At 36.1% G+C, this 265,423-nt stretch overlaps 4 protein-coding genes across 5 annotated transcripts; 3 read left to right on the forward strand and 1 right to left on the reverse strand.

Moving 5' to 3' along the window:
- Window positions 1-18,124: 18,124 nt before the first annotated feature.
- Window positions 18,125-48,583, forward strand: ACTR6 (actin related protein 6). Its single transcript, XM_052001666.1, has 11 exons — window positions 18,125-18,432; window positions 22,374-22,491; window positions 25,046-25,114; window positions 27,113-27,236; window positions 29,947-30,082; window positions 30,366-30,422; window positions 31,816-31,914; window positions 32,003-32,081; window positions 35,716-35,887; window positions 43,522-43,660; window positions 47,969-48,583. The coding sequence occupies exons 1-11, from the start codon at window positions 18,365-18,367 to the stop codon at window positions 48,096-48,098; spliced, it is 1,191 nt and encodes a 396-aa protein (XP_051857626.1). The 5' UTR covers window positions 18,125-18,364; the 3' UTR covers window positions 48,099-48,583.
- Window positions 48,584-49,992: 1,409 nt separating this feature from the next.
- DEPDC4 (DEP domain containing 4) lies at window positions 49,993-74,550 on the reverse strand. Its single transcript, XM_052001665.1, has 9 exons — window positions 74,377-74,550; window positions 72,483-72,894; window positions 72,247-72,392; window positions 62,513-62,699; window positions 60,223-60,449; window positions 59,724-59,866; window positions 59,509-59,634; window positions 55,830-55,908; window positions 49,993-51,383 (listed from the first exon to the last, which is right to left on the reverse strand). The coding sequence occupies exons 1-9, from the start codon at window positions 74,510-74,512 to the stop codon at window positions 51,208-51,210; spliced, it is 1,632 nt and encodes a 543-aa protein (XP_051857625.1). The 5' UTR covers window positions 74,513-74,550; the 3' UTR covers window positions 49,993-51,207.
- Window positions 74,551-74,686: 136 nt separating this feature from the next.
- On the forward strand, window positions 74,687-136,752 carry SCYL2 (SCY1 like pseudokinase 2). Its single transcript, XM_052001664.1, has 18 exons — window positions 74,687-74,788; window positions 90,435-90,639; window positions 110,917-111,074; window positions 116,953-117,097; window positions 118,494-118,643; window positions 119,626-119,847; window positions 120,242-120,358; window positions 120,845-120,970; window positions 121,951-122,127; window positions 122,540-122,662; window positions 124,436-124,549; window positions 125,685-125,817; window positions 127,603-127,721; window positions 130,040-130,140; window positions 131,364-131,430; window positions 131,576-131,668; window positions 133,734-133,853; window positions 134,487-136,752. Exons 2-18 carry the CDS (start codon window positions 90,463-90,465, stop codon window positions 135,126-135,128), a joined length of 2,784 nt encoding a protein of 927 aa, XP_051857624.1. The 5' UTR covers window positions 74,687-74,788; window positions 90,435-90,462; the 3' UTR covers window positions 135,129-136,752.
- Window positions 136,753-152,850: 16,098 nt separating this feature from the next.
- Window positions 152,851-208,413, forward strand: SLC17A8 (solute carrier family 17 member 8). 2 transcript variants are annotated; one of them, XM_052001371.1, is made up of 12 exons: window positions 152,851-152,958; window positions 168,233-168,485; window positions 175,744-175,862; window positions 181,962-182,076; window positions 185,006-185,093; window positions 192,441-192,527; window positions 193,444-193,583; window positions 193,704-193,853; window positions 195,832-195,964; window positions 201,428-201,538; window positions 206,635-206,762; window positions 207,510-208,413. In XM_052001371.1, the coding sequence occupies exons 1-12, from the start codon at window positions 152,858-152,860 to the stop codon at window positions 207,852-207,854; spliced, it is 1,770 nt and encodes a 589-aa protein (XP_051857331.1). In that variant the 5' UTR covers window positions 152,851-152,857; the 3' UTR covers window positions 207,855-208,413. The 2 variants fall into 2 exon arrangements, with proteins under 2 accessions (XP_051857331.1, XP_051857332.1); XM_052001372.1 differs by lacking the exon at window positions 193,704-193,853.
- Window positions 208,414-265,423: the final 57,010 nt, after the last annotated feature.

Here is a 265,423-nt window from a genome sequence, read left to right on the forward strand (position 1 = left end):
CCAGGTTATTATGAGGATCAAGTAAGATAATATTTATAAAGTGCTTTGCGAATTGTAAAGTCAATTGCCCAGGGTTATACAGCTAGTAAATGTTACTGTTAAGTTAACTCAGGTTTCCCAGACTTCAAAGCTGGTACTCTATTCACTGTGGGCTCCAGCTGCCCCTGTAAAGTTCTATTTGAATGTTATTGTTACTTTGGAAGCACCTAGGTATTGAACAGATAAAGTGTTGGACCCTAGAACCAGGAGGACATGAGTTCAAATCTGAACTTAGACACTTGTTAACTGTGTGACCTGGGCAAGTCCCTAACTTTTTTTTCCCCCAGTACACAATGCTTGACCCTTAAGTTAACACTAACATTCATCATTATAACACGTTTCTGCGTCTCTAAGAGTTACCAAACAACTTTGAGGACATTGTCATATATTATTACCCTCATTTTATGGATGAGGAAGCAGAGACTTTGAGAGATGGAATAAATTGCCCATGATCATATAGCTAATTAGTGTCTGAAACTGGAATTGAACCCAGATCTCTCTCTTTGCTTTCAGTCTAACATACTTTTAACCTATGTGTTACTGCACAAGATTTGTGCACTTACTGGAAAGTCAAGCAGCTGAGGCATCCTGGCTGTGCTAGTCCAAGCAGGCATCATATGCAATAGGTATACACTAGAACCTTCCCTAAAAACAAGGGGAATAAAGCAAGGTTGCCCATTCTCTTCACTATTATCTGATATAGTTCTAGAAATGCTATCAACAGCAAGAAGACAAGAGAAAGAAATCAAAGGTATAAAAATGTGTAGAAGGGATGAGATGGTATACTTGGAAAATCACAGGGCAAGGGCAAAAATCCTAATAGAGATTTAATAGCTTCAACAAAGTTGGAGGTTACAAAATAAGCTCTAAAAAAATTAACAGCAATGAGAACAAAATTCAAGAAATAACAAATAAAAAGAGAAATTCTATTCCAAATAATTACAAAATGAATAAAAGATCTGGGTATGAGTCTACCAAAGCACACAAAAGATTTGCATTGATTAAATTACAAAGTGTTCCTTAAAGAAATAAAAAACAACTTATTTAAAAAAAAAAACTTTAGCAACATTCAATGTTCACATCTGCAGCAAATTAATATATCAAATCATAATGCTACCAAAGTTAATCTGAACTTTTAATGCTGCACCAATCAAATTACCAATGGAAAAGTTTAAAGAATTTGAGAAAATACTAAAATAATTCATTTGAAAAAAACGAGCATATATAATGAAAGGGAAATAATGAAAAGAAATAGGAACAAAGGAGGAACAATACTTTCAGATTTCAAACTATATTATAAAACAGGAGTCATCAAAACCATCAGGTATTGGTTTAAAAAAAAAAAGAGTTCAATCAGTGAAATAGGTTAGACATGGGAAAATCAGAAACAATGGAACTCAATAACCCAGTGTATAATAAAGTGGAAAATATAAACTATTTAGGGAAAAAACTCATTATTTTATAAAAAACCACTAAGAAAATTAGAAAGTACTTTGACATAAATTAGGCTTAGACCAAAATCTTCCACTACCTTTCACAATACATTTTAAATGGAAATGTGTCTTTAATTTTAAAGATTATATTGTACAAAATTAGAAAAGAAACATAGCATACCCCTCACTGCTATGGATAGGAGGTGTATTTTTAAGCAAACAAGGGATAGAGACAATTGCTAAAGAGAAAGTAAATAATTTTGATTACATGAAACCAAAAAGTTTCTACACAGACAATATTAATGTACCTAGAATAAAAAGAGAAATGGTGGGATAAAAAAAAACACTTTTGCATCAAATTTTTAAAATAAGAGTTTGATATCTAAGATATAGGAACAATTAATATACATACATTTGACTAAAAGCCATTCCTCAACAAATAATTGCCCCGAAGAATTATCAAATCTTCACAATCACATGAAAATATGTTATAAATTGCGAATAAGAGGAATACAATTATTAAAATAATCTTGGAGTTCCATCTCACACCCTGAAAATGGCAAAGGTGTCCAAAAAGGTGTTGGAAGTATTGTGGATTGATAGGCACACTAATAAATCATTGGTACAACTGTGCTATTTTGGAAAGCAATTTGGAATTATGCAAATAAAGTGACTTAGATGGCTATACCTTCTCAACCAGAGGATCCATTATTGGGTTTATGTTTCAAGAAAATTATTGCTAAGAAGAAAGTCTCCTTATACAACAAAATATAGCAACTTTTTTTTTGTATGTGATAGTAAAGAACTGAGAAAAAATAGATACCCATTGATTGGGGAACAGTAAAACAAACCGTGATAAATGAATGTAATACAACCTTCCTGCGCTATAAGAAATTAGGTATGTAATGATTATAGAAAAACATGGAAAGATTTATATGAACATGCAAAGTGAAGAAAGCAAAGATAAGGAAACAAGTTTTATAATAACTACAACAATGTAAATAGAAAGAACAAGCACACACTAATAAATAAAAAGTGGCTATAAAAATCATAAAGATCAAGAATGATTCAGTTGAGGAAATATGAGAAAATAGATATACAACACACCCTTTTGTGGAGATAGGAGATCCACAGATATTATACATTGTACATTTTTTGGACTTTTTCAAAGTATCACCCAATTGTGTTGATTCTTTTTTCCTCTTTAATAAAGTACTATTTGCAAGACAACTCTGAGGTACCATCTCTCAGATTGGCTAAGATGACAGGAAAAGATAATGATAAAAATTGGAAGGAATGTGGGAAAAGTGGGACGCTGATGCATTGTTGGAGGAGTTGTGAACTGATCCAACCATTCTGGAGATCAATCTGGAACCATGCTCAAAAGGCTACCAAAGTACGTATACCCTTTGATTCAGCAGTGTCTCTACTAGATCTGTATCCCAAAGAGATCATAAAAAAGGGAAAAGAACCCACATGTGCAAAAATGTTTGTAGCAGCTCTTTCTGTAGAGGCAAGGAATGGAAAACTGAGTGAATGCCCACCAGTTGGGGAATGGCTGAATCAGTTGTAGTATATGAATATTATGGAGTATTATTGTTCTATAAGAAACAATCAGCTGATGATTTCAGAAAAGCCTGGAGAGACTCACATGAACTGTTCCTGAGTGAAGTGAGTAGAACCAGGAGAACATTGCCATAGTAACAGCAAGATCATGCGATGATCAATTTTGATGGATATGGCTCTTTTCAACAGCAAAGTGATTCAGGCCAGTTCCAATGGTCTTGTGATGAAGAGAGACATTTGCACCCCAGAGAACTGACTGAATGTGGATCACAATATAATATTTTCACTTTTGTTGTTTGTTTGCATTTTGTATTCTTTCTCATTTTTTCCCTTTTTGAACTGATTTTTGTTGTGCAGCATAATGATAAAGAAACATGTATAGAAGAATTGTACATATATAACCTATATTGGATTGCTGTCTAGGGGAGGGGTGGAGGAAAGAGAGGGAGAAAATTTTGGAACGCAAGGTTTTGTAAGGGTGAAAGTTGAAAGCTATCTTTATATGTATTTTGAAAATAAAAAGTTATTTAAAAAAAGAAAGTGCTATGTGTTATATGGAACACTGAAGATAACTATGGAAACGTAAGGAACAGAAGAGAGTAATAAAACTTATTTTTCCCTGAGACAATTGGGGTTAAGTAACTTGCCCAGAATCACAAAGGAAGTATTAAGTGTCTGAGGTCAAATTTGGGCTCGAGTCCTCCTGACTTCAGGGCTGGTGCTCTATTCACTGCGCCACCTAGCTGCCCCGTAAACATTTATTTTTTAAGAAAGATTGTTCATATATTAATTTTACACATAAGGAAACTGAAGTACATTTTATGCTGCCAACCTGAGCTCACTGACTTCACATAGGTCTGCATCTCTATCTTGGTCATTACTCTTCACTGGGCAGCTATATAGTTCAGTAGATTGAGTGCCAGACCAGAGTCAGGAAGACTAATAGGTTATTTGGGTAGTGACTTTGAAAATCTTTGTCATGACCCATCCATTTGGGTTTCAGGCTGTGAAGACATTTTCAAATAAATCACAATTGAATGTGACCTAATGAAATATAATTGCTGTTCAGTCATTTCAGTCATGTCCAGCTCTTTATGACCCTATTTGGGGTTTTCTTGGCATAGATACTGGAATGATTTGCTATTTCCTTCTCTGGTTCATTTTACAGATAAGGAAACTGAGGTAAGCATGACTTGTTCAGGGTACCACAGTTAATTAGTGTCTGAGGTCAGATTCAAATTCAACAAGATGAGTCTTCTTGACTTCAGCCTAACACTTTACTACTGAGCTGCCCAGTGAAGAATAATGACCAAGATAAAAATATTGACTTTTGTGAGTCCATTTTATATGTTTTATCTAATTATTTAAAAAATTGACAAACAAGTAGATAAAGAATACCTATCATCAATATTATTACATGCAACTAAAAATATAACCCGTGGAATTCATTTAGTTTTTTTTTATCAATTTATCAAAAAATAGTTTAATTATCAATATTCTTCTGATGGCAGTATATGGCTGCAAGTTATGGCATATTCTAGTCTCTGAAGTGAGATTACCCAAAAGGCAATAAAAAAAAGTCCATCGTGGGTAGTCTGTCTCCCATAATAACCAAGGAATTGTTGAGGAGAACAATCTTTGTATTCACTAACACATATCACCTGGGGGTGGGGAGAAAGGTGAGACAATGAGAGTGAGAATGAAGTATAATTGCTGATTAGTCTTAAAGATCTAGGGAAGGCTCCCAGCACCTGGGGTGGACCTCCTGTGGAAGATTTGAGAAAGGATATGAACATTTGCCACCCAGGATGGGCAGGCATGGAGAGGTGGCTATTTGTATCATTGAAGGGACTACTCATATACTCTTACTTGCTTTTCACCTCCCGATGGTATTTTGTTTTCCTCCCTTTAGAATGGAAGCTCCTTGAAAGCACAAATTGTCTTGTTGTTGTATCCCAGGTACTCAATAGAGACCTGTTGAAAACCTTAGCTTAAGAAAAGCCATGGTATTCAGGGCCATCTCCAGTGGTCCTGATCTATATATCTGGTCACTGGAAGGAAAGTGAGCCCAGTGACCTTGCACAGCCCTCCCTAACTTCAATCCAATTCATTTGTATGGCCTGGTATCTCTACTTTGATGTTATGGTGCTCTTTGAGAACGAGAAGTTGACTTGATTTGACCGACCTAAAGTATTCAGGTACTAAACAATGACATTTATGAGGGTACCTCAGACAATCTCTCTTTCGCATCCTGGTTCAAGAAGGGACCTCAGAAGTAATCTAGACCAAGTCCCGTTTTATATAAGAGATGAAACTGAACAACTAATATATCTCAGACCACAGATAGGACATAAATCTAGAACTGGAAGGTTCCTAAGAAAGCTCCTAATGCCATCCCTTCATTTTACAAGTAAGGAAACCGAGATTAAATGTTTTGTCCAGAGTTTATATACATAATAAGCCTCTGGGGCAGGGTCTGAACCCATAGTTCTTAATTTTTATGCCATGCATTTCTTCCTCTATCACTAACACTTTTTGGCTCCAGTCTTGTCTTTTAATTTAATTAGTTTAATTTCCTTTTTTTTTTTTTTTTTTTTTTTTTTTTTTGCTAAGGCAATTGGGGTTAAGTGACTTACCTAGGGTTACACAGCCAGAAAATGTTAAGTGTCTGAGGTTAGATTTGAACACAGGTCCTCCTGATTTCAGGGCTGGTGCTCTACCCACTGCACCACCTAGCTGCCCTATTAATTAATTAAAAATTAATTTCCCTTTAATTTTGACTGAGATTTGTTTTTTTTTTTAATTTTGTCTTTTAATTTACTAAAAGAGAAATGTTCAGAACGATGTATAGAGAACCAAAATCACTGCTAGATTATCAGCAGATGGGAGAAGCAGCTCTAGTCAAAACATCCTCAAAGTAAGTTTCTTCTTTTATAATCAGACACTAGGGGCTGATCAAACAAGCTTCATAAATCTTGTGTATATTCTTAGTTATTTCTTTTTCTATGTCAATAATGACAAATTTCCAATTAGTCATCAGTTGCAACAAGGTGTACAGCAATCGTTATGAGAATTATCCCCAATGACCTATTAAAAATTAGATAAATTTCTCCAAACCTGCCAGACCAATAGCAGTTACAAAATTAATCTTCCAGGGAAAGAAAAATATAAATAAAACTAACATATTGATGTTAGTTCAAGGCTTATAAAGGACATCTTAAACTTCTCTGCCAGAGGAAAGAGAAAAATTTGGAACACAGATTTTTGCAAGAGAGAATGTTGAAAATTATCTTTGCATGTATTTTAAAAAACAAAAAGCTATCATTATTTAAAGAAAACTCCCTCAGCCAGCAGGGAAGATCCAGCAACAAGACCACTTGATCTAGTCAGCCTAATCAACAAACATTTATCAAGATCTATTCTGTGCCAGGTGCTGTGCTAAGCAATGGAGATAAAAAAAAAAGGAGGAAAAGATAGTCTCTGTTCTTCAGAAGCTCACAATCTAATGGGGGAGATGAAGTAAATCAACATATAACCTATAACCTATAACACAGGACTTCTTAAATTTTTTCCACTCACCACTCCTTTTTTGCATGACCTCATTTTTACATGACCTCAGGTATATAGGAATATAAAAAAGGTAAATAAATTAAACCTTTTTTGATAATAAATCATGATGTCACCACCATTCAGTTACATGATCCCACATAGATCACTTATAACAAGAAGTTTTGCTATAATATATAAGATAAATAGAAGAAGTGACTAAATCCTTGGCTTGTGCCACACGATAATTCTCTCCTTCAAGGCTTGTATTAGTGTTCATCTGCTACTTATTACCACCTTTAGAACTAGCAAACACCCAACATCTGATGCTTATACTTATCCCTATATTATTTAACCACTGGTCACCTAGTACTGAACTATACTCAACTGTTCTTTTCTGTTCTTTCATCCCCATCTTTCTCAATTTATTCCATCCATGTCCCACTCCAACTCGCTTAATCCTTCCACTGTGTCCTCTGGAATTCTCCTTCCACAATAAACTTTCTCTTATTCTGGATCTCTTCCTCTCTTGCACCTTCTACTTGGTCTCACTGAGCCCCATTTTCCCTCAGTTGCATGGTATCTCTGCCACCCTCACTTGCATCAGCTCCACCGTTGTGCTCATTGTCTTCCCCCGTTTCCCAGCTTCAATCAGAATGGGGATATCCTTGCTCCCCACTGCTTCTACTTGATTCTCTTTTCACTTCTATTACTCAATTCACTAAGTTTTGCCCTATTCAAAGTCATGGCGGCTGTTGTGTACCCATTCCCAAGTTCATTATCCTTCCTTTCTTGAGGAATTTAGTTCAATGTCTTTCTCTCATCTCTAGCCCTTTATTTTATATTCAGGACGTTCAACACTCACGCTGATGAACCTTCTCCACAATCTACTGTTTCACTCCCCATCCCTCAGCCACACACAGAGATACTCACCCCTTATACTTTTGCCCACAAGGATTGACTTCCTTAATTAAAACTCTTATTCTTTTGTCCTACAGAAATTCCCATCATTTTATCCCTTCCTATGCCTCACTCCTCCTAAAGTCATTTTTCTTCATGATGATCTCTAATATCTCCACTCTTTAGTGCTTTTTCAGTCCCTGAACTGCCTTCTTTTCCTCCCTTTCCAATGGTGACTCTATAGTTAATCAGCTCAATCTCAGACCATCACCTACTCTTAGATTCCTTATCCATTGTTCTATCACTGTTCATCCCTTGCCAAAGCTCACACCAGAATTACTGTCACCATTCACACATTCCTGTTTACATGTTTCTAGATGGAGTTGAAGGAACTTACATGAGAAATTACTTTAAGTATTCTGGGTTTGACCAGATCTTTGCCTTCCCATCCATTGAAAATAATTTGCATTTCTTTCCATTTATTTATGTTGCAAATAATTACTAGTGTAATTAGCAATTCTGTAGTTGACTCAATACTTAATCAATACTAAAAACTGACAGAGAAGAATCATCAATTGGAGAATGGCTGAACAAGTTGTGGTAGATGATTGTGATGAAATATGATTTTGCTATTAGAAATGACAAGTGGGATGCTTTCAGATCTCCCTTGATATAATAGAATCTCCTTTAGAGTAGGGATCATTTTGTTCTTTGGATTTATATCACTAGCTCCTGATACAGTACCAAGCACATGATAGGAGCTTAATAAATACTTGTTGACTGATTGCCTGAATGCACCTTACATAAATCTCTTTCAAGTTCTCCAATAATTCTGATTCCCAAGAAGAAATGAAATTGTCAGTGTGGCAAGGGCATTGTTCTTTGCTCATAATCTACCTAGATTAGAGTGAGGAACCTTTTTGCTTCAGTATGGCCCTGGCCATTACTATTCTTGATATCATTGTGACTATCTCTACCCTTTTGTAGATTTTTTTTCCCTATTAATTTAGATCCTAGTACTGGCAAAATCCATATTATAAAACCAGATCAAAATGCACACCCAGTCCACTCAGATTCCCAAACGCTAACTTTGTTAATTCTTTTCTCTCACAGTATAAAATCTAAAGATTATAGTAAAGGCTTTCTCTTCTATAAACTACTTTTAAAATGCTTTGATTGTTCTCTTATTATGTATTTATTAATCATTATTTATTTATTATTATTTAATTTTCCCCCTGTTACATTAATTTTTTTAAAAAAATTTTTGAGTTCTATATTATTGTTCTATAAGAAATGATCAGCAGCATTGAGTTGTTGAAACTTCTGAATTTTAAGATTATTCACTATACAATTTCTGGTAATCTAAATTTTAAAAAATTGTGTGAAGGTCCTTTATCTCAATAAGCCAACACTCATTGAGTTACAGGGTGGATGAAAAGTCATTTGGTTCATGAAACATGATGGCAAAGCAGATGGTAATACATTTTTCTTTAGAGTTATTTTCCAGTGATAAACCAAGTGCTTTTCTGATACTAAGTCATTTCATAGTTTGGGGTCAATAGAGCTGCAGTACCTGTAGAAAAAGTTGCCAGGTTTTATTTTTACAAGAGATGCTTCTCTGGTGAACTGATATGGGGACTGGGTTGGAAGTAGAGCCAAGTATCTATGCCTTGCTGCTGTTTATTCCTGGGCTGCTATGTACATTGCTGTGTTTCCTAGCACTTGGGGTTGATGGCTGTTCCAGACTTTGTCTTTCCCTTTTATCAGTACAATAGGTCATATCAAGATCTTCCCTAAAGGCTTTTTCTAGAGGAGATGGCTATAGCTTCACTTACCATATTAAGAAGCTTTTAAAATTAAAATGTTAGCAGGTCTTGCAATAAAATAGAACATCCCAAAATTGGCCAAAAGGAAGGGATTTATTAATCCTCAAGGGTTCATTCTTTGTCTCTGCTAGTCCCTGGTAAGGTCCCAAGCAATCATGAAGATAGTTTCCCAACAGGTCAGGACATATATTAGACTAAAGGTGATATTGCATAGCAGTGAACAAAAGAATAATCTACACAGAGGCAAAGAAAAAATAGACAATCATGAATTTATAATCTCTTCTATTATTATATAGGCTTTCTTGAAATGGAAATTTATTGTTACACATTTGAACCTTCCTTGATGTTTTGTTGGGCCACGACAATTTTTTTTCATTTTCCTTTCCTGCTTTTCTTTTTCTATTTTGTTTTTCCTTATTTTAAATTTAATTTTAAATTAAAAAAAAAGGAGGGGAAAAAAGGGATGAAAACTCAGAAGACCAGAGTGTCATATTGCTGTTTTCTTTCGTTTGTTCCTGAGAAAAACTCAATTTTGGCCTTCCCTACTTCACACATGATGTTCTTTCAATTTGCTAAAATAAAATTTCCCTGAACAAAATTAATAGCAACCTAGATGCAAATATTCAAATCACTCCAAATGAAATCTTGTGGTTTTCCATTTAATGTCCTATAGTGGATGTATATAGACATCTACAACAAGGAAATGTTAAAATTCAGGATATACCATAACTTCACAGTTCTTCTTTGTTAGTTTTTAGTATTGATTTAGTATTGAGTCAACTACAGAATTGCTAATTACACCAATAATTATTTCATTTTAGATTAGCTTTATAGGATCATAGATTTAGAGGTAGAAGGAACTCTAGCATCAATTCATTAATCATTGGATCTGATCATTCAGCCACTTGCAAATTCACATATATAATCTAGGCCACATCTCTCCATCACAAGGAAATCGTGACTTTGTCAAGAGGAGTGCTCCCTGTCACCGGTGTGTATCTTGTCAACACAAGGAAATATTTTGAGTCTGGTCAGATGAGCCTTAATGAAGCCATGGTCCCATGTCACATCTGCTCACTCAGCTGATGGGTGTGGTGTTCTTCTTCTTTAAAATATAATGGTTCTCTCTGGGAGTAGATTTCTTGGGGAGGTTTTCTGGAGGCGGCCTTAGTTTCAGTTAAAATCAATAATCATCCCAAATGCAGCCAGCTGATAAAATGCATATGTTTATTTCTTATCTCTTTCCAAGCCCAGTTAGCTTTCTTAGAGGCCTCTCTCTCTCCTTGGTTCTAAGAGCTCTTGCAGCTTTGTCCTTTGCTTCTGCCTCTGCTTTCTTCAGCCTCCAGCCAGCACGAAGATGGAAGTTGGAATGAATCTCTCTTGCCTCCAAGAGAGGACTTCTCAACTGAACTGACTTGATGCTCCCCTCTCAATCTTTTCAGTTGAACCCCCGACTGAGCCTCTGTTCGCTTCTTATATATGATCGCCCAAAGATCCCTCCAAGGGAGGGATGAAGGGAGGTATGAATTCACAAAGTTGTGAATCTCCCATACCTGTGAACTCCAATGAGTCTTATATGAGCTCTCTAAAGGTGTGAACACAAGCATTATTGTCTATCAGTTCTACTTAGTACCTTGTTTCAGGTTCTGGCCCAAAACATCTCCTTGTAAGATCAGATCAATCATACTGAACCATGCTAAATTAGATAATTATTATCTCTATCAACTCTAATAACTTAACACTTTGTAAGGGTTCCAACATATGGGGACAATGTAATTGGGGTCAATGTAAGAGGAATCTTTTGAAGATGTTAAGGTGCATTTACTTAGGGGTCTTTATAGATAAGAAAGACCAGGCAGATCTGGGTTTTGCTGAGGCAGCATTTGTCTTTTTAAAAAATTATGTTATGGGGACAGCTAGATGGCACAGTGGATAGAACACTGGCCCTGAAGTCAGAAGAATCTGAGTTCAAATCCAGCCTCAGACACTTAATACTTCCTAACTCTGTGACCTTGAACAAGTCACTTTATCCCAATTGCCTCAGCAAAAAAAAAAAAAAAAAAATATATATATATATATATATATATATATATATATATATATATGGAAATGCTTATGTTTTTATTATTATTGCTTTTGTTTTTTTTATCATACTATGTTATGGAAATGCTTATTTTATTCCATAAATTAAAAAGAAAAAGAAAAAAAAGTGTCAAGTAAAATAAAACAGGATCTAAATATCTGAAATATAGTTGGCTTCTTTCATTTTGCTTTTTTTTTTGCCTTTAGTATCTATTTTAATTTTTTTTTATTAAAATGCAAACAAATAACAAAAAGTGAAAATGCTGCGTTGTGATCCACACTCAGTTCCCATAGTCCTCTCTCTGGGAATATATGGCTTTCTTCAACACAAGATCATTGGAATGATCTCTCATTGTTGGAAAGAGCCACGTCCATCAGAATTGATCTTTGTATAATCCTGTTGCCATTTCATCTTCTTCCAAAGTGGAAGTCAGTAGTGCCTGAAGTGATTTGACTCAAAGCTTGATTAATCCCTTTCTTTGAGAAGTTCCTAAATGAATTGTAGGAGGCGGGGGCTATCTGATCTCTTGTCAATTCTGCCTTTGCCTTCATTCAGGTCAGGAGAGTCCCATACCTGGTTTTGGGACAGGAATTATTCATCCATCCCTCCTAGGTGTTATTTTTCTTATGCCTTTAGTTGCTAACCTCTTTGAGAAAGAAGTCTACAATAGGTGCCACAATTTCCTTTTCTCCCACTCTCTTCTTAGCTGTTTGCAGTATGGCTTCTGATCTTATCATTCAACTGAAGCTGCTCTCTCCAGTTACCTATGGTGTCTTAATGGCCAAATCTAATGGCCTTTTCTCAATCCTCCTCCTTCTTGACCCCTCTGCAGTCTGACACTGCTGATCACTCTTTTCTCTTTGATACTCTCCTCTGTCTAAGTTTTCCAAGCACTGCTCTTCTGATTTTCTTGCTACTTGTCTGATCACTTCTCAGTCTGTTCTGTTAGGTTTTCAACCTGTCAAGGTAGCCTATCAACCATGAGAATCCGCCCCCCACCCCCCGGTTCTAAGCCTTTTTTTGTACTATCTCATTTGGTGACTTTATCAGTTTCTAAGATTCCAATTGTTATCTTTCTATGAATGATTCTTAGAACAACTTGTTTAATTTCACCTCTCTCCCAACCTTCAGTTTCATATCTCCAAGTGCCCATTTAAGCATGTTGAACTTGATATTTTTTAAACTCTACATGTCCAAAGTGGAACTCATTATCTTTCCCCCAAGCCCACCTCTCTTCCTAACATCTCTATCACTTTCAAGGGGACCACAATCCTTTCAGTCACTCAGGCTCAAATCTTAGGTGTCATTCTCTAATCCTTCCACTCTCTCATCCCTTACCCTCCCACACACCTCTTATACTGGAAAGTCCTCGTTTTCTATCTTTGCAACATCTCTCATGTTCTCTTCTCTGACACCTGGTACAGGCCCTCATTATCTCATAAATAGACTTTTCTAATAGACTGATGGTTGGTTTTTCCTGCTGAAATCTCTCCTTGTTCCAGTTCATCTTCCACTTGGCTGTCAAAATCCAAGTCCTCCTTGGACTCCCACTCAATAGATTTCAGTGACTTCCTATTACCTCCAGGGTCAAATATAAAAATCTACTGCATGACTTTTAAAGCCCTTCATAAACTGGGCCTCTCCTAGTTTTTCAGTATTATACCTTATTCCCATCATATATTCTTTGACCCAGTGACACTGGCCTCCTTGCTGCTCTGCTCACAAAATGCTCTATCTCCTGACTTTTGGTATCTTCACTGGCTGTCCCCCATGCCTGGGACACTCTCCACCTGAACCTTGCCTTCTACCCTCCCAGAGTTGCTTTAAGTCTCAACTAGAGTCCCATTTTCTGTAAGAAGTCTTTCCCAGCCCTCTTTAATTTTAGGGTTTTCCTTTTACTTCCAATTCATCTTGTCTTTACCTTAAATTATATATAGTTGTTTGCGTTAGGCTGTGAGCTTTGTGAGAACAGGGTCTTCTTTTTGCTTTAATTATCACAACATTTAGCAGAATGCCAGACACATTTTTATTGATTTTTATTACCTCATTTATTTGTTTGTGTTTTGGTTTTGGCAAAGATAATGGAGTGGTTTGCTCTTCCAGCTCATTCTACAGAGGAGAAAACTGAGGCAAACAGAATTGTAACTTGCTCAGGGTCACAAAGTTAATAAGTGCCTGAGGCTGAATTTGAAGGGAGATGACCCCCAGTCTGCACTGTACACATTGTGCCACCTAACTGCCCAGCCTGTCACATAGTAGGTGCTTAACAAATTCTAGTTGTTTTTTCCCATTAATTGGCAGTGGATGGCATATGGAATAGGGTTCAAGACTTAGAGTCTGAAAAATCTGTGTTCTATCCTGTCTCAAATTTTACTAGCTGTGTGTGACTTTGGGCAAATCACTTAGACTTATCAGCCTCATTTTTTTTTAATCTGAAAAATGAGGATATAACATTAGCACCCTATTTCCCAGAATTAATGTGAGACTCAAATGAGAAAACTTGTAAAGTGTTTTACAAACTTTAAAACTTCTTACATATTTTAGCTATTTCATTAATTCAGGAGCTCATATTGTAGCATGGGGGTAGAGAAAATATCTGGGGATATGTATTATCTAACTGGGGGTAATTGGGAAAAGCTTCTTAAAATTATGGCATCTGAGTTGGGCTCAAAAGACTGAAAGAGTTAAAATTTTAAAAATTGATTATCCTCTATTTGCATATTACCTTTATTTTCCAATAATTCCATCCCCTCGTTTCCCATCAAAAGATGGGAAGATAAGATCCCTTATTTTCCATGATATGTTCCATATTCAAAGAAGGAAGGACCTTGGATCACGTCTAGTTCTACCCAAGGCCTAGGGAGGGGACAGGACCATAACTCAGAGCTGAAAGTGTCCATTGAATAAATGAAGGAATGATTGAATATCGAATGGAAGAAAAACTATATTGGCAAAACTAATGAGCACAACAAGAGTTATACAATACATAAGTTATGTTCAATCTATACCTAGAATCCTCAGTCTCATCAAAAAGGGAAACTAGAATGCTCTTATATCCTTTCTGTTAGACCAAGCTTAGTCATGATAACTACATAATGTCTTAGTTTGTTTGGTTACTGTTGAAAGAATTAAATGATTTCACTTGAAGGGAATGTTAACTCAAGGAACATTTATTTAGGGTCACTATGTGCCCGGCACTCTTACGTATTGGGGATATAAAGAGAAGCAAAAAAGAACCTGCCTTCAAGGAGCTGACAGTCAAATGGAGGTAATAACATATCAATTACCATGTGCAAACACGATAGACATAAATTGGAAATAACCAACATAGGGAAGGTGCTGGTGTTTTTCTTCTTTAAAATAATAGTTCTCTCTGGGAGAGAGCAGGTTTCTCGGGGAGGTTTTCTGGAGGCAGCCTTAGTTTCAGTTCAGATCAACAATTACCCCAAATGCAGCCAGGTGATAAAAGTTCAGATCTTTTATTGTCTCCAATATAGCCCGGTTAGCTTAGAGGCCTATCTTTCTGCTTGATTCCAAGAGCTTCCTCCGAATGTCTCCAAATCCAAAGGTTTGTTCTTCAGCCTCCAGCCAGCCAAGTGGAAAATGGAATGAATCTCTCTTGCCTCCAAGAGAGGACTTCAGGCTTAACTCACTTGACGGTCCCCTCTCCATGTAATTCAGCTGAACTCTCTCTGACAGCCTCTGTCTGTTTCTTATATAGAGAGTGGGATTGTGGGATATCTCCCAGGATGCTCTCTGGCCTTAAGAGCTTCAAGGGAAATGTGAATTCGGATATCTCATACTGAACCCTGAAATCTCCCAAAGGTGTGAACTCCAATGAGTATAGGTGTGAACAAAAGCACTGTATCAATTAGTTCTACTTAGTACCTTGTTTCAGGTTCTGGCCCAAAACATCTCCTTGTAAGATTAGATCAATGATACTGAACCATGTTAAATTAGATAATTATTGTCTCTATCAACTCTAATGAATTAACAGTTTGTAAAGATTCCAACAGGAAGGTGCACTAGTATTAAAATGATGGGGAAAGGCATGATGTATCATTCAGTTTCATTCAGTTTTTTGGAATGATGTGGACTTGAAAATCATTTCCTCAAAGTTATTTATTCCTCATCTTAAGTATGTTATAAAGTTCCCTTTCTTCTTTTATACTTTCTTGTTAATTTTTAAATTTTTCCTTTTCCAATGTTTTTATTTCTGAATAGTCTTCTTCCCATTAAGTCTGCCCTTGTAAGAAAAAAAAAAAAAAAAAAAAACCAAAGTTTAGCAAAATCAATCAATATGCTTACCATCACTGATGAAACATGTCCCACTTTGTTCTCATATCCCAACCTTTTTTTTTTTTCTTCTTCTTCAGCAAAAGGCATTTCCACTACTTTCCAGGACATTTATTCAGTAGATCATTTTCCCTCTAGCAAAGTACTTCTACAATATCCAAGGCACTGTACCACTAATTAGCTCAGAGAACCCGAGTGAATCATGTCACTTTCCTGGCTCTGGGCTCACTCATCTGGAAAATGCAGGGGTTCAACCAATTTATCTCTGTGATTGCTGCCAGCTCTAAAGTTCTATAATTGCATGACTTTACCCTGCAGGCATATATTCGCCAATGTGGATGTGGTAATTTGAGTTTAAAAAAATGATGCCTCAGTGGGTTTGAATTAAAATGCCTCGTGTGTGTGTGTGTGTGTGTGTGTGTGTGTGTGTGTGTGTGTGTAGAGGGGGAGAAGAGTGAGAGAAGGGAGGGAGAGAGAGATTGAGAAAGACAGAGATAGACACAGAAAGAAAGCTTGAGACAGAAAAAGAGAGATACAGAGAGAGGAGAGAGGAGAGGCAGAGACACAGAAAGAGAGAGAAGAGAGAAAGAGAGAGAAGAGAGACAGAGACACAGAGAGAAAAGAGAAAGAGATACAGAGAGAAGAGGGAGAAAGAAAGAGAGAAGAGAGACAGAGACAAAGATAGAGAGACAGAGACACAGAGAGACAGAAAAGAGAAAGAGATACAGAGAGAAGAGAAAGAGAGAGGAGACAAAGATAGAGAAAGAGACAGAGACAGAAATAAAGAGACAAAGAGACAGAGACACAGAGAGAAAAGAGAAAGATACAGAGACAGAGAAGAGAAGAGAGAGAGAGACAAAGATAGAGAAAGAGACAGAGACAGAGACAAAAAGACAAAGATAAAGAGACAGAGACAGAGACACAGAGAGAAAAGAGAAAGAGATACAGAGAGAAGAGGAGAAAGAGAGAGAGAAGAGAGACAGAGACAAAGATAGAGAGACAGAGACACAGAGAGACAGAAAAGAGAAAGAGATACAGAGAGAAGAGAAAGAGAGAGGAGAGACAAAGATAGAGAAAGAGACAGAGACAGAAATAAAGAGACAAAGAGACAGAGACACAGAGAGAAAAGAGAAAGATACAGAGACAGAGAAGAGAAAGAGAGGAGAGACAAAGATAGAGAAAGAGACAGAGACAGAGACAAAAAGACAAAGATAAAGAGACAGAGACAGAGACACAGAGAGAAAAGAGAAAGAGATACAAAGAGAAGAGGGAGAAAGAGAGAGAGAAGAGAGACAGAGACAAAGATAGAGAGACAGAGACACAGAGAGACAGAAAAGAGAAAGAGATACAGAGAGAAGAGAAAGAGAGAGGAGAGACAAAGATAGAGAAAGAGACAGAGACAGAAATAAAGAGACAAAGAGACAGAGACACAGAGAGAAAAGAGAAAGATACAGAGACAGAGAAGAGAAAGAGAGGAGAGACAAAGATAGAGAAAGAGACAGAGACAGAGACAAAAAGACAAAGATAAAGAGACAGAGACAGAGACACAGAAAGAGAGAAAAGAGAAAGATACAGAGAGAAGAGAAAGAGAGAGAGGAGAGACAGAGACAAAGATAGAGAGACAGAGAGACAGAGACAGAAAGAAAGAGAGAAAAGAGAAAGATACAGAGAGAGAGAAGAGTTCTTAATCACTGAATGGGGGTTGCCTCAGAGAAACCGAAATCTGGGAAAGACCTCCTCTTAAAAGGAGCGGGGTCTCCCCTTGCATCCAGGGCCAGCGATGGGTGGTCGCTGGAGGAGTGAGGCTGATGACTGCACAGCTCTCACTTAAATCCAATTCACTTGCAAGTTAAGACATCACTCTCCTGTTGTCACTGATACGCTACCGGAACGCAGGAAGAACAATGATAATAGTTAGTTGTAAGATTGGCAAAACCCTTTTAAAATATCATTCCGTTTGACCTTCGCAACCCCCTAGTGGGGTGCGTGCTATTTCCCCATTTTAATGATGGGGAAACTTGAGGCTAAGGCTAAGTGACTTGCCCAGAGTTATAGCTAGGAAATAGGTTGAATTGTTCACTGAGCCGCCTAGCTTCCACCTGAATGTGAAAAATACAGGGGCTGTACATTTTTTCCTGCTATCAGTGTTCTCAGCACTTAGCATGGTGCCTGGTACTTAGTAAGGGTTTTAATAAATGTTTTATTCTTTCGTTCGTCCGTTCATTCATTTAGTCAGTGGACACTTTCAGCTCCGGAGGTATGGTCCCGGTGCCCTTTCTCGGTCTCACTTTGGATAGGACTGGATGACTTCCAAGATCCGTTCCACTTCTGGACCTAGGATCCCACAAAGAAAGGCACACGGACAAACTCTTATCATTCCCGGTTTCTTTCCCCCTGCTTGGACGCCCGACTTCATAAGTCCTCATTGCGCAGGCGTGTGGCATCTGCCGGCCCTCCTCATCACGTGACGGGGGAACTCTCCAAAAGGCTCCCCTGCTCCGAGAGCGGCGCTGTGAGAAGCTAACTGTTCCTCCGGGTTCTCAGCCAGACCGAACCATAGAGAGGAGTCGGAGGACCAGAAAGAGCGGCCGCCTCCAAGGGGGAGGGGAGGGAGAGAAAGAAAAAAAGAAAAAAAAAGCGCCTGCGCAATAGTTTCCTCTGCGGGCGGAGGGGTAATGGCGACGCTCGTGCTGGATAACGGGGCCTACAATGCCAAGATTGGTTACAGTCATGACAACGTCAGGTGAGCAGCCGCTTCTCGGCTTGGGAAGAGAAGGAAAGGGCTTCTCTGACACCGGGAGAATGTGGTCCGTGTCCCTGAGCCTCTCGGCTTTGGAGTGGAAAGGAGACTCCGTAGCCAATTTTTTGGCGGCTTCGTGAGACCCGGAAGTAGGGGGGTGTTGTTGTGTTTGTAGCCGGAAGTCCCGCCTATACACGTGGGGGCCGGGGGCCGGGGAGGAAGAGGGGCGCGGTGCTAACCCGCTGGCCGTGGCTATCCGAGGAGGAAGCTGAAGCTGAAGAGGGCCAGTCTCGCCCGAGACTATAGGAGTAGCAACCAGCCCATTTATGAATTCAGCTGTCGAGTGCTTGCGATGTGTTGGGGCAGGGAGGAGGGAGGAAATGAGAGGGTCCAAATTGCAACAAGCTCCACCCCTTTCCCCCCTCCCAGCTTCTGGTCCCCTCGGTCAGGGACGTTTCACCTTCAGATTCCTTGCTTTCGCTCTGGCCCTTCACTTTGCCAGGAATGTCCCCCTTCCCTACCACCGGCTGCTTCCTTGGAGGCTCTGCTCACATTGAGTCTGCAGTATGTTTGCTGTTGTTCATTTTTATTTCTTTATGCCCCTATCTAATTAAGGTTACTTTTTAAGTTTTGTGTGATGATTGTTTCCTTCAATTAAGAGTGAGCTTCATGGGCAAGGATGATGTATTTTATTTTATTTTATCTTTATTTTATATTCTTCGCTCTGCATATACCTGCATACAGCACGCGTTTAATAATTGCTACTTTTTATAGACTCCAGGCTCTTCAGTGCCATTTCCTGGTTGCCCCACGCAGCCTGTGGGGCAAAATTACTCAAATAGGATCTTTTGGAGAACAGGGTTGCCACATGCAAATCTCTTACTTTGACATCACAGCTTCCTTGTATGGCTTTGCATAGGGAGCTTCATTCTCTTTTCAGAATGAGTGATGTGGATTATGTGTTTCCGAGTTCTTTTCCAGCTCTGGTGCTTTTACCTTACACAGTTTACAAACATCCTCCTGGAGAATGAAAGATTCTCCTGTGGCAGGTGGTAATGATACAAGTATATAACTAAGAAAGCTTCTGGAGGGGATGCTGGTTTTTTTCTGTGTGACACAAAGACTGTTAACTCGTTTTTGTGTCTTCTAATCATTCATTCAGACAAGAAGCATTTATTAAATGTCTTGCTAGGTGCTAGGCTGATGGGAATACAGAGACTGGAATGAACAGCCTCTGCTGTCAAGTAGCTTATTATTTTCTATTCAACGTAATGTTTTCAAAGTGCTTTGCAAAGTAGTTAATAATTGCAAGTTATTATCTGCCTACCTCAAGAGGTTGTGGTGAAAATTAAGTTGTTTATGTTAATGTGCTTCATAAATACAAATTATTAAAATTGGAAAATGTATTTTTATTATATAAAGGCAACGGTAGCCTTAAAGATAGAAAATTCTGTTAGCAATATGTTTTCTTGCCACCTCTATTCTCTGACAATGCAAAGTTCTTTTCAGTAGGAATTGTTTTATTTTTGTATTTGCATTCCCAGTGTCTTTCCATTCCTGATACATAATATGTACATAATAGGTATGTACTGATTGATATTAATTTTTGAAGCTACTGTGAATTTTTTAAGTTTTGGAAAGCAGTTTAAAATTTAGAAATCTTTAAAAAAATTTTTTTATTAAAGCTTTTTATTTTCGAAACATTCATGGCTAATTTTTCAACATTGACCCTTACAAAACCTTGTGTTCCAAATTTTCTTCCTTTTCTCCCCCACACTCTCCCCTAGATGGCAAGTAATCCAATATATGCTGAACATGTTTAAAAATATGTTAAATCCAATATATATAAATATATTTATGCAATTATCATGCTGCACAAGAAAAATCAGATCAAAAAGGAAAAAAAATGAGAAAGAAAACAAAATGTAAGCAAACAACAATAAAAAGACTGAAAATGCTATGTTATGATCCACATTCAGTTCCCACAGTCCTTTCTCTGGGTGCAGATGGTTCTCTCCATCATAAGATCATTGGAATTGGCCTTAATCATCTCACTGTTGGCAAGAGCCATGTTCATCATATAATCTTGTTGTTGCCATGTGTAATGATCTGATTCTGCTCATTTCCCTTAGCATCAGTTTATATAAGTCTCTTCAGGCCTCTCTGAAATCATCCTTCTGGTCATTTCTTAGAGAAAAATAATATTTAATAACATTTATATACCATAATTTATTCAGTCATTCCCCAACTGATAGGCATCTACTCAGTTTCTAGTCACTACAAAAGGGGCTGCCACAAACATAAAATTTAGAAATCTTAATACCCCTCACCTGCATTCTTTCTATTATAAACATTTGATCATATACTATGTACAAGACCCTATAGGCATATAAAAATAACACGAGTTCCTTAAAGAATGTAGAATCATGAGATGCACACAAATGCATATAATACAGGACAGAAAAGCTCTATAAAAGTGTTGTATGCAAGATGCCATGAGAAAACAGAAGAGAGAATTATTACTTTTGGCATAGGAAAACAGGAATGCTTTGAGCAGAGATCTTATTTTTAATCCAGCACTTAGCCCTTGCTAAGTGTAACCATGGGCGTATGTGAAGTGATACAGGGAAATTAAGCTCTTTCGTAGTCTTAGTTGATGGCAGCTGTATGCTTTCCATAGGGTCGCTATGAATATCGAGTGTAAAGATGTGAAACACCGCACATCTTAAGAGTCTCTGTAAGTGTCTCCCAGTGTTTTGGAGTGTCATTGAAGGGATGTCATCAGAGGGTAGACAGGCAGGGGTCAGGAGGGCATTGCAGACAGAGCCCCAGATAGTTGAGGGGAGAAATCAGAGATGAAACTGGCATGGTAAGTTGTGGAAGGTCTTCAGTCTTTGACTAGGAAGTTTGGGCTTCACTCTGAAAGTGTTTGTGAACCATAGAAGGTTTCGGACAAGAGAGGGGCTCGATCAGAACTCACCTCCAAATTCTAGATTATTGGATTTGCTTCCTCTGTGGGCTTTCTGACCTAGTAATAGTTGTCCATAGCTTATATATCTAGTTTTGGCCAATAATACTTTTCACTGTTCTTCAATACATTTTGTTTCTAAACAGTGATAGAACCTTATGCCAGAGTAGACATCTAGGACATGTTCTTATCATCTGGTTCTTTGGATCAGAAGTGATTGATGACAGGCATTGTGCTACTAATCTGGGCTGTTGTGTCTAGTTCATGTAAAAAAGAGCTTCTTAAACTTTTTCCACTTATTACCCCTTTTTGCCCAAGAAATTTTTATATATAAGTATTATAAAATGGGTAGACAAATCAAATATTTATTGATAATAAATCATAAAGAAATTTGATTTTGAAACAATTCTTTGGTATACATATAATTTTACCATATATTAAAGATGAAAGCAAACTTGCATATTAATGAGATGGTTGTACTTGTTTATTTTTACATAAAGAATTAAATCTTGATGAAATATTTGACATTGCGGGATGTAGAGCATTCAGAAACTTTTTTCGTATTAGCAAATTTTTTTGCAACCTCTACATTCATGTGACTCTTTAAGAAGCTTTATTGTAGACTACTTCCATGTTATTTTTCAATTAGGAGTGTCATTTTATGTCCCAATTGAAGAGCCTCCTGAATGAAATCCTAGATCCCCTGTTTAACCCTTCCCAATCTGATCTCCCCCTATATATTTACGTTTCCCATTGTGAATGCTTTACTCATTAGACACGTCTTTGTTGGCGCTTTTACCATAGGTAATAAAAACTAGAGGAAAAACTGGAAAAATGCAAACAAAATGTTTATTATCAAAATTTTCCATTACAGGAGTGGGGGGGAATGGGGAATCTGTAGGGAGAAACATGTTTTCCTAAAATTTTCCAGGCCTTCACATCTCAAGGAGTCTCTGCTTTTTTTTTCCTTCAACAGTGTTATTCCAAATTGTCAGTTCCGGTCAAAAACAGCAAGGCTCAAAACCTTTACAGCCAATCAAATAGATGAAATAAAGGACCCTTCTGGACTCTTTTACATTCTGCCTTTTCAGAAGGTAACTAAATTATGCATGATTTCCAGCACAATGAATATAATTGACTGGTATAACTGATTGCTTCTTTGGTGTAGCAGATCCCTTCCCTGGAGCAGATTTCAACCTTCTGTGTCCTTCCATCTTGACCAACTCTTAGCATATTCTTCAAATAGTCAATGAAGCAAGAGTTCTGTATATTCATTTGTGTCCTGGAGCCCTTCAGCTATATCTCAAAGCTCTAGATTCTTTCTTAGGATCCTACTTTTAGATACATAAAGTACAAATCATGGGAATACAAAGGAAAGTAGTTATAGTGAAATATCAGAATATCAGAAATTATCAGAATTTTTTTTAAGTTTATGAACTACTTGAGAATGCCTTTTATTTCATGCTTTGTGCACAAGTCATCTGTAACCTGTTTATACTCATCTTGAATTTTTCTGTTATCCTTTTTGTCATCTGGAAATTTGATGCTCCTAATATTAGAATGTTTCATAATTTGAAGATCTGTATCATACTAATATATGAGGCAGCAGAGGCTTAGGGGATGGGAAACCAGCATTACCTGGGCATTAACTTTGTGATTCCATAGTCACTCAAACCTTAAATGTCCCACACAACTCTCTGAAAAGTATAGAACAGTTGTTGATTTATATTGGTGGGGAGTGTTTCCTCCCAGAGATTTTCTGAAACCAATGAAATCACAGGTTTGGGCCACAATAGATCAGAAAGATAACTGTTAAAGAGATGAGCTTTTGCAGTGGGGAATAGCTTAGGACCATTGAAGAACTGTACAGTTTCCCAGATGCAACATTGTATGATTTATTTCTCCTTCTCAAATCTGGGTTTAGCTCATTATTCATCTCCTGCATATGTTTAAGGTTTTGTGTGTGTGTATGTGTAAATCACTGGACTACCTGTCTAACTGCAGTTCATAATCTCCTAATAATGTACATTTTTCATTCATGATTTTTTTTAGCATAGCTAGTTAAATGTTTTAAAAATAACTATGGATAAATTTAAACTAAATACAAGTTATTAATTTAAAAAATAACTAAAGTTTTTACCAACATCAAAAATTTTCCTGAAATCAAATAAGTTTCTCAAGAATAAATGGCAGTGAGGTTATGTCCAGGTAAGCTCATTTAAGCTATCCAAGCAGATTTCCCAGTATGAGTGAATGTACTTGTTTCCATTATAAGCCAAGCAAGATGAACCCTTCTAATATCAGAAAACAAGCAGATATAAAATGGCAGCTTTCGTCTCTTAAATTATTACTAATTTATTAAATTATTAAAGGATTACTTCTGTCCATTTTGAGGTAACAGGACTTAAAGTGGAACCCTCAATGAGAGAAGGTAGGTCAGCAAGGGAAAGTTGAATAATTTGTGTTATCTGTAGGTGATACAAGTAGTTTCCATGGATTTCTTCTCCTTCCCCTCCCCTCCACCCCCCAGGTTTTCTTTCTCCTCCTCCTCATTGCTGAGCTGGTGCTTGTGGCTTCTCAGCAGCTTTCCTTCTTCACCATTTTAGTTCCTCCCATCATCTCTGCCCTTTATCTCCATGCAGATGTTCAGGTTGAGGTCTGTTGTCCCACCTGCTCTCCTGAGGGCACACTGCCAGCTTCTCTGGGGCCATATTCCCCAGATGTCTCCTTTGGCATCTCCAGTTCAGTGTGCTCAGATGACTTTTTAGTTTTCTCTTTTCTCCCCTGCTGTTCTTTCTGACATTTTTTCTTCCATTGGTCCCATCTACTTTGGCATTGTTACTGTTGATCCTGTTCTCTCTCTTCCCATATCCAATTATTTGCCAAGTCTTGTTGATTTGACTTTGACAGCATCTTGCTTTAGACCCCTCTTCTCTATTTTTACCGTTTTTACCCTAGAATAGGCCTTCATCACTGCCTAAAGGGACTCTTATAATAGGATCCCCCAAGACTTTGTCTCCCTTTTCTTTCCTCTCTCACCATTGCTGCCTTAATCATTTTGCATGGATGGTTAAATTACATTGATCAAAGCTTTTCAGTAGTTTGGTCCCTCCACAAAGCGGTTCCATTCTTTTGTTACAGCATATCTAATACTATCTCTTTTGCATACTCTCTAGTAGGCAAATTAGATTACCCAGTGTCCCCTATGTGCTCTGACCTTTTCCTGCCTCTATTCTTTGCCTCCCAGAAGTGCAACAGCCACAGCTACTGAAGAAAGCTTCAGAGCCCTCTCCTTTACTTCACAGTTTTGACTCCTTCTCCTCATTTGAAGCATATCTCAAATGCCACTTCTCCAGGCATATTTTTGACTCCTCCACCTTACCCTTTTCAACTTCACATAGCTTTTTTCTGCATTTTTTTCCATTAGAGAATAATTAGATATTATACTTGTTTATGTATATTCTTACTCTTGTGTATATTCTACTTACCTAGTAGGCTAAAAATCTCATGGGGGCAGAAACTTTCTCAACATTTTGCATGAATTCTGTACTTTGTAGTTTCTTAATAAATGTATGTTGTTTGAATTGTTTTATTATTATTTGGACTTCTTTCCATTAGATGTTTTAAAGATTTTTTTAATTCTTCAAGGGCTATTTGGTGAATTGGGATGTCCAGAGACAAGTTTGGGATTACCTTTTTGGGAAAGAAATGTATCAGGTAAAAATTATACTTTTTAATAATATTTCCAAGGCTTTTAAGATATTAAATATTTTTATTTTGAAAGTGTTAATATAGTTACTGTTTATGGTTATTGAAATTGAAATAATACATTTAATGCATTTGCATTTGGTCTATGGTAGGTTAGACTTGAATTTTCTAGAGTACTTTAAGCTTGGAGTTAAGGATGGGAATGGTACGGGAGCAGGGAGGTGTAGACTTATTTTTTTTTATCATAATGGGAAGTAACCATCATAGAAACTCCCTACAGTCATGAAAGTCTCTTAAGAGATAGCTGGCACATCATGAATAGAGTTCTGTAAGCACCCCTGGGTTTGTACACAGGCCTGTACAATAATCTGTGAAGTTATGATCACCAAGAGGTTAAGGGAAATACTTGTAGCTATTTAGCCATTGTGTGTCTAAGGCAAGATGTGAACTCGTTCATACCATTTGACACAAAGATTGTTATACTGTCAGCTATACTATTTGTAAAGTAAATCAGGTTTCTCTTTCCAGTTTGCGAAAAAGAAAGATGACCACATCTAGAGACTGTAAAATTCAGAATTAGAATTTGTCAGGTTTCAGTATTGTGGTTACATCATATCTAAGGTATTGGATTTAAAGTTGAAAGGTTGTGCTGTCTTACTTCTGTGGGAACAGTACTGCACAAATGAATGGATGAATAAATCTTTTATTAAGTTTCTACATTGTGCCAAGCACTGTGCCAAGTGTTTGGAATACAAGCAAAAACTAAGTCTCTGCTCTCAGGAGCTAATGTTCACATGGAGGAAACAACAGTAGGGACATTTCAAATGCAAGTTGGCCGGAAAGCTTCTTTGGTCCTTAGGCTACAAGGAGAAAGCAGATGGTCAGGCCTTTTCTTTAATGTCAGCTTCACTGATAAAATGATAGGCCTTTCTGATGCAGAGCCAGGACTTTGGTGGCTAGAGCTTTCATCCCTGGGTCTCTCCAGCTGTGGCTATAGCCCCTGTAGGAGCAGGCCCCAAGTAGCATCTCCCCATGGGCTGGGATTGTGCTGTGGGCACTGGCCTGACAGTCTGGCTCTTCCCATGGCTCTGGGCCTTGGTCTAAGGGGAGCTGGGAACTGGGGATAAGGGTGAGGTAGCAGATGTGTCCAGCCCCCACTACCTCCTGCCTTCCCTATGGAACTTGCAGCTACGCTAGCAAGGGCAGTCCACCTACCTGCCCAGCTTTCTAATCCCTGGACACCTCTCATTTCCCACTTCTCTTTAGCATGCAAGCTCATCCATCAGAAGAGTTTTGTGTTCTAGGTGCTTCTTCAGTCTCTAGTGCTGAGAGTTTTGTGAAAACTGATTTAAGAGAACGTTTCATCTAAGTAAATGAGCAGAACCAGGAGATCATTATATACCTCAACAATGGTACTGTATGAGGATGTATTCTGATGGAAGTGGATCTCTTTGATAAAGACTAATTCAGTTTCAATTGATCAAGGATGGACAGAAGCACCCAAAGAAAGAACATTGGGAAATGAATATAAACTGCTTGCATTTTTGTTTTTCTTCCCAGGTTATTTATACCTTCTGAATCCAATTCTCCCTGTGCAACAAGAAAACTGTTTGGTTCTGCACACATATATTGTATCTAGGATATACTGTAACCTATTCAACATGTAAAGGACTGCTTACCATCTGGGAGAGGGAGTGGAGGGAGGGAGGGGAAAAATAGGAACTGAAGTGAATGCAAGGGATAATGTTGTAAAAAATTACCCTGGCATGGGTTCTGTCAATAAAAAGTTAAAAAAAAAAAAATGTTTCATGCTTCTCAGGAGTGAGCCAGGTTCTGCCTTGTAGCTCATCCTACATTTTTTATTCCTCTGCTTTCTTAAAAGAAAAAAAAGACCCATATAATTATTCTTGTTGTTCATAGACTCAGGCATAGCAAGATTGCTGATAAACAACTGTTATTCTTGTTGATGTCATAAGACCGCCTTTAATATGTTTTGTATTCTTATAGGTTGATTTTGTAGACACAAACGTTATAATCACAGAACCTTATTTTAACTTCACTTCAATTCAAGAATCAATGAATGAAATCTTGTTTGAAGAATATCAGTTCCAAGCAGTGCTTAGAGTGAATGGTGAGTTGTTTGGGGGGGGGAATGTAATTTTGTGGATGGCCATGGTCACAGATGGGATGAATATAGTTTTCCAATCCTGGAATGGCTAGATAAGAATGGAGAGTTCCTTGCTTCTCCCTCCTTTTATTGGGCTCTGGATCTCTATGTAAACCTCCTGTATCTGTGCTAGATTGTAGGCTGCTTGAGGACATCCCCAGGGACTGGCTGGGAGAGGATGATGGTCCTCAAGCCAAAAGATAGGGATTTGTGGTTTGGCTCTGACGCTTTGCTACTGGATAGCTAGAAGTGAATCCCCAGGCATTTTTGAGCATCTTTAGTCAAATGGAGACAATAATTTGTGTACATTTGCGATGGAAAAGCACCTTTGGGTACTTTCTTCAGTACCCGGGCAGGGAATTTTCGAGAAAGCAGAAGGGAAGAGGGAGACCAGGATGCTTTGTGTGTCTTGTCATTCCTGTGGTCATCCTAAGTGGTGTGGGAGGGCATAGTAAATATGGATTAGTAGAGTGACTCTCTAAAAGTACGTCTTGGAGCTATGGAAATCAAGAGCTGGAGAAGAGCTCCTCAAGGATCTCTTGTCTCAGTCCATTTTAGAGATGAAGATACTGGAGCTCAGAAAGCTAAAGAGCTGTGAGTTGGGGTCTTTGCAGGATTTGGGTTCCTTCTTGTTGAATGGGCCCTCTGTAGCCATCAGGTAGAACCTTCAGTTTACAGGTGGAGAAAAGGCCCAGACTGATTAGGGTGAGCTTCTGAATCAGGATCTGAATCCAGCTTTAATGATCAGCCAAGGCTCTTTGTATCCTGCCTTGCTCCCTTTGGAGGTAAAAACTAGCCCTGTGAAGACTTGGGCTCAGGTTGAAGAATCACAGATACCACAAATTGGGGAAAGTGGGGCAGCTGGGGTCACACAAATATCCCTCGGCAACATTTCTGGGGGGGAGGGATCATTTCTGCATGAATGCCACCAAATGAGGGGGGCCTCATCTCTGACATCAGCCTCCCCTTGTGTGTGCCCTCAATCTGCTTTGTTGCACCTTCTCCTCCGAGGAAGGAGTCTTTTTCACAATACTCCTGCAGGTACTGGAAGGTGCCTGCCACTTTCCCTCTGAGGGTTCTTGTTTTTCCCTTTCCTCTCCTATTCATCTCTGTCTCTTGTCTTCTCTGTCTCTGTTTCTGTCTCTTATTTCTCTCCCTTTTTTTTTTTCTCTCCCTCCTCTCCCTCCCCTTGTCTCTCTCTTTTTGGTCTTTGGCCCCGGCTGTTTTCTCAGTGTCTATCTCTACTCCCTTTCTTCCACTTTATCTATCCTTTCACTCCTTTTTTTCTCTTTCCCTCTGTCTTTCTTTATCTCCTCTCTTTCCCCCATCTCAATATTTCTCTGTCTTTCTTTTCCTCTCGCTATCATCTCTCATTTAAAGAATGCAAATAAATTGTGCATTTTTTAACTTTAAATTTAACGACAGATAGTAGCTGTGATAGAAATAACCTTTAAATGATCTTTAAAAGCAAATTTATTAAGATTTAGAATAATTAAGTTAGACAGTTGGACATCGTGTCCAATGTAGTATTTTTCCAGGTCTTATGATAAAAGAGTACAGGTAGCTGTAGTTGAGAAGGGCAGTCACCATGGGCTCTCCATATTGAAGGACGGCTGTGTTAGCTTCTTTAGCGCTTTGACAGATAGGTGAGCTCTGAGATGTGGACACGCTCTCCACCAGTGCAGACAGCTATACAGTCGTGCCCTCTTTTTTCTTGTCCTTATTTCCCATAAATTTGCCACCAAAAGCCTGAGGGTCCTTTTTAGAGCTCTTAATATCACAGAATCCCAGTGGGCTCTCCCCTGCTTTCTCACACGTGACCAACTCTCATTCTTTTTTTGGCTATACATTCTACATCTTCGGGATAACTTCCTTTATGCATCTTTTCTTGTATGTTTGTTTGCTGGTAACTTGTTGTATTCCATTCACATGCACTATTTCTCTGTGCCCCATTGGTTAGAGAGTTTGGTATCTGTGATTCATATCCATACACCATCATTGTTAAAAAATAGGCCTTTGTTGTCATTCCAAGCTCTTCAACTTTTCCCAAAGACAGTCTAGTTAGCTGTGCCTCTCCCGTTAAAGTCTAGACCCAGTTCATAGGGTGCAAAGGCCACATGGAAGAAGGGATCTTAGAGTGGTGAAGTCCTTTACATTGCCTCTGCACGTGACATTGTCCTACTTTTATGGAGCCTTAGAGCCCTGCAGAGATTCCAAAATGAGATTTATGCCTGACAATGCACAAAGATAAAAGCAAATGGTAAAGAATGCCAGTTGTCTAGATTGGGATATGCCTTTGGATAGACATCCTGTAGAATTGGTTCATCGTCCCTTATTCTTGGATATATGCTTCACATGGATAATGAACTGGGCCCATATTTGCTGACAAAAGAATATTCATTTTTCCTTTACAAGCTGTTTGCCTTGTACATCAATCTTATCTATAATTTAGGTAGTTCATAAAGTTAAAAACTATAACAAGACTTAGTGGAGATCCTTTGTAGTGGTCAGTGAGACTATCTCACAAATTTGTCTTTCTTAAATCTTGAAATTTTAGGCTCTCATGTTTCAGCTAAAGGAAATTATGTAGTCATTTTATTTGCTTTCTTTCACTCATCACTTTAAAAACATTGTATTGCAGAAGGTTGCTTAATATGTGATTATTTTATTGTAGCTGGGGGCCTGAGTGCACATCGGTATTTCCGTGATAATCCATCTGAATTATGCTGTATCATTGTGGACAGTGGTTATTCCTTTACACACATAGTGCCATATTGCAGAAGTAAAAAGAAAAAAGAAGCAATAATTCGGTGAGTTGCTTTTTGTTTTTATTTTTTTTTAATTGTTATAAATTATTGAATTGAAATTACTGTTAGGCTTAGGCAGTGTCTTAGTTTTGCTTGTTAAAAATTGTATTTTCCTTTTAAAAAAATCTTTGTTATTAGGGATGTTTTAAGACTAGGGAGGAGTGAAGGAAAGATTCAGGAATAAAAGCAGTAGTAAAAATATAGCAAAGGGTTTTTTTTAAGTAAAAGAATTATGGTGTTCAAATAAAGATGATTACTGAACTAAAATTTGATTATTCCTCTTTAGTATTAATGTTGGAGGAAAGCTTCTAACCAATCATCTAAAGGAGATAATTTCTTACAGGTAAGCCTTTTTCTGCTTTGGTTTTTATGGAGATAAATCATGAACTTTGTGCCCTTTTCTCATGGAGGCACTTCTCAGTTAATCCTACATCACATGTCATGTCATGCAGCTTTTGATGTGTTTGATTATTTGATTTACAAAATCTGAAATATTTGCTATAAATTCTGATTTTCCCTTTTTGATTTCTCAGTGTGGAAACTTAAGGTCACTATAATGAGATATTACTGTAATGAGAAAGTTGTATAATTGCTCTTTACTAAGTTGACTATTATAATGGAAATACATGATGAATAAAAGATGCAGATGCTGTTGTAAACTGCAGCTTTCTTGCTTGCTTAATTAACCCTTCTGGAATATAGAAGAAAACTAGTGAGTACAGGAGAAGATTGCCTAGCAACCAAAACAAGTGGCATGAAGTCCGCATAGTTGGTTTGTAAGAAAGTCCTTCAGGCCCTTACTCTGAGCTAGTGTGCTTTTATTTCAGATACTATGCTAATAGATTGAGATTTTGGGATTTCCCAACCCAGAGCAGATTGGAAGTGTTAAAATAGACAAGGGGTCTGCTCCAGGCTGGCACAGTGACAGCTTTTAAAAGTGACAGTTTATAACAGAGGAGGAGTCAGAAAAACTATAAAAAGTTAACCCAAGAATTTAAAAAAAACACAGCATCTCAGGGCTTTTTATTAAAAGGGAAATAGCACTATATACTTCATTAGACCTTTTGGTTGGGAGGGATAGCATTATATTATAGCATAGCGCAGTGACCATTAGTATTAATGATTATTGACCTTGACTCATTAATACGAAGATAAATAACGTTCAATATTCTTATTTCATAAGTATTGAACGTTATTTATCTTATTTCATAAGTAGTGAATCTATAATCTGATTTAGATTTCAATCCAAAATGATGAAAAGAAAGCTTTAAAAAGTGTTTAAAAAGTTAAACCTTCAACTCTGAAAACTTTACCATGTAGAAAAACTTGTTGCCCAAGGATTTTGGGATAAAGTTTTTGTAAGTTGACTATAGGTAAGTAACAAAAATTTTCTATGCTTCAGTTTCCTCATGTGTATAATTTCAGCATAATCCCTGCCTCCACTACAGTTTTGTGAGAATCAAATGAAAGGATGAAGGGAAAGGTGTTGTAAGAAATAAAAACCACCATAAAATGCAAGATGTTTATTGTTTGATTCTTTTGGAACCAAAATGTTTATTTTTATCAAAATATATATGGGTAAGGCACTGTATAAGTTTTTTCAGGTTTTTTTATTGCATTCTTTAAGTCTTCCTGTTTTTATCTTTAATGTAGAATTTAAAAACTATTTTTTTAAAAAAAGGTCATTATGACCCATATTTTAAATTTCAAATTTTCTCTATTTCATTTATTTGCAGACAGCTACATGTCATGGATGAAACACATGTAATTAATCAGGTGAAAGAAGATGTATGCTATGTATCTCAAGATTTTTATAAGGACATGGATATTGCAAAGTATGCATCTTGATATACTAATATTTGAAGACAGTTCCAGGTCATATAATATAAAACTGAACTTTTAAAATCTCTTTTCTTTTTTCAGATTAAAAGGAGAAGAAAATACAGTTATGGTAGACTACGTTTTGCCTGATTTCAGCACAATTAAAAAGGGGTTTTGTAAGGTAATTTTGTGGAGGTCATAGTTTTTGAGTTAAGAGTTGATGTTTTAATGATTGGCAATATTTCAGAGGGAGACTAAGAGTAATCATTTTAATATTAATTTTTTCCAGTGAATAGTAATATATTAATTATGTGTTCATAAGTTTTATTGTGTTTGGAAACATATTTCTTACATATTAGGGAAAATTCTGAAATTATAATTTTATATTTACTAAGCTGACATCATGTACTTGTTTTTTTAATTAATATGTAATTTGAATTACAGGGAAGAAATTTTTCACACACACAAAAATTGAACCACATAATAATATTGGTTAAGATAAATGAAAAGAGGGGCAGCTAGATGGCGCAGTGGATAGAGCACCAGCCTTGAAATTAGGAGGACCTGAGTAAAATCTATCCTCAGACTTTCTACCTTTCTAGCTTTCTAGCTGGGCGACTCTGGGCAAGTCACTTAACCCCCAATTGCCTCAATTTAAAAAAAAAAAAAAAGATATGTGAAAAGAATGACATAGTCTCATACGACGATTTTTAGTTAGGATGTTGTTAAAATTTGGAATTTCAGTGCTTTGTATTCAGGAGTTTTAAAATCCATACAATTAAAAACATTTATCACAAATATTTTCTCATTTTTGTAAGTAGAAAAGTCTTCATATGGTCTTTATGGACTCCATGATCACAGGTAATAGGAACCTTGCTTTGGGCTGTTTGCTGAAAATTGATACCTTGTGCAGCATTATGTTCTCTGTAACCTCTTCTCTGACCTAAATTGAACAGGTTTAAGTGATGGATGATACTGACTGCTTCCTAAAAGAGTGACACAGTTTATAGTAATTACACTTCTTAATGGATGCTACCAGAACTGGATTGATGAGAGCTGTGCAGTGATTGTGACCTATATTTATTATTTTTGTAACTAAAATAACTATGTCTAAGTTCTTTTTTCCAAAATTCTTATTTTTATGTGACTAAAATACATCTCACTTGAAATACTCATTTTAAAAAGGTGTAAAACCTTCATGATATATATATATATATATATATACACATACATATATATATATATATATATATATATATATATATGTATTTTTTTTTTTTTTTACCAAGAGGCAGATGGGGTTAAATGACTTGCCCAAGGTTATATAGCTAGTCAAGTATCTGAGACTCTCATTTGAACTCAGGATCTCCTAAGAATAACAGTTTAAGCAGTAAAAAAATAAGGCAAGTTAGAAAATTATACTTCATTTTGCATGAGTTCATCAGTTCTTTCTCTGGAGGTGGACAATATTTTTTCTTCATGAGGAATTATCTTGTATCATTGTGTTAATCAGAATAGTCAGTTTTTGCACAGGTAGTCATCATTACAACATTGCTGTTACTGTGTGCAGTGATTTCCCAGTTCTTTTCACTTAATTTTGCATCAAATCATATAGGTCTTGCCATATTTTTCTAATAAACTGTTCCCCCCAATCATTTCTTAAAAGCACAGTAGTATTCTATCACAATCATTACTATCATGTGACAACTTGTTCACTCATTCCTTAGTTGAATGAATATCCTTTCATTATCTAGTTCTTTGCTACTATAAAAAGACCTGCTATAAATATTTTTGTAAAGATGTGTCCTTTTCTTTTTTCTTTGTTTTCTTTGGGATACAGACCTAGTAGTGATATTGCTGGGTCCAAAAGTGAGCTCAGTTTTATAGCCTTCTAGGCATAGTTCCAAATTGTTTTTCAGGATGGCTGAACCTGTTCATTGTTCCATTGAGAGTTCGTTAGTGTCCCTGTTCTTCCTTCATCTTCTCTAGCAGTTGTCATTTCTGATACGTAAGGTCCCTCAACGTGGTTTTAATTTGCTTTTCTGTGATCAATTGTAATTTAGAGCGTTTTTTTTTTTCATAACTTTAGATAACTTTGATTTCCTCTTCTGGAAATTAGTTGCCTGTTTGTGTCCTTTGACCATTCATCACTTGAGGAATGGCTCTTATTTTTACAAATTTGACTCCGTTTTATAAAGGCTTTTATTAGAGAAACTTGCTCTAAATATTTTTGGATATAATTCCATTATTTATTGTATCTTTTAAGCAAAATTTCTTTGATTATATCTGCTAATTAGATCTTTTCTTGCATTTCCTTTGTCTGAGGTCACAATCACTAATCCTGCTTTTTTTTAACTTCAGCTGAAGCATAATAGATTCTGCTCCAACATTTTTTTAAATGTGTATGTCTTTCTGTTTGAAATGTCTCTCGTAAACAGCATATGCTTTCTCATCCATTCTGTTATCCCTCTTTTATATGAGAGTTAATCCCACTCACACTCAGTTATGATTACTGTGCATTTCCCTTCATCCTTCTGAAATAATCATATTTCAAACCTTCAACTCGGTTAACATGAAAGCCACTAAATTTTGTGTAATGCTGACTATGGCTTCACACTATTTGAATTGCTTCTGGCCACATTTTTTTCTTTGACTGGGAGCTCTGGAATTTGGTGGTAAAATTCCTGGGACTTTTAATTTTGAGGTTTTTTTCAGGTGATGATCAATGTATTCCTTCATATTCTGGATCCAAAATATTGAGCAATTTTCCTTGATAATTTCTTGAAATGATGTCTAAGTCTCCTTGTTTGATTGTAGCTTTTGAGTAGTCCAGTAATTTTTAGATTCTCTTTGATGTATTTTCTAGATCAGTAATTTTTCTAACATATATTTCATATTTTTCATATTCATATTCAAAATATTTCATATTTTTCATTCTTTTGATTTTGTTTTATTGTTTCTTGATGTCTTAAGGAATCAGAGCTTTTAGGTTTCTAATTCTAATTTCTGAGGTATTACTTTCTTTATTGAGCTTTTGTGTTTCCTTTTCCATTAAGCTAGTCCTGTTTTTTTAAGATGTTATTTTCTTCAATTTATTTTTGTGCCTCTTTTGCCTATTAAATTCTTTCATAATTTTTTTGAATCACTCTCATTTCTTTTCCTAATTTTTTCTCTACCATTCTCTCTATAACTCTTCCACGAATTTTTATTGGGTTTATTGGGTTTGTGTACAATTAGCATTTTTCTTTTTGAATTTGGTTATAAATGTTTTCATGTTTGTATCTTGGGCTTCCCTATTCTTTTAAAGTAAAATCCACTTAACCTAGATTGATAAAATCTTAGATGCATTGAAGTTTGAAAGTATAATTTGTCTGTGAGAAATTTGCTTTGAAAATAGGTAATATGGGGCATATAGGTGGCGCAGTGGATAGAGCACCAGCCCTGAAGTCAGGAAGACCTGAGTTCAAATGTGCTCTCAGACACTTAACACTTTCTAGCTGTGTGACCCTGGACAAGTCACTTAACCCCAATTGCCTCAGCAAAAAAAAAAAAAAAAAGAAAAGAAAGAAAAAAAGAAAAGAAAATAGATAATAAAATCCAAGTAGATGCTGCTTTACTCAGTTTGTTAAACTTTTTTAGTAGCTGTGGATTAGAGTTTTCTTTTTGAACTAATTATTGTTATGGGCATCTAAAGATAGATTATGCTTCCAGGTTTTATGAACCTTCTTATCTAATAGTATCATTGCTGTTTATGTTAATAATATATGAATTAAGTAATCTCAATTTCTTTTAATTTCTTTTTCTTTTTTTTTTAGCCAAGGGAAGAGATGGTATTAAGTGGAAAGTATAAGTCTGGGGAACAAATTCTTCGTTTGGCAAATGAGAGATTTGCTGTTCCAGAAATACTTTTTAATCCTTCTGATATAGGCATTCAAGAAATGGGAATTCCTGAAGCTATTGTCTATTCCATTCAGAATCTGCCTGAAGGTACAGTTATAATTATATAGGTGTTCTGATCTGTAGCTGTAGATTGAAAGTTTAAATATTTGTGCTTCCTGTACGTGCCCTTGACCCACCAAATATTGAACAGTAATAGTATAATTACATGCTCTTACAATTGTAAGAGTTATGGAAAGAGCATCTTACTTTAACATATTCTAATTGATAAAAATCTAACTACAAAGACAAAGAAAAAAGAGAAAAAAGAAAATAAAGTAACAATTATGAGCTATTTTGCCTAGCTATATGCCAGCAAATCTGACAATCTTAATTAAAATGGACGAACATTTACAAAAAATATAAGTTGCCTATGTTAATAAAGAGGAAATATATTAAATAGCCCCATTTTAGAAAAGAAATAGAAGAGCCATCAAAGAACTCCTTAGGAAAAAGTCTTCCCATGTCCTGCTCTCTCTGATTTCCCCTGAGATATTTATAGAGATACTCACCCAACTGTATGGCAGCTCTTCCATCATCAAAATTTAATTGTTGAAACCTAGACCATTTCTTTAAATATTTTTGTATTTGTGGGATACTGAGGATCATATTAATCTTGAGTATTACCACAATGAATGTTATTAGTCTGATATACAGTGAAATTTGAATTTCAAACAAAATTTTTTGTTTTACATTGTTATAACTCTTTTTAAAGATAATAGTCTTCTAGACATCTGGGGAGAAGGAGTGGATAATTACTGTAGAGTTATCATCAAAAATACTAACTGCTATTAACAGAAGTATAGTGTTCAAATATGAATAAAATAGAGCCATTTCCTCCTCATCCCCAATAAGGGAAATATAGATGAGATCAGTTTTCTTTCATTCCTTGTTATTAATCAGAATCTATAAAATGTTTTCTTAGATTAGAGATAATATAAAAATCTGCTCTTATTCTTATCCTTACTTTGCCTGAAGTGTGGGAACCAACTTAACACCCTGGATACTTTAGAATCAGCTGGAGTCAGGATAAGCAAAAATCCTTGGTTGAAATGAGAGGAATGGGCATAGGAATCTCCTCTTCCTCACTCCGCCAGGAGTCATACTCGCTTGTCTTACTCTACCCTCTAATCCCTCTTCCAAATCTCTCTATATACTTACAGATCAAGCCAGCACAGAATAGTGGGGCGGGCCATTTTCCAAGCATATGCTAATAGAGTATTGTCCAATAAGTAATTAGCCTTAAGTGCTTAGCTGTCCAAATGCATCTGATCGGTTTCAGCCCTTTAACATCTTTTGTTTTAGAATACAGGTGGTCACACCATCCCTGACTTCTCAGGGAGGTGAGAACCCCCAAAGGAAGGTGATCACGCCCTCCCTGACTTCTCAGGAAAGGAGGTGAAAACACTGAAAAGGAGGTGATCACGCCCCTCTCTCCCTTCCCAACTTCTCAGGAAGGGAAGTGAAAGCACTAAAAAGGAGATGATCATGCCCTCCCTGACATCTCAGGAAGAGAGATGAAAAGCACCAAAGGGAAGTGGGGATTGCTAGTGGGTTTCTTGACTGAAGGGTCTTAATTAGAAACAGATATGCACAAATCCATCAGCATGAGAGGTGTTACACAAGCACAAAGCAATAACACACTATTAGTGATGATTCTCCCCACAGCCAGTGCAGGCTCAATGTGGTGTAACAAACATGAATTGTACATGCAAGTAGAGCTATAACAAACAATAGGAATCAACATGGTGTTGTAAAAGATTTCCAGAAGTCCTCGAAGGAAGGTGTGTAAACAACAGTCACACATACGCCTTCTTCAGCCACCAAGAGATAGTCCAAAACTAATCTATTGTCCATTGTCCAAAACTAATCTATTGTCCATTGCTTCACGTGTCAGGGGATCCAATGATCCCCGCAAGTTTTTGAAGTCCTGCAACAGTCTTTTTATATGTTAGGGAATCCAATGATTCCTGCAGATTTTGAAATCCTGCAAGTCTCATCATTTCTCAGAAAATCCAATGATTCCTGAGGGCTTTCAAGTTCTACAACAGTCTTACCATGTCTCAGAGAATCCAATGATTCATGAGGGTTTTGAAGTCCAACAATTTTTGACGTCCATCAGTCAAACGCCATAACTGCCATACTCATTCAGTGGTGGGCACAGTCAGCAATGGAACCACCCAATGTTTCTTGAGTCTTCTCCTTTGTTTCAAGGATCTGCTCCGAATCTCTCTGATGGACAAGGTGAATACGGCTCGTTGGCACCCATCTGATTCCTTCTCCATCTGTAGAGATACAAGCAAACTGTCTCCCCCAAGCAGTTAACCTATCTGGTCCCTTCCATTCACCACTTTCTGGGTTGCTCCACATCACCTGGTGATTATCTAAAGATAGTGGAGCTGCTTGCATTGGACACTGCCCTTCCGGTGGGTTATAAAACCTGTCTGCCAGAGCCAATGCATCTTTGTCAAAAATCAAGAAGTTAATAGTGTAAAGGGCTAGATTTAGAAGTTCTCTAGGGTTACCTGTAGCTCCCCCTTTCTTTTATTTTTGGAGGAGTGTCTTAATGTTTTTGTTTATCCTCTCTACTATTTCCTTGTCCTTGAAGATTAAAGGGTATGCCAGTGGTGTGTAAAATCTTATACTGTGCACAAAAAGTGTGTAAAATGTTTAGAAGCATATGCAGGTCCATTGTCTTGTTTTTATTGCTTGTGGCACACTCATAATTGCAGTTGCTTGAATAAGGAACTCAGTGACCACTCGGGCTGTCTCTTTTGCTGCTGGTATTGCAAAAGTGAATCCTGAAAAGGTGTCTACCACAACGTGGATAAAAGACAGGTGACCAAAAGATTTATAATGGGTCACATCCATTTGCCAAATTTCATTGGGTCTCAAACTACGAGGCAGTGTAGGAGCATGGAAAGGAAAGCAAGCTGTACAGGCTTTTACTATGCTCCTTGCTTCTCTTGTTATTCCAGATTGTAAACATAAAGCTCGAGCAGCCTGATGGTATTTAAAATGAGATTCTTGAGCTTTTTAAAATAAAGGAGTATTGGCCAAAATAGTTAGAAGGCTATCTGCCTTTGAATTACCATCAAAAATAGGACCTGGAAGTCCACTATGAGAGTGGACATGCAAGATATAAATCTTATCTGGATTCTTTCTCACTTGCTCTTGAAGTTCCTTAAAGAGCTGATATATATTAGAAGCTGCAGATTGTATTTGGGCTGTGGCAATTCTTTGTACCACACCTATTATATTTATATCTTCTGGATAATAAGTAAGAGCTAGAATGATTGCATAAATTCATTCTGCTGAGTGGACTGAAAAGGAGTTCTGACTACTCTCTTTATAGTTAAGTCATGAGAGTATACAGCGCAAATATTATGTTGGATGAAAGATAATTGGTCCTTTAAGAGGAATTTTAGAAACCTTTTCTTTAAAAATCTACCGCCAATTATGTAATAGTCTGGTTATTTTTAATAGAAACCCGTGTGTAAAATTTGGAGCCATGGCTAATAAAATTTGCCACTCGGGGATGGTTTTGCAGTATACTAATGTATGCTGTATTTGTGTGTTAGTATAAAAGATATATTTCTTGTCAGGTCTTATCACAGATAATTGTACTGCTCGCTTAATGGCCTTTAATAAAATTCTAGCCACAAGCACTGGGTAAGGAGTAAGGCTTTGTTCTGGTTGTGCTAGGAGGTTCACCCACTCTATCACACTGTCTCCTTGATGAAAGACAGCTTTGGGTGCCTCTTGTGTAGCAAAAACGAATATTTCCAAGGGTTTTTGAGTGACTCTTTCAACCACATTGGATAAAGTCAGTTCACCTTCTCTCAAAGACTCTTGAGTTTCTTTTGTAAGCTGGCGTGGTGAGTTTAAAGCACTGTCTCCCCTTAAAATGTCATATAATGGTTGCAATTGATAGGTAGTCAAGCCTAACACTGGACGCATCCATTGGATATCTCCTATCAGTTTCTGAAAGTCATTTAAGGTATTTAGCTTCTCTGTTCTTAAGGAAAGTTTTTGTACTATAAGCACCTAAGGGTATACTTCATATCCTAAATATTGAAAAGGATCATGTCTTTGAATTTTTCCTAGAGCCATGTGCAATTGTAGTTCCTTAGTGTTTCCATGGTCTTTTGTAGACATACTTCTAACATTTGTTCCTCAGGTGCAGGTCCCCAATATATCATCCATGTAATGTAATAACATTACTTTTGGAAATGCTTTTCTTACTGGAGTAAGCACCAGCAACATACATTTGATACATAGTAGGGCTGTTTTTCATTCCCTGTGGCAAAACTGTCCATTCATATCTTTTATAAGGCTCAGCTAAGTTAACGCTAGGCACTGAAAAGGCAAATCTTTTCATATCCTCCTTATCTAGAGGGATAGAATAGAAATAATCCTTAGTGTCTATAACCCAAAAAGGCCATTCTCTAGGCAGTTGAGTAGGAAGTCCAGGCTGAAGAGTTCCCATAGTTTCCATCTGTTCATTTACCTTTCTTAAATCAGTCAACATCCTCCATTTTCCAGATTTCTCTCTTACAATAAATACTGGGGAATTCCAAGGACTTAGAGAAGGCTGTAAGTGTCCTTGGTCAAGTTGCTCCTGTACTATATCTAATAAGGCCTGAATTTTATCGCTACCTAAGGGCCACTGTTCTATCCACACTGGTGTATCAGTTTTCCATCAGATAGGAACAGGTGAAAGTTTTAACAGGCCTTCAATAGCAGCCCTGCCTAAAAACCGAAGTACTCATTTTTAACCCTAATTGCTGTAAAACGTCTCTTCCCCACAGATTGATGGGGATTTTTTCAATTATAAAAAGAGTAAAAACTCCTGTTTTGCCTTCAAAAATCCATCTCATAGGGGCAGCATTAACTTCAGCTGCTATTGATCCTCCTACGTCAGACATATAGGTGTCTGCCTTAATTTTTGGCCAGTGATTAGGTCAGTTGGCACCTCTAATGACTACGATCTGCACCAGTGTCTACCAATCCTTCTAATGGTTTGCCATTTATATAGATAGTGAGCATAGGTCGGTCAGCTGTTACAGCTGTTGTCCAGTATATTCCTGGATTTTATTGCTTGGAGTCAGAATCTGGGCGACTATCACCAGATAGCTTATTAGGAGTCTGTATCAGTAAACCTGCTGCTACTACGTCTCCTGGTTGATAAGTCACACATTGTCTACCTATTTTAGTGACTGGGATATTATCTACACATTCCCTAGTTTTCCACATTACTATATGGATGAGCACTGTTTTCTAAGTGCTCTCAGAAGGTGAAATGGTCAAGCCTACTGTGCCTAGAGGTAAGGGATCCATAGGCTGGAGAGGAACAGATTTCACCTCTCCAGGGGTTATCTCAGTTGTCCCAGCTGCAAATCACTCTATTCTCCCTAATTGTAATGCCTTTCTCCCATCAGGTTGCTTCCTGGCTGATTGACTGTGTTGTCCCTTTCTCCCATCAAATGGCTTCCTGGCTGATTGGTCATGTCTGGGTACTGGACTTCTATGCATTCTCTGGTTGTAGCTTTGGCTGCCATCATGCCCCAAGTATTTTTTGCCTGGGGCCCTGGAGCTGGGCCCCTCATCCCATTTCCCTGAATCAGTCTAACATGTAGACTGATGCCCAGGGGAAGCCTGTGTTGCATTTTGGACATGGGGTTATGGGCTCTTGTTCTCCCACTCTGTTTTCTCAATCTGTCTCTATGCCAACATTGAGCTTTCAGATGCCCTACTTTACCACATTGAAAGCATTGACAAGTATCCCTGGAAGTCCATTGCTAGAAGGGACCTTGTCTTCCCATGTTGGGATCTTGGGAAGTTTGCCTCATAGCCTGGGTATAAAAGGCATTTGTGCCCACTGCAGCACAGCGTCTTATGATCTCATCATCTAAAGGAGTTTCCTTGCATAGTCCTAGTATAATTCTTCTGCAAACCTCAGTAGCATTTTCTTTAGCAAGTTGCCTTATGAAAATGTTTGTTACTGCATTTTCATCATTAGTTCGTATAATAGCTGTCTGCAAACATCTCACAAAATCAGCACAGGGTTCATTTATTTCCTTGTGCAATTTTTGTGAAGGCCTCACCCTTGTCGTTTTTATTGTGGAGAGAAGCCCATGCTTTGATAGCAGCAACAGCAATTTGCTCATATGCTGCTATGGGGTATTTATACTGAAATGTCTGCATAAGAACCTACACTGTTAGTTGGTCACAGGTGATTGGAGGATTAACTACACTTTGACTATTTTGTTGAGCTTGTATCTGACAGAGCTCACCATATTCAGAAAGCCACAACAAGTTTTGTCCAGGTTCTAAGGATGTCCTTGCTATAGATTTCCAGTCAGTAGGGGTTAAGACTTCATAAGCCAAATTCTGTAGTAACATCTTAACGTAACCTGATATAACCCCATAAAGAGTGCATTTTTCAATTCTTTGAGGATTTCTATATCAAAAGGAGTGTATCTTCTACTTTCTTGACCTGAAGAGTTAAACTGTTGAATCACAGGATACATTTCTAGTTTCACCTCAGACATATCCTTCCCTTACTCTATGGCTTTAAGTACTGTCTTTTGCAATCTAGTCATAGGAGGGGGTGATTGCTGGTGAGGAGGTGCTGATGGTATCACTGCCCCTCCATCCTGGAAAGTGGAGTTGATGGGGGCATGTCAATTTTCTGCTTTGTAGGCAAGGTTGAAGCTGACTGGTGAGAGGGAAAATCACCACACCCTTGAACCTCACTTAACTCATCATGTCCTCTGGCAACATGGTCATTAAACTGTTCTTTGTCTTCCTCTTTTTCCTCACCTGGCTGTTCTGAAAACTTTTCTTTTTTCTATAACTTGCAGGATTTTTTTTAAGGCCAATTGTATTATGTTGTATATATAGAATGTTTCTTTGGAAATTGAATCGGAACCATTATCATAATAATATTCACATAGTTGATCTCCCACAAGTTTCCAATTATCTGCCCTTATCTCTTCTTCATTGAAGAACCAAGGGGATGTACATTCTAAAGTATCCAGGAATCCATTAGTCTCCTCCCAAGTCATAATTAAACCCTATTTCTTTATCAATTGGAGTATGCTTCCTGCAAATCTCCTTTGGGATGGGGTTGGAGGTGGGGATGGGGGACAATCTTTTCCTAATATCTGCCCCATTTCAGCTAGAAAAGGTTACTAGTTTAGTCCTTAACAAATAAGTTTCCTGTTTGTCTATTAAAATACTCTCCCAATTTCCTGGTCACTGGGGACTTCAGTGAAAGTAGGGTCCTTGGTCCACATGTTGGACGCCAATTGTGGGGACTGAGTTAACACTCTGGATACTTTAGAATCAGCCGGAGTCAGGATAATCAAAAATCCTTGGTCTTTATTCTTGGTCGAAATGAGAGGAATGGACACAAGAATCTCCTCTTCCTCACTCTGCCAGGAGTCACACTCGCTTGTCTTACTCCACCCTCTAATCCCTCCTCTAAATCTCTCTATACACTAATAGATCAAGCCAGCACAGAGCAGTGGGGTGGGCCATTTTCCATGCATATGCTAATAGAGTATTGTCCAATAAGTAATTAGCCTTAAGTGCTCAGCTGTCTAAGTGCATCTGCTCAGTTTCAGCCCATTACACTGAAGCTAAATTTTTATTAATACTCTACCTTTTTTCTTCACAAGAAATGCAGCCCCATTTCTTCAAGAATATTGTTTTGACTGGAGGAAACACCCTCTTTCCAGGATTCAGGGATCGAGTTTACTCAGAGGTTCGATGTCTCACTCCAACAGATTATGATGTTTCTGTCGTGCTTCCTGAAAAGTAAGTGTGAGTTTCTGATGGGAGTGATACTAGTCCTGGAGTTCTTTTTATTGATGGTAGTGGTTTGGGGGACACATTTACAGATTCATCCTTTTCAGAAATCAGCCATAATCCTTAAGAATAATTTTTAAAAAACCCCCACACATTCTTAAATCTTTAGTACAAAACTGTATTATATTGGTTATTGTTTACATTTTACACATGTCAGTTTTTTCAAATATAGCTCAGAGTACAAGCCATTGATTTTTTCCTTTTTAATTTTTTCTCAGTTATATGTAAAAACAATTTTAACATCATTTATGAACAATATACCATACTATTTTTATCTCATTTTTTACTGAAATTGGAAGAGGTAAAATGAATAGTACATCCTCCACTAATAAGTGGCTGATATGAGATTTGGTCCTCATTCTTCTTCATTCTGAGTCCAGAACCCTATTCATTATGCCATATTGTCTTTCTCTGGGTTATTTTAGAATTGTTTTTTCTCAATTACATATAAAAAAAATTCATTTAAAAAAATTTTGAGTTCCAAATTCTCTTCCTTTCTTTGTCCTCCTTTCTCCTTGACAAGGCACACAGGTTGTTATAGATTATATATGTGCAGTCAAGCAAACCATTTCCTTATTGCCATATTGGAAAAGGAAAGCAAAAAAAACCCCAAGATAAAATAAAGTTAAAAAAAATATGCTTTCATCTGCATTTAGACTCCATCATTTCTTTCACATAGTTGATCTCCCACAAGTTTCCAATTATCTGCCCTTATGTCTTCTTCCTTGAAGAAGCGAGGGGACGTACATTCTAAAGTATCCAGGAATCCATCAGTCTCCTCCCAAGTCATAATTAAACCCTATTTCTTTATCAGTTGGAGTATGCTTTCTGCAGGTCTCCTTTGGGATAGGGTTGGAGGTGGGGATGGGGGACAATCTTTTCCTAATATCTGCCCCATTTCAGCTAGAAAAGGTTACTAGTTTAGTCCTTAACAAATAAGTTTCCTGTTTGTCTATTAAAATAGTGGATAGCATTTTTCATTAGAAGTTCTTTGTAATATATCATTGTATTGCTGAGAATCATTCACAATTGCTTGATCATTATATATGATTGCTGTTAATTGTATACAATTTTCTTTTGGTTCTGCTCACTTTGTATCAGTCCATGTAAAAGTGTTCCCAGGTTTTTTTTGAAAGCATCCTGCTTATTTCTTCTAGCACAATAATCATCTACAACAATCATATACCACAACTTATTTGGTTATTCCCCAATTGATGCTCCCCCCCCCCCCATTTCCAATTTTTTGCTACCACAAAATGAGCTGCTACAAAATTTTTGTATATATAGCTTTTTCTTTGCTCTCTTTGGGATACATATCAATGAATGGTACCAGTGGATCAAAGGATATCAGTTTTATAGCCCTTTGGACATAATTCCAAATTATTCTCCAGAATGGTTGGATCAGTTCACAATTCTACTATCCATGTTATTGGCATCCCACTTTTTACACATCCCCTCTAACATTTGTCATTTTCCTTTTTTCTCATATCAGTCAATCTAATGGATGTGAGGTATTATAATTTGCTTTAATTTGAATTTCTCTAATCAGTATTTAAAGCATTTTTTTTTAAATGACTTGATAACTTTTTCTTCTTCTGAAAACTGCTTCTTTATGTTCTTTGACCATTTATCAGTGAGAAATGACTTATATTTTTATAAATTTGACTCAGTTCTTTTTTTAAGGCTTTAAAACTGCATATCTTTTAATATAGACATTCATATACACCTAAATTATCTGACTGAACCTTGTATATTCTTAAATATGATTCTTGAGCATTTTTATATTATATTATAGAGGGCCCATGATTGAACAGTGAATAAGCATCAAACAGTGCTGTGCCCACATCGACCAGATGGCCTCCAATAATTGGAGAGCCCTAACCCCATTTGGGGATGATCAAAATCAGGTCTTTGAATATGTTGTGTAAGTTCCTATTGCATTTATTGTCTCAAGACAGTTTTATTTTGACTTACTGTCTTCAATTTAGATCGATTTAAGTTTTACCACTCAGTAAGTTTTAAGTCTTGTTAAGATGTTGTTTAGATTTTATATTTTTACATATTGCTTAATTTTATGTGAGGGTTTTTTTTTTTTTTTTGGCAAAGTAACAGCATTACAAATACTTTCTGACTTGCATTAATTTTTTTGGACCAGCTCTATGATGTCGTTGTTAAAGGGAATTTCTAGCAAAGAAACCCTTCTATCCATGTAGATTGGCCCCTGTTTTGCAGCTGAGAGAGTCCTAGAAGTGGCATGGGCCGTGGAAAAGTTAAAGACCTTGCCCAGAGTCACAAAGTAGGTATGAGATAGAAGCCATTCTTTGGTGTCTTCCTAATGCGAAGGCCTGCTATCTGCTCTATGGCTGCATTACTATTCTTGTTAAAAATGATTTCTGTATTACAGACAGGAATTGAAAGGATTGTGTGACTTGGGAGGTGATTGATCAGGAAGTCTCTAGTCAGTCAGTTTTTGCTACTTCCCTGGGGCAGTTTTTTTTTTTTTTAAACCCTGCGGAGGTAGATTGATGCTATTTCTACATCCACTCCAAACTTTCATAGGGCGTCCTTTGTGACTACGCTGTATGCAAGCTTGGGTTAAGGAATTGGGTTGCAAGAATTCTGTCTTCTGGTAGGGAGAGGGTAAGTCAGTCCTGGGATTCTCACTTAGCCTGGAGGCATCAGAGGCACAGCAGGAACCCAAATGTTCCTGACTTCTAGATTGGCTCTCTAGCCAGGAATGTTCATCTGTTTTCTGGTTTAATTTTAATTAAAGTTTGTTAAAATTTAACTCAAATGTTGTCATTTATGTTCTTTTTTAAAAAAGATTTTAATAGTATTTCATTTTTTCAAATACAGGCAAAGATAGTTTTCAACATTCACCTTTGCAAAACTTTGCGTTCCAAATTTTTATCCATCCCCTTCTCCCTTCCCCAAGTCAGCAAGCCAATCTGATATGGGTTAAAACATGAGCAGTTCTTCTAAACATATTGCCATATTGAACATGCTGCACAAGAAAAATCAGATCAAAAGAGGGAAAAAAAAACATGAGAGGGGAAAATATCAGGCAAATAGCAACAAAAAAGGTGAAAATTCTATGCTTTGATCCATGTTCAGTATGCATAGTTCTTGTAGATGGCACTTTCCATCACAAGTCTACTGAAATTGTCTTGAATCACGTCATTGTTGAAAAGAGCCAAGTCTATCACAGTTGATCAAATACATAATCTTGTTGCTGTGTACAGTCACCTGATTCTGCTCACTTCATTTAGCATCAGTTCATATAAGTCTCTCCAGTCTCTATAAAATCATCCCGCTGATCATTTCTTATAGAATAATATTCCATAACATTCATATACCGTAACTTATTCAGCCATTCTCCAACTGATGGACATCCACTCAGTTTCCAGTTTCTTGCCATTACAAAAAGGGCTTTTACAAACATTTTTGGACATACTGGTCCCTTTCCCTCCTTTAAGATCTCTTTGGGATGTAAGCCCAGTAGTAACACTGCTGGATCAAAGGGTAAGCACAATATGATAACTCTTTGGGCACAGTTCCATATTGCTCTCCAGAAAGGTTGGATCCATTCACAATTCACCAACAATGTATTAATGTCCCAGCTCTCCCACATCCCCTCCAACATCTGTTAGTCTTTTTCTGTCATCTTAGCCAATCTCGGAGTTGTAAGGTGGTACTTCAAGAGTTAATTTGTATTTCTCTAATCAATAGTGATTTAGAGCAATTTTTTTGTGTGACTAGAAATGGTTTTATTTATTTATATTCTTTTATGAAGGATAATATCATTACACATGGGAGAGGGGTGAGTGTTGACCCAAACAGCAGAACACTGATATGATTACCCTTTGTGTCTTGGATCTCAATTGAAAACAGCCTTTCTAGAGGAGGTATTATTGGGGGAGATTCTGGCAATGTTATTAGTATTTGTATTTAGTCACAACTACAACTACTTTCTTTCCATTATCTTTGAACCTTTCAGACTCTAGGCTGCAGGTACAGGGTAAAGAAAGGCAAGACTTACCAGATGGTGTTGTTGAATACTCAGTACCTTAGTCTCAAAATGAAAGCACAAAGACCTCGTCTTTATGTTTGTCCTCAGAATGTGTTCCTGGTTTAGGTTATTCAGCTTCTCAAGAAAGATATCAGTATTTCCTTTTCAGTACCATTTGTTTCATAGTTGGATAGAGATTGCTAGTAGCTTTTGCAACTTCATCTTGGTTCATTTATTTTTATTTTCAGTCCAATTACTTATTCCTGGGAAGGTGGAAAGCTGATATCAGAGAATGATGATTTTGAAGATATGGTGGTAACAAGAGAAGATTATGAAGAAAATGGACATTGCATATGTGAAGAGAAATTTGATATCTAAAGAACATTCCTGAATGGATTTCTTTATGCAGCTCTTTTTAAAGAAGTTAATGAGCACTATTGTAGTTTTTCATCTTGGAAAGTATCTTGAGTTGATTGACATACTTTGTGTTAGCGCTTTGGAAAGCTTAGCTTCAGTGACTCATACCATAAATGCTAAGTACAGAGGGATGTATGTACTTTTATTGTACACTTATTTAGGAGCGAGGCTTCTGTCAGGGCTTGCACTATCTTTTAGGGCAGGTTACTTTTCATTGATGAATGAAAGACTAAATGCATTTAAAGTTTTATTCTTTTTAGTTAAAAGAACAGATTTAATCTTTGATAGTTCATTTTATTTTTGCATATGTTATTGGAAATGAAATTTTTGACTTCATTTAGTTTTCATATTCTTTTATATATTGTATATGTATATATGATGGGAATGATAATTTAAAGTGTTCTAATTTTTATTTAGAGCATATTTAATAAATTGCCTTTAGTGTATGGTTTCTGTTTCTGTTCAATTTGTATTATTTTAAAAAAGTTTTATTTCACTCATTCCACAAAACACTGTTGTTCATATTACTTTTGAATGAAAAGAATTAATGTCAGTTTGTCAAGATTATGAAATTTAGGAGGCTCTGCATTGGTCCATGGCTGGATGTATCCAGCACAGTGAAATAAACAAAGAGGAGGATCTGGACCCCTGCAGTCTCTTGGATAATCTGACTTCAATGTAGACTTGACTTTGGCTTTATTCCATGATGGGGGCAAATGCCTTTGAAAAAGGCATATTCAGGTATACAAATCAAACATTTATTATTTTAATAAATCATAATTTCACAATCTTCCCCCTGCCCCACTTAGTTACAAGAATCCATATAGGGTTACGACTCAAATAGTTTAAGAAGCTGAGATATCAATAACAAAACCACAGCCCTAGGAAGGGAAGTGATTTCCCTTAAGATTACAAAATGAGTGGGTGATCAAACTGGGATCAGAACCTGAGTCTTTTGACTACTAGTCCATTGTATCACCCGTTATACCAAAACAACCTCCGTGTTTTGTACTAGAGGTATTTGCTTGTGATAGTGAGCAGGGCAAACACTTTAGGGCAAGGACTTATATGTATGTGCCAGGCACTTTTCTGAATGTGGTTGTCTGATAATTATTCTGTGCACATTAATGATCTATCTGATCTTCCCAATACCCCTGCGATATAGATGCTGTTTCCCACCTTTGACTGATAGAAGAGCCATCTACAATTGCAAAACAAAGTGGATATATTGTCCATTTTATAACATTCAGTTGGATGAACTCAGTGAGTTAATCCATCTGTTGTATGAGTCAGCTCAGATTTATATAAGTGAAAACATGAATATATTTTATTTGGGGAACTTAACCACTCCAATAATTCTAAACGGCTTATTGCCACAAAACCAAATCATTTTAATGCTAAAGGTTTATCAGTGAGTAATCCTCTATGGTTGCGAATTATGGAATACCACATTCTCAGAATAATCAAAATTGGTGACGCAATGAAAAGATGCATGTTGTTTGAGCCATGAGTTGGTCATGTCTTTCTGGAAAGCAGTTTGGACCTCTGATCCAACATCATTGAACCAAGCATACCTTTTGATTCAAGGTTAACATTATTAAGTCTATTAAGTCTATAACCCACAGAAATCAAAAGGATTCAGATGTACAAAAATATGTACAGTACCAAAATTTTTGAAACTAGGAGAGCAGAGTGTCTTTACTTACTGGATTAAGACTAAAGAAATGATGGTACACAGATATAATAATGAAATCTTATGTCATAAGAAATAACAAAAAGGGAAGTTTCTGAGAGAAACTATTAAGACTTTTGGGAACTGAAGAAGAGAGGGAAGTGAGCAGAGCCAGGAAAAAAATTTCATACAATAATTATTTATTATAATAAAACCTTTAGTTTGGAGAAAAATGAAAATTCTGATGAATTCAGTGCTATATCTTGATTAAAGGCTGAAAGATGAAACATCATAAGCCACCTCCTGCCAGGAAGATGACAGACAGAAAATGTGGAAGGAGACGTGATTTTTGGATATGGTCAACATGGGAATTTTTCTTAGTTGACTGCGTGATTGTTATGAAGATTTTGTTGTTATTTTGGCTGAGGTAACTGGGGTTAAATGACCTGCCCAGGGTCACACAGCCAGGATGTGTTAAGTGTCTGAGGTCAAATTTGGATTCAGATTCTCCTGACTTAAATGCTCTATCTACTATACCAACTAGCTGCCTCTTTTTTTTTTTTTTTTTTTAATTAAAATTTTTTCGCTGTTCAGTGGAAGGATGAGGAAGGAGAGGAAAAATGCTTAATTGGAGGAAATATTAAAATTAAAAAAATTATGATGGCAATAGTAGGTAGTAGCTGATTACTAATAAATTACTTTCAAAAGTAGCAAAAAAGATATAATCAAGGAAACTTGTGACTAGGAAAGAAAGGCTCTTTCCACAAGAGGGAAAAAGAATCGCCCACTGTGTGGGCACTGTAAGTGCTGCATGAAATAAAGCAGAGGAAGGTTTCAGATACTTGGGATGGAATGAACCTTTGCAGGATTTACTGAAAGGCATGAACAAGGATGGCAAAAGCTAGAAACATAAAGACAGCTATGATCTACATGAGAGGAAGGAGTGGCCAAACTGAAGATGCTCTTCTCTTATACTTTTAGATCACCTTGAGCCATTATGTTCTAGCAGGCAAAGGCAAAATGACACCCAAGTAGACAGACTTATCCAGAGCTTCAACCAGAAATGTTTCTTCACTGAAATCCAGAAAGACTTCTTTGGGATCTGATTGTATCAAGACTCCCAAAATAGCAGCATAACTTCTAAATTGTTCAGTAGCATCAATTATTCAGTAGAGCACAAATAAGCGATTCAGTAGCATAACTGAGGGATGAGCTTCTCTCTTTTAAATGTTTCCTGGATACACATGGTATCTGGAAGGCTACACTTTTCATCGGATTCTACTAAAATATGTTAGTCTGACAGGTAAAAAAAAAAATTGGTATAAAGAAAAAAAGCTCTCTATCCTTTTACAAGAATCCAGAATACAAAATTGCATCCAATTTCCTGAACCTAAAATGTTAACTCAAAGCTGATGGATGATGTTTCTGAAATTCCTTTATCAGTTTCTTTTTCTGTTTGAAAGGAATACTGGAACTGATGTTAATCTCTCGGATCAACTGTTGGAGCTGTTCGTTTGTCTTTTGTTTTTGTTCTTCATAGTCTTCAAGAGTCAATCGCTGACAAAATGTGAAACCTTAAAAAATATAAATCATGCCATTTAGAAAACAAAATAATTTACATATATAAATATGTACACATTGCTGTACTACACTAAAATGCATTTATGAACAAGACTGCCTCATGCTGAATACATTTTCCCCCCAAGATTTGAATGGCAGTTATGTTAAGTATTGTCATCCTTAAATGTCTTCTTTGATCTGAAAGTACAAATGACTTCACGACTAACAACATTTCTATAGCACTCACAGCTTTGCAGAATCCCTCACACAGAGTATCTGATTTAATCATTTTAACAGTTTTATGTCATGGGTGCTATTATTATCCTCATTTTACAGATGAAGCAATAGAAACCAAAAAGTTGAGTTGCTTGGAGTTACTCAGGTAAGATTCAAATTCAGGTCCCCTGGATTCCAAGTCTGACGCTCATCATATTTCACTCTCAATATAATGCTCAAGGGGAATTAAATGCTTTTGCAAATCAGTAGCCTCAGGTTTCCTAGGCTCATTAACTAGAATGGGGAAAACTATCAACATGAATAAATCTCAAAATGTCATTGGACAATGAGTTGGCGGTTACACGAAGGTAAATTGGACATGGTTCACCTCCCTCTAAGAGCTGTAAATTATAATACTGTCACACAACTATTTCCAATTCAAGGTATTTTCATAGTCATCTGAAATGATTCAGTGTTTCACTCTACGTCATAAAGAAAGTTCTAGGAAATCTTGACTTGCTTTGCTAAGAAAATCCATGTTCCATGAAATGACTGAACAACCATTATAGCTCTTAAAAAGGTTCTCCTTGATGCCTTCATTTGCCTCTTTGAATCTCTTTTCTCCATGATAACCCTTCAAACACTGAATTGACAGCTGGGATGATTTTCTTAATCTCCAGGATCAGTATTCCAGTTCTTTGAACCCCTCTCCATGTTGCATAACTTCACACATGATCCTAAACTTAGCAATGTCCTTCCTATATGGAAATACCTAGAAATGAATATAGTATTGGAGATGGCGTGTAGTATGGCTGGACAGAACAGAGTGGAGAATCTCATCGACCTAGCCCTTAATGCTTTACTTTCATTACAACCCAGGATTACACTTAACTTTTAATTCCTACATCCTACTACTGATTTCCTATTGAGCTTTCACTCCCTTAAGATCTCTAGATCTAGCTATCTGTGTCTTTTGCTGCGTCTAGTGGAAAAACTTGACTATTTTGAACCCAAGTATAAGCCTTTGTGTTTATGTGTACTAAATTAGACTTTATTAGCTTTTATTACTCTGCTCTAGCCTGGAAAACTCTGGAACCTGATTTTGTCATTGCATCTTCTAATTTATTCTTCCTGATAACTAATTTATTGATGAAAGTGTCAAAAGCCTAGAGCCTAGTAAGATCACGGGGATGTTCCATTATCAATCAATCAATCAAATTTACTAAGTCCTTATTATATGCTAGAAATCTTCTGAGTTAACCACTCTTCTGGTCTGATAGTTTGACTCGTTTTGAATTTCTCTACATGCCTACGCCTCATTGCTAGTCTAATTAATTCTGAGGTTGGGCTATCCTGACTTATTCTGGAAAAATAGGCATTTCTGGAAGGAGCGCCCACTCCCTATACTGGCTGAAGGGATATCCCTTCAAAAAAAGTTCTCAAGTCAAGCTCAGTGACCTACTTTGCAGACCGCGCTCTTCCCATTTTTAAAAACTGGGACAAGATTTGTCCATTCTATATAACGCCTCTTTCATGTTCTACTGACTTTCAAAGATCACTGATCATGGTTCTGCTTCTACTTCTACCAACTGTTTCAGTATGCAGTTCCTCAGACTGCTGAGTCAGATTCATTTTTTACAATCAGCTTACTTTCTTGCTATCAGTTCCTTCTCCCTAGTAAAGAAATGGAAAATGGGGTTTCAGTAGCTCTACTCTCTGCCTTTTACTGTCATTATGACACCTATCTGGAAGGGCAGGCCTGTGGCTTCTTTGGTGCTCTTCCTTTGGGTTGCCAGCCTCACTACATCCTGAACTGCCCATCCATATAATGCCTCTGAATTAATTTCCCATGATTTTCCTTAACATGAAGCACATTCTTTAGGCAATTTCACTTTTTTCTTCCTCATAAGAAATGTGTGTGTGTGTGTGTGTGTGTGTGTGTGTGAGAGAGAGAGAGACAGAGACAGAGAGACAGAGAAAGACAGACACAGAGAAAGAGAGAAAGAGAAAGGGGGGGAGGGGAGAGAGAAACAAACTTATTTGAAGCATTCCTATTCTATTTCCCCTATTAGTAGTTTTGTCCTTAAGATCTACACCAACAAGCCTATAGCAGAAATGTGCTGAAGGACCTGGGCTAAACTCTCATCTCTGACCTTACTGCCTGGTGTGACTTTGGGCACCCCAACCCTCCCCTTAAGGGCTTCAGTTTTCTTATTTTTGTAATGAGGAGGTACGACAGGCTGGTTTCTGAATTTCTAGTTCTAAAGCCATGGTCCCCTAAGCCTTTCTCTGAACTCTTCAAAACTCACTTTCCCAAAAACTGGAGTACATGGTTGACTCAACTTGACTTCCTTCTCTAGCACAAGTTCTGAATCCAAATGGCCACTTCCCGCTAAAGCTATAAACACTTCCATTCCAGCAGCCATGTCTCATTGGTGAGAAAAGCAGGTCCAGAAGAGATCCTTTTGCTAATCCCTCCACGCTTTCTAGGAGATATATTGTGCCCCTCTAATAGAATGTAAGCTCTGAAAAGAAGGGCTATTTCATTCTTTGCATTGGTACCCTCAGTGCCTTAAACAGTGCTTGACATATAGAAGGCGTTTAATACATGCTTGCTGATTGAAGGATGGGGTTATTAAGGCAAGCAGAACATTATTCAGAAAGAGTACTCTAGTACATATCAGGATAATGTTTCAATTAATTTTAAATGTCACTGTGCTTTTCCCAAACTCATTTATTTTCTTCTTCTTTTCTGGTGGTTTAGATCAGTGGTTTTCAAAGTGGGGTCCACAGAATCCCGGGGAATCTCTGAAACCCTTCAGAGGATCAAAATCAGTTTTTATTTCTAACATAGCAATTAAATAAATAAATAAGTAAATAAATGAATGAATGAATGAATAAATATATATACACACATAAAATCCACATAAACTAAAATTTCTTGGGTAGATCTTCAATAATTTTTAATAGTATAAAGATACAGAGAACAAAAACTTGAGAATCACTAATCTGGACAATACAGGTTCTAGTTTTGCTCTTTTGACCTTAACCCAACTGCTCTTATCCTTGCTTATCATCCTGTCCACTTCCTGAATTTCCTCACAAGGAACTGTAAGTTCTTTACAATGTTACTATTCTCACTGGACAGATCTTCCTTCTTTTGAATAAGGTATTCCATTCAACAACCATATTCCACTACTTCTTAGTAATAACGAAAAATCTCAGATTTTCCTCCCAGCCTTTGATATTTAGTTCACCTTGAATATTAGTTGCATTTTGTACATTTATGAATAGATATCTGAAGCCATGGATTTTATTAATGGCTCATTTAAAAAAAATTTGTCTCATAACTTTCTGGGCATTTTTAGTGCTATTCTTCCTATGCTATTACTACTGTTTTGTTTGTTTATTTTGTTTTATTTTTTCAGCTTGATGAACAGATAAAAGTTAATAGTTTTCTGAATTTAAATTACAAATTTTGCAAAGATGAATGTTAATAATTAGGATCAGAAGAACCAGTTGCATGTTCCTGAGATGTTTTTGACATAACTGATATGAGAAAGAAAAGGCATTGGAATAGTTTTCCTGGGCCTTGTTCCCTATCCTTAAGCCCAACCCCACCCTGACCTTTAAAACTTTTCCCAACAATACAAAAATAAGGAAGTCAAACTAGAAATAAGAGGAGGAAAGAATATAAATAAAGTGACCAGAAAATAGTCATGAGAAAATGTTTTAAAGGCCATCACCAACTTGGCAAAGGTACAGTATAATGAAACCTCTGTAAGAAAGAACTAGGTCATTCCATTTGCCTTAGAAATAATGGGAAGAAAAAGTTGGTTAAACTGAGTTACCTTTGAACACTTGATAAAACACTCAAACTTCACATGCACATGCACATGCACATAGCACCTCCTCAGTTTCCAAAGTGATAATCTCTCTACTGAAATACTTCTTTTGCATAACACCAAACTCAGGTGCCAGCTTCTTCTATGAAGCCAGCCTTCCATGCCATTTTTATTTTTTCTGTGTACTAAAATCTAACATAAAATTCATATGTCAGTTATTTGTGTACCTGTCTCAGCTCCTCTCCCTCCTCTCAGTATCCCCAGATCTTAAGTTTCTTGGAGGCAGGATCTCTATTTTGTAATCTGAGCAGCAAATAGAGTGCCTTAAATGTTGGTAGGACTTAAGCAATATAGCCTTACTGAATATTGCTGCAAGAGACACACAGTTCAGTTTTGTACCTGATATAAAATCTGGATCTTCTCCATGAAGAAGGCTTCTGAATTTTCTACTGACCAAGTCCAACAAATTCAAAGGTGTCTATATAAAAATACAATATTTGATTAAAGTAGAACTAAAAAGATAAAGTATAGTTTCTTTCTAGAGCCCATTAATAGTAAAACCTAACTAATTTCTATATTAACTGAAGGTACATTGGATAAGGTGATTTACAGAGTCAGAAAGACAGACCTGGGATCAAGACAGATCTAGTTTCTGATACCAGCAGTGTGAGCATGACTAGGTCATAACTTCTCTGAGCCTCAGTTTCCTTTTCTGTTTAACAGAAATGATATCTATATGGTCTTTTTCACAGATTTGTTTTGAGTCCTGAAAATAATGCCCTTTATAGATTTTTAAAGTAAAAATTAAAGGATATTTTAAAAAGAAAATGTTTCAATTTTTTATTAGAGTTGCCATCCATGGCCAAGAAATCCAGTTGTAATGAATTTACAAATGATTTGTATTTAACAAATTGGAGCATTTCTAAAAGCACTGTTAACTAATGCCTCCATCGTAATTACATTTAAATGCAGGAAAACATTATTTTCAGATAATTACATTTAAATGCAGGAAGACATTATTTTTGTAAAGTCGAGAAACGCTCCTCTTATAATTTGCTTTATAGCTGACATTATTCCTAACAGAAGTAAGTTGCCAGGGACTCAACTTATCCTTCATAGTAGTTACTGGTAGATTCCGATTCTCTTCCTCCCTCTTCCTTCCCCTCCCTTTTAATGTCATTTCCCCAAACAGTCACCTTTTTCCTTTTAAATGCCACTGAACTTTCCCTTTTAAATAGGAAAGCAGTTAAATCAACCCCAAAGTAGGTGATTCAGTAATTCCCCACTACTTTTTTGGGGGAGGAAGCTGTATTTTTTTGTTGTTGTTATTTGTTCTCTAAAACCAACAGGGATTACTCTTCATGATTACCTGGAGCTCAGGTGCCTTTTTTTTTTTTTAACATTATTATAGTTGCTGTGTACTTTCTTCTCTCTTGTATACAAATTTCTCACATTTGCATTTCTTACAGCACAACAATAAAATACTTTTGAATATTACAATTTTTTCACTCCTTTTCCATTCAATGGACACACTCAATTCTAGTTTTATTGCCATTACAAACAATACTGCAGTAAATTTTTTGGAATACTTGAGAATGTTCTTCCTGTGTTTGACCTTCTTAAAATATATGCTCAATAAGGGGATCATTGGGTCAAAGGTCTAACAATTTATTGACTTTTCTCATTTAATTCTAAGTTGTTTTCTTTTGGTGGGGATTTAAATCAGGTCTTAATTTTTTCCCCCAATTAACCAAAACCTATCTTCTTTTCCTCCTGTTGTCTAATGGGAAAAAAAAAAAAAAGAAAAAAAGCCTTTGTGAAAAATATTAACAAGCAAAATACATTCCCATGTTGGTGTTGTCCAAAAAATAAGTCAATCTGTCCTCTGAGTACATGACCTCTCTGTTAGTAGGTGGTAAGTAGGCTTCATATTGAGTTCTCTGGAATTGTGCACAGTCCATTATGGTGTTGATTAGAGTTCAAACATCTGTGAATGCTTGCTTTTTACAGTATTGTTATCATTGCATTAATTATTTCCATTTTCCCCACAGTTTTTCCCCATTTCACTAAGCTATAAGTTCATACATGTCTTCTCAGGCTCTCAAACCATCATCTTAGTCAATAATATTCTACTGCGTCCATTTATCAATTTATTTAGCTATTTCCCGTGTGATGGGCATCCCCTCAGTTTGCAATTCTTTGCCATCACAAAGACAGCTGTTAGAAATATTTTTGTACATGAGTCCTTGTCCCCTTTTTTGATCTCTTTTGGGTATGCATCTTATAATAGTATGACCAAGTATGCACACTTTAATAATTTGGGGGTAAAATTCCAAATTGCTTTCCAGAATGACTAGACCAACTCAGAGATCAACAAAAATGCCTTAATGCACATGTCTTTCAATAGTCCTTATCAGTTTGTCATTTTCCTTTTTTTCATCAACTTTTCAAATGTGATGGATGTAATGGGGAACCCAGAGTTGTTTTAATTTGCATTTTCTAACTACTAGTAATTCAGAGCATTTTTTTGTATGGCTTTTGATTGGCATTTCTTCTGTAAATTGCTTGTTCATGTCCTTTGATCATTTATCAATTAGGAACTAGCTCTTATTTTTATGTATTTGATTCAGTTACCTAAATATCTTAGAAATCAGAGAAACCTGCTACAATTTTTTTTTATGCTTTTCTTCTAATTTTAGCACATTGGTTTTCTTTGTGCAAAACCCTTTTTAATTTTATGTAAACAAAATTGTCAATTTTACCTTTTTTGTACCTCTCTATTTCTTATTTGTTCAAGGTGGATTCTTCTTCACTCACAGATCTGACAGTTTCTTCCTTGTTTCTCTTATCTGTTTACTGCATGTACTTTTAGTTCAAATTTATCTGGCTATATGCACCTACTGTACGTGTTAGGCAGTTTGCTAAGTCCTAAGTTCTATACCAAGTTTCTGCCAAACTTTTTTAATTTTTTCAAAGGTTTTTTGTCAAATATTGAGTTGTTTTTCCATTAGCTGGGATCTTTGGGTTTATATATTGTGTATACCTAACCTGCTTCACTGATCATCTTATTTCTTAATCAGAATCAAACCGTTTTCCTGATTTGTAATAATTTGAGATCTGGTTCTGCTAGGTACTAACCAATTTTTTTCATTGTATCCTTTGAAATTTTTGACCTTCTTTTCCTCTATGAAAATTTTATTAACATCATCTGGGATGTTTTCTAAAACAAGTTCAGCTGATTCACAGTTTCATGATCACACAACTAGGATTTCAACCTAAATCTTCTAACTCTAAGAATGTAACTCTCCTGCATTTCCTTCTCCAAAATGTGTCCATATTATTGTCTTCATTTTTTAAGTGAGAACTACAAGACTCAGAGATTCAAAAACTAGTCTCTGGCCACATAGTTAATGGCTAGTCTTCTGACTATAGTCAAGTGAAAGATAAGAAAACAAAGAGATCTTGGGGGAATGCCACGGTACCATAAAAAAAAACAAAAACAAAAACAACAACAACAAAAAAAAAAACAACTGCTTGCCAGAGATGTGATACACAGTATAATTGAAACTTCAAATAATATATGAATACCCCTGCAATTAAAAGTATCATTTGGAGCCAGTACTGAGGTTTAAAAATAAAAGGGATTCTAAACACACAACTTTCATTAAATGCTATAATTATTTAAATTAGAAAAGACACGTATATCCAAAAGATTGAGGAATCTCATCTATCATCTAACGTTTGGATATTAAAACAACTGAATACACGGAATGAGAGTACATTGTATATAATGACAATCTTATAAGAGAAAAACGCTTTTGAAATCTGATCAATACTAAGAAGTCAGGAGAAATGTTTCAGCAGGATTTCATCCTGCTTTAGAGGGATAGATTGAAAACGTAGAAGAGAGTGTGGGAACTTGTTTTGCTGGCAGATGCAAACTTGTTATGAAGGATTTATTTTTATTGCACAGTGGGGGTGGGGAAAGATGACAAATATTTATAAAAACAACTACCTCAATAAAATGGAATAAAGCAAGTTTAGTGCAAATATGCCAAGGGAAGATAAAAAAAGATACCTTTAAAAGCTCACAATGGTTCTCTAGCAGAAACTGGACCAGTTGTTCGGTTTGTACTTTTGAGAATGACTTGTTTTGCAAAACAGCTTTAGTAAGCATTTTCATGACCACTGTTGCATTATCATACTGCAAAAAAGAGAATAAAGTTAACAGGAATCAACAATTTTAAAAGAGAAAAATGCAAAATACATTCCCATTTTAAATACTGGTTATACCTGTTTTTGTAACTTGTAGCCATGAGGGTCTGAGGCTATGGCCATAAAAGTCAGGAGTCTGCGTAATTCTTCCCTGATGTGAGGGAACAGGAGCCTCAGGTAGAGCTGTGATGCTTCCAGAGCTTCTGTTCGTTTTCCATTCTCTGTTAGAGGTGTTATAAAACAATTCACAATATATACCAGTGAATGTAGCAATATTTGGGTTTTAAGTATCAGTATGCTACAGGACAGAAGTAGCTGAATAAATACTATAAAATCAAGCACTTGTTTTGGTTGTTAAATTGTGTGCCCACTTGAAAAATGTTATCAGTAAAAAAAAAAAAAAAAAATCACTTGATAGTCTGAATCTTGCTAAAATGTTCAAAGATTCAAAGAACATAAGGTATTAAATGCAAAAGTAATTTAATTTTTCCATCTTCATCTTTAAATTTAAATATACTTTAATGTGATAAAAATTAGTTTAAGATTAAATATTTCCTCCTTGAAATTTCACTCTTACCCAGAAGTTCAATAATTCCTGAATGAACATCAGAATAATTGTCATTAAGTAAACATTCTCTTTCTTGATTATAATATTTTACTATAACATCAAAGAATATCTTCTTATGAATATTCAGTTTTGTGTCTTCGTTAGTATTTTGAACTAACTGCTGACTAACCATCACTAGTAGCTGATCCGGGAAATATTCCAAGCATTCAATTGCTGCATTGAGCCAACTGTCAATCCTGGGGGGAAAAATTAATCATAGGTTAATATTTCTAATTAATTACAAAAAATTAATTGCATTATTTAATACTAAATTGCATACATATATGTATTATATAAAGTTTTAAATAAAACTATATTTATATAACCAACTGTAGCAAGAGATATTTAAGATTATCAAAGTTAAAAGACTTGATTTGTTTCCATTAGTTATGTTGGAACTAGTATTAAACAGGAGAGAGGGTACTACTGCCTTTGAGAAACCATTGAGCTCCTTTATGGAGTAAACTTCTTTCTGAAATTCAAGTTTTTAATTTTAGTATCTACAATTTATTCATGCTTTTAAGGTTGCAAGACATAAGACAATGGAGTCCCTAAATAATTAAATGTGAGCATCATTCGAGGGCAATAGAGACACATGGAAGATGTGACTGGGGACAACATTGAGCTATGAGCCAATATTGAGTTATGAACTAGAGATTCAGGTTCATTCCCCAAGGGACAAGTGATCAAAGAATGTAAATTAGAAAATAAGTGCAAACTCTTAACGTCACTGAAGATAAGAGATATGCGACTCAAATTATTCTAAGATTTTATCTCATATCCAGCAAAGATGACCCCAAAATGGGAACAGTTAATGACGGCAGGCTGTGGAAAAACTGGCATACTACTACACCGTTAGTCAATTTATGGATTGGTCCAAACATTCTGGAAAACAACCTGTAATCATGCTAAGATAAATGCCTAAAGCATCCATTGTCCTCAACCCACTGCTAGATGTATACCCCAAATAGGAAAAAGATTAGAAAGGTTCCATCCACACCAAAATATTTATAGCAATACTTTTTTGTTGGAGCAAAGAAGTGGGGGACAAAGTAGACTGAGGAAAGGCTAGATGGATAGAGATACCACAATGTAAGAGGTCATTGTTGTGCCTTAAGAAGTGCCATGAAGAATTCAGAGATTCATGGGAAGACTGATATGAAATGACACAGAGTGACCTCAGTGGAGTCATGAACATAACTCATGTAAAGCCTAAAATGGAGCTGTATCAGGGAAGAAGCTTTGAGAAGGCCACCTTCTTCTTTTATTTGCACAGGCAGGGGACTGGAAGCATGAAATACTGCATAAACAAAAAGTCACCAAGTCTATGCAACTATTAGATTTTAAAGCTGCACTGAGATTTTGAGGACAACCAGTACTATTTTGTCACACTTGGTTAGTTTTACCGAACTCTTTCTTTTTAAACTTTTGTTAAATTGCTAGAAAGGAGAGGGAGAGGGATGTTTTAGAAATGAAAGAGATATAAAGACCAAAAGATATCAATACCTTTTTTTTTTTTTTTTTTTTTAAAAGAACCATTTAAAGCAAAAAAGAGAAGGGAGCTACTCAAGTGACCAGAGCTGGGATAATTGTTGGGTGATTCAATGAGCACTGCAGTGCCACAAAGTAAGGAAGACCTCAGGAACAATGTATGGACATGCTATGGTGAACTTAGAAGAGGTTACAAAAAAAAGTCTAAAGAATAGGCTGTTATCGCTTCCCTGGAAGGATCATAGGATTTGAGGTTATTTCTCCTGTATTTAAAAACTGAGGTCCACAGAGGAGTTACATCAGTGAAATCATAGCTCCACTTAAGTATCTGAGTACTAAAAAAACCCTAAAAAACCTAACAAAGAATCCAAACCCCACACAAACCAACCATCATGAACAACACCGAAGGCTAGATGAACACCATGTTTGACTGTTCATTTTCTTATATACTATCAAGGAGCAACAGGAACCTGAGCCAATTCAGAAAGAACAGAATCATTATCAGTCCTGATTTTACAGTACACAATTCAGCCAAATTGGATCTGATGAGTTTCTGTATGTGTGTGTTTGTGTGTACACATATATATTGAATACAGAAAGGCGAGAGAATTTACCTAGACTTTTTATTAGAACAATGCCACATTCTATTATGTATTTCTGTGTGACTTACATCACTGAATACAGAATATAAGCAAGAAAGCTTTTAGTAATAATGATAATGGCATTTATATAACCTTTTATCTGTTTGATAATAAAGACTCATACTTACTCAGACAAACTGAGGCCATGAATAACATCTCTATCTAACCAAGTGTTGGAGATGATGAGATCTTCCTCTCGCTTCAAATGAACATTTTGGTTTTTTACTGGAGGCTCTAAAATATTTTCTAAGATTGGAAGGTGAATTAATTGGAGTAGTCTTAACAGTGTCTGCTCTTTCCACACATCTTCCACAACTTAAAAAAGGCGGAGAGGGGAAAAAAAAAAAAAAACCATCGTGAGTAAGGCATATAAACCAATCAACTCAACACATGCTCTTTAGCTTGTTGTCCTATGAGCTTTCTGGGGATATCAAGAGGCAACATGACTTGCCCAGAATCACAAAGGCATTCTATATCAGAGACTAAACTTGAACCCAGGTCATCCTGGCTCCAAGTCCAGCCCTTTCTCCTCTATGCCATTCTGTCTCCCAATATGCAGAATGGGAAAAAAAAAATTCTTTGTACACTGTAAGAATATAACATCCTTTGCATATAGGAAACAAATGACAATTTTCAACAAGAAAACTTTCCTTGGGGAGGAGCTCCCACAGTTGAGAACGAAAGTGGTGGCTACAGGAGCCGAGCAGTATGCCCTGGCCAACCTCACATCCTGAATGCTCAACCAAGTGCCACAAGTGAGCATCAAGTGCTGAAGCATTTTTTCTTCTTGATATGTGGAGAAAACCAAATTTGGTGAGTTTTGAAAGTGACAAGTGCTAAGGTACTGCTTGTATTTGTATCCCCACTGCTTAGCTATTAAGTACTTTTAAAATGTTTGAGGCCTATGGACTGACTGACACTAATTGTCTCACCCTGGATAAATCATTTGACTAGGAAGAATCTCTGCATTCTTACTAGTAAAATGAACAAAAATGCTTGAACTACCTACCTCACAGTGTTGTTAGAACATCTACCCAACACCTTCAGCAGCACAAAGTGCTTTACAGGTTAATTCATTTGATCTTCACAAAAGTCTTGGGAGGAAATGCTATCTCCCCATTTTACAGATGAGAAAACTGAGGCAAATGGAGACTAAGTGACTAGCCCAAGATCACACAGGTAGTAAATGTCTAAAGTAGGATTTGAATGCAGGTTTTCCTGATTTCAGTATCACTGTTCTATCCACTGGACCCCCTGGCTGCAGAAAATATTTCAAAAGCCTCAAATTATTATGCTTACTTAAAAAAAAAAAAAGCTATATAAAGAAATAACTAACAAAAATATATGTTTCGAGCTGTTGAAGGGTTGGTATAAAGAAAATGCCTTTCTGAAAAGGCAGAAAGAGCAGTAGTACTGTGGCCAGGCCTGTCTGTGTCTGAAACCAGGGAACATTCTATTAACAGAGCTCCTTCCAGGCCCAAGATGCTTTAACACACATTCTTTCATTTATTCATCACAACAATCCTCTGAAGTTGACAATATAAGTCATATTATCCTCATTTTCCTTAAAAGGAAATTGAGAGGCAGAGAAATGACTTGTTCAAAGGCAATTAGTGATGGGGGTCTGAATGGAAGGCAGATCTCAAAACTCTTAAAATTCCTGCCCTTGTTATTGTAATGTATTGCATTCCTAAAGTGAGGGGATTCGATTAGATCAGGGATTCTCTTTGTAATCTTAAATATTTTGTCTAGTCAAAAAAAAAAAATCACCCCAAGAAACAGGTCCATGGGCTTCCTATACCTAGGGGATCCATGACACATAAAAGGTTAAGAACACTTAGACTAAATGATTTGTAAAGTTTTTTCTAATTTAAAAATGCCATGATTTTGCTTTTTAAAAAAGTTTATAGGGTATCTCCTTAAAACATTATTAAATCAGGGTCCTGAAATCTGTATTCATCCATCTAGATCACTAAGTAAATACTGGGCCAAGAATCAACTCGTATTTATTTTTAGCACTGCTTGAAATTGACATTCTTCAAACAAGATTTTATCCACTGACTTGGGAATTGAAATTATGATACAATTATAAGGCTCAGCTTTGATATGTCTATTTTAAAAAGTCAACCGGATCTTTTTAAAAAAAAATATCTTGACATCTGTTTTTTCTTTTATAATTGCATTTTGCCCCCTGGAGAAAGGCCGATTATGCTGGTGATGTTCTTTACTCTCTGATTCCTCCTCTCTCTACAAGATGCACACAGCAAATTCTTCACTAAATTTTAAAAGTCCTCAACTTAAAAATATAGTCAAACTTTGTTTCCTGTTTAGCTTTCTAAGAGAAATTTTGTCATTTTTCTTTTTATATGTTAAATATATATTTTGAAATCGATAGTTATTGAAGAAGGTTGCATGCTAATGTGGGGAGACAACATATGGTGAAATCAGAGCTGCTGACGTTCAGATCCCAGCTCCAGCACTCCCTGGGAGAAGTCAGGTAATGAATTGCCTTCATCTCCACAGGCCTCAGAGAATCCTCAGCTTAAAATTAGAGGTTGGCTTTGACGGCCTCTGAGGATCCTCCAGGAGTATGAATCATGCATGGCCTTATGAACATTCACAAGGGAGGGGTCTTCATAATGCATTTTTGAAATCCTTTACAGAACATCTGGTAATCTCTTAGAGCTCAATATTAGCTAACATGAAAAGTTGCGTGAAAGGACAAATCAAGAAAAAAAAAAATCAGCAAGGGTACTTTTCTCACCACCACACAAATACTTTTCTTAGTGCCCCCAGCTCAACTTGAAGTCATTCATTTGTTAAGCACCAGTTAGGACAAAATGTACAGCTGGATGGTGCAGTGATTAGATAGTGCCTGGAGCTGGGAAGATCTGAATCAGGGTGTGGGGCCTGGAGCTGGGAAGATCTGAATCAGGGTGTGGGGCCTGGAGCTGGGAAGATCTGAATCAATTAAAAAGTCTCTGGCTTCGGACTACCTATTATCTTGAGCAAGTCTTAATTTAACCCTATTTGCCTCAGTTTCTCATTTGTAAAATGAGCTGGAGAAGGAAATGACAAATCACTTCAATATCATTGCCAAAACAAAAGAAGAAAAACTAAATGGGAGTCACGAAGAGTTGGATAGAAATGAACAAAAATAAAAATGTACAATGCACTGCATTAGGTGACAGAATGAGACAAGCTTCCTGTAGCTTACAATTTCGCAAGGAATACAAGCCAAGAACAAAAACAACTATTAATACTGACAGAAAATGAATGTGCTTTAAGAAAACTACAGATAGTGATAATAAGGAAGGCTCACACATAGGGATGGAGAGAGATTGTCTGCTAGGACCAATCAGCAAAGTTTCATGAATGATGTGGCCCTTGATCACAAAGCATTCGGAAGGATGGCTTGGCTCTGGACTGGTTGGGTGTTCCAGGCAAAGGAAACTTAACAAGCAAAGAAAGTGGGAATAGTATAAAGCATGGTTTGAAAAAAAAAAAGAACCATGACTGGAGATTGGAATAAATGGTGGTGGGAAGGGAAGGGATAAGGCTGGAATGGTACAATGAAGCTGGAATGGCAGAATGAGGCCAGAATGAGGCAGATCCTGATTGTCAAAAGTTTATTTGATAAATAGTGGGAACCCCTAAATTTTCTGAAAAAGGGGATGACACACTCCAAAGGAAATGAACTTGGCAGTGACATATCAGATGAACTGGAGGATTAGATAAGATCAGAGATAAGAATCCAATGAGGAGGCTGCCGCTGTGCTTTAGGTATGAAGAGACAAGTTGAGTTAGGACTAGAGTTGGGAGAAGTGGAGGGGTTTGTTCCAGAAGGCATTTCAGAAGAATCCACAAGACTGATGAGCTCAAAGTCATGCTGTAAAAAATCAGGCAATGGGTAACTCAAACTTTCTAAGGCTAGGAGACTTACAGAAATGGAAACTAGAAGGGAGAGTTTTATTTTGGATGGGAAGGAGGAAAAGGGAAGATGATGAGTCCCTTTTCTGAATTCTGAGTTTTAGGCCTTTTGGAAGAAACCCACATAGGAATATCCAAGGAGCAGACAAATACTGAACTGGATTGGAAGTAGAGAGATAAATAACAAGGCACAGAAATGAAAGATGGAAAAGCATCTCTTGTGAGATGAAGAGAATGGGCAATCAGAAATGAGAGGGACACCTGACAAGAAGTACCAGAGGCTACAAAATTAGAGGGTTTCTTTCATGAAGAAACTAAGTAGTTGACCAAGGAGATAAAATCTGAGACAGATGACGACAGCCATTCAGGTCATTGGGCTGTTAATGATAGTCAGCCATAGCCTGGAAGAGAACAGTTTCAATAAGGAGAGTTGTACAAAGAGCAGCCTGTTCACTGGAGAAGCAAGATGGTGAAGAGATAAAGATAGATTCTATGACATAAGGAGATCCACAATCACGCAAAAGTTTTTTCAAGAAAAGGCAACTTATGTACTTTTGAAGGACAAGAAATTGAAGATAAGAAAAAGCAGGAAGAAATGGGATCTAGGTCACAGGCAGAAAGGTTAAAGTTCAAGAAGGGAAGGAAGGCTTTTTTCTCTGATCTGACCCATCATAGATAACATTCATTCCATCTAGCCATTTACAAGGCCAAGTCAACCATCCTGCCCTCTTCTGCCATCACAAATAACCCCTTACAATTTCACCTCTTATTCTGGGAACAATCATCAAATCGAAGTGACCATTGCTCCTGGAAAGGGTATGACAATCTGGCCTCAGTCATCCTATGACCATTTTGGTCAAAGCTCCCTTTGTATTTCCTTTGTATAATGTCAGTTCCTTAAAGGCAACTGTATCCCTTGTGACTTGTCCTGGGCCTGAGAACTTGACTCATAACCTGAGGAAGAACCTCAGAGATAGATATAGTAATGGTTCAATGAATAGAACATGTAATCTGGAATTGGAGGATATGGGTTCAAATTCTACCTCTGATATGTAGTACTTGCATGACTTTGGGCAGTCTATGCTTCAGTTTCCACATTTGCAAAATGGGGGAAGATTAGATGGTCTCTGGAGCTCTTTACAGCTCTCTACAATTCTATCCGTATTAAGGTAGAGATGAGGAGGAACAATGTGCTTAAAAATTTAGTTTAACAACTATTTACTGTGTGCCTAGTATGGCATCCTTAAAGAATTTGTACTCTGCTAGGGAGAGATTAAGTAAGTAGAATGGAGATACAAAGTAATCTAAAATCAAACACCCTAATAATGGAAAGAAATAAGATAGATCTTTTGTAGGAGGAAGTGCTTGAGTTGAGCTTTGAGGTTAACGAGGGGGTAATGTGGAGGGAGAGTCAGGACAAGAAACAGAGGCAGGAAATGAAAGGAGATATATGGGAATTGTCAATTTAGTCTGCTTAGCTGGAGTCTATAGTACAGGAGCAAGAATGAGTTGAAATAAGGAAGGAGAGGCAAGTTGAAGTCATACTGTAAGGTTATAAAAGATGAAATGGATTTTTCATGCATGGCATGACAAATATGAAAATCCATTTGGAGGAACTGCCCATATTTAGCCTGTGTCAGACTGCCTGCTATCTTGGAGAAGGGGGAGGGGAGGGGAAGAAGGAGAAAAATTAGGAACACAAAAGTTTTGCAGGGGTAGATGCTGAAAACAATCAAACATGTGATTGAAGGAATAAAATACTATTTAAAAAAAAAAAGAAAAGATCAGAGCTATGTCATTAATTTCAAAAGATTACAGGATCATGTGAACATTTTTTTAAGGGAAGAGAGAGTGGCCATCAGATAAGGATGGTTAAAGTAAATGCAGAGTTTGAAAATTAGGGAAACATTTTAAAAGGGCTAGCTTATGGAGGAGACTGGAGAGGATGGAATCAAGGGTATCAGATGAGCTCAATATTTCATCCATATCTTCAACAGATATTTTGTGCCTATTATGGACACACCATAGCAAGTCAGTGGCATCAAACTCAAACAGAAAAGGGGCCACTGAACCATATACAAGGATTCTTTTGGGCTACATGGTTTGACTTAGTTTTAAAAATGTAATATTATCTATGTTTTACCATTATTTTACTTTGTTAAACATTTCCCAGTTACTTTTTAATCTGAACTGAGATGTTCTCAGGAGTGTTATGGGTTGCACGCAGGCCCTGTGTTTGATACCTGTGCTGTTAAAGACATAAAAAAACTTTCAATATAGTCATTGTCCTTGACAGCTTATAATCTGTTCGGGGGAGGGGGGAAGTTAAATATCAATATAAGGCAGCATATTATTCCAGATTGGCAATACTAACAATAAGTACTATGACTGTTCAAAGGGGGAAAAACATCCAAGGGCCTGCAATAGTCAAAAGGTTATTTCCAGTAAGTGAATACTTATTAAAGGCTGAATGTGAAGCGAACAATCGATCACGTTTTGAAGTAAATGCAATATTAAGTAAGGTACAGTTCTGGCCCGCATATAGTTTGTGGACTAGTAAAGGGACACCTGATACTTAATATTTAAATTACCTAGCTATGATTTCATCTTCACTAATAAAAGTTTGTAAACTCTTCTGTGACTCAGTTCATAAGAGCAGTGGCTGAAAAGTCCATCCACTCTGGCTAACTAGATTATATCTGAGCTCAGATTGATCTTTGACTAGTAGACAGCATAAAGCAGCACAATCCTTAAATACTGTAATCTTTCCTTCCATGCTGGGAGGACCTGCCAAGGCTTACAGTTAGCTGGCTGGCTTTCTAGGGCTATCTACACTGTACTAAAACATCAGAAGGTCTTGGTTGAGGAATCAGGAGAGATTACAGAGACAATAGAAAAAAAATACATGCTAAGTGCAATATCTGTAGGGAGGAAGGTCACTACTAACTTGAAGGATAGTTTATTTGAAGGTGTCCTTTGAGTTGGGCTTTAACAGATAGACAGAAATTCACTATGCAGAGATGATGATGAAGGAATTCCAAGAATGGGGATCAGTTTCAATGAAGAGGTAGGCCTTGCAGGACAATACATATTACAGAAACTATAAGGAAGACAAAAAAAGTATTTTCCATAGAGTTCAAGGCATTGAAATTACTCAACAAGCATCTAGTGAGTCCTTAGCACACAAAGTTAGAAACAGGGTAATTTTGGAGAAGAGAAGTGACAGAAACTTGAGAAGAAAGACTGGGGAGTTTACTATTAGACTTATAAAATGATGAATAAAAACTGTTGAGGAGCAGCAAGGTTAAAATAAAGCTTAATAGCCTGAAGCTAGATATTCTGCTGACAAAAGGAAGCTAGGGGAAATAGTTCATATTCAAGTTTATAACTCCCAAGTTAAGAACTAAATTAAGAGGGCTCAAGTAAGGACACCCATGATTTGGGGCTCTCTGACATGGTACTACATTTAAATATTTACTTGTATCATAATTTTAAAAAATACATTTCTTATTTTATTTCATCTGTAACCTCCCCAATTAGATTGTGAGCTCTTAAACAGAAGTGATAGTCATCTGAGCCTTTGTATAACTTAAAGGATTTGCACATAGTAGGTGGTCTTATTTGTGATGTCAGCAGAGATTACTGTTTAGCCAACAACCATGATTCCTTCTGTTCTTGTGAATTAGCTCAGGGAGCTCCCTCATCTTCTGCACTCAGACCCAGGCCTAACAAAGCAGACTAATGTCACCTGACTCATATTGCTTCACTCACTGCTTGCCACACCTTTCAATCTTTAACCCAGGAACTTTTCAAACTACAGGGATCTGCCAAGTGTTTGGCCTTTCTGCAGTGATGCCTCCCAAAAGACTCTGGAACCCCACTGAAATCACACAGACTAAGAGGCCAAATGCAAATCCTTAACTTACTGTAATTTCCAACCCCTTAAAGAACCTCCTCCAGTGTCTTGTTATGACATGGAGAGGACCCTGTACTTTCAAGGTGACGGCAGCAGAGGACCAGCTCTGACTGACCTCCAAGTGGAAAAGCTGAGTTTATGGGCTCCATGATGGCCCAAGTGTCCATTCTCTAAAAACTATCCTAGCCGGCATCCATGAGGGCGATTGCCACAAATATCACCAAGGGATGAATTTTTTGGCAAAAGCAATTCATCTCTGAAAGGATTACAACTTCACACTGGTGGAAAGAGTAGCCAGCCACTTTGATGAAATCACAAATTTTTTGAAGCATATGCTGAACATAAAAATAATGAATTTTTAATATGGCTTCCTAATTATCTAATTAAAAAACCAGAGGCAGGTCTAAGTTTTTTTTTTACAATTTCTAACAATCTATTTTTTAAGAGACTCGTGATTTCCTTAGTGTTGGGAGATCTTGGAGATCTTCTACAATGCAGCCAAGGCAGTGCTTAAATCTTTCTTTTCTATCCAGGATGGTACCAAAGTAAAATGGCAAGGACTAAGAGCCATTGTCAGTGCAGCTCGAGACTGATCTGCCGTTCTACAGGGGTTTCAAAAGATTTTTTTTTTAAATCAAATCTTATTTAACTCTAAAAGTTCTTAACTTTTGATTTGTACTCTTATATTATGTATCAGTCACCCATAACTGAACAGGAGACAAAGTAGATACACATCCTTATGAACTTGCAGTTGATTTCTAGCTTTATTATGGCTGTTTTATCTTTCAGGGGAGAAAAATGAATACATTAAACATTAATACATTGTGTTGATCCTATGTTAGACATTAGGAAATTATACAAAAAAGTTGCATGTCTTTTTAAAAACAACTCTCTGACAGAACTTTGAACATGGGAAAATTCCTTAATAGTGACTTATTAAAGTACACAAAGGCTAAAAAAAGTAATCTCTTTGCAAACTAAAATATTAATTTTTCCTTCTTGTTAAAAGTATGGCAATTAAGTCCTGTGACAGATATCAAAAAATCTTGAGAAGTCAAACTTTTTTCTAGTTTCTAACTTTCTACATTTTCTAGTTTGCTACTTTACAAAAATGGGCTTGAAATGGGAGACTTGGAGTTTTAGTTTGGATGTTGCTAGTGATCAGTAGTGTGAGCCAGGGAAAGTTATTTAGAAATGCCTGTACAGGCCTTAATTTTCTCATCTATTGTAGAAGGACTCAGGTCGGTATGGCTCATGTTAAGGCCCCTTTTAGGTTACAGATTCTGGGACTTTATGTGTCTTCTATGTACCTCCAAAATTTCAACTTTGACATGATGAAATATTTTTTCTTGCTCTGTTAATCTTTTGAAACGCAACTTACTATTTTAAATTTTATCTTTTCAGTTTGTGACCCATATATGGGTGATAGATTGTCTATATTAGCCACAAAGGTGATTTGAATTTGTACAATGAATATAACATATGCTCTTCTGGAGAGAAACATTTTAAAATATACATGTCCTGCAACTAAATGACTATGCAGAAATATGATAGACAAAGGACGTGCTGACATTCAAGGATCATCCTTGGTCAGTCACTAAGAGAGTATCTCAGATCTTCAGATAAAAATGACCAAAGATAGTACTTTTCACTTAAAATAGTTAAAAATTGACAATGGGTTTAAAGTAAAATGGAAATTTCTTAGAGGGGCTATATATATATATGGAAATTTCTTAGAGGGGCTATATATATATATATATATGGGGTATCTCCAGTGCCTATTACACTGCTTTGTATGCAAAAGGAACTTAATAATTATTGAATTGGCTGAGCTATAGTCTTTTTTTTTTTTTTTTTTTAAAACCCGGTCAAAGAATATATGCAGCATCCTCCAGCTAAAATCCTACTCCCCTCACTACATTAAGGTTTACACAAATGACTTATATCACATCTAATTACCACCACCTTAAAACAATTCTGTTAAGCCCTTACAAATACAAATAGCTCTTCAATTACCTTTTTTTGAAAGCAAATGGACTGGTTTATCACCTGTTACATTTGGAGGGAAAGATGCATGGCCATTTAGAGTATGAATTAGTTCTTCAATTGTCTTCTCATCAATTTCTTGTGCTAAAGGATTCGAAATCGTTTCATCTTCTATTCTATTAAAAATAAAATATACTCATTTTTTTTTTCTCTTAGAAGCCCAAATGTTAAGGCATACATTATGTAATATATATATTGTCACTAACCTGGAGAGTCCTTCTGCTTGTATTTGACCAAGCCCCGTATTTTTAGGATCATCATTTCTTTTAGATAAACCAGAAACAGGATTTTGATCCAGAAATCTGTAAAGACTGCTATTTGTATCTTCGAATTCCAATTCCTTTTCACTTTTAAATAGTTTTATTCCAACTGGTTCAAATATTTTATGATCCATGAGAGCTTGGCAAAGACGCACTCCATTTAGACGGGAGATGTCAGTGCTGCTTAAGGATATATTCTGCATAAGATGACCTAACACTACATCAACAGCATCTGAACCAGTAAAACAGTCTTTATAAGTTCGGAAATGTTGTCGTCTTCTTTTTATTTCCACCTGCGTGTGAAGAGAGTGAATGATACTATTCCAGAGCTGAGTAGCTTGAAAAGGACCGGAGCATCCTAAAAAAACATTTAGACAGATGCTATGGAATTTAGATTACTCAAATGTATACATAATTTCACTTATTTTTGTGAACCTTATGTCTCTTATGAAATATATTCTTGCCAATTTCATTTCCTATTTTATACAATCTATGTAAATCACAAATTTACAATTTATGATGATGACCCATATTTAAAATAGTTTCACCATAATATTCCTCTGTTGAGATAAAAATAGCACTCAAATTATGTGACTGAACTTCATTGATTTGAGATTCACTGTCAGTATTCTGAATCCCTCTAAAATGTGAGAATTTACTACCTCCCCTGAAACTAGGCCAATGTAATTTTCATTCTGCATTTACACCATGGTTGACATATAATGTCAATTCTCATTGAGTTCTGGATGCTCTATCCTGTTTCTTCTCCCTCTCTTTTAGACATTTTACTGCTCATTAGCGCATCCATTTGACAGCACACTAGGATAGCTCTGCAGACAGCAGAGAGGCCAGAATCAGTCAAGATCCCTGTAAGTATCTTTAAAGACATTCAGGGGGAGGGAGGAGAAACTAATGGATCTTTTAGGTTTGGGGACATCCGTCTTACTCTTCTCCAGGCCTCGGGTCAGTAGAGATACATAACAAAAAAAAGGAAGAACTTCCTAATTCCATTAGACAACTGGAGCAGCCAAAGATCCCTACATCTCCTCCCTCCATGGAGCAGCAGAAGAAAGCTGAAAGTGTGCCTAACATCCTCTATCCTGGCACTGCCAGTAACGGCATTTCAGGGTAAAAGCTGCCCATTTTGGAATTACAAACTGTAGTAAAAAGGAGGTAGGAATTATTACATCCCTTGGTGTAATAATTCTCATAGTAGGACGATGTAGAGGAAGTACTAGGGAAGGGGTTGGGAAAGTTGGGGCAGGACGCGGCTAGCGGAGGAAATTGGAAAGAAACGGACAGGGGGAGTGGCCAGGCAACGATGAGAGGGATTAAAGAGAGTAGGTGGTTCCTAGAGAGGCTGGGCAGGGAGAGGCAGGTACAGGAGATTGAGGTCTTCTAGGGCAACGGAAGAGGGCAGACAAAAAATTGGCCTGGGCCAGATGAGGTGGCTGCCAAAGAAAGGTCAGATAGGGAGCGTGGGCAGAGAAGCGGGGGCGGAGATGGACAGAAAATGGGCTGGCTTAAACAGGACCGAGGCTCCCCAGAGTGAGGTCAAGTGGGGGCGTGGCCAAGCAAGGGGGGCAGAGACAGGAAGAGAACGGGCCGGGTTAAACAAGGGGAATGCAAAATAGGGCAGAGGCTACTGTAAGGTTTAAGGGAGGGGATAAGGTAAAAATGGGCAGGGCCACGCAAAAAAGGAGGGGCTAAGTAAGGTGCATTTGGGCCCAGGAGGGGGTAAGGGGTAAGGTCAAAAGGGGCGAGGCGAGGCGAGGTCTCTCTAGTCTTGAGGAAGCTGAATTCTAGTCTGGTTCCTTCTCCTTCCCCACAAAAAGTTCACCTGTGATAACTGCCTTTCTCCTCCGATTGATGCCAGTGCCGGTGCTAAGCCGGAGCCGGAGTCCATCCCGCCGCTGAAGTCGGAGCTCACTTTGGCTGCTGAGCCTGCGGAATCGCGGAGTCAAAAGAACCGCCATCACGCTACTGCTCCTCCTCTCGCACGCACTCTCTCCGGCGCCTCGCAGGCCGGCACCGCCCCTTCCTCGAGGACCGGAAGTGACTTCACCGGACCGGCGGGACCTGCTCTTCTTCCTGCCCCTCCTCTCGCCCGCCTCCCTCCGAGCTCCCGGAGCTTCGGCAGCTACGGCCGTGGAAGCGGCGTAGATGGCTGTGGAGTAGCCGGAGCGACAGCGCGGCTGCTGAAGGGGAGCGAGCCCTTGCACCGCCCCGTCTGGGGCCGTCGGCTGGACCAGGTGAGCTGCGGGATCTCGCGCAACGGAGCTGTCGCCGCTCCGCTGGTTAAGGGGAGCCCCGGCTGCCTCCGCCCGGCCTAGGCCCGCCCCGACTGCAGTTATCGGGTGTCGCCTCCGTGGGGAGGCCGCGGCCCCCGAGGAGCCACCGACGGCGAAGGGTGCACGGGGAGGGAGGGGCACGCTGAAGCTGCGGCGGGGGGCTGCGGTTCCTGCCCCTTCCAGGGTCTCGGGCCCGGGGAACGGGTAGCGCCACCCCCGACCCTCGGTTCGTCTAGGGAACCAGAGAAGGGAGTCCCCAGCTACTTCTGCGGAGCCCACGAGGAGAGGACCAACCCGGGCAATACTTAGAAAGCTCCTACTGTCATCAGAGGACCGGGGCGGGGGGTCAGCTCCTCACCCCCAAACCCAGCCCGCTTGTGGACCCTAGTAACGACCCCTCTCCGCCTGTCCTCGGCTCCCGACAGCGACTCTGGCTGGAGCTTTTGAATAAGCCGCAAAACGAAGGCTTGTTTGCATGTTTATTTTAAAAAGGAAGAATCCCCCTTAGTTCCACAGCCTTGACTTCCTTGTTGATGGTCTACAGAAACTGTTGTTCGCGCAGAGTTGTGGGTGTGTTGTTTTTGTCCCCCAACCCCCCGAGAGTTCCTGGAGAGCAGAGACTCCTTCGGCTTTTCTTTCAGTCCCCATTGCGTAGTAGGCTTCTTATAACTGAAATTTGCTTCTTCGTTTTCAGCATGTATTTCTTGATGATTGAGAAACGGTAAATTACTTTTTAAAAGTCTAATAAGTAATGACTCACCATGCTGTATTGAAATGAACTTTTGAAAAAATCAACTTCACTCCCAAGTTTGTCAGTTTGTCGCTATGAACTTCCATAAGAAAAAGTAATGTTTCTTTTTACTTTTGCACTGGGTAACTTGAAAGTGGGTCTGTGCTGTTTTTTGCTGTTTTTCAGGGGTAGTCCTGTGTCAACTTGTCACACTATAAACTTGCATGATAAGAATATTTCTTAGTATGTTTCCAGTGGTAGCTTAAAAGCTGTGGAACTGGGGCTTGCCTTGTGATTTGTGTTTTGGTTGACTTGGCTCATGGAGAAATAAAGATTTAGGGTATTTTACTTGGAGAAAGAGAGGAGAACTTTTGAATAAACAAATAATTGAGAGTTGGGATTATTGTTACTGTGAAAGAAAACTAAGAATAGCTTAGACAATAGTATTGTATGTAAGTTTTATTATTGTCGTGAAAGATAAATTTGGAGAGGAAAAAATGGTTGTTACAAGAAAGTTTGATTTATTATCTTCAGAAATACAAAAATAGAAGGTATTTTTTTTTTTTTTATTTTATTTTTTATTTTTAATAACTTTTTATTGATAGAACCCATGCCAGGGTAATTTTTTACAGCATTATCCCTTGCACTCACTTCTGTTCCGATTTTTCCCTTCCCTCCCTCTACCCCCTCCCCCAGATGGCAAGCAGTCCTTTACATGTTGAATAGATTACAGTATATCCTAGATACAATATATGTGTGCAGAACCGAACAGTTTTCTTGTTGCACAGGGAGAATTGGATTCAGAAGGTATAAATAACCCGGGAAGAAAAACAAAAATGCAAGCAGTTTATATTCATTTCCCAGTGTTCTTTCTTTGGGTGTAGCTGCTGCTGTCCATCCTTGATCAATTGAAACTGAATTAGCTCTCTTTATCAAAGAAATCCACTTCCATCAGAATAGATCCTCAAACAGTATCATTGTTGAGGTATATAATGATCTCCTGGTTCTGCTCATTTCACTCAGCATCAGTTCATGTAAGTCTCGCCAGTCCTCTCTGTATTCATTCCGCTGGTCATTCCTTACAGAACAATAATATTCCATAACGTTCACATACCATAATTTACTCAACCATTCTCCAATGGATGGGCATCCATTCGTTTTCCAGCTTCTAGCCACTACAAACAGGGCTGTCACAAACATTTTGGCACATACAGGTCCCTTTCCCTTCTTAGTATCTCTTTGGGGTATAAGCCCAGAAGTAACATTGCTGGGTCAAAGGGTATGCACAGTTTGATAACTTTTTGAGCATAGTTCCAAATTGCTCTCCAGAATGGCTGGATGTATTCATAATTCCACCAACAATGTATCAGTGTCCCTGTTTTCCCACATCCTCTCCAACATTCCGCATTATCTTTCCCTGTCACTCTAGCCAATCTGACAGGTGTGTAGTGATATCTCAGAGTTGTCTTAATTTGCATTTCTCTGATTAATAATGGTTTGGAGCATATTTTCATATGTCTATAAATAGTTTCAATTTCTAGGAGGTATTTCACAGGGTTGTTGGAGAAAGAGGAAAGCTTTTTTAGAAGTATAAAGGTAGGATGATGTTGGTTTGTTTTGAAAGAAGCATAGGAATGACTTGTGCAACAGTATTGTTTGTAAATGTTGTTGCTGTTAAAAATACATTTGTAGGAACAAAGTGATAATAGTTAAGACAAATGTTGGTGGGAGAGAGGAAAAAATTATGTTGGAGAAATATATCTGCTGTAATTATTTGTGTACTGAAGACATTGTTTCTGTTCCCCACTCTAGAATCCCAGTCTAAATTGAGCAAATGATCTTTATTAGGGTGTACACTTACTTATACTATATAGATAAAGATATTGTTGTTTGTTGTTGTGTCTTGACTTTTGGTGACCCAATGGACCAGAGCATGCCAGTCCCTTCTGTCATCTCCTATCTCCCAAAGTCTGTCCAAGGTCTTGTTTCTTCAGTCATATTATCTACTTATTTCATAGCTAAAGATAAATGTGTCCAAAAAGACCAAATAAAACTAATGTGGATGTATTACAATGAGATAACATATTAAATGCTTTATAAACCTTAAAGTGCTAAGTGAATGTTTCCTTTTATTACATATTATTTTACTTTGTGCATTTAAAGAGATTGGTTGAGCAAATCCTATTTAAAATGCATTAGATGAAAGTAGATATTTTTGAGTCTAATTTGTAAGTTCAAGCTTTTCATAAAGCATGGAGATGCTATGCAATAGTCACAGATCTAATTTTTGAGTTAGAATAGGTTTTTGAGTTCTTTCATTCAACCAAATATTTCAAGATTTTCTCTCACCCCATCTAGATACTGATAATAATAATTCTCCACAGCTGTACTCTCCTGGACTTGTCATGCTCCTCTCAACCATATCATCTTAACAAGATTAATTGAACTCTGAAACTCCTGTCCCTTAGACCTATTCTTAGGAAAAAGACAGGAGGACTTTATAATAGCATTTTAAGTAGAGGGTATGATTTGGACTTGTGCTGAGACTTTATGGACTCTGGAGCCTGAAAGTGTTCACTTGTGAAGTCTGGTGTAGAAGGCTTTGTTATTTAGCTTATAAGTTGGATTGGAGGATCCATTGCTGAGATCGAGTGAAGGAATCTGTATTAAGTCTAAGGGACATAGGCAAACTTTTCTGTTGTCATGAACTTCTTGAAGCCCATACCATGGAGGCCAGGGATTTATCAATAAAGAGATAATGTGAAATTATTTATTATTCTTGTTTGCTTGCTGTGTGAATTTGAACTCACTTAAGGGCCTCACTTTGCTCATTAGTGAAATGGAGGGCTTGGATCTCTTGAGAAGCTTTTCAATTCTGATTACAATGTATATCTAGTCATTTCTTCAACATTTAAGCAGCCTAAAATAGAGAGAGGGATAGAGTGTCAGGAGCTGGAAACCAATTTTGAAGATTTCACAACTTTGTAGGGATAAATAGAAGCTGAGCGGGAAGATATTTTTATCATTGGTGGCACTTATGTATGTGTTGTGCTTCCCATGATTTACAGAGGGTTATATCACAAAGAGCTTCTTTTCTAGAATATTCATTCCATAGAAATATGTGTGCTTATGTGCCATCAGTACATCATAATAGCATTGCATTAGTGGATTGAATACTCTGCTTGAAGGATAGAGATTCAGATCTTGCTCATGACACTAGATGTATAGCAACCCTGTATCTATTGAGTCATAGGCAGGTTGTGATCCATTTCAGTGGAGGGATTGTATCTTGGAAGATTCAAAGATACAATTCAAATTCCTTTGAATCTTCTGTTTTCATTTTTTTTTTTCTTTCTCTCTCTTTTTGCTGAAGCAATTGGGGTCATAGCTAGGAAGTGTTAAATGTCTGATTGAGATCGAATTTGAACTCAGGTCCTCCTGACTTCAGGGCTGGTACTCTATCCGCTGGGCCACCCAGCTTCCCCCCAATAAATCTTTTCAAATAAATACTTGAAAAAGTTATAGATCCTTCACAGTCTGCTTCACCATTCGGCTGATATCTATTAAATTAATCATTTGAGAATTGTTAGCCATTGAATTTAAACTCTGTACATTCACTTCAACAGATGCTAATTAGTATTTTATAGTCACTTGGGAATAGTTCGAAAAATGTGTTCCCTCAGGGAACTGTATATTTGTACAGGAATAATTACAATTCTTTAATATGATGATTGCATAGAAGAGATATAGCATTTGTTCCTAACTTGGGGGATAAAGGAAGACTTCATGGAGAAGGCGGAATCTAAACTAAATCTTGTAAGCAGATTTGGACTTGGACGTCATCAGCATTCCCAGAAATGGGTAGAACAGAGGGGCAGTGGTTAATGTAGACATGAATGTGGAAGAGAACAGGATAAAATCTACGAAATACAATTCAGTTTGATATGTATAATATGTAAAGGAGGTTCACATGAAAGAGGTTGAATGGAATGAGTCAATTGTGGGATTACTTACTAAGTCTGAAAGAATTTTACCTATCAGGAATCTGAAGTCTAGAGAGGTAAAATGACTTGCAGGTCTTCAGGAAGAGTTAGGACTCAAAGGCTAGCCTCTGATTGTGAGTTTTGTTTTTGTTTTTATTAATGCCTTTTGATTTTGATGACAAAAATATTTTTTCTTATTGCCCTACCTGCACTCTTTCCTTGTCACATAGAAGATTAAACAAAACAAGCACACGATAACTATCTGATAGAATTTCCAACATTTGCTTCTATAATGAATCTCTACTGAAAGAATGGAAAAGTGTTCTATTAACTAACTTCTACATCCTTCATTGGACATTTTCTTTAATTAGTATTTAGCTGCTGTTTGTAATGGTCTAATTTATGATATTGTGTATTCTCAGTAACTTATTACTTTTAGTGTTGCTTTCTTCATTGATTTCCATGCACAATATTCCACATATTTCTGAATTAATATATTTTGCTGTGTAACAAAATACATGCATATATCATAATTTGTTTAGACTAGGAAGAAACTGATGAATACATACTTTTTAAAAACTTTTCTAGGTATATTTATGGGCTTTCTCTCTTTGATCTGTTGGAGGTATATGCTCAGTAGCTAGTTTGCAGGCTAATGACTTCTCTCAACAAATGCAAGTTGTTTTCTTGATTGAGAGGACCAGTTCACAGCTACTTCAGCAGTACATTAATGTTACTGCTGTTATATAATGCAAAAAACACTAGGTATTTTTATCTTTTTTATCTTTGCTAATCAACTGGATATAAATTGAAACTTCAGCCTTATTTTGGGTTGCATTTTTCTTATTAATGATTTTAAATAATTTTTCATATTTAATTTATGGTTCTTTTAAAAAATTTCTATTCCTTTGACAATATATTATGGAAGTGTTTACATGCCATTTTCCTCTGGTTTTGGGATACTTTTATATGCTTCCCATCATACCAGTTCTTCCAGTCATGGAGTAGGAAGTCCTGTTGTGCGGAACCTTTCATCCCAGGAAAAGTTTTAGATTTTATCTTGCAGATTTTGTGGAATTATAGAAAGTTTTTGAAATAAGAGTGATATGAGTTGGTTTGCAATAATAACTCTTACATAATACTTTCAAGTTTGTAAAATTACTTTTCATCTACTATTTTATTTATTTTCAGATCTAGTGAAGAAGATACTACAGGTATTATTATCCCCATTTTACAAACGAATAACTAAGAATCAAAGAATTAGTGATATGTAGTGGAGTGGAGTGCTAGACTTGGAGACTGAAAGACCCAGCATCTAATCCCAACTCAGATATTGTCATTTAACATAGAGTCTTAGTTTTCTCCCTGTAAAATTAAGGTATAGGACTCATGAACTCTTGAGGCCTTGAAGTTCGTGCAATTCTAAATCTGTGGTCTTATGATTTCTCTTTATTACTGAGGAAGAGTCAGAAGTTGAATCTGAATAGAGATACTCCTGTACTCTCTCTATTCACTCTACCATGAATTTCTCAGAGTAGGAAGATGACTATTAGTTAAATGGGAATATGGATTAGAGAAGATTGGGAAAACTAATTGGAATGCAAATAAAATACCTGAGTAGTGAGTGAGAATTTAGGGACCTGGGAAGCCTAAGTGCAGAAAAACATTTCTGTTCAATTTTAGTTGAATTTGAAATTAAATTTTTTTTTCCAGAAATGCCATTGTTATGGAAGATAATGAACTTTTTTTCTGCTCCATTTTTCTCAGGATATCCAAAGAAAAATTAAATGTAATTCTGTATGTTCTGTATGTGTTTACTAAATTTTTTGCTTTTCTTTTGTGAGTTCAAATAACTATAATATAATGGAAATTACTATTTTCCTGTAGAGGTGACTATAGTAACTAAGAGTTATCAAGTGGTTAAGAGGTTGATTGTGGTGGTAAATGTTTATATTTGATGGAATTCCAAATAATGGTGTTCATAAATGCTATTTCAGAGATATTTGATTTTATTAGTGTGGATGGTATTCATCTACCTCTTGATCTCTGCTTAAGTAGATTTAATTGCAGGATTTTTCACTTGGTAGTCATTCTCTGGTGTTCATCCCTTGATCTCTGCTTAGTAGATTTAAGTGCAGAATTCTTCTCCTGGTAGTCAGTTCTCAGGTGTTATTTCTTCACATTTAGTCCTGTCTTCAGATTTTTTTAATTGCTAAATTTAATCAGTAATACATATGATTATTTTCACTAAAGACAGTTAAACAGAACAATATAAAACAATGATTGGAGTTGGGGCACATCCTCATATTCAACAGTTTTCTGTTTGTTGAAAGAAAGGAAAATTGGGAGGCAGCCAGGTGGTGCAGTAAGTAGAGTACTCACTCTAGAGATAAGGTCCACTTGGAAAACCTGAGTTCAGTTGTGGCCTCAGACCCTTACTACTTGTGTGTTCCTTGGCAAGTCACTTAATCCTGATTGCCTCAAAAAAAAAAAAAAAGAAAAGAAAAAGAAGAAAGCTTTTAACAAGCAAGTAGCAATGTATTTATTCTTTGCGTTTGTAGTATTTAAAATAACATGCTTAAATTCTTACCTTATTGACTTTTATTGTCTTATTTTTCACTTTACATAGTTGTAGATAAGTAATTTTTTTGGGGGGCTCAGCTTTAGTTTGCATATTGTCCCATATTTCTTTGAATTCCTTTTGTTCAGTGTTCCTTATCAGCATAAAGCAGTATTTCTGCATCTGTTCCTATAATGTTCAGTTTAGAATAGGTCTAGGGAAAGCTTCCTCTTTAAGAATCCATATTCATTTCTTTGTCACCATAAACTCTAGGTATAGAACTTTAGTGAAAAACTTACATATATTACTTTTTGAGCAGTTAACACCCTGGAGATGTTGACCAAAAATGATCTACCTAAGAATTGAAAATGCTAGCACTTTCCCAGTTTTTAATTTTTTCGTAAGAAATCATCTTATAATTATAGATTTAACTACAGAAAGAATCTTGGAAGTTGTCTTGTCCAATCACTTAATTTTATAATTGAGGAAACTGAAATCCAGAGATCATACTGATAAATTTCAGAATTGAAATTTTAATCTAAATTCTGATTCCAAATCCATATATCTTATTAAATATATAGGCATTGACTAATTTACTAATATATAGACATTTTCTGAAATAGATATCCATTAACATAAATATTTGATAGGCATTTGTGTTATTATCCTACTTCTTTTGTAAAGTGTTCCAAATTCATTCTTGCCCACACTAGTTTTATGCATCTATGAACTTAGACTATTTATTTTCTGTAATATTTATTTGGCACTTTAAAAATACTAAATTGTTACATCTCTTAGGTTGATGTTTAAGTTTTGTTTAGTTTTTCACATGTATATTACCTCCTCTCCCTGAAGATAATAAGAACTGAAGGCTGTGCTTCTTTTTGTCTATTTATATCTAAAATTCCACTTAGAACCTAGTACTTAGTAATAGATATTTGATTTTATTGAGGAAATTCTAGTTATTTGTTGTAAGTTATAACATCTTTTAAAGTCAAAATTTATGCTACATTTATATTCCCTTGTGCTATATATTATTGTTCAATTTAGTAAGCATTTTATTAAATGCCTAAATGACACTGTGCTAAATCCTCTGGATACACAGACAAAATCAAAACAGCACCCACCCTCAAGGAGCTTCTTTGGGAGTTAGGCAAGTAGGGGGTGTAGTGGTAGAAGGTATTGGATCATTTAATAACTAAGTACAAGCGGTGGCACTTAAGCTAAATTAATTGAGAAAGATCAAGCAGAAGTGATTAAAGACTGTGTCTGAAATGTATTGGAAAACATAGGATAGAGGTAGGACTTTGTGATGGCATTGGTAACTCCCACTGAGGAACTTCCTTAATCATTGGGGGAGCCTCAGAGATCTGGGGCCTTGAAGTATACATGTCCAATCTGTGTCAATGTTACAACTTAAATCCAAGTCTTCTTCCCTTAAAGCTACTTTGTTTCTTTTCTTCTGGAAAATTTAATTTCCTTAAAATCTCTAGTATGCTAGAGATCCAAAGATGAAATAATTCAGAATGTTTTATAGAATCCTTTACTCGTCTCAAAAATATATTATGTGTGTAGTAGGATTACACAATTTTGACAGAAATGCTTGCCAAAAATGGGTTCCTGTTTTTAAATGAGAATTCATTTGACTTGTATTTAAAATCAAATGAGTATCACTGAGTTTCAGTCCAAAATTTGTATTTGAACAGTTTTCAAAAGCAAAAACCATGTTAGTGCATGCCCTCAACCTCAACATGCTAATCTATCTTTTGTATCCCCAGCATTTTAACATTGTGGCTATGACATAGCATGCACTTAATAAATATTTATTGTTGGATTGTTATTCTTTGGCAACACATATTTAAAATCAAATGAATATATCACTTTGAATTTCAGTCCAAAAATTTATTTTAGCAATATTTTAAAATAAAATTATTATTTTGTGGAGGAATTGTGAGCAGCTTGGTAACTCCCTTGACTATCTCACTTCATAACCCGTCGTTAATTTAGCCTTTTAAGACTTTCTAGGCACAAAGAGCTAAAGTGACTTACCCATGGTTATCTAAGCTAGTGTCAGAGACTGAATTTGAAAGTAGGATTTTGTATGTCTGATTGTAATCTATGTCCACCATGTCATACTACTTCTTGCCTTACATAAAATGTATGCTTTAAATTTTATGTTAGTAGGAAAAACATTTTACCTTAAATGTCAAGATTTCAGTATTTAATCTATGCCATTCTTCTAGTCTTTAACATCTGCTACTGTCCAGTTGTAGGGCATGTAAAACTGATACTGTCAGACAAATTTTAATATCCTCTTTTTTTTATTTGTGTTGCAGAACAACATTACCATTTATCTATAATTCAGCTTCTTAACATATATTTTTTAACTATTTAAACCTCACTGTACTTTCATAACTAATTTTTAGCTGCCTTGTATTTGCTAGAAATTGTGGTAAAAGAATTGGAAATAAAATCAGAAATGAAACCTTCAGACTGATTTCAAGGAGCTGCCAGCCTACTGCATGGAGGGTACCAATGGTGTTTTTTGTAAAAAGAATTAAGTTAAAGAGATGGAACACTCTGTATTTTCTCAGTTAAGTATATGACTTAACCAAGTTATTTTTAAGCTACCTCTCAGGGCTATGGAAAGGTAAGACTGAAAGATTTCATAAGGTGGGTTTGTTCCCTTTCATTGGATCACATGACACTTCACACCCTACTGTGGCCACTTTTCTGCTGCTGTCATGTCAACCTTTTAAAGCTGCATATTGATGTATGCAGTATGGAATATGGAGAGAAGTTCAGTAATTCTTCCTGTGATACTTACTGACCCTAATTAGGAAAGTCAGTTAACCTTCCCAGGTCTCAGTTTCTTTACCTGTCAAATAAGGGGGTTGGACTTGATGGGCTTTGAGGTCCCTTCCACCTCCAGATCTGTGACTCAGTGGAATCATTGATGAATTTTGTATTCATTTTTCAATGAAGATGTGGTCTGCTGTCCAGAAACAGTTTAATTGAAAGCCTTTTCCTTCCTCCTCATTTTCATAGAGGATAAGATTGTAACCTATTAGCCTTTTTGAAAACAATACTGTTTGTCATGTTTCTAATCATTTGGCATCACACTTTAGTTATCTTGAAAATAATTCCTCTGTCTTTAAAATTGTTTTGCTTTAAATAGATTTCTTTTATGTTTATTTGACCAAGATCATGAGACAGAGTAGAATAGTATTAAAAGTTTATGGCAAAAGAATCTGGGGATTTTAGTGCATATTGGGTCAACATTGTGATGTGGCATCCAAAACAATGAATCCAGTTTCTTTTTTTAATATTTTGTTTTTCCAAATACATGCAAAGATAGTTTTTAGCATTCATCTTTGCAAAACTTTGTTCCAAATTTTTCTCCATCCCTCCTTTTTCCTCCCTCCCCAAGACAGCAAGCAAAATGATATGGTTTATTCTTCTTCTAAGGAAGAAGACTATGGTATTCTTCTAAACATATTTCCATGTTCATTACGCTGTGCAAGGAAAATCAGGTCAAAAGGGTAAAAAGTAAAGCAAACAAACAACAAAAAGATGAAAATACTATGCTTTGATTCACATTCAGTCTCCATAGTTCTCTTTCTGGATGCGGATAGCACTTGACATCCCAAGTCTATTGGAATTGGCCCGAATCCCCTCATTGTTGAAAAGAGCCACGTCCATCACAGTTGATCATCACATAATCTTGTTGTTGCTGTGTACAATGCTCTCTTGATTCTGCTCACTTCATTCAACATCAGTTCATGTAAGTCTTTCCAGACTTTTCTGAAATCGGCCTTAAAAAAAAAATTACATTAACATTCATAAACCATAACTTATTTGACCATTCCCCGAGGGGAATCCACTCAATTTCCAGTTCTTTGCCACTTACAAAAAGGGCTGCCACAAACATTTTTGCACATATAAGTCCTTTCCCCCTTTTTATGATCTTTTTGGTGCTGCTGGACCAAGGGTATGCTCAATTTTATAGTCCCTTGATCGTAGTAACCAAATTACTCTCCAGATCATTTCACAACTTCACCAACAATGTCCAATGAATCCAGTCTTGAGATACTTTAGGTCAGTTTGCAGAAATCAAGCAGAGAGCCCTCTAAAAAGTCTGCCTTGATCAGAACCCATAGACAATATAGTTTTCATTTCTATGCACCATTATTTGAAGTGGACTTAGATAAAAGAGAATCTAGAGCAGATCAGACAGGATAGATAGATAAGGACCTCTGACTTACAACATACGAAGTTTACTTGATAAGTTTAAGCAGGTAATTTGGTAAGTTTAGGCAGGAGAAGATTTAAGGAGTTTGAGAGCTTCTTAAAAGTGCTTGAAGTTCCTTTATATAAAAGAGAGATTGGAATTGTTTTTATTTACCTTCATGAACAAAAGCAGAAATTGGTGATAGTTGCAGAAAGGCAGATTTTAGGGAAAAATTGTTTAAAAAACAAAACAAAAACAAAAACCAACTTTTAACAGAGCTCTCTCTACATAAGCCAAATGAGCTATATTAGGTGGTACTGGCTTTCCCTAGATTGGTAGTCTTTGGGCAGAAATGAATGACTGACAAGTATTACAGTGGATAATCCTGTTGGATTAGATAACCTGTAAAATTTAAGTGATTCTTGATTGTCCCCTTCTTAATGTTGTTGTTGTTGTCTTTGGAAGGCAATTGGGGATAACTGACTTTTTCTCAGGATCACACAGCTAGCAATTATTAAGTTTCAGAGATCAAATTTGAACTCAAGTCTTCCTGTTTTCACAGCTGGGGGCATTGTGCTATCTAGCTCTCCCAACTTTACCCTTTTTAGATCCTTTGGGATGAAATGTATTCATTTGTTATCAAGAATAAAAATAAAAATATATAGAAATATTGGCAAATTTATACTTGCCCTTCCAACTGAAGCTAAAGATACTCTTAGCATGATAAAGTTCTTTTCATTTTACCTTATTTTTCAATTAATAAATATTTGTTTACTCTCCTACTTCCTTTTTCCCAATATAAAAGAAAACAAAATTCTTGTAATGCATATGCAAAGATAAATAAAACAAGTTACCCATACCCAAAAGTGAATGCCTCTTTTTCCATCTTAAATTTTTGGGAAGATCTTTGGTTTCTGTGATTTATCTTCCTGCTTACCTTCACTATTCTGGGAAAATATTCCTTATACATTTCTCTGTTTTTCAAGCAAAGTCTATACTCTAAATTTTTTTTGCCTTTCTCTGTCCTGTTCTTTCAAAAAAAAAAAAGTTTGTAGACTGACACAGGATAAAGGTTCTTTACTGCCTCATTGTAGTGATTTCCTCTTTTTTTTTTTCCTTTGATCTAATTTTAATTTTTTTATCATAGCTTTTTATTTACAAAATATGTGCATGGGCAATTTTTCAGCATTGACAATTGCAAAACCTTTTGTTCCTACTTTTCCCCTCCTTTCCCCAGATGGCAGGTTGACCAATACATGTTAAATAAAGTATAAGTTAATTACAATATATGTATACATGTCCATACAGTTATTTTGCTGTACAAAAAGAATCGGACTTTGAAATAGTGTACAATTAGCCTGTGAAAGAAATCAAAAATGATTTCCTTTCTCTTTACTAAACTTCTGGAAGAAATGGTGCAAATCAGTGGCACTTTGTTTTCCTATGTGCATTTCTGATTTTTTCAAAATTGGCAATTTGTTTCAATTGTACAGTGTCTTCATGTCTTTTTCCATGATTGCCAAGTTAAATCAGTGTTTATAGATGGTGTGAATACTTTGTGATCTTTGCCTCCTTTGTCTACTGCTTTCCTTTCCACTACTGTTCCTGCAGAGCAGCTTCAGGACCATCTGGTACTTTTCTTTGTTTCATGGGTTTGCCAAGGTCAAAAAATTCCTAACCTAGTGTCTATTGGCTTTCTCTTTCTGAGGTAGTCTGGGCCTTTGATAGCAGATAGTCTCTCATTGTGGAGGATCAATAATTTATTTTTTGTTCTACTAGAGGCTAGATTTTTACTAAATGAGGTGGCAGTGGACTCTTTGTTACTTGTACTGAACTTGAACTTTTTAAAAACAGTGCTATTTTAATTTTGGTTCATAATTTAGAGATGGAAAAAGTTTGTATTTTTTCTTTTTTGTAAGATGGTTATTATGTTAAATGTCTTTTTGTGATTCATAGCATATGTTGTAAACAAAATATAAAGTGCCAGCTGGTTTGGTTTTATTGTTTTAAAATTTACTGTTTATGGCTTCTGTTCAGTTTTAATTTAGAGAAGTGAATCTATTTGGTTTGAAAATAAAGGATTAGAATGACTTGTAATTTTAAGAATTGGTTATATTGGGTTCTGTGATGATAGTTCATCTCTTAAGTAGTTACTGGTGGTGATTAAAATTTATATTTCAAAATTGCTAAGTTCTGTCCACATTCTGAAATGTAATTTTCATTTTACCTCATTAGCAGTTTATCTTTTCCTCTAACATCTATTCTCTTTTTATAGTTGCCTTATGTATCTGAATTAATAGCAGAAATTTGTGGAGAACAACTTATATATATATAGTTATATATATATATATATATACTGCAATGTTGTCTTATTATTAAGATACTTGTAAAGAGAAATGTTTCTGTTAAGTAGTCAAAATTTATTTTACTAACAAATACAGTTTGAGAATTAGCAATTGTAGACATAATTAGTTATAGTTGTATTCATAAAAGTAGGAAAAATTTCAAGTTGTTACTTATTCCAAAATCAGAGATATTGAGGTTTTGCTAAAGGATGAAGTTAAAAGTATTTTTAGGTAGACATGAAAGTAAACTAGGTAAGATTCCTATAACAAATTGAAGCATTTGAGATCTTTGTGCTTTTTGCACATTTTAAATCAATTTTTTTCTTCTGGAAACTCACCACTTAAATTTTGGAACAATTCAATATTTTATTTTTAGATTTTTAATAGCATTTTTGTATTACTGTCACCCCCCATGAAATTGATGGTTTTAAAGACTGAGAAAAATGAGTAAGACTTAAACAGTAAGTGCTTCCATGTATCTGGTAACTGTCATTTTATGCAGATTCAGTAGATATATTTGATGGATAACTATATCATTGAAGAATTTTCCTGAACGGTTAGCCATCATTTCACCTCTAGTAATTCTTCCTTTTCCTTCTCTAGTTTACCATGTTCCACATCTGGTAAATGAGACTTTAATTTCATGTGAACTTTGGGAAAGCTGCTTTTGAAGGATGTAACTTCTCATGAGTGGTCTTTAAATGTTTGATACCTTTGGATTTTTACACTATATTCATTTATTGAAACCAACTCTTCTCACAAAGAAAAACAATTAAGTTAAATCAGATTTAAGAATATGCATGCATTTAAGACAGTGCATTTATCTTTGTCCTATATTCCTCCATCTCATTGCTTACAAAGTTATGTATTTCATCTGTGTTTAATGGGATTGAGATTGGTCACAGCAATTTGTTTTTCTGTCTCTTCGTGTTAGTTGTGTAAAAATCTTTGTGAATAGGCTCCTAGTTCTGCTCGTTTCTCCTTATATCTGTTCATGCAAGTCTTTTTCTCCAAGTTCCTCATTTTTAAAAAAAAATTGTACAATAGTATTTCACTGTATTTGCTTACTACAGCTCAGTTAATCCCCTCTTCTAGTAAAGCTATTAGGGTTTCAGCTTTGCTTTGTTACAGATAGTTTGGTCTACATTTTGTTTTGGTATTTTACCTTTTTGAAATAGTGTGGCCAGTAGAGATTCCCCAAAATTGAACAATTTAGTGATTTCTCTAGCCTAACTTCAAATCATCACTCAGAAGAATTGAACTAAAGCACAGCTACAGTAACTGTATTCGTGTACGCATTTTTCTACTGTCCCTCCAGCATTGACTCTTTGTATCATTTTTCATTTTTGTCATGTGTCAAGTAAAACTTATTGTTGTTTTGATTTACGTTCTCTTAGTGAATTGGAAGATTTTTTCCCCATACAGTTGCTGATGGTTTGCCTTTTGAAAAATATTTGTTCAAATCATTTGACCACTTTTCTTTCCATGACTTTTCTGTGTGATCTCGATTTTAATTAAAATTTGGAAAAATATTTTCCAGGCTTATGTTTTTACTTACCAAGGACATATGACTGGTTTCTTTTTCTTGTTATAAACTTCTATAGTTTTTATACATGAGTATTGTGTTTTAAATGAAATAAAACCTTTGGGTGTTGAACTTTTGAAAAACATCATGGTTAATCTCTGAGAATTAAGACTCTTCTTTTGCATACTGTTGAAATTTTCAAAGCATTTTTTTTCCTTTTATTATATATTTAGGTAAATAGAATTACAAAACATTGCAACAATGGAGTCCATGCTGAATAAATTGAAGAGTACGGTTACAAAAGTAACAGCTGATGTCACCAGTGCAGTAATGGGAAATCCTGTCACCAGAGAATTTGATGTTGGTCGACATGTTGCCAGTGGTGGCAATGGGCTAGCTTGGAAGATTTTCAATGGCACAAAAAAGTCAACTAAACAGGTAAGCTTGAAATGAAAGCTAGTGATAAAAATTGTGTTTAAGATACCCATTTGTGCCTTTTGTCTTAAATACTATCAAGTAAACTATATTATTTTTGTTGTTTTGATCTACTTACTTGCAGATTTTTCCGTGTCATATCAACGTACAGTTTAATTTTATTTGTCTTATGAGATAGGCAAATGTTAACAAAACTAAGATATATCTTGTAATATGAAGACTTTGTATTAGAAGAAGTGCGGTTCTTCCCCTTTAGCTTACTTTCCTGATTTAATGATATGGTGTGGCAAAATTATTTGTTGAATTTTTTATAATTAAGTGTGACTTTGGCTCTAAAGTAACATTTTTCTCTCTTGAGTAAATGTAAAATTATATATGATTTTCTCTTTTTTTGTTATTGGACAGATTTTATTTGTACCTTATTTGAATGTAAAAATTGTAGAGTATAAAGATTAGTATGTTTTGGAATAGTTAATGAATCCATTGTTTTAAAATGAGGTTTTCATTAAAAAAATTGCTTTTTTGGGTAAGCATTTCTAGCTGTTTGAGACAGGTTTAGATTACCTTACTAAATATCAGTGGATAAGTGTTAGAATTTTGTAGAAATGTGAGTGCTGTCACTTTTTGATAGTTTTTTGAGAGGCATTGATGTGGACTAGCGTACTCAAGTTAATAATACTTGAGATATATATTTGGTAAATTTACATTTTGTTTTTTCAAAAAATTAATTTCACTTCCCCCCTAAAAAAGAAACCTAAATCCTCCTAACAAATATGCACAAACTAACAAAACAAATTTCTATTTTGTTGACCATATCTCCCAAAATACATTTAAATACATAATCTTAAAATATTATTAGCTAGCATATTTTTACTTTTCCATAAATACAAAGCACATGTGGTAAGGTATGGGATAGGTGACTGTATTGTGTTATCCTTTGCTTTTAGTCTGACTTTTTTGTGAACAGTTATGCTTATGATTAAGAATGAATTGCAAAAGAACAGGGAGCCAGGCTTTTGGTTAATTTAAATCCAAAATTAATTTTGGTCACAGGGTAAATATTGTTATTAATATATAGGACATGGTTGAAAAGTAGTTGGTGGATGGCTTTTATTTTTGATAGGGAATCATGAATATTTTTTTTTGAATGATTGTTACAAAGCTGGTGGTATTAAAGCTATCCAAATAGACATAATATTTTAGTTTTAGAAATTATTAGAATAATAATCTGATATAGTTTAGGAAATAAGGAGCCATAGATTTTCATCTCAGGCAAGTCATTCAGGCTCATTCTGATTTGTTTTAATCTGGAAAAGGAAAAGGCTTGAAAACTTTTCCATCTGTAAAGGCCTATTTGTTAACATAGTTTACACCCCCTCCCCCCATTAATATTATTTTATTTTTTCCTAATTACATGTAAAAGTAGTTTTGAGCACTTGTATGAAGTTTTGAGTTTTAATTTTTTTTTCCCTTTTCAAGACAGCAAACTATTTGACAGAGGTTGTAACACATGTACGATTATATTAAACATATTTCCACATTAGTCATATTGTAACACAGCTTTTAATCTTTATAAATTAGATGCTATCTTTTCCTCATCACACACCTCTCTGTCCCCTATCTTTGAATATCTCTGCCTAGGGGCTTCATAGGTATCAACTGAAGTAGAAAATAAAACTTTTACTCATGAGAAAGTTACTTATATAATCAAGGAGAATTTACCTTGTAGTCAGTGGTTAGTTCTTAATCTTGCTTATATTTGGTTTTCATCACTACTTTTTTAAATGTCTGAGGTCCAGAATCCATATCAAGAATTTATTAAAAGGACATATAATCATTTTGTCTTTTAAAATGTCTGATGTAACTTGTCATTTTTTTCTATCTAGCTTAATAATTATCCCATTCAAAGAATGGCTTATTTAGCCATGGATTAGATTTAAAAAAAAAATCACTACTTAATTTATAAAATTATGTAAGTCTCAAAAGCATAAAAGCACACTCACACAGGTTGTTGATTTGTTTTATCAAAAAGATAGTTGCTCCTGTGAGATATCTTGATGTAATGGATAGAAAGTTGACCTTGGAGTAAGAAAGACTCATGTCCACATTGTTCCTCTGATATGTGCTGACCATGAAACTTGCCTTGGGCTGAGTCCTCTGTGCCACAGACAGCTCTTGAAGACATAAATTGATAAACAGTAATGATCTACATTGAAGTTTATTTCCTCCTCATTTAATTTTAAGTTTCTTCACAAGGAGTTCCTGGAACCAAAGATGATCTTAAAGATTCATTTCTAAAAAGACTCCTTCACAATTAGTTCCTGAAACACTGGTGATGTATTTACTAGAGTTGGTGGTGGATAGAGAAATGATGCTAAACTTAAAAATTCTTTAAAAAAAAAAAAAAAGGCGTGACCCTCTTCAACAATGAAGATGATTCAAATCAGTTCCAATAGAGCAGCAATGAACTGAACCAGCTACACCCAGGGAAAGAACTCTGGGAGATGACTATGAACCATTACATAGAATTCCCAATCCCTCTATTTTTGTCCGCCTGCATTTTTGATTTCCTTCATAGGCTAATTTCAAAGTCTATTTCAAAGTCTGACTCTTTTTATACAGCACAATAACTGTTTGGATATATGTACATATGTACATATATTGTATTTAACTTATACTTTAACATATTTAACATGTATTGGTCAATCTGCCATCTGGGGGAAGGGGTGGGGGAAAGAGGGAAAAAGTTGGAACAAAAGGATTTGCAACTGTCAATGCTGAAAAATTACCCATACATATATCTTGTAAATAAAAAGCTGTAATTAAAAAAAAAAGGCATTTGAATATAATTGCTGCAATATATTAAGATCTGGATCCTCTCTGATTTGTAGATGTTGAGTTGTGAGTACATTATATACCAGGGGGTCAGTCAAAGCCTGTTCCTCCACCCCACCAAATGGAATTGGGAAATGTTTAACAAAGTCAAAATAGCAAACAACAGAGATAATATTAATTTGTGGTTTTCTAAGTCAATTTGCATTCTCTGTTTTTTTGTTTTGTTTTACTTTGTTTTTTTCTTCTTAAGCTCCTCTACCTCTCTACCTCAGTGATTTTCATTTAGCTCATAGGCAGTTAACCAAGAGGGGAAATTAACACAGTCAGAAATACGTAGATCACTTTGGTTTAGACACTTAAAATTTTTCTTATCTCATTGAATGGAGAGGCAAATAAGAAGATATAGGGGGAAAAATAAGAAATAAAGAATAAGGAAAAAATGTCTGATCAATGGTTCATCATGAAGAAACAATGAACTTCATGTCTTTTACACTTTCCCTCTTCTCCATTCAATATTATATGCATATATTGATGGCTTCTTGTTGCTATAGAAACATGTTAAATTTGACATCAACTTTGCAGTGGAAGATTGAATATTTGATGGAAAATTCTTGTCTACTTGGCTTAAGGAGATGAAAGGATTTTTTGTTCTTAATAGCTCCTATGTTAACAATTAAATAATCTATTCTTTGTATAATATTGAAGTAAAATAGCCTTACAATCTAAATTGATATATTGTTAATCTCACATAGTAAGTTAAATTCAAGTGCTCCCCTGTCCCATTTATCTTCTCCTCAAAGATCTCCCTTATTTACATAGTTTTAGAAATGGTTGACAAGAGTATAGGGCATCTTACCCCAAAAAATGCAGAGCAAAAGAAAAATCATTCATGTGTGTGAAGAGAGTGAATTGGATTCTGCAGCATATTTTAAAAGGCTAAGTAATTATTGGTGTGCTGGGTTCTTTCTATGCTAGTTATTTCTAGCTTTTCAGCATCTTTGTTTTACTTAGAGTTTTCATGTGTAGATTGGTGGAGTGGAGAGGGTGTGTGAGAGGAATAACTAGAAAAGATTGCATGCTGTCATTAAGATTGATTTTTCAGTCAGATGGAAAGAAGGGTGCACTTCTAAGCCCCTACATAGGAGTCATGATTTGTATGGGTTTCTTTTGATTTTTTTATAATCAATTTCCTCTGTTCTTCCTTACATTTGGTCATTTTTGCTGAGAACATTTCATTGTGAATAATTAATAAAGTTATAATGAATCATAGTTGTTAGGACTACAGAAATAAAATTGTGCACATAGATGATTGCAGTTGTAAGAATGTTTTTATGCAAGTTCTTTATATACATTTAGCAGTGAACATTTTTTTTAAATTTGGAATAAATTTTTTCAAAAAAAAAATTAAAGGTTGAAATGGAAATTTCTTTGACTTAATTCATTGGCATTTTCAGCTAATGATGTTAGATATGTCCTGGCAACAGAGACTACTTATTGTGAACCTCAGTTATTCTTAAATTGAAACCTAGTCTGTTTTGTATTTTTCTTATTTGTATAACTTTAAGAAATACATTATTTTGTAACTTGATTTCTAGGGAATATTTAGAGAGTTAAATAATGACTTAGAGTGTTATGACTTTTTCTTTGAGAATAGAAGTTCGAATATATTTCATTTTTGTTGAAATGAAATATATTCAAAGAACTATCTTGCCTATCTTTGTTTTTCCAGTGACTAGCAGAGTGCCTGGTACATAGAAAGCTCTTAATTTAAAATAAATTTATTAATTGATCAATAGTAAATTAGGCTAGGAACACAAATATTTTCGTTACAGCAGTGTCACAAATTCATTTATTAATATAGCATATACTTTTTTTTTAGTCTGGGATTATAAGCTATGGTAGCCTAACATTTTCCAGGAGTTTTTTTTTTGTTTAAACAAATTATGTTTTGACATGTTTCCTAATTTAAAATGAGCATTCACTGTGAAAAAAGCTTTAAGCTTCCAACTTATTTTAAAAACTCTATTTAGGTTTATCTAGGCAAGTGATTTCTTCACATTTATTTTTTTTCAATGAATATGTCTTTTTCTCTCTTTTTCCCCTATTGGGAATTTAAAAAAAAAGAAAAAAAACCCTTATAATATGCTTAGTCAAGCAAAATAAATTTCTGTTTTGGCTATATATACATATATGTATACATAAATTTGTGTATGTATACAAATGTATTTAACATATGGATCTTATATAAATGTGTATGCATATATATAAAGGACACATAGAAGTATATAATATATGTACATATGCGCATATATATGTATGTGTGTGTATATATGTGTGTGTGTGTATAATATAAAGACACATAGATGTATATAATTCTGCTCTGTGTCAGAACAACATAGCATATGTCATCATTGATCAGTAGGAATTATGGTTGGTTCTTCTGCTCAAAGTCCTTAAGACTTTTAAAGTTGCATGCATGGTGTTGTTGTTAACGTATAAATTGATCTGCGTCTTTTCATTACAGTCTGCATCAATTCATACAAATATTCCTGGGTATGTCTCAAATGGTCTCTTTGTACCTTCTTACAATATAGCTTTATTCTATTTTATTCATTTACCCTAATTTGTGCAGCCATTTCTCAAGTACTCCCTCAGTTTTTAGTTTTTTTGCCACCACAAAAAAAGCTTTTAATACAGGTAGTTTCTCTCCTTAGTCACTTTGGAGGATAGGCCTAGTAGTTGTATTACACAGTTTTTGGAAACTTTTTGGGTTAGTGCCAAATTGCTTTCTAAAAAAGTTGATCTAATTCACAGCTCTACAGTAGAGATATTAATGTGTATATATTTAAACAGTACCTCAAACATTTTTTTTAAATCAGCTTTACCAATATGATGGGTATGAGTAGACAAGTTGTGCAAGCTTGTAGAGAGAATGATGTTTTTGGTTGTATTTGTAATTTGTATGTATGTGTACTTGGGGGACACACAAATAAGTTCAGATGTAGTTTGGAAATATTTGTTTTGTAGTTCCAGCTTCTGATGTGAACTTGAACAGACAACTTACTTTACTTTTCCATACCCCAGTTTCAAATGGGTATTTTATTATCCTAATAGAAATATTAGGAATAGGACTGGAACTTTGATTTCATTGGTTATTGAGGAGTCCTCAAATGAGGAATTCCTTCCAGTTGTACAAGTTGACACCTACTCTCCAAAACTGTCAAACATCTGCACTGTAACCTGATATTTCAAAGTTTACACTGAATCAGATGAAAGCCCAGTAACCTACTTGGAAGAGTGTAAATTGTAAAGAACCAGTGAAATATTTTGAGATCATAACATTATGCAAACAGGAAGGAATAGGTATTAACCCCTGAGTTGGATTGCTACCCCCCACATATACCCTCAAGCCTGTTGTGTAATTGGGATCAAATCATTTACTGCTCTTTTTGCCCCAGGCAACTCTGTAAGGTAGTATTGATGTAGAGAGTTCCCACATTAGGAGTTTTCTATACTAGTGAAATCAGAGTTTTTGAATTCTTCATCCAAAAAAGTCACTCTTAAGTTGTTTTATACTATTAGATTTCAATTTTGCTGCTTTTCATCTAGCACTGTTCAGAAGATCAAAATGACATGTATATTGTCTTCTCTTCATGTGATAATGTCATGAATTTTTGTGGCTCTCAGACATTGTTATAGGATATAATTTTAAATTATAATTTAAATTTTTTAAAAAGATAATTATCAAAGTATGTTTCGGAGAACATTTTTGTGTTCCTGATGAGTTTGTTTTTACCTAGATCAGTTCAGTTATGTCCAACTCTTCGCTACCCCATTTGGGGTTTTCTTGGCAGAGATATTAGAGTAGTTTGCCATTTCCTTTTCCAGCTCATTTTGCAAATGAAAAAAGAGGCAGATAGGATAAAATGACATGCCCAGGGTCACACAACTAGTAAATATCTGAGGCCAGATTTGAACTTAGGAAGATGAGTCACCTGGATTCCAGGCTAAGCATTGTGCCCCCTAACTGCCTTTATAGTGCTTCTCTCTCTCTCATTTTAAAAATTGTGTTTATTATAAATTAACAAAACTTACAAGTTAGTGTTACATGTTTATTTTTGGAGTTGACCTTTTTGTTTCTCTTAGAAAAAAAGGAGTACTTCAAAGTAATTCTGATAAGCATATCAGTTCCTATTACTGTGATTGTTTTTAGGGATTTTATAGCTCTCTGTAATCCATATTGTTCAATATGATAATTATGGGTATTCATTGGAAAAATTGTTCTGCAATAAGCATTTGATTGCAAATAATGTTTTATATGTGATATCACATGTAGAGTTGGACATAGTCCCCACCATATGGCGGAATCCAAATTCTTTTCTCAAGCGTTCCTGTGTTTGTGGATGTTGCCTTGCTAATATTGTTTAATGAACTACACACATTAAATGTATTATACTTTTTTTTGGTATTAAAGGAAAACATTTTGTGAAGCATAATAATAATGTGCTGAAGCAAAGCAGTTAAGTCAGAAATGACCAGTTTTGATACTATCCATGTAAACTATTTCTAGTAATATTAAGGTATATAGCAGAATTCTTTGAAATAAGATTAACTGAGTTGCTTTGTCACTTGACTGCTATCTGATTATAGGTCTTGAATATATGTTTTACTAATGTCCACTGTACCAAATTGCCTCACGAGGTGCCAACCCTGTTCATTAGAAACACCTTCTATGTAGCTTACTAATTACAAGTAATTAAGTAACATTGCCTAGTCAGACATTTCAAAATTACAGTTGGTTGATTACCTGCCACTTTTAAAGTATAACTAATTTTCTAGGAAAGAATTGTATTAGGTTTTGAAAAATATTTCTGATGGTAATTTAAAAAGACAAGTTTGTGGAAATATAAAAAGTAGAACAAGACCTAGGTACATTTTGTTAATTGAACTTTCTAGCTGTGGGTCCTTAGGAGATTTAATTCTTCTCAGTATCTCATGTTCCTCATTTGTAAAATGGGTATGATAGTTACCTCACAGGATTGTCATGAAGAAAGTATTATGCAAAACCATAGGACAATCTGTCTAATTGTCTTGTCTATTTATAGCTATCTCTGCCATTGTTCATATACTAAGTAAATAGGGGGAGAAGGAAGGAGAGGGGAAGAAGGATAGAGAAGGAGAGAGAGGGGAGAAGGGAGAGAGATTGAGTTTTTTTTGAGGGGATTAAAAGAGTAAATTTCAGACACAGGAGACAGATTGCAAAAGGCAGGGGCACAGATAATAAGGATTTGTTTTGAAATATGGACTAACCCAGTTATTTGTCTACTCCATTTGAAATGTATTTTTTTTATCCCCTCTGCCTCTTACAATGTCTGGTTTCCTTTAGGACTTACTTTAGATTTTCTCATTTGAGAAATTTTCTTTAATGTTCCCTTTATTATTTTATTTCTTTAAGAAAATCTCTCTTATACCAGGAATGAAGGGCTGGTTCAATATTAGGAAAACTATTAGCATCATTAACTATATCAATAACTAAACTAACAAAAATCATATGATTATCTCAATAGATGCAGAAAAGGTATTTGATAAAATCCAAAACCCATTCCTATTAAAAATACTAAAGAGTATAGGTATAAATGGAGTTTTTCTTAAAATGATCAGTAGCATCTATTTAAAACCACGAGCAAACATCATATGTAAGAGGGACAAACTAGGACCATTCCCACTAAGATCAGGAGTGAAACAAGGTTGCTCACTATTACCATTACTACTTAATATTGTTTTAGAAATGTTGGCTTTAACAATAAGAGAAGGAAAATAGGTTAAAGGAATTAGAGTAGTAATGGGGAAACCAAAAGGGTTATCAAACTGTGCATACCCTTGATCCAGTGGTGTTTCTACTGGGCTTATATCCCAAAGAGATCTTGAAGGAGGGATAGGGACCCACATGTGCAAAAAATGTTCATGACAACCCTTTTTGTAGTGGCAAGAAACTGGAAACTGAGTGGATCAATTGGAAAATGGCTGAATAAGTTATGGTATAATGAATGTTATGGAATATTACTGTTCTATAAGAAATGATCAACAGGATGATTTCAGAGAGGCCTGGAGAGACTTACATGAACTGATGGTAAATGAAATTAGCAGAACCAGGAGGTTATTGTACACTGCAACAGCAAGATTACACAGTAATCAATTTTGATGGATGTAGCTCTTTTCAATAAAGAGATGATTCAGGCTAGTTCCAATGATCTTATGAGGAGAGCCATCTATATCCAGAGAGTGGGGACTGTGAGAACAGTGTGGATCACAACATAGCATTTTCACTTTTGTTGTTATTTGCTTGAATTTTAATTTCTTTCCCATTTTTTTTCTTTTTGATTCGATTTTTCTCGTGCAGCAAGATAATCAAATAAATACGTATACCTATATTGGAATACATGTATTTTTACCATGTTTAATATATATGGGATTACTTAGCATCTAGGGGAGGATGTGGGGGAAGAGGAGGAATTGTAACACAAGGTTTTGCAAAGGTCAGTGTGGAAAAGTTATCATTGCATATGTTTTGAAAATAAAAAGCTTCAATTAAAAAAAAAATAAACTTTTCCCCTCCCCCAAAAAATCTGTCTCTCTCCCCCCCCCTCTCTCTCTCTTTCTCTTTCTCCCTCCTTCCTTCCCTCCCTCCCTTGCCTACTCATTCTTGCTCCCTCCCTCTCTTCCCTTCTCCCCCCTCCCTCCATCTCTCCATCCCTCTCTCCCTGTCTCCCTCCCTCCCTCCCCGACTTGCTCCTGCTCCCTCCCTCCCTCCTTTCCTCCACTACTCCCTCCCCTGCTCGCTCTTGTTCCCTCCCTCCCTTCCTCCCTTCTCCCTCTGTTCCTTTCTCTCCCTCTTCCCCTCTCCCTCCCTCCTTCCCTCTTCCTCTTTCCCTCTCTCCCTCTCTCCCCCTCCTCCTCCCTCCTTCACCCGCTCTCTCCCCTGCTTGCTCTTGTTCTCTCCCTCCCTCTCTTCTCCTCTTCCTACCTCTCCCCCTCTCTCCCTGCTCTGCGCACTTCCCCTCACTCCCCCCTATCTTCTGCTCATTCCCCCCATCTTCCGCTCACTCCCTCGAACGCTCCTGCTCGCTTCCTCACTCACTTCTGCTTCCTCTTTTGCTTCCTCCTCCTTTCCCCCTCTCCCCTCTCCTCCTTTTCCCCCTCTCCCTCCCTCTCTTCTCCTCTTCCTACCTCTCCCCCTCTCTCCCTCTTCCTCTCTCTTCCTCTCTCCCTTTTTCTCTCTGTCCCTCTTTCCCTCTCCCTCTCTCCTCCTCTTCCCCTCTCCTCCTCTTTCCTTGTCTCCTTCTCCCCTCTTTTCCCCCTCTCCCTTTCTTCCTCTCTCCCTTCGTCCCTCCCTTCCTCCCCTGCTCGCTGTTGGTCCTTTTCTCCCTCCCTCTTGTTCCCTCCCTCCTTCTCTTCCTTTTTCTCCCTCTCTCCCTTCCTCATTCCCTTGTTCTCTCTCTCTCTCCCTGTGTGCTTTTTTCTTCTTCCCCTCTCCCCCTTCCTCCCTCTTTCCCTTTCTCCCTCTCTCCTTCCATCCCTCCCTCCTTCCCTTCCCCCCTCCCCCGCTAGCTCCCCCACATGTTCCCGCTCTCTCCCTCCTTTCTTCCCTCCCACTCCCACAGCTGGTTCCCCTCCCCCTCTCCCTCCCCCCAACCCCCTATAGAGAATGCAAATCTCTTGAAAGCATGGATAATTGTGATTTTTGTCTTTAAACTCCTAGTTTAAGTAAAAATTTCTGAAATTGAATTGTTGGCATGAAAAGCCTGGTTTTTGGTATATTTAGTTTTGGGATTAGCGTATGGATACTATTGTCTGAAGAATGCCGAATTGGATGGGGAGGGGCAGGGATGATGTAGCATTGATTACAGATAGGTGGGTAGTTTTGATTTAACATGCTCTGGCTTTTTTGTTTGTTTAGATTTTTGGATACCTAATGCATAATACATGAAAAGTTGAACAATATAATACAAAGCAGTATATGATTAAATGTCATTGAAGTGGTATACGTTGCTTGTTTTCATAGAATTCCTGGAAAGGAGAAGTCACAGGAGTATTTAAAGAAGGGTATGAGATAGCTTTCTAAAATGTAAATCCTGCCCCAAATCACATAATCAACAAAATGGAGAACTAGGCATTTTCTTTGCTCTTCTCGACCTCTCCAAAATAAGAATTAAGTGCAAGAGATAAAGCAGTTTCAGCTTTCTCCGGGCTACCAAGAACTCATAGGTAAAAAATTTGATATTTAATAATAAAAGACTTCTTAACCCTTAACACGCTTTTTCAATGCCCACTCCCTTATCACCCACTATAGTAGTGCTAGACAAGATAATGCACAGTTTGTAAAAGATTTCACCTCTACATCCTTATGCTGTAGATATCCAAACTACAGAAATTTGCTCAGATAATGACGGAAGTATTAGGGTGCTGCTCTGTGATGTATCAGAGTTTGACCAGAGGAAAGAAGGCAAGGCACATGTATGGCTCTATGTCATTTCATTAAACTAAAGAGAAAGAGCCCAGCATCCATTTGGGGCTAATTCTGTCTTCCCAGAACTCACTTGAGGCAGATTCTGAAGCTGGTAAACTTTAACTTATTACTTGTGTGAGGAGATCTAGCCTCCCAAGGAAATGATCAGAAAAGTGAACCACTGGGGGAAGTGATGGAAAAAAAACTAAAATTGACCAAAAATTTTAGGAAGAAGACAACTTAATTATACAACTTTTAGTATATGCACTTAAACCAATAATCAAGATTTAATAGCTGAAGGAAATATGGCTTCTAAATAAAGTAAAAATTTCACACTTCTGTGAATGTGTATCATCAGAGGACTGAGGAAACATAGGAAGAGTCTCCTAAATTGCTTAAAAGAATAAGAATTATGAAAGTATAATTTCTAGCCTTCACAGCAGAAGTGATAAACAATAGAGGGGGATAATTGATTGTCTTTCATTTCTGTATATTAACATTCACAATCTGGAAGAAAAGAAGCAAAAAACACTGATTTAAAAGAAAGCTTAATCTCCATATAAGCAAACCATATTGATCTTGAAAGACATGCTATGTAGAGGCAACTTAAAGATCTTTGATATCGACCAGAACAAAATATGTCAGAAAACCTGAACACCATAATTAAAGCCCAGATCCAAAGGAAGTGACAGTTGAAAGAATGCACAAACCACTTCTGAAATTACACGCTCAACATCAAGAGACATAATGTTTAAATTTAATATTTCTACTGAGAGACAATATGGCCTTCAAGCAAACAGAAAAAGTCCATCAGATATAAAGAAAAGAAAATTCAAATAATATGAAGACAATTTTGAACTCGCCTGATGCTGTGGGAAGAAACAAAACATTCTAAAGCTCGGAGGATCTCAAGATGAAGCTCTGTATGACACACTCTGCAAATCTGAGCTTGATCAGAAATGAAAAATGGATGTTCGGTTGAAAAAAGACATTCGAAACATTTCTAAAAAGAAAATCAGTCATTGTAATGGGCTGAGGCTTGAGTTGATGCACTGAGGTCCCAAGCACATGAGGCTAAAAAGTAATTGGACCATACTCTATTAATATGTAAGCTTGGAGAAAGAATGGTCCCCGCCCACTCTTTGTGCAAGTCCTGATGTGTTGTATAGGAAATGATTTTGGTGGGTAGAGGCAGGGGAGTGGAAAGGGAAGCGGAAAGAGAGACTGGTGGCTGGCGTCTTGTCACAGCTGCTCGTATTGCTATCGTGACCGCCCTTCACCTCCGATCCCCCTCTGCTAGCTGGCTTCCTGTCGCAGCTGCCCATATTGCTATCGCAATCCTTCTTCACCTCTGCTGAGAATTGAAGATTTTTCCCTTAACCTGAATTCCTGACTCCGGCTAATTTTAAATACGCGGTCATCACAAGGCATGGTGAAATTTTTTGCATCTCAGCATCCTGGAGAAGAGAAATACAAGATGGATAAACAATCAAGGACAATAACCACAACAACAAACCATAAAGAAATGTATGAGGAGAGAAGGGTGAAAACATATCTCTCATAGAAGTGATAGTAGATAACTAGATTGGCCTGAACCATCATTGACTAAACCTCACAACACCCCCAGATGAATCATTTTTTGCTTTGAATGGGAGGCTGCAAACAAATTCAAGTGAAAAACTAAAAATAAGAAGAAATGCTATTTTATTCCATAAATGTAAAAAACAACAACAACAACAACAAAAAAAAAAACCCAAAACACCACGTGTTCAAATGCCGTAGCATCTAAATCCTTTATAAAGCAATCTAATTGAACTACTGACATACAAAGACAGTAATAAATAGTAACCAGTAATTTGCACTTCTCAGTGATGGATAAGTCTAACAGGAAAATAAATAAAAAAGGAAAATATAGCACTAAATAAATTGTTGGAGAAGCTAGAAGGTATTGCCAAAAGACTGATGGCTTCTAAAAAGACTGCTCAAGATTGTATGTATTCTCAATGATACATGGAATTTTTCAAAAAATTGCCATGTTTTAGGGCACATAAATATTACAAAAAATATATAGGAAGACAAAGAGTCATTTATAAACTATAATGGAATGAAAATAGTCAATTTAGGGAATAGAAACAAAAATAACGTCTAAATTGAGACTTAACCACAAACTACTGAATTATGAGTGGGCCAAAGAACTGATTAAACAAAAAGAATTTTGTTAAGTGAAAAATAATACTAAAATATCTGGGATGCAACTAAAGTAGTCCTTTGGAAGGATCATATCATACAAGCATACGTTAACAAATTGAAAAAAATGAACATTAATGAATTGAATGTGCATTTTAAAATTAGCCAACAGATAAACCTAAACTATGTACACAAGGGGAAATTACAAAAATTAAAGGAGAAATAGAAAAACCTGAAACCAGAAAACAAGAAATAATGGAACTCGAGTGCTGATATTTGAAGACTAATGAATAAAATTCATATACTTTCGTTCTAATTAAAAAGAAGGCAAAAATTCAGACCAACAAAATAGCAAATGAGCAAGTTGAAATCAAAACTAGAAAAACTAAAGAATAATCAGAACCTATTATGTATAGTTAAATGTTAACAAAACAGAAAACAAAAGATAAAAGGAATATTTTTAAAGATATAAAATGCCCAGATTTACAGATTATATAGAGAAATTACAATGTCAGAAAAGGAAGTAGAATTATATAAAATTTGGAAAAACAATTGATGTTTGTGCTGTACAAATTATTCTAAAAAATTGAGAATGAAAGCATTCTGTTAGATTCCTTTTATGAGACAAACATAATTGTAATACCTAAACCAGGGAAGGATAAAACACAGGGGAAGAAGAAGAACTATAGGCTAATAAGTGTAAATGAACATTTTCTCAATAAAATCTTGTCAAACTAAATGCAGGGATGGTTCAGTATTAGAAAAACAATACTTACATCATATTCAAAACAAAACCATGTAGCCTCATAATTTTCTCACTGGATAAAGAAAGTCTTAGTAAAAGTACAATACTTATTTATGCTTAAAATCACCAATTACAGACATAGATGGACCTTTTTAAAAAATTAATATTTTATTTTTCCAAAAACATGCAATTAGTGTTCTCAAAAGAAAAAGTGTACAATATTAGCAACCATATTGAAAGAATATACCAAATAACTAATACTAAATGAAAACTATTATAGGATTTTGCATAGCAAATTGGCAAAGATGAAAAAAAATGGGGAATAGTCAATTTTTTTTTTAACTTTTTATTGATAGAACGCATTCCAGGGTAATTTTTTACAGCATTATCCCTTGCATTCACTTCTGTTCTGATTTTTCCCCTCCCTCCCTCCACCCCTTCCCCCAGATGGCAAGCAGTCCTTTACATGTTGAATGGGTTGCAGTATGTCCTAGATACAATATATGTGTGCAGAACCGAACAGTTTTCTTGTTGCACAGGGAGAATTGAATTCAGAAGGTATAAATAACCCGGGAAGAAAAACAAAAATGCAAGCAGTTTATATTCATTTCCCAATGTTCTTTTTCTGGGTGTAGCTGCTTTTGTCCGTCTTTGATGAATTAAGGCTCTCTTTATCGAAGAGATCCACTTCCATCAGAATAGATCCTCAAACAGTATCATTGTTGAGGTATATAATGATCTCCTGGTTCTGCTCATTTCACTCAGCATCAGTTCATGTAAGTCTCGCCAGTCCTTTCTGTATTCATCCTGCTGGTCAGGGAATAGTCAATTTTGAAACAGTTGTGGAAAGAGAAATCTTCAGGTCCATTATTGGTAGAGGTGAGGTGGTGGTCAGCACAATTATTTGAGAAGACAATTTGAATTAATGTTTATTAAGTGCCTAATCTTTATTAGGCAAGCATTGGGAGATAGAAAAAGACAAAAGGCAGTCCCTGTCATAATGGGGAAGATTTATACAAGCAAACTATTTTTAGAATAAAAAAGAGATAATTAGCAGAGGGAAGACACTAGAATTGAAAGGTTTGGGGAGGCATCCAGTAAAAGAAGGAATTTTAAGGGACTTAAAAGGAAGCCTGAATAAGGCTTTGGACCAGAATTTCAATTTTGTAATTTAATCCAAGGAAGCCATTGATAAGAAGAAAATCCTCATATGTGCCAAAATATTTATAGCAGCACTTTTTATGATAGTAAAGAATTGGAACAGCATAAATGTTCCTGACTAGGGAACGGCTAAGCAAATTATGGAACGTGGATATAATGGAATATTACTCTGCTGCTTAAAAAAAAAAAAAATGATGACAGCCATGCGTTTAGGGAAGTGTAGAAAGATCTATATGAATTTATTGAAAGTGAATTAAGCAGAGCCAAGAAAATATTATTTAAAAGTAGATTAAATGTATTATGGCACTAGAAAGTATTTTAACAACATTTCTTACCAGTGTGTAATGATAAACAAGTAAACAAATAATTTGAACTTGAGCAAAGATTTTTCTAAGTATAAGCAGTTTTTTATTTAAACTTACTGAGAACCTGATTTGTGTTCTCAGAAAGAAAATCTTGGAGTAGATAGCTTAAAAAGAAAACAGAAAAGAATAAATGGAAGTTAGACTTGTCTTAGTGAAAGACTCCTTTCTGTCTGTATGACTTAATATTATTAAGTGCATTTATTTGAATCTTCTTTTTCTTGCCTGTAAGATATAGAGTATAATAATCTTGGGGAGCTTAGAAAAGTGATTTACCAGGGGTATACACATATTGTTGGAAGAAGCATTTGAAAATGAAGTTTTCTGCATTCATTTTATTATATCAGTCTTGCTATATTGTCTTCTAACAAGTATTTTATAAAATTTAAAAGTATTGTGTATAATGAGGGTAGGAACTGTCATTTGTCTGTCTTTTTTTTTTTTTAATTCCCAGAGCCACAAACTTTAAAAAAGAAAAATTCTATTTTAATGAGATATTTTAGATAATTCCCTTCTCCATCCATTTCTTCTAATCAAGAATTAAAAGGGGAAAAAAAAGCAATTTAGCAAAGACATAACAACTTGAAAAAAGAAACACTTAAATTAGATGCATTTATAAAATGTGATAGAATATCTTCCTCTAAAGTAGGATTTATGCACATGAATGATCATGAGGCACAAAAACTTATGTATCTGGGTCATTAGTTATAGTGACTTTTCAAAGATATTCTTTCCAGATTATGCCTTATGGCCTTTAGGGAGGAGACCATTCAAACCTCTGTATTAATATCTTTTTGGCATCTTTATCTGGCTTTAGTGGAGAAGTTATCTTTAGTGATCCTTTAAAGTACTTTCAACCACTACTTTTGCCTGTGTTTTCAAGGGAAACAAGTACATTACACTGAGGAAAAATATGGGCTCTCTGGGAACTTAATGATATTTTGGTAGATCTTGATCTCAATGATCCCCCCCTTGTAGGAACCACTCAGTGTGCTAGAAGTGTTCCTCTAAGTCTTGTAATATTTTTTAAAGTATTAATGTATGACCTGTAGTTCTCAATATGTGACGTCCCCACTGTTTTTTTTCCTCCTCAAACATTTATTATATATTTTTAATACTTTGTTGTTGTTTGTTTTTGTTTTGTTTTGCCATGTAACCTAATCTTGCTAATGTTGCATACTATTTCTCTGTGTAAAACTTCAAATGGTTATCTATTTTGATTCTTTAGAGATTATGGTAGTTTGTAGAATGTAACCATATAGTATCACCAGAAAGAATACTGCTTTTAAAAAAATTTATTTTTGTATCTCAGTAACTTGGGAATATATGACAATAATATGTTAGTGTCGGGTTAACTTCCAGTTTTTACTATGTGCTAAAATAAATGATATTCCTAGTTCTGCCACATGCTACTTATAGGATGTCAGGCAAGTTTTATTTGATCTTTGTGGACCACAATTTCCTAAAAGTAAAGTGAAAGGCTTTGGCTAGGTAACAGTTAGGTTTCTTTTCCAGTTCTAAATCTATGATGGTGTCATCCCAACTTTTATATTTCTAACTCAGGAATTCAGTTATAAAAACATCAAATTATTTTACTTAGGGTAAATCTTATAAATTAAGAACGAATGGAAAGCTCCTTATCTTTTTTGGGGAAAAAAACTTGTTGGTCAAATTTCTTTTTATTTTAACTAATTTTGATTTTTATTCCTAAGTTCAATACTTAGAGAGAGGACATTTGCATATATAAATACACACACATATTAAAAAGTGGAAGAAAATTATTATACAAGATTTTATACGTCTTTATTGGATATAACTTGCTGTTCTTTTATAGGTTAAAATAAAATCTACCAGTACTTTTCATAGTTAACTCTCTCCCACTTTGATCTTTTGGCCTTGTTTCTTTAAAATGTATGCTCCAGCAAAACTAACCATAATATTCAACTCAAAAAATGGACATTGAACAAGCTTGCTTGTTCAAACAGGGCTTTGTCTCAATTAATAAATCTGAACTGAATAGAAAAGGTAATATACAAGACCTAATATCAAAGATTAATTTCAGGGGACTCAACAAGAACAAATTGTTTATGATTTTTACATAAAGTATTTACTGTGTTTAAGATTGACAGTAATTACTACTACTCAGTAATTGAGTAGCTCAAAAGAAAGACCGAGGCAGTTTAAGTATGATATGACTCTAAAAAAGTAAAACTGTCTAGGAATAAGTTTTAAAAAGTAATTATGTTGTACAAATGAAGTACAGAGAAAGAACCAACGGAGGTATTGGAAGAAGCAGGGCTCAGTAGTTCTGAAAACTTAACATTAGGAATAGGTTAAATGAGGACTAATATATCATGGAAAAAATAAGGGGGAGAGAAGAGGATAATAAGATGGAGTATAAGAGAGTGTGAAGATTTTCCCAGGGGAGCTGGGTATGCAAATTAATGGGCAAGGGATAAAGAGGGAGGAGCAGGATGGCATAGGATAAAGTGAGGGCACAGGAAAGTGTTTAGATTAAGGGGAGTAGAATAAGTTATGTAAACTAATGGGAATGGACTAAAAAAGGGAAAAGATGGCTAAGTATTAGCAAGGCAAGTTAAGGAGTAGAATTAAAGTAGAAAAGCTAGCAGGGATAGGAAATTAAGAGATATACATAAACACTATAACAAGGATTGGGAATAGAATTCATTAGGAAAAAAAATAGAGCTTAATATTACTGATCTCAAAGTCAAACTTGATTCAATCAAGAGAGAAATCTACACTATGCCAATCACATTAATATTGTTTTAGATGTATGTTTGTGTAATGCATATATATTATGTGTGTATGTATATATAGATGTGTATGTGGGTGCGTATGTATATATAAATATATCCCTGCTTAATTGTTGCCTGCTTGGGGGAGATAGGGTGATGAAAAGCGAAAAAAAGAATAAAATAAAAAGTGTACAGCAGACAACAAAAGTAATTAACAATAAAGCAAAGATGGAGATTCATGTTATTTATAATTTCTACTATTACATATGCTTTCTTGAAATGGAAATTCATTATTATATATTTCTGCTAATGTTCTGCGTGCACATGACATTGTTTTATTTTTTAATTTTCCTTTTTTATTTTGTTTTATTTTGTATTTAGTTTTAAATAAATTACTTTTTGAATGTGTGCTATATGTTATAAAGAAAGAGAGAGAAAGTTAGTGTTTTCTTCAATAGTTTACATCTGACCTTTGGGGAATGAGATGGTTTGATGAATCAACTACCCTAATTACTGATAGTTAATTATCCTATATATTGATTACCACTTGTCAAAGATTTATAATTATTTCATAATTAATCATAGAGCTTCACTTTAATAGAATAATTCCTTTCTATGTCAGGCCTTGTGTTAAAATTTGGAACATATTTTCTCATAGAAAACAATTCTTATAAGTTGTGATTATTTTCCAGGTTAATCCCAGAATGTCAGAGATTTCATATTATTTCTAAAATGCTTTAGGAAAATATAGTTAAAATAGGAGAGGATACTTTAATGAAATTCTGAAGGTGATTTTTGAGTAATTTTCAAGTATCTTAGAGACTGATAGTATAGATAATTATAATTACATTTTATTTCAAAATATAGGGCTTTCCAGTTCCATGATATAGCAGTATCATTATAACTACTCATATACTGTCAGACATACTTTTTTTTTTTTTTTTTTTTGATTCACAAATATAATGGGAAGGGCAGATTTTTTTGAGAAAACTAATAACAAAAATACTATATATGCACACATTTACACATGTATGTAAATTAATATTAGATTTTTATTGTAGTCAGCTTCAGATAAGCTGTGAAAATTGAAAGTAAAGAAAAGGTATAGGGAGCAAGTTCTTTTTACTGACCACCAACCAGAGCTTGATCTGAAATAGATGTGGATTGGGGTTAAGGAGAGACAGTGTACAATATAATATGACCATTCATATATAAAGACATTTTGTTTCCAGAGATGCTTGTACTGAATTGATTCTTTAACTCACATTTACTTCAGGGATCTTTTGATCATTATGAATACCTATAATATAGCATTATGAGGCTTATTAATGCATTGAGTTTTCTCTTTTGACTTCAAGATAAGTGAACATTTACTACAGACCGAAGGGTGGATAGCATATTACATATTTTCATTTTGCATGTAGTACTGATATCATAAATCTCAGTTTCCCAAGAAAGGTACTTGTGTCTCATATTTTTAAAAAATCAGATTTATGTTGTAGATAGACTTTTTTTCCAAATAACTTAGCATTTCTCCAATCAAGAAAAATGGATTTCTTTTTTAGAAAAATATTATACTTTGTTTCAATTTGACTTGTACATATTGTCTAACAAAACTTTGTGGTAAATTCTTAGTGTATTTCTGTTAGATAAGCTTTTGTCACACAAAGGAATACTGCTTGTGTATATATTTTCAATAAAATCAATTACATATAATTTTTCTATTAGGAAGTGGCTGTTTTCGTCTTTGATAAAAAGCAGATTGACAAATATCAAAAGTTTGAAAAAGATCAGATCATTGATTCTCTTAAACGAGGAGTTCAACAGTTAACCCGTCTTCGACATCCTCGACTTCTTACCGTCCAGCATCCTTTAGAAGAATCCAGGTAAATTTTTATGTAACTTAAATAGATTTAATAAAGTGATTAAATTACTTTATTTTTTGAATCTATTTACAGAATTTGAAGGAATAATATAAATAGAAGTTCTTACAATTTGAACTATGGAATCAACTTAAATGATCTAACTGAAGAATTCCTTGATCTGTCTTTGAGAAGAGTGTTGATAGTAGGAAGAATTGATATTATTAAGACTTATTCTTAATACTTCAATAAACAAGCCATTTAGCATCTTCTGGGTTACTAGTATTGTTCTAGGCAGTGTGGTTAATACAGAAGTTAAATGAAACAGTCCTTTTCCTTAAATGGTATGGGGAGAAGAGACAATAAATAGAAAACTCCTTTGATGGCAGATTACTTGTGTGCTAAATTTGGTGGTACTCAGTGCTCTACAAATGCATAAGAGAGAGATGTGCTGAAGGTGATGGTGAAGAAGGTAGGACTTGGAAGATGAAAATGATTTTGGTAACTGAAGAAGAAAAGATAGATTTTTTAGGTGTTTTGAGGGGAAATAGTAGGAGTATAGAGATAGATGGACGTAGCCATAGTATGTGCAACATAGAACTGACAGTAAGCTTTACTATATTAGAGAGAGCGTGGAAAATAGAATTGTATTGAGTATATATTATGTAATTATATATATGTGTGTAATGGAATTATGTAATCATATATATGTATATAAATGGAAGAGGAGTTTGTTATATGCAATAGAAAATATGGAGTAATTGAACAACAGTTTTCTGGAGCATAGTATGAAAATCATATTTCTGAAAAAAAAATCTCTCTGATCTACAACTTCTCTAATTAAAACATCCTATCTCCCATCTCCTTTTCCTTGAACCTATTAAATCTGTTCTTTACATTGATTAAAAACTTGGATTTTTCAACATCTTATTTTAATCAGCTTGATTCTAACTTTATCTGACTCTAGAAACAGACATTTTCTTTATCATTTTAAAAACTTTGTTTTTACCAGTACATGACCCTAGTCACTTTTTAATCTCTCTTCTTTATTGTTTTCTTAGTCTTCTAGATTTTGCTTTAAAAGTCTGTTTATAATTTGGAGTGCATGAATTGATTTGTGAAGACTGTGAACTGCAGTATAGGGTTTTTTCAATCTTTGTTTTCAATAACCTCTAGCTGAAATTTGACATTTCTTTTAATTATTTTAAAACAATATTTGGAGAAAGGATCCATAAACTTAACTAGACTTTTAGAGGTTCTATGACACAAAGATTTAAGAATTTCTGTTCTAGTAAGTTCAAAATGCTGTCCATTGTAAGCTCCTCATTGTCTCAATTGGACCCTCACAGCTATTCTGTTGTCTTTTTATTTGTGCTTGACACCCCGTCATATTCCCTGATTATTGCAGAACTGTTTCACACTTCATAAGTTTCTGATCTCACCTTCATGTTCTTGTCATTAGATGATCTTGATTTCACTGAGATCTAAATAGGCCATCTTAAAGTAAACACTACTTGAGGAAGCTCTGTGACAAATGAGTCCACTCATGGAATTCTTATTTTTCCAAAAACAGAGCTCAGTAAAATTAATATAGGTGGATTTGGTTTTTTTCCTTCTCCTTTTTTTTGGAATTATTATTCATTTTAATTTTTAATTTTTAATTTTTTTTTTTTTTAGAATTCTATACATGAAGTTGAATTTGTGCAATGCAAATTTACATAAAGCTAAAACTGTCTTCCTGTACATAACTGTGATTGTGTTATATCCCTTCTCCCAGCCTCTCCCTTTCTGTAAGACAGACTGGAATAGTAGGGGGAGTGAAGACAGGAAGGTCTTAGGAAGTGTTTGGTTGTTTCCAAAGTCCCTGCTTTGGGTTTCTTTTTTATGGTTGAATCTTTGCCTATTGTTGCCTCTTGGATACAGCATAAGGAGATCTTAGACTGACCGGTCTCTGATGCCTGTAATGAAATGCAGCCTGCTTATCTGCCTGAGAGTGGACTTTGACAGTCCTGGCAAAGCTCTTTTTTCTGTTGCCTGTCAGCTTCTGGTTGACCTTTTCTGCATTTTGGAGTGGTGAAGTCATTTAATGTAGTTGCTTATTGAATTTCTCAATCTTTATTTGATCTGGTATTATTTTTAGATTTTTAATGGAATAAGAGTATGGGAGAAAAGCATCTTGGTCCAAAGTTCCCCTCACTTTTTCTTCATGCATATATTTTGCTTTGACCAGTCTTAGTCATCTTTTCCGAGAAATACTGTGAACATGTCTACCTTGGCATTTTTGTGCAAGCTGTTCCTTGAAGTTGGGAGGACTTCGTTTTCTCTAAATCTTGTCATTTGTGAAAGTTGCTTAGACCTAGCTTAAAGAGGGAGACCTAGTCTCCTCCATGAAGAAGGTCACCATCTTTAATAAGAACATATCTTTTCTCAGAAGTTCTCCAGCCCTTATTGTCTCTCTCACTCATATACCAACTATGTCCTCCCTTGTGGGGTTAGTTTCCTCCAAGACAGACTGTTTTATTCTTTGTTTCCTCTTGCCTCAGTCTTCTTGTTTTATCTAGTGTAAGTGGATGAAAAATAGCTAGACAAGACTACCAAGTTTCTAGTCTAGGTGATTGAAGGAATGTGGCAGGGAGGAGGAGGAGGAAACAGGGGCTGTTCTGATTTTTGAGACAGCTGAGTATGAAGTAACAGTGAGACACCTAAGTGGAGAGAAACAGGTATAAGTGAGAAGTTGGGCCTAGTGATACAAATTTGGGAATCATCAGCACAGGTGATAATTCAATCATTGAAAAGAAGACACATTTTCTAAAAAAGTACTCCGGATGATTCCTGGCTAGCATGTAAAGAAGTAAAGGAGGAAGAAGAGAAGCACTTGAAAAGAATGAAACTTACTTGACTTGACAACTGAGCTTGTAGTCTCCCCGCAATCCAACCTAAACATAATTATCACAATTATCTTCCTAGAGCATACTAAGTGTTGTTTTAAAAGTGTTGTTTTTTGGTTCAAAGCCTTTATAGTTCCATTTTTCTACTGAAGTGCCAATTGTGAGGAGACCCTCATTTTTCCAGCCTTAGTATAGTATTCTTTGTGCCCCAAGTTAAAGACTTTTTAATATTTTTGAGTGTGAATGTTTCATCATCCTTCTCATTTCAACCTTTCTCAGGAGACTGTTATTTACTTTTGAATTTCTTAGAGAGTATATAGCACCCAGTACCTTGTAACATGTAAGATATACTTAAATAAGTATTAAATTCTCTAAGTGAACTGGGAAATTGAATTTGTAGAGAGGCAAAAGAATTGTTTAGCCAATGACAATATGCTATAGAATGAAAACTGAAATGAGTCATTAAACAGAAAAGAACATGCTGATTGACTGGTTGTAGCATTCTTCAGTGCTGCCTTATGGAGGTAGCCGCAGCATCCTCTGGAAAGAAGACTTGAATAAGAGGCCTACCTTTGCTATGTGTTGACCCCAGAACCTGAGTTGGAAAAGTTAGTATCATTAATTTTGTTTTTATGTAATTATTATCATTAAATTCATCTTAATTTGCTCTACCAGTTCCTAAATTAGGAAAATAATTCTGGTATTAATTTCTTCCCAGGCCTGTTGTGAGGGGAAATGCTTTGTAAACTTCAAGCCCTATGTGGATGTGGACTTTTAGTGTTGTTATTAATAACTGGCTGCTGTCTGATATTGGCAATAATAGCTCATGTTAAATGTGAACACCAAAGGACTTGCAGCAGCCTTGAGTCAGTCTTTTCCAAAAGCAGGGAGTTAGATTTTCTACTGAGAAAAAAGAGCATCATAACTAACAAGGGAGGTTGTCAGTGACTTGTTTGATGATGCTCCTGGAAGCAGATTAAAGGGTATATAAAAGAGCTACTTAGTGACACAGAAGTTTTATGAGAAGCCTTGTTTGTTATTTTGTTTCCTCCACCACTCTTGATCTCATGAAGATGACATTGCATGGATGTGATAGAAGAACAGGAGACATAGTAGATAAGATGGGGTCTGGCCAATGGGGAGATGGGGTCTGCCCAACGGGGAAGTAATGGATTCAAGATCCAAGCCTTCATCCTTCCACAGAGATAAATAAGTGCCTGTGTTGACAGTATTTAGGCTTATATGAATGATATAGAATAAATATGGCTTTATTTAAAAGGAAAAAAGGTTAAGCGCTTTAAGATTTAAGAGGATAAAGCATCACTAACATAAGACATGAATGTAATTCAGAAAGATATTGGTTAATAAAATGAAGAAGTAGATGAGCCAGGTGCAAAAGTCCTTTGAAAAGTCAGGAAAAGGTCTTTTGTGGGTTGAGGTAGTAGTTAAGATGCAAGCTTAGGCTTCCAGTGCTGAGACGTAGAAGAAAGTTTATATCTGTCTGCCTTTCACCTGTGTTTGGGGTTAGGATGGGAGCAGGGGAGTTGCCAGCTTTATTTAAGGAAAAGGAGAAAAATGTGAGAAATAGTTAGAATAAAGAAAACTCTCCTTTTTAAGTTTTTCATATCAACAATTTCAAAAAGACAAAGGTTGTTTAAATGTTGGCATCTAGACTTTTTGTTCTGTAACTGGGAGGAGGCAGTAGTTTGAGGGAGTTTGAGGCAAGAGAGCTTTGGAGACCATCCTATGGGGAAAAGGCACCAAGGTAGGGATAAAGGGCTCTATATGCCAAATGCCAGATAAACTTTTGTATATCTGTGTCAGAGTGTGAGAGAAGGGGAATAATAGGAAATTACTGAGAAGGGATATAGTGGAGCTGGGTTGTGAAGAGATTTGAGTCTGATAGGAAGAGGCTTAAGGCAGAGATATAGTAGTTGTCCAGATGAGAGGCAATAACTACTTGAACTAGTTGGTGGCTATATGCATGGTAAGGAAGAGACATCTACAAGATAGAGTGTGGGATTAGAAACACTATTTGGCAACTGATTGAACATATGACATGAGTCGGGGAAAAGAATGATTTGAGTTTGAGATCTAGGAGGATAGGAAGGTTGTGATTCCCTTGACAGTAATCAGACAGTTTGGAGGAGGGAGATGTTTTTAAGAAGGAAACAAAATGAATTCTATTTTGGATAAATTGAGTTAACTTGATATAAGTATGCCTGGAACTCAAGTTAGAGGGACCAAACTGGATATTTGGAAGTCATCTTTTTCATTGATTTAGAACACAGGGAAAGAGTGTGTCTCTCAGACAGATAAAAGAGGATTTTTTTTTTTTCTCTCATGCCTAGATTTGTTATTACTATGAATTTTCAGTGAATCATAATGTAGCATTCTGGATTTTCATGAATTCTTCCTTGGCCTCCCACTATCCCCCAGACATGTTTTAACTACTGGACTTCAAGGCAGGTCTAGGTAGAAGTAGAATCTTTACTCAGAAAAGCCTTAAGTTATTGACATTTTTTAATTGTGAAAGACTTTGAAAGGTACCTTTTTAAAAGGTACCATTGCTTCTGGGTGGTGGTTGATGCTTTATGTATATTGAATGACTCTCATCAGTGAGAGCCAGTAAGTGACTAAGCAATAAATTGTAAGTAAACTTACTTTGTATTACCTAAATTTAAGACTAACATGCCGTTTTTTAATATTATATGATTATAAAAATTGGCTTAATAAACTTACTGTAATGGTTTTCTGGGGTTTGGGAACATATTTTATGAATGTTCATTCCATCACATTTGATTCATAAACAAATATATTGTGATATTGCTGCTGGCCTAAAGGAACATCATCCTATTTGTACTAAAATAAACTAACATGGCATAGTTTTTTTTTTTTTTTTTTTGTCACAAAATTAATAGACTAGGTATCCCCATTATATTTTATATATATTTAAAAAATTTTAAGTGTGGGAAAAATGTTATAGTAAGTATAATTCTCTTTGTCTTCTATAGAGACTGCCTGGCATTTTGTACAGAACCAGTATGTGCAAGTTTAGCCAATGTTCTTGGGAATTGGGAAAATCTACCTTCCACAGGATCTCCTGACATTAAGGATTATAAACTTTATGATGTAGAAACAAAATATGGATTGCTTCAGGTATGTGCAAGAAGGTTATCAATGAGACTGAGTTATGTATATTTCCCTCTATATTAATATTGACTTGTTTTTAACTTTTATTTTGAAATTGCATCCTTACCTTAAGCTTTTATGCAATAATATTTTACATTTGTGTAGTGTTTTTTTACAAAATTTCTCATACAGAAATATATACGAATATACACAGAAGTATTCTTCCTTAAAGTATTTTAAATTTGAGTTCTTGTGAATAACACAGACAATAGGGAAGACTCTTCCTTCAAATAGGTTTTGTTATTTTTTTTCCTAGCTCTGTAAAGTAATCCTTTAATACCTTGGTATCATACTTAAAGAAATAGATTAACTTAGGTAATAGTGTCAGTTTTATTATATTGCCACAGCATAACTTGGAGTAGTCTTTCTTCAGCAGTGTGATCTTTGGGATTTTGTTTGTTTTGTGAGGGGTTTTTTGTTTTGTTTCATTTTTGGAAAGGCAGTGGGATTAAGTGACTTGCCAGAGCCACACAGCTAATAAATGTCAAGTGTCTGAGTTAAATTTGAACTCGGATTCTAATGACTCTGAGGCCTGTGTTCTCTCCATGTGTCACCTAATTGCCGCAAATATTATGATCTTGATATCATTCAAAAAATCATTTTTTGGGGACTTATGAAGTGTCTTTGAAAATAGTGTTTATATAATTTCTGTCTTGACTAAGAAAAAATAAACTTCATAATCTGTGCAAGCCTGAGATACTTGGAAATTATTTCTGTGTTGAAAAAAATTTCAAAAAATGTTTCAGAAATGTAATTTTTTTGTAATTTTTATATTCCACAATGAAAATAATTCAAGTTGAGAAGAGAATTTGAGATAGACACAATAGTTTGTTTCATTTTTAACAATAAGCAAAACAGACCAGCCGTTTTTATTGGTTTTTTCATAAATTTAATAGTAATCTTGGATATGAATATTAAAATTGTTGAAGATACTAATTTAGTGTAAAGTTAGTTTATGCTAAATTTAATGTTTAAAAGGTAAATATGTACAAGATTAATTGTTAAATTCCATGTAGGATGTCATAAAATATGTAATAAAATTCAAGTAGTAAAATTTTAGAGGAGATTACTAATTATCACCTAGATGATTTTCTTTATTTTCTCTTTACTAGCATTTATAGAAAAAAAATTAAAGTATTTGTTTTAAGAGTGGCTAGTATGGTTTTTCTTAATATTAAATATTTTCTTAATATTGAATATTAAAAATAATTTAAAAATTAAATATTAAACAATAAATACTATTAAATTTAAAGATTTCTTTTAATAAAAGTCATCAAGTTTTACTATAAATGATAACTTTTAAAAACTTGTTTAAATTTAAGTATTATTAGCAAGCAATAAACCTTTTTCAAAACATTTACAGGTGTCTGAAGGATTGTCATTTTTACATAGCAGTGTGAAAATGGTTCATGGAAACCTTACTCCAGAAAATATAATATTGAATAAAACAGGAGCCTGGAAAATAATGGGCTTTGATTTTTGTATACCATCAACGAATCCTTCTGAACAAGAGGTAATGATTTTTTTTTCCCATGTAAAAAACAGAACAATACCTTAATTATTAAATTAGAAATATATTTTCTTTGGAAACTTTTCAGAGTAATAATACAAGTGTAAGTAGTAATGAAAGTGCTGAAGTTATGAATCTGTTTTCAGAAAATAGCCTGACTGTAATAATGATGGTGATTGTCACCTCTGAATTGCCTTTAAATGTGCAAAGCACACTACAGAGCATAATCTTCTGTGTTCTTCACAACAGTCCTTTGTGGCAGGTTCTATTGGTATTACTATTCCCATTGTAGAGATGAAGTCATTGAGCCTAAGAGAGATTGGTCTTAAAGCTAGCCTTATCAAAATAAGATACTTCTGCAGCTTCTAGATTTCACGTCTGTGTCTCACACATAATTACTTCTCAATGTTATATATAAGTTTGTTATTGTTAGAAAACAAGTTACTTAACTCAGTAGAAATTGATTCTATTTTTTTTAACTTTTGACAAACGTGTATATAAATGTCACTTTTAAACTGCATGTTGTAACAGATACTTACTGTGAGTAGTGTAACCCGTAATTTTACCTATGCTGCTTCAATTCATATAATAATTAACTTTTAAAAATAAGCCCTGTTCAAAAAGTTCAGTCTATATTATAATGTATATAGGAACATCTGCAATCTTGAGTTTTCTACTCTATAAAACTTTGAGTACTTGTCAGAAAATATTCCAATCCTTACTATTAATAATAATGTTATAAATTTGCATTTGAAAAGTCAATTTCAGTAGCCTCATGAATGTTATTAACATTCTTTCATGCCCTAGTCTTATTTTACTGATTATTTTGTTAGAGCTTACCTGAAGGAGAGGAAAAGGAAGTGGTGGTGTCACACCAGTTTGTATGGTTGATTTTGAGTTTGGGAATAACTTGTTTGCTTAAGCTTAAATATTAATTTGAAGTTCTTAATGCATATACTTTTCTCTTTCTCTCCTTTTTTTGTAGCCCAAGTTTCCTTGCAAAGAGTGGGATCCAAATTTACCTTCATTATGCCTACCAAATCCTGAATATTTGGCTCCTGAATACATACTTTCTGTGAGCTGTGAGACAGCAAGTGATATGTACTCTTTAGGAGCTGTTATTTATGCTGTTTTTAATAAAGGAAAACCTATCTTCGAAGTCAACAAGCAAGACATCTATAAGAGCTTCAGTAGGCAACTAGATCAGGTATTTCCTTTACTGTAGCTGCCATATATTTTAGTTTCTGAGCTGTTTTGAAGGCAAATTATCTAAAATGGAATAAGATTATAGTATTGCATTTTAAAATTCTATATAAATCAGATTTGAATTAGTTTTGTAAATGTAACATGATTAGTGATATATTTTCCTTTGTTGTGGCGACTTGAAATTTTAACTTTGCAATGCTTTATTAAAAAGTATCTTCAGAATATGTAAGATCTTAATAAGAAGATTTGTGATTTTTTTTTTAGTGGCATTGGATTAGGTGTATGATCTTAGTATATTTCGTAGTAGAATGACATTTTGGTTGGCTTTTAATAATTTTTAAAAGGGTTATTTGAAAATAATATGAGTTGGTTTTTAATCATTTTTTTTTGACTAGCTAAGTCGTCTAGGATCCAGTTCTCTTCAGAATATACCTGAGGAAGTCCGGGAACATGTGAAATTACTTTTAAATGTAACTCCGACTGTCAGGCCAGATGCAGATCAAATGACAAAGGTAAGTGTATGTCTCAGTTGGATGAAGCCTTTATTTTCCATTATTTTGCTATGTAGCATTTATAATCAGCATTTTATTTATAGATGATACTTTTATGTGTCTGAAGAACATCTTGTGTTCTTCGTGCAGACTAAAACAATAAAAACTTTCCATATCTTTGCTGGTGAAACTAATTCTTTAAATGAATACAATCTTAACAAGTTTGATTTTGTCTTCTGTCTCTCTCACACACACATTCATTTACTGAAGTAATAAATGATAAATGTCACAACTGGTCTTTAAAATTTTTTAAGTGTTGAGAATTGAACAGTGAGTGAGGATGTAATACGAGCCAAGGGACAATCAATTATTTCATTATTTTTTTCCAGATCTATAGTCATCTCTTTGGCATTAGATGAGTCATTCATTGTCTCTGGGTCTTGGTTATAAAAGAAAAAAATCAATTCACCACTAAATTCTGATTGTCACCTGCTCTCTTCTATTTAGATTCCTTTCTTTGATGATGTTGGTGCAGTCACTCTACAATATTTTGATTCCTTATTCCAAAGAGATAATCTTCAGAAATCACAGTTTTTCAAAGGACTCCCGAAAGTTTTGCCCAAACTACCCAAGGTTTGTTTGTTTGTTTGTTTGTTTTTCAGTCATTTACTGTGACCTAGATTTAAAAATCTTAAACTAATTGCTAATTTAACCTAGTGGTTGTCCCAGAGAAATGAGGCTTCTGTTTGTAAGCTTAGGCTTCTTGAGGACTGTCTCAACTTTAGCCCTAAAACCATGCAGGAGACTTAGTCTGGCAGGAGATGCCTTGAAGATGGAAATGGGCTTTGGATTGGTCACACCAGGGAAAGGTTTCTTGCGAGGATAGAAAACTTAAATGAATGGTCAGTATTGTTAGAATTTTTACCCTAAATAGAGATTTTTAGTGAATGAACCCTTGTGGCCTAAAAGCTAATGTTTTTACTAGTCATTAAATGTTTCATTGATTAGGCCAATCATAACTGGGTATTTATTAAGGACTTGCTGAGGCTTAGGCTCCTTGCCCTCAAAGAGCTTATTTTCTCTCTGGGAGGACAGGTTCCTATATAAATGTGTATTGGGAAGAACTGTAGCTCTGGTAAGAGAAGAGCTGGGCTTTAATTTGGGCTGTGCTCCTTAAAAGTCTTTATTATACCTGTACAAGTCAGTTTTCTTGCCTGACCCTCATTTTCCTCATTTGTAAAATGCAGAACTTGGCCTAAATGATGTCTCAAGTCTCTTCTGCCATTCCTCTACTAATGGAGCCTTCTCAGTCATATCATAGAGGACTGTTTTATGAGTTGATTTATCCCTTGACACCTAGTTATGTTGTGAGTCAGTGTCTCTACTCTTAGGGATACTGGTCCTCACATTGTAGGGTTTTTTCCCTTTATGGTGTCAGGCCTGCTCAAGAGCTTATGCTCTGTTGGCATGACTATTAGGAATCTGTGGTCACTGCAAAACCTATAGGATATATCCAATTTATTTTATTTAAAAAAAATTTTCATACTAGACATAGGAAAATATTTATATATATTCCTCTTATGCCATTCTTGTGCTTTTCCCCCCCTTTGCAGCGTGTGATAGTACAAAGAATTTTGCCTTGCTTAACCTCAGAATTTGTAAACCCTGATATGGTACCATTCGTTTTGCCCAATGTTTTATTAATTGCCGAGGAATGCACCAAAGAAGAATATGTCAAGTTAATTCTGCCAGAACTCGGACCTGTCTTTAAGCAGCAGGAGCCTATCCAGGTGTGTATATGTGTGTGGAGTGTTTTTGTGCATTAGGTTCAGTTTTGGTAACTACTTTGTAGTCTTGTGTGCATGGTCAGCCAGTTGGAACAGAGAAACTAGTTCCTTCAGGCATCAAAGAAAATGGTGGGTTAAGATAGTGAGATAGATTTATCAGTTAGGAAATAGGAGGCTTTTTAATTATCCTTAAACATAGATTGCATTGTAGGATGAGACTGGGGCTTGTTCTCATGTTCTGCTTTCTGTAATGCAATCAGGCTTGAGTTGGTTGTATTTTTTGTCTTTCATGCCTTCAGGCCAGCAACATGGTGAGTTACTCTTTTTAAGCTATTTCACCTGTTGGGTTATTTGGAATCCTTGTGTTTCTTGGTAACCTTCAAACTTTTTGTTTGGTTTACTCTTTCAAAAACAGATTTTGTTAATTTTCCTGCAAAAAATGGATTTATTGCTAACCAAAACACCTCCGGATGAAATAAAGAATAGTGTTCTTCCGATGGTATATAGAGCCTTAGAAGCCCCTTCCATTCAAATCCAGGTAAGACTGTTAACAGGGAACAATTTAAGAAGTTTGGTTCTTGAAGCAAAGGAAATATAGGAAATAAGTTTTGCTTTTTTGAAGAAAAATTGCTTGAAACATTTATTCTTCTTCCACTCACACCATTTTGATTGCTACCTCTTTGGGGGCAATATTAGATTCATACAAGTTGCATCAGAATAGGATTTGCTAACTATTTTCAAAAAGCTCCAAATATTATATGACTCTCTTCTTGATTTGGAATCAGAACATTGGACTCAGTTCATATTAACTGCTAATGAATATTGTATGTTAAATATATTTTCTGGCAATTTCGAGGTGATTTGCTCTATTAAAAGCTCTTGAAACTAGTCTTTCTAATATTTACTTAAGCAGTTCTGTTAAGCAGATAATTTAACCACAGGATCAGCATCATTTTGAAAGACCTGCTTAAAAAAAAAGACCTGACTGTGCTTGGTGATTAAACTATTCAGAAGGAACTTAGAAGAAAAAAGTGAGGATGTTTTCCCCAACTTTATCTACATTTAGTAAATCACGAGAGTGTGTAGAATCATGTAGGAAGTCACAAGATATGACAGTAATTTCAATTATTGAGCCAAAATGCAGTGCTAAAAAAAGAATAGGCCTGTTAAGTGAGATACAGCTTTCAGGAATGAGAAAAGATTCTCTGTTGTCTGCACTGGTCATACTCCTAGGATGTTGTCTTTAGCCCTAGTAGCCATTTAAAACTATTGATGAGTGACAGAGTTCAGAGGCAAGCAGCCCAAGATGATGCAGGACCTTGAATTCATGTCATCTGAGGATGAGCGTAAAGAGCTGGTGAAGCTGAGAAGAGGGAAGTCAGAGAGGATATGGTGGAAGATGTTTTCAGTTTTGGGAAAGAGTTAAGTGGAAGAAGCTGGCCCCTGAGAGCAGAGGCGGAAATGGACTGCCTGGCAAGCAGGTTCTTGTCACTGGATTTCTTCAGGCAGCAATACAGGGACAATGTATCAGGCAGCTTGTAGAGGGAACTTCTTTCAGCGTTTGATTTGGGCCTAAGGGGCCAAAGAGCTTTCTTTCTATTCTGAAGTTCTGAGATCATGTCTTGGAAAGGATTTAGAAATGTAATCAGGCTTAGAAGAGGACGCTGTTGTAGATCTGAAATGGTTTTGGGGACATTATTTTGTCCTCTCAGATAAGAATGTGTTTTTAGTGAAGTGAAGCATATAGAATAGAGAAGGAGAACACTATAAAAGCTGGCCCTCTGGCTCTTGCTGTATCCTTTCTTCTTGCTTCATTCTCTTGCCCTTCCTAAGGAAGCCAAAGGCAATTAAAGACTGGTTTCTGGGTATTCTCCTGATTAAACTAAATAAGATACATTCCATTGGCTTCAGATTTGGTATTTCCCATGGTATTCTATTTCATTCTTAAATATAAAAACTAATTTCCAGGAAGTCTTAATAAAAATTTTCTTTTCTTCCAACATGAGGAATAATAAAGCTTTTTGTTGTTAAAAATCAATATTAAAGGATTGAAAGGTGTGAGAGTAGCCAGATTGAAGTCAGACTTGGCTTCTATATGTTCTGCTTCATCTCTTTTAAATTTGGTTTTCTTGCCTGTAAGAAACAGGTTTACAATTTGACTTAATTTGGGGTATTGTGAGCATTGGATGGTTTAATGGATGTGTGAATTGTAGTCATTCTTATGACTATGATTATATTGATGTGTACTGAAATACTTTAAATTATTTTTCTTCTTATGAGATTGATACACAGATCTTTTTTTCCTTTATAGGAACTTTGCTTGAATATCATTCCAACTTTTGCAAACCTTATAGACTATCCATCCATGAAAAATTCTTTGATACCAAGAATTAAAAATGCATGTTTACAAACATCTTCCCTTGCTGTAAGTAAATGTTATATGTTTGCCTGATATTTCTTTGTTTCTTATGTTTCTATTATTTTTCCTTATATAATCTCTCCTGGACAGTTTGTGTCAAAGCATTCTTATGAGACCCTTTTTTTTGTTTGTTTGTTTGTTTTGTTTTTTGTATTTTTGTTTTCTGTTTTTGTTGAGGCAATTGGGGTTAAGTGACTTGCCCAGGGTCACGCAGCTAGGAAGTATTAAGTTTCTGAGGCCCGATTTGAACTCAGGTCTTCCTGACTAAAGGGCTGATGCTCTATCCACTGCACCACCTAGCTGCCCCTGAGAGCCTGTTTTTTAAGGTAGAACTCTCCACTTTTAATGATTTTTTTTTTAAACAAGTTTTTTTTTTTTTTTTTTTAAGATTTTTAAAAATAACTTTTATGGTCATGGCTCCTAAAGGTCAACTAAAGAAATGAATACACAACTTTTATCCTCATTTATAGGACTCATTGAGTTGGGGGAATCAGACATTAGCAAAAGTTAGAAAATAGTATTTATAACTTTAAAAATCACTAGACATTGCATCTAAATCTGTGGAAAATCCTGGAATTCTGTATTTGTCTTTTTACATATTAATGTAAATAGTAAAATGTAATTAATCATCATAATAATTACTAACATTTGTGTTGTATTCACTGTGTGCTGGACACCATGCTAAGTACTTTATAATTCTTGTCTCATTTGAATCTTGTCACATTTTTGGGAGGTGGGTACTATTGTTAACCTCCCTTTAGTAGATGTAAAGACTGAGGAAATAGAAGTTAAGGGACTTGGAGACAGAATTTGAACTCAGGTCTTCTCTTTTCCAGGCCAGGTGCTCTACTCACTGGGCCACCTAGTGACCTAAAACTTTTCCTTTTAATTTTGTGTTTAATTTTTTAGAAAAAATTGTCTAATCTTTTATTCATATAGAAGCATATTTCAAAACTTAAAGCATATTTTACCTGTTTTTTTTTTGTTTGTTTGTTTATTTGTTTGTTTCAAAGTAATACTATTTTGGTCTTTTAAACATTGACAAATTTTGTTTTTATTGTTTAAAATTTAGGGCTTATAAAAATATTTAATTCTTGTCCACAAAGAATATTAATTTACTAACAGTTTGCCTTTTTAATAGGTTCGTGTAAATTCATTAGTGTGCTTAGGAAAGATTTTGGAATACATGGATAAATGGTTTGTACTTGATGACATTCTGCCCTTTCTACAACAAATTCCATCCAAGGAACCTGCAGTCCTCATGGGAATTTTAGGTAGCTGAAATTTTTAAACTTTATTTTATGCTACTTCATCAAATTTATAGTTTAAATAACCATTACAAATCAAATCTCACCTTTAAAATTATTGCACAATCTTCACTTTTCTTTATCTTCTCTAGCTAATTTAATTGAATCACTCCTTTTGCATTTGCTCTTCAGTAATGTCAACTGACAGTATGTTTAATTAATTTCATCATGTGCTGTGATCATTGGTGTGAATTCAGCAGACTATTGTTGGCACGATTTTAGTCTCACAAAACTAAATAAAGTGGTTTTACTCTATAGATGTTAATTTGCACATTGTGTTGTTTAGAGAGACGAGGAATATAATAATAGTAAGAGACTGGGCTGTCTTCATAAAGCTCCCTTCTTGGGATGAAGATTTACTTAAAAAACCAACATAGTCTCATGTTAGATGTTTTGTTACATAAAGTTGTATTTTCTGGGTCACCAAAGAACAAGAGAAAGAAGATGGATGATGACTATAGTAATGGGGAAAGGCATCTTAGGGAAGTTGTGACACATGCTGGATATGCATGGGTGATGAAGAAGGGCACCTGAGATGGAGTGAAGGTTGCTTCTATGTGCTCATCATGCTTCTGCAGTGGGAAGGGACCTGGGAGACATCCAGGCCAGTCCTTCTGAAGTCCAGAGAGAAGTGATTTCTGCAGGGTCAGAGCTCAGACTCAGCTCCAGTTTCTCTCTAAGTCTACTGCCTTTTCCATCCTGCCTCTTTCGTGGGTAGAGCTGAATTTTAAGGTGGAGTAGAGAGAGAGAAAGGGTAAGAGGGCAGTAAGGACAGAGTCCTTCCTGGAAGACTTTGAAGAACTGGATTAGAAGAAATTTACTTTGAAGAGCTGTGTGCTTTTTTTTTTTTCCGAAAGGCAAATGATTTAAAGCTGTTTTAAGTAATCAGGTTGTGGAGCCGTAATTAGGAAAAGTAATCTGTGGGTGAAGTGTTAGTACCAAAATGCTGGTATTGAGGGACCACTGAAATATAGCAGGGATGAACTCAATAAAAGAACAATAAACAGCAAGAGGTAACTAGTTCTCATGGGCAAAGAAGATAAAAAAAGACAAAGATGTTTCCCAAGGTTTTTCGTGGGAGGGCTAGAGGTGTACCTCCCAGTGGCTGTGTGTGTTGATACTTAGAACTTCTGGACTGGAACTTGGATGAGAGAACTGCTTGAAACTTTAAAGTGATAGCCAAATCTTCAGAGAGAGAGAACTAGTTCTCTAGGAAAAGAAGTATAGACTGAGACCCTGCAAAGACCAAAGCCTTTGAGTTGCTGTAGCCTGTCAGTGATAAATGACAGGCTCTTTATTGGCTGATTAAGAACCTCTAAGAGCCATGCTGCTTTTAAGCATAACATTTTAGCATTTGATGAGTAAATCACAGTAGCACCTGGAAAACTATTGTGTTATGTCACCACTGCTGTGTTTGGGAAATGCTGTTGATTTTGATATGCCCAGATACTCTGCTATATGAAATTGTTTTAAACTATGCACTTAACTATAAGGATAAAGGGATGCAGAGAATTTATGCTAGCCTATGAGCAAGGGCATTAGTTAGCAAATAGCTAGGATTGAACTTCCCTGACCAAGTCGGAATAATATACAGGAAACTGTCAGCAGATTTCAGTGTAGTTTGGAGACCCTATTTCTACTCGAAAGCACAGCTTTTGAGAACTGTGGGAATTTTTTTTTTTTTTTTTGGTGGGAATTCTCTTTTGTTGATACGTGATTCAAGAATAGTTTCTCTTAATCATTTTATATTAGGTATTTACAAATGTACTTTTACTCATAAGAAGTTGGGAATCACCAAGGAGCAGCTTGCTGGGAAAGTGTTGCCTCATTTGATTCCTCTGAGTATTGAAAATAATCTTAATTTCAATCAGGTGAGTCTGTTGTTGATGGGTTTTATTCTTTTTATAGTGAATTTCTGTTCTGTGAAGCCCCAAGACCTCCCTAGTAGATGGGAAATAGAGAGGCAAGGAAATGCCCAGAGCGATTCTTCTGAGAAGAGAGGGCCTTGTTTGGCAGGGCAGCCAGGAAAGGCTTCCTGGAGACTCAGCAAACAGAAAGGAGAACTAGGATGTTGACAAGTTGGGGGGAGGAGTGGCAGGAAAGTTAGACGTGTCCAGAAATGGGGCAATCCCGTTGGTTTGCAGTATAGGACATGCTGATCAAAGGTGATTGGAGCTGGCTGGCCATGGACTTTATATGCCAGCCTGAGGGGTTTTAAGTTAACTGGACGGATAATAAAAAGCTACCACTGAGCAGCTCCTTGTATGATGTTGGGGTGAGGGCAGTCTGCTTACTCTCTAATATCCCAGAATTCTGAGTCGTGCTTCAGAAAATTGGTCCTGGGCATCATTTGCTTGGGGAAGGAGAGCTTAAATTGGATGGATGTGGCCACATTCAGAGCAGCAGGAAGAGAAAAGATAGTGGCCTGCTTGGAGTGACGGATAAAAGTGGAGAGTGTGGTATAAATCCAGGCTGCTGGACTTTGTTATTAGGAGGTCATCAGTCCCCACTGAGCCCTTCCTTTGGGTACAGGGGTTGTGGTGACCCTTGTTTCTCCTAGACCGGCCAAGCTGGCCAGTCCTTGGTGCACTCATGGCAGCAGTGCCCAGACTAGATCAGAAGTGGGGAGGCCATTGGGAGGCTGCCTGTAACAGGCAAGGGCTCACAGCCAAGTTCTTGGCCCTGCTCTCTTTGCCACTAATGCATTTTGTGTCTTTCCTCTCTGGCCTGACCTATAAAGTGCAGAGTTGAAAGTAGAAGGTCTGATTCTGTAAAATGTGTGTCCTCAAGGTAGCAGACTTTCAGTTGAAGGTCTTTTTAACTCAACAGGTGTTTTATTAAGAGGTTACTACTTGCAAGAAGCTGTGCCACCTGCTGGGGACACAGATATAGATGTGCTTAGGTGAAAGTGCTGCTCTTATTGTTTGGAAGATCTGAGTGTCACTTCTTTTTGCTACACTTAGTCTCGGCTTGCTCATCTGTAAAATGGACCTTTACAATAGTACCTGCCTCCCCAGATGGATGTCAGGATCCAGTGAAAGAAGCATGTATACAACGCTTTGCAAGCCTTAAAATGCTTCCCCCAGTTCCATCTGGTTTGTCTGTGTCTGCCTGGAGGTAGCTCTGGACATGTTGTCTCCACTGTTAAGTTAAGCTACTTGAGAGAAGACTGAAATCTGAGCCCATCCATCCTCACAAGATGATTCCATTCCTGATCAGGCCTTGCTTTTGTAGAAATGGAGAGCAAAATGTGTGAAACATGAAAGCTTTGCCTAGTCAGAAGGCACAAATAGAAACTTGAATCCTTGAAAGTAAAAGAGCAGAATTTATGGTGTGGGCAGTCCTAGTTTATATTGAATTGAAACAGATAGAAACAAATAGCTATCAATTCAAGTCTTGTCTCCATAGCTTTCCCTTGTGGTGCTAGTAGAAAGCCCTTAGCCCTGTCCCTGAGACCAAAAATGTCAGTATGGAGCTAGACGTTATGGAGCAAGACTCTTGAGAAGGAGGAAGTAGCATTTCCCTATCCCACTCCCACCTTGAGCATTCAATTCTTGATCCCCATAAAGATGGAAATAGCAGTTGCAGTGATTGTTCTAAAAACCCTCAGGGAAACCATGGCTTACTTTTCCTTCAGTTTCTTAGCTCTAGGTGATTTTAATCAGGTTTCCTCGAATTTCAGGCTCTTGTGTGTAAATAGAATGTGTCAATTTTAAAAAGTGGATGTTTCCAAATGTTTGATTCGAGGTGGGTGTTTGCCTGAAAATCTATAAATCATAAACTCAGAGTAGCCATATAAATAAAATCCCCAATGATAGCCAGCTTCCAGACACTTAGGGATATAAAAGTCCAAATTCAGATTTCATCTAGAAAGTTATGAGGTGGTAGGTTAGAACTAGAAGGGAGCCTGAAAAAGTTCCTCAATCTAAGTTTCTCATTTTACAGATGATCAAACTAAAGTCACTTGGCCACACTCCCTGAGGTAGTTAAGTGGAAAAATGGGAATTAAGAGCCTGATGTTTTTAAAAGGCCTGCTTTATAGAGCATGTTTAATAGAGGTACATCCCAATCTCCAATGCCAACATATAACAAAATTTGCTGAAGTAACTATAAAGAATATTTTGATAACTGATTGCTTTATTTACTACCAGTTTTCAAAATTGTAATCTTGTCTAATTTTTAATTTTAGTTCAATTCTTTTATTTCGGTCATCAAAGAAATGCTTCATAGATTGGAAGTGGAACATAAAACCAAACTGGAGCAACTGCACATAATGCAAGAACAGCAGAAGTGAGTCGCCTTCTCCTGGAATGCAGGTGTTAATAGTCAGTTTTCCCCAACTTGGCTGATATCAGTTATCTGGAAAACATTTGAGTTTTAATGTGATCCCAGGCCAAGTATTTTGCTCTTCCTTTACATTTAGATTAGCTTTAAGATTAGATTAAAAGAGGAGATTGTTTAAAAATGAACACATTAATTTAGTAGGAAGAGTGGCTTTCTTGTGTAACATCCCGGAGAAATTCTCCCATCAACAGTGCTTAGCATCGCAAATATGTATTAACCCATATGTATAATGAGGCCACTAGGGATGTAAACAACATTCAAAAACAAAATAGATTCTTTATTCTGCTTTTGGAGTAGTTATGAATTAGTTCCATCCTCTATCCAGTGGAAATAAAAATGGATTTGTGCAGACCCTATGATGACTTAGGAAGCTACCTATCTATTTGTAGTAGTATTTTTGGCTGAATTCTATTTTTATTTATTAAATATTTTCTAGTAACATTTTAATCTGGTTTGGGGGGCCCTTGGGAGTGCTGTGGGCCCCATGTTTGATGCCTCTGCTCCAGGGACTGTTGCAGTCCCTTGATGAGAAATGATGCTTCTTCTCTAGACAGTGCCCTGCCTAGGGAAAGAAGTGCCAGGGAGAGCTCATTACCTGCCCATCTAAATTGTAGCAGAATCTACTTTTTAAAAGCCAAACATTGACTGTTTCCAAGAGGTATTAAAGAGAATTGAATTAGAAGTTCCTTTACATAGTAAGATCTTTGCTTGAATCTGATCGTCATGAATTTTTCATGATTACCTCCTTTAGCCAGCCCTTTGATTGTATTTGCTGTCTGTTCTACATATTTGGATGCTTAAATTGCAATATTCCTATTTCTGTTTTGTGTCCTCCTTAAGGGGAACTCTTTGAGTTACCTTTTACATGTTTTATTCTATCTCCTCGCCCAACCGTCCCCATTCTTCCACCCAACTGTACTTTCATCTAGTTCTGGACCTCCATCTGGTCCATCAGATGAGCGTCCACCATCCCAGGATATCAGTATGTGTCAGAGGTTTGTTCAGTCAGCGTGGTAGTGAAGAACCTGACAGCATGAGTGCCTCCAGGCAGCCACAAAACATTTATTAAGTACTGGCTGACTGTGGGTCACATTCTGTTCTGAGCACTGGGGATATGCATGTTCCTTTTTTGCTCCCTCACTTGGCAATAATTGGGTTTGACCTTGCAGATCTTTGGATATCACTAATCAAATGAATGCTTCTGAAGAGACAAAAATTCCTACTGCTGGTAGTCAGGTAAGAGAGTTTTGACATTACTTCAATTTTTTTTTTTAATAGAGTGCTTGAAAATGGGATTCTATACTTTTAGGTTTTATGGGGAAAATAATGATATTAATGGATTTATGTGTCTTTTTAACCAAGTAGTTTTTAATTTTAACAGATTGATAAGGTCTTTAACAATATTGGAACAGACCTTCTAACTGGTAGTGGATCAGACAGTAAAGAGAATGGGATACAGAATATGCAGAAAAGAGTAAGTTTTTTTTTTTTTTTCAATTATTTTATTCTCCTCCTCCCCTCCTCCCCCCTTTTTTTTTTCTTTTAGGACATTTGAATGTGATAAAATTTTGCCAGGAAAACACTTTAAATGTTAATGCATTCTGAGAATCATCAAGTAAATGAATTTTGTTGAACCTACATGTGTGGATAGAACGAAACTGCATGTTCGATGTATCATAAAATAAACAACTGTTGATCTATTTCCCTCACTTTAAATCTTTCTCTGAGCTTTCTTTCTTAAAATTTTATATCAGTATTTAATTTGCTTTAGAAAAAATGTTAAGCTTTACTATTAGAAGTTGTCAGTGACTATACATTGTAGATTTGGTTTATAGCACCCTACCTCTAGAGGGGAAGTACTTTACAGGCAATTGAGTGCAGTCTTTTCATTCTACAGATAAGGAAACATCAGTTATCCTTATTCCCTGTTGCAATATCTAGTGATATACTTTGTATATTTAGGGAAGGCTTGACTGCATTTTTATGTTTCTAAAATAGCATTTAATTTTTATGTTATGAAACTGCAATTTTATGCAGCTTTGGGTATTAATTGCAGACTTGTATGTATTTACCTGTGGACTGTCAAACCATTTGCAAATGATGGCATTTATCAGTTAAATAGAGTGAGTTATTAAAAAAAAAAACTTCTTTTAAAATGTCTTATACAATGTGGCAAGGGATCATAGATCTCTGCCATTTATTGACTATCAGTTTTGAGGTGGGAGAGGTAGGAGGCAGAGTGTTTATCTCTTAGTTGCTTTATTCCTGATTAGAATGTCTATTAGAACCCTTTCTCAGCAGGACCTGGATAATTGTAGTCTACCACACTTAAGAACATGTTTATATGACAAGCTGTTGTTCTTTTGGTTTCCTCTTAAACACTTTTCCTCCAGGTTTAGTTCTAACTCGAATAAATTGCCAAGTTCAATGACATGTTGTTTTCCTGAGGCGAACTTTCGTCTTAGTTTCTCTGATTCCAGTTCTATAAAATATCATTTGTCTAATTTGCTAATTCAAGAAGCTTATGCTCAGATCAGTTTTAATTCATTCCTATGTATTGAATATCCACTGTATGTATGATACTATATAGAATGTAGAGCTGGTTAAGCTAGGAACCTTTCCTTTAAGATGCCAGAGAAATAAGATATGCAGAACTATCTAATTTTATATAGTGCTCTGAAATAACCTAACTAGCAACTGATTTGCTAGGAGTTGTTCTGTTCTTTTGACATAAAAGTAAGTGAAAATTAAGCAACAATGCCTTGTGGAATAGATCTTGAAGTAAATGCACCTTTACTCCTATAGACCCAAAGTTGACTCCAATATCTAGGTTTCCCCAAGTAACAGTTCTAGGTATGGTCAGAAAGTCCTATATAGTTAAAGTCTTTTAACAAGAAATGTACCAGTCTTAACCAGGGCAAACTTAAATCTTGCTCAGAGAACTGTTCGGTTCTGCACACATATATTGTATCTAGGATACACTGTAACATTTTTAACTTGTATAGGACTGCTTGCCATCTGGGGGAGGGGGTAAAGAGAAGGAGGGGAGAAGTCGGAACAGAAGTGAGTGCAAAGGTTAATGTAAAAAAATTACCTAGACATGGGCTCTGTCAATAAAAGGTTATAATAATAATAATTTAAAAAAATCTTGCTCAGACTGTGTGGGAATTATTGTCAAAACTACATTTTCCAAATGTTTAATAACAGTTCATGTTTTTATAGAACTTGGAATTTAGCAAATATTTGTTCTGTAGCCAATCCTGTGAGGTGTTGGACCAGCATCATCATGCTCTCTTCATGCATGAGGAAGCTATGCTTCTAAGAGGTAGTGAGCTTTTCGCATTCAGATGCTGCTCAGTCTGTGGCCTAGAGGCTGAGCAGTGTCTTCCAAGATTTCTTCTGTACTGTACTTGGCAAAGATCCCCTTAATAAAATCTAGCCTGTGAAAATTCAGGATTAACTGGAAGATCTTTGCCTTAAAAGAAAGAAAGAAAGAAATCTAAGATTGTTGCACAAACTGTCTTTTTTTCACTTTGAAGGCATCACTGACACTTGAAGAGAAGCAAAAGTTAGCAAAGGAACAGGAACAGGCCCAGAAGTTGAAAAGTCAGCAGCCACTGAAGCCCCAAGTCCATACCCCTGTGGCGCCCGTCAAACAGGTCAGAGTTTATTTTCGTTGATAGTGTTTTATTTGCTCTCTTTTAAGACAGTGATCATATAAAGTTAATTATCTCCAAGAGATGTATTTTTAAAGACTCTCTTCAAATTGTATTTTCTTGGAGGGTTGTGGTTTGGATTGAGGGGAAAAGATTGTTGCTGAAAGGTGAGTGACAAATGCAGTGTTCAGTTCTCTATAAAGGAGGCAAGATGGGTTGGCTTTTTGTTGATATTTTTTGAGTAGAGCTGTTCTTTTTGCTTGTTTATTTTTTAAATACTCGGATTTCAGAATAGTAAAGGTGGCAGGTCCAAATACATACAGTTTGGGGAACTGATCCTTGATGTTTATATAAGTTCCACACAACTTCATTTAATAGCAGGAATATTTTGAATTTGTGCTTGACATATATTTTTTAGAAGACTTTCTTAAATAAAGAAAAAAAATTCTCCCTCTGAAAAATGGAGAAATCAACATAAAATTATGTGTTATAAACAAAGCATTTTAATAAATTTAGTTGACTATGGCTGCTTAAGCTAAATTTTTCTTGTCAAATGTTAATGTACTTTATGTGATTTAGGAGTGTAGACTTGATGGAAATAGCTATAATCATACTTTTGTTTTATATATTTTTCAGACTAAGGACTTGACAGAAACTTTGATGGATAACATGTCTTCTTTGACCAGCCTTTCTGTTAACACTCCCCAAATTTCGCCTTCTACTATCTTTTCTTCAGTCCCGAACATGGGGATGGGCTTGGCTTTTTCCACATCGGTTGATAATACAAAGAGAAGTTTGACAAATGGCTCAACTGCCAATATGGGCTTTCAGACACCAGCGTTCAACCTGCCAACCAGTGCAAACCAGCATCTCTTCAGCAGCCCGGGCACACCGGCAGCAGCCCAGATGACTCTGGGTACGCCTTCTAGTTTACCGAACCTGCACATTCGAAGGGCTTCAGCTGGAATGTCACAGCAGACCCCTCACAGACCCACTGATATGTCTGCTCTGGACAGTCTGTTTGGTCCTCAGAAACCCAAAGTTAGCATGAACCAGTTATCTCAACAGAAACCAAACCAGTGGCTTAATCAGTTTGTACCTCCTCAAGGGTCCCCAGGGACAGGCAGTTCAGTAATGGGAACACCACTGAACATGGTAGGACAGCCTGCCTTTGGTTTGCAGGGCAATCCTTTCTTTAATCCACAGAACTTTGCACAACCAGCCAATATGACTAGTAGCAGCTCAGCTAGCAATGATTTAAAAGATCTTTTTGGCTAAGGCATCTGGTGTTCATTTTGAAGAATTGATTGCATTTTAATCATGGGTAAGCTGATTTCCATCTTGATATGTTTGATTGAATATCTGGCTTGGAGGAACTTTTCCCACAGGACGGAGTCTGAGAGATTTGGTGGAGGAAAAAAAGGGCATCCACGTCAGCATTGTAGTGATGTAGAATCCTGTCGTTTGTACACATTGAATGCAGTTTGATTTGTTTCCTCCTCCTTCTGCCACATCCTCTCCTCCTCTCAGTGATCTGAAGACATAGCCCTAAACTAGGCTCATTCAGGGCTGAAAACACTGCTGTCAATGGCTCATCATCATAACTTGGTATGACCAATCAGTGACAGAAAGGTGTCCATGGCATTTGCAGATTTTCTCTGCTCAGTGCCGCCAGAGTCCCCATGTCACAGCTATTAAATCTTAATTTTAATTTGTTCTTTCCCTAGTTGCTTGATTTGATTTCTGAATTGGTGTGTTTCTCTAAGTAAAGCAAACTGTAAGTATATAGAAAGAATCAGGTCATTTGCTTTTCTCAGTCTTTATGTATTTGTTGTTTTCTAGACAATTCTCAGCAAAGATTGCAAAATTTCTCATCTTGCTTCTCATTGGTTCAAACTGAAAAAGCCTCATCATACACCATTTTCAGTGCAAGACAATTCATTGTAAAACCTGGCTGAGCCTCATGGCACAGTTTGTTCCTTCATTCCCCGGGGAGTGTTTGACATCCTGATTCTTTCTTCCTGTGCCCATCAGAGCAGAGGAGCCCAGGAGAAAGGGCACGGTCACTTGGCACAGCTCACTGTTATGGGCCTTGCCCTGTGTCTTCTTGCCTTCTTATAATGTTTGAACTGAAACTTGTGAGGTTGCATTTTCCAAGGCAGATTTGTAAGAATCCAAGTGTATTTGGTGAATAAACTTTTAAAATTTATGCTGTATTGCTCCAAATGTAATAAACTTTACTTCTCCAAAATTGAGCAGTCGTATGTTCTGCTTGCCCACAGTGATGCTCAGCTTGCCCATGTTACAGTCTGACCTCTTCTCTGTTAATGCCCCTGAATGTTAATTCTTTCCTAAGATTTTCAGGAACCTTTATTCTAACATTTTGAAGTTCAGAGTTGTCCGTTTGTTGGAAGGAAAGAATTAATTCTTCAACATTTTTACAGAAAACTACATGCTTTATTTTTTAAAAGCCTTTCACTGATATTGTTCTTTCATTTGCTGCTTAAAAAAACCACAGGGCCTTATGCTGTAAATGTGATTTGTATTTTGTTAAATTATATTTCCACAGTTAATGCAGTGATAAATTTAAATTCATCTTTCAAAGAAGAGTATGTGTGTGTGTGTGTGTGTGTGTGTGTGTGTGTGTGCGTGCGCGCGTGAGAGAGAGAGAGAGAGAGATGGTTGCTGCTTTCATATTTTTATTTTGAATTGTCTGGGACCAGCATTGATTTTAAATAAACTGTGTGAAGTTTTGTGTGCTAAATGATACTCTTGGTAGGTGTCCTGGGTTATGCTGATTTGATTATAAAATGTGATTGGATGATAAAAAACGTTCTTGCTGCCAACATATGATATGAGGGGACTTTTTAAAAAAAAATAATAAATTAACTTTCACATCTGATTTCTGCATGAGCTGTACTTTATTATATCTGAACTTAGAAATGACTTATGTTAGAAACAATTTGTGATTATTACTTCAGAAATGATAAACATTAAGAACAGTCATTTTGCCCTAGAAAAGTGTATTTGTAAATGTGATTGCATTCTTTATAAGAGTGTTTTTATAACTATTGCATTTGAATCATGCTTGGAAAATTCACACATGGAATGAATATTTGAAGTATATTTTCTTTGTGATAATTAAAGTAATCACTGTTTAATAGAGGCATTTTCTACTTAATATAGAGATATCTTCTCCTAATTAACAAGAAAGCCAAGGAGTTGGTCATAGACAGTTTGGTGATGGGCACAAGCAATTTATAAATATCTGCTGAAGCTTGGAGAGGATTTTGATCATTTCTGGAGGGTTAGTACCCAGCCTGATTGATGACATGAGGGCTGTTGCAATATTGAGTTCCTGATAATTTGGTTTTAATTAAAAATTCAGACTTTTGAAAATATAATTGAGATCTGTTCCATCACTTTTTAAAGACATTCTCCCATTTATTTCATCCATTTTATAGAATCTCCAATGAATTATTTGCTTTTACTGCCACTGCTCTGTTCTACCAAGAAATTGTTTTGGGAAGAAAACTGTTATGATAAGTTTTAAGAGGAATTGGGGGCTTTGTTAACAGACACTTTTTAAAAATTGCAAGGTCTACAAGATCATTTTTGTCTTCTTGAATTGGAATCCTAATGTTTCCAATAGATGTTCAAAATTCAAGGGGAATTTGTATTTTTATGAACAATTGTGTGTTTCCCTTTTTTCTACCAAATTCATACTTTTCTTTGATGGGGGAAAAAAAGCAGAGTATATAGAACATTCCGAAAGGAAACACAAGTAGACTTTATTTTCCTTTTCTGTAAATGGGTTTTTTTCTTGCAGATAACTGAACAAAGCTTAGTGGTAAATGGGAATAAAAATTCTTGTGATGTCTACCTCACTGCATTCTTGGATGTCTCAAATATAATTCATTATGTAAAACCCTTTGTGAGCAAGCATTTGAATTGGCATACTTTTTAAAAAAAATTTTTAATAGCTTTTTATTTACAGGTTATATGCATGGGTAATTTTACAGCATTGACAATTGCCAAAACTTTTGTTCCAATTTTTCCTCTCCTTCTCCCCACCCCCTCCCCTAGATGGCAGGTTACATGTTAAATATATTAAAGTACAAATTAAATACAAAATAAGTATACATGTCCAAACTCTTATTTTGCTGTACAAAAAGAATTGGACTCTGAAATATTGTACAATTAAACCTGTGAAGGAAATCAAAAATGCAGGCAGGCAAAAATATAGGGATTGGGAATTCAATGTAATGGTTCTTAGTCATCTCCCAGAGTTCTTTCGCTGGGTGTAGCTGGTTCAGTTCATTACTGCTCCGTTGGAACTGATTTGGTTCATCTCATTGCTGAAGATGGCCAGGTCCATCAGAATTGATCATATAGTATTGTTGTTGAAATATATAATGATCTCCTGGCCCTCCTCATTTCACTCAGCATCAGTTCGTGTAAGTCTCTCCAGGCCTTTCTGAAATCATCCTGTTGGTCATTTCTTACTGAACAATAATTGAATTGGCATACTTTAAGTTAAACTTGTGATTTTGGTTTTGGTTACATTTCTTACACACTTAATTATCTGAAGTAAATTCATAAGAATGTTAAAATCAGAATTTTCTAGGTGAAAGGGACAACCTGAGACACTGGCCTACCTCCTTTTTTTTTTTAATTAAACTTTGTTTTTCCTTTTTTCCTGCTTCCCTTATTGCCCACGAAAAAAATAGGAAGGAAAAAGAAAATTTTTATAATAAATACGTATAACGCATTGCAACATTGGGCATGCCCACAGTGTGTATCTCATTCTACACATTTAGTCCATCATCTGTTTGCCACATGATAGCTCATTGCACTGATTAAAGTTCTTGAAGTTGCTTATTTGTACAATGTTGTTATGGTTTATATTCTGATTGTCTCTCAATTTATTTATTATCAGTTTATATAGAAGTCTTTTCCAAGTTTCTCTGAGACTTATCCCTTGATGATTTCTTACCAGTGATGATAGTAATGATAATAATAGCTCTGCATGTGGAGCTGTATCATTACATAAACATACCACAATTTGTTTAGCTGTTCTCCAACTAACAGGCGTTTCCCCCCATTTCCACTCAGTTTTCAGTTTTTTGTTGGAGAAGTAAGTTGGGACCAGGAAAATAGACTTTTCCATGAGTATTGTGAGAGTTAATGGAAGAACCAGGCCTACAGCTTCAGTATTCAGGCTACTTGTTTGTACTAACACACATAGCTTTCCTTGTATGAACATTTGTATATTAAGGTATACTTTACCTCCAAGAAGCTGTTTGTGATCTCATTTGTTCCTTTCTCCTGTTTACAGCAACATGGTTTTTACATACTGCCTTATGGGCTATTTCTTTTTTTATCTGTATCAGCCAGAAGAGCAATTCTTGTCTGAAGTGGATGCACATTTGCATTGAAATTGTAGTGTAGATAGATCTAGTATGCATTTATTGACTGCTTAGTGTGATCATGCCTTTAGGCCCTAAAAGGGTAGAATAGTGGGAGAAAAATATGGGTATCTGGGAACTTGGAATGCCCGGAGAATGAGTCTGAACTTGAGCCTTTCAACTGAGTAGAGCCATTAGGGCCTTTGGTACTATGTGCTATTATAACTTGGAAACTAGATCATAGCTAGAATAGAATAATGTAGGCCATAGTCTGGCATTTAACTCTTACTGAATATTTAGAGACATTGTGGAACCATGTGGGCTAGATGAAAGACATGATTAAGCTGTTTTAGAAATCTTTTTAACTATTGGGCCTAAAGTGTGTTTTTTAGTGGACTGGGGACTATGTTGTTCTCCCCTACTTAAGTGGTCAAATGCAAACTTCTCTGGTTTACTTGGAGTACTTTTGGGATCTGGCTCCAACTTGTTTTTCCAACTTTACTGTACTTGACTCGTTCTACAAAATCTGTCAAATTGCCCATTTTGTCATTTTTCACATACAACACTCGTCTTTGTTATTGCTCTGGCTGTTGTCAATGCCTAGTAAGCTTTCCTCTACCTTTTTGAATCCCCTAAATTTCTCTTAATGCATAGCTCAAGTGCCTCCATCCAAATAAGGCTGATGATACGTCAGTCTCCCGAATTTTTTTGATTGGTGTATATATCACGCATGCATACATATTATTTATCCCATTACATCTACAAGCACTTTGAGAGCAGGAGTTGTTACATTTTCTCATTGTTGTATCTACAAGGCCTGACAAATAAGAAATCCTTAATGCTAGTTGAATGAGTGAAAAATGTTATTTGCTGGCATATCTAAATTTGAAGTTAAAATGAATTTTTGTGTTCTTCAGCAGTTCTCCAAATAATTAAGAAATTCTTTTTAGCACAGTCTCAACTAAAGCTTTACTCCAATGCCTTCCTATAGTAATGGGGCTTCACTGAATTCTCAGAAACTGTCATGGCAGCTTTCCAGTGAAAACTTCTGCTGGTTCTAAGAAGGTTTGTTCTCAGATAAAAGAAAAAGTGAGTTAATGAATTTGACAGAATGGTGGGGATTAGTATTGAAACATTCAGAGTTTTAAATCACTTTGAAATCCAGTCTTAGGGAATTTCATTTTCCAGATTGCCAATGATGTGCAGGTTTATTGTGCAAACCTTGGCCTAGCTTGCTTCCCCTTCCCCCCAATTTTATAAATCTGTGTATTTGCCTTTGATTGTAGAAGATAACTGTTAATAACTTGTGATTGAGGGATAGGACCAAATAACCACCTGTTGTGGGTTAATGTGAATCAGCTGTTAGGAATCTTTATATAGTTCGGTTTATGATATTGTGTTAATAGGGGGACACCATAGGAGAAATGGAGATTTATGTGCATAATCTTGTCTGCTAGTTATTTCATTTTAATTTCTTTGGAAAGATTTCACCTGGGTAGTGTATCTGAAATAGAAATGCTGTTTTAGGGACCTCAGAACAAGCGCTTATCAAGCACCTATTATGTACTAGCAACTATATTCGATTTTGGAGTGCAAAGACAAAAATAAAAAGTCTCTAGTCTGAAAAACCTGTTGAGAAAACCACTTGTACATGGATATACAAAGTAAACATGAGATATTTTGTAAGGGATTAATAGGGGGAGTGTTGAGAAAGACTTGAGGTAGGAGATGGAACTTGACCTTTGATGGAAGGTGGGAGATAGAGATGAAATTGGGAAAGTCATTCTAGGCATTCAGCTCATGACAGTGCCTAGAAGTCTGCCCCTCTTGTGGTTTTTGGTTTACAAGCCTTAACAATTGACCAACAAATGTTTAAAAAAAAAAAAAAATTAGGGGTCATAAATTTAGGCCTGTCAATCCCAGTTTACTACTTTCCCCTCACCCCCCTTCCCCTAGACAGCAAGTAATCCAATATATGTTTAACATGTACAATTCTAATATTTCCCCATTTATCATGCTGCACAAGAAAAATTGGATCAAAAAGGAGAAAACAGAAAGCAAGCAAATTACAACAAAAAAAAGGTGAAAATAATATATTGTGATCCACATTCAGTCCCCATAGTCCTTTCTCTGGATACAGATGGTTCTCTCCATCACAAGTCTATTGGAAGTGGCCTGACCAAGTTCATCAGAATTGATCATTGTATAATCTTGTTGCCGTGTACAATGATCTTCTGATTCTGCTCACTTCACTTAGCATCAGTTCATGTAAATCTCTCCAGGCCTCTCCGAAATCATCCTGCTGGTCATTTCTTACAGAACAATAATATTCATAACATTCATATCCTATAACTTACTCAGCCATTCTCCAGCTGATGGGCATCCACCCAGCTTCTAATTCTTTGCCACTACAAAAAGGGCTGCCACAAACATTTTTGCACATGTGGGTCCTTTTCCCTTCCTTTATAACCTGTTTGGAATAATCCCTTTGGAGATAGTTGAATGATGACTTGAAAATGTATAACTATAATCTTAATTCGCTTTATTAGTGCTTTAACACCACCTATTGGATACTTTTTACCTGATTATCGCTTCCCTTCTGAATTATGTTCTATGTATCTTGTATCATGTTTGTATTTCCTCTTCCCCCACTTCCCATAAAATGTAAATTTGAGAAGGCAAGAACTCAAAATCTCACTTTTGTCTTTTATATAACCAGTGCCTAGTGCAATCCTTGGCAAATAATAGGTGATTAATAAGTGCTTGTTAATAAGTTATTAATAACCATTCTTACTTAATGGTTTGGGGGCCACACCCACACTTTTCTTTTTTGGTCCTGAACTTAAAACTGTTTGAATCAGGATCTTCAATTTAGACAGAAGAGACCTTAGAAGTCCCCATCCAGCGTTTTGCATAGGAGAAAACAGACCCTGTGAGAGATGACTTTTTTTGGGTCGCACAGTGTATGATGGCAAGTACCAGACCCTCTGACTCCAAGCTCTGCCTCTTGCATCCATGTGTCCTTTTCCTCCATTAGATCGCCATCTCCTGGAAAGACCTTACGTTGTAGCTGCCTTTGATTTGGCTTGCACAGTCCCTTGAATACAGCAGTTGAACAACTATTTTGTTCCAGTCCTTCACTTTCATTAGGGAGCAGGCCCCCTCCCCTTGGCCTCCTATCTTCCAGGCGGAAATGCGTTCACCTCGGCAAGGTGTAGAGGCGAGAGCTGCTGCGTGGCAGCTTGGATGGATGGAGCAGCCTGTCTAGGCCCTGTGCGCGTGACAATGGGACTGCCCCACCAGGCGGCCATGCTACGTACTCTGCGTCGGATACCCTGCCCTCCTCCAATGGCCAAAGGAAGGCCCCCGAAAGACCGAGTCAAAAGAGTCACAAATTATAAAGATAAAATGACATAATCATTTTACACAAATTCAACCCTTCAACCTCCAAACTAAACCAGAGGAGGGAGTGCTCTCCATGGTGTCCTCAGGATCTGTGGTCATAATGGCCGGCCCGGGGCAAATGGAGAAACACACCGCCACTCGTAAGGTTTGGGGAGACCGGAACAAAGCACTTCGGTATCAAGGTCGCAATTCCTAGTATAAAATGAAGAGTTTGAGATCAGAGCACTCTCGGGGCCCTTTGAGCTGTAAATCTGTGATCCTCTGCTCAGTGAGTTGAGTTGACCTGAGATGAAGTGGAACTCGGTCTGTGGAAAGAGCTTTTAATTCTTCACTTCGAAAGGTTTCCCTCTAGTAGATTTCTTTCTCCCTCTCCCCCTCCTCCTTTCCCTTTCCTTCTTCCCCTTCTTCCCTTCTTTCCCTCCCTTTCACTACCCCACCCCCCGGTGCCAAGAAATGAGGAAACCTTTCCATTTGACAAAAGAACAGCAAAATCCCGCCGCTTAAGCCAATTGTGTAAACGTGCCGTGTCTCTCAGTGGCCAGAAGGTGGCGCTGTAGCCCAAGCCATTTTTCAGGGATACCTGTCGACAACACCGTGCGTGGACAAGTAGCTGCCGGTTCTAAGCCGTCTCCTCCGACACTAGCCCTAAGAAGCATGAAGACTTCGGGAAATAAAGCAGGCCCAAGGCTCAGCGCGCCGATCTGTTTCATACCAAAGCCCGGGGTCACCCCGGATCGATGATGGAGAGCTGGACGGAAAGGGAGGGGCCGTTAGTCCGATGTCCACACTGTACGGACGAAGATCACGTGGAGAGTAAGGATGCCGGAGGTAGGATTTGAACTCGAGTCCTCGGAGACACGGTGCAGTTTCCACTCCACCCAACTGCAGTCGCGTTCTCCCGGGTTATCAGGCGACCTGCTAACTTGACTCCCCGCTTCTTGTGCGCCATTTTTTTTTATCTCCCGTTCTGAGTAGCTAAGTGTTATCACAGTGCACAGAGCACTGGCCCCTGGAATCAGGAGGACTCATCTCCAGAATTCAAATCCGGCCTCAAATACATCCTCGCTGTGTGACCCTGGGCAAGTCACTTAACCCTGCGTGCCTCGGTTTCCCCATCTGTAAAATGAGCTGCAGAAGGAAATGGCAGACCTGTCCAATGTCTTTTTCAAGAAAACCCCAAATAGCGTCATGAAGAATCATAAATGAGTGAAACCACTGAACAATCATGAAGAATCATAAATGAATGAAACCACTGAATTATTAATAACACCATGGCCTACACCATCTTTAACTGGGTCTTTGAAAACATATTAGGTCAAATCATGGCAGTTAATTCTGCCTTATTAAGAGGGAAGCCAGCATTAGGGATGGGGTTTAGTTACAGTAATAGCAAAGAGGCAGTGAGAGTGGATAAAATGCAGGGCCTATGGGAAAGACCTGGGTTCAGATTTGACACATTAATTATGCATCCCTAGCTAGATCTCTTCTGAGAGCCTCAGTTTCCTCATCTGCAAGATGAGAGTACCTTTCGGACCTCTACAGGATTTGGGGTGTCAAATGAGATAAAGTATGTAAAGCTCTTTGCAGACTTTTAAGAGGTCATATATATTCATGTCTTTGTTATTTTTTTGTTATTCAAAGATGGTGGTCAGAAATTTGACAGCTTTCAGTCTCATTGTGAATATCAAATATCTGAAAAGTGCTGTACATACAAACCTTAAGTGTTTGTGTGTGTGTGTATATATGTAATATACATATACACACATATTATATATACACATATACATATACATATACACACATATATATGTATATAAATGTTGACACTTTTTCTATATTACACCATGGATGAGAGACAGCCAAGACATGATGATGGGAGGGAAGAGAGCTGGGCCTGCAGCTATGGAGACCAAAGATCAAGTGCTTTCTCTTGACAAGTTCTGACTGTGTGACATTCAATGCCCCAGGTTCTCTGAGATTAAGCTATAGAGAAGTTGTCCATCTACATTGGTAAAAGTTTTTTCTATCTGGGAATTCTATATATTGATGAAATCCTAAGTACAGTCTATGGTGTTTAAAAAGTTGGAGAGAGATGGTTTCTGGGTAATTAAATCATTTTATTAAATATTTTATTAATATGATTAGCTTATTAATAAGAGGTCAGTGGCAGTCTGGAATGCCAGACAATCATGGCAGTGGACTCACAGCTTGGAAGAGGGGTGTTTCTGAGGGTGGCAATCAACTCTGATTAACAACCAGAGAATGAATATTGCAATGAGGGGCAGGACTTATGCTAAAGAATTTTGATTATTTGATCATTTACTTTTTTTTTTTTTTAATGTCATTTGCTTCTAAATTACCCTCAGCATTGGAGACTCTAATCAAGGAACTGAACCCAATGGGATTAAATTCCTTGTAATATTGGGTGGGGTCTGACCACGATTGAGAATTAATTCAATGTTCTTTAAGAGACAAAATTTTAAAATGAGCTCTCTAGAAAAAAGGGAAATTCTGGATCTCCCCAAATCATTAGTTATGAATAATCATTTCAAGTCCCTAGTCCTATTATGCTTTGGATAGTAATGGATAGTGTTCTAGTTATTTCATTGTTTTCAGCCATGTCAAATTCTTCATGACCCCATTTGGGATTTTCATGGCAGAGATACAGGAGCTCCTGTTTTTTTAACAGTTCATTTTACAGATAAGGAAACTGAAATAAACATGATAAAATGAATTGCCCAGGATCATACAGCTAGTAAGTCTCTTAGGCCAGATCGGAACAGGCCTTCACAACGGCAGGTCCAGTATATATGGGCTGCATCATCTGGCTGCTTCGGTATATCAAATATAAATATTTTATGGTGAGTATATTGAAGGATCTTAGAGGTCCTTTAAGATATGAATCTAAATAATAATGTACAGAAAATAATGGTAGTAGAATCAGAGCATTGGATGTAGAGTCAGCATCTTGAATTCTAGCTTCTCTACTTGATTCACTTTGGGGCCCTAGAAAGTCACTTAAAACACTCTGTCTCAGTTTCCTAATCAATAAAATGGAAATAGTATGTGACCTAGGGATTTTATTGGAGGAGGGGAGTTGTCTTGCCTTTTTTTTTTTTTTTTAATTTTTTGTGGCTAATTTGGAAATATACTTTGCATGATTTCATATGTATAAAGAATATCATTTCTTACCTTCCTAGTGGGTGGGGTTTACTCTGAATGTGGGGGAAGAGAATTTGACACTGGAAATTTTTTAAAATGTAAACTTTTGCAAATAGGGATTGCTTTGTTGTTCTTGTGTCTTCAGAGCCAGCACTGGCACATAGTAGGTGCTTAATAAATCTTGTTGATTGATTGATATTCCACAGGTAGTTCTTTGTTGCTAACCTGTCCAGTCATAAACTGATTGTGGTCTGCCCTGGTGATGTGATAAAGAAGAACACTTTCTCATTCCAAATGATACATTTGGGGTTTAGTACCAAATGATGAGATTGTAGGCACCAAATGTTGGGGTTCGGTCGTGTGAGTAATTCACAATGGCCATTCTCTTTGGCCAAAGTTATTTTTATTTAGGAGAAGAGGTTACGGACAAAATGAAAAGATACAATAAACATTAGGAGTGGTAAGTATGAAATAGAGCCAGGAGAGCATATAGTTAGCAAGGAAAGGGGTTTTAAAAATTAATGATGGAAAAGACAAGTTCTCTAGTGGAACTCACACTTAACCAGAAGAGAACACTCCATAAGATTGGAGTATGCCCTTAGCTGGCAGACTAAATTCTAAAAGGGATTTAAGCTCTCCCCCAAAAAATGAGTTAGCAATAAGAAAGAGAAAAGAATAGAAGCATGGCGTGGCATAGGGGAGGCAGAGTACTATTGTGAGCGTAATCCAAAGATTGTTCGGCGAAGACAGTGTAAGCCATGTAGATGTATAGAGGAAATTTAACTTCAGAGGTTTGACATAATTTGGATTTCTAACGGGACCTACATAGAGGCTGGGACTAAAAGGTTAAACTGATCCCCATCAGTGCCCTTCTTTGCTTCAGGAAATCCCATCAATTTCATCAGTTTTTTTCTCTGCCAATCCCACCTAATTACTCAGGATGTCATCTCTGGTGGTTGGCAATCCTGTATAGAGAGTTCAATAAACTGATAAAATCAAGTCTCCTTTGCATATTTCTCCAATCTCCTTTGCAAATTTGGAAAAGAATCTTGCCTAGAATGTAATATACTTTAGTCCAAATCCTTGATATAATAAACATTTTAGTTCTCACTATGTACATGGTCTCACTGAGAAGAGACTTCCTCCAATGCATAGATTCTTAACCTGGGGTGTGTGAATTTGTGTTAAAAAGTTTTTTTTACCTTAGTAACTGAAGAGTATTGGTCTTCTTTATTGTGTGTGTTATGCATTTAAAAATATTCTTAATGGGCAGATAGGTGGCACAGTGCACCAGCCCTGAAATAGTCAGAAGAATCTGAGTTCAAATTCAGCCTTAGATACTTGCTGTGTGATCCCTGGCAGGTCACTTAACCCCAAAGTCTTCTCCTCTCCCTCCCTCACCAACCCTTCTCCCAAAAAAACAATTATTGAGACAGAGTCCATAGACTTCTGTCAAACAGGCTGGTGAGAGTCCCCATTAAACTTTGATTGGGAGGCTTTATTTACCCCTTGGAATTTGACAAACTGGGACTTGGTTTATTTTGTTGATTTTCTCCACTTAGGATATAATAGAGAAAATGTTAATAATGCAAGTTATCCTTAAGTGTGTCACGTACACTTTTCTCTCCTGTTGAATCAGTTAAGCTTTGCTGTTCACATTTTTCAGTCGTGTTTGATTCTCTGTTAATTCCATTTGGAATTTCCTTGACAAAGCTACTGGAGTGGTATTCCATTTCTTCCTCCGGCCTATTTTACAGATGAGGAAACTGAGGCAAACACGGTTAAGTGACTGTCTGAGGTCGGATTTGAACTCTGAAAAATGAGTCTTCATGACTTCAGGTCTGGCACTTTATGCATTATGGCACCACCTAACTGTTCTAATTATTTATTATTTACTATACACTTCCTTGTATGTTACACAAAAAAGTTTAAGAACCCCTATCCTTACCTGTAATCTTAGATCATAGAATCATAAATTTAGAGCTAGAAGATGACACTGGAGTCCAATTCCTATATTTTACAGGAAAGGAAACTGAGACACCGTGCTTAAGTGTCTTGAGCTAATCACAAAGCTTACATGTCAGGGGTGAAATTTGAAAGGAAGTGCTTCTATGCCACTAGGATTAGAACTTACATCTATTCTTTGGAATATATTGTTGCCAAATTCCAATAATGCAGGAAAATGGAGCTGAATTGATATTCCCCTACTATGGTTGAATCATAGCAAGAAAGAAGATGGTAAACTCTATAGTGTGCCTCCAGCCCAGCTGTGGGGAACCTATAGTACATGTCCTGTCCTGTTCTAGAGATTAGAATTGGGAGTGGGTCCCTATAAGGAGTGACTGTTAGTCTAGTTAAGTCTAACAAATGAGGTTGAATTGGGTGGAGCTGAATGAAGGAAAAGACAAAAACCAGTTTTTAGCATATGAGTTCATTTACACCATGAATAATCAGATATCATTAGTATAGGGAATCCCCTTGTAAGAAAACTTTCTTTTGAAATGCAAGTTAGAGCTACTTAGAAGATAGGATGTTAGCATTAAACTAACAAGTTATTAAACTTATTAAATTAAAATTTGCAAAGATATATATATATATATATAGAGAGAGAGAGAGAGAGAGAGAGAGAGAGAGAGAGAGAGAGAGACACACACATTAGTGTCTCCGTGACTGAATTCAACACACTTTGCACTATGCTACCTAGTTGCCTAGAATGCTAAAAGGATCATTGACTTATCCAGTCACATAACTAGTATGTGTCAAAGGCAACATTTGAATCCTGGGCTTCCTGACTTTGAGGCTAGCTTTGGATGGATTATTATTTGCTGCCTTGTTAGGTGACGGAGAATAAAGTCAAGAAAGCCCAAATTCAAATTCTGCCTCAGACACTTTCTAGCTATGGGACCTGGGCAAATCATTTAAATGCCTTTTTGATCTGTTTGCTTGCTTATAAAATGGGAATAACAGTAGCACCTCTTCCACAAGATTGTTGTATGAAGATGAAATGAGTTGATACATGTAAGCATTATTAAGTGTTAGCCACTAATGAAAATAATCAAGGTAATAAAAGATAGGTAGAGGTGTGTGTGTTTGTGAGTGTTTTTAGGGCCAAACTGAGAGGAACATGGACTGTGGTATTCAAATGATGACTCATTGTTGGAGTGGGACTTGATCTTGTGTCCCTTCTTCCATTTAATTATGAACATTATGAATTCTAACAGGAGATGAGTGGAAAAACCACCCTAGAGTTGGAGCAGCATCTTTGTCCAATCCATATATCTCATTAAAGTCAGTTGGAGATACCTAGAGTGTCAATTCAGGTCTGAGCACCATGTTTGAAAATGGCCAAACTGGAGAACAGACCAGCTGGGCTCTAGAGTATAGGGCCTAGGGTCAGGAGGACTGAATTGAAATTTGACTTCAAACACTTATTTGCTTTGTGAGTTTGATCAAGTCACTTAATCCTGTTTGCCTCGGTTTCCTCATCTATATAATGAGTTGGAGAAAGAAATAGCAAACCATTCTGGTATCTTTACCAAGAAAACCCCAAATAGGGTTTTGGAGAGTAGGTCATGACTAAAAACCAATCAAACAATAAAAAAACTGAAGAATAGCTAGAGAAAAAGCAATGGAAATAATAAATCTCAAAAATATATCCTGTGAGGAAATCTAGATGTTTAGATTGGAGACTTAGGAGGGTCATGGTAGCTGTTTCTACCTATTGGGGACCAGGAATCAAATTTAGTCATTAAAGCTCCAGAGCTGAAATTAATCAATAGAAAGCTAAATTTGGTTCAGAATTAGGAAGAACTCTTAACAATTAGGGATAGATTGTGAATTCCAGGGGAGATTAGCATGTTTTAGAGAGTATTCTTGCATGAGGCAGAAGGGTAGAACAAAATGCCTCTAGGATCTCTTGCAATTTGAATGAGAGTCATAGATTAATTTGATTGAGGATAGATCTTGAAATAGATTCTTTGGCCCAGGAAACATTACCATAGGTCAGTCCTTATATTAAATGAGAAAATGCTTAAATCACCATCTCATGTTGTATTTACTTTTGGTGAAGTTATTTCTTTATTGGCAAGTCATCAAATAGTACCAATGCGAGACTCATAAAAGGCTTTGGATAAATATTTTGTTTGAGTGAGTAATATGTAATGTGGTCTTGCTGAGGTCTTTCTTGATTGCTTTGCACACCAAGAGATAGTTGATCTTTTAGTTGTCAGACTCATACCCAAGTGTTGAAGACAGAAATCTCTACCTTTATCATTTGAAGGTGATTGTTGCTCACTTGAGCCCAACTCTTCATGACCTCATGGATTATAGTACTCCAGTTCTGTCCCTGTAGTTGTCACGGAATGGACACTGGAGTGGTCTGCCATTTCCTTTTCCAGTGGATTAAGTGACTTGTCTAGTGTCACCTAACTAGTAAGTGTCTGAGGTTGGAATTGAACTCACATCTTCCTGATTCAGCACCCAGTGCTCAATCCATTGAGTATCTAGTTGCACCTTGTTGTTAAATATTAAATGCTTGTTGATTAATTTAAAAAAAATTATGGATGTGAAGACTTCAGAGAAGCAACCAAAAACACAGGAATTGATTAAGGACAAAGGAGCAGAACCAGCAAAACAAATAACATAACATGGCAGCCAGATGGCGCAATGGATAGAGCACCAGGCCTGGAGCCAGGAAAACTTGAATTTCAATCTAACCTCAGACACTTGTTACCTGTGGGACCCTGGACTAGTCATTTTTGCCTCAGTTTCCTTGTTTATAAAATGAACTGGAGAAGGAAATGGCAAATGACTCTAATATATCTGTCAAGAAAACCCCAAATTGGGTCACAAAGAGTTGAACCTGACTGAAACAAGTGAACAATAATTTTCCAGGATGATTGTGAAAATTAAATGAGTTGACATTTGTGAAATACTTAGCATAGTGCCTAGCACATTATAGGTGCTATGTAATGATAGCTATTATTATTCTTATAACAATGCAAGTGAAAAACAACAACAACAAAACAACAGGAGACTTTTCTCTGAAGAACATGGATGTGGAACAACTTATATATTGTTCAAGTCACCATATTGTTAAATTTCCTAAATTCATCCTTCCCTCCTTTCCCTTCCCTCCTTCCCCCTTCCTTTCCCTCCCCTTTGAATGTTCCACTAGGTAGAATACTAGAGGGAGATATTTGGAAATGAAAGTACTAAGAAAAATAAGTTTTCAATAAACATTTTAAAAAGTGGATTGAACTACAAAACTTTTAAGGTTCTTTTAGCTCTAAAACTTTTATTAGAGGAGAAAGGAACATATTTATTAAATATCTACTTTGTTCCAAGCACTGTGCTAAGCAATATACACATATGATTCTTACACCAACAATGGGAGGTAGGTGTTATTATTATTCTCATTTTAGAGTAGAGGATCCAGAGGCAGACAGAGGTTAAATGACTTCCTCAAGATCAAACAACTAAGAAGTGCTTGAGACTAGATTTGAACTCATGCCTTTTTTATTCCAAGCTCACTGTATTATATAGCTACACGTACAAACAGCTTTGTATACTGTAAAATATATGCCTTGACAATTCCAATAGACTTGTGATGGAAAGTGCTGTTCATATCCAGAGAGAAAACTGCAAAGACTGAATGTGGATCAAAGCTTAGTATTTTCACTTTTGTTGTTGTTTATTTGCCCTTTTTTCTTGTTTTTTTTCCTTTTTGATCTGATTTTTATCCCATTTTCACTTATAGTTTGGTTAGTGTCCTTAGAGCACTGGCTACCTTTACCCAGTCTATATATATATACATTATGTTCTTGTACAAGGGTATTAGGAAGGATGGGCAGCTGGAGAGATTAACTGTGTGACCCTGGGCAAGTCCCTTAACCCTATTTGCCTCAATTCCCTCATCTGTTACATGAGCTGGAGACAGAAATAGTAAACCACTCCAGTATCTAGCTGTGTGACCTCAGTTTCCCCATCTGTAAAATGAAGTGAAGGAAAGAGTAAACCATTCCAGTAGCTTTGCCACAAAAACTCCAAATGGAATTATGAAGAATTGGACACCCAAAATGATTGAACCACAGATTAGGAAAAAAACTAAGTAAACTTTGCAAAGTTTTTCAAAATGTAAAGTAATAATTATCTTTTTCCTTAACTCCCTGCATGTCCCTGTTGAAGCTGTTGATGGATCTGGAAGGGATCTTGAAAGCTACCCAGCCCTAACACCTCATTCTACAGATGGGGAAATTAAGACCCAGAGGGATTAAGGGACATGCTCAACTCACACAATTAGTGAGTGACCGAGTCAGAATTTGAACTCATTTTTTTTTTTTCTGCCTCATGCCCACCGCCTCTCCAATGAGGAGTGATGTTCTTTAGCCAAAGGTATCTGGGTATTTGTTTGCAGAGTGTCTGTTCTCCATGCTGGAAGAGAACTTGTAAATGTTTAATTAACTTTGCTCCTGGATGCCTGTTTTGGACGAGAGCCTATTAATAACGAGTGGCTGAGGGGCAGGTATGATGTCTGTTACTATAGCATCCCCTTGAAGAGCATCTGGGAGTGAGACACAGCTGAGCTCAGGAAAAAAAGCAGGTGGGGGCGGGGCCCAGAGTTCAGCCCCAACCAAGGCAGGACCAGCGGGAAGCAAAGACAGGGATTTGCCTCTTTCCCAGGTCACCCAGTGAGGTCCCCTTTAGCATCTCCACCTGCAGCCCCTAGGAGTCTGCCTTGAGCCTCACTGTCGATGCATAGAGAGCTCCCAGCATCCTGTCTCCCTTTTAGCTCTCCTAAGGAGTCTCCCCAGCCTGACTGCTGTCAGACCCCATATCCCATTGCCTTTTTTTTTTTTTTTTTTGTCTTGGAAGAACTTGATTGGATTTCATCTTCCTGATATTTCCAAGGGGAAAAGAGTGGTTACTTGTCTCCCTGGGAGGGCTCTGCATGGGCCTTTCAAACTGAAATGAATAAGAATGACCGACAGTGAATGATTGCTGCTAACCCACTAGAGGGGTCCCTCATTCACCATGCCGTTTAAGGGGTTCACTACCTTCAAAGAAAAATTCCTGAAGCCTGGAAAGGAGGGTGTGAAGAATGCGGTTGGAGACTCGCTGGGCATTTTCCAAAGGTAAAAGTTTTGATTGCTAAGTTCAAGTTTAAGGCTTAATTCTACCTTGTGGGCTAAACAGATCAGTCAGTGTAGCATGTTTATAAGAGATTTTAAGAGAAATGCCAAATCTATATTGTTGAGACTGGAACACACCCAGAGATGTATTCCATTCCCTCAGTGGGACTGAAAAGAAATTGAGGAAATAAAATGTGATATAAAGGGGGTACCCTATAACTCTGAGCTAGAGAAGATTGGGGGGAGGGTTTGACATTTCCTGCTAAGATGGCAATGCTGAAGGTGGACGGGACTTCTGGTTAAAATGCAGCTCTCGTGCAAAATTTGATTACCCTCTAAATGATGAATAGTCTTAATTCTATTACTGTAAATGGGGATGACATCACTTTGCACTATTTCAGAAAGGTCTTTCCAGCTTTCTTTATGTTACTTACACTTGTGTCATAAGAGCACTGCAGTATTTTATGATGTGAATGGACCACGATTTATTTAACCATTCCCCTTCTCCCAGGACATTTAGGTAGCTCTGGCTTTTGTTTTGTTTTGTTTTTACAGATAATGCTATTTTGAATAGTTGCTCAGTAAGATGAGTTGTTTGTGTTGCGCTTTAATATTAAGTTTCTAGTGAAATATTTCAGTACAGAATTACACAATTTAAAACACAAGTGTTTTCAACTTAGAAATTACCAAGGTATCTCCACCTGTAATTTTTTTAAGGTCAGAATTAAAGTGTTAATAGTTTGAGCATAATAAAATCAGGTCATCAAAAAGCAAAAGCCCATCATTCACATTTAGAGGGAAGCAAAGATTAAGGATTTGTGTCATGGGAAATGGAGGATTCTCAGAGCTTGTGCAAAAAGAAAAAAAACCATTTTCAAAAGTATAGTCCAATGTGTGATTATCAAAAGAAATGCTTCTAAAAAACTGTCTGTTTGATTAAATAGTTTCAAATATTTGAAAGGATGGGACATTTTAATTTATGGGTTTTGAAAAGAGACACTAAGTTTCTATGTATCTTTTGTGATAAGAATTGGTGCTTTTTTTTTTTCTTTGAACATAAGATACAAGTGATTCATCAGTTTTATCAGCATGTAACAAAAGTAAGCTCCCTTTCTGAGCTCTGATCTGAGTATTCTGATAGTGGTGGTCTGATCGCTTCTCCTTAGGAATGAGAAAATATCTATTATATACTTATGTGTATATATATGTTTCATATATATACATACATATGCATATGTAACATATGTATGTATATATTTGTGTGTGTATACACATATTTACACATGCATACACTGTCAGTTTCAAATAGATTTTGACATGTATTTGTGGTTGCTTAAATTTGAAAGGTTGATTTCATGAAGAGAATCTCTCTGCAAAATGCATTAAATCGAACCTCTCCTTAAGTGTATGGACTAATGCAGTGGTATTTAATTTAATACTGAATTTAATAATTTCATTGTACTTAAATAATCACAGTTCCTCTTAAGCCTGAGTGTCCTAAAAGATAGTGGAAGGGAACCAGATGGTTTCCTCGATGGTGAAATCATTCTCTAATTTTTTTTTTTAAGCAAATATTGTTAGAAAAATTGAATTGAGTACCTGGTTGAAATTTCTTCTTGATCCAAAGTTCTACCAGACCTACAATAAACCTTTAGTAGATTGAATGCTAGTTCATTACCATGAATAATGCCTAGGAAATGCTTACAACAGGTTCTCATGAACATAATGATTTTTTTTTACCCCACTGCTCCATCAGACAATTTCCAATTTCTCTGTACTTGAGTTGGATCCCAATTCTGCAACTTTATTACTTTATTTGGGCAATGCTCATTGATTCTCTGAGCCTCGGAATCCCGTTCTATAAGATGAGAGTGTTGCACAGGTGACTTTTTAGGTTCCTTAATGCTCTGAATCTATGCTTCCATGATAATCTGACCACATGAAAGAGTTCCTTCCCTTTCTAAAATAGGACAGTCAATATGATTTAAATTGTCTGTAGAAGCAAGGTAGGAAATCCTCAATGAACAAACTAAAAAGTCCCATTTGAAAACCTAAAGTAAATCCTCAGGACACTCCTTATTACAGCGTTTATAAATATTATATTGTCATACAGATTGGGGTGATTGTTTTTAAGTTTAGAAATTTGCCATTCTGATAATATTGATGAGTTCGTGTTTTTTTTTTTTTTTAATTAAGTTTGGTTTCTTATAGGTGTATTATCTTTCCCCATTCCTACCCACATACCCCAAATTTTTGATCTGAAAAACAAAGACTTCAGTGTTATTAGAATCCCCATGCTGGTTACAGGCTATTAGGCTAGCAAGTGACTTTAAAATATGTATCTAAACAACTTCCTGATCTCTTAGGGAATATGATCTTCTCTTTAGTAAGAATTGTTTCATGGAAAAGAGATCAGAGGAATACTTCTGAAAGTCTTCCTTGAACAATGCCTCGCATGGGGTTATGTGATAGCTGCGGGAGTGTTACAGAAATAACAAACATACAGTTCTTCCCCTATCCCTCAGTACTTTATCTCAGCTCCTTCTCCCTTTGCTTACCATTTACAGCAGGGGTTATTAACATGAGGGCCAACCTTTTTTTTTCTTTTTTACCTTAATTCTATTCCTTAGCTTGCCTTGCTAATACTTTATCCCACCCCCCACCCCCCATGGATCCTTCCCATATCTCCCCCCCCCCATCTTTTCCCTCTCTCTTTATCCCATTCCCAGTATTCTACACACCTTATCTCACTCCCTTTAATCTACTACACCCTTTTTTGTTCTACTTATTCTATCCCTGTCCTTCCTTTTTTTATCCCTTTCCCATTAATCTGTACATCTAGTTTCACTGCCATAAATCTATATACTCTTCTATATACTATCATATCCTTTTCCCTCCCCCTTTCTTTATAGAATTTGAAGGGTGCTATACACTCCATGGTGTGTGTGTGTGTGTGTGTGTGTGTATACATATGTATGGTTCCATATTTAACCCATTCCCAATCTAAGTTTTCAGAAATACCAGTCCTCCTCCTCCGTCTAATGCCTTTATATTGGTTCTTCTTCTGCATGAGATTCAACTTGTAAAAATGTGTTTAAAGCTATATTTCAATATAATTGATTTTCTTTGCAATCCTATGCCTTTTATATATTTAAAAATATGATTCTAAGAAGACATCCATAGCTATCACTAGACTGCTGTTAAAGGGGGCCAATTCACACACACACAAAAAAAAACTTTAAGGAATATTGGAAAAATAAACAATAACAACAATAATAATTATAAGTGGCATTTAGGAGAAGGAAGGAAACATAATGCATAGAAGAATTAAATCTTGTCTCTGAAACATACTAGCTCTGTGACCAGGAACAAATCATTTCATCTCTCCTATCTGTGTTCCCCCACGTTATCCAAGACAGAGATTACAAATAAGTAGCTAGTCTATGTTAGTGGAAGAAATTTCTTCCTCAAAGAAAACGTCACAGATTTGAAAAAAAAAAAAAAAGAAGAAGAAGAAGCAAATCACCAAATATCCTTACATTTATCTAGCACTTTGACGGTTTCACAAATATTTTATATGTAGGTAGTGTGGGGTAATGGAGAGTGCAATGGATTTACAGTCAGAAAGACTTGAATCCAGATTCGCCTTTGGATCCTTATTAGCCATGTGACACTCCCCACCCCACCCCACCCCCATGTCACTAAATCTCCCTGTGCTTCAGATTCCAAATGTATAAGAGACTATATCTCAATCAGTTCTCTTCACTGTCCTTTCCAACACTCGATCTATATCTTTTGAACCTCACAACTTTCTACAAGGGAGATTCCCTAGGTATTATCAGTCTAGTTTTATAGATGAGAAAATGGCTCAAGGAAATGAAATAACTTTTCCATGGTTGTTTAGCTAGTTCCCATTTTGGATTTGAACCCAGGTCCCAGTCTCTTGAAATCTGGTCCACCATACTTTGCTTCCTCTGGAAAGGGTTAATTCAAGCTAATAAATGGTGGTCATAGCAAAACCTAATATTCCCACCACCCTTGCTTCTTTAGGAGGAAATGCAATGGAAATTTAATTTCTCCAAAGTTGAAGTTTCCTTAAAATTTGCATTTCTTTAGAGTGGAAGTGGGTCCTATGCATTGGCATTTGCTCTCCACAAGGGGGAACTGTTGCAAAGTTGCCTCTTTCCCAATATTAAGATCTATTTCTATGCCATCCTTTGGCCCAGTGTAACTGTTGTCATAGCTACTTAGTCCCCGTGGCAGGGGGCTATGGTAGATGCTCTTGGATCTAAGCTTTCTCACCTGCAAAATGAGTCTAATGATACCTCGAGATCTTCTTCATAGGGTTGATGTGAGGATATATCAAATGCAAACTTCAAAATGCTATATAAATTTCAGCGATTATTGTTATTGGGACCACTGGTGTCGGGTGGTGATTATTTCCAATTCTAATACACTATTTAAACTTTCACCTTTGGCAGCAGATGTAACAATTAGAATGGCTACTGGATTCAGTAATCTCTCCTTCATTTAAGGAGTCTTCTGCATTGAACTGACATTCATCATCTTGTAAAGTAATAGTGGAACTTCACTGACTAACACAAGGGTTCTAATGTGGCTCCATGAACTGAGTATTTTGTTGTTGTTGTTGTTGTTGTTTTTGCATTGAGGTAATTGGGGTTAAGTGACTTGCCCAGGGTCACACAGAAGGTGTTAAGTGTCTGAAGCCAGATTTGAGCTCGGATCCTTCTGACTAAAGGGCTGGTGCTCTATCTACTATGTCACTTAGCTGCCCTTAGTTTTTTTCTTAAGAAAATAGTTTGATGATTCTATTTGACTTAGGATGGAAAATGCTTATCTGTATCTAGAGAAAAAAACCATAAAAACTGAGTGTTAAATCCTTTCTTGAATTCTTAACATTTCCATTGCCATGCTCTGGGGAAAAAATGCTTAAAAATTGGGTTTTATCTCATGTCCAGGGTCTTCCAAAATTGGGGGAGAGAAATTCATTCAATGTATAATATATATCAGGTAAATCGGGTATTTATTTCCTATTCACAAAAATGGTGTTTAATATAATCAATATTAATAAAATAATAATTTTAATAATAAAAGTTAGGTACCTGAAATGTAGAAGATCTAACTTTAAATCTGGCCTCTAAGCTGTGTGACCCTGAGCAAGTCACAAACCTATTTGCCTCATATTTCTCATCCGTAAAATGAGCTGGAGAAGGAAGTGGCAAATCACTCCGGTCTTTGCCAAGAAAATCCCAATTAGAGTCTTAGAGAGTTGTAATTGTTGTTATTGAACAACAATAATCCAAAAGGCTCCCTCACAAGCACATAATGGTGAGATTTAAACAATCAGTAACTTAGAATTACTGTGTATTCTCTTAGGAGTTGAGACTTAAAACCATTAAACATAGATCATTTGGGAGAAACTAAGGCTGGGAAGTAGATGTTATTGTGATCATTTTACAAAAGAGGAAACTGAGATTGGAAGAGGTGGTAGTATCAGGTAGCATCTAGTTCTAGAGCTAAAGCTCTTGTTTTTAATATATAACTAAACTACCAGTCCTAGAGATTGTGGCTCTCCTTGTTCTAAAGGGTTTATAATGGATTTCCAAACCAAGTTTTTCTGTTTTCAAATTCAGCACTCTATCTAGAGTACCCACAAGTAAATTAGGAGACAAGTTTCAGTCTAATAGAAAAGAAAGTCCATTCATTTAATCATTCAGAACTTTTAAATCATAAAATGGGAGACCTTGTGAAGTAGTGAGTTTCCTGTCCTAGAAATGTATTATATTTCAAAGTTGGAAGGGACCTTGGAACTGGGGAAAATCAGAATTTGAATTCATTTTCTGTCTCCAAATATATTGTTTTTTTCCGGTATTCTAGCTCTGTCATTTTAACAAATAAAGAGAGTTACCTTGAAATCACACAGACATTTCCACAGGAGAATTTTGAATTCTCATACTATGACTCTGGAGTCAACATTTCTTCCACTTGATAACACTGACTCCCTGGGCACATCACTGCTGTGCCGGAGCAAAAGAAAAATCAAAGGTGGAAGTAGAAAGCCAACTATACTATGTTAAAGCTAAGTTAGCACATGGGTTGAATAAAATGGAAGTGCTTTCACTATTGGTCCAGATTCCCCCCCCCCCCAAGTTTTTCCACAATTACTATGAACATTTGAACTGTGAGTAAATACTTTTGGCAGTTCCCAAGGGCTGAAGTACATGTCTCATTAGCATTCCTTCAGAAGTGGGGCTCCCCTGTTCCATAGATATTTGTCTATGGAGCAGGAACGCTTACGCTAATGAAGCCAACAGAGCTCCCTCACCTGTATTTAGAGAAACAACAAAAGCCTGAACATCTCTGTAAAGGATGCTTTTCAAAAGACCTACTGGCCTCAAGAGTAAAAGAAGCAGAGCAGCTAGGTGGTGCAGTGGATAGAGCATCAGCCCTGAAATCATGAGGATGTGAATTCAAATCTGCTCTCAGTCACTTAATACTTCCTAGCTGTGTGACCCTGGGCAAGTCACTTAATGCCAATTCCCTTAGAGGGAGGGGAGGAGAGAAGTAAAAGAAGCTTTGAGAGAAGGTCATTAAAATCATTAGATTCTAAGCTCCTTGAAAGCAGGTACTCTCTTTTGCCTTTTTTTTTTTTTTTTTTTTTTTTGCATTTCCAATGCTTAGCACAGTGCCTGGCACATAATAAGCACTTAATAGATGTTGATTGACAAACTCAGTGACTAATTCTTAGGAAGAAATTCATTTCTGAGTGATAACTAAATATCTTTGTGCTTGGGGCAAGAGGCCCAAAGGGTTACCTCTATTGCTGGGTCATGATATAGGGGAACATCGATCCCAGCCTACCTTGGGGTGGTAAGCATGGGTGAAAGAGCAGCTCAAGCCAGAATGATTAAAGGACTTGTAAATGCTGTTATTGTTTCAAAATTCTGAGACCTGAGCCAAAGTTCTGGTTACTAGTTGTACTTTCTTTTCTTTCCCAATTAAGTACTTTGCCGAAGACTCACTATATAGTATAGGGGTGAAGCTGAGTTTTCAAAAGTTATCCTAGAAAAGCAGAAACTTCAGCAGCTTCTTTCACACTGGGAAGGGTTGGAGGACCAGCCTAGCTAAGCTCCAAGAACCTCTCCACCTATAGGCTGGCCTTTAAGTAATGGGTTCTTCTTGTTTGGCTTCAGAAACTCATAAAATCAAGAAAATTAGTAAGGAAATAACCTTTTTTTATTCACTGAATCATAGATCCCGAGCCTTAAGAAACCTTAGAGGACATTAGTCCAAATCCCTCATTTTACAAGTAAGGAAACTGAGGCCTATTGAAGTGAGAAGTCTTGCCCAAAGTTACACATGAAGGGCAAACATCATAGATGGGATCTGAACCTATGTTTGCTTCCAGAATCACTGTTTTTCCCCAGTGCATAGTTGTTCCAGGATAGACTCGCCTTCTATCCCTGGAGGTTTTTTCAAGCTATTGGCAATTTCCAGAATTTAGCTATTAAACAAAATCTTAGAGGGATTTTAGAAGCAATCTAATCTTTCCTATCCACAATACCCACCCACCTATCTCCCCTATCCCCTCTCCCGGGTTCTAATGTTTTCCCTCTTTCTCATTCTCTTGTATTTATTTTGTATATGTAGCCATGAGGAGGCTCATCTAAGAGAGGATTGGTCCTAAAATTAGGAAGATCTGAATTCAAATACACATTTACTCACTAGTTGTATGATCCCAGGCAAATCACTTAATGTCTCTTTTCCTCAGTTTCATGAACAGTAAAATGGGATAACAACAACAAGTACTTCTAGGGTTGTGAGAATAAAAATGATACTATTTGTATTGCAACTATAATATTTGTAAATGCTTAGCATAATGCCTGACAGATGGTAGGTATTACACACATACCCTTTCTCTCTCCTCCCCTTTTTTTCCTTTCCTCTCTTACTTTCACCTCCCTTCTTATCTTTCTTCTTCCTTCCCCTTCTCTTTGTCCTCCTCTTCATCCTCTTCTTCCTTCTCTTCTTCTCTTCCTTCTCCTTCTTATCTTCTTTTTCCTCCTTCCCTTTTCTTTTTCCTTCTCTTCCTTCCCCTTTTTCTCCTTTTCTTTTTCTTCTTCTTCCTCTTTTTCTTTCTCCTTCTCCTTCTCCCCTTCTCCCAAAGAGGAAGCTTCCTCTGCCAGTATTTATTAACATCTGCTCTGCAACTTAGCATCTTAAGAATTTTTAAGGGTCCTAACATATGAAATGACTCTCCTAAGGTCACACAGCTACTATGTGTCAGAAGTAGGACTATCTAGCCATTAAACATGCTGAGTTACAAGTATTCTTAGTGAGCAAAAGTAAACTGTAGCTTAGCCCTTCAGTCAAAGCCCCCAGGTTTATGAGGTATTAATTAAGGAAATTTTGCTGAACTATTAAGTTAACTTTTCAAGTGATTTCTTGGATGTTATTGGGCATCACCAAGTACTGGCTGGGGAATCGCCACTTGGTTGACTCAGACATTTTAAACTCAATGCGTCTAAAAATGGAGTATATTATCTTCTTTCTACCCTGTCTCCTCAAATATTCCTTCCTTTGAATTCACCAAGGTCACACAGATACCAAGTGTCACAAGGGGGATTTGAATCCAGGTCTTTTCATCCCAGAACCACTGCACTTTTTCCAGAAGCAATTTCAAATTCTTGCCTCTGATGGTGGTTATGGGACCATTGGCATGAAATTACTTTAATGGTACTTTGATCCAGGACACCAGATGACTCCCCTTCCAAGAAGTAGCATTCTAGGAAGCCAATAAGTCCACTTCGAAGGCCCCATCATCCTTCTAGATGCAACTTTGCAACTTTGGGGTAATCTTTGACCCTTTCTCTTACCCACCTCTATTCCACATTTATCTCATATCAGTTGCCAAGTTTTCTCAAATCCCCCTTTGCAACTCTTGCATTTGTGCCTTTCACTTTACACATATAATGACCTTCAGGGAGCCATCCCACCCCGCACACACACACTCAAAACCAATTCATTTGCATGTCATAGCCTCACGTTCCTGATGTCATAGTTCTTTTCCAGAACAACAACAAAAATGCCTTCCAAATTAAGGCTTTCTCCATCTCTGAATTGGTCTGTTGCAATAACCACTTATGTGATCCCTCTATCTTTCCTCCCTTCCCACCTTCCCCATTCTCCCCCATTCTCCCCCGTTCTCCTCTCTTACCCCCTTTTCCCCTTTCCTCCTTCCTCCCTTTTCCCCTTCCTTGCTTCCTCCCTTCCTGTTTTTTTTTCAAATCGATGCTTCTTCCTCTACATTTCACCTTAACATCACACTGTTTTTGAACCTCAAAATACAACAGTGAAAAGATTTTGATGGAGGCCATTGTTTGACAGCCAGAAGTTATCTTCCTGGTGGTTTGCACTTTGGACAAGGTGTTTGCTGGACCTAATCACTTCAGCATTTCCCCAGTGTTATCTGTGAGATGTTATTTTTCATAGCTTTCTGTAACCCTTTGAAAATAAAATGATATACCTGTTAGTTTTTGACAAATTGTGCTTTTTTCTTTTTCTTTCTTTTTAAACTCTTCATTAAAAGAGATGATTCACAGAGGAAAAAGAGGGAGGAAGGAGGAGAAGAAGGTGATGCAAAAGGCTTCAACAACAATAACAACAGAAATGATGAGTGTGGATTTGTGTGTTTAGCCCACAAGTTCAACAGAATGACTCGGAGCTTTTGTTGGTGGAATTGTTGAACTCCTAGAATGCTACCTCAAGAGTGTGTGTGTGTGTGTGTGTGTGTGTGTGTGTGTGTGTGTGTGTGTAGATTCACCTAGTGTCCAGGCTCAAATTGCTACCAAAGTGATTCATTGCCAACAGTACCATAACTTTTGCATTAGAGGAGAGAATCTGAAGTTACCTCTACAGAAAAAGTATTTGTAGAAACAGTCAAAAGCCCTGGGTTCAAATCTCAACACAGTAGCCGTGTGACTTACCATGTCACTCGGTTTCCCTGGATCTCAGCGTTCCCTCCTGAGAAGTGAGGATATTGGATCAGATGACCTCAAGTTCTGGGATGTTAATGATGTGACCTGTTTGCAAAGGTCAATGTATATTTTATATACTTTCTACTCTGTTTTGCATGACTTGGGCAAATACTTCATTTTCCCCACTTTTGTCATGGCTGATTACCAGTCACCTGGGTGCTAAGGGAATAACACACATACACCGGTATATGTAGATATAGATATAGAGATATAAATATATAGATATAGATGGGTTTGTAGATATATGGGTAGACATATAGATACATATACAGAGATATATATATATATAGGTAGATATATAGATGCGCACACACACACACACACACACACACACACACACACACACACACCCCAGTGTAAATCAAAGCAGTACCTGAAATGACCAGGGTCTGTAAGGATTTAAATTATTTTAGGATGAACAAATGGCATATGTATCAGAGCAAATGTTACCATCTTCTTGTTCCAATTAGCATGCGCTTGGAGCCTGCAAATTGCCGGGAGCATGAGGAGTTGCCAAGATTGTACTTTAGGGAGGTTGGCTGGTTAATGACTTATATTTTTTAGCTGAACTCTCCTGTTAACTATTTGGCTTCCTTACAATGGAAGGAACACTGATTTTTGAGTCAGGGGACTTGGTTGTTAATCGTCTGTTTAACTGGAGAAGGAAGAGACAAAGTCAGAGGCAGAACATTTCTATAAATACCATTAGAAGTGTTGCCAATGGGAAAGGTACAAAGAACTTTTTTTCTTGATACATGATGTCTAGGTTGCATTACAATCTTTTTTAAAAATTGTAAATGAATGAAGAATAATGTACATGTGCCTCAATTGAAACCCCTTTTTTTCCCTTAAAAATACACAATTCTTTCTTTCTGGAAAAGTGAGCTTAAACCCCCGCAATGGGAGACCAATGAAGAAAGTGAAATTATACCAGCCCCATGACTTCTATTTCTCCACTACATCACTCTGCTTCTCATATATTGAATTGCTTTGTATAAAATAATTTGTTAAATGGGATACTTTTGAAATAGTACTTATGGAAGATGTTATGGAAAAAACTATCTTGTAATAAAATTCTTCAACCAAATAATTTCAATTTAAAAAAGGCAATAAATGCAATGAGTCAATTTGAACTCTTGACATATAAAGGGATGAATGACAGTATTCAAGAAAATTTTGCCCTGTAATTGAATTCTTAATTTAAGAAGGTATGTCAAGTTACTTATGGAGCCACTAACCATCTCTGTATCTTTCTAGACCAAAATTCCCATTTTCCCTGGCCAATGATCCCTCTTTGGTTATTTCCCTCTATTAGAATGTTAACTCTTTGATCATTGTACACAGCAACAGCAAGATTATGTGAAGCTCAACTCTGATAGACATGCCTCTTTTCAACAATGAGATGATTGAGGCACTTCCAATGACTTTGTGATGAAGAGAGCCATCTACACCCAGAGAGAGGACTGTGGGAACTGAGGGTGGATCACAACATAGTATTTTCAATCTTTTTGTTGTTTGCTTGCATTTTGTTTTTTTTTCCTCATATTTTTTCCTTTATGATCTGATTTTTCTTGTGCAGGATGATCATTGTAGAAATATGGATACATGTATTATATTTAACATGTATTTTAATATGTTTAACATATATTGGATTACTTGCCATCTAGGGGGGAGGGGAAGGGAGGAAAATTTGGAACACAGTTTTGTAAGGATCAGTGTTGAAAAATTATCCACACTTATATTTTGAAAATAAAAAGCTTTAATAAAAAAAGGAAAAAAAAAGCAAACACTATTTTCTCCTTGAGAGCAGGGAATATCTTGGAGAAGGGAAGAGAAAGGGAACATGTATTATCAATCACTTACTGGGAACCAGGAACTGTGCTAAGAGTTTTACAAATATTATCTCATTTGATCCTTACAATCCCTCTGGGAAGTAGATATTATTATTATCCCCATTTTACGGATGGAGAAACTGTAGTGGACAGAAGTTTAGCAAGACCCAGAGTCATATAGCTCACAAGTGAGGTTGAATTTGAATTCAGGTTTTCCTCATTCTAGAATGTGAGCACTGGCTCACTCTTAGTGTTAGAACAAGACTTACACATTTTCCATGCATGACCCTTTTTCACGTGAGAAAATTTTATACAACCCTGGGAACATAGGTACATAAAACAGGTATGCAAATCAAGCATGTACTTATAATAAATCATAAAGAAATTTATTTTAAAACAGTTCTTTGGTATATATATATATCTACATACATATAATTTTACCATTTATTAAAGATGAAAGCATATTTGCATACTAATGAGATGGAGGTGCTCTTTACTTTTTACATAAAGAATTAAATCTTGGCAGTATGTTTGATACCATTTACTGTTGCCAAATTCTTTGCAACCCTACATTCACTTACATGATTCCATATGGGGTCACAACCCACAGTTTAAGAAGCTTTGTCCTAGAAGAAGTCATTAGGGAAATATATGCTAGGGAGAGAGGGTGAGCCCACTTTCAGAAGATGAAAATAATTGACATTGTGAGGCAAGTCAGAGTGTTCCTCCATACTCTTCTAACATCACATGATTCTCCACCTCCAAATTACCATGAAATTATTTGGTTACTTTTGTATGTATTGCATATGCATCTGCTGTCTCCTTAGAATGTAGACTTCTTAAAGATTAAGGGTCTTTTATTTTTGTCTTTCTAGCTCTAAGGCATAGCACAGTGCCAGATATAGTTAGTTGATTAGCTGAGTCAGAAGAAACGAGGCCGTCTAGTATTTTGGGTATATCCCTCTATGACAAACCTATGGAGAACACGGACAAGTACCACAGGTGATGTGACAGGGCATGGGAGAATGCCCACATGCACTACTGGAGGGCTTATCTATCGGTCTGATGGATCAAGTATATTTGCACATTAAGTCTTTGATCCAGATATTCAGAAGACAAAGACAGTCCCTGAAACAGTACTTGCCCTCAAGGAGCTTACATTTTATTGGAGAAGAAAACTTCTATCTATTAGAATATATAAAAGACATTGTATCCCGAGTCTTAAGGCAGTTTAAAATTATTGAAGGTCTGAATAGGAGTAAAAGATGGCAGGGATGCTAGGAAGAGAAGGAGATCGGCTGGTCGAGTGATGACAATAAGTTGGTAGGTGGATAGCCAGAATAGTCTCTGTTCCTCTGTAATGTCAGAAGATCCTCCATCTTCTCATGTAAAGTTTACATAAGAGCTTCCTATAAAACTTAAAATGGCATAAGAGTTTGTGGGCATCTTAAATATGTAAAATGAACACAAGTCAAGTGATGTAAAGAATTATCTGGCTGCTGCCATAGCTGCTGTTGCTTCTTCCTCCTCTTCTTCCTCTTTCTTCCTTTTTCCTCGTCCTCTTCTTCCTCCTCCTGTTTTCCTTCTCTTCCTCCTTCTCCTTCTCTTCCTCTTCTTCTTCCTCCCCCCTTTTTCCTTTTTTCCTTCTTTCTTCCTCCTTTCTCTTTCTCCTCTTTTTCCTTTTACTCCTCCTGTTCTCCTTCTTTCTCCCCCTCCTCCCTCTCTCCCTCCTTCTCCTCCTCCTCTTTCCTTCCTCCTCCTTCCTTCATCTTCCTTCTTTTTGCTCTGAGTTTCTTCTGACTTCAGGGCTGGTGTTCTATCCACTATGTCATCTAGCTGCAACCCCCCTCCCAGCTTTTCTCCTGTAATGAAGAAACAAAGCAAAATAAACCATGCAGCAGACAAATTTCACAACATATGTTCTATTCTGTGCTTATAATTGTCCACCTAATTCATTAATTACTAAGATGAAGGAGGTAAGATTAAAAAAAAACTTTTGAAAATGTTATAGGAAAGACAGAATGTATTCTAGAATGTCTTATTAAATTAATTGATTAACAACAAATATGATCTATGCCCAAAGGGCTTTAAATTCATGTGTACCCTTTGACCTAACAACACCACTACTAGACATGAATAACTGAGTTTTTTTTTTTAAAAGAAAATGACCTATGTTTACAAAAATTATTCAAAGCAGCTCTCTTTTTGGAGCAAAATAAAAATGGGAAATTGAGATGATACCCATCAATTTGGGAACGGCTCAATAAATTATGGTATGTGTTTGTGATGGAATATTATTGTTCTTTGGGAAATAATGAACGGGATGCTCTCAGAAAAAAAAAAAGGAGAGTCTTCTCTTTTTTCTTCGACTTAATTTTTCTTGTAGTTTTTATTTTCATTACAATGGGAAATTTGTTTCACAATTTGACTTTTATAGAAACATTTTGAATAATTACTGGTTTCTTAATTGTGGGTGGGATGAGGGAGAGAATCTAGAACTCAAAAATTTTAAAAACAAATGTTAAAAAAATTGTTTTGAGTATAACTGGGGGAAAATATTAAATAAGTAAACTAAAAATAAAAAAGTAAATTAATTGATCAATCAATCAGCATTTATTTGGACTTACTATGTGCCAGGCACTGTGTTAAGTTGCTGTTATTTTTCAGTGGTGCCTGATTCTTCAAGACCCTATTTGAGGTTTTTTTGGAGTGATTTCCCATTTCTTTCTCCAGCTCATTTTACAGGTGAGGTAACTGAGGAAAATAAGGTTAACTGACTTGCCAGGGCTATACAACTAGTAGGTGTCTGAGGCCATATTTGGACGCATGAAAACGAATCTTCCTGGCTTTAGACAAGTACTATCCACTCTGCCACCTAGCTGTCAAAGAATTCAAAGAAAAGACTTTAATGAAAGATAACAAAAAGTTTACATTTTAACTGAGGTGGTAAAAAAATATATAAATGGACACATATGAGAAAAAATGCATAATAATAATTAGAAATTATATTACACTTTTAAGTTTGTGAAGCACTTTACACGTATGATCTTCTTTAATCCTCGTAACAATCCAATGAGATAGATACTAATGGGGATAATTATGACTCTGATGTGGAAATAGGCTGAGAGAAGTTTTGACTTGAAGGTGGAATCTTATAATTAATAAGTGTCAGAGGCAGAATTTGAACTCACATCTTCTTGATTAATTCAACTCTATTCATGTCCATTCTGTTCATGATGTCACCTGGCTTCTCAAACACATGGTAGATAGTAGCTAATTAGATGACCCCACTCCGATAATTATAATTGTTTTATTCCTTCTATGCTTAATATAATTTCTTTAATTAAACCTAATTCTTTTTCTCCTTTTCTTTCTTTCACTGTTCAGAAAAATTGATGGGACCAACGTAGAGGAAGACCACATTGAGCTGAATGAAGAGGGGCAGCCAGTGCAGGTTCCAACTCAGAGTGGCCCGCGATGTGACTGCTATTGCTGTGGGGTACCCAAGCGCTACATCATTGCCATCATGAGTGGCCTGGGTTTCTGCATTTCTTTTGGGATTCGCTGCAACCTTGGCGTTGCCATTGTGGAGATGGTCAATAATAGTACTGTGTATATAGATGGGAAGCCAGAAGTCCAGGTAGGTGAATGTTTTATGAGGTGAATTCATCCCCCTTTGATAATTCTTTGGTTAAACCCTTACCCTCAATTCACTAATTTCCAATTGGATGCTTTTGATGAGGTAGAGATTAGGAGATGGAGTCCATTTCAGTTCATATGGAATGATAGGGCTATCCTGATTATGTCATCCCATTTAGGCTAGAATAGTTAAACAAAAGGTGTTTATTAAATAGTCATCAAGGTAGAATGATGTAATAGATGAGGGCTGGCCTGAAAGCCAGGAAGACCTGAGTTCAAGTCCCAACTCTGATACCATATGGGAAGTGTGATTCTGAGTAAACTTGCTCTAGATGGACTTCTATTGATAGAGGGACTTTTTTCATCTAGGAAAATCCTATGTGTTAGCAGGACCTCCCTTATTTAGGTCTAAAAAGGATATTTGAAACTACTGCTTTTTTCTTTTTAATTCTTACCTCCTTCATTTTAGTAGTTAGGTGAACAACTATAAGCACAGAATGGAACATTTATTGTGAAACTTGTCTGATGCATTGTTTTGTTTTGCTTAGGTTCTTTACTTATAAGAGAAGTTGAGGCAGTTAAATGTCTTGCTTAGGGCCAGATAGAAGCAGGATCTGAATTCAGATCATCCTGATTCCAAATCAACTTATTTGTCACGCTGACCCAGAGGATCTCTATCTTTATCTTTCTTTAAAAACAAATTTTTCCAGACATTGTTCTAGGTATTGGGAAAACAAAGTAAAAAATAAGCTCTATTTTGTATCAGGGAAGACATGGAATGGTTTACCATTTCCTTTTCCAGATCATTTTATAGATAGGAAACTGAGAAAAACAGGGTTAAGTGATCTGCCCAGGGTCATAAAGCTAGTAAGTGTCTGAGGCCAAATTTGAACTCAGGAAGATGTGTTTTCCTGACTCCAGGTCTGATACTCTATCCACAATGAGTTAGCATTTATTATGTGCTACCGTGTGCCAGAAATTGTGCTGAGCATTAGGAATATGAAGAAAGACAAATTCCCTGTCCTTAGGAAACTTACAGTATAGTAAGGAAGAGAACTGTGGAGATTGCATGTAAATCAACACATGCTATGTTCACTTCTTTTTTCTGTTTTTTCCCTTTTGTTCTGATTTTTTTTCTCTCAACATGGTTCATAAAGAAATATGTATTAAAAAAGTTAACATACATGTATAACCAGAAAAAATAAATAAAATGTTAAAAAATAAAATAAAATAACTGTAGACAAAAAAAAATCTTCATTTTACAGTTGAGGAAACTGAGACAAACAGATAACAAATAATTTGCCTGGATCACAAATCTAGCATGGTCACATTTGAATTCAGGTCTTCCTGATTCCAGCTCCTATGTTTTATCCATTGTGCCGCTTGCTATCTGTGACTTTTGGAAGCTCACATAGTCAGAGAGGGTCAGGATTGAGACTGGTCTGAACTAAGTCTTTTCCTACCTGCAGTTTAAAGTTATAGCTTCAGTCTCTGGCTCCAACCCAACAGTGACCAAGAATATACTCATGACTTTTCACCTCCTGTTTCCCATCATTTCCCCAAAATTAACATATAATCATTGTGTGTTGCCTTCTATTAAATTATGTTTCTTGGGAGCAGAAACTATTTTTGTTGTTTGTATTTATATTTCACGTAGTAAGTAGTTAATAAAGGCTCTCCCTTCCTCTCTCTGTCTCTATTTCTCTCCTCTATCTCCTTCTCTTTATCTCTTTCTGTTTCTTCTTCCCTTTATCTCCCTTCTTTCTCTCTCTTCCATTCTCTCTCTTCTCTCTATTTATTTTCTCTGTCTCCCTTTCTCTTTCCCTTTCTTTTCTGCCTTCTTCCCCATCCCTCTTTCCCTCCTACCCCATCCTTCTTTCTCTTCAGAATGTGTGTATGTGTTTGTGTGTGTGTATGTATATACACACATACTATATATTTACATCAACAGGGTGATTCAGAAGTCTATTAAAGCTTAAAATTGCATTAGTACTTTTTGGACATCCTATATAGATGTGTGTATGTATGTATGTATGTATATGTGTGTGTGTACACAGAGAGAAACAGAGAGACAGAGACAGAAAGAGACAGAAATAGAAACATATGTATAGAGACAAAGAGTCACATAGAGAGAGAAACATATATATATATGTACATATACACATGTATAAAATATCTTTATATTTTTATTTATTTAAATATACAGCCATATTATATATAGGGGTATATTATATGTATATATTTATATATGCAAACACATCTCTCTCTCTCTTTCTTTCTCTCTCTCTCTTTCTCTCTCTCTTTCTTTCTCTCCAAAATAAAATAGATTTTTAAATGACATTTTCATCCATATTTGTTTTTAAACCACTTTCATTTCCAATGATACCTTCTGTATCTCTCTCCATAAACTTTTAGCAAAGAATAGAAAAGGATGACAAGAAGAGGGGAAAAATGTTCAGCAAAACTAACCAACACAGAAGCTCATTTCCATCCCTCAGTAGTTGCCCACTCTTCAGTAAAGGGAAGGAAACTACTTTCTTTAGTCAGAAACTATTGTCCTCTAACCAAATCTAGTTTAGGGGACTTTCGAAACATAGAGGATTTTAGGGTTTCAAGATGGAAGCTTCCTTTATTCAGACGATCCCAGGTTTTTGGTGGTGAATGGCCCACACTGAGCAAATACAACCACAGAGAAGCTTCTTACTAATTATTACCTTTTTGTTCCAGTGGGGGATGTGTGCTCTGAGAATCCCCTGGCGCCTTTCAGGAACTGGGTCTCAGCCATTCTTTCTGAAGGCTCATGTATATCAGCGTGGCTTCAGATGTGTATCATGTCTTATTTCAGTCCTTTGTTAGCAAGCCCAGCTAATTAAAAGCCCTCCGTTGAAGCCTAGAAAAAGATGAGTTATGCTTTGTATTTGTTTATTGCCTGGAAAAATAGGGCTGGATCAATAGCTCTGGCTTTGTGGAAAAATATTTTGATAAAACTGCCCAGAACAATGGTTGCTGGGGCTCTGCAGTTTCCATAGTTCCAGCCCCCCACCCCGATCTGTACTGGGACCCCCCTGGAAAAGCCAATTCTAATCTAATATATCCTCCCTCCACCAGCCTCTATCAATCTCCAGCTCACAAGTTATATAACATATGGTAAACTGGGATCTAATTCTTACTTTGGATGCTGTTAGAGGCCAGTTATGTCTATGATCTATACTGGTCTCCATCTGTCTTTTACTTTGATATTTCTAAACAGCTACTGACTATTTGATATAGGTTATTTATTTTAAAACTTAAAAACATTTCAAATGTATTTTATTTTTCCAGTTACATATGAAGATAATTTTTAACATTCATTTTTTCAGGGAAAACCTTTTTAAAAATTAATTTGTTTTATTTGTTATAATGAGTTTTTTAAATAGCATTTTATTTTTCTAATATATGTAAAGATAGTTTTCAATATTCATTTTGTGAGACTTGTGTTCTAAATTTTTCTCCCTCCCTCCTTTACCTCCCCCCTCTCCAAGACAGCAAACAATCTGATAGAAGTTAAATATCAGCAATCATTTTTGTATGATTTTGAGTTCCAAATTTTTTTCTCTCCCTTTCTCCTTTACCTCACCCCTTCCCAAAGCAGCAAACAATCTGGTATAAGTTATACATGTGCAACCATTTTAACCATATTTCCATATTACGAACTAGTTTTTTTAGAAAGAGGAAAATGATAATAATAAAAAATGATAATGATGATGATTATGGGAATAGGTCACATTTACATGTGACCTTCGGTAAATAATTGCTTTACTTCCTCTAGGTTTTAATTTTTTCATCTGTAAAGTAAAAAGGGAGAAGGAGAATTAGACTTTCCAGATACAAATTTATAATCCAATGTAATATTTTTATATTTTATCTCATCTGATTCTCTCAAAAACCCTGTGAATGAAAATAGAGATTGACCTCTGATGTCATTGGTATAGAAAATTCCCAAGTGAAGAATTTCTCTTTAACCACTTTTTCTGAGATTTATGGTCCTGAGAAGTTAATTAATTTGCCTAGCATGCACACCAGTGTGTGATAGATTCAGGACTCGGGCCCAAGTCTCTCCAAGGCTAGAATGGTAGACATTATGCCAAGGGTTCCTTTTTATGTGTTAGGAATCGTCTTAGCAGTCTGGAAATACCCAAGGACCCCGTCTCAGAATGATTGCTTGTGGCCCACATTCATAATTCAAAGAAATGTTAAGTCTTTAGAAGATAAAGATGTTTTCCCCCATCTAAATTCATGGATCCCTTGAAATCTACCAGTGATCCATTGGACCCCAAGGCAAGAGTCCTTGTATCATCCCATGATGCCTTGCTGGATAATAATAGCTAGCATTTAAGTGGCATTTCAATGTTTGCAAATTACTTTGTATGCATGATGTTATTTGAGTCTCACAGCAACTCTGTGAGGTAGGTATTATTTTTATTCCCATTTTGTAGATAAAGAAACAGAAGCTGATGTAGTTGAGTGACTTATTTAGTATTGTAGCAGGTAAGACTCTTCAATGGGATTAGAATATTAGTCTTTCTAACCAAGTCTAACACTTCATAAGTGCTATTATTGAATCAGTTATATAAAGACGAGGAAACAGATTCACATAGATCAAAGTCACATGCCCTGGTGATATCTGGGATTTAAGTCCAGATCTTCCTGGCCATAAATCCCATGCATAGCAAGAAGACAGAAAATGCAGTTTTGCTGGGCTAAGCAGAAAATGAGGAACCGGAGGACATTGTGTGTGAGTAGGGGTGGGACTGGGAAGGAGAGAGCTGGCTTTTAACCAAATGGAAAAAAGTGACTTCATCGCCATAGCTGAACGTGTTCAACGTTATAATGAAGAGTGAAATGTCTGAAAGAGAGAGAAGCTATGGAGAAATCATTGGGCTGGGAGGAGAAATCTAGGTGGTCTGTGCTAAAATCCTTCCTCCCTTTCTTTCCTCCTTCCCTCCTTCCTTCTTTCCTTCCTTCCCTCCTTCCCTCCTTCCCTACTTTCCTCCTTCCCTCCTTCCCTCATTTCTTTCCTCTTTCCTTCTTTTCTTCTTACCTTCCTTCCTTCCTTCCTTCTCTCTTTCTTTCTTACCTTTCTTCTTCTTTTTTAAATAAATGAATACTATATTTGTAATCAGAAAATTTGTGGAGAAGAAACATAACTTCATCATCTTGGTAGTGGCACAAGTGATTAGTTCCAGGAATGAATATGGCTTTCATTTTTTCAATATTTAAAACAAATCTGGGAAATGGGCCTAGTTTATCAATTTCATTCTCATTCCTGTGTAGCTCAGAACTGAAATGCTTTCTAATCTCCATTTCCATGAGGAGAAGAAATGCCATCCTGGGTCACAGCAATGGGAAGGCTATCTTGTCCAGTCTCCAGAATATTAGTTAATTCATTTCAGTTTGGTAGAAATCCTTTAACATTTACTCTTTGAAATGTCTGTTTAAATCCAACATAGAAATATATAAAATAAAATGTGATTAAAGTGTACCATAATCAAAGCATAGGAAGAAGGCAAGATTGCTGAGGATCATTTCAAGGCTAATCTGTTCAAAATACTTTGAATTTTTATAACACTTTCACTTCAATTCAAAAGGTAAACTGAACATCAATATGCCTATGTGATCTCGGACAAGCCACTTATCCTCCTGTTTTCCTTAGCTATAAAATAAAGATGATAGAATGCCCTCTGAGGTCTCTTTCAGTTCCAAATGTATGTATGATCCTATTATCTGGCAGCTAGATGGTGCAGTGGATAGATCACTGGACTTTGGAATCAGAAAGAATCATCTTCGAGAGTTCATATTTGGTTTCAGATACTTACTAGCTGTATAGCTCTAGGCAAGCTACTTCCCCACATTTGCCCCAGTTTGCTCATCTATGAAATGAGCTGGGGAAGGAAATGATAAACCATTTCAATATCTAGCTGTGTTAGTTCTGGGCAAGTCACTTTCCCATGTTTGCCTCAGTTTCCTCATCTGTAAAATGAGCTGGAGAGGGAAATGACAAATCATTCTAATCTCTCTACCAAGAAAACCCCAAATGGTCTCTTGTTGGACATGACTGAATAATAACTTCTGGACCAGATACTTGCTTTACATAGGCAAAAACCCCAAATATTTGTGTGTGTCTGTATTTGTGTATGCACACAAATGTAATAAAAACAAAGCAATTTGTTTGGTGGGAGGGCAGCAGACACGAGCATGGCTCTGAGAGGAAATCTATTTGAGCTGAGCCTTGTGGTTCCAAATAGCAGAAGTGAGGAGGATGAGCATCCTGTTCAAGTCAGCTTGGGTAAAGGTACACTTTATATTCTGCAAAACACGTGGGATCCTAGGTCTAGAACTGAGGGAGAATCTTAGAGGCCTTAAAGTCCAGCTTCCACATTTTACAGAGGGAACTACAAATAGTTCTTAAAAGGCCCCCGACTTGTACCAAGGGCCCCTGATATCAGATCCAAAGCAATTTCCACTGGACAATGTTGTCTTCCCATTCCAGGCCTACAGCAACCTGGTAAGTGAGTAGGATGGATATTATCATTTAATAGATGAGAGACTAAGGTCCAGGATCTCAATTTTGAATTTAGTTTAACTTACCCGAACCTCAATTTACTTATATGTAAAATAGGAGATTGTACTAGGTTGGCTCCGAGGTCCCTTCAGACTTATGTCTGAACTCTATATAGAACATATAAGGAACTATAATGTATGTTTTTTTTAACTGAATTATTACTCCAACAGAGCCATTCCAGTGGACTAGGGACTGTTATTCTTTTGATATATCATGGGCTCCTTTTGAAATCTTTGGCCATTTTTAAGTCATGTCCAACTCTTAGTGACTCTATTTGGAGGTCTTTTTGGTTTTGTCTTTTGACAAAAATACTACAGTGGTTGGCCATTTCCTTCTTCAGCTTATTTTACAGATAAGGAAACTGAGGCAAATAGGATGAAATGACCTGCTTAGGGTCACATAGCTAGTGTCAGCATTCTATCTACTGCATCATCTAATGAAGCTTATAAATTCCTCTTCAGAATCATATTTTAATGCATAAAATAAAATATCTTGATTTATAAAGGAATGACCAGATTGAAATATAATTATCAAAATATTTTTTAAAAGTTCATGGCCCCAAGGCAAAAATTCCCTGAATAGATTAATCAGTGAAAATGATTATTAGACTTTGTTTGATGGCTCACAAATCCCAGATGATTTATTTTTTCATTTGCAGAGTGCCCAATTTAATTGGGACCCAGAGACAGTTGGACTCATCCACGGATCTTTTTTCTGGGGCTATATAATGACACAAATTCCAGGAGGCTTCATCTCAAATAAATTTGCTGCAAATAGGTAAGAATCCTTGGAACAACACATCCATCAATTTTACATTTAGCTTTGTGTGTCTACAAAATCTGTCCAGTTCTCAGTTTTCCCTAGTGGTAAGGTCAGGGGCTATCTGAAGGTCTGAAATCCTCAGATACTCAGTGTATTCCTTGCTAAATAAAATAGGTTTCCTATCATGTTCCTTTGACTGGTGTTGAGTTGGGAGGAGCACATCTGGATGCTAGTTCTGGCTGTACCAGTGATTTGTTCCATGACTCTAGGAAAGTCATTTGTTTTCCTTCCCTAGGCTTGGTTTTTTTTTCATCTGTAAAATGGGGGTATTGTACTCTAAAGTCCTCTTCAATTCTAGATCTATGAATATTATAATATCCTAAGATACTTTTCTTTTGGCTTCTGTTTTGCCCTGTTCTGTCCTAATCACCATTTCCAAGTCATATTATCTGGATTCTCACCATTGTTCTCATCCTCCTCATCTTTGTCCTACTGGAACCTAGGACTGAACCCCTGGAATCATTCTGGACTCTAATAGAGGAGCTTTCATTGTATCCCCTGACCACCACTTCCAAACCATGTCCACTCCTTTCCTTTCCAGATCTCCTTCATTAGAATATAAACTTCTTGATGACAGGAACTCTCTTCATTGCCTGGCACAGGGCTTAATGCTTGCTTTCTTATTCTTCATTCATTTGTTCAGTTCAGGGGTCATTTTTTTAAAGAAAGGACATTGGTAAACTGGAAAGGGGTGACCAGTCATTGGACCATTGGATCAAATTGGATATCATGCTACACGAGAAGCACTGCAGGAAGTGGAGATAATGAATTCCCAGGAGAAAGGTCTTAAGGGAAAGATAATTGATTGCTGTAACATGGAAACATTGGAAGGATTATCCCAGGAAGAGAGGATTTTTTCTTTCTTTCTTTTTTTTTTTTTAAATAGCTTTTTATTTACAAGTTATATGCATGGGTAATTTTACAGCATTGACAATTGCCAAACCTTTTGTTCCAATTTTCCCCCTCCTTCTCCTACCCTCTCCCCTAGATGGCAGGATGACCAATACATGTTAAATATGTTAAAATATAAATTAAACACAAAATAAGTATACATGACCAAACCATTATTTTGCTCTACAAAAAGAATCGGACTCTGAAATAGTGTACACTTAGCCTGTGAAGGAAATCCAAAATGCCGGCAGGCAAAAATATAGGCATTGGGAATTCAATGTAATGATTCTTAATCATCTCCCAGAGCTCTTTTGCTGGGGGTAGCTGGTTCAGTTCATTATTGCTCCAGGAAGAGAGTTTGAAGGCTTAATTCTGCTTGGTCCAAAGAGACCATTAGGAATAAGAAGTCTTAAGTCACCAAGAAGCAGACCAAGACTGGATGGTGGGAATACACACAGGGAGATGTCCAGAATTGGAACACGCCACCTCTGGCGGGGATAATTTCCTCCTTAGTGGAGCTATCTTGATCAATCACCAGGGAATTTGTAAAGAAAAGCATTGATGGGGGAGAAGAGAATTCCCTTTTTCATTCTGGAATTCTGACCATATTCAAAAGTATCATATAATTTATATTTTTTTGTGTTTGTCTTGAAATCCTACAATTCTCCATGAAAAAAGTTAATCTCACTACTCTGAAGCCCCGATCCCATTTGACTTCTCACTCCTTGAAGAAATTGTCTGAAATAACAGACTGGAGAGTATGAAGTCACTTGAATCACCCTTAGAAATGTATGAGATGAAAAGAAAAAATCTAAATGTATTTTCCTTTTATTTAATTTAACATTTTTATGAACTTAATCATCAATAAACAGGAAAATTTCAGTAATAATAAAAATTCAGTAATTAATAATTCAGTATAATAAAAATTCAGTAATAATGACATTTACATAGCACTTAGTTTTGTAAATCATTCAACAAATACTTTTTTATAACATTTTATTTTTTCCAATTATATATTGAGAAAATTTAAAATATTGATTTAAGAAAATTTTGAGCTCTAAATTTTCTCCCTAAAGAGGTAAGAATTTTAAATATATTTTATAATACATCTTTGTTCTTACAACAACCCCGAGAGGTACAGATTATTAATGTCCATATTTTTACAGATGAGGAAACTGAGGCAGACAGGGGTTAAATAACTTGTCCAGGGTCTGAAGTTGGATATGGACTCAGGTCTTCCTGAAGCCAGACATAGTGTTCTATCTAATATACCACCTAGCTGGATTGCATATGAAACTGTGAACTTTTTTTATGTGGAAGTAAACATAATTACACAGTAAGAAAATTGTTCTTTTTGTGGTTCCATCTGAGCTTTCTTTTGTGTCCTTTTTCCTATACATTCCTTTGACTCAAGATTTCCTGGTGTCTCTAAATGTAGGTTTCTAGAAGACGCCATACTTGGCTTTTATTTGAGCTCAGAAATTCTGATGTTTTTATGTGTCATGTCTCCTTTGGTCAGTTTTGTGAAGCCCAAGTGTGGTTTCCCCAAATAATGTTTTTTTTCCCAAATAATGTTTTTAAATGCATAAAAATATAACATCTATGATTATAAAGGAAACTAAAGGTAAGCAAAAATAAATATATAATCCCTCTTCCATAAAGTTCACAGTCTTCCTGAAATCAATCCATAGATTACTTTAGAGTCCATGGACTAAGAATTTCTATCTCTGAAGAACTATATACAAGGTATCAGTTCTATCCTTACTGATTGTAAAGAAAGCTGCAGGATTCCTTTCTTCCAACTCACTGAACAAAGACAAGAAAATACGAGAGAAAGAAGTCATTCTTTCTAACAATTAGAGGTAATCAAAAGTAGGTTGAGTTATTCGATAGGTAGTGAGTTCCCCATTACCAGATGAATTCCAGTGAAAATTGTGTGGCTATTTGTTGGAAATGTAAAGGCAATTGAGGCACAGATTGTGCTCTAAGCTTCCTTCCAAGTCTGAGATTCTGTGATTCTGTAATTGAATTGGGAACTTGAAAAGTCAAAACACCAGAGTGTTGAGCATATTACTACTTATAATCCCAGTGAGACAGACATCCATGTGGTGTTAGCCGATTAGAAGATGAGCATTTATCTGGAGCTTCAGTCAAAGAATTGAAAAATCTGTTAATCAACAAGCATTTATTAAGTACTTACCAACTTCTAGTCCCTATGTTAGGTATGGGGGATGCAATGACAGAGTGAAATAGTCCCTGCCCTCAATGAGCTTACTTTTCTTTCAAGGAAACATAAATAAGTATGTACATGTAGTCTCAATTTCAACAGCCTTTCCAGTATGGATACTTTTCCTCTAGCTTGAGTCAGATAAAATCTTCAGTATCATTCTATGGAGAATAATCTGGAAAGAGAAATTGTTGAGAATTATGGTTTTAATATTTAACATGTATAAGATCGCCTGTCTTCTAGGGGGGGGGTAGATGGAGGGAAGGGAAAAGTCAGAATAGAAGGGAATGCAAAGGATAATGTTGTAAAAAATTACCCAGACATATGTTCTGTCAATAAAAAGTTATTTTTTAAAAAAGAGAACTATGGTTTTAGAGAAATTGGATAATGAGGCAGAACTTTTTTAACTTAAAAAATTAAGAGAATTTAAAGTTAGAATTAGTTCTAACCCTAAAATCTTGAGAAAAGATTTTGAGTGAAATGAATGATGGGACTGTGTTTCTAGAAGTCACTTGAAGTTACCAACATTGACAGGTGAAATTTAGCTTGTACTTAAAGATTTGCAATTATTTGCTCTTTTCAACCTGTGAGGTAGTATTTTAAAGAGGATAAATGCCCTTCCCCTTTTCAATATCTGAGATAAGTTTGAGACGCATGTCTGTCTCACCCCACATTCAGTATTTTATCCATTATTTTATCTGACTGTCTCTACAGCAAGGAATTTAAGCGTTACTGAATGTGATTTTTCTCATAGCTAAATGAATAATTATGCTTTCTGTTATTACTTACTACTTTACAATGAACATAAATTGTATAATCAGTAACTGAGGAGATTTAAAACTGAGGAGGTTTGGGATATATGTGTAAATATAATTGTTCATATATAAAATTTACGCTTGTATAATTTTATTTATATATGGAAAGAGATTAATAATCTGGGACAAAATAGAGTTATTTCTCCAATATATTATTTATTACTTAATTATCTTGCTCTCACATTAGTAAGTTCTGATTCTAGAGATGCATTTGACTAAGTTCTTCTTCAGAAAATACTTTGTAAACCAAATTCGCCCAAAAAGCATAAATAATAAAAAATTCAAACAAAATATAGTTATTGTTTGTAAGACGCATATTTTTATTTCTTAAAAATGTCAATCTCAATTTTGTATACAGTAGGTATTCAATAGATATTTTTGAGTTAATCTGAGTCTCAAGAATACTAAAGAAGAAATGGCATAATATTTTGGGGAGGAATCTAGATTTGGAACCAAGAGGATCTGAGTTCAAATCCTAGTTGTATTTATTATCAACAATATGACTTAATTTCTCTGGAAGTATCCCCCTTGCATAGTTTAATCCATTGTTGTGCTAGACAAGCAGGGGGCTCAATTTGTGGTCTGGTGTCTGAGTCCTTAATGAGTCCAATGCCAGAACTTTTTACAATCCAAGTACCACCTCATAAACCTTCCAGGATCTTTGGACCTTTGGAAACACACAAGTGATCCAGACTACCTCCTCAGGATACTCAGTCACCAAAGATAAAAAAATGAACAAATGCTAAAGCCAGCCATATGCTCATGTACACATGACAATCAAGGATGGGAATCGGTTTAGTTCCCTCTTCCTATGCTCAGTTCTCAGGAGATATTTCAAATGAGCCCTAATTCTTAAAAGCCGAAAGCAAGAGGCAGAGTGAAAAGGTGGAGTGTGTGGAGGGAGAGAAGAGAAGAAACTTTGGTAAGTTTACTGAGTTCTGGCTCAGGATTCAATTAGGGAATTTTTGTAAACTCTTGAGTCATGAATAGCTCTCTCCAACTTTCCTCATAGAGAACCAGAACCAAGCAGAAGAGTACCCATCTCTGCATATTTTCTATAATTCATCAGAAAGGGAAAATCTGAGCATGTTCTGTCTCTGTTACTTTAAGTAAACATAGAATACAATTCTTGTTACTGAGTGGAACAGGTATAGACTTTTTGGAAAAGCTGATTTTTTTTTTAAAAAAAAGTTGGAAATTCAAAGAGATGGAAGCTTGGAGGGAATATATACCAGGCATGGGAGACAGCCAGTGCAAAGCCATAGAGGAGGAAACAGCTGTGTGTGAGAAACAAGAAATTTAGTAGAATGTGTAAAGAGGAAAAATTTGTAAGAAGTCTGGTAAGTAGAAAAAGTTTTAAATGTCAAACGGAAACTTTTGGATTTGATCCTAGAGCTAATGAGAAACTACTGGAATGCATTGTGAGTGAGGGGGGAATGGGGGAATCACTTCCTTTGGGAGTTTAGGGGAGAGTCTAGAGGCAGGGAGGGCAATTAGGAAGCTATTGCAATATTCCAGATGAGAGGTGATGAGAATCAAGAATGTATGAATCTAAGGGTGAGATATTGGAGAGATAAAAATGACAAGATTTTGGCAACTGTCTGTATATGTGGGCAATATATTTTTGCAACATGTGTACAAAATAAATACAAGATAAGGTTTTTTTTGAAGAAGGTAGTGCTTTTCACTAGCAGTTTTCCTTCATATGATACATGCTAGTTGTGTGACCCTGAACAAATCACTTAACCCTTTTTATCTCAATTTCCTCATCTGTAAAATAAGCTGGAGAAGGAAATGGCAAGCCATTTCAGTCAGTATCATTGTCAAGAAAACCCCAGACTTTCAACCACAACTGACAAATGATTGAAGGACAACATACATTTATAGATGAGTTGCTAATCTGCTTTGGTAAATGGAGTTTACATCCCAGAAGTCCTCTACATTGAGAAATCATGGTTCTGGAGTATACTTCTGCCCTCTCTCCAGAAAGCTTTAGAATCTATATTCCATTGGGTTAATTTCATATCTATGGCAGATATTAGTTCTTTCTTCCAGGGTTAATTTTTTTAAACAACCATGTTTATGAGTCACAAGTGTCTCTTTGTTCTTTTCTCTTTTTAGGGTATTTGGAGCTGCTGTTTTCTTAACGTCGACCCTGAATATGTTCATCCCTTCTGCAGCTCGAGTGCATTATGGCTGTGTTATGCTGGTCAGGATTCTACAGGGTCTGGTGGAGGTAGGAGAACAATTTTCATGTAGTTTGCTTTGGATAATGGAGTTCTTTTAAATGCCATCTTTGTTGGTTCATTTTGAGGATGGAAACTCCATGCCCATTTTTCTGGTTTGTTTTTGTTTCACTTTTGTTTTTATATCTCAAGCACCTAGTTCAGTGTCTGGTACATAGTAAACATTTAACAAATACTTGTTGATTGACTATTTTCCTGCTTTTTTTCGACTTCTGGTCATTATTAGAAAAGTGAATATTAATGTCATTCCAAGATAAAATACATTGAATGACCATTTCACACAGTATCACAAATTTAGAACTGGAAGGTACCTCAAAGGCCATTGAGTCCAACCTTCTTATTTTTACAAATGAGGAGATCAAGCCCTCAAAAATGGCTTGACTGGAGTCTTTCATCTAGAAACAATATTTAGACTTTAACTTCAAGGTGTAGCTAGGTAACACCAAAATGGATAGTGCCAGTTAAGTCAGGAAGACTCCTTTTCCTAAATTCACAACTGGTCTGGACGAGTCACTTAACCCTGTGTGCCTCAATTTCCTCCTCTGTAAAATGAGCTGGAGAAAGAAATGGCAAACCAGGCCTGTTTTCTGCCAAGAAAACCCCAAAATGGGTCACCAAGAGTTGGACATGACTGAAAACAAGTGAATAACAACATCTCTAATTGCAAATCCAACATTCTTTCTACTGAGTGATAGATAGTATCATAAAGTACTTAAACTAGAAGGGATAGAGATACCACAAAGTTCCATTTTTTCTCTTCTCTGACTGCCCATTATAAAATAATCCCTTTTATAACAAATAGAGAGCACCTGTCTTCTGAACATTTCAAATGGTAGGAAGCTCACCAGAGCTGGAGGCTGCCCCTCTTAATCTTGGACTCCTTTAATCATTTAAAATTCTTTTTTTTTTTTTTTGGTTAGGACATGTGATTTCATTGATGGTTGAAGTTCCTGGTGAGGAAATTTTTTCCACCAATGAAGAAACTCCTCCTACAAATACATTTCAGCAATTTTCCTACAACTTAGGACTTATTTCAACACACTCTTTTTACAGATAAGGAAATTGAGGTCCACAAAGGTTGTATGAGTTATATTTAAGTTACTCAGGTGATAAGCATCAAAGGTGGGAATTTGTGGGTTTAGAAGTTAATTGATTTGCCTATAATTGCTTATTCAGGATGGGTCAGAATTAGGCCTTGAACCCCATTCTTTTTTTTTAATCCATTTTGATAGTATTTTATTTTTCCAAATAGATGCAAAGATAATTTTCAAAATTCACCTTTGCAAAACCTTTTTGAACCCTCTTCTCACTCATTCAGGTTACTTCTTTTTATCCATTTTGTAAAGCTGCCTTCTCCAATTTCCTTCTTTTATTGAAACAGATCTGCCTTCTCATAACTGGGGAGCTAGCTGGCATAGGGTATAGAGCGCTGGACTTGGCCTTTGTAACTCAGGCTTACAAATCTTGCCTCTCACATATGTGTCCCTGTGATCCTTTTGTTGTTCTGTCATTTCAATCATGTCCAATTCTTTTTGACTCCATTTGGAGTTTTCTTGGCAAAGAAATGAGGGCTTTACCATTTCCTGATCTAGCTCATTTCATAGATGAGGAAACTGAGGCAAACGGGATTAAGTGACTTGCCCAGGGTCACACAGCTAGTCCATGTCTGGTGTTCCATCCACTGTGCCTCCTAGCTGCCTTAAAATAAATCTAGTATGTGATAATTCTTCAAATACTTAAGGACCGCTATTATGCCTTTATTAAATCTCCACTTCTCCAGGCCAAATCCTTTGAGGCATCCTTATAAAATATGATTTAGAATTCCCTCCCCACTTTAGCTGCCCTCTTTGCCAGCTTATTCATGTCCTTCCTAAAATGATGTGCTCAGAACTGAACACAGTCCTCCATGTGGCCTGTTAATACAATATGCCATGGGATGAATATTTCTGCAAAGTCCCGAATGCTACATCTAGAAGGAATAGGTTGGTCATTTATTTTATTTAGCCTGGCCTTCTCATCTAACCAATGGAACCAATAGAGATTATGTGATTTGTTTATTCTTCTAATTGGTAGCAGATTGAGAATCTCTCCTCAGATCTTTTGATTCCCTATCCTGTGTGGTTTCTACTCTTTTGATGGGTTGTAGGCGTAGACTTTGTGAGTTCATTGAGAGAGGGAACTTTTGGTGAGGAAGTTCCCTCCATCAATGATCATTAGCACTTGTTTTGTAATTTATTATTTTATGAGTTTTGTCTGCAGTACTGAGAGGGTAAGGAACTCATCCAGCATGTGTTAGAGGTAGAACTTCTTAACATGAAGATCAGCTTTCTCTCCACCATGCTGTTATGAATCTACCATTCATAAAATGCTCAAAACATTTGATTTTGGGGGTAAATGTATGAATTTCAAAGGGTAGTTTTTGCTTGAGGGTGGAGGGTGCACATTGTAGCAAAAGGATCACATAGACACATGTGAACTGGAAATCACAGGGCTTGGGTTCTAAACTGACTTGATAATTTGGAGTAAATTACTTTCCTGCTTTGGGTTTCAGCTCCCTCATCTATGACATAGGGATGTAGGACAGATGAATAATTAACTTCCTTGCATCTCAGTTTTCACATATGTAGGCTAAGGAAGGGAGTTGGACTAAATGATTTCCAAAAGTCTTTCCTTATTGTAAGTCGCTTATCTTGGGACTCTCTCTGTTCTAATATTCTGGGATGTGATGGATGCTAAAGAAACCTTGGTCTCATTTCAGTGTTACTCAAACTAAAGTTTCTGATAATAATTAAATGGAATTGTTGGGCATTTCATATAGTCTGCATCTAAAAATAATGGCTCATGTTAGATAAGGAGGAGCCAGGTTAGGAGATAAAAAGATTATTCAAATAATGCTTTTTTTTTGGACACATTTTCCAGGGTGTTACTTACCCAGCATGCCATGGGATGTGGAGTAAGTGGGCACCCCCACTCGAAAGAAGCAGATTGGCAACTACCTCTTTCTGTGGTAAGTCCTTTTGAATGATGAAAACTTTAAAAATTACCTACTGGTATCATTTTATTTTTTCTGCTACCTTCCTTTCCAAATATATTATTTCCCCTTCACTGGTTAGAGAACCATTTTTTATAGCAAAGAATTTTTGAAAATAGAGGGGAAAAAAGGCAGTTTGGGGAAACCAACTGACACATTGAGCCTGACAGTATATATAATATTCCACATCCATAGTTCCCCATCTCTAGAGAGAGGAACATTTTCTTAGCTCTTTGCTATGATCAAGATACTTGGTCATTATAATGTTGCTTTCATTTTTTAGTTCTTTCTGCCTCAGTTGTCACAGTCATTGGGTACATGGTTTTCTTAATTCTTTTACTTCATCTTGAATTGGTTCATGTAAGTCTCCCCCAGCTTTTTTGAAGGATTATAGACTCACATAGAGCTGATAAAGGACTTTAGAGATCAATGACTTCAGCCTCTCCATTTATAGAGGAAGAAACCAACACTATAAGTGAGTGTTTGTTGTAATTATTCAGTCATTTTAGTCTTGTCTGACTCTTCATGACCCCATTGGAAGTTTTCTAAGCAAAGACACTGGAATGGTTTGCCATTTCCTTCTGCAGTTTATTTTTCAGATAAGGAAACTGAGGCAAATAGGGTTAAATGACTTACTCAGGATCACACAGATACTAAGTGTCTGAAGTTGGATTTGAACTCAAGTTCTGACCCGGCGCTTTATCTACTATACCAAGAAAGTAAATGATGGGCAAAGGAACTCCGTTATAATAGAAAAAACCCTGAATTTGGAATTATGGTGTTTTGATTCAGATCTCCTTTTTGCCATTTTCTATTTGGATAATCAGGGGCGAGATTTCTTTTTTAGGTCCTCAGTTTCCTCACCTGTAAAATGACATAATTGGATGTCAAAACTTCTAAGATGAAACCACATCTCAGAGAGTTAGTAGCAAGGTCAGAATTTGTATCCCTTAATCTCATGTTCTGTACATATTACCTATATATTTCTATCCTATTCACATCATTTTTCAAGATACTTTAATAAATTTTAAAAAGTTAATTAATTTTAATTAATTTAGACTGATGATTAATTAATCACTTATTTTAAAAATAAATTTCCCGTGGATTTACTTAGCATGAATAAGGAGCAAAGGAAATCTTGGTTATGTAGGAAGTGACAGACCCTGGACAAGGGATTAATTTTAAATCTGAAATCCCCTACTCACTTTAGGAGGGGGACTTCTTCTTCCTAACCAATACTCCTGTTGTCCCTAAAGGAGCTGTTTAGGTGGTATCTCTAATCATTCCAGTGGGAAAGAGAACGCTTCATGTTTTCTTCCATACTCTTTCTCATGCTTAAAGGCACATGTTGAACTGGGGAATGTTTTAAAACACTCATCAGAATGTAAATGGGACCTCTCGTGACTCATTCCAGAGAGAACCTGCATGTCGGGTTTCTTTCTAAGAGCTTTTTTTACTCTTGCCTTTGGGCAAGGATTTTGTCCTTTGGAATTTTTAAGTCTTTTTAAAATTTGTCCCTTTCTGGTTCCTTCTCTACAGAAATAGTGTAATATAGTTCCTGGGTCTCTGGTTTTAGGGGTCAGCCAGGCCTTGTGGCATATATTGCCTGTGTGCTTCTGGGAAAATCACAACATTTTTCTCTGTTCCACGTAGCTAAGACTATGCTGCAGAGAGGGATCAATTTATTGTGGGAGAAGGATTTCCTCAACTGTTGGTTTCCCATTCCATTGATCTCACAGATCCTAGTTAACTCATTTCTGGCTCTTTTTTTTTTTTTTTTCTAGAGAGGTAATATAATATGGCAGCAAGATTGTTGAACTTGGAGCCAAGAAGAAATGAGTTCATGTTCTTTTTCTGACATAAACTAGATGGGTGATTCTGGGAAAATAACATAACCTCTCTGTGGGGCAATGTGATAGCTATCTTTAGGTATAAGAATGACAAAGATTAGTTTTGGCCCTAGATGTTAGAACTGGAAGACTGGGTAGCAGTTACAAAGAGACTTGTTAGAAGTTGGAGAGTAATTACTGATCAGCTTCCAGGGATGGCTGGTTTTCTCACTGGGAGTCCCATCCATGAATGAGCTCCTGGCTCTGATAAAAACATCCGAACAAAACCTTCCTAACCTTGAGAGTTGTTCCAAGGTAGTAAGTTCCCCATCTGGGAGCCCTTCCAATAAAGATGTCTACCTACTCATTAGAGCTGTTGTAAAGTAGATCATAATCATATAGGGATTGGGTAAGATAATTTTGAGAACTTTTCCAGGTTGGAGAATCCTTTTAAGATAAGGCCGCACCTTAACCAGAAAATCTAAAGCCCTTGACCTTTTTCAAGTTAAAACCCAATCATTCCTTCTTCATTCTTCAGTTATTCAGATATCTAAAAACAACCATCACATTTCCCCTAAATCAAGGATTCTTAAATCAAATAAATTATGCAAGTTCCAAGTATTATGCTAAGTGCTCAGGATATAAAGAAAGCCCCCCCCCCAAAAAAAAAGATCATTGAATAAGCATTTATTAATTACCTAATGTATGTCTGGTATTGTGCTAAGTGCTGGGGATACAAAAGGACAAATAATAAGACAGTCCAAAAAAATGTGTTAAGTACCCACTATGTCCCAGGCACTGTGTATGTGCTGGGGATATAGAAAAAGGCAAAAATAATTCTTGTCCTTAACCTGAAGGGATCTATAGATAGATTTCACATTGTCCATAAACTTGGATGGGGAAAAAAATAACATCTTTATTTTTACTGGCATTTAACTAAAATTTATTATTTCTTTTAAAAAATATTATTCTGAGAAGGAATCCATGGATTTCACCAGAGTCAAAATGATGAGTTTGCAATCCACTAACCCTGGCCCTCTGATATTTTTTATTTCTTATTCTCTTCAACTTGTACCTTTGAAGTCTATTTTTGAGCCCAAATGTGTTTTCTTTACTCCCAATTTAATTCCCCTTTTTGGGAATTGGTCTAAAAACTTCAGATCTGCTGAAGTGTTGTCAAATCCTGCCTGTTAATTGTCATTTTAATTATTTAATTTAATTTAATCATTTCTTCAAGCTTTATGGCATCTGAAGATTTGATATTATGGTATCAATATTGGGAATATATATATATAATTATATATTTTTTATAGAATATATATTGTAATAAAATAAAATTATCAATTTGATAAAAATATATAATCATATAAGTCTTTATTCAAGTCATTTATAAAATGGCTAAACAGTGCAGGGCTTCTCATAAATCAGTGGTCATCCTCTGGATAGATAACTTCTTCCATATCAACATTAACCCAGTAAGTTCTAAAACACCAAAATCACCCATGTGGACTAAAATCAATGGCCAACCCACTTCTTCACACCAACTGCCCTTGCTCTTGACTCTCATAGAATCCTCTAATCTTTTAAATTCTTAATAACAAATCTTCCTAATTATGACTTCATTTGCCTGTCTGCGTAGCCTGCCACCCCACAGCCAGCTAATTCAATGATGCATTTGCTGCCACCCCAAAATCCCTCACCCTTTTTGATTTTCTGCCAATCCTCTTGCCAATCCCTAGATCTCAACACCTTCCACTCTGTGGCTTTTTTTATTTTAACTCCTGGTAGTTATTGGGAAATGTTGGGTGATTGTGCTAATAAGGTCTTCTACAACCGTATTCACCAAATCTCAGCTGGCCCCCCTTTTAAGTTGGAAACCCGATCATTTACTTGCTAGAATCCATTTTATCTCATTCTGTGAAGCAGCTGCTTTGTTCCTCTGCGTCCTCCTGGGGACCTGACTCTCCTCTCACCTGATTCATTCTTAGCAGATGACCTTGCACCTTCTCATGAGATTGAGGCTCTCTAGCAAAGTTCCTTCTGCTGCTATTCTCTACTACAGAACCCCTTTATGTTTTTACTCTCCCTTTCTACTAGGACCTTTTTGTGATTAAGAAAGGTTCGTCATTCTTGCCAAGACTTGTTCCTTTACATGCCTTTGGGTCTCTTCTGGGACCTTAGTGGTCTTGGGCCCTGGGCTTGGTGAAAAGAAGATCAGGGTTCAAATGTGATCTCAGATACAAAATAGCTGTGTGATCTTGAGCAAGTCTAGTTCTTTGATTTTCTTCCTCTTCTGTAAAATGAAAGGTTAGATGTCATAGTTTCCCATATCCTTCTAACTTTTAACCAATAATTAATCATTTAATAAAGATTTAGTCAATAATCAATACTTTAATAATAATTTAATCAATAATTGATCTTTTTGTCATAGTTGTATAATCCTGGAAAAGTCATTCAATCTTATTAGACCTCAGTTTCCTCATGAGGGATGAACTAGATAGCCTCCATAACCCCTTTGTAGCTCAAAGATTATGATCTGATGATATAGCTGTTATATTAGTCAAATTACTTATCTTCTCAGTTTCCTATATGTAAAGCCTTTAAAGTCCCTTCCAGATTAAAAACTATAATCCATGACTAATTAATTAATTATGATATATTAATAATAATGGATGAGAGCCTTTGAGCTGGAACAAAGCTAATTATTAATTTATTGCTTTATCAATTATCATATAATTTGATTTGAGATTGGGGTAGAGATTGGACTGAGAGATACAGATTTGAGATGAATTGAAATAAGAGGTTAGAGTTATGGGGATAGAAGGAAGCACTGAGTAAGAAGAGCAATCTGTTCTGATTGCTGTCAACTCTCCTAAAGCCAGCTACTTCTTATCCACGGTCAAGGGTAAATATCAGATTAGAGTTTTTCAATTGAGTTAATATTTATTGGAAGTTCACTTGATGCCCCTCACCAGACTAGGAATTATGGTATTAGAGAGCACCAAAACTAGTCAATGCCTTGTAAAATTTATTATCATGTCTAGACAAGATAAACAGCCACAATAGATAAGTATTTACTAGATTAAGCAGTTCTAGTGTAAAGAATACTAATGTTGGAGGGATGAACTTGATGAAGTCGATTAGGGCCCTGGATCAGCAGTCAAAAAAACCTGGGTTCAAGACCGTCCTGATAATTTACTTCCTTCCTGTGTGATGACTTAAGGAAAGTAACAACCTCTTGTGTCTCAGCTTCTTCTTCCTCACTGGCTCTTGCATTGGATCTTTACAAGTATAAATCCACAAGTTAATAAATCCTGGTTCTGCCACTTAATAGCTGTGTGACCTTAAGCAAGTCCCCTAACTACCGTGTGCCTGAGGAAGTTGAACTTTATGGTCTCCAAAGTGCCTTCCAACTATATGATTCTAGAAACATTAATAACATCCATAATTTGGAGCAGCTAGGTCATTCAGTAGATTGAACACCAGCCTTGGAGTCAAGAACAAGTAAATTCAAATCCAGCCTCAAATACTTATTAGCTTAATCCTAATTGCCTCTCCCCTGAAAATAATACTCAAAATTTATGTAGCGTTTTAATATTCGCAAAGTGTTTTACCAGTGTTTTCTCATTTGGTCTTTATCATAACACTAGAAGGGAAGTACATTATTATCTTCATTTTACAGATGAAGAAATGGGTATAGGTATAGAGATCTATAGATGTGGAAATGTGTTTAAAAGTATTGCACATGTTTACACTATATCATATTGCTTGCTGTCTAGGGGAGGGGGAGGTAAGAGGGAGGAAGAAAATATTTAGAACACAAAATCTTACAAAAGTGAATGTTGAAAATTATTTTACATGGATTTGGAAAATTAAAATACTATCAAGAAAAATAATTAAAAATAGAAAGTAAAGTTTAAAAATAGGTCATGGAAGAGATGGAGGGGTCTTGCTAGAGCTTTAGGAGTGGAATGATTGCCATTAAAAGGATAGGGAAGTAATCCTGAATATCCAAAGCTTCATCTCTCTGAAAACCGGTACGGAGTTTCTCTCACTGGCATAGTTGACTAATCTTGGTTCTGGACTTTCTCCTCGCTCATTCTCCCGGTCTCTCTCCTGTTTCCAGTTAGGAAGCTGGCTGGTCTATCCATGATTAATCAGAATCTTTTCATGGAGCCCTTATTTATATACATCAAGGTTCTGCCAAATACCCTTTAGAAAATGGGACTCAAGGTTTATGGAATAACAAAGGTCATGATAAGGAGATGGCTCTGCGGAAGACTAGGAGATAATGGGGTTACTGTACAGCTATGATCTGTGAGCCTTAAGTGTGAAACTAGCAAAAAATTCTATGTATAAATATGTACATGTATATTTTATTGTTGTTTTGTTGATTAGTCATGTCTGATTCTTTATCGCCCCATCTGAGGTTTCCTTGACAAAGATACTGGAATGGTTGATCATTTCCTTCACCAGTTCATTTTATAGATGAGGAAACTGAGGCAAAAAGGGTTAAGTGACTTGCCCAGGCTCACACAATTAATACATATGTCTGAGAATGAATTTGGATTCAAGTCCTCTTGATTCTAGGTCCATCTAGCTGCCCCTGTGTGTGTGTATACATACATATATATATATATATATATATATATATGTATTGAAATAAATTTAATTTAACATAGTTCTCTGGGCCCTTCCAAGTTCCCTTCTCTTTTGTGTATTTTTCTAAATTTTTTTTTTTAACATTTTCAGTATCCAGTGTGACCCTAGGTAGGTGACTTAACCTCTCTGAAATTTAAGTTTCTTATTAGCATACTAAAGCTATAAATATTTCTACTACTGATCTTGTAGGACGATCATGAAAAAATGTAAGCTTCGGGGGAGGGATTGTGTTTTCTTTTTCTTTGAATCTTCAGAACTTAGTATAGTGTCTAACCCATCCTGGGCCCTTAATAAATGCTTGTTTGATTGTATTGATTAATACAACTTTTAATGTGTCGATTTAAATTAACAAAGTGATCCTCTTCTGAACTTCCTTTTTAAAAATTTTATTTTATTTTAGTTTTTTTGCTGAGGTAGTTGGGGTTAAGTGACTTGCCTGAGGTCACACAGCTAGAAAGTGTTAAGTATCTGAGGTCAGATTTAAACTGGGTCCTCCTGACTTCAGGGCTGATGCTCTGTCCACTGTATCACCTAGCTGCCCCTTCTGAACTTCCTTTTACCTTCTTCTGTGTATTCTTAAAATCTTCATTTGACATTTCATTTCTTTTCTTCCTTCCAAACAATTTTTTCTCATGACATGAATGGTATTTGAAAGAAATGGATCTTCCATTCCCAGAATTCTTCTTTAATGGTGTCATGCGAGTTGGCGTGCTCTCCAGCCTTGTTATTATTCAAAATTCAACATGGCCTTGTGTTTATCTGACCTGTCTCTGCAGAGCTAGAAGCTAATATTTTAGATGGTCAATATTTCTCATGGTTCTCTCATTCCTAGGTTCATATGCCGGGGCAGTGGTTGCCATGCCATTGGCTGGAGTATTAGTGCAGTATATTGGATGGTCCTCGGTCTTTTATATTTATGGTGAGTTATTTTATTTTACGAGTTTATCCTGTTGACTCAGAGAGATAACATTTACTTTATTTGGTGTTTGTCTAAGATTACACTCTTGGAAAATAAGAATAAGAAAAAATCAGTACAGAAATGGAATAAATAAATTATACAAAAAAGACAGTTTAAAAATTTGTATTTTATGTATCAAAATGGGCATTTTGAAATGAATTCAGAAATGTTTTTATTTAACTATCATTAAAAATGAACATGATGAACAAGTCACTTAGTTCTGTTTGCATCAGTTTCCTCCTCTATAAAATGAACTGAAGAAGGAAATGGCAAGTCCACTCCATATATTTGCCAAAAAAACCTCAAATGGGATGAAAATAGTCAGACATGGTTGAACAACAATATAAAGGCCAAATTTGGAACACCAGTATCCTGGGAGGTCTTTGTTTCATAGAAAGAGAGAGAGATAGACAGACAGACAGATACACACAAAGAGACACAGAGAAACAGAGAGAGATAGAGACTGAGACAAGCAGAGGCAGACACAGAGAGACAGAAACAGAGACACACAGGAAAAGAGGGAGAAAGGGAGAGAGAGAGTCAGAAAGGGAGAGAGAGGGAGAGAAAGAGAGGGCGAAAGAGAAAGAGTTAGAGAGAGTGAGAGAGAGCAAAACGAGAGAGAGAAAACGAGAGGGGAAGAGGGAGGAGGAAGGGGAAAGGAAGAAGGGAGGAAAGAAGCCTTTTTTTGGAGCTACTGGCAGTGGCTTCTACTTTCCTGTCCCATAAATCAGTTGTCTTGGTTGCTTGCAATCGTGCAAAATTGTTTGGGGCTATTGAAAGGTGTTTTCAAAATTGAATATTTAAAAGAGGTGGAAGTAAATGAGAGGTGAGTATTATTCTGTGCGGATGAGCAGACCATCATTGTTTTCCCACACAGGGATGTTTGGGATTATTTGGTACATGTTTTGGTTGCTGCATGCCTATGAGTGCCCTGCTTCTCACCCAACTATCTCTGAGGAAGAGCGCACCTACATAGAGACAAGTATAGGAGAAGGCTCCAACCTGGTCAGTCTAGAGGTAAGTATCCTTCAGCATCAACCTCTGGTTTCTTCTCCATAAGAATTTCCCCTGGTTGCTATCTAGCTCCCTTGAGAGTGAATCTTCCTCATCAAAAACTTCATGATTTTTCTTTTCTAGAAATTTAATACACCCTGGAAACGGTTTTTCACATCAATGCCCGTTTACGCCATCATTGTGGCCAACTTTTGTCGGAGTTGGACCTTCTATTTATTGCTGATCAGTCAGCCTGCTTACTTTGAAGAAGTCTTTGGCTTTGCAATAAGCAAGGTAAATGCAAATGTACCTTGTCAGATTCTAGTAAATGCTTTTGGGAACCATTTGTAGCAGACTTGGGACACCTGAGAATTACCCCTTTTAGCAGTCTGCCTTGGCTGTCTAGACTGGATATGTCCACCCTGAGGGCTTGTTCGTCTTCTTTGGTATGGTGGGAAAAGTTCTGAATTTGGGTCTAGAAGATCTGGATTCAGGTATCAGACCTTCTGCTTCTCTGGCTATGAGACTCTGAGCAAATCGCCTAAACACTTCAAGTTTCAGTTTCCTAATCTGTAAAATGGGGATAATAATTTCCGTGCCATCCTCACCAATTTGTCATGAGACTCTAATGAGATATGTGTTTTTTCAATCCCAAAATACATAAATGTTATATATGGTTTGATTAAGTGGAATGATTTCAAATTAGAGGACTACGGCTCAAATCCTCATTCTGTGATGTATTATCTTCATGACTCCTGGGCACATTTACTTAGTTCCTTTGGGCCTCAGTTTCCTCATCTGTAAGAAGGAAATTTTACATTAGATGCTCTCTAGCTTGAAATCTATGATACTCTGTGGTGATGGTGGCACTGGAGTGGCCCTTGAAGGAAGAGAAAGATTTCAATAGAAGCAGAAGGGAAGGAGTGTGATCCTTGTCAAGGAGTTCATACTACACAAGGGTATGGAGGTGGGAAGAAGCATATCAAGTTTGGGGAATTTTTATTGATATCTTTTGTTATTATGTGACCTACATGTCTCTATGTATTATTCCCTCTTCTCCTTCCTAGAGAAATGACACTAGAGTAAGTAATACCAAAATAAAGGGTCGGGGGGGGGGGGGGCGGGGAGAAATATTCTACAATCCTAGCCAACATATCAAAAACGTCTGATGTTATATGCAGTGCTCTACCCTTATGATCTCCTATCTTTGCAAAGTAGTGAGGGAAGAAACCTTCTCAAACCTCCTCTTTGGGAGGTTGGGTCACTATAATTTTGTGTACTCATTTTCTTTTTTTGTTCTTTCTTTTGTAATCTTTATGCATATCAAAATTTCTTACACTTGGATTACAACCCAATATGAAGTTGTGTAACTGAATGGGAGGGGTCATGAAAAATTTGACAACAGTAAAAAGTACTGAATGTTCCACCAAGATTTAATAAACAAGAACATCCATCTTAACAGTATGCAAATTTGATTTCTTCTTTAATAAGTTGTAAAATGATAAAGAATTGTTTTAAAATAAATTTCTTTATGATTTATTATCAGTAAATCTTTGATTTGTATATTTATTTTATATACCTCTATACCCAGGATTGTATAAAAATTTCTCAGGCAAAAAGGAGTCACAAGTGGAAAAGATTTAAGAAGCTCTGATATATTTCATTTTCTTAGCTCTGTGTGCTTCATTCTGAATCAAGTCATATATATCTTCCCCTACTACTCTATATTCATCCCATTCATCATTTCTTACAACACAGCATAATTCCCTTACTATAGCTAATAATAATAACTAGCATTTATATAGTGTTTATTATGTATCAGCCACTGTACTAAGCAATTATTATTCACATTTATTATTTCATTTAATTCTCACAATGAGCCAGGGAAATAGATGCGCTATTAGTTTTTAGATTTTACAGATGAGAAAAGTGAGGCAGGCAGAAGTAACAGTTAGATTTGAACTTAGTTCTTCCTGACTCCTGGCCCAGTAATTTAGCCACTGCATCACCTTGCCATTACATTCATAGATCACAGTTCTTTTAGCCTTTCATCATTCAATGGTTTACTATTGTATTTCTAGTTCTTTGCTAAAGAGTAGTTCTAAGTTTGTTGCTGTTGTTATTGTTGTTGTTATTGTTCCTGCCTAACAGTGGAATCTGATTTACATTTCCACAACTAAAGAAATACAGGACAATTAGCTAGCCAAATGAAAAAGAAAACAAAGTAGAAAAAAAATATGAGTAATTAATTATTATTAATTTTTAATTCCAGGTGGGTCTTTTGTCTGCAGTCCCACATATGGTCATGACAATCATTGTGCCCATTGGAGGACAGTTGGCTGATTATTTAAGAAGTAGAAAGATTTTAACAACAACAGCTGTTCGCAAAATCATGAATTGTGGAGGTATTGTGAATCCTTGAGCTGTTTTATGTAACTTTTGTGGGATAAAAATTAATCTTAATTTAAATATCAAACATTATGGAATTTATATAATAAATAGTAACAAATCTATTTAATGGTTAGTGATTGTAGTCCTGAAATGAAAGGCCATCTCTTTATCGACAGTGATGCTAAATGAATATGTGTGCAGATCATTAATATTCCAAGATCTTTTCCATACAAACTAATGACTCTACAATATCACTCTACCCAGGTGCCCTTTAAGGTCATGGGATTGTATGATCTATGTTGTGCCAGGAGGCAAAATTATAGAGGAAGAGTCTATCTGGACTAGATGGATCAATCCTAATAGGAAGTTTATCTTGTGATATTCTTTAGAGGAATTTTAATTATTATTATTATTATTTTTTGGCAAGGCATTGGAGTTAAGTGACCTGCCCGAGATCATACAGCTAGAAAAGTGTCAAGTGCAGACTTGAGATTAGATTTGTATTCAGGTCTCCTGACTCCAGGGCTGATGCTTCTGGATCCACATTATAAACCTTTCTTACTGATAACTGTTTTATACTTTATAAAGACCCGGGCCCTCCTCCATCTCTTTTCACAGGCAAACAATAGTTATTTTGTTGTTGTTGTTGTCATTGTTGTTCAGGCATGTCTGTCTCTTCATCACCCCGTTTGGGGTTTTCTTGGCAAAGATATTGTAGTAGTTTGCCATTTTCTTCTCCAGCTCATTTTGCAGGTGGGGAAACTAAGGCAAGGAGGTTAAATAACTTGCATAAGATTATTCAGCTAGTGTCCAAGGTAAGATTTGAACTCATGCCTTTTTGGCTCTAGGACCCATTCTATCCATGCCCTGAAATAATAGCTAAAGCAATGTTTGCTTAGAGCAAGCAGGACACTCTAGAGCAAATTGCTTCCTCCTGTCTTATGTTCAGAGACATAACTAGGATAGGGTGACTAGAGCCTTGCCCTAGAGCATTGAATTTGGAAGATGCTAAAGGCAATTCTAATGTTCCAGGAAGATAAGAACAGAGCTTAGTATAAATATTTAGTTATAATAGGAAAATACCAAGATGGTGGGTTAGAGTGATCTCTCCTCTATCCTTCCCCTTTCCCCCTGCTCTTTCAGTAGCTTCTTTGTGCAGGTGTGTCAGTTTCTTTGTATTTCTCTCAACCGAGACTGCCTTTCAAGTAATTTGTCCCAGGAAATTTCTGGTTACTTGACCCAGGTAAAACAAAACAAAAGAACTAGTACTGACTCTCCATGTCTTACAGCTTGGGGTGATGATAAGTATAATAATATAAATGCTATACAATTTTAATACCAAATATAAGTTTATGTGATATATACACTTATATTTGTTTACAAATTACATGACTTTATTATAACATAATAAAAACCAGTATTTATATGGTGCTTTAAATTTTGAAACAAGAATTGTGTCCATGATCTTATTTGTTCTTCACCACAACCCTATAAGAGAGATGCTGTTATTATTTTTGGCCATTATTTTATTTGAAATTTTTTCTCAATAACATGGTATTTGTCCAAATACATATACAAATACTTTTCAATATTGATTTTTGTATGTCTCTATGTATCAAATTTTTCTCCTTCCCTTACCTCCTCCCTCCCCAAGACAGCAAGCAATCTGACATATGTTAAATATGGGTAATCCTTTAAAACATATTTCCATAGTTGTTATGTCATGCAAGAAAAATCAGACCAAAAAGGAGAAAACCATGAGAAAGAAAAAGCAAGCAAATCAACCAACAAAAAAAGGTGAAAATACTATGCTTCGTTCTACATTCTGTCTCCATAGTTCTTTCTGTGGATACAGATGGCACTTTTCCATCCAAGGCTATTGAAATTGCCCTGAATTGCCACTATAACTGTAGAGAAGAGCCAAGTCCATCACAGTTGATCATCACATATCTTATTGTTATTATATATAGTGGTCTCTTGGTTCTTCTCATTTCACTCAGCAGAGAAATGCTATTATTATCCCCATTTTAAAAATAAGAACACCGAGGCTGGGAGAGATTAGAAGAATTGTCCAGAATGACACAGATAATACATGTCTAAGGTAGGATTTGTAGTCAGATCTTCCTAACTGCAAATATAACACTCCATTCACCACACCTGCTGAATTTTAATAGAGCCCTTCTTGTTTAAACAGTCTGAGTAAATATTTTCCTTGCTCTTTCTCCAATGAACACGGGCATTTCATATGGAATTTTAACATGTGCATTGATTGGGTAGACCTCTGCATATTGAACCAGGAAGACCTGTGATCCTGGACAAGTCACTTCACTTTTTACCTCAGTTTCCTTAATTGTAAAATGGGGGTAAATAGTACCTGCCTCGTATGGTTCTTGTGAGGATCAAATGAAAGAAAATATAAAGTTCCTTTCAAATTTTGAAGTACTATGTAATGTTGTTATTAACAACAATAATAATGTTGCTGTTGAATAAATATAGCCTTGGTTCTCTTGGATCAGCTTGAAGCTTTTTCAATCTAAATTGGGATTTTCACCATCAAATAGCAAAAATTTTAAGTTTACATTTTATTCTTGGTGCTAATTTCATTTGATGAGTCTTTCCCTTAATTTTTTCTCTGTTCTCTGAGTTTTTCACCCTACAGTTAAAGACCATCCAGTCTCAATGGAAATGTAGTTCCCAACGTTGTTTATGACAAGACAAGTAGACACAAATAGACAAGTTGATAACCTGCTTTTGGAAACTTAGCTAACCATCCTACAGAAACTCATGTTGGATTTTTGCTTCTTGGAGTTTTTTTCAGGTCTAATGATATATCAGCTCCCTCCCCCTTTTGATTTTCACACAATCGCTAGAGCTGAGAATTAACTACTCAAGAAATTCCAGCTTTAGGTCTTAGAGGGATAGGGCTGTGAACAGATGTGTTTGATTGTACATTGACTGAGGCAGCTGGAGGAAGATGGAAGTGGAGAATTAAATCTTTGGGCAACCTTCATGTTAAAAGAAAAATATGAAAGTCTCAAAAAGATGATCTCTTCCAACACATGTGGAAGCAGAATTTAAAGCATTGAACATTTTATTTTAAATATAGCATACATATTCCTTCATGGATCCACGGAGATACATCTGAAAAGTGTTTTCCAAATGCTATGGTGCAACACAGTCAGAATTCTAGAATAGTCTGAAACAGACCCCAAAAAGACACTAATTTCTTCTGTCAAGTATAGGTATATTCTAGTAGTCAAAGGAAGTAACTCACCCCTTCCTGAGAAATCTTTACTATCCATTATAATGAAAAGTTCTTTCTTTTGATAATATAAATCCATTAATATTATTGTTCTGTAAGAAATGACCAGCAGGATGAATACAGAGAGGCTTGGCGAGACTTACATGAACTGATGCTAAGTTAAATGAACAGAACCAGGTCATTATACACTTCGACAACGATATTGTATGAGGATGTATTCTGATGGAAACCGATTTCTTCGACAAAGAGACCTAACTGAGTTTCAATTGATAAATGATGGACAGACGCAGCTACACCCAAAGAAAGAACACTGGGAAATGAATGTGAACTATTTGTATTTTTTTTTCTTCCCATATTATTTATACCTTCTGAATCCAATTCTCCCTGTGCAACAAGAGAACTGTTTGGTTCTGCACACATATATTTTATCTAGGATATACTGCAACATATCTAACATATATAGGATTTCTTGCCATCTAGGGGAGGGGGTGGAGGAAGGGAGGGGAAAAATCAGTACAGAAGCGAGTGTAAGGGATAATGTTGTAAAAAAAATTACCCTGGCACGGATTCTGTCAATATAAAGTTATTATAAAATAAAATAAAATATATTTAAAATTTAAAAAAAATTTAAAAAAGATAATATAAATCCATTTTATTAAATATTAACCCCAATTTCATTTTGTCCTAGCCTCAAAATTAGTGGGAAGGCAGCATGATATTGTGGAAAGAGAACTGGTTGTGAAGTCAGAAGATTAGAGTTTGAATCTTGCTGCTATTTGCTAACTTTGAATATATTATTTCACTTCACTCCAGTTTCTTTTTCTCTAAAAAGATGGGGACTGGGCTAGATGACCTTTAAGGTTTCTGAATCTATGATCCTATGATTCCAAATTTTTTCACTTCTTTGGAGCTCAGTTTCTCCATCTGTAAAGTGAAGAAATTGGGCTAAATGGTCTCTAAGGTCCCTTCCAGATCTGAATTCTTTGAGGTGATGTATCTTGTTGGACTTTATATCACATTATTGATTCACGTGCATGAAGATGAGGGCCACTCCAAGTAGCTAAATTAATGAACTGGAAAGAATCATTCTGTATTAGTTTCCCTTTCTGAAGTAGGGAGAATGTGACTAAGTGGATTAAAAATTGGCCTCAGAGTTGTGATTTTTTTCAAGATAATCTGGGTTAAATGATTGGTCCAAGATCATACAGCTAGTGTCTGTAACTGAGGAGAGATTTTAATTATAATGGATAGTAAAGACTTTTCAAGAAGGAATGAGTTCTTAACTTTGATTATTAGAATATAACACTACTTGACAAAAATTACAGAAAGTAGTTTCCTTTTGGGGTTCATTTTAGGCCATTTATTCTAGAATGGAAGATTTTGATTTCCATTTCTCTCTTCTTCTCTCCCTTTCCCAAGATGGCAATCATAATAAACACATTTCCACATGAGTCATGTTGAGAAAGAAGAATCAGAACAAAAGGAAAAACTAACTTGTATATGTGTGTATTTTCAAAGAAGTGACTGGTATTCCCTATTTTAGTTTCTCCATCCTCCAATCCATCCTTCCCAATGGTGTCGAATTAAGTCTGATCCCAGCATACCTCTGCTTAAAATCCTTCAGTGGCACCATCTTAGTAAGTTTGGAGAGTCTTCTCTCCAGCTCTCCTGGCTAAGGTGGGCTATATAAGGTGGAACTGAATAGTGTGATGAGTATTGTGGCCATATTGGCTCGCTCTCCCTCTCCTTTTTTTTTTCCCCTGAGGAAATTGGGGTTAAGTGACTTGCCCAGGATCACACAGCTAGGAAGTGTTAAGTATCTGAGGCCATATTTGAACTCAGTTTCTCCTGACTTTAGGGCTGGTGCTTTATCCACTGCACCACCTCGCTGCTCCAATATTGGCTCTCAAAAAACAAAATCATGATGGAATGGAACATTGATAACATTGTTCATACCAGTGAATCACAGAATTGAAGTATGAACACTTAACATTTAAAAATTGAATAACTATAAAGGCTATGAAGTTATGAATTTATGAAGACTAGTATGTTCATGGAATACACATGGGATGTTATAATGTATGAGTTTATGAGTCATATGCAAGAATTGTGTGGGCATATTAATATGGAGGCTTGAGGACAGTCCATACTTAGATTACTTGGAATAAAATGAAATTTACCCACCCAACCCCACTATTTTTTTTCCTATTTGCAGGTTTTGGCATGGAAGCCACCTTACTCTTAGTGGTTGGTTTCTCTCATACCAAAGGTGTGGCCATCTCCTTCCTAGTGCTGGCTGTAGGATTCAGTGGCTTTGCAATTTCAGGTAAAATATTAGGTCTAAGGGGGGCTGGATGGGAGGGCTTTGTTTGGAGCAACGTCCTTTGTGATATCATTGATGATAGGTTGAAGATCTAAGAGAGTGGGAACTCAACAGGAGACTTGCTTAGTCTTCATTTCCAGTTATATTAGGAAATAATTCATTTGAAAAAGATCTCATCAATCTTTATGGACTTCAGACTTAATATGAGTCAATAGCATAACACGATAGCCAAAAACTGAAATATAGTATAAGGCCATAATCATATAGCCACAAGATATGAGAATTGGCAGGGGACCTCAACAGTCACAAATAGGATATTGGTACTGGAGAGAGAAAGATATAGATTTAAATCCTAATTTATACACTAGGTATGTGAATGTGGACATTTAACTTCTCTACACCTCAGTTTCCAGATCTGTTATGTAAGAAGAGTAAGGTAGAATTGATGGTCTTCAAACTGTAAATCTAGGATTTGATGACATCAGTTGCTTGAGAAAAATCATCTTCCAAGATCCCCAACAAGTGGTTTTCCAGTCTCTGCCTGAAGACTTCCAGAGGAGAATCTATCCCTTCTAGAGATAATCCTCTTCCAATGTTGAACAACTCTCATCATTACAGTGTTTTTCTTAACATCAAGCCTAAATCAATCTCTTTTAGACTTCCACCCGGTGCCCCTGCTTCTCCCCTCCTGATGGAATAAATCAAATTTAATCCTTCCCCACATGACAGAGAGTAGTTGTGGGCTCCTTGAGTCTTCTCCCCCAGCTAAACAATCCTAGTTCCTTCGGCTAAGTTGTTGACATATAGTGAGGGAGGGTAATAGCTTCACAGTAATCTGCCCAAGTCTGATCACACTGATATAATTAAGTCCAGTTCTGAACATTAAGTTTCAAAGAGACACTGACGAGCTAATAGGTGTCCAGGGAAGCGTAGTCAGCATGATAAGAGAACTGGAAAATCATTAAGGTACTGAATAGGATGATTTCCTCAGTGTTTGGTCCATAATAGATATTTAATAAATAGCCTTTGATTAATCGATCAATTACTTGATTAATTCTGAGGTTCACTTCCAGTTCTAAGTCCATGATTTATAGATTGAAGGAATTAGGGAAAAATTAAAGATGTTTAGAGATAAGTTTTATAAAATGGATCATAGTTTATTTGAAAAGTAATCACAAGAAAGAAGATTCAGACTTGATCTGCTTAATCAGCAAATCAAGATTGTAGGTTTTCAGAAAGGCAGGATTGATGATATAAGGAAAAGTTTCCTGATAATTAGAGTTGTTCCAAAATGAAACAATCTGCTTTGGAGAGTAGCGAGTTCTCAAGCTTAATAAATGTCCACTGAAGGAAGAGACGGTGGGTTGGGTGATCTCTGAGGTCTCTTCCACCTTTCGGATGCTATGAAAAGCTGAATGACGTAGATAGCCTCTCACTTCATGATAACTTAGTAACACAGTGAAGATTCATTTCCTGTGTTCAAAGATATCAATTTGTTCGTGTTTTTGGCCCTGAGAAGTCTGAATTACATAGAATTATAATTGGGGGGGGGGGGAATAGCACAGCTTCAGAGCTAGATGGAATCTATGATCATTGATGTAGTAGAACAGGTCAGGCTTGGTTTGGAAAGAAGATGTGGCAAGTTTAAGGGCAGATGAGCAGCAAGAAATTAGGGCAAGATGGAATAGAACCTTCAAGTGACTGGACATATAAAATTAAAGGAGACATGTCTGTAACAGAGGGAAGGGAGCATAAAAAGACTGGGTTTAGATTCTGTCTCAGACACTAAGAAGTTTTGTGACTCAGGTCAATTAGGTAGGCCAGTGGATACCTAGAGTGTTTGATCTGTGGTTAAGAAAATCGGAGTTCACGTCTTGCTTTATATGGTTACTAACTAGCTTTTGTGACCTAAGCAAGTCATTTAACCTTGCTCAACCTCAGTTTCCTCATCTGTAAAATGGATAACAACACAATCTACTTAATTCATTTGGTACATCTAGCTATCTAAAATACACATCTATAACATTTAATAATTTAATTATCATTATAAACCAACAAATTATATGTATATTAATAAATTAATTTAATTTAATAATATATAATAATAATAAAATCCATACGCATACCCATGTATACATATATCTGTATACATACATGTATATACACTTTCCGAATTTTAAAGTGCTATATATGTGTTAGCTATTATTATTAATTACTTTGTAGCTTCTAGGTTTCTTATTATTAATTACTTTGTAACTTCTAGGGTCCCCAAACTCTTTTCTGGATTTCCGAAATTTAAAATATTATATAAGTGTTAGCTATTATTATATTACTCTGTAACTTTTAGGATCCTTAAGCACTTTGGAAAGGATTCCAAACTTTAAAGTGTGTTCACTATTATTATTATTACTATGTAACTTGTATGATCCTGAATGACTTTTCTGGGATTCCAAATTTAAAAGCATTATTTAAGTGTTTTGCTATTAATATTAAATAGTATGTAACTTTTAAGATCCTCAAGAACTTTCTGGAATTATAAATGATAGAGGAGGAGTTCTAAATCTTTTTGTGTGTGTCATGGATCCATTTTGGCACCCTGGTGAAGTCTATGCACTTTTCAGAATTATGGTTTTAGCTGTATAAAATAAAATATAGAGAATTATAAAGGAAAGCAATTATTAAAAGATGCACTTTTGTCCCCCATCCAAGTTCAAGCCCATGCCCAAGTTCACGTATTCTCAGAAATCTATCCTCAGACTCTTGGGCAGTGTCCGGACCTCAGATTAAGAACTCTTGTTTTAGATGGTCTGTGATTGAATTCACTATAAGGGTAAAATCGTACGTCCTTGATGTTTTGATGTACATTTATTTTTGTCAAATGGGATGTGAGAGAAAAGGAGATGGGGCCATTTTAGAAGACACTTCACAAATAGAATTCTGATAGGATAGGATGACAGCCATTCCATGAAGGATCTGGAGGTTCTTCCGTGTAAGGAATGACTGGTGTAGGAAATCATTCATTCATGTTGATTGCATCTATGACAAATCTTGAGAGTGATTCTAACCAGGCAGGATACATCCTGGAACTGTAGGCTCAGGAGGCAAGAGAGCAGAGTTTAAATCCCATCTCTGGTAGTTATTGTCCATATAACTTTGGACAACAAATCATATAATCTTCCCAAGCCTCAGTTTCCTCATCTATAAAATGAAGGGATTGATTGGACTAGCTATTTTCTGAGATACCTTATGGTTCTAAATCTGTGATCCTGCATTATACTCATGGTCAATCAGCCAGTAAGGATTAGAGGTAGAATTTGAACCTAGATTTCCTTAATGCCAAGTCTGGCACTCAACATAAAACAACTGCAGTGTTTTGATGAATAGAAATAGATTCTCAGCCTATGAAGAGGCGTGGGGTTCTTAGCATTCATTCATCCAACCTCACTTTTTCATGTATATGACAGTGCTGAGATTCAGAAAATGACTTGCCCAAGATCATATAGATAATAAGTGAGACAGCCGAGACTGGAACTCAACTTATTGAGGTGCCCATTCTAACTCTCTCATAGCTGGTAGGGAGCAGGTCCGGGGCATATTCAACCAAATATTTATCAGCATTTCTGGGTTCCTAATGGTTTAATCTTCTTCAAGCTCCGGAGGATATGCTACTAAAATCTCAAAGACTTTCTTTGTATTATCTCCAACTAAAAGCAAATGCACTGTCTTTGTATCTGAGCATAATGCTTGACAATCATATTAATTGCTTTTTATCTCTGGGCTCTTTTCTAATAAAGTGTTTATCACATCCCAATCAGGCGGTAGGTATAATTAATCTGACTGCTGTTTTATATTCTGGTTGTCTGGTACTTTGGCACACTGACATAAAAGAGGAGGTGTGCCTAATAAAAAAAAAATAGAGAGATTGGTGAGAGTGGAGGGAAATTTCTTAAAATTCTCCAGAAACAGAGGTCAAAAAAAAAAATCCCAAATTGGGAGACAAAAAAATGATTCCCCCCCCCCCCTTACATTTCTAGGCACTATGGATAAATTGACCAAGTTTTTTTTTTTTAAGTAAAAATAAATTTCAAATGTTTTTCAGAATCCTGATGCCCTGAAGCTTTAGCATGTATGAAAGCATAGATATCAAATGATCAGATTTTTGGAAGACAGAAAGTTGAGAGCAATAGCTAGTAGAATGGCTGGCAGATACTGGATTCAAAAGGCTATGACAGATTTTAGATGATAGGCTACATTTAATGTGATGATATATCAAAGAAATGAATGTAAAGTTTGAACATGTGTTAAAAAAATCAATGGCACGGAGTAGTGCATATGTAGCTAGACTTTATATACAGAAAAACCCTTAGGGGTTTTGGCAAATTATTGAAAGTTCTGCAGGAGGAAACACTGATGTGTCTGTGAAAAAAAAGATTTCTAATTCTCCTGATGGCAAAAAGGAAGGGAACAAATATTTAATAAGCACCTACTTTGTACTCATACTTTACAAATATTATTTCATTTGATCCTCACAACAACATTGAAGTAGTTGCTATTATTATCCCCATTTTACAGTTCAGGAAACTGATACAGAAAGGAAGAACACTGACAAGCTGGAACACATCCAGATGAGGACAGTCCGGACAATGAGGTGGTTAGGGACCATAAAATATAGGCTCTGCTTGAAAGAATTGCAAATATTTGACTTGAAAAAGAGAACAACATTTAGAAAAAAAAATTTTTCAGGTAGTTGAAAGTCATGTGGGATGAATGAATGAATGAAAAAGCCCTGGATTGTGTACTTACTATATATCTAGCTAGTTGGTGTCTGAGGTGGGATTCAAACTCATATCTTTTTGGCTCGAGTCCAACATTCTAGCCACTATACCATTATACCACACCAGCTCTCAATTAAGGTATTCAAAAAGTTGCAGGTTCTCTTCTCAGGATGTGTGACACAAATTAGAATGATCTTTTGTTGAGTCTAGGGGTCAGAGTGATTCTTGGTCAGGGAAAGGCTTGATTCCAACTCAGATTCTAGATTCACTTGAGTGTTTGACCTCATCTAGAAATGTGGCTTTAATGTGTTGATTTTGTTCTAGGATTTAACGTTAACCACTTGGATATTGCCCCACGCTATGCCAGCATTCTTATGGGGATCTCCAATGGTGTGGGGACCCTTTCTGGAATGGTTTGCCCTCTTATTGTTGGTGCAATGACTAAACACAAGGTGAGTACTTTTTGTAAAATATATTAATGGACCTTCTTTTTACTGTTATCCTTGGGTTGGGAAATAAGATGGGAACAGGAGAAAACCACCAGAGTGAGAGCCAGAAGACCTGGATTCTAGTCCTAGTTCTGTCACTTAATCAGCCCCCTTATCTGATCCTGTTTGTCAACTAAAAGAAGTAGACTTCTCAGCCCTTAGAAAACAACATAAGTTAATAGAATATTAGACTTGGATTCAAAATACCTGGGTCACTTATTAGCTCTGTAACCTTGGCAAGTCACATGACTTTTCTATGCCTCGGTTTCCTGGTCTGGAAAGTGAGTGTGTTGGACTCAATGACCATTAAGCTAAGGCCCTTTTCTAGCTCTTCTAATTATGATATGAACCTTGGTCCACCCAAGCCAGTACTGCCTTCTCTATAGCTTATTGTTCATCATTTACAGCAAAAACTTCTTAAACACAACCCATACAGGGTTGTATAACAGAATGTGGGGATTGCAAAATTATGATTTATTATCAGAAAATATTTGATTTGTATATCTATTTTATATACCTATCTACTGGGGTTATGTAAAAATTTCTTGGATGAGAAGGGGTCATGAGTTTAAAAAGTTTAAGAAGTCCTGCATACAGTTTCTTCTGCCATTGACAAATTGAGTGAACAGCAAGGAAAGCAGAAGCTATTTTTAATGGGTTCTTTTTATTTCTGGCTTGAAATATCTAACAATGTTTAATGTAATTGTTTAGACTCGGGAAGAATGGCAGAATGTCTTCCTCATAGCTGCTCTGGTACACTACAGTGGCGTGATCTTCTATGGTGTCTTTGCTTCCGGGGAGAAACAGGAATGGGCAGATCCAGAGAATCTCTGTGAGGAAAAGTGTGGCATTATTGACCAAGATGAGTTGGTGGAAGAGATGGAACTGAACCACGAGACTTTTGTTTGTCCGAGGAAAAAAATGTCCTATGGGGCAACCGCTCAGAATAGTGAAATCCAGCGAAATGAGTGGAGGAGACAGAGGGGACTGATGATGGATGAGGAAGAGCAGTCATCCTATCAGTATGAAGGGGAATACTTCCCAGACACGTCCTAGTGTAAGAAAATGTCCAGTTGTTTCAGCATTGCAGGCCTCCGCGTATCATGAAACCAGACACTATAGTATCCATAGCTATTGCTTCCTCCCTAGCAGATCTTGCCAAGATATTGAGTGCTATAGGATAAAAAGAAAAGACATGAGACCCCATGTTTGGTGAAGAGGCAACAATGATGTGGGAAGCTACAGATCTGCTCTCATTCTCTTGAGCTAGAGAGATGTGGATTTGAGTCCTACCTCTAATATATACTGGCTCTGTGACCCTGGACAAATCATTCAATCATTTTCTAGGAGTTTTCTTAGATTTTAAGGTGCAAAGCCAGTGTCCATCCCCATTGGTAGAGGTTTCCTAATAGGTGCTCCCTATGCTAATGAAATCATAATTCTACTCCAGTATTTATTTAGGAGATAGATTAGCCACTTTCCTTCTTTTCTTCCTTTCTTCCTTCAAGTTCCTTTCTTCGTTTTTTCATTTTTCCCTTTTCTTTTTCTTCTTTCCTTCCTTCCTCTTCCCTCCTTCTTTCCCTACCTTTTCTTCCCTCCCTCTTTCCCTACCTTTTCTTCCCTCCCTTTTTCCCTCCCTTTTCCCTTCCCTCTTTCCCTCCTTTCCCTCCTTTCTCTTCCTTTCATCTTTCCTTTCTTCTTTCCTTCCTTTCTTCCTTCCTTTTTTCTTTCCTTCCTTCCTTCCTTCCTTCCTTCTTTCTTTCCTTCCTTCCTTCTTTCTTTCCTTCCTTCCTTCCTTCTTTCCTTCTTTCCTCTTATAGTCTAACTTATCCCCCAAATGAATATGACATTATGTAAATATACATTTATATACACAGGGTGTCTCAAAGTCTTAGTACAGTTTTAAACTTTAATAGTTTCCTACTTTACTGAGATTTGGGGGACACTATCATTATATAGGAGGTAGGTTGATTTTCCCCTTCTTATCCAATAACCCTTTTATTTCGAGAATCGATTGGTTTCTCCTCACTGAAAATGTTTAACAAAGGCTATATGACTTCTTGTTGGACTTCTTGTAGAAAGGCTTCTTGATCCAGTAGAAATTGGACAAATTGACCTCAGAGGCTTCTACCTCTGAGATGAGGTGATTCCCTGGGTATTTGGGCTTCTTTATCAAAATGTGACTTTGAGATACTGTTTTTGTTCTGGGATTTAATTTATCTGCTAAATTGGTTTGGGATTCAATTCCCCTAGCTTCAGTTGATGGCAAAGGGTTAGCTGATACACTAGAAGTGAACTCTGGTTGGTAGGACTCATACTTCTGTAAGAGAGTTGGAGTTATAGAAAGGTCAGATAGATTCCAAATTCAGATGCTTATGTAGAGAAGGGAGATTTATCAGTCTAGGAAACCATTTGCCCGTGAAACTGAGCATTACTCAGTGTTGGTAAGAACCAACGCTCAGATATCCTGCCAACTTTACCTCTTCATTATCTCAAGGATGTAACAAAAAAGAACAGGACTCCTATTAAACTGAGCTTCTTGACATCAGGGAATTTTTTTTTAACTTTTTCTTTGTATCTGAAGTGCTTGGCATAGTGCCTGGCACATAGTAGGAACTTGATAAATGTTTATTGATTGGGCAGATGGTCACCCATAGATGTTTAGAAAAAAAAAAGAAAAGTAAGTGAATTTTTGTAAGTGGATTTCAACATGATGAGTGACAAATTTATATTCTGTCTTAGGTGGGATGCTTCTTAAAATCCTCCCACTTTTTATTTTATTTCTTCAATCTATTCTGCTGGTAGTAACAGAAGATCTGATAGAAAAAGCAAAATCCCACATGAAGCATCTAATACTTTTGTCCATAACGATGCTGATTTGAAGATTAAGGATTGATTTCTAAACTAAAAGATATGGTCTAATTCAAATCAATGAGCTATCATTAAAAGACTACTATGTATCCAGCAGTGGGGAAAGACACTTATGAAAACAGTCAGGATGGCCCAATTATGTGCAGATAAATATGGAAATGTGGAATGTGAAATCAATATGGCAATATAGAAAAATTGCAGTGCTAATAATCGAGGGAATCTGGAAAGATCTTATAGAGGAGGAAGAAACAAATCCACAATTTTCAAGGGAATTTTAAAGATACAGCAAACATATTACATTAATTAGTTATGAAAAGATATTAGAACTGTGATCTCACCATGTGTAAGTACTGTTTCCTGAATTACCGATTGTGACCTGGCCATGCTTTCTTATCCTGTTCATCTCTTGTCCATGTCCGGTTAATTGCCCCCCACCCCCAATATGATGGAGGCTTTCACCCATGGAGAACTTATAAGGCAATAAAATAAGATATTCTATCTAATGTCTCTTGTAAGCAGTGTTGACATGAAGAGGAGTATTATTTTTTAAAAAAAGACCTTTTCTGTCTATTAATTAAAACGACATTTCTATTTTCCAAAGAAAATTCTAATCATGAGGGGCCAAAGGTGAAGTTTACCTTTAGTTCAGAATTTAACCTGTTCAGTGTTTCTGGTCCCTGTATTGAACCAAAGGAAACAGCATGTTTTGAAGAAAATATTTTTTGACATACTGACCTAATGATCCACTAATGCACTGTATCATTAATATGCATATATATGTGTATGTGTATGTTATATTAAATGTCATCAATAACTTTTAGACTATCAACCATCCTTGGATACTATAAGGGTAAAAATGAAGCATGTTGTATCATTTTAACCTGTTAGCATCTATAGATAACTTATTGTGGCAAATTGAAATATATATATATAATTGTTTTCCTGATTTAAAAAATGAATAATTTATGGTTTCAGATATTTTATGTTTCATTAGGACAATAAAAGAGGAGATGAAGCTTTCTAATCCTGTGAATTCCATAGGATTCTGTTGAAAGTCATGACCTAATGTTCTTTTATTGGATTATGAGCAGTTTCACATATAGGAATTTCAAGTTTGGAGACAAAATGTCATTTAAACAAAGTCACTTAGGATTTCAAAACTTGTCACAAAAACCTAGTCAATGGTATTAAAAAACAAGAAACTTTTATTTTGTATGATGTCTTTTGCTTTACGAATATGTTGGAAAGATGATGGTATTTGCATCTGTCCCCACCCACTTGCTAGGCCATATTTGTCACACGATGACCAACTGTTTGATCACTCATAGCCATTTAAAATTTTTAAATAATTGTTTATTTTTATGTCGCTTTCATTATTTGTGAATGTATCTTTGCCTCCTCCTCCACTAAGTCAACAATTCTTTATTAAATGATTACTTATTGCCAAGTACTGTGATAAGTACTAGAAATACAAATACAAGCAGAAAGACAGTCCCTGCCCTCAAAGAGCTTACACTCTAATGTGGGAAGATATTGTATAAAAAGAAAGTGAAGCGGGGAACATAATATGTATAAGAAAAGGGGGACAATAGGAAAGAAAAGTTAGCTAATTAGGAGAGTAGCCTGGAGAGGAAATGGTTGACTTAAGGATTCTCTTAAAACAGAAATTCTGAGAGAAAGTGGTTAATCAAAGAGAGAGGCTGAAAAGCAGTGGGTATTTTCTATGTATGAAATCTATGGATGAAGTGACCTCTCAGTGTGAAGAGGTTTGGCTTAAGAAAGTCCATATTGTTAAGAATGAAGCCCAGAGAAGAAGCCTTTGTGTCAAAGAATAAAGAAGAAATTGAGGGAAACAATTCAAAAGAACTAATAAATGCAGTTTACATATGGTTTTTTTACCCATAGTCCCTCACACCTGAAAAGAAGGTAAGAAAGGTACACAGATGACTATTTTGAGTAAGTCTTTCTGGGCCAGTCATGAAGATTGTAAAGAAAGGGGAGGAGGCCAAGGTATATTAATGACCTTATGAAATTTTGGAACAAGGTAGGTTGAGGGAAGTGGTAGGGTTTTTTGTTGTTGTGTGTTTTTTTTTTGTTTGTTTGTTTTTGGTTTTGTTTTCTGAGGCAACTGGGGTTAAGTGGCGTGGCCAGGGTCACAGAGCTGGGAAGTGTTCAATGTCTGAGGTCACATTTGAACTCAGGTCCTCCTGACTTCAGGGCTGGTGCTCTACTGTGCCACCTAGCTGCCCCCCCCCCTTTTTTTAAAGGCTTTTTTTCTTTTAATTGGACTTTATTAGGAAGTGGGAGGTGGGATAGGAAGAAATCAGATAACAAACTCTAAAAAATGTATTTATTCTTAAATTCTAAAATAATATGTTGCTTCTCAAAATGTAGAATATTGTGGAGAAAACACATTATTTGGATATTGTGATCAACAGATACACCACAACAAGAATACTTTAATAACCCCTCAACACTTTGGCTTCATAATATGCTTCTGTTCTATATAGCTCCCACATCATCCTCATTTCAATCAAGAATTCAATTATGCTGGATATTGAAATGATCTGGGAAATCTATGATAGAGTCCTTGTCTTCAGGGCATTTACAGTCTAGCTGAGGAGATTGCTTTCCCCCAACAGATGTACATAAAAGATGAGAGGGTATTTCAAGAAAATGCATAATTAGGTGCTAGAACTTATAGGATCATAGCTCTAGAACTGTTTGGGATCTTAGAAAGTATATAGTTTGACCTCATCATTTCACAGATGCGGAAGGATACTCCAGGAAATTCAGTGATTTGAATAATTCCAAGAATTAAAGGCAGCATTAGAATCCAGGATCTCTGCTTTCAGAGCTTGTGCTCCACTGTACTTTAACAAAGAAGGGGATGATAATAGTATTGTTGTTGAGTCATTTTTTCAGTTTTGTCTGACCCTTTGTGACCTAATTTAGGATTTTCTTGGCAAAGACACTGGAGTGTTTTGCCATTTCTTCTCCAGCTCATTTACAGATAGGGAAAACAGAGGCAAACAGTTGCAAAAAGTGACCTGGCCAGGATCACACAATTTAGTAAATGTCTAAGACCAGATTTGAGCTCAGGGATTTGAGTCTTTTTGACTTTAACCTGGTGCTCTATTCACTGGGCCACCTTATCTATGGGATCATGGATTTGGAACTGCAAAGGACTTTCTAATCCCACCTTCTCATTTTACAGTTGAGGAAGAATTCTGGGAAAATGATGGAGTAGGTCAGAAAATTCCAAGTATTTCAGGTTTTTCCCACAAATGAAACAAAATTACCCCTCAGGGCGAACATGGAATAATGATAAAAAATCTTGGAGCAAAATAGGAATTTTCCTGTAGAATCCAAGAAGACTAGAAGAAAGGGAGGGGGAATGGATTAACTAGTATGAAATACAGACACTTCCAGATTAGCTCCACAGAAATACCTTGAGGCTAGCTGGGTTTGGATGGAGCCTCAATCCAAGCCACAGAAATTTTTACCTCCTGGACTATGTGCAGATTTGGGGGATCTGTCATCAGGAAGATTGAGGGAGTTCGGGCTGATCAGAATACCAGGCCCAGAGATGCAGAGATGCACCTCTGAGTGAGAAGCAACCAGCAAATCTGGTGAGTGCAGAGACAATGGGACAGGAACGTAGCTGGCTACCAACATTTGCAGGATCGGGGAGCTCTTGGTTGGGGGTTCCAGGTCAGAAGGGAGAGTTGAAGTGAAGCTAGAGACACCATCTCTCTGCCCCAGGATTGGAAGGGCTCATTAAAAAAAAAATGAACAGGCACGAAAGAAAGTACCCAATCATAAAAACTTACTGCTGGAATAGGAAAGAACAGGGTTCATCTTTAGAGTTAGACACTGAAATAAAAAGGTCTCCTGCCCAGAAAGAATTTAATGAACTCAGAAAAGACTTCAAAAATCAAATGAGGAAGATTGAGGAAAAACTAAAAAAGGAAATGGGAACCATGCAAACAAGAAGATTATGAAAAAGTTAAATAACTAGAAAAGGAGATTCAGAGTAATCTCTGAAGAAAAAAAAATTCTTTGAAAATTAGAATTGGGCAAGGAGAAGCCAGTGAAGTTATAAGAGACCAAGAAATATAAAGAGTTTGGATTTGGAATGCTAATTCAAAAGTGGAAAAGACTATCTCCAAAAGTTTTTATCTGTAGATCTTTAAATGGAAACCCAGATTGTCACACATAATGTCGGGTGTTCTTGGCTATGGATAGTTTGGACAAAATGGCCCCTGGGATTCTGTCACAAGTAGATACTTTTGTTGATTAGACTAATGAAAATGGTGTTTAGAAGACATTCAGTGCTAAGTGAAGTAAGTAGAACCAAAAGAACGTTGTACACAATAACAAGAAGATTATGTGATCATCAACTGTGATGGACGTGGCTCTTTTCAACAATGACGTGATTCAAGTCAATTCCAATAGATTTGTGATGGAGAGATCCATCCACATCCAGAGAGAGAACTATGGAGATTAAACGTGGATCAAAGTATTTTCACCTTTTTTATTTGATTTTTTCCTTTCTCTTGTTATTTTCCCTTTTCGATCTGATTTTTCTTGTACAGCATGACAGATGTGGAAATATGTTTAGAAGAATTGTGCTTGTTTTAATTGTGCTTGCTGTCTGGGAGAGGGGATTGATGGAGAAGAAGGGAAATCCTTCCAAGGCTACATCAAATAGAGTGTTAAGGCAATGAATAAATATTTATATGGTAATTACTGTGCTAAACAATTTATAAATAATATCTTATTTGGTCCCCCCACAACAATCCAGAGAGGTAGGGTTATTAATATTTCCATTTTACAGATGAGGAAATTGAGGCAGACAGTAATTGTGACTTACAATTGTAGTATGCAATTCACCCAATAAATTTCAGCCATCTTGTAAGGTGCAAGGAGAAAGTTTATTTGGTTCTCAGGAGGCAGTCATTCTCACTATCTGGAGGGGTGAAGATGGGGCCCTAAGGGCAGACAGAAGTGACAATATATAGGTTCCCTAATGCAATATTAACCCTTTCCTCTTCCCCCTCTTATTCTCATTGACTGAGATTGTGATCTTACATTCTAAGCATGAAAACTACAGCTAATGGGGAAACAACATAGATTCAAATGTAAACAAAGACATTCCTGTTACTGACCCTGAGACATGGGCTTTCAATGTATCAGTTGGGTAGATTAGGGTTGAGTCAGGATGCTCTACACTCTCCCAGAATTGCTCCCTCTCCCCATGTCTGGGAACTATTTACCAATGAGGAAAGGCAGGGGAGAATAGGAACCTAATCCCATAGCTTGGTTAATTTATAATTTTCCTTTTGAAGAAATATCAAATTTTCCATTCAGTCTGGATCACATATCCAGTCAGTGTCTGGGCAGGATTTGAACTCACTTCTTTCCAACTCCATACCTGGTGCTCTATGTTGCACCACCCAGCTGCGTATGATCCCATCATCCTTTTAAATCTCTCTCTTCAGGCCCCAAAAGTTTATTTTCTGGTGTGCATGTCTTTTTAAACATGATAAGAGGTATCAGGTTTTAGTGTGCAGTGGGGATTGTGGAGCTGGGAGAACCTGGATTCAACTCTCCCCTCTGACATTTGCTGACAATGCTTCAGGCTATTCTTTAAGACTATTATATCTTGGATTTCTTCAACTTTTCCCCACTCATGACCCCTTTTCACCTGAGAAATTTTTACACAACTTGGATGTATAAAATAGGCATACAAAATTACTGATAATAAATCATAATTTCATGACCCTCATATTCAGTTATATGCCCCCCCCTCCCCATATGCAATCACATTCACAGTTTAAGAAGCTTTGTGATAGAGGAGATTGCAAACCATGTAAATGAAGTGTATTCTCATATTCAATGAAATTGGAGTTCTGGAAATATTTTTTAAAAAAATTTCCAGTGGTGATATTCTTTATTTATCTCAGTTAAAGGTAACTCCCAGCCACTCTTTTTTTTTAATAAATATTTTTATTTTCAAAATGCATGCATAGATAGTTTTCAACATTCACCCTTGCAAAACCTTGTGTTCCAATTTTTTTCTCCTTCCCTTTCCTCCATCCCCTGCCTTAGACAACAAGTAATCCAAAATATGTTAAACATGTGCAATTCTATATATGTATTTCCACAATTATCATGCAGCACAAGAAAAATCCTGGATATATTCACAAGAGAAAAGAGAATATACAAATTTACAAATAATATAGCAGAATAAGGAAATTAACATATAAAAGAAATCTACTTAGTCCAAGAATAGGTAGTCTTCCAGCTTTCTAAGCTAGTTTTCTTTTTCATTTTTTAAACTAACCAATGATTTAATTTGCAAAGCTAGCATTTGCATATTAAGCCAGATCATCTGACTTCTTAAGTGACAGAGACAAGAAGTGATTTACAGAGCTGATTTTTTTATAATAGTAGAGAGAAATGAAAAAAAAATACATAAATTTGTTTTAAACATAATACAATTGGACAAGGCAAGTCATCTGACTAGTTAGCTTTTTCCAGATTTCTTATCCCAATTCACATTATTAGCAACATCTATTCTATCAAAATGAGATTATCCCCAAAGTTCTCCAGTACCAGTCTGACCCATTATAACTTCCTCTAGGATAAAAGTATCTGGCTACTTTATTGTAAGAAACAGAATATCTTACTAAGAACTGCACGGACTTACTGATAAATGCAGGAAAGATTTAATTTATATTTTTGTAAGAACGGTTGCCTAAGTTAGTGGACATACTTTTGAAACTCCAAAGACATATTTTATTTCCTATCCTGAAATACAAGTTCCTTCCCTGATTCCTCGTTACTTGGATGTTACAGAAATGGCATGACCTGAATCTCATCTCTCATTACATAGCCAGTCCCTGCCCCCAAGCAGCTTCCATTCTTACATTCTTTTGGGGAAAGATAACCTTCACCCTTGATTATTCTTTAATATCCTAGTGAGCTTCAGTTTCCTAATTGAAGTCTCATTTCTCCAATTTAATTTTCATAACAGTGGAAACCAAATAAATGCCCATCCATTTCTCACAATTATGATCTCCAACACATATGGCACCTACTGATTCAGATTCCTAAATCCCAGCCCTCCCACTTCCCAACTCGTAACTGGCATATAGTCAGGGCTTTATCCAAGGTACTTTTTTATCAAGGGGTTCCCTTGCTCCCCATCCTGCTCCTTCATCTAGCCAATGGCCACCTTGTTGCTATAGTTCCCCTTTCTGGGGCCCTATCTCACTTTCACTTTTCATTCTCCTAAAATTGAGAGGGGAGGAACTTTGGGCACAATCTGGATTTTCTGGGAGATGTCCTATCCCTTCTTGGAGACCAGTGCTCTTCACTGAGTTTGCTCCAGGTATAAGAATTCCTAATTCATCCCATCCGGTTTTTACGATTTTACACACTAAGATTCTATAGCTTGGAGTTACTGATACATTCTGTAATGTTAGAATTAATCCAGAAAATACAGGATTATCTACCCATGTTCCTATGTGATTTCTGAGCTAACCTGTCACTCCTTACCTCCTATGGAAAAAGAAGACAATTCAAAGCAGATTAAAACAAGGTTCCACCTTGTCTCACACATTAAAATATAATAAATCTCCAACAACACACTGAGATGAACCCTCCTATCATCGGATATAGCATGATGCAGATCGGAATGGTGAGATCCTGGAATCAGGGAGACCAGGTAGGTGGCCATTACAAATTGCAATTGGTAAGAGGGGAAATCCAGAAGTAATGAGGGGGATGATGCTTTGGGAGAACAAAGAGAAAAAATTCATAAATGTGTAGTCAATGTTACATTATCAGACTATTAGAGAACAGAATTTATAATCCTAGACAACATAAAAATAATTTCTAATTGGCTTGAAGATGCATTTTTACATTTGAATTTAGGTAGATAAGTGAATTTCTTGGAATTTGAAGCACTTTAATGTAATGAAGCCGCAGTATAACTGTATGCAGTGTCTGAGAGGCAGTTAATTGAAATAATGAATAAAGTTCTAATCTTGAAGTCAGAAAGAGCTGAATTCAAATTCTAAGACATGCTCTAGCCTTGTCACTCTGGATTAGTCATTTGACCTCTCAGACTCATCTCTTTATAGCTCCCGACTTTCCTTTCCTTTGGATCATAGACCTCTTGAGTTAACCCATCTGTAAAATGGGGCTAATAATAACACCTACCTCTCAGAGTTGTGGTGATTATTAAATGAGATAATATTTGTAAAGTTCATTGTAAATCATGAAGTCCTCTATATCTGTTATCTGTTATTATTTTCCTGTGTAAACATACACACTGGGGTGCTTGAATTAAAAAAAAAGTATTTATTCTTTTTGATGGAGGTTTTATATGATGTCAAAAGGGAGTTTGACTCCTACCCCCAATTTTCTAGCAATTTTTTGTGCATTGTGCAGATATAAAAGTCTGACTTGGGAGAATTGGAAAAAAAGGACTCATTTTCCATCTTACTTTTTCTTGTTCCATACTGGAAATAGCATCACCTCCCTGACTATGCTTGAGGCCAAATGGAACTAACCTCTCTATTGAACCTGCCTAGCTTACAATTTCCTGGGAAGTAGGAAAGGAATATAGTTAAAGTATTTTTCTCTATTGGTCTTTGGTGCTTCCTGAGCCAGGGATATAAGGTTCAGATAAAGAGAGAAAACAAGAAGGAAGCTGCTACACTACACTTGGCATATTCCTCTGTAGTGGGAACTACTCTGCTCTACTCAGTCAAAAGAGGAATTAAAATGAATTGTCCATTTGTTGTACCTGGACCTTTGTTTAAGTCATAGCTTTACCATTTATTTTCTCGTTTTAGGCAGTTGACTTAAACTCTCTGGAGCCTAGTTTGGATATCTGTAAAACAGGCAGTTTTGGAGGAGATGTTCAGATTTCTTTCCAAAGCAAATTTATAAACCCATGACCGTAAAGGTCTTAAGTCATGTATTATGTGGTTTGTCCTTCATTTTTAATGAAAAACAATGACATCATGGGTGGTAATTTGAGACACTTCAGATTGCCTAGGTAAAAGAGGATATTTCCAATTCCTTTTCCTCTTCTTGAGACCCAGTGATTTAGTATATTTGGGGCATTAAAAGGGAGTTAAACTCTTCGATTATGACTTAAGACCCTTCCTTAAGAACTGACCACACAATGTGAAGGGATGCATTAATGGAAACCTCCCACAAAGATAATGAGAAAGTCCTTGGGAGGAGTTAATTGAAAGGCTGATGAGGCACTTTGAATAAATAGGCCTAAAACTCAGGTAAACCTTCTAAGTGAAAGAACATTTTTTTTTCTTTTAATGGTATTTATTATGCTTCTGTTTTCAGCTGATGATCATGATTACACACAGCAAGAGCAACCATCCGAGCCTTTTCACTTAATCACAGCAGTTTTCTAAGCATAACTTAGTCTTTGAGAGGATTGGTCATGGTTGCTCTTGAAGCTGTTCAAAAACAATCTTTAATACTATGGAGGAAAATATGAGATTTTCCTGATTCTTTTTTGATGAGCCTGGCTTTGTGGTCTAACATTTCTGCTTACTTCCCTTAGGGATTATTTTTAAGGGAAGACCACATTTTAATTCCTTTTTACCAATAAGTGATAACCATTTTCCTTAGAATTTCTTGATGCCATTTCTAGTAGGATGGAAATGAAAAGTCCATGGCTCATATGGAGTTCCAGTCAAGCTCATGGAAGGTGTGTGTATGTGTGTGTGTGTGTGTATGCACATGTGCAAACGAACATGTGTGACCACAATATCCATTGAAAATGCTCCAAGGACTTAGACTTTCATTGTACAATCCACTCAGTCTCCCCATTATAGGATCACAGATTTAGAGCTAGAGGAGATCCATGAAATCATTATGTTCAACTTGTTTTTATAAGTGAGGAAACTGAATATGAAGACTGAGTTAGCACCCTGGATACCTTAGAATCAGCCAGAGTCAGGATAAGTAAAAGTCCTTGGTCTTTATTCTTGGTCTTTAGGGGGTAGAAGTGAATTGGAATGGACACAGGATCTCTGCGACCTTCCTTTTCCACCTCCATTGCCCAAGTCCACCTGGCTTGTCTTACTCCACCCCCTAATCCTTCCCACAATTCTCTGTATACACCAAAAGATTGAACCAGCACAGGATAGTGGGAAGGGCCATTTTCCAAGCATATGCTAACAGAGTATTGTCCAATCGGTAGTTAGCCTTGAGTACTTGGTTGTCCGACCTCAGTACATTAACTCAGAGTTTCAGCCCTTTACAACTAAGACCCTTAGAGGTTAAGATGACTACCTCAAGGTCACATAGATTGTATGTGCGGGAAGAAGGATTTGAACTCAGATTCTATGGCTGTAGAGTCAGGTCTCTTTCTGGCTGTTTAATAAGCTAAACCATTCAGCCATTTTTTTACTTTATGATATTTCTTTCATAGGCACTTACCTATTGCAGTTGTTTGCCCTTGATGATGTGGATACAGCTTTTTTATATAAGTCACATGAAGGATGGAAATCTTGTTGGTGTTTGGAAACATTCTCGGATTTTTTTGTTGCAAGCAGACAGAATTCTCTTTTTTTTTCTGGGAGGGGAGGGATATCTGAATCTATTTTTTTAATTGGTGTTGATGAAGCCATTTTCTCAACCTGTGCAAAAATACAACTAATAGTCTCGATGAATTGTTTAGGGCATTAAAAGTGACTTGACCAGAGTCACATAGCTAGATTGTGTCAAAGGAGGAAATGAATCTGGTTCTTTCTCTGAGAGATTAGCTTTATCTTATTACCCTATATGCTTCTTTTGGGGAGGGTTATTTCTTTGTTTAAAAGGAAATAGCATCTATGAGCATAATTTTTAATTCTTCCTTATGAATTTGAAAATCCTTGTTATTAAATAATGTAACATTTACCCCAAAGAGAACATTGGAGAAATACATTTGTGGTTAAAAAGAAAAAGAAAAAGAAAAAAAGAAAAAAGAGCTCTAGTTGTATCATCAGGAAATATGGTTTTCAATTTGAGCTCTGATACATCCTAGCTATGGAAACTCAAAATAAATCATTTAATGATTACCTGAGCCCCTCAATTGTATAATTTGTAAAAATGGAAACATTAATACTGTCCATCTACCTTGGCACATTTAAGGAAAGTGCTTTGAAAGCCTATAGAAACATGAGCTGGAATAGATCTCAGGGCCATCGAGTCCACACCCACACCCACACACCCTTTCCCTATCCCCACTCCCCCACATCCATCATATTTCACAAATGAGGAAGCTGAAGCTTAGTGTAGTTAAACAGCTTCCACAGAGTCCCACAGGAAGTGGCAGAGTTGGGCTGTGAATCCAGATTCTCTGATTCTGGAGTTAATTCTCTTCCCCCTGAAATACAAAACTCTTTTCCCACTAATCTCTGGGTAGATGAAAGGAGGTATCCTAGGAGACGGTCTTGGAATTGCTGTATTTTGTTCATTCCTGTTGCTTTCCTGGGAAAAAATGACAGCCTTCTAAACAGACCATTTTGTTTATGGTTCCTACTGTCCAAAGGTCCCTGTTGCAATTGCATTTGGCCACCCTTGTGTCAAAAATTGCTGCAGTAGGGAGTAAGCAAGCCAGTGACAAAGGTTTTGTTTATTCCAGAAGCTTATCTATTGACTTCTAAAGGGCTCAAGAACTGTAAGAATCAGATCAGAAAACCCTGAGTCAATAATTAAGCAACATCTTGGGAGGCAGGGGAGGCTGGCTCAGCATGGTGGGGAAAGCATTCTCACCAGTTACATTGACAATGAACTACTGACCTCAAGGCAGAAACATTTCAAGAAAGCACACAAAGAACATTTCTCTCCTCTCTGGCTTAAACAGCTTCTCCCTTTTTATGTTGCTTTTGTTATTATTGTCTCACTGGTGTCCTATTCTTTGTGGTTTGCTTGGCAAAGAAACTGGAGTGGTTTGCCATTTCCTTCTCTAGCTCATTTTACAGGTGAGGAAACTGAGGCAAATAGGGGGAAGTGACTTGTGCAGTCACGCAGCTAGATACTGGAATGGTTGACCATTTCCTTCTCCAGCTCATTTTACAGGTGAGGAAACTGAGGCAAATAAGGGGAAGTGACTTGTGCAGGGTCACACGGCTAGATACTGGAATGGTTGGCCATTTCCTTCTCCAGCTCATTTTACAGGTGAGGAAACTGAGGCAAAGAGGGGGAAGTGACTTGTGCAGTCACGCAGCTAGATACTGGAATGGTTGACCATTTCCTTCTCCAGCTCATTTTACAGGTGAGGAAACTGAGGCAAATAAGGGGAAGTGACTTGTGCAGGGTCACACGGCTAGATACTGGAATGGTTGGCCATTTCCTTCTCCAGCTCATTTTACAGGTGAGGAAACTGAGGCAAAGAGGGGGAAGTGACTTGTGCAGAGTCATATAGCTAATAAGTGTCTGGAGTGGAATTTTCATTCAGATCTTCCTGATTCCAGTCCTGGGGCTCTATCCATTTTACAACTTAGCTGCTCTCTGTTATTTTTTACAAGTTTTGTTTTTCTCTTTCCCCAATGAAATCCTTCTATGGTAGGTTACTACTAGAGAATAAAGTGACTGTAGACACTTCCATGCTTAAACTGGTATGGAAGAAGTGGGGTGCAATTTAATGCTTGGGCTACCTGGGAATCAAATACTTTGGGCAAGTCACTTAACTTAGAGGCAGTTAGGAGAATCAGCCCTAAATTTAAATCCAGCCTCAGACACTTACTAGCTATGTGATCCTGGGCAAGTTACTTTACCCTGTCTGCCTTAGTTTCCTTATCTGTCAATTAAGCTGGAGAAGTAAATGATAAACCAATCCAGTATCTTTGCCAAGAAAATGCCAATTGGGATCACAAAGAGAATGAAACAACTGAATAATGATAAAAAAACTTTAGTCAGAGAATCTGGCTTCAAATGACATCTCTGAAATTTCTTCCTGGGTGACTAAAGGCCCAGTCATTTCACTCTCCTTGGCGTTAACTTCCTTACCTATAAAATAAAGAGATTGACCTAGATAATTGCTGATGTCCCTTCTTATTATAGATCTGTGATTTTTTTGGACCGTTGATCTTCCTGAGCCTCAGTTTCCCCATCTGTAAGAATATCTTTGAAATTGCTTCCAGCTCTCAAGCAGTGTGACCTTTCTATGCTCACTGTGCTGTCCATGGTACGGAGGAGAGTGGCTTTTGTAAATTAGCACATTGACATCTACTCTATTTGCTTCCTAGAGAGATGTGAATCTCAACTGAGATGATTAAATCCTAGGCAGCTAGGAAACAGTGGTTAGAATGTTGGTCCAGGAGGGTGGGAGATTTGAGTCCAAATCTTGACTCATTCACTTACTAATTGTAAAATCTGGCCAAATTATGATAGCACCTACCTCTCAAGGTTGTTATAAGGGCCAAAGGAGAGAAAGATGGATGTAAAACACTTTGCATGCAATCCATTAAGTGCTACCTAATTGCTAGCTAAAAAGTGCTCTGAAGGGTTGGAAACATTACGCCAATGCAAGGTACTGTTTCTTATTAATGAGCTATGATAATTATCTAGAAGGAACCTCTTTGGGGACAGCAGGTGGATGGTTGCTTGCTGTGGGCTGGAGACCTCACCTGTCATTGTTCAGTGGTTGACAGTGGGCTTGGGGAGCCCTCTGGGGCTCCCAGCCTCCTGTGCACTCGCCTACGGATTTGAAATAAGCCAGAAGCACCTGGTGTAATTATGTAAGAATGGGGCTGTTGAACATCTCCTTTTTAATTAAGGAGATGTGAATTTTTATCAGTCTCATTAGACAGTTTTTTCCTTGGGCAAGTCTGAGACCTAGTGAGTTTGACAGGCAAAATGAAAAGAAGGAAGAGGAGAGAAAGTCAGGAATTCTATCATCTACCTCGGTTTCTCTTCCTAAAAATGACAATAATCACTAGCCGATTTTTTTTAAACTGAATTCTTTTCAATGAACATGTATTTACGTTTTTCCTCCATGAGAAAAGTAAAAAAAGAAAAAATATATTTATAACAAATATTCAATTGATTTTATAAAGGGTATATTTGATTGGTGAGGGGCAGCCTCATACCATGGATGCAGGTCAGGCTTTAAAGTCAGGATGATTTGGTCCTGCCGTGATACACACAGTTTGATCCTGGGAAAGTCATTTGTCTTATCAATATTCCCAGCAAGCTCCTTAAGACAGAAATGGGTAATTGTTGAGTTTATCAGTACCAATGTTGGGGAAATGTTTTTCCGTTTTATCAATTCTCTATAAGGATGAAGTCATTCACCATTCTCTCTTGAAGGGTCAGAACCTTGTTGGGGTTGGTATTTGGGCAAATCACTTTCCCTACCAGGGCCATTGTTTCTTCTTCCATAAAAATAAAAGGTTTGGATTGGCTGGCTTCCCAGCTTCCTTCCCCTTCTAAATCTATTACCCTTTGTTATGAGAAGGCGAACAATCCACATATACACATGTTGTCTCCCTCAATTAAAATATAAGCTCCTTGAGTGCAAGGGCTATTTCACTTTTGACTTTGAATCCCATGGGTGAGGGACATAAAAGGAACTTAATAAAAGTGCCAATTGATTGCTCCGGCCATTTAAAGGCTTCATTTTAATTGCTTTCCTTCAAATAACTTGTATTTGGTTGGTGGTTCCCTGCTCAGATAGATGAAGGGAGGCAAATGTATACCTGACATCCCGTCTAAATCAACAAGCATTTATTTAGTACCTATTATAAGCCATTGCTGTAGTTTGTCCTCTGTTCTCAAAGAGCCCCATAATATCAGGGAGGGGATGTCATGATTACAAGTGAATTGGATCTAAGTGAGGGAGAGCCGTCATATTTTCTCCTCCAAAACCATTGGGGTCCACTGGTTGGATAGAGATCAAAATGACTAGAGATGTCTCCGAATGCAGTCAGCCAGGATGTGAAATACTAGAACTACAAAGGCAAAAATGAGTCACCTCCTGCCCTCAAGGAGATTTATATTCTTTTCCTGATGATCAGTAAGAAAATGTGCAGACCTTCAGGTTCTTATGTCTAGGAGGTGCCAGAGACTAAACTTGTCAAAGGTTCCTATTGTCTCCTATCTCTACTGATCAACATGGAAAGCAGATGTATCTATAGCAACACTTTTTGCTATCTGGTAATGATACAAACTCATTTTTTATTATAGCATTTCAAGGCTTCCAGAACACTTTCTGCATAACAACTTCATGAAGAAGTTGGTGCATATTATTGTGCCCATTTTTCAGGTAAGAAAGCTGAGACACAGATTAAAAACCTTAACCCCATGTGCATGCACAGCTATCAAAGATAGAATTTGAATTCAGGTCTCTTCTGTCCTCTGGTCTAGAACTCTTTGATCTTTGTCACATTGCTTTATAGTCAGAATAGTAATAATAATAATAATAATAACAATGATAACTTGCTTTTAGCATCCTTAAATGATTAACTAATCCATCACTGTAATAGTCCAAAGTGACCGCTTCAAAAAACACTGTACTGAGGGACAGCTAGGTGGTGCAGAGGATAGAGCACCAGCCCTGAAGTCAGGAGGACCTGAGTTCAAATCCAATCTCAGACACTTAACACTTCCTAGCTGGGTGACCCTGGGCAAGTCACAACCCCAATTGCCTCAGCAAAAAACAAACAAATAAATAAATATTTATTAGATTGTATGAAGCCACCAAGGCTTTTGGTATAAACCAAGTTTTTACAGAATATACTTAATTAGATTAATTAACAATAGATTGTGACTTACTTGAGGATTGGAACAATCCTTTGCATTTGTTTTGTTTCCTTAGTGCTCAGCACATTGCCTGGCACATAGTAGGTGCTTAATGAATGCTTAATGATTGACTGAGAATCAATTTGGTTCCACCAAACCAAGTAACTCAGCAGGCAAGACTCTGCAGGGGTCTGGAGGACTTGAATTCGGACACTTGTTTAGCAAGGTGACTTTGGGCAAATCATTTCTATGAGCATCAGTTTTCCCATCTACAAAATAGAAAAAAATGATGTTTATAATATTTCATATAATTTATTTTTGAAGAAAATGCTAAAGAAATATAGGTTGTTGGAAACAGCAGAATCTCTATGAATACGTACTGATGGAGAGTCACTTCTTGGCTCCATGCACGAATTACATGATAGAATATTAGCTGTGAGGTCTCCAGCAGGGAATCATTTGCTAACATGCTCAAATACACTCTCTCCAGGCTTTTAAACATGTACCTTTCTTACTTTGATTAAACGGAAAGGGCTAACTATAATTAATCTTTGTTAATAATTGCAAAAATAATTGCAAGTCACCGGACAGCTGGCTTTTATAAATTGCCTCACTCAATACAACTCAGTATTCTCAGAAGGGCTTCTATTTTCAAATAACATTGTATTGTCCCTTTTCTCTATCAGGGAAGGCCGGGAGACAAGTATCAGCAAATCTTTTCTTTGGACGTTGTCCTGATTTAACTGCTTCACATGCATTTTTGTGCCAACATTGTTGCCCCAGGATTATTATTTTAAAATAACAATAACAGCACGACAATTGAAGAAAGGGAAAGGTCCATGTTGGAGGTTCTAACCCCAAACCAGCTCAGAATGATGTGAGCAGTCACTAAGCTATTCAATGATAGTGAATTGCAATCTTTCCAATGGGCATATACTCTGGAGAGATCGATAACAAAGAAAGGTTCACCAAAATACACCAAAATATTTGTAGCACCCAGGCGGTACAGTGGATAGAGCACTGAGCTTTGGAATGTGAAAGATTCATCTTTATGAATTCAAATCTGGTTTTAGACAATTACTAGTTATGTGACTCTGGGCAAGTCATTTCACCCTTTTTGCCTCAGTTTCCTCATTTGTACAATGACCTGGAGAAGAAAAATATTACTCAAATATCTCTTCCAAGAAAAGCCCAAATGGCATCATGTAGAGTCATATATGGCTGAAATTACTAAACAACAACAAATCTGTAGGAGTACAATTTGTGGTAGGAAAACACTAGGGATAAAGTATATTCCTGTTGATTGGGGATTTCATGATAATAAATGGCAGGAGATGCTTTAAGAAATAATAGAATCCAAAGAAACCTAGGAAGACATACATGAACTGATGTAGAATGGAGCATAATAAGAAAGATAACATTTAAAATGACCTAAATTATGTAAATGAACACTAAAAAAACACTGAAAGATAGCAGAATTCATATCAATGCAATTTATAGTCTAGAAGACGCATGTTGAAACAGAAAAATGGTGGACTATCGGTACAGTACATTGCATGGTTAATGTGTCAAATTTTCTTCTTTTTAAATTAATTTATCTTAAACAAATACACAATTAGAAAAGAAAAAAACATTGCCATGTGCACAGCAGAACATGAGAGGTTTCAAAATATAAAGTGATAAGTTTCCATTTCAAGAAAGTCTATATTATAAACATTATACATTGTATTCAGAGTTGTCCATTTTTTCTTTGTTTCCTTGTAGATTTTCTTTTGTTCTATGCTATGCACTTATAACTTTCTTCTTTTTTTCCCTTTTCCTTCCTCCCTCCCTTCTCAGAAGGCTATAATTAAGTGTGGCAATTACATACATATGTACTTATACACAAACACATGCACATACACATGCAATACATATGTATACATATAAATAGCTATAATCACATATATATACAAACTTACACATTCATATATATCTATGTAAAACCATACTATGCTAATTTGTTTTTTGTTTCTTTGAAAGTAAATATCTTCCTTCATAAGTCCAAGTCTTTCCATATTTTTCTAACTGTCATTTCCTACACTACAATAATATTTCAATCTTATAATAATGTCTCATTATTTAAATAAATATTTGAAAAGCAATATTGATTAATATGGCTGCCATATAGTATAGTTTCCCTACTTTTTTTCTTTTGATTAAATCTATTTTAGCTTTAATGTTAAGATCATGATTACTACTTTTGCTTTTTTTTTACATAATAAATTCTACTCGTGATCTTTTTTTTAAATGTTTATATATATATTATATATATACATATATATGTGTGTGTATATCTATATATATATAATCTTTTAATTCCTATCCCTCCTGATCCCTCTGCTTTACTTCTATCCACTATCTTGTCCTTCTACTACTTAACTAATCCCCTCCTCCAAGAATCTCTCCCTTATTCTCTTCCCTCATCCTTTCCCATTGCCCTTTTGTTTCCATCTGAATTGAGAATATGTATGTTGTTCCTTCTTTATTCCATTCCTGTTAATCTACCCACTCTTCTATGCTGCTCCCTTATCCTATTTCTTCATTCTCTTATTTCTCTATAAATTTAGAAGACTTTTACTCCATTTTAAATGTACATGTTGTTCTCTCCTTAACTCAGATGTGATAAGTAGTTTTTTCTAAAAATCCTACCTTATCTTTTATCCATTACCTATCTTTTACCTTCTTATTTCTTTCTGAATTTAGAAGACACGTGTGTGTGCGTGCCTGCACACACACATACACACACACACACACACACACACACACTCTTACATGTGATGTGCTTTGCTTTTCAGAATCACATCATATTCAATTCTAACCCCAACTTTCTTTCAAACTACCCGATTACTAATGACAATCTTAGAAATACAGTTTACATTTCCATATATAAAACAATAACAGTGTCATTATTGTATCTCTTATAATTATTCTTTGATGTTTACCCATGGTTCTCTTGGATTTTGTATATCAAATTTTCTGTTAAGTTTAGGTCTTTTTTGCAACAAAACCCTGAAATTCTGGCAATTTATTGAATATTCACTTTTTTCATTCAGGATCATGCTTATGTTTGGTAGGTATGGTATTTTTAGCTAGAACCCAATTCTTTTGCTCTTTGATAGATAGAGTTTCAAGACCTGGGGGCTTTTTATGTACCTACTTTTAGGTTTTGTGTGATTATAATTGTGACTCCACCATATTTGAAATTTTTCCTGTTACTTGTAGTATTTTCTCCTTGACTTGGAAGTTTTAGAATTTGACTATCCTGTAGGTTTCCTCATAGGATTTCTTTCAGGTAGTGATTAGTGAAGTTTTTCTATTTCTACTCTCCCATTTTATTTAACACTTCAGGACAATTTTCTTTCTTTATTTCTTATATTATTGTATCAAGATTCTTTTTTTTTTTTTTTTTTGATCCCAGCTTTCAGGTAATTTGATTATTCTTATGTTTTCTCTTCTTGATCTATTTGCCAGATTGGTTGTTTTCCTTATAAACTTTTTCATATTCTTTTCTATTTTTCATTCTTTATATATATATATATACATATATATATATATATTTAGTATTCTTGATATCTTTTAACTTTGCTGACTTTCTCTTGCCCAATTCCAATTTTCAAGGAATCATTTTCTTTCTTGAGACTCTGGACCTTCTTTTCAATTGGTTGACTTTCTTTTTATAATTGTTTTGTTTTTCTCAAATTATTTTTCTTTAAAATTTTTTCCTTCAAATTCTCTCATTTGATTTTTAAAGTCTTTTCTGAGTTCTTTTATGAATTAATTTTGGGCAGGTGACCATTTGGTGTTGCTCTTTGGGGTAGAAACTACCTATCTGTCTATCTATCTCCATATAAGAAAATGTTTCTAGTCATCAGGCCAGTATATGATAAAAGACATAGTGACTCATTAAATCTTTGGGAATCCATCAAGTCAGAGAGATTCCCAACTACACTCCATCTAGCACTTAATTCACTACACTATCAAATCAAAACAACAAGCATTTATTAAACAGCTTCTTTGTGTCAGACAGTGTGTGAAGTGCTGGAGACAGTTCCTGACCCTGAAATTATCATAGTCCAGAGAGACAAAATGCAAATAACTATTTACAGATAAGCTGTATACAGGACAAATTTGAAATTATCAACAGAGGCAAGATGGGGCTTTAGCTTAGACTTGAAGGAAGCCAGAGAATCCAGGAGGTGGATATGAGGAGAAAGAGTGACCGAGGCATGGGATACCACAGCAAAAACATCAAGGGATCGGAAATGGATTGTCCTACCCAAAGAATAAGTAAGGAAGCCAGTGTCACTGGATCTCAAAGTATGTGGAGGTGAATGAAGTATAAGAAGACTGGAAAGGTAGGAGAACTCCAAGTTACAAAGTATTTTCAAAGATAATCAAAGAATTCTATATTTGATTCTGATGGTTCTAGGTAGCCATTGGAGTTTATTGAATGGAATTTAGCTACATAGAATGAACATGCTCAGATTCAAGTTTTAGGAAGATTATGTTTCCTCTTTTTTGAGTAGGCTGTAAGAACCCACTGTTTTAGCAAAATTGGATCAGAATTCTATTTTAACCATTTCTAAAAAGCTATCATTTTTGCCCTCTTCAGAATTCACTGGCTGCCTCTAACTTGAGATGTTCCAGCATCTTTAACTATACACAGAAAAAATGAAAAGGTTGAATGACTTTTTGGATGGGTAGGTGGGAAGATGGTGCAATCCAAATAGTTATGCAAATACATACCTAAATGTGAAGGATAATCTTTTATCAGAACCATTTATTCTAAGGTGGATGACATGGCTTGTCCAAATCCTCAATTTGGAGAATTTTCAATTGGAAACTTGGAGAAGAGGAATTAGATTTGAAACAGGCCATCTCTTTATACTAATCTCTTTCGATAGAACTATTCATCAGCTGAGTTGAATACATAGAACAATTATTTCTCCAAGGACTTATGAAATCAATGACCGAAGTATGACCCAGCATGAAATCTGAAAATTTTCACTATAATGCAGAACAAAGGAAGAGAAGCTCTAGAATGGGGGTCTTAACCTTGATTGGGTCATGAACCCCTTTGACAGTCTGGTGAATTCCAGGGATCGTTTCTCTGAATCAAGTTTTAAATGCACTAAATACAATACTTAATACACACAAATACAAATACAGACAATCACATTATCTGTAGTCAGGAAGACTTCAATCACATACAATCTAGTGGCAGGTCTAATGGCCACAGTAATTTGGAAATTGGGATCAGTGTGGAAACAATATTTTGAGAGATTTGTACTAATTACAAGGTGTAAAGAAAATACCTGCAATTTCTACTGTTGACAAAGCCACAGGGACTTTGAATACCTCTGTGGCTTGCTACCTAGATTCATAATTAAAAGAAATGCCAAATTTCAGTTAGGGGATTGTGGAAATAAAGATTTTTAATTATTTAAATTTCAATTCTTAATTAGTTAAATTAAATTAGTTACTTAATTTAAATTATATAAAATATTTTTTTCTCACCAAGGTGACAGATCCCTTGAAAGGGATAAGACATGGATGCTGATTTAAGAAGCCTTGTTCTAGGTTTTTTCCTTTTAGACTGCCTTCCACTCCTGGTATATTTACATTGTATATCTGTAATTGTCCATATGTTGTCTCTCTTGTTAGCATGAGAACTTGTAGAGGATGGGAGTCAATTTTGCATTTCTTTGTTTTCCCCATCCTTTAGTGCAATGTTTGCCACTTATGCACCAATATGCTTGTTGATGGATAATTCTTGGTTATGGTAAAAGGCTGGAAAGAAGCAGTGGAACATAGATTAAAAAAACACAGATTCTCAGCATTGGAGAGGTTATCTAGTCAAATCACTGCGTGCTCAGGAGCCCCCTCAACAAGATGCCAAACAGTTCTTTTTTTAAGACCTCAATTTTGGTGGAAGGGACCCACTACCTTGCCATAACACCCCATTCCTCTTTGTGGCGGTCATAATGTTGATATTCTTCTTTAGATCTAACTGAAAGCTCTGTCTTGGCCATCACCATCCATTTTTCCTAGTACTGAATTTGGGGCCCTCTTTTAGTCAGCTGGCCAGCTAGTGGATAGAGTTCTGGGCCTGGAGTCAGGAAAACTTATCTCAGATACTTACTAGCCATGTGACCCTAAGCAAGTCACTTAACTCTGTTTGCCTTCTACTCCACTATCTCTGCCAAGAAAAGTCCCAAAGGGATCATGAATATCAACTGAAAACTACTGAACAACAAATATCCTGCTGAATTCCATCCTGAAAGGCATTGAGGGGTAATGTAGAGAAGTGACCTTAGAATCAGAAAGACCTAGATATAGGTCTTACCTCTGATACGTATCGACTGTGTCATCCTGGATAAGTCACTACGATGATCTAGACCAGTGGTTCTCAAAGTATGGTCCAGAGCATCCTGGGAATCTCTGAAATCCTTTCAGAGAGTCTACAAATTCATAATTAATTTTTATTTTTAATGTGATCAATATCTATAACTATAAACCACATAAACAAAAACTCTTTGGACAGCTCCTCAATCATTTTTAATAGGATAAAGATATTGAGAACAAAAGTTTGAGGACCACTGATCTAGACAACTCTTCAAGACAGAAAATTGCAGGAAAAGTACCAATTTGTATTGACAGAGTTTTTTAATAGGAAATTAATCACATCAATGAAATCACAGGTCAACTGGTTCAGTTCCATGCCATTCCAAATTCTATCTCCAGTGGAAAGAACATGGAATTGAAACTCAAATCCTCTGTTTTTGAATATTGTTTTTTTTTTTTTTATTTCTCCATGAGATGCTAGACAAGGCATTTCATCTCTTTAAGCATAGTTTTTTTTTTTAATCTATAAAATAACGGGGTTGGTGTAAATCAGGCATTCTTAATCTTTTTGGGGATCTGGACCTTTTTGGCAGTCTGGTGAAACTTATGGACACCATTTTAAGAAAATGAAATGCATAAAATAAAATACATAGGATTACAAAGAAAATCTGTTATATTGAAATAGATATTAATTTTAAAAAATATATAAGTTCTTGGACCTTTAGTTAAGAATCCTTAGATCAGATAATTTCTAGTACCCAAATCATAAAAGCCTAAGCTTTGTTATTTTATTCCAAGTTATATTGTTATTTATTAATTTAAGTTATACTGGTTCAGGAAGGTTTTGGACATCCAAAACCAACGTTCCAGGTTCAGATTCAACCTCTGCTCATTGTTTTTCCAACGTGGATAATCTTGGGCAAATGTCTTATTCTCCTTGAGCTCAGTTTCATCATCTCTAAAATGAGAAAGTTGGAGTAGTGTGCCACTTGCGTCACTTCCTATCCTATAACTATGATCCTATATATCTGTTTGTACATATAGCTATTCCTATATATCTGTAACATACCAGTACTCCTGGGAATCCAATTTAATAAGTATCATCACCCCAGCCTTCTGGTCCACTTGACTAGATTTCCAGGGTCAGTTGTATAAATCTTAGATTCTGGTGATACTCAAGGCTCTCTAATTGTGACAAAACTCTAACTCCTCATTTTTCTTCTTGACAATAGTACTGGGGATCATGCAGTAAAAACAATTTTAGAAACTCCTATAGAACTGCAGATTCCGTTCAGGTCAGGAGGTCTGCCTATTTGAGTTGGTGATTTAAGAGGTTGAGCAATTTATCCAATCATTTGATTAGTCAGAAAGACATTAAAAAAAGTTAATTAAACTATCCTTGGTTCTCTCAAAGATATAACAATAACGCATTATTTGAACACTCTTCAAAAAAAAATTCATCTTTGATTCAATATAGAGCTACTTGGAACTGTCTATTTCTATTTCTATTTTTTTTTCTGGAGTTGGTTGTGTCTTTCTCAGAATATATTTTGATAGCAAAAACATGGTCTTCAGAGGCTGAATAATTTGTATGTTTTTTCAATGGATTGACTCAGGTCCTGGAGAGCCCTTCCTGATTGTAGGGCATCTTTATTTCCTCTGTTTTGTTTATAAAAGAAAGCCTGAGAACATTTTTTCCCCCAGAACAAGCCAGAATTTAGTTTACAATTAATTAGTCAAGAGAGACTGACAATGAGCAAGGGTGAAATGCCTCTGGGAATCTTGGGCAATTAAAAGAGAAACAAAACCTTAATTTAAGCTAATTTGACTTTTCAAAATTAAAATGTGTTATCAAAATGTATGTTGCTAAGAGTGATGGTGGGTTATGCTGAGAAAAAGTATAGCCAGTTTTTGAGGTCTGGATTCAAGTTCTACCACTGACAGTGCTGACTATGTGACCCCAGAAAAGCTGCTGTACTTCTCAGTGGTCTAGGCAACTCTCAGAAGAGTTCTTAACTTAGGTCTTTTAATTATTTTTATTGAACTAAATACAAAATAAGAAAAAAAAAAGAATAGAAAAAGACAAAAGGAAATAAAACAAAGAGTATGCATTTAAATTTTTTTGTATTTCATCAACATTTATTAGTTGCTGACTATATGTGGAGTTAGTACCAAGAACTGTTTGTGACCTTGTTTTTAAAATTTTTTGATAGTTGTATTTCAATATAATTAGTTTTCTTTGTTCTCTTACATATTTTTATGCATTCAAAAATATTATTCAGAAGTGGGCCTCAGAGGCTTCAGAAGAAGGGTCACTGACACCAAAAATTAGAAAGCCCTTCTCTAAAACCATGATCCTCATCCTGTTCTTGCTACCAGTATGTGACTTTATGTACATTGCTTAACATGTCTGGGACTCATTTCTTCATCTGTGTACCTTTCATCTCTAAAACCATGATGCTACATTTATATTATAGACAGTTGTCAACCCATCCTAGTGGAGGTAGCTTCCATACTGGGAATTCTTCACACACTTCACAAATCTGGATTGTTTTTTTGTTAATGGCCACCAAGTGCTCTTACGGAGACTATTTCTGGCAAATGAAACTTTGTTCAATTGATTTAGGTCTCCTGATAGACGCTTATCTAAGGGGATTACTTGGCTATCTTGCTCTGATAAATTTTATTATAAATTGGCGACAATTTTGGCTATCTTTCAAAAGCTTTCCCTTTTCTAATTTAGTATTCACTGATTAGAAACCTTCCTGTGAGGTCATTCCTCAAGAAGTCCTCAAAATTGACCATGCCAGTGGAACCATAGAATGTTAGACTTGGAAGGATCTGTGTGATCACTCTGTCCCCATTTTACTAAAGAGAAAACTGACATCCAGACAAAGCAAATGACTTACCTAAGACTACACAGCAGGTTAGCAACAGAGCCAAAACTAGAGTTCTGTTCTCCATGCTCTTTTCACAGCATTATGACACTTTGGAATCAGCTCGATGTGTTTACAGATGGCATGAAATTCAACTCATGTTGACACTCTCAGCTCTGGAAATTCTTTCCTAAAGTCTACAATATTGTAATTGATGTCTAAAGCATGATTCATTATATGTAGCTGACCCTAGCTATGTTTCATGTCCCCATCCTAAACTTCCACTTATCATCTTGCTTTTTACCCCTTATCCCCCAGTATCTGGAACAAAACCAAACCAATGATATTGGAGAGGATATATCATTCAAATTATACTCTTTTTTTTTCTGTGACTTACTTAATCTTATCTTTTACATCTGATTTGGCAATGTCCCATCCTTCCATGGCCTTAATCATGAGAAGGCTCTGAAATCTCTATCAGCAACATTTTTAGGTCCAACTATCTATAGGACATCTCTACCTGGATGTCCATTGTCACTTCAAACTCAACCTGTCTTAACTCTACATCACTATTTATGGAATCACTATTTGCTTACCTTTATCCAAGGAACTCAATAAAATTCCTCTCTTCAATTTTCTACTTTCCTTCCAATCTTGTCTACATTGGTTTTATTTGTACAAACTTTTAATTTATTGTAATCAAAATGATGAACTTTACGTCTCATAATGCTCTCTATCTCTTATTTATTTATAAAGTGTTCTAGTCATAAATCTGGTAGATAATGTTTCATATTCTTCTGATTTACAAATATCTCCCTTTATGTGTAAGTCATATATCCATTTTAACCTTATCTTGGTAAGTGGTATAAAATATTGCTATCTGATGGTTTTAGATAAATGCTTTTTATCATTTTAAGGAAAATCCATTGGTAACTATGTTTTCAAGTGTTTTAATAGGAATGAATGCTATATTTTGTCAAAATATTTTTCTGTACCTATTCACATATGATTTTGCTACTTTTGTTATTGATATTAGTAGATTGTTTTAATACTTTCCCTTCTATTGAACTTTTTTCTGCATTCCTGGTATAAATCCCATTTGGTCATGATAGATAGTCTGTGCAATATAATGTAGTCTCTAGCTAATATTTTATTTAGGATTTTTGTATCAACAATCATTAGGAAAATTGGTCTATATTTTTTCCTTCTGTTTTTGTATGTTCCTGGTTTAAGTATCAGCCTTATATAAAAGGAATTTGATAGGACTCCTTTGCCTATTATTCAAAATAATTTTTTAAAATATTGCAGTTAGTCGATCTTTAAATGTTTGTAGAATTCACTTGTAAATTCATTTGGTCTTGATGCTTTTTTCCTTAGGAAGCTCATTTATGATCTGTTCAATTTCTTTTTTAAAAAATAGGTTAAATAGGTTTATTTAGATGTTGTACTTTCTCTTTGTTAATCTGGGCAATTTATGTTTTTATAAGCGTTCTGCTTCATTTAATTCATTAAATTTCTTAGCATGTTATTGGTCAAAACAATTCCTAATAATGGATTTAATTTCATCTTCATTAGTAGTATATTCACTCTTTATTTTTGATACTAGTGATTTGATATTCTCTCCTTTAAAAAATAATATTAACTAGTGGTTTATCTATTTTATTTTTTCCCATAAAATTAACTCTTAGTTTTATTTTAATGGAATATTTTTCTTATATTCATTTTATTAATTTCATTTTTAATTTCTAGAATTTCTAATTTGGTATTTGGAGATTTTTAATTTGTTCTTTTAGGAAAAAAATTGTTTTAAAAATTGTATGGCTAATTATGTTTTTTCTCAGTTTTATTGACATGAGCAGTTAGATATATATTTTTTCCTCTGATTATTGCTTTTGTTGTATTCCATAAGTTTTGATATGTTAGCTCATTATTATCATTCTTTTTAACAAAATTATTTATTGCTTCTATGATTTGTTTTTAACTCACTAATTCTTTAAGATTGGGTTATAAAGACTGCCTGCCATCTAGGGGAGGGGATAGAGGAAGGGAAAGGAAAAGTCGGAACAGAAGTGAGTATAAGGAATAATGTTGTAAAAAATTACCCATGAATATGTTCTGTCAATAAAAAGTTATAATAAAAAAAAAACAACAAAAAAGATTGGGTTATAAAAGCTCTGATTAATTTTTAATCTGTGCTTTCATTGTTCTTTATTAAATATACTTTTGGTAGTTCATTATGATCTGAAAAGGATGCATTTAATATTTCTGCTTTTCTACATTTAAGCATAAAGATATTATAGTTTAATATATAGTCATTGAGCCATCATGAAATAGGTATATTCCTCTTTTTTCCCCATTCAGATATTTATCATATCTAGCTTATTTAAGATCCTTTTTCATCTCCTTGTCCCCTTTCTTATGTATTTTTAAATTAGATTTAAATAGTTATGAGAGAGCAAAGTTGAAATTCTATACTATTATAGTTTTGCTATTTTTTCCTACCTATGATTAACTAATTACCCCTTTTCTTTAAAAATGTGGATGTTATAGCATTTGGTATATATATATTTAGTATTGATAATATTTCATTCTTTATGACACCATTTAACATAATGTAGTTTCCTTATTTATTTCTTAATGAAATCTGGTATAGCTTTAACTTTGTCTGAGATCATAATTATTATCCCCTGCTTTTTTATATCAGCTGAAGCATAATAAATTCTACTCTAGCCTTTTATTTTTACTTTGTGTTTCTCATTTTAAAATTTGTTCTTTACAAACAACTTACTGTTGGGTTCTAGTTTTGATCCATTATACTATATATTTTAATGGATTTTTATCCAATTCATATCCAAAGTTATAATTACCATTTAAATATTTCCCACTATCTTATTTTTTCCTCACTATTTATCCTTTTCCTATCCCTCTTGCTTGCCCTGTCCCTCTACTACCTCCCTAATCCACACATCTTTCTAAAAATGCCTCCTTTATCTCATTCCCTTGCCCTCCTATTTCTCTATAAATTAAAAAAAAAAAACTTTTTATACCCTATGAGAAGTATGTTATTCCCTCTTTAGTCTAGTTCTGAGGAGAATAAGATTCTCACATTACCAACCCTCTACTCACTCTTGCTCTCCATTGTAATAATTCTTCTACTCAAACCTCTTTTTTATGTATAATTTGCTTTCTTTTTACTACCTCTCCCTACCCAATTTTATTTTTTAGACTCATCCTATCCTAATCAACTCAACCTTAAGTCTTCTATCTATATATACTCTCTCTACTACTCTAGTAATGATAATATTTTTAAGAGTTACAAATAGGCAGAGATTCCAAACATGGCTACCATGTGAGGACCCTCTGTCCACTGGACCCTCTATCCAGTGCCCTCCTTATCTCTACCTTCGCCTATACTTTAACTTTGCTTATCCAATAATAAACCTCTTTTTATCAAAAAAAAAGAGTTACAAATAACATTTTCTCAAATAAGTAATAAAGAGTTTATTAAATTTTTCATAATTAGTGTTTTGTGTTTACTTTCTTTTTTTTTTCTCCTGATTTTTGAAGTCAAAATTTTTGGTCACATGTTTTTTTTCCAAGAATACCTGGAAGTCCTTTAATTCACTAAATTTTATTTTTTTCTCTAGCAGGATTATACTTAGCTTTGCTGAGTAGGTTATTCTTTTTTCAATTTTTTTTATTAAGGCTTTTATTTACAAAACATATGCATGGGTAATTTTTCAGCATTGACTATTGCAAAACCTTCTGTTCCAAATTTTCTCCTCCTTCCCCCCACTCCCTCCCCTAGATTGCAGGTAGTCCAATACATTAAATATGTTAAAATATATGTTAAGTCTAATATATGCATACATATTTATACAGTTATCTTGCTGCACAAGAAAAATCGGATCAAGAAGAAAAAAAAAACCTGAGAAAGAAAACAAAATGCAAGCAAACAACAACAGAAAGAGTGAAAATGCTATGTGTGATCCATACTCAGTGGATCACAGTCCTCTCTCTGGGTATAGATAGCTCTCTTGATCACTGAATAGCTGGAACTGGTTTGAATCACCTTATTGTTGATGAGAGCCACAGCCATCAGAATTGATCATCATATATTCTTCTATAATGATCTCCTGGTTCTGCTCATTTCACTCAGCATCAGTTCATGTAAGTCTCTCCAGGCCTCTCTGTATTCATCCTGCTGGTCATTTCTTACAGAACAATAATATTCTATAACATTCATATGCCATAATTTATTCAGCCATTCTCCAATTGATGGACATCCATACAGTTTCCAGTTTCTTGCTACTACAAAAAGGGCTGCCACAAACATTTTTGCACATGTGGGTCCCTTTTCCTCCTTTAAGATCTCTTGGGGATATAAGTCCAGTAGAAACACTGCTAGATCAAAGGGTATGCACAGTTTGATAACTTTTTGAGCATAATTCCAAATTGCTCTCCTTGGATCCATTCACAGTTTCACCAACATTGTATCAATGTCCCAGTTTTCCCACATCCCCTCCAACATTTATCATCATCTTTTCCTGTCATCTTAGCCAATCTGACAGGTGTGTAGACAACATCTCAGAGTTGTCTTAATTTGTATATCTCTGATCAATGGTAATTTGGAGCACCTTTTCATATAACTAGAAATAATTTCAATTTCTTCATCTGAAAATTGTCTGTTCATAGCCTTTGAACATTTATCAATTGGAGAATGGCTTGATTTCTTATAAATTACAGTCAATTCTCTTTATATTTTGGAAATGAGACCTTTATCAGAACCTCTGAATGTAAAAAAGTTTTCCCAATTTATTGCTTCCCTTCTAATCTTGTCTGCATTAGTTTTGTTTGTACAAAAACTTTTTACTTAATATAATCAAAATTTTCTATTTTGTGATCAATACTAATCTCTAGTTCTTCTTTGGTCCCAAATTCCTTCCTTCTCCACAGGTCTGAGAGGTAAACTGTCCTAAGTTCTTCTAATTTGTTTATAATATCATTCTTTATGTCTAGATTATGAACCCATTTCGACCTTATCTTGGTATATGGTGTTATGTGTGGATCAATGCCTAGTTTCTGCCATACTAGTTTCTAATTTTCCCAGTTTTTGTTAAATAGTGAATCGTTATCCCAAAAACTGGCGTCTGGCTTTGTCAATCACTAGATTGCTATAGTTATTGACTATTTTTTCCTTTGAACCTAATCTATTCCACTGATCAACTAGTCTATTTCTTAGCCAATATCAAATGGTTTGGTGACTGCTGTTTTATAATATAGTTTTAGATCTGGAACAGCTAGGCCACCTTCATTTGATTTTTTTTTCCATTAATTTCCTTAAAATTCTTGACCTTTTGTTCTTCCAGATAAATTTTGTTGTTATTTTTTCTAGGTCAGTAAAACAGTTTTCTGAGAATTTGATTGCTATAGCACTAAATAAATAGATTAGTTTAGGTAGTATTGTCATCTTTATTATATTTGTTTGACCTATCCAAGAGCACCTGATATTTTTCAATTATTTAGATCTGACTTTATTTGTGTGAAAAGTGTTTTGCAGTTTTGCTCATATAGTTCCTGACTTTCCCTTGACAAATAGATTTCCAAATATTTTATGCTATCTACAGTTATTTTAAATGGAATTTCTCTTTGTATCTCTTGCAGTTGGATTTTGTTAGTGATGTATAAAAATGCTGATGATTTAAGTGGATTTATTTTTGTATCCTGCAACTTTGCTAAAGTTGTGGATTACTTCTAATAGTTTTTTAGTTGATTCTCTAGGGTTCTTTAAGTATACCATCATATCATCTTCAAAGAGTAATAATTTGGTTTTCTCATTATTTACTATAATTCTTTTCATCTCTTTTTTTCTCTTATTGCCAAAGCTAGCATTTCTTCTTCTTCTTCTTCTTCTTCTTCTTCTTCTTCTTCTTCTTCTTCTTCTTCTTCTTCTTCTTCTTCTTCTTCTTCTTCTTCTTCTTCTTCTTCTTCTTGTTGTTGTTGTTGTTGTTGTTGTTGTTGTTGTTGTTATTATTATTATTATTATTATTATTATTATTATTATAGCTTTTTATTTACAAGATATATGCATAGGTAATTTTTCAGCATTGACAGTTGCAAATCCTTTTGTTCCAGCTTTTTCCCTCCTTCCTCCCACCCCTCCCCCGAGATGGCAGGTTGAGCAATACATGTTAAATATGTTAAAGTATAAGTTAAATACAATATATGTATACATGACCAAACAGTTATTTTGCTGTATAAAAAGAGTCGGACTTTGAAATAGTGTACAATTAGCCTGTGAAGGAAATCAAAAATGCAGGCGGACAAAAATAGAGGGATTGGGAATTCTATGTACTGGTTCATAGTCATTTCCCAGAGTTCTTTCACTGGGTGTAGCTGGTTCAATTCATTACTGCTCTATCGGAATTGATTTGTTTCATCTCGTTGTTGAAGAGGGCCACCATCGGAATTGATCATCATATAATATTGTTGTTGAAGTATATAATGATCTTCTGGTCCTGCTCATTTCACTCAGCATCAGTTCATGTAAGTTTCTCCAGGCCTTTCTGAAATCATCCTGCTGCTCATTTCTTACCGAACAATAATATTCCATAATATTCATATACCACAATTTATTCAGCCATTCCCCAATTGATGGGCATCCACTCAGTTTCTAGTTTCTGGCCACTACAAAGAGGGCTGCCACAAACATTCATGCACATATAGGTCCCTTTCCCTTCTTTAAAATTTCTTTGGGATATAAGCCCAGGAGTAACACTGCTGGGTCAAAGGGTATGCACAGTTTGATAACTTTTTGAGCGTAGTTCCAAATTGCTCTCTGTAATGGCTGGATGTATTCACAATTCCACCAACAATGCATTAGTGTCCCAGTTTTCCCACATCCCCTCCAACATTCTGCATTATCTTTCCTTGTCATTCTAGCCAATTTGACAGGTGTGTAGTGGTATCTCAGAGTTGTCTTAATTTGCATTTCTCTGATTAATAATGACTTGGAGCATCTTTTCATATGGCTAGAAATAGTTTCAATTTCTCCATCTGAGAATTGTCTGTTCATATACTTTGACCATTTATCAATTGGAGAATGGCTTAATTTCTTATAAATTAGAGTCAATTCTCTATATATTTTGGAAGTAAGGCCTTTTTCAGAACCTTTGACTGTAAAAATGTTTTCCCAGTTTATTACAAAGAGAGCATTTCTAACACAATATTGAATAGTAATAGTGATAGTGGGCAATCTTGTTTCACCTCTGATTTTATTGGGAATGGTTCCAGTTTATCCCCATTACATATGATGCTTGGGGCAGGTTATTCTTGGTGGCAAATCTAGCTTCTTTGCTCATTGGAGTACTATATAACATGCCCTTCAATCTTTTAATGTAGAAACTGTAACTCAGCTCTATAACATTTGCATTTTTTCCTAGTTGTTTATAATATTTTCTTCTTGACCCAGGAGCTTTGAAACTTAGCCTTAATGTTCTTTGAGTTTTCAAGTTGGGATTTCTTTCAGGCAGTGTAAGTGGATTTTTTTTCAATTTTTATTTTTCCTTCTAGTTTTAAAACTTCAGGACAATTTTCTTTAATAATTTTTTGAAGTATAAAGTATAAACTCTTTATGATTTTTATCATAACCTTCAGTTAGTCCAACGATGTTTTCCTGGTCAGTTGTTTTGATTTTACTTTATTATTTCTTAATGTCTTCTGAAATCATTAGCTTTCTCTTGCCCAATTCTAATTTTTAAGGAATTATTTCTTTTGTAAGTTTTTTCTTTTTATAACTTTCCCAGTTTTCCTGCAATAGTTTAATTTTTCCTTTTATTTTTCTTCAACCTCTCTTATTTGATTTTTAAAGTCCTTTTAAAGGCTTTCCAATAGCTCTTTTTAGACTTCTGACCATTTTACATATTTCTTTGAAGCTTTACAAATAGCTGGGTTGACTTTACTGTCTTTCTTCTCCTGCGTTTAAACTCTGATCTTCTCTATCACTTAGTAACTACCTACAGTTGTGTTCTTTCTCTTTTATTTACTCATTTCTTGGCTGTTAACTTTATGTTAGGGTCAGCCTGTACTCCCAGGATATGAGGAATAATGTCTGAGGCTTTAGGATTTTCTCATTTTGCTGGTTTTTGAACTTTATTTGGGGACATTTGACCTCTTGGTTCTTTTAATGTTGTAAATTCAAAGTTGGATGTGGTCAGTACTTCTCCAGCTCCAGTCAGTACTTGGTCAGTTTTTTCTAGCACCACTTCCACCACAAATGTTCTTGCTTCTAGCAGTCCTTGTGGCTACAAGCACCAGCTTCCTCCTGTGCCCAGAAACAGAAACCAGGGACTCTGCTCTCCTGGGAGTGACCCCAACCCGCAAGGCCCCACCTCTGAGACCACACTCATAGATGTACTTGCTCCTCCTCCCCTGCAGCCACTGATTGATCTGTATCTTGTCAGTATCTGGATCTCTAACCCAGGACAAGAGGAAAGATCCTCTGCCTCAACTCACACTGTTCATGAAGGTGAAAATTCCAGAAGCTGAGGCTATCCCCATGGCTTGCTGGAGATCAGATCTTACCTAATGTCTCCTTAAGTTGTCTTAGGCTGAATGACTGCGTTACCCTGACTTTTACTGTTTCTGCTGCTCTAAAATTCACTTCCATGAATTATTTTATTATCTATCAAATATAAGGGGAAAAGGGAAGAGAAAAAAAGAATTAAGAAGTTAAGATAAATAAAGAGATATAAATTGTAAAATAAATTATGCAGGGTTTGGCATTATTAAAAAACAAAACAAAGCACCCAGAGACTGAGTTTGAGGAAAGAGAAATTCAGAATTTGAAGATAATCCAAAGAAGCATACCTTGAATTGGAGGGAGTAAGAGGGAAAATGAGCATAAGGCATAAGGAAAGGAGAGAAAGGATCAAGAGGAAGGAAAAAAGAAGAAGCTCGACATGACAAAGTCAGTAAGAAAAAGCGATTATCAAGAGAAAAAGAGGTGAGATATGGCTCTCAAGTACTACAGGTAATCAAAGACTAGAAAGTTCCAAAGCAGGAATTCAGAGGATCCCTGAAATTCCCCAAGACCCTTTCAGGTCTAGGGGATCAACATTATTTGAATAATTATAATAAAATTTTTTAATGATAAATACTGATAGATATCTATATTAACAGAAGCTCTAGGGGAGAGTAGCATTCTCAATAATTTTAAAACTGTAAAAGGGGCCTGAGACTAATATATTTGAGAACTGCCAGTCTAAAAGAGAATTCTCAAACATGCCCTAGCACTCCCCACTATGTAATTGAAATAGTTAACAAAATGAAATATGATAGAACATAAGAAATGACAACATGTCTGACATATCCTGTCTATGGGACCTGGAACAAATCATTTAAGCTTCTCAATAGGATGGGCTACTTTCTGTGACAATAAGCTGCAAAAAAGAGTGGTGATCTATAGTAATAGATGGAATTTCCTTACCTGGAAGTTCCTTATACCATGAAGCCTTTGGTTTAGTCCTTATCACCAAGATGTCATAGCATTATCTCCCTGATGACAAATGAAGGAGACACAACAACAATCACCAAGATGACAATAATAGTTATCTAATTAATTGCCATGATTGTTCTGAGTTTAAGGCTTATTTGATTTTTAAAGTCTTTTTTTAGGGCTTTAACAAAGGAGAAACAACGACGATTGCCAAGATGGTGATAATAGTTATGCTAATTGCTTACCATGAAGTTCTTCTGAGTTCAAGGCTTTAGCACTCATACATAAGGAACATAACAATAACTAATGCTTTCAGGATTCCATAAATCTTAATGTATTTTATTTTCTTTGATCCTCACAGAAACTCTGTTAAGTAGATACTACTCTTATCCCTATTTTATAGGAAAAGCAACTGAGACACAGAAAAAGTATGTGATTTACCGTATGTCACACAGCTATTAAGTGTCCACAGCAGATTTGTACTCGGGTCTTCCTGATTCCAAATCCTGTTCTCTTTCTACTGGGCTACTATGTTGTTATTAAAATATTAATTATTAAAGCTAATATCATTATATTATTTATTGTCACATAATTTTGTATACCATTTCACATAATCATACGTTATATATCAGTGAATTAATTATATTAGTGATAAGTAATTAATAATTGATATAAAATTATATAACTAGTAATATGTTAATAATCATGTTATATATAAATAATATAATAATACTTTTTATTTTGTGATCTGGACTTAAGATTTCATTAGTATATGGAATTCTTTCAATTAATGTGGCATTGGAAGCTGCCCATTGGAAGCCTGTACTCCAGGTAGACTACTGATGAAATATATTACATGCCTCCTCTCGGAGACATGATAGAGGGTGAACGATGAGAAATAAATTTTTGAACATGGCCAATGTGAGAAATTTTTTTTGCTTAACTTTATATGCTTATTACAAGAATTTGGTTTTTCTTTTTCAATTTGAGAAAGGGGCAAAGAAGGAGGGAGAGAAAAGAAATGCCTGTTAATTTTTAAAAAGTTGAAGCTAACAAAAAAATCTGAGGGGAGCTGTATTTTCATGTACCACTGTTTAGGAAAGTAATTGTTTATCCACACTATCAAGCTCCCATTTTTCATCAGATAAGAAAACTATTTTATGGCATCAGTACTGCTTGATTCTGAAGCTCTCTCTGATCACTACTCACCCCTGCCACTCATTATTATTGTCAAGGTGTCACATTTGAGACCCTGATGGCTGATGGGAAAACAAAAGTTGAGGCAGACTCCTGCCTTGGATTGGATGTAGTTCATGAAACCAAGAAACCAAGGGAAACATTTAAATATGAAAGATTAACAGGAATATGAGGAAGGCATATGATCTAGAGAAAAAGGAATAGGTTTTAGGCAATTAGGTAGAGTAATGGATGGAGCACAAGAATTGGAGTTGGGATAGTCCTGAGTTCAAATTCTGATTTAGGTACTTGCTAGCTGTGTGATTCTGGGCAAGTCATTTAATTTGTCTCTGTGCCTCAGTTTTTCATTTGTAAAATCAGGATTAATAACAATACCTCTCTCAGTGAATTTTTATGAGGATCAAACAGTGTAAGTATATATGGTATATAAAGTGTTCTGCAAACTCTAAAGAGCTATCAATTGCCTTTAGAAAGCAGATATTAATGGATTACCTTTGAATTCAGTTTTATCTTGCTTGTGTTAAAAAGTCTACCTTTGAGTATTAAGTGTAAAGCTCTCAGGTCTCCCTCTTGTATAGTTGCTGGACATTACAAGAACAACTAGAATGGGAGTAGCTGAGATTTCTCCCATTGTTCCTTAGTACTTTTCTTTTTCCTTCCATTCTTTATATTTATTTTTTGTTTTAGTTTGTTTTGGAGCAACCAGGATTAAATTTCTAGCCCAGGATCATATAACTAAAAGTGTCTGAGGCGGGATTTGAACTTGGGTCCTCCTGATGTCAGGACTGGTGTTTTATCCGCTGTACCACCTAGCAGCCCTTCTCTTGTTTTCCTTTAGCTGAAAAATAAAAGGAAGGAAGGGGGGAATGTTCCTGCTTTCTTGTGTCCTATGTAAGTCTTTGAAAGGGACTTTGGAAGGAGGATTAGACTTTTTCTGAGAAGTGACCTAAAGACAGAACTAAGAGCCATGGGATAGAAGTTGCCATGTTTTATATCAGCTCAAACTTCCTAACACTGGGAGCTGTCCAAAAGTGGAATGGATTCCTTTGGGAAGTGATGTTTCCCGTTATTGGAGATCTTCCAATAGAGACAGGATAATCATTTCCCACATGTTCTTAGTGTTTTTTTTTTCTGTAATTATGAGTAGGACGAAATGATTCCTTCCAACTTGAAATTTCTAGGATCCTGCACTATCTGACAAATTCAAAGAGGCCGGGACTTGCCATACTAATGTGGGTAGTTAATAAATGCAATTTGTCAATTATATAAAGCAGATAAGATAGGCAGTTGTCACTATTTTCTCATCTGAGAGGAAATATGCCCCTCAATCTGAGAGGGGCAAAAGGAACACTAACCTATGACTGATGATGTAACATATCGAAATCTCTATTTCCTCATCATTCAAATGAGAACAGTCCTACTGGTGCGGGGAAGGGCTGGAATCACAATTTAATTGGATAGAAGAACGCCCAAGTGAAGAAACTTCATTGTTGAATTCAGGCTAACATCTCTGAGATTAAAAGAGTCAGGGTCTCTGAGAAATTAAATGACTTGCCAAAGGCCACAGACCCAATAAATATCAGTGGTAAGACTTGAACCCAGATTTTCTGGCTTCCAATAATATGCTTTTGAATTATGCTGATATAATCTAATCAATTTAGAAAATGTTTATTAAACTTCTACTACCTGCCAGAGGCTGTGGAGACAAATTTAAAATTTAAAGAACTTATATTTGTATTATATTTAATATATGATTTATATAATATATATTTAATAGGTATGTATTATATTTATATATTTGTGTTTAAGTTTACATACACATACACACACATAGATATATATATATATGTATATCTTAAAGAACTTATATTCTATTAAAAACCAACATGAACATGGATATAGATAAATATAAACTTGTCAAGAGGAGAAGCTGGAAGCTGGGGGGCCCAGGAAAGCCCTCATTTAGCTCCTCAAGTCTGAACTTTGGACGAGATTTGAGATCATTTAACTCTTAGGTATTCTACGAGTTCGAAGAAAGGAGGGATGGCAATCCAGGCATGGAGTTCAGCCAGAGCAAAATCACAGTGGTAGGAGATGGGATGTCATCACAGGGAACAGCAAGGAGGCCAGATTGATTGGTCAAATGAGGAATAATGTGTTAATTAGCTTGGAAAGAGAGGCTGGAGGCAGAGGGTGAAGAACTTTTAATGCTAGAAAATATACCTAAGTTGCAAGGTTGTTGTGAGAAACACAGTTTTTAATGGTAAATTGTATTTGAAATATGAATTATTTATTGAGACAAGAGTGTTTTAATCTCAGGGAGTTTGAGGTTTTGGTGTCTGGCATGATAGAAGCCTAATGTTCATACTTTCTGAGGGCCCCATTCATTTAAGGTACTTAACAAGGGAAAAATCTGATCTTGTTCTTTCTCCCATAATTGCTAATTAATCCTGAGTCTTCAGATAGAAAATAGTAAACTCACAGGATGATAGATTAAGAATGGAGAAGAGACTTGAAAGATCATCTAGTCCAACCCTTTCCTTTTACAGATGAGGCCTAAGGAGGTTAAATGATCTGTTCAAGGCAATACAGGGAGGGTTTGAACTTAGATCTTCTAACTATAAATACTGTACTAAGAATCTACTAAGACTGATGTCAGTTATGTGTCCTCATACAAAGATGAAGAGCAGGGAAGTAGATCGAATGAGGAGCATAAAATGAAGAAGTTCTGAGTTTTAATTCTACCTCTGACACTAATTGTGTGACCCTGACTTAATCCCTTAACTTCTCTGAAGTTTTACTTTCCCCACCTATGAAAATGAAGGTAATAGTATCCTTAGCACCAATTTCACAGGATAGTTATAAAGCTCAAATAAGCATTGTGAAATCTTTAATACATATATGTGTCAGAATATCTTGCACAATAAAGGTTTGTTGATTTTTTTTTCTAGTTCAAATCTACTGTTCAGATGTGTTCTTACAAAACATTTCTGTTGAATTTTGAAAGTCATAATATGGTGCTGGTTCATGAATATCTTTCTTTTTTGGAATAGACTGAGAATTCTTCCTCTAATCTCTCTCTCTCTCTTTCTCGCTCTCTCTCTCTCTTTCTCTCTCTCTCTCTCTTTCTTTCTTCCTCCCTCCCTTCTTCCTTTTCTTTCTTTCTTTCTTCCTCCCTCCTTTCTTTCTTTCTTTCTTTCTTTCTTTCTTTCTTTCTTTCTTTCTTTCTTTCTTTCTTTCTTTCTTTCTTTCTTTCTTTCTTTCTTCTTTCTTTCTTTCTTCTTTCTTTCTTTCTTTCTTTCTTTCTCTCTCTCTCTCTTCCTTTTCCTCTTCCTCTTCTCTCCCCTCCCTCTCTCCTTTCCCTATCTCATTCTTTCCCTCTCTCTCCACAAAAGATACATTCTCCTATTGTCTAAATATGTATTTAATTTTCCCAATCCTTCCCTATAGCTTATCTCCATTAGTGTTTCTAGAGAAGCTCAAGAAAAGAGAGACTTTTCTTGGTTTGTAACTGATGATTTCATTGTTGGTTGCTATGGACAACATTTAGTTTTCTTCTTCAGAGAGAATGACTAGGTTTTTCAATAGCTCTCTTTTTCTTTGATTCCCAAGGATGGTCAGATTTGTTGGTTAATTATTTATTGTATATGATAAGAGCAATATATAAAATAAATGAACCTTTTATGAAAGTCATTTGTTAGTCATTTCTGAGAATTACCAATAGATTATGTGAAAAAAAATTAAATAATAGCTCTCATTTATATAGTGCTTTTGTTTTGTTCAGAAACAATTTTTCTGAACAATTCAATTGTTCAATTGTTTCTGAACAATTCTTTCCAGACTGGCTGGAGGGGCACCAGGATCCTTCTGTATTCTAAAAATTCTCTTACTAATATTATGCATGATTACCCTGGCAACCTCTACTCCTCTTGCTAGCACCTAATAAAATGTGGATTTTCTTCTTCCTATTATTCCTAGGAGTAAGGCTTGTTTTTTGGTCACAAATCCCTTCCAACCTTGAAACTGTGTTCTGTATTATAAAGAAGATAATATGCAAAGAAATAATGTAAAATATTTTCTGTGGGGCAGCTAGTTGGTGCAGTAGATAGAGCAGCAGCCCTGAACTCAGGAGGACCTGAGTTCAAATTTGACCTCAGACACTTAACACCTCCTAGCTGTGTGACTCTAGGCAAGTCACTTAACTCCAATTGCCTCAGAAAAAATAAAATTCTATCTCATTGATGACATTATTGTGACATCATCATGATCGGTCAGGCTAGACTGTTTTATTATTATTATTTATTCTGCAGCATTTTTCCCCAGTTTTTTTTTCCTGACCCGTCTTGGTTAGACAGTCATGACTTTCTCCCTCTTTCTTTCCCCAGGGAGCACTGGGTTGGGGATAGTTAGGGACAAGTCATACCTGCCTTATACTTTCCTTTAGAAGTCACATGTTTTGCTGTAAAGTGCATCAGCCCTCTCACTGTTCCTGGTCTCTAGTATTAACTTGGTGTTGTGTCCCTAAAGGCAGAAGAGGGGACAATAATTTACCCTAAGGGAGGCTGGGGCAAAAGGTTAGACTGTGTCTTGTGTATTTTTTGTGGTAGTTGTTTTTTGCTTAGAGGGTTTTAGTCTAAGGTCATATCATGTTTGTTTTCAGTGCCAATAAAACTGAAACTAACTTCCTCCCTCAAAAAATTATATTGTACTTTTAGGTTAACAAAACTCTGTACATATTGTTTTCTTTTCTTTTTCTTTTCTTTTTTTAAATTAAAGCCTTTTATTTTCAAAACAAATGCATGAATAATTTTTCAACATTGACTCTTGCAAAGTCTTGTGTTCCAAAAATTTCCCCCTTGTCCCTATCCCTCCCTTAGATGGCAAGTAATCCAATTTATGTTAAACATGTTAAAAAATATTGTATGTATTATTGTAAAATAGTTTTTTGAGGATTATCTATGAATTATATGTACATGAGTTTTCATTTGCATGCAATGAATTAATTATCTAAGAATTGAAAATTTGAGAAACTTTCTTTCTCATAATTAACATTGGAAAAGAATAAAAAATTCAATGATGTATAAGGAGGCAACACAGTAGGACTTTAGTGAAGATGTCATCTTTTTAAAATAAAAATCTCAAGTTAAACATCATTGAATTTTTTGCCTCCCCTATAGAATTGTCAAGAGAAAAATGCTTCTTAAAACCTTAAAACTATATAAATGTGTTGTTGCTGTTGCTGGCTTTTGCTATTCTCATTTCTACGGTGATTGTTATCATCATCAAGTTACAATGGCAGCCGGTTACTAGACTTGGACTTTTAAAAACCAGGGGAACCTGGGCTCGAAGATATGCTTTAATCATTTAATAAGAATAATAATATAGCACTTTAAGGTTTGCAAGATGTTTATTTCATTTAATCTTCATATTAATATTGTGGAGTAGAGACTATGTATTATCCCCATTTTACGTATATGGACCCTGAGACTCAGAAAGATTAAATCACTTGTCAGAGACATCCAGCTGAAGGAGAATTCATATTCAAGTCTTTCTGACTTTTGAATTCTACCATTATGAATCACTTCCTTTATTACCTCTTAATCTCGCCATCTCAGTTTCCTTATCTGCAAAGTAAAAAAATTGAACTAAATAGTCTACAAAGTCCCTCCCACTTCTGAATGTGTGCTCTTATGTTCCTTTTCTGTACCTCAGTTTCTTCATCTGTAAAATGAAAAGATTGTATGAAATTATCTCTGGAATTCCCTTGAACTCTAAACCTATGATCCTGTATATTTAAGTGTAGGTCCAGTGATAGCTTCTCTTTTTGTATGCTGTATATTATCCAAGGACCAATTACGCTAAGTTCCAGAATGCTTGGTACTAGTTTGGCTACAGGGAACCAAAATGTGTACAACCCCATCAACTCTTGGAGACCATCAGCTGAGTGAGAGATATTTGAACTCTAAGAATGGAGAATAATCCATATGGACAAACTCAGTGGAGGGAGAAGTGGTGCCAATCAGCTCACAGATCCTTGAATTATTGATGAGATATAATCTGTGCAAATTAAAACTCATATTAAACATTGTTGATGTTATGCTAGCTTTAGGAAAGGGCAGGTAGATAGTGAAATGGATAGAGGACTGATGATTTCAAATCTGGCTTCGGACACTTACTAGATATGTCACCCTGGACAAGTCACTTAACTCTGTTTGCATCAGTTTCCTCATTTGTAAAATGAGCTGGAGAAGGAAATGGCAAACCATGTATCTTTATCAAGAAATCAAGTAACTTTGTCAAGTATCTTTATTAAAAAAAAAAACCTCTCAAATGGACTCATGAAAAGTTGTACACAATTAAAAAATGAGTAATAAAAGCTCTAAAAATTGCCAGATCTGGTTACGATAGAGCTGAAATTTTATAGCTTTTTCAGTTTTACAATGTATATATTTCATTTCATCTTAACCTCTTAATAACTAAAAACTGTGGGTCTGGTAATAAAACTTATGACTCCAACAGAGGAGGGAGAACCCTATGAGCAAATTTCCCTCTGCCCATATAGAGGGTCAGATGTTCTATAGCTCAGAATTTTAGAGTGTTTCTCAGGAGTTCCAAGAAGTCACATGGCCAGTAGGAAAAATTAGGGAGGGTTTAAAACCTGGATTTCTTTCATCTTAGTCCTAATAAAGATTCTTTGTGTTAAGCATTTGAACAAATCAGAACAGCCCTTGGAAAGTCCAACTTGTATAAAAATGATAGTTACAGTCATCATTTTCACCTTTATTCATCTACCATCTAAGCTGCCAATTTATGATCCATTTATAATTTATTAAGCTCCTACTATGTGCCAAGTACTGAGAATTAATCCATGGGTCTGATAGAGAAGACTCATCCTCACCTTTGTCAAGAAACAGGAAAGAGGCAGATGAAGTTTTTATGTTATAATTAATTGCCTCTTCCTAACAATTACTTATATCCCTGAAAGTGTCACCTTGTCTTACATCTCCCCAAAGTATAATGAATTAATACAATGCCCTGGATTAAGAAAAGGACCCCATTTTAAATCTTGAGAACCCAAAGTCAAGAGTGACAGATGAACAAAGTTTTCACTTGCTTCTCTACCCACTATTTTTCAGCTGCTACTCACACCATATTCTTTTGACATTGTTGTGGAGGGGGAAAAAAAGATTTTCTAAAATACTTTTCAGAGCAACTGAAACTGACCCAATTCTGTGTCCAAAATTCTTTCCCTTGTGAAATATGTTTAAATGGACATGTTTCTTATGTGTTTTCAGTATTCTTTGACCATTCTGAAACAGAGAATGGACATTTTGTTACTTTTCAAGAAGGGTACAAAATTCATCCTCATAGGCAACCTGTTGATAAGGTTCTCCTTACTTAGCTAGCTTGATTTTTCCTAAGTCCTTTCACAGGCTGAAATATGGAGATTTTCTGCTCGCTAAGATCTGCCAGTGTTGAATCTCTATTGCTAAAGCTTTCTCTAGGACTTGCATATACAATCTATATGTATTAAAGATATAGGCTATCCTATGAAAGGCACTAATCCTTTCTCGCCATCATCTGTACCATGACCTCTTCTCCAACAGAAGGCATTGAGAAGATTTTAAGCCTTTCTTGATGATTCAGAGTGATGGCCAATATGTTAATTCATTCTTTTATTAAGTTTCTGTTTGCTTTTGAATTTTTTCTCTCCTTCCTTGTAGTCAGATTATCATTTGTCCCTTTTCTGCCAGGGGTCAGTCTCTCCAACCCCTTAGAACATGGAGACTTTAATTTGCCATGGCTTTGGAAATCCCACGCACATTTGTTTTTAATTATTAATTACTTTTATTAATTGTTTTCTATTTATACATGCATGTTAACTTTTAAAACATATATTTCTTTATAAATCGTATTGGGAGAGGAAAATCAGAACAAAAGGGAAAAAACATGAGAGGAAAAAAACAGAAAAAGAAGTGAACATAGCATGTGTTGACTTATATTCAGTCTTCATAGTTTAGTCAGCTAGATAGAACAGTAGAACACTTGGTCCTGATGTCAGGAGGATCTGAGTTCAAATGTGACTTCAGATACTTAATCTTACCTCGCTGTGTGACTTGGCAAGTTATCTAATCCCAATAGCCTTGTTAAAAAAAAAAAAAGTCTTCATCGTTCTTTTTCTGGATGCAGATGGAGTTTTCTATCCAAAGTTTATTGGTATTGGACATTCGTTAAGTCTTTAAACAAAATAGGAGAAATTAAGTATTTGAATGAGAATCCAAAGGCCTGGCTTTAGTGGAGGTAATAACTATTGGAGAGGTTCAGAGACCTTGGGCAGCTAGTGCTTGGCTTGGAGTCAGGAAGGCCCGGGTTGAAATCTGGCCTCAGATACTTACTGCTTGGTGACTTAGAATCTCTGACTCGTTTCTTCAGATATAATAAGGATAATTACAGTACCAACCTTAGGGATATTGTGGAGATCAAATGATATTTTATATGTGTCTATATTGTTTTTAAAACTTCTAAGTGCTGATAAATATATATTATTATTTATTACTTCTGAGATATGTTGAGGGGAAAGTGGAATTGAGTTTGGCGGAACTTTGATTATCTTGCATTTATTTTATATTTTGTGTCTACATGGTTGTTTGCCAAAGTCTTATCTCTCTCACTGAAGTCAGAGGCTATTTTATGAGCTCAAATCCAGACACTGTGATCTTGGGCAAGTTATTTAACTGTACCTTGCCTCAGTTTCTTCAACAGTAAGGTGGGGATATTAACACCACCTATCTTGCAAGAAATAATATTAGTAAAGCATTTAGTATAGTGCCTGACATTAAATGGCAATAAATGCTTACTAAATGCTTCCCTCTTTTTTCCCTTCTCTCCCTTCCTCAGCAAAATGCTTAGCCTATAGTAATAACAATAAATATTTCTCTCTTTCCCTTCTTTTTTCTGTCCCTCCCTCTCTCCCTTCCTCAGCACAGTAAGTGGCTTATAGCAATAGCTTAATAAATCCTTCCCTTCTTCCTTTTGTCCTTCCTTCTCTTCCTTCCTCAGCACAATAACTACAATAATAGCTTAGTAAATACTTCTTGACTGTCCAGCTAGATAAGTGTGTTTTCCCACCCTTGAGAGATCTCTTTTGGATTTGCTACTAATATAATTGGAAGAGGTCTCAAGATACCCTTCCGTCCAAGGATGTTGTAGCCTCATTGGGTCATTTAGGGTCTTTCCCTCTTTGGGAGTGCTTAGGATCTAGTTGGAAGTCCTCCCTCTGATCTCCCCAGTATTTTAGAACATGATGAGGGATACTTTAGGCATCAAAATATTCCATCCAGTGACTGACTCCAATTGAGTCTAAGGGATCAGGAACTTTTGTGTTGAATTGGTAGTAGAGAAAAGGGGAATGATAGTTTTTGTTGTTTTCCAGAATGTTTTCTCCCACTGTTATTGATTGATTGAGCTCTCACTTAGTGGATAGAAGCTAACAGGAAAGTTCAGCCCTGGCCTTTGACACCTCCTGGAAAATCTAACTGACCATAAATACTATCTAAGACTACAAAATTAGACAAGTTGCTGATCTATGTTAGTGTAGTAAGTTTTCATGTCAGTAATTTTTCCTACTAAAAAAAGTCATTAGTACAATCCCCAAAATAAAATGTGTGTGTGTAAATCGTGCTTACATTTGTGCAACTTTTATTTGCCTCTAGTGAACTTTGTCCTATTTGTGATTAACACTTTCCCTCTCCTGCCAAGGTCGATTTACATACTTAGTCTAAATTGCCGCCTTGTTCCATTGAGCTGAGTCCAACTGGAAGAGCCCAAGGTCATGGTTTCCATCCCAATTAGCTTTGATTTCCTTCCATGGCCCTAGATGCACTCCTAACCCTAACTCTAGTCAGCAGGCTTAAAAAGGCTTTTGGTGCTTCTCAAAGGGGATCATGGGTGGGGGGAAATGTGGGCAGATATATCATCCCCACTGAAAGTTCAACTCAAAGTCCATTCTCCACCGATAATGGTGCATCATCAGGCAATCTGCCAAATTTCCTAAAGGAAAATGGAAAATCCCCCATTAAATGGCTTTAATTGGCAGTTAGTTTCCCTCTGTGACCTTTTTTTTTTGTTTGAGTTTTTTTATCTACCTTTTAGTTTTAAATATGAGTCAACATGATCAGAAAGAAGTGCCCCTCCTTTTATTGCCCAGCATTGTGTCATTTATTGGGAAGCTATCACAGAAGGTTATAGCCAATTAGCTTCTATTACCTATGGAAATACAGGGGTCACTTTCCTTTAAGTGAGATGAATACTACTACTACTACTACTACTACTACATGAGATGAATACACTCAGACAAAGATACTCCAACTGGGGCTGGAGAGAAATTGATCACAATCCCTTCTGGTAAAACAGAGGTCTAAATAAATCAAGATTTCCTTATGTAATAGTTTTAAGACATACTAAGCTTAACAATAGTAATAAATTAAATATAATTATAGTAGTATTTTATAAAGCACTTTTAGGTTTGCAAAACATGTTAAAAAATCCCATTTTCTCTTCACAATTTCATTTATATCTTATTCAATTTCCTAGTTCATATTTTGCTGACTATTTTTTTTTACATTGGGGTGTGTGAATATGTAAGTGGGTTATGTAAGTGGATGTGTTTTTGCTAGTGTTTGAACATTCTTATACTTTTCCTTTGGTTTCTTTATAATGTCCAGGGGGGTGATTTATTTTCTACTGTTGACATGAACTTCCCATTGGGAGTACCATCTGTTTAGTTAATAATGATAGGAGAGAGATAAGAATAGGAACTGGCCTGTGATTTCACAAAGGTTAAAGAGGTACTTATAGGGGTCTCTCTCTCTCTCTCTCTACTAATGCAAGTTAGCATTTGCCCTGTCATTAAAGAGGCATCCAGAGTATTAAGAAGTAGTAGTAGTAGTGGTAGTAATAATACTACTACTAGTAGTAATAGTAGTTGTAGTAGTTGTAGCAGTAGTAGTAGTACTAGTAGAAATAGTAGTGGTAATAGTAGTAGAAGTAGTAGTAGTAGTGGTAGTAATAGTACTACTAGTAGTAATATTAGTAGTTGTAGCAGTAGTGGTGGTAGTAGTAGTAGTAGAAATAGTAGTGATGGTAGTAGTAATAGTAGTAGAAGTAGAAGTAGTAGTGGTGGTAGTAATAATACTACTACTAGTAGTAGTTGTTGTAGTAGAGTAGTAGAAATGGAGTAGTAATGAATAATAATAGTAATAACAATAACAACTGCCATGTTTTACTTTAAGGTTTAGTGGAGGATGCAGGGCTTAATAGTTTCAGTATATTTTTTCCCAAGCCTATAATGACTTTGGTAGGTAAAACCTATCTTTCAGGATTATAGTGAGGATCAAATGAGATAATAATTGTAAAATTCTTAGCACAGTACCAGCCACATTGTTAGCTGTTGAGTTGTTTTTCAATTGTGCTTGACTCTTCGTGATTCCATTTGGAGTTTTCTTGGCAGAGATATTAGAGTGATTTGCTGTTTCCTTCACTAACTCATTTTATAGATAAGGAAACTGAAGCAAACAGGGTTAAGTGACTTGCTCAAGATCACATGGCTTATAAGTGTCTAGGGCCAGATTTGAACTAGGGAAGATGAGTTTTCCTGATTTCAGACCAAGTACTCTAGGCATATAATATCTGCTTTAGAAATGTTAGCATTTATTATTATTGTCATAAAAATAATAATAGTCATTATTATTATAATTACACTTATTTGGGTGTGATTCATGATTAGAATGATTATTATGCATGATGTGCTTTATAGTACCCTTACCAGTGGACACCAGATCTGCAACTTGCAGTCTTCTTTATTCTGAAAGGTGAGGGAAGGGTGTCATGATATGCAAGTGAATTGAGTTTGAGAGAGGGAGTACAAGGTCACTTGCCTCACTTTCCCCTCCAGAATCATCTGGGGCCAGTGACATGATATAGATCAGAAGGATTGAAGTAGGCCCTGGATGCAATAGGAGATCTTGGACTTTTTAAATCAAGGTCTTTCCCAAGTCAGTGATTAGGGTCAGATAAGAAAGAAATGATCTGCTTTATTTCCAGTGGATTATATCACCTTACCTATCATATGTTCAATATAAAAAAATTAATATTCCCAAATGGATCAGAAGATTGCAGAATCTTAGACTGAGAACTCAAAGGAATTTTACAGGCCATCTGGTACCACCCCTTGGTTAGTGAAAATGAGACCCAACTCATCAACAAGTATTTATTAAGTTGTATAACTAGGCAATGAGACTGCTAGAACCCAGAGACGGGAAATTGGAAGGAACCTTTGAAATCATCTTAATCTCATCTTTCATTTTATAGACAAGGAAATAGAGATTTAGAGAGGTAAAGTGATTTGCTCAAAATCCCATAATTGTAAGAAATAGAAACAGCATTTAAACCCAGGTTAGAGATTACAAATCTATTGGTTTTTGTTCTCCTCCCTTCCTTCATTATATAGCGTTGATGTCAAGAAAATGGTGTTGACTAGCACCAGCCCTGAAGTCAGGAGGATCTGAGTTCAAATCTGGTCTCAGATACTTAACACTTCCACTGTGTGACCCTGGGCAAGTCACTTAACCCCAATTGCCTCAGTAAAATAAATAAATAAATAAATAAATAAAACTTTTTTTTTTTTTAAAAAGAAAGAAAATGGCGTTGACTAAATTAAACTGATATGTACAGCATCAAAACTGAATTTGAAAGTAAGAACTTGATAGGACCTATTTGTCTTCATCCCTCCTTTTCCTCCACCAACACATGCACACACAGATATACACAATCTCCTCTCTCTCATTACTCTTTGTTTGTCTGTCTTTTGTCTCTTTCTTTTATTCTTTTTCCCCTTCCTTTCTTCTTCCCCCTTCCACCCCCTCTCTTTTTTTCTCCCCCTCCTATCTCCTCTCTTCCTTCTGTGTCTCTGTCTCTCCCTTCTCCCTTCTTCTTTGGCCCCCTTCCCCAGGAAGCTCTGAATAGACCTCTAATTCCTTTTGTGATATAATCTGTCACCCTTCCCTATTTTGTTACCAAAAACATACTTTTAAAAAAAGTGTCTTGTATCTTCTAAGAGGTTTATTCCAAGGTGGGGTGAGAAGCTTATTCATTTTGGGTCTCAGGGAATATCTCAAGGCTGTGATTTGACCATCCTTCTGGTATTTACTAAGGCGCCCAGCTTTCAAATCTATGTTTAGAAAATGTAGCCAGGGAAGACTTGTTAATGACTAATCTGTGTCCATTGAGGCATTGAGCCAAAGAAGAAATGACACTAGGCCAGAAGGCAATGTGCTATCATTCAAACTTTCATTTGAAAAAACAAATTTTTTAACCCCACAAGTCACCCCATGCAAGAAAACACTACACATCTCATGGACTTGTAGAAAATCACTGGGACTTAGCTAGGCTGGAAGACAGCTCTTCCCTGTGTACCGTGAATGACGAACTTTGGCCAAATTCTTCATAAGTAAGTAATTTATCCAAGCGGGAGGAGAAGGGGATGTTATTTCGGATAATGGAGAAAAAAGTTTTGAATGGTTTTTTCCTTGGTTTTGAAGTGATTGTTTCAGCCATGTTTTTTAAAAAATCCAACAAACTTGAAATTAAAATTTCTTAACTGATATGCGTGTGTGTGTGTGTGTGTGTGTGTGTGTGTGTGTGTGATGGGCCCCTTTGGGACCCTGGTGAAATTTCTAGACCCCTTCTCAGCATAATATTTTTAAATGCATAAAATAAAAACATAGATGATTGCAAAGGTAATCAATCATATTAAAAGAGAATTTAAGAGTATTTTTGAAAGTTCTCAAAATGGCTACAAGAATTCTGAAAGAACTAAGAAGCTCCTAAATTAACCAACTACAACTTACATGGAGAAAATGCGGGGTTTGAGTCTATTTTAATTACACAATATCTCCCTTGATGATCAAGGAAGCACATTTGGGAAATGATGCTGTCTCTTCAACTGACTTTGTTCACTGTCTTGAAAATTTGAGTTTGAGGAACATGAAGACATTTGGAAAGACCCTTATAAAAAGAAGGGGATACGGTGGGAAGGGGTATTAGTAGGAAGGAATAATAATCGGAGAATATAGATAAAAATCCTGTCTCATCACTTTCTCCTTAGACAATTCACTTTGGAAAATTTTGGTCTTTGTTAGATCAAGGGACCCTAGAGGTCATCTTAATCAACTTTCTTTCTTTGAAGTTGAAGAAATGGAAGTGCGGGGAAGATAAACAATTTGCTCAGGTCTCATAGTCAGGATATGAACATCACACCTCCTCTCCAAAAAGAGAGTTTGACTCAGTAATCAGTCAGTCAGTAAACATTTGTTAAATGTCTGCTATGTACCCAGCACTGGACATATAAAGAAAGGCAAAAGACTGTCCTTGGTCTTAAGGAGTTCACAGTCTAATGAGAGAGACATGCATGAAACGACTATGTACAAATTGGCTGACTAGTCAATTAAATGCCTACTATGTGCCAGGCATTATCCTAAACCTTAGGGATACAAAGAAAGATAAAGGATAATCCCTATTCTCAAGGTGCCCACGATCTAATGGAAGAGACTCCATGTAAATAACTGTATACAGGCAAGTTATTTATATGAGAAATTGCATATAAGCAACAGACAGAATGCAGTAGAATTAACGGAGATTGGACATTAAGGGAAACGGAGTAATCTCGAACTTTTAAATTGTAAGAGCTGGGGGATACAAAAGGAGAAGAAACAGTTTTCCAGAACCAAACCAGATCTTTCAGAGTCTAGGATCAAAATGGAGGAAAATTGAATAAAAATGAATGGATGAAGAAAGAAGGCTAATTAGAGAGAGTCCCTGATAATTGTTATTTTAGGCAAACAATTTCATTTATTTGAATATAAATAGTTGCGAAGCAAGTTTCATTGGTTGACATTAGTATCTTTGATGTGCTCTGCTGGCCTAGAAATGTCAAGAGACAACAAGAAAAGCCCTAGAGTTTTGAGTAAACTCTCAGCACCATACCTTTGGAAAGGTGTGAACAAGAATTGTATAGAATAGACAGACCTGCATCAAAGACTGAAATTTTCAACTTTAAAAGATCACACATTCATTCAAGGGTATTTGAAAGAGGTACTTAATGTTATGTTCATAATAAATTATTTTAAAAGGTTTTTTTTGGATAGAGTAAGAAAATGAGTTTCTTTTTATTTGTTTTAAATGTAATCTCTTCTATAGCTTCTCATTTCTACATTGGGAAATGGAACACTTAAAAGAAATTGTGGTTTTATTTTTGAAGTCTAGAGTGGATTTTAATCTCTCCTCAGTCTAGTTTTGTGACTTTAACAAATCACTTAAGTTTCTTAGTCTATAAAGTAGAGATAATAATCCAAATACTACTAAACTCTCAAACTTGGAATTTGTAAATGTTGGAGTATTGTAGAAATATAAGTTGTTATTACCAGTCAGTGGAGCAGTAAATGTTTATTAAGCACCTACTATGTGCAGAGCACTATAAACCACAAATGCTCACTTGTCTAAACTACTTTAAGTTATAGAATCATAAACTTATGGGTGCCTAGATTTAGAGTTGTAAGGGATTTCACTGGTCCTTGAATACAATTCCCTTAATTTACAGAGAAGGAAACTTAAGGCCCAGAGTAGATAAACAGTTTGCCCAGAGTCACAAAGTTAGTAAATGTCTGAGGTAGGATTGAAAACCAGGTCTTCTTGACTTCAAATCTAGTGCTCCATCTGTCCTCTGGGAAACTTTCAGCACTTTTCTTATTACAATCCTATAAGGTAGGGTATAAGTGTAGTTGAAACTCAAGCTTAGTGGAAATTTCAGGCACTATTGTATTATTAAAATTATCCATCACTGGAAACCAAAGGCATTCTCAAGCTGCCCAGTAGTCTTCCTGTCCTCAAGCAACGTGGAGATTGTGACAATGGCTAGGATGATTTTTCTTAGTGGATTTTATTAAGGGACGGAAGGGAGTAGTGGTGACAGACCATTGTCTGCTTTGTGCTTTAGTGAGATGTATGGCTAGTCTCTGGAATGGTCTCATGGATGGATTTCTAGATGTGATACTCTATGGACTCAGAAACTTTCATCCATTCTTGAGTTGGTTTCTCCTGTCATTACTGTCCTGTCTCCACATCAACCCGTGTGAGCCACATTCACTGTTGGACCAGGCTGGGTGGCTGCCAATGTTGCAATAGGCCTGAAGCAACCCAGCAGTCAACTGATGAAACACAGAAACGCAGAATCTCAGGGCTAAAAGGGACCTCTGGGGGTGGAGCTCAGGTTATCTAGTTCAAGACAAATATAAACAGGAATCTCCTCTATAACATCCTTGTCAAGGGTCATCCTGCCTCATTACAAGGCATTATTGATAGAAAACTCATTCTCTACTAAAACTGCCCTTTCTACTCTGGGATTGCTTGACTGTTAGAAGTTTATTATAAGCTCATAAATCCAAGAATTTGAAGGGATCATAGAAATCACTGAATCTAATCCACTGAATCCAATGTTATAGAGGAGGAAACTTTCACATATTTAGGAAGTGACAGAATCGAGGTTTGAATGTGGGTCCCCTGACTCCAAATGCAGCAGGGACCTCAAAGGTCCTTTAATGCAACCTCATAATTTTCCAGTTAAGATAATAAAATAGGTAGTAAGTATCAGAGCTGGGATTTGAACTAGGTATTCATGTACTAGTTCTATATGTACTATGTACTAACTCCATATGGAGCATGGATCTCAAAAGCCATTTAATCCAACCTCTTTATTTTGTAGATAAAAGGAGTGTCAAAAGTAATTAATACTTTTTAGAGAAGGTTTGCTGGGGGGCGGGGGGGTAAGGGAAAAATCAACCAAAAAGGGATATAATCTAATTAGCAAAAAGTTTCAATAAAACTTTTAAAATTAAATCATAGCATTAAACTGAAATTCTAGAGCACAGAGGCAGCTCTTCTGAAGAAAGGTGAGAAAAGAAATGAGCTAGCCAAGCCTAAAATGCTATGATTATTTCTGAGGACTGAGTTATCAGGTCAAGGACTAGAAGAAATTTATTCAGTAAATGGTTACTGTTGAAAGAAAGAAAAGACTTTTAGGAGATACATTTTGTTGAAGCACGTGAAACAATAACAATAACAATAACTGGAACTGACATAGCATTATCTTGTAGTGAAGGCTGGAAATACAAGTATCATAGACCTATTTCACAGATGGGAAGACTAGAATAGGAGATGCAAAGTGTGTTGCTCAGGATCATATAGCTAGTAGAAGGTAGAGCCAACATTTTCAACACAGGGCTTCTCATTTCATGCCTAATGCTTGTTTCAGGAGAGGTTAAGTCAGCCATTGAATCAATAAGCAAGCATTATTTACTCCACATGTACCAGGCATTGTGTCAAGCACTGAAGTCACAAAGAAAGCCTAAAAGATTTCCTACTTTTATATATCTCCCTTTCTAATAGTGTGTCTTGTGCATATAAATAGTCATATATAAAATGCAAAGAGAATAAATAGAAAATAATCTTGGAGTGGAAATGAAAACATAGAGTCTGTAAACCTGGCTTTTTTTCTTTCAATATTTTGATGACAATTTCAATAAGATTGATTTCTTTTGTATTTCAACAAATTTTATTTATGAATTTAAAAACAATGTTTGAAGAAGAATACCATAAGTTTTACCTGACTCATATGATACAAAAAAATTAAGAACCTTTTTTCTCGGAAGTCATTTAAGATACTAAATCTTTATTAGATAAAAAAAAAAAAAAATAGATGGCAGAAATGGGATTTGAAGCTAGATTCTTTGATTTTTGGATTAACTACTCTTTCCACTGCACTGCACTGCCTCTCATGCTAAAGAAAATTAATAAGCTTTAGAACCATAGATTTTTATCTGGATGGATCTTTAGAAATCAGAGTTCCTTTCACTTTACAATGATTATAAAATGATTAATGTGAGATCCCACAGGAGCATGCCAGAATTCAAACTTCTTCCCAAATCCTGTGACTCGAATCCAAGCATCTTTTATTGCCACCAGAAAAAAAAAAAAAGAGCTTCCAGAATATGAATCATGTGAACACTGTTGAAGCTGAATTGCCTATGGAAATGCTAATGAGTATAGAGTTAAGGGAGTGAGATGAATATTCAGTGCTTTTCCTGGGGAAGTCTGTTCAAGGGTGAAAAAACTCCCAGGAGAGAGGGAGTTCATTGCTTCATTGCTTCAGCCATTTAGACAGAACTGACTAAGAGTTAGACTCTTGAATATATTTGAGAGAAGCCAGTATTATTGTTGGAATGTGATGGAAAAAATTCTTGTACCTTCCATTTCCATACAAACTGGTCCAGTGCTTACTCTGAGCAGTCAAGGTGCTAGTCTGCATTGATAGAAGGAATTTCCTCATGTGTGAGTTTCCCCTATCAATGAAAGCACTGATCCAGTCTATTCTTGTCCCATAACTGGTTAGACATTGTGCTGGGTGCCTTGGGTACAAAGATGAAAAAAGACCAATCATTTAGTTCCCTTCAAGTTACAGCATAAATATGACTTCATCCTTCCCAGTTATTGAGTCCATCCCTCTCTATATCAATTTGTGTTTATTCTATACATGATTATCTCTCTTGTAGAATGCAATCTTCTTGGGGGCAGGAACCATTTATTTTTGTACCCTAGCACCTGGAATATTGTAGGTACTTAATAAAAGTTGCTTGATTCCTATTCTATCCCTCCTTCTCTTCTTTTAACAATACTTTCACTTACTGATTTTGTACGTGTTGTAGATGGTATAGAGTATCTAGGGAGTCTCATAATTGAATGTGGTGGTCATGAAAATCATAATTTATTATTAGTAGATTCTTGGTTTATAATCCATATATATATATATATATATCCAGGGTCACATAAAAATTTCTCAGATGAGTGCAGGAAGTTTAAGAAGCCCTTGTATAGTTGATAAAAAGAGGTAGATTAGTGGTACTCAGATCCAAGACTGCCTTATGGTCCCACCTGGTTTCCTAGTTGTAGTCCTCTCTTCATTCATTTATCATACAGTTACCAACATAATCTACCCAACTCATTCCTCTCCTTAAAAAATCTTGGAGTGCCCTTTATAAAGTCCTTGTATTTAAAAAAAATGCAAATAAAATAAAATACAAATACCTGAGCCCAACATTTCAGGTTCTTTATAACCTGTTTCCAAATTGCTTTCCTAGATTTCACATGACTTTTTCTTGTATTATATGCTCCCCCAAATTAGCCTATTAGCCATTCATATAGGAAGAGTCACTTCTGATGCCTGGAACTTACTCCCTCCTTCTCTCCAATGAAGAATAGAGGAAAGAATCATAGATGAAGAATCAAAGAATTTTGGTTCAAATGCCAGCTTTGCCACTTGTGACCTATGTAATCTTGGGCAAGTCACTTAAACTCTTCTGGCCTGAATTTACTCATTTGTAAAATTGAGTCATTACTTGTTGTTTGTCCTTTGTGCTTGAAGATGACCATAACATCAGAGAGGGGATGTCATGACATGAAAGTGAGTTGGATTTGAGTGATGGAGGTCTGTGCAAGGTCACCAGCCTCTTTTTCTCCTCTAGAGCCATCTGGATCCAGTGGCTAGATATAGATCAGGATGACTGGTGATGGCCCTGAATGCAGTGGGGAAATTCGGCCTTTTTAAGCTTGGATCTTTAACAAGTCTCAGTTTGACTGAGGCAATACCATTCAATGATTAGGGATAGGGAAAAAAATGAGGCTAAAAATAGCCTTTTTAATTTTTTTTTACCTTAGTCAAACACCAAACCACACCAAAACAAACAAACAAATAAACAAACAAAAAACCCAGTCTGGGAGAGAATAACCTCAGGATTTCTGGCCAAAACAGGGACAATTACTATTTATACTCACTCTGAGCCAATCAGGGCCCAAACAGAGACCAAGTGGGGCTGAGCCTGGGAGCTTGTGTTGGCCAATCAATGAGGGCTAGA

This window comes from Antechinus flavipes, chromosome 5, assembly GCF_016432865.1.
Source record: "Antechinus flavipes isolate AdamAnt ecotype Samford, QLD, Australia chromosome 5, AdamAnt_v2, whole genome shotgun sequence".
In the NCBI taxonomy this organism is placed as follows: Eukaryota; Metazoa; Chordata; class Mammalia; order Dasyuromorphia; family Dasyuridae; genus Antechinus; species Antechinus flavipes.

What these genes read in the sequence shown, in the direction of transcription:
- ACTR6 (XM_052001666.1), top strand. Translation starts at nt 18,365, where the DNA reads ATGGCGACGCTCGTGCTGGATAACGGGGCCTACAATGCCAAGATTGGT. An exon ending in TACAGTCATGACAACGTCAG is followed by an intron (nt 18,433 to 22,373) that starts GTGAGCAGCCGC and finishes TTCCTTCAACAG; the next exon opens with TGTTATTCCAAATTGTCAGT. An exon ending in TCTGTCGTGCTTCCTGAAAA is followed by an intron (nt 43,661 to 47,968) that starts GTAAGTGTGAGT and finishes TTTTATTTTCAG; the next exon opens with TCCAATTACTTATTCCTGGG.
- DEPDC4 (XM_052001665.1), bottom strand. Translation starts at nt 74,512, where the DNA reads ATGGCGGTTCTTTTGACTCCGCGATTCCGCAGGCTCAGCAGCCAAAGT. An exon ending in GAGAAAGGCAGTTATCACAG is followed by an intron (nt 72,895 to 74,376) that starts GTGAACTTTTTG and finishes ATGTTTTTTTAG; the next exon opens with GATGCTCCGGTCCTTTTCAA. An exon ending in ACCATTGTGAGCTTTTAAAG is followed by an intron (nt 55,909 to 59,508) that starts GTATCTTTTTTT and finishes ATTTTTATATAG; the next exon opens with ACACCTTTGAATTTGTTGGA.
- SCYL2 (XM_052001664.1), top strand. Translation starts at nt 90,463, where the DNA reads ATGGAGTCCATGCTGAATAAATTGAAGAGTACGGTTACAAAAGTAACA. An exon ending in ATAATGCAAGAACAGCAGAA is followed by an intron (nt 130,141 to 131,363) that starts GTGAGTCGCCTT and finishes TTGACCTTGCAG; the next exon opens with ATCTTTGGATATCACTAATC. An exon ending in TACAGAATATGCAGAAAAGA is followed by an intron (nt 131,669 to 133,733) that starts GTAAGTTTTTTT and finishes TTCACTTTGAAG; the next exon opens with GCATCACTGACACTTGAAGA.
- SLC17A8 (XM_052001371.1), top strand. Translation starts at nt 152,858, where the DNA reads ATGCCGTTTAAGGGGTTCACTACCTTCAAAGAAAAATTCCTGAAGCCT. An exon ending in TTCTACAGGGTCTGGTGGAG is followed by an intron (nt 182,077 to 185,005) that starts GTAGGAGAACAA and finishes CACATTTTCCAG; the next exon opens with GGTGTTACTTACCCAGCATG. An exon ending in GTGCAATGACTAAACACAAG is followed by an intron (nt 206,763 to 207,509) that starts GTGAGTACTTTT and finishes GTAATTGTTTAG; the next exon opens with ACTCGGGAAGAATGGCAGAA.